At 32.4% G+C, this 231,571-nt stretch overlaps 15 protein-coding genes and 1 non-coding gene across 17 annotated transcripts; 10 read left to right on the top strand and 6 right to left on the bottom strand.

Annotated features, from left to right (window-relative positions):
• The first annotated feature begins 26,696 nt into the window (after positions 1-26,696).
• On the top strand, positions 26,697-28,205 carry LOC129951254 (putative odorant receptor 92a). Its single transcript, XM_056063338.1, has 4 exons — positions 26,697-27,504; positions 27,557-27,758; positions 27,823-27,978; positions 28,035-28,205. Exons 1-4 carry the CDS (start codon positions 26,765-26,767, stop codon positions 28,080-28,082), a joined length of 1,146 nt encoding a protein of 381 aa, XP_055919313.1. The 5' UTR covers positions 26,697-26,764; the 3' UTR covers positions 28,083-28,205.
• A 751-nt stretch (positions 28,206-28,956) lies between these two features.
• LOC129950279 (fatty acyl-CoA reductase wat-like) lies at positions 28,957-35,101 on the bottom strand. Its single transcript, XM_056062163.1, has 6 exons — positions 34,796-35,101; positions 30,745-30,832; positions 30,427-30,675; positions 29,804-30,350; positions 29,556-29,736; positions 28,957-29,447 (listed from the first exon to the last, which is right to left on the bottom strand). Exons 1-6 carry the CDS (start codon positions 34,957-34,959, stop codon positions 29,030-29,032), a joined length of 1,647 nt encoding a protein of 548 aa, XP_055918138.1. The 5' UTR covers positions 34,960-35,101; the 3' UTR covers positions 28,957-29,029.
• A 6,762-nt stretch (positions 35,102-41,863) lies between these two features.
• Positions 41,864-43,159, bottom strand: LOC129951992 (uncharacterized). Its single transcript, XM_056064398.1, has one exon. It carries the CDS (start codon positions 43,124-43,126, stop codon positions 41,933-41,935), a length of 1,194 nt encoding a protein of 397 aa, XP_055920373.1. The 5' UTR covers positions 43,127-43,159; the 3' UTR covers positions 41,864-41,932.
• A 966-nt stretch (positions 43,160-44,125) lies between these two features.
• LOC129951413 (putative odorant receptor 92a) lies at positions 44,126-45,212 on the bottom strand (the record flags this gene model as incomplete). The annotated part of the gene is made up of 5 exons (XM_056063542.1): positions 44,126-44,287; positions 44,347-44,502; positions 44,565-44,766; positions 44,873-45,059; positions 45,122-45,212. Coding segments are annotated over 5 exons (684 nt in total), but the record flags the coding sequence as incomplete, so codon positions are not given.
• An 8,236-nt stretch (positions 45,213-53,448) lies between these two features.
• LOC129950404 (piggyBac transposable element-derived protein 4-like) lies at positions 53,449-54,342 on the top strand. Its single transcript, XM_056062346.1, has one exon. It carries the CDS (start codon positions 53,449-53,451, stop codon positions 54,340-54,342), a length of 894 nt encoding a protein of 297 aa, XP_055918321.1.
• Positions 54,343-56,051: 1,709 nt separating this feature from the next.
• On the top strand, positions 56,052-56,903 carry LOC129951792 (dynein axonemal light chain 1). The gene is made up of 3 exons (XM_056064111.1): positions 56,052-56,294; positions 56,363-56,474; positions 56,534-56,903. Exons 1-3 carry the CDS (start codon positions 56,062-56,064, stop codon positions 56,837-56,839), a joined length of 651 nt encoding a protein of 216 aa, XP_055920086.1. The 5' UTR covers positions 56,052-56,061; the 3' UTR covers positions 56,840-56,903.
• Positions 56,904-59,712: 2,809 nt separating this feature from the next.
• LOC129949454 (odorant receptor 56a) lies at positions 59,713-72,066 on the top strand. Its single transcript, XM_056060922.1, has 10 exons — positions 59,713-59,883; positions 61,602-61,719; positions 61,779-61,996; positions 62,070-62,273; positions 64,986-65,198; positions 65,510-65,640; positions 71,320-71,422; positions 71,479-71,580; positions 71,654-71,806; positions 71,855-72,066. Exons 2-10 carry the CDS (start codon positions 61,647-61,649, stop codon positions 71,906-71,908), a joined length of 1,251 nt encoding a protein of 416 aa, XP_055916897.1. The 5' UTR covers positions 59,713-59,883; positions 61,602-61,646; the 3' UTR covers positions 71,909-72,066.
• On the bottom strand, positions 71,926-74,378 carry LOC129949453 (nucleolar GTP-binding protein 1). The gene is made up of 3 exons (XM_056060921.1): positions 74,219-74,378; positions 73,766-74,040; positions 71,926-73,696 (listed from the first exon to the last, which is right to left on the bottom strand). Exons 1-3 carry the CDS (start codon positions 74,264-74,266, stop codon positions 72,067-72,069), a joined length of 1,953 nt encoding a protein of 650 aa, XP_055916896.1. The 5' UTR covers positions 74,267-74,378; the 3' UTR covers positions 71,926-72,066.
• A 6,998-nt stretch (positions 74,379-81,376) lies between these two features.
• LOC129951179 (uncharacterized) lies at positions 81,377-83,427 on the top strand. The gene is made up of 4 exons (XM_056063208.1): positions 81,377-81,654; positions 81,718-81,882; positions 81,944-82,259; positions 82,334-83,427. The coding sequence occupies exons 1-4, from the start codon at positions 81,381-81,383 to the stop codon at positions 82,509-82,511; spliced, it is 933 nt and encodes a 310-aa protein (XP_055919183.1). The 5' UTR covers positions 81,377-81,380; the 3' UTR covers positions 82,512-83,427.
• Positions 83,428-86,512: 3,085 nt separating this feature from the next.
• Positions 86,513-164,274, bottom strand: LOC129949065 (cuticlin-4). Of its 2 annotated transcripts, none has more exons than XM_056060289.1 (9): positions 163,569-164,274; positions 125,195-125,243; positions 121,096-121,144; positions 116,918-117,095; positions 116,770-116,836; positions 88,695-89,209; positions 88,447-88,606; positions 88,218-88,376; positions 86,513-88,139 (listed from the first exon to the last, which is right to left on the bottom strand). In XM_056060289.1, the coding sequence occupies exons 2-9, from the start codon at positions 125,234-125,236 to the stop codon at positions 87,942-87,944; spliced, it is 1,368 nt and encodes a 455-aa protein (XP_055916264.1). In that variant the 5' UTR covers positions 125,237-125,243; positions 163,569-164,274; the 3' UTR covers positions 86,513-87,941. The 2 variants fall into 2 exon arrangements, with proteins under 2 accessions (XP_055916264.1, XP_055916263.1); XM_056060288.1 differs by lacking the exon at positions 163,569-164,274 and adding an exon at positions 136,018-136,134 and having other exon boundaries at positions 125,195-125,241.
• LOC129949067 (apolipoprotein D-like) lies at positions 110,293-111,765 on the top strand. The gene is made up of 6 exons (XM_056060290.1): positions 110,293-110,446; positions 110,526-110,643; positions 110,710-110,840; positions 111,139-111,227; positions 111,331-111,426; positions 111,500-111,765. The coding sequence occupies exons 1-6, from the start codon at positions 110,430-110,432 to the stop codon at positions 111,625-111,627; spliced, it is 579 nt and encodes a 192-aa protein (XP_055916265.1). The 5' UTR covers positions 110,293-110,429; the 3' UTR covers positions 111,628-111,765.
• An 8,713-nt stretch (positions 164,275-172,987) lies between the features above and the next one.
• Positions 172,988-178,991, top strand: LOC129952596 (uncharacterized). Its single transcript, XM_056065267.1, has 8 exons — positions 172,988-173,174; positions 173,232-173,361; positions 173,425-173,541; positions 173,930-174,068; positions 174,149-174,432; positions 174,495-174,755; positions 174,832-174,914; positions 178,863-178,991. Exons 1-8 carry the CDS (start codon positions 173,079-173,081, stop codon positions 178,953-178,955), a joined length of 1,203 nt encoding a protein of 400 aa, XP_055921242.1. The 5' UTR covers positions 172,988-173,078; the 3' UTR covers positions 178,956-178,991.
• A 582-nt stretch (positions 178,992-179,573) lies between these two features.
• Positions 179,574-181,033, top strand: LOC129952597 (leucine-rich repeat and coiled-coil domain-containing protein 1). The gene is made up of 2 exons (XM_056065268.1): positions 179,574-180,285; positions 180,344-181,033. The coding sequence occupies exons 1-2, from the start codon at positions 179,720-179,722 to the stop codon at positions 180,936-180,938; spliced, it is 1,161 nt and encodes a 386-aa protein (XP_055921243.1). The 5' UTR covers positions 179,574-179,719; the 3' UTR covers positions 180,939-181,033.
• A 329-nt stretch (positions 181,034-181,362) lies between these two features.
• LOC129952598 (neuropeptide SIFamide) lies at positions 181,363-181,907 on the top strand. Its single transcript, XM_056065270.1, has 2 exons — positions 181,363-181,596; positions 181,680-181,907. The coding sequence occupies exons 1-2, from the start codon at positions 181,464-181,466 to the stop codon at positions 181,763-181,765; spliced, it is 219 nt and encodes a 72-aa protein (XP_055921245.1). The 5' UTR covers positions 181,363-181,463; the 3' UTR covers positions 181,766-181,907.
• A 1,902-nt stretch (positions 181,908-183,809) lies between these two features.
• LOC129950403 (piggyBac transposable element-derived protein 3-like) lies at positions 183,810-184,754 on the top strand. The gene has a single exon (XM_056062345.1). The coding sequence runs from the start codon at positions 183,810-183,812 to the stop codon at positions 184,752-184,754; it is 945 nt and encodes a 314-aa protein (XP_055918320.1).
• A 2,742-nt stretch (positions 184,755-187,496) lies between these two features.
• Trnal-aag (transfer RNA leucine (anticodon AAG)) lies at positions 187,497-187,578 on the bottom strand. The gene has a single exon. It is a non-coding gene; the product is annotated as a tRNA-Leu (tRNA).
• Between the last annotated feature and the right edge of the window lie 43,993 nt (positions 187,579-231,571).

The following is a 231,571-nucleotide window of genomic DNA, read 5'->3' as shown; positions in this document are numbered from 1 at the left end:
TAAATACTATAAAAACCATGATAAAAAGAAATGAAAGCGTATGCACATTTAAAATGAATGCGAATAAAAATAACAAACTAAAAATTCATCAAATCGTCTGCTCAAGTCAGCTCAGCCAAGCCGGCCACCGCGCCGTCTTTCCACCTCAAGTTGTTGCAAATGAGTGAATGCAGTGGCAGCAGCAGTGGCATGGCAGCCCCCAGGTTTCCATCTCCATCACCATCACCATCGCCATCAACGATTGGAGGCGAGACAAGAGGCCAATCGTTGTCGCTGTCGTTGTCGGTCGTTGTGGTTGTAGACGTCTCCGTGTTTTCTGGCGAGACATTTGATTAATTTGAGGCGAATGTATTTTTGGGTAATCTTTGGAGATGATGACGATGAAGTGGAAGCAGTTGCAGACGCACAGAGATGAACAGAGGGGATGATGCAGGATGAGTTGGGTCCTATCTCTCATTTCCAGCCAAAGCGATGGTATCAAGTGCATGCAATCTAAGTTAGGTAGGTAGGTATATGATGATGCAGATTGCACTGCCTTAATGCAGCTCCTGGTGTGCCTGTCCAAAATAAGAAGAAAACAAAAATAATGTTTCACATTTGGGTTACGAATTCAAGATTTGAGAATTACACCACGTCAAACATTTCCCTAACCACATCCACATTCAGATTCAGATGACGATGAGTAGTGCGACTGTGAGTGCCTCGAGGAGGCAGACAGTAGACAGACAGACAAATCTGTGTTTTGTTGGCTGCTCCTTCCTGCCTCCTGCATCCTGCTACACAGCTTAAGATACCCAGCTACTGGCATTGGACACATGGTTATGCCCCCGAAAATAAAACTAATGACGGGTTGTTTTGACTGAGATTGGACACAAACAAAAATGGCAAGACAGCTCAACTGCTGCGCGTTACGATGTGCTGTCCATGCGCCCATCATGGCCCATGGCGCAGGTGTGCAATCAGGCATCACGAGGGGATTCCATATAATTGTATAAGTCTATCATGCAGACAGAGTCCGTTCGTTCGTTCATTCGTGTTGGGATTGGGATTTGGATTGGGAAAGGGAAGCGAGACGATCGTGCGTCGTCGTCGTCGAAAACAACCAGAAGTGAGAAGGAGCAAAACAAAACAACGAGGTGCAGTTCAAACAGAAGCCAATTTGAATTTAATGCTCGGGACGTGGTCCTGCGCCTTGAGTATACTACCTACCAATTTACTTGGCTGGCGTGTTAAGGCTAGTTTCCCAGACAGGCAGAAATTGAAACAACACTGAAACAGGATTCCTCCAGCTCCGGCAGCAGAAGAAGCTATTAAAATTGTCATGTCAAGTTGGTTGTTAATTTATTGCTGGAAGGAAAAAGAACAAAATACAAACACAGAACATAAACTAAAAAATTGAAGCTTCTGTTTAAAATTTATTATTCACGCAACAGAAGCTAACTTGATGCAACGTTTATGAGGTGTTTCCAAAAATGTTCTCCAAGTTGACAGTTTGGCGATTAGCTATAGAAACTTCTTCTTCAGCTTCTTCATCATCTTCTTCTGGAGATGGTTTTTTTACAATGTTGCTTGATGGCCCTTGGGGCTGCTTTTGTAATAAATATGCATATCTAACCATCATTATCAATTTGCAAGTTTGCATTCTCTCGATAGATTGATAAATTGTGATGGTTGTTATTCAAACCTATATTTTTATATACCACCATCTGTAGGAAAAAATAAACTGCAACCTAGATGAACGAGTTTCTGAGATTTGTTGGGTATTTTTTGAGCTCAAAGATGACTGCCCTTACCTTAACTAACTAATCTAGGTTAATAATTATTAACTTTCAAAACATTTTAACAAAGCTGAATTTTGTTGAGAGGAAGTGAAGTGAAGCACAGGAGGAAGTGATATTCATTTTTTTTTTAAATGCCTAAACCGAGCAAAAAGTTGGTGATACTTAAAAGATCTAAAACAGGGCTACACTTTTTAATATATTCATAAAAAAATTGTAAAAGCGAAAAAGTTTGAAAAGCATAATCCATACAAAAACTATTTATTTCATCAAGTTTTCCATGACCAATTCTCACATTTGGCGCTTTATGTTCTATAAAACGTCACGAATTTTGTTTTCAAGATCTTGAGTCTATTGTGAAAAATTGGCATAAACCTTATTTTTAACGTTTCCCAAAGATAAAAGTCTAAAAAATCCCAGCAAACCATTCATTTTTACAGTTGTTTCAATGCCAAAAAGTGGAGGATGGAGAGGCAATGATTCTTGGATTTTCCGAGCCTCAAATGTTATAATTCTGCTTTTGAGTTTAAGGAGGGGCCTGAAAGACGAGGAGTGGTTGAAGCGAATGCCAAGCATCGCCCTATTTCGTTAAGATAGGTCCTTACTAGGTTTGCACTGTAAAACAGTAAGACATATTTAATCGACCATTTTTGGGTGAAAAAGTTGTAGGCAAAGATGGTTCCAAAGACTTTTTCTTAGGAGCAAAAGCAGCATTAGAGGATATTTTTTCAATAGGAAAAAACGATGGTCAAAGGAAATCCGAGTCGATTGTGGACATTCAGGCAGCCGTGACGAGAGTACTCGGAGACACTCCAGTCGAAACGTTTCAGAAATCTTCTGAATCGATTTACAGCTGCCCGGGGGGACTATTTCGAAGGGAATCGCAGAGTTCTAGAATAAGTTATAAATATACGATTTTATGGTATTAGTCTTAAAACTTAATTGTCGGCTTGAGTTCTTGCTTCGAGGGAACTTAAAAACCATTAACCCATTTCCGGCGGCTTATAGTTTCAGGTAAGCTAGAAGCTTGAAATTTCATATGCTCTCTATTTATATCTGAACTTAGTGAAATCTAAAAAAGTTTAAAACCTTATAATTTTCCGGAAAATTCGTGTTGCGTTTTCGCAACATTAGCCGAAAGGGGAAGCAGAACTAATACAAAATTTCGAGTTTTTTTGTTGTAAAATTTAGGTATAAGCTTTATTTTGAATATTGTTTTTTGAAAGGTGTATAGTACACGTATAAAATATTACTAGTGGTTGTGTGCTTTAAACTTCATGATGATACATATTATTATGAAGAATGGGCCCTTGTGTGGTATGGATCAAAACATTTCGGATGAATTGGGATCTTACACTTCTTGCAACAAAAAATTATTTGACTGGAACAATTTTGACATCGAAGAAGCTTTTCCATTTTTATTCTTGTATGTTTTGTGTCATCAAATCGAACCATTTCGTTGGGATTTCCTTCCCTTTGATGTGTTAGCGGAATATTTGAAGATCGCAGTAAGGAGTCTACAACATATGTATGTCCTAAATTCAAGTTGTGAGATTGGTGTTTCCTTTGCAAACTTTTTGCAAATGCCATGAATTTTCCATGCATTTACCAATGCTGCATCCAATGCATTTGATAAAAGTTGCTACTACCACTTCTTTCCTCGATTCCGTATCCGGTAATTGCTGATAGCCACTCCTCCCATCGTGGAATTATATTCATGGATTCCATTGGGCATGGGAATGTTGACGTGTTTCCTTTTCTTTCGATCAAACATCTTTCCATCAAATGATTTGAAAAAACTGTTACAATGGAGTTATCGTTCCAACGAACAGCGTCAATTTAATTTTCCTTGTCGAATGAAAAATCCATAGTTCCTCTATTTTGTTTGGGTTCTGTCAGCTTTGCCTTACCAGTTCTATTTTTACGAACAGTGCCTGTAGATTAGTTTAAAAGAAATAAATTTTTTAGTATAAATAAATGGTAAGTTAAAATTAACTGCTGCGAAGTAACCCAATTCTGAGAGACGACAAATTAGTTTGTGCGACCTAAAAAAAATGTCAAAAGTAACTGCGTGTTGATCTGGAACATCAATATTAGAAAGAAGTCTCAGAACAACATTTTCCTGAGCCAAATCCAGGGGAATTATCAGCACTTGCACCACCATACGGAATGAATTGGTATAAATATCCATCGCGAAAACACAGGTCCAAATATTTCTATCCAAAATAAATTGCCTTTCCTCTTATAAACATTTTTGCAGAATGATGTCCATAGTAGGGTATCATTTGTTCGTCAATTGAAAGGTGATGGGAGAATACTCCGAACTGCATAGAATTCTTATTGAGCATGTTGTTTAGAGTTGAGACTTTCTTCATGGTCATCATTCTTTGGAGGCAAAGTAATCACGTTTGTTTCAATAGCTTTATCTACTTTCTGGTTTAATTCATCATCTTCGTCTGAACTAGGTTACGTTAGGTTAGGTTATAGTGGCTGTCCAAGATGGAAACGGACACTCTTAGGCCAGTTTAATACCTATTATTAAGCTTTTATGCGATCTGCTCAGAGAGAGAGCAAGCACCTTGAACGTTTTAAATCCAGTGTTGGCCAGATGTTTTTTGTGGCTTGACACGTGGTGATGTTGGTCTACCTGGTGCCTGCCCTCCTCAGAGCAGTTTACAAGTAGCGATTGGTATGCCAGTACTTGCCAAACGTGGTAGGATGGGCTGTACTGTACCGTTCCTGGCGAGTTCATCTGCCTTACAGTTACCTGGAATGTCTCTATGACCCGGCACCCAGCAAAGGTGAATATTAAACTGTTGTGCCATCTCCATTAGAAATGATCGACAGTTATGGACTGCTATAGAGTTTGTAGAGACAGAGTCCAGAGATTTGATAGCGGCCTGGCTGTCGGAGAGAATACGGATATCAGATGTTGATATCACGTTTTCTTTGAGCCAAGACAAGACTTTCTTAATCGCCAAAAGTTCCGACTGGAACACGCTACAATGATTGGGAAGGCGGAATGAGAGACTTAATTTCAGTCGTTCAGAGTACACACCACCACCAACCCCTTCTTTGGTTTTTGAGCCATCTGTGTAAAAGTGGATTGACTCATCCTCCAAGAATGTCCTATCCTCCCAAAAAGATCTGGTAGGTATAGAAATCTGGAAATTCCTGTCGAATTGTAGTTGGGGGATGGTGTAGTCTGTGTGCTTTGGAATTGATTCTAAGTACCTTAGAATTACGGAGTGGCCAATGTTGTTGTTAGTCCACTGCGACGAAGCATTGAGACGAATAGCAGAGCTTGCAGCTATTTGTTTACTAAATATGTCAAGAGGTGTAAGGTAGAGCAAGGTCTGAACTAGGATTCATTAACAAATCTTTTAGTTCTTAAGCGGACAAAAACCTCTGGCGATACATATTTTTTTAAACTTTAAACATAGATATTTTTATAAAAATACTTGTTTGCACAACTGACGATTTTTACGTAATAAGTGAAATTTAGAACGAGTCACAGGTACTTATATACCCGAAGTATTTATTTTCAACATTATGGAGTTTTTAATATGCAGCCCGTTTTTTATACTTGGTTATAATGTAAATACAAAAAGTGTGCTAAATCTAAGGAAATGGGAAAAGAATTTTCCAATATATATCTGGAATTGTTGAATGATTTTTTTTTGATAAAAATGCACACTATATGTATCTTGAAAAAAGGATTTTGAAGATATTAAAAACTATAGAGATAATTTTTTGTTTTTAAATCCAAAAACGGGTCGATTAGATAATTTAATAAACGCTAAAAAAAATGTACCAATTAAGTTCCTGGAGACCAAACGTGAGACGTTGCCTTTTTTGCAACATTAGCCGGAAATGGGTTAATACCTAAATCTCAATGCAAAGACAGTGTGATGTTGTTTTTGAAATGTCTAATTTAAAGTATTGACAAATTTGGAATTTGGTCAACACTATAGGCTATAATACCAGCATTCTCAGTTTTTGTGTGAGTGTCGAAAATGGTTCCAATTATTTCTTTATATTACTAAAATCTCCCAATAGTTTACATTTATCCATTATTTTCAAGTTCCAGCTGGGAAGGTATTTCACGGCGACTTATTGCTTTAGAACTACTAACTTGTTTTCAAAATATATCCTCAAAGCAGTATACAAAAATATGATTGCTTTATTACCCATCTTGGTACTATTTTTGCTTCCATTTATTTCATTTTTATTTTCCATAAAAAATTTGATCTAAATTTAGCATCAGCTGTTTTCAGTCTTTTAATTTCTTTACTCCTTAACCAAAACTATTTTCCTGAAGGCCGAAACAAATCAACGCATGCCTTTACCATGGCTGCGATGGGTAATGGGTATGGGCATGATGCTCATGATGGCATACAAGCTCATTGAAATTTTGTCCCATAAGATTTTCTTCCATTCAGAGCAGCAACGTCTTGTCTTAATTGCTTAAGTTCTATAATAGGCTAGAGCTAGAGCAAGTCTTTCAGTCTTTTATTCAGTTCAATTTAAGAAGACGTGTGCCACACTGTCTGCTCCAACAACAGCTGCTATATGTACTTTTGCTTAAGTTATGTCAAACATGGAGAAAACATCTTCGTAGACCAAAGCACATGGTGATGGATGGTGCATTAGCGAATTCCAATATCGGGCTGAAGTATATATTCTAAAAATAGTTTTACTGATTTAGGTAGGTATGTCATCAGGGAATTCTTGGATAAAGACTTTTTTCCTTATTTATCCAATGAAATTAAGTACCTAGCAATGCATAAATTATTTCGCACGAATTATGGTCAAATTGATATAAAATGTTCAAGTTTAATTCATTAATATTGTTCAGCAAAGAGTTGTATAGGCATTTAAAGAGCTGGAAATAGAGTTATCATGTACTTAGGTTGGTTAAATTTGTATTATACGAAGCTGTCATCTATTAAGTATGTAAAAGGTGTTGAGGGAATTTTTAGGGCTTTTTCAGTTTTTTTTAATAAATTGAAAATACTTCATTCAGACTTTCAAGTTTGGTCTTCGATGTTTATTTTTAGAACAATGTGGTAAATAAAGTTTGTATTCCTTTTAAACGAATTTATTGTGTTTGCGGCTGGAACTTGTACATTTATAAATAAATCGAGACTAGAAAATGGTAGAAGGCTTTTGTTCCAAGAGCGTAAGGTGAGTGTTATAGTAGTTAGTTTAACACTAAAGAGATAACCATATTTCATAGGTCATAAGTAATACACATGATTTATACGTCAATTCAACTTAGGTTATCTTTCTAGGGTTAGTAAAATTGTCAAGTTTTAGAAAAAATTCTGAGTATGAATTTTGAGATTTTAAGCTTTTAAAATCTTATTTCGTTGAGATTTATTGAATTGATTTTGCATCTTTTACGACACACTATTGTTTTAAGTTTGTGTCAGCCGTAGGTGATTCGCAAAAATTCCAGCTGACATGACAATAAGATGTATCGATTTCCATTTTAATTATAGATTTTCTAAAGATAATATGAACAAACTAATAAACTTTGAAACGACGATAAGAAAGGAGGGCATATTCCAATTACTTTTTAAGTTATCTAGCTTTAGGGGTCAGTTATAGCTATCATTGAAATCGATGCGGAAAATTTTTTTAATCGATATTTGACGGTGTTTCCCTTGATTAGAAAGGAAAATTATATACTGATCGATCGGAAATCACACAAAGATTTTTTTTGAGGAAAAAAAGTGTTATTGAAAATGTATGCTTCTCTAAAAATGTATTTTTCTATTTTCCGCACGGAAATTCATTTTCCTGAATAGCTGATACTTTTATGTTCAAAAGTGAAACGAATCACATATTTCACACAATATCAATGACGGATTTCTGTCAGTAAAAATTTTCCAATGGCTTTCAATCAGAAAACATTTTTCAATGACAGAAATGTTTAATGATAGCTATAAACGACCTGTCAAAAAAATTCCAATGTTTGTGTTCAATCATGAAAACCAATAATAGCTATAACTGGCGCCTTACAAGGAGAATTAAATCGGAATTGAATCAGGATTTAGGGCCGTATGATGATGATGGGATCTAACTTGGATTACACGATCCGATCCCACAAAACGAGGTGAATCGAATCGAAAATTCTTTTGTAAACCTGAGTCGAGGAAGCGTGTTATTAGTGTATGAGCTTTTGCTTGTCTGCGTGTGTCATGTTATATGATCTTTCTCGTTTGTTTTTAGATGAGTCTATTTCTGGGCCATTTTGAGTTGTATGCATTATTTTATTTGAGTTTTAAGACTATACAATTTATTATTTTATATCTATAAAGATAGAAGTAACTTACAACATAGTACGCATACAAATAAAACCCAAAAATGTCATTTCGATTCCATTTCAATTTGATGCCTCGAACCACTGGCGACGCGACGTATACCTGGATCGAAATCTCAATTCAATTTCGATTCGATTCCTCAATCTCCTCTTTTAACCAGGGTAAGTGACATAGTTAATAGATGACAGCTATACTATTTTGGGGACGCAATGAAGTACATTTATTTATATGAGCCCATCCGATAGAATTTAAAACGTTTATCTAATCAACATCCTTTCAGTCACAAAAAGTTTTTAATCATGGTTCTATAGCGTTTCCCAATTGACAAAGGCAGGCTTTATATTTGATGATATATGACCAATGGAAGTAACGAGCGGCAGCGGCGCGGCGGCGCTGCGGTGCTTTCAAAATGGCCTTTGGATTATGATAACTCCAAATACCACAATTTTGCTTATTAACGTTCCAATTGTACCAAAAATGAGCTATATCGCTAACCAAACATATTATTTAGAAAATCGAGATCGGTGGCCATCTTGTTTTGGGCCAATTCACCTTACGTGCGACGCACTTGATGGTTTTTCGGTTTTAATTCTTACACCGGTTGGATTTTGTTAAACCGCTCCAGTTAGATTTTGTGAACCCACAAACCAGGGTTCTTCAGAATAAAATGGATGAGCATAACTCTTAATTCAGCGCACGATGGGGATGGAATCATTCGGGTCTTCTTCGATACTCTGCTTCACAGCAGCAATGTCCTTCAGGAGTAAAGCTTAGTTTACAGGATTGTAAAGTAGTTAGATTTTTCGAAAAAAAATTAAAGGGAGGGGGTAAATACTCAATTGCAATTGTCTATTACCCAATTTTGTGTATTTTCAAATAATTGGACTTTTTATTTTGTAGAAAGTTTTTGAGCAGAAAACTATTACAAAAGCTTACATCAGGATTTCAAAAATTTGGAAATGGAAACAAGAGAAGTCCCCTTCTGGCAAAATAAAAAAAAACTCATACAAACAAACTTTAAAATTTATCCTGGAGACCATATTCGATATTACACCTCAGAATTTCAGAATGTAGCTCATAGGAATGCTTTTACTTTTCAATATAATATATTAATAAATTTAAGAAAACAAATTTATTTGTCGCGAAAAAAATTAAAGTTGATACGAACTGTCAAACTTTATTCGCGTTCCACATTATCCACACGCGCAACGAATAAAATAATCGCGCAGACTTAACCTAAAAAATCATTCTTGATTTGGTTTCGGTGGTGAATGGTGTTCGGCTGTGGCTTCATTCGCGACGAATTAAAAACTCTCATGTGAAAGAAACGTCAAAATCGACGAATATTCGTTCATTTGTTGGTAGTTGGTCGTGCTCATGTGAACAGTGCTTTAATCCTACCTTATTTAAATTTAAATATATCGATGAACAATTTAAGTTATATAAAATTAATGTGATGTGTAAATTCTAAGTTGGAACAGAAATAAACACCTAAATCTTGAGAGTGGAGACGCAACAGAGGTTTTGCTGTAATATACAATAATCAAATACACTAATGATTCGTTTTTTAGTAAAAGTTATCGTCTGGCATTTTAAGGGGTTTAAGGCAAGTCTATTTTTCCCACACCAAAATGTGAAATGTGTCGGCTTGTAAAAGGATAGGATCTTAGGTGGTGTCATCAGCAAAAAGAGAACTTTACTTGAGCGTCGACATGACGATAAATCGTTAATAGACAGGATGAACAGAAAAGGGCCAAGATAGCTTCCCTGAGGAACACCAGATTGAGCAACAAAAGGTTCTGAAAGAGTATTTCTAAATTTTACCTCATAGGATCTGTTTTCAAGGTTCAATCTAAGAAAAATGGTGGAAAACCAAGAGCTTTAAGTTTAAATAAAATAATTCCATCAAAAGCTTTAGAAAAGTTAGTTTATACAAATCAGTCAACTTCATAACCTTGTTCTAAGCGTTTGAACATATATTTGAGAATGTGAGGAGATTAGTAACGGTTGATCTTTTTTCCACAAAACCATGTTGCTGTTCGCAAATGATATTTTTACTAAAAAATGCTAAACTCTTACAAACAACTTGTTCAATCAATTTAGGAATGCAAGAAAGCTTTGCAATGGGCCAGTAGTTTGTTTTATTCGACTTGTTACTTTCCTTGAAAATAAGTGTTAGAAATGACTTCTTCCATATACTGAGAAATTTACCTGTTTTTAGAGAAAGTTTGAAAAAGAACGTAGGGGGTTCAACTAAAGCATTACTTCACTTTCTTAGAAATATAGGGGAAATACCATCGGGACCCGCTGAGACGTCATCATTCAACGCAGATAAAAGATCAAGGACCATAGTCTGTACTCTGTAGCACAGTTATGTGACTACAGTTAGTTTGCGAAAAGGGGTAAAGATTATGAAAATATACTTCATCAACTTCTTGAGGGCTATATTAACAATTGACTAACGAAAAGTTGTTGCAAAAGCATTACAGATATCAACCGTTTTATCTAACGAAAGGTTCTTGTAATTGAAGTTAACTGGAAAGCCATCTGATTTTTTCTTTAAGTTTACAAGATTCCAAATTGTTTTGGATTCTCTTTCAAAGAGGTGCTCATATCAGTAACATAACTAGCGTATACAAATTTTGAGAGAGACTTAAAGTCATTAAAGAATTCAAAATAAACAGAGAAGTCGATTGGAGACAGGGTTTTGAGATAAGTTTTCCATTCCTTATTTCTTTTGTTACGAAGTAAACGCAATTCTATCGTGTACCAAGGGTGTTTAAAGTTAATATTTCTTGATTTCTTAAAAGGTAGATTTTTTTATAAACAATTATTAAGGATCTTATAAAAAAATTAAACTGCTCCCTCAATATTAGAAAATGCTATAGTATCAGTAATTCCAGAAATGGTTAAATCTTCAGAGAACAACTGGAAATTAGCTCGTCTGAAGTTAAAATTATATAAGCAATCAAAGGAATTACTGTGTTCAGTAAGATGAGACTTTAGTCAAGAAAAATGTCCAAGGGGGGATGATATTCATCAATATTAGTAATTCCTGATCTAGATTCTAGAACAAGAATACTACTAGCGTCAGAAGATAATGCTAAATCGAGAATTCGATTTTTTGAGTTTTTAATACAGCTTGTTTGCTGTAAGTCAGTAAAAAGGATTTTATCGAGAAAAGAAAAAAGTTCCAATTGGAAGAATAGATGGAGGGTTCAAGGCAAGATTCGTCTTCCGATTTAATCCAGTTAATGTGTGGTAAATTAAAATCACCTAAAAGTAAAATATTGGTGAGAGTGCAGTCACAAATTACCTGTTTCATTTTATAGTTTTCACTTTTTTATATCTTAAATATATTTTTAAATGTGTTGTCCGACGTGTTGTTTTCAATTCTAACTTAAATGTTCTTATTCTCTGTCACCTGTCAAGAAAATTGTCTTCCAGTTAGTCACATCTAAGGTCCTCCAACCGTGTAAAGAGACAATTTTCAGTTGATAGAAAATTGACAATTGAAGACTTTTTATAGTTCGGCCAATATTGAAGATCTAGCTTAAGGCTTTTTATTATCAAATGGAAAACCAAGCTAATCATAAGACAATTGACAGCTATCAAAAAGGCTTACTCCGAAAAAAAAAATGCTAAATTAAAAGCCAAAGGTGCAAAATTTTAATTATAATAATTATAATTCCCTTTTGTAAAAAAAGGCATTTGAACATATCTTAACAGTGATAGTTCGTGAAATTAAACAAATCAAACAAACTTAAAGAGACCTTTCTTTAAACCTAGACTAAAAGTAAAAGTCAGAAGATATTTGATCGGGACCTAAAACATTGCACTTCTTTTCAAAAATATTTTTAAATCTTCGTCTCCCGAAAACATATTCTTTATTTAATCAACACTCCCAAGAAAAATTTGCAAGAAAATTTGACAGATGCCATAAGGCTTTATCGAGTTGCTAAAAGTTAAAGTAGACTTTCCGTGATTTTAACTTTAGCCAAATTTTAAGGGAAGTACAAAATTGTTTAAATCGTTTAAAATTAGCTAAATCACTTTTTAAGCTTGGTAAATTTCTATAAGTGGCTTTAACATAGTGGTTCAAAATTTGACAAACCCCAATTCGTGTTCACTACTTACTATCTTCTTGATCATCTTGAAAAATGTTACATCACTCCAACAATCAAGACTCCCGTAGTCCATATTCAAAAATGCAGCCTTCCCCTACGTCTTCGAAACGAACAAACATTTTACTTTTATTTATTTTACCCGCGCTTTCTTAATCTTGTTTTCAGTGTCTTCCAAAATATACAGAGTTGATTAGTATGGGCAGCGATTTTGACAGATGCTAGACATATACCTAACTTCAAACCTAACCCATGTATCTGCATTAAGAATGTGTAGAATGTAGATGCAGCATTAACTGGGGCAAATCCCATAGCCCTCGCATCCCGCTCGATCTTCTATCGAAAATTTCGCGTATCTTTACAAGAACGGTACCTATCTATAGATATATATAGCTTGAAAAAGATACAAAGAGGATAATTTTATGGAACGATAAAAGGTGTTTTTTTCTTGTTTTATTTATTTGAATGCATGTGATTACATTCTTTGTTTATCTTTTCGCTCTGCGGAGATGTTTCGATTTCGACGCACGTTAAGTAGGGTGCTGTGTTTCTACAAAATTCAAATTTTGGTCCAGACACCGAAAGTGTTTGTTTTTGTGTCTCTCTGATAAAATGATTAGAAGTGATGTCCTTGAAGTCTCGCCTATGGATTTCCGCATATAAAATAGGGAGTCTGGTTGTCCACTTCAGTGCATCATTATTTTGGCTGTTGGTTGTTTTTTTGTTTTGAATGTTATTCCAGTCACTCAATTCAGAATTTTTGAATCTGCACTGCTTGTTTCGAATGCGATACTGTGGACCGTGGCTATGAGTGTGCTGTCTCCGTTTTCGGCGCAGAGAGAAAATTATTAAGTATCGCGGGAACTATGCAAATCACTATAGAGGTTTAGTATAAATATGCACATACCTACATTAGGTATAAGAAGGCTTGCCTTTATGGTTTGATCTGGTTTGAGAATTTTTTGAATTGGTTTTGATTAGAAAAAAAAAAAACAGAGAAAGAAGATTTAGGTATAATAAATAAATTACCAGGAAATGTCTAAAATTAAACATGATGAATAACTAGATTTTGAAATTTATATAACAACTCGACAACTTGACAATGATGACGATGAAGAAGAGATGATTTATTTAGGTATGTCTTTTGTTTTGAACAACAACTCAATTTGGTTTAATGGCATAGGTTAGTTACATACCTACCTACCTACAGACTTTTCTCTATTTCAATTGAGATAATTTGTTTGTTTTGGTTTTTTGATAAAACTTAACACAAATGACTAATGCGTAGTAAGTAGGTATACTTTTTTGTGTTTGTTTATTTATTTGTCAAGGACATAGACTCAGACATTAAATTAACTTTAATTTTAAGCAATTTAACTCGTCTATGGTTAAACAAAAAAATATTGTTTACTTTGAATTTTGGTCCCCCAAAATATAAAAAAATAAAAATATAGTTGACTGGACATAGTAAGGAATTCTTCAACAAGAGATTGTACTTTGAATAATTATTGGCTGCGTTCAACCTCAGACAGATAAGGTATCCGGATCCCTTTTTGTTAGTGCTTTACGTGTAAGATAACAGCTGATCAAAAACAGCTGAGATGTCAAAAAAGGAATCCAAAGGTATCCAAGAATTTCTGAGGTATGTATGTAGGTAATTTACAGAACAACTTATTCAACACATGGTTGAATTTCAAGAAACTTGAAAATTTATTTTTTTGTATTTGTTCTTAAACAAAAAGGTACAAAATGTTAGTTGAAGTTGTATTTGAGGATGTTTTGTACATAATAGACGATGAAAAAGCTATTTTCCTCCGAATTTTAGAAGGTAATTATGATCTATTTTTTTAAACTTCAAAATTGACTTATATGTTCTCGTTTTGTAGATGACCAATCCGACGAATCAGTTGAATTAACCATAACAGCCTCTTTTCTAGTAAGTTTAAAAAATGTGTATGCATTGTTCGATAGCTAAGCGATCCATTTTCGTTTCTTTCAACTGATATACCTGATTGCCCGAAGCCTCTGGGTGCATTACTAGATTGCGTCGGCTGATGTTGATGATGGTATTCCAAGAATGTCATCGATTAGTTCGATTTAGGGGCCACTTACAGCTTTAATTGGTTTTAGTCATTGAACATTTGTTTTCGAGATTTAAAAGCAGAGTCAAATGTTTAATGATTAGTGTCGAAACTTGTTTCTGCTAAAAAAAATTATTTAACCCAGAACTCTTCATTAAGCTAATTTTTTTCCAATGATAAAATCGTTTTCAATGAACAGTTTATATAGTTAAATTCAAATTTCGGAACATTCTTACTTACTTACTTAAGGTGCCGCTACAGTCCTGTGTGAACTAGGGCCTCACCCAACAAACTTCTCCATCTAGCTCGGTCCCAAGCTAGATGTCTCCAGTTTCGCGCTCCAAGTTGGGTGAGGTCACCTTCCACTTGTGCGCGCCACCTGATCCGCGGTCTTCCTCTACTGCGCTGTCCTGTGGGTGTTGATTCCATGCGCTCTACGTGACCCAGCCATCTTAGTCGTTGGCTTTTTACCTTTCTAGCTAGGTCTACGTCGCTGAACAGCCCATACAGCTCGTCGTTCCATCTTCTTCTTCACTCCACTTCGATGCATACGAGACCGTAGATCACACGAAGAACTTTTCTCTCGAACTGACCCAAGGTGCTTTCATCCGCTTTTGTCATAGTCCATGCTTCTGCACCGTATAGCAGGACAGGGATGATGAGGGTTGACACTTTGGTCCCTCGAGAGAGGACTTTACCACTCAATTGCTTTCTTAGCCCAAAGAAACAGCGGTTAGCAAAAGTTATTTTGCGTTTGATCTCAGCGCTGGTGTTGTTTTCTGCGTTTACAACGGAGCCTAGGTAGACGAAGACTTGACTAACTCAAAGCTACGTCTGTCGATGGTGACGTTTTGACCAAGACGTCGATGTTATATGTCCTTTCTTGACGACAGCCTGTACTTTGTTTTGCCCTCATTAACTGTTAAACTCATTTTTGCCGCCTCTGCCTCAATACTCACAAAAGCCTCATTGACATAACGCTGAGTTCTTCCGATTATGTAAATGTCATCAGCATAATGGTAGTAATTGGATAGACTTTTGAAAAAAAATGACTCTAGTGTTGACGTGTGAGCTCTACACTATTCTTTAAAGTACGATGTTGTCTAAAACCTTTTTTGACATCGAAAGGTTCTGTTAAGTTGTTTCCAACCTTTATGGAGCAGCGTGAATTCTCCATGGTCATCGTGCACAAACAGACGAGTTTGGCAGGGATGCCAAAACTAGACAAGGTTCTATATAGCTTGTCTCTGTAGATGCTGTCACAGGCGGCCTTAAAATCGATGAAAAAATGGTGGGTGTCGATCTGGTGTTGTTGGTTTTTTTTTCAGGATCTGCCGTAATGTGAATATTTGATCGACTGTGGACTTTCCTGGTCTAAGACCAGAACTCTTCATTTAGCTTATTTTCAATTTTCCAATGATTCAATCGTTTTCAATGAATAAGTTATTGTTGAATACAAATTTCGGAACATTCTTTAATGGAAAATTTCATGAAAAGGATGGGACTATAGCCTGGAGAATATTTAGTTAATATCTTTTCTCGTTGTAAGTGACAAACATTTCTCCTTACAACTAAATAAACTATTTTAAATAGATAGTAATTGAATTTTTTAAATTTCAAAACTAAAGGTCTGGTTGTGTTAAATGTAAAATAATTCATCAATAAAATGTAAACAAAACACACCAAGTCGCCAGTGAAAAGTGACAATCTTGATCGATGTTATATGCATGAGTACATAATGTATGTATTTATGTTGGTTCCTTAAGTCTAGCCAAATGTAATAAATAAACTTAAGTATTAAAACAAAATCCGAAAATCCAATATCAACACCCCATTCGAAATGTTAATGAGGTAAAGTCTCGTCGAGACTTCTAAGATTCCAGTGCCCTCCATATATAAATAATGAAATCATGTTTGTCACCTTCTATTCGACAAAATACTCTACGATCTTAAGTTGTTTTTCTTTTTTTATTGATTCAATCAAAAACACATAACTCGTAGTTTCTCTACCAAAAAAAAAACAAAAAGGGAAAAATTTCTCACAACAAAAACATTTCTCGAAAACCCATTAGAGGTAAAAATTAGAATATTTATGTTAAATTTGACTGAAATCGCATTCCAGATCGAGACACCAGACACCAGACGTCTAGGCTAGACGATGATGATAAAATCCAAGACGGTAGATATACACAATGTTTTTCACAATTCTACACACAAAATATATCAACCAATGTATAGCTACCTAAGAGTAATGAAATCTGAAACACAGACTTGGAATACTTTGTCTGAAGTTTAAAATGGAAATTAATCTGAAGCTTGTCTAGAATTAAAGACATTTTTATTTTTTCGCCATCATACGAGCTCTGAGCCCCGTTTTTTGCCTTGTTTTTGTTTTTGGTGTCTTGAAGTGAGGCCTTGATTGACAAGCAATCTGTGATTAATAGATTTAAAAGTTCAATGGCCATTAAATAGTAGGTATAGAGTTCTACTCAAAGGAGTGTTCAATATGGTCAACATGATGGGCATTGAGAAGATACATATTTATTCTTAACATTAGTATTTTGAAGAATAACAAGATTGTAAATTCATACATAAATGATTGGATTACTCTACTACGTTGTTTCTTTTTTGAAGAAAGACTAGTTTATTTTGACTATTATGACCTTGACAGAAATTGAAATGATTTTCGAGTGTTGACAAACAATAAAAAAGACAAAATTTTAAACTGAAAAATCCATAATTTAAACTCTTTTTAAAAAATAGTCTCATCACGCCTTCTGATCTAATGAGTAAGTTTCATGCCTTTCATTGTTTTATCGATATTTTTATAAGAAATTTTAAGTCAAATTAGCCAGTAGCATTCCACCCCTTAAAAAATTCAGATTTAATTCAGGAATGCTCATCAGTTTACCTTTGAGTTTAATTTCAGGCGTACCGTAAAGTAGAGAGATTCTTTCTTAAACAACAAAAAACACTTACAATTCAAAAAAATTCATGAAATCTTTATTTGAATCGATAATACGGTCCATATAATTTAATGTTTAAAGATTATTTCATGCAAATGTTGACCTTGACTGCGCCTCAAATGGTCCATCCGCTTAGTCCACTTTTGGCAAACTCTGCCAAACATTTTAGCCGGTATCTCACGAATAAAGGCTTCAATGTTGTCTTCCAATGCGTCAATTGAGCTTTTCTGTATATACATGAGCATTAACATAGCCCCACAAAAATAGTCTAAAGGCATTAAATAACACGATATAGGTGGCCAATTGACCGGTACCGAACGAGAAATAAAATTTTCTCCGAACTCGCCTCTCAATAATTCCATTGTTCCGCGTGCTGTGTGGCATGTGTCACTGTCTTGTTGAAACAACATATCAGTCAATTCAAGCTCTTGCATTTTTGGCAAACAAAAGTTGGATATCATTTCACGGTAGCGCTCACCATTCACAGTTACATTACGATTCGCATTATCTTTGAAGAAGTACGGTCCAATGATGCCACCAGCCTATAAACCGCAATAAACTGTGACGGTTTCTGGATGCATAGATAGTTCTTACATTGCTTCTTGCTGATATTCACTCCAAAATCGACAGTTCTGCTTACTTACCTACCCATTGAGCCAAAAATGAGCTTTGTCGCTAAAACAAGTTTTCGGTAAAAAAGTGGATCTTCGGCCAACTTTCCAAGAGCCCATTCACCAAAAATTTTACGTTGCAGTAGGTCTATCGGCTTTAATTCTTGCACCAGCTGTATTTTGAAATACATCACACTAAATCCTTCAAAATTGTCCACGTTGTTGAGCAACAGAGGCCCAATTGCTGCGAACGGCGACGAATCGATAATTGATGGTCATAATTAACACTGGTCGATACAGCTGCAATGTTTTCTTCAGTTCGCACTCTACTCGTGGTGGTGTTTTAATGTCCAATAATGTAAATTTGGTGCGAAATTTAGTCACAATAGCCCGAATAACCGCTTCAATGAGTCGTTTAAACTGAACATAAAATGGAAGAAGTGCGCGATGAACTTTCTTAACAGAGCACGCATTTTGATAATAAAATTCAATAATCTGCAAGCGTTCTTCGTTTGTAATACGAATTGTGGTTAAATTATAGACCAACCTGAAGATGTTTGACAGTAAAACAAAACACGAAACGTTCATCTGCTGTTTGAACCAGTGTTGCCAAATAGATAATAGCTACAAAATCACCCTTTACAGTTCTTCCAAATCGTTTCAATATCTTACTTGATATCAGGAAGTTACCATTACATATTTGGGAACTTAAAGGATTGTCTCACCAAGTCCAAAACTCGGTTTTCGCTAAATTATCAGTTTTGGCCGAAAACCTAGATCGAAAACTCAAGTTTTGAAATACATTTTTGGTAAACCACAAGTTTTATATAAAACCTCTCGAAAATTAGCAGCAATTCACAGTTCAACTCAACAAACAAACCTTTCGAAACACTCAAACAAAACAGCTGGCGACTGTTGTCAAAAAAAATATTTCATTTTGAAATTAATTTGGTCGTGATAAGGAATATTATTTGTAAAATTTCCTTTCAAAATAAGAATAATTTATTTTTGTTTTTTATTAACAGAATATGGAAGAGAGAAAAAAATAGGAAACTTTGGGGGAGCTGCGTGGCAACAGAAACAATTGCGGGAAAACTTGCCAACGTCGAGAATAAAATCCCCGGTGACTATTTGCGGCACTGGCGATGGCGGTTCTTTTATGATCCTCCAGAGTTTCAAACGCTCTTTGTTAAGCTAGGAACCGGAATTCACTATGGCTACTGACGTGTCGACCCCAAGAATGAGGAAGAATTGCTCATAGTTTGTAATAACGTTTCCAAGGAATGCGTCTTCGAACTCGTCTCCACAAAAAGGTTCGACGATTTCGCTTACTACCTGGAGAAAGACTTTCTGGTAACTCCGTTTGATCACAAGGATTTGGGAGACAATAAAAAGGCGATAAGTTCATTTGTGGAGTAAAAAGAAAATTTCATAACGTTCCGCAATATGGGAATTGTTGTTCCAGTAAATAAAACCACAACAGTGGGCTATCGCCCCTTGATGCACAGCGATGCCAACATCAAGAAGATCCTCAGAGCATTGGACATGGACAAACCAATGCAACTTACGAGTTCTCATAGGAAGAAGCCAAAGGGATAGTCATGGATAAAGTGCAGCCCATCATAAAAGATTCAGTGATCGCTTTGGTTGAGTATGATTTTGATATGAATCTGGAACTAGGAATTGACGTTTTCTCATTGTATATATATTTTCTATAGTACTCTCATGAAGAGGAACGATCGAAGCGACATCTGAGAGGCGTGGAGATGATTGAATTTGATCCCTTTTTTTATACCCCTCAATAGTTGAGAATGAAGGAAAATTCAACAATAATTAAAGAATAGAAAATAGAGAAGAACATATGCAAATGCAGTAGGAGATCGAGGGAGACAATAGCAACAACTTTTTGACATTATATGTGTGTATGCATATTATACTTAAAGAGGAAAGTTTTTACGGTTATGCTTTGGAAAGAAATAGAAAAAATATTTATAAGAGAAACAATAACAACGCAAAAAAGTACTGCAAGAGTATTTTTTGAGGTAGGTAGTGAATATAATATATTTTTTAATATATTTGTTTTTCAATTCAATAGGGTGTTCCTGATAATTGTCTTTATTTTTGATATGACTCTTAAATCAAAAAAAATTATATTTTATCTTTTTTATACCAAACATGTAGTTTCATGTAATTCCTTTAGTTTGTCAGTTTCATATGTATATGTATATATTTATAAAGGGTGAATTTTTAAAAAATATATGAAAGTTAAAAACAAACACATACATACAATTCGGAAAAATGCATCAAATCTTTATTTGAATGGATAGTACGGTCCATATAATTTAATTTTTGAAGATTATTTCATGCAGATGTTGAACTTGACCGCACCTCAAGGGGTCCATTCGCTTAGTCCAATTTTCTATATTTCAATTCAATAAATTGCAAGCGTTGTTCGTTTGTTAGACGAATTATATTGCAATTATAGACCAAACTGAATACGTTTGATAGTGAAACAAAACACGAAACGTGCGTCAGCTGTTTAAACCAGTCTTGCCAAAAAGATAACAGGTACAAAATCTCCCTTCACTTTAAAAGGGACTCTTTTGTTTTCAAAAGGACTTTTTTTCTTGATTAGCTTTTCGGTAATAATTTTGATTTCGTCAATACTTGCAGTTAAACCTCAAACTATCTACGAATTCTTTAGTAAGATCCCAACTAGAGTCAAATGGGCTATTTGTTCTGATAAGATATCCATTTTTGAGAAGTTTTTGTTGCTAAATTCCTAGACATGTTAATTAAAATGCCCGCCGAAAAAAAACTCTTGAAACAAGGTGCAAACTCGGCATACAATGCACTTACAAGTATGTTTGTATCTTTTACAAGAAAAGACCTTAAAAGATTCAAACCGAAAAAAGTAAAATGTTCTGGGCTATATGAATCGAAGAGTTCCATAGAAGCAATTAATGATATCTCCACACAAGAAACACTTCCATTCTGTCAATTCAGTACACCCTATTTAGCCGTTAAAAAACAAAAATCATCCAAGTTTTGAATAAATTTTAATTTTTGATTGTGTTTATACTTGATGCGTACAAATAACAAATAATACGCAAGAATAACAACAACAAAATAACTGAATATATTTAAAATCTTCAATGCATCATATGCCAAATATGGCAACATTTCATTTTTAACAAAAATTGAAAATTTAAAATGAAATGAGAATTAATAATTTCAAAATACCTACAACGTTATTGTATACATAGCTACAAACATATGTATTTGTATATGCCAAATATGGCAACATTTAATTTTTCACAAAAATTGAAAATTGAAAATTTAAAATCTAACGACAATTTTTAAATTCAAAATACCTACAACGTTAAAGTATACATAGCTACAAGCATATGAATACATATGCACATCTCCTCTACATTCACGCGTGAAAGCAAAACAAAAATGTAAACAAATATTATTCCTTTTTGGTTTGAAATTTGTACTTTGGCTATCTCCCTCGAACATATTAATGCTTATGGAACCTAAACAAATTTACTTTTCTCATTCTTTCTTTAGTAATTTTCTCCTCATTTTTGATTTCCTACCAAGCATTTTGATACACGCAGCGCCATAAACGGCGTGGAGATGAAATAAAAATTTTCGTTCCATAGGAGTACTATAAGAAATATATATACAATGGTTTTCTGCTCCGGCCATAAGGACCTATACACCCCACCTATAAGTTGCTCTATGGCGATTCTGAAGGCAGATTTGGTCAACAGAAGCAATAGTCATAAGCTCAGTATTTTAGATTGAATTTGTTGTGAAAGAAGAAGAAAATGTTTTAAATAAAATTAATTTTTATTGTAACAGTTTTGTTTGTTGTTGATTCTATGATATATTTTCTACACAATTAGCTTCTCCTTACTGAATTGTTTGGGCCGGTAGAAGGGAACTAAGAGGGTAGCTGCAGCCAAGCGAGCTTGAACTTCTTATTGGCCTATGTCGTGAGCCCATTCCACCCGTCCCCAGAACTTCAGTTGAAACACTTCTTCGAGACGAGGTAGTGTTACGTTAAAATCAAATTGAATTTGTTGGAATTCATTTTATTTTCACAAATAATTTGAGAAAAACAAAACTTCTAACTATGTATGTCAAATGAAAACGTGTAAATGTTCGGTGTGAATGATTTTCGAAAACATTTCGCCGAAAATCGGGTTTTAGGTTTGGTGTGAAAAGGCTATTGCTCTATTAGGGTAAAAACAGACAATTAATTACAATTTTTCTGAAAGTAAATGAAGCCTGAAATTTTCTCGAATAAAAATTAATTTCTTGTATCAGATAGTTACTTTTTAAGTGGGCTGTTGGGAGCCAGTTGCAGCTCACTGAAGAAAATGATTCTGACTGAAATGAAGCATTTTAAGTTAGGTGCCAGTTATGGCTATCAATGGTTTTCATCATTAATTGATATGTTTTTGAATTTGTTCAATATAAATGTAGTTTATTTAACTGGGTCATCTTTTGGTTCATTTTTAATTTTTCAATGATGAAATCGTTCTGAATTAAGAGCTGAATTTTTAGTTCACAACAAAAGTCAGTTTTACTTTCAATAATCAGTTCTTACCTCAAATGCTTGATTCCAATTTAAAATGAAAATGTCTCTAGACAATTTTTCAATGATCGTAATAACCAACCTCTCAATTATTGAAAGTAATCATTGGAATTTTTTTCACAGGTTGCTTATAGTTTTCATTGAAAATTTCAAATTTCATCAGTGAATCTAAAACTGACAGTTGAGAAAGAAAAGAAAATAAAACACTATCAGTGGAACGATTATATTTTGAAATGTGAAATTAACAATCAGCTGTTCATTGAAAACGATTTCATCATTGAAACATCAAAAATTAACTCAAATAAAGGTAAAAGGTTAAATAAAGTAATAATTTAAGAAACTACAAATACCTAAACAAGTATTTTTTCGTTTTCTGAAACTGTTGATTCTATTTTTAAAAAAATTTAGGATTTTTTTTATTGATTAGTGTTTTAATTTTTTACAATTCTAATGAAGGTTTTCTATCAGAAGAAAATATCTGCCATTTTTTTTCAGTGATAGCCATAGCTGACCTGACAAAAAAAATTCCAATGACATGATTTCAATGATGAGAATGAATGATGAAACGATGAATAGGACTCAGATTCAATTTGAAATTAATATTTATAACGAACATTTTTTTTTATTTCAATTTGATTTCATTTCAAACACATGAACTTTTGGCTCGACTTAACGAAGATAGATAAAAATTGTTGCATACTTTTTTAAGAACTATTATTGATAAAATAAAACGCCTGCAGATGTACTGTGATTTTTAATACTTTGAATGATGGCAGGCATAATATTTAAAAAAAAAAAGGAAAATAAGATAAGAAACTTTCTTGCTTTTCTAATAAATTCCGTACTCGAAACTTTAAATTAATACGAAAAATTGTAGGTGAACACTGTAGTTTTTTTTAATCCTACATAAAAAAGATCATAGAGCTTGATTTGGAGAAAAACAGTCAACAAACTATTGGGGTGTAAGAAATGAGATACGTGTACTGGCAAAATGGTTTGGAAAATTGTGTGAGTTATGTTGGCAAAAGTAGTCGCTTTAAAAAAATAAACCATTACACCATCTAAAGCGAAATATTTTTAAGTCTTTTTGTTAACTAACTCAAGAGAAGTTTATTATTTCACAAAATTATATTTAATCAATTTCATACAATACAAACACTAATGTCGTTTTGACATCGTCGGTCCAAAATTAATTTTTATCTTTTTGGAAATGCTTAAGGACTTTTAGTAGTGTTATCAAGGTTAAAAAAATAATTGTTTGCAAAGATAATGCACTCAATCAAATTCATAATTCTAGTCGTTAAGGAAAACAAACATTTTTATTTTTATTTTCAATTTGTATTTAACTGTTTTAAGCTGCACAAATTTTTTAGTTTGAGTAAAAAAGTCGATGTAGGATGTAGGATTTTTTTCAAGTTCCAGAATTTTGTGTGATATTTACGTGTAATTAGAATATGTTTATGCACATTTTGTGTCACATGAATAGGTACAATATCTAAATTTACCTGTAAGACCCTTCAACGTAAAAAAAATAACAACTGGTTTTATTGAATGGATTAAAATAATTTTTATTAGGAGTGTTCTACGTCCTAGTTTCTGAATTACTTCAATTAACCGGTGGTGAGTGGATTCATAGAATGCTGTCAAATAACTGACCAGTTTTATGGCTTCGGTTGTTTGGTATTACCGCCCACCTTTGTAGACTTTTCTTGAAAGCCGGCTCTCCACACGTTTTCAATGATGTTCAGGTCAAGAGAATATGGGGGCCATGGAATGTAATAGGTTTTGGTCCTGAATCCAGGCTTATGTTATCCGTGCGTTATATATTGGTACATTATCTTTTTGGAAAATCCATCGTTGTCTACCAAATAATAAAAAAAACTGCGTAAGAGTTCGTTCCACATTCGATTTGTAAGTGATTGCGGTCACTTCATTACTTTGAAAATCCAGCTAAACTATCCCGTACCCGTAATAGGTGATTGCTCCCCAAACCATTACACCGCCTTCTTTGTTGTGTCGTTTTTCAAGATTTCAAATTAAATATTTTTCATCGGAAAAGACGATTGTTTGGCAATTTTTTTTTTTGAAAAATCACGGGTTTTTTATTTATAAAATGGCATTTAAATTTTTGAGGAAAAACTTATTTTTCAGGTAAAATTTTGAATCTTCAATTAGTTTTTTTTTAAATTATTTTAACTGTATTAAATGTAACTCGCTCTTATCTCACTAGATCAAATCCTAAGCATTAGTCCGAAAGAGCGCATCCAAATTAATGCATTTGGTACATATTTAGGTATTTTTATAACTATAACTATTGTAAATAGCAACGATGGCCAAGTATCGCCACTGCATCAAAAAGTATTATCTTGGTACCTTTGTATTTATGATTTTAAAATATTATTCTTTAAAAATAAGGTTGTTTCACGCATATTTTACATACCTAGTTAAAGAAACGGACCAGAAAGAGTATATGTATGTATTTTCTATTCACTGATTCACTTTTTCAGCGTATACACATTATACTCATATAGGCATTACGTACTACTAAATCTACAACTACTTCTTAAGTGGCACTTCATAACTAAAATCCAAAACGCCCAAGAGCCTGACTGTAAACAAAACATGAATAGCAATTTCTTGTACTCGTTCGTATGCTTGTTTTTTAACTTTTACGAAAAAAATAAGCTGAATGTAATAACTCCATGTTTGCGCTGAAAACTTGTAGGAAAGAAGGAATGCGATTGGATTGTAGTAGGTTCCTTCTACCGACCAATAACATTCCTTCATTGTCATCATAAACATGTCTTTACCTATCTATTTACCGCTTTACAATTTGAACATACATGTTCTTCCTCTTTCTTATCTTCAGATAATTTATTTTCCATCCTGGTTCTTCTAATATGAAATTAAAATAAAGCTATCCAAAGAAAAACGCTTTGAACGAAATAGTTTCGTTTTCGTTAAGTATGCTTACAAGTATTATTCATTTCTGGGATGAGTTGTCCTATGATAGGTTGTGTCTTGGGGTAAAACTAGCTTACCGACAAAAAATGGTGTGCAATCAATAAGTTCATTCAAATACACAAAACATTTCCCTTAACATAGTATTTTCCGAGTATTTCATATTTTTATTATAATAAAAAATTAAGTTTTTTCAACAAATTATAAATTAATATTCAATAAAATACAATTCGCATAGTCTACGGAAAATTCTCTTTGTTTTGACACCTTATTTGTTAAAATTAGTTCCGTATGAGAGCCGAAAAAGGGAGACATGCTAACGAAATAATAATCGTCCAGACTAAATTTCTATTCAATCACTAATCAACTGCATAACAAAAATATTTTTAAGAAAACATGGAAAGTGTAACAGGAAGTGTACATATATTGTTTGTAATTTTTAAAATGTAGTGCGGTACCCCTCATTTTGAGGATATGTCGTATTTTATTTTTGAGAAGATGCGAATTATTTTTACTATTTACTTTAACAGGCAAATTTATAAGCTTCAGCATATCAAATATTTGTTTTTCATAGACGCCAAGAGGTAATTGGACGTAAGAGACCCGACAAAACATTAAAAAACTATACGAGTATTATATCCGAAAAGCCAAAAACCTTTTATGTGTAAGACTTCTGACGCGATTAACACATGAAAACTACTGAAAATAATTTCCAGTTAAATTGAATATTTAATATTAGGTATTTCTCTGACCTTTACAAAAATTGATAACACATTTAATATATTTTATATTTTTTGTATTATTTTCAATGAAAATAGTATTTTTTGCAGGGTAAGCCTTTTATTATGTCTGAATATGTATACATTGTTAATTTTTTAGCAAAACAGGTTTATTTTACGTTTATAAAAATATCACATTGATTTTTTCTAAAGAGCGGCATCTATACCTCAATTAACTTTTTTAATATTAATTTTAACAATGGTATATGATTATAGTCTCGATTAAAGCTCGTATACACCATTAAAAAAACATTACCAATTAGAATGGGATGGTCTAGAAATATGTTATGTCTATAGCAAGGACAAGCACTGCTACTAGTATATTTATAGTGAAGACCGTTGCAACATTGGAATTTAATATTAAAGATGATTTAATTTAATACCTAGTTTATGACTAAACGGAGCCTAAATGATTAAAGAACAATTTTTGCATAAGTGTTTTTTATATATAAACAATGTTTTCCACTCAGTATTCTATCAAAATTGATTTCCTCAACATCTTAGAACACAATCCAAACCAACAAAAATGAAAAATAAAAATGTCGAAAAGTATTTCCACGGGACAATTTACTATTTCCGAACAATCGGATTTGATTACGAGAACAAAAATAAACTGATGCATTATTATTTGATGGCGGGAATCATCAATTCAGCTATCATTATTTTCGGTCAAATATCCTTCAATATTTTTCAAGAAGTTAATTTACAACAAAGGACAACAAACTTAAGCTACCTTAACTATTATTTGGTATCAAGTGCTAAGCTTATAGCACTGTTTTTCTATCGAGATACAGTGAACGATGTTTTAAATGAATTTCGCCAAATTTATCCAAGTGAAGATTTGGAAAAAGCTTATAAATTGGACAAATATCTGCGGCAATCGTTGATGATTGAAAAAATTCTTGCAATATTTTTTGAAGTCGTAACAATATTTTATACTTGGTTTCCGCTGGTTTTGTCGGTGTTGGATTTTATCGATAGTGGAAAGTTCAGTTTTAGATTGCCTTATATGTGCTGGTACGGATTCAATTTTGCAAAATATAACTATTGGTTTTATGGATTTAAATATTTATTACAAGCTCATGCAACATGGGTATCGGCGATAACAATTTTAGCATTGGATTTGTGTTTGTTTAGCTCATTGTTGCAGCTTTGTATGCATTTCGATATAATTAATAAGAATATTCTATCGATTGAGGCTGCTAAAGATGAAGAAGCAACTGCTTTACTTAAAGAACAAGTGGCCTATCATCAGAAATTGCTGAGGTAGATTTTTGCAATGTTTAATAAATTTCTTAATGATTTCTTTCATTTACAGTCTTGCTGAGAAGTTAAATGCTGTTTTTACGCCATCTGTACTTTTTAGTCTTCTGTCATCATCTTTGATCATTTGCTTTACGGGATTTCAACTTCTTGGAGACATAACTTTGTTCATAGTCGTCAAAGCAATTTTTCTATTGGCATATGAATTGAAACAAGTTGCCATTACTTGCTTTTTAGGCGACAAACTAATTGAAATTGTATGTTTTTGTTTTTTTTTTTGTTAAATAATTAAATATTAATATTTAAATTTAACAATCTTAGAGCTTGAAAATAAGTGATGCAATTTACGAACACAACTGGTACAAGGGAACCCCAAAATATAGACGACTTGTTTTGATGGTCTTGATGCGATCACAACATAGTGTTGCTCTTCACATTGCTGGCATTTCGGATATATCACTTCAAACATTTAGACAGGTTACTAAAGTTAACAAATAAATGTATAACAATTTAATGATTATTTTGGTTTAAAGGTTATGAGCATCTCGTACCAAATCTTTACTTTACTCAGGACTGGATAAGATTAAAGTATTGATTATAGAAAATTACACAGTTTCATCATATCATTGTGTACTTATTTGTTTTTAAAATATTAAATAAAAACGATCATTAATAATAAAGCTTAAGTGGTAGAAAAACTTTGATGGGCAATTTTAATAAATGACTTGCACTATTTAAACACCAAAAGCATTCTTTATAATTGTATTATAACTATAATAAAAAGTGTTTTTGAAATCAACATAATTTAATTTTTATTTCGAAGGTATTGAGATAAAAACTGGAAAAAAAGTTCAACCGTTAACCATCTGTTAACCCTTCAAAACCAACGAATATGTTGGTTCCAAATTCCAAGGAGAGTTTTAACTTTTGAACGAAGAATAGTCTGTTAATACGGTTTGCAATATCTCGTTCCATGGCTTTACAATTTTCCTAGGACATGGTTTTTCAACCAAAGGTTTCATCCAACGTATGAGTTGGTTCCGAGCTTCAAGCAGAGTTCTGACCTTTAAACGGAGAATTATCTGTTAATTAAATTGGCAGAATCTCGTTCCAATGTCTTAAATTTGATTGGGAGATGGTAAGCTGATTTGATTTTGCATCTATAGCAGGTTTTTGCACCACAGGTTTCAATTTGAAAAGCCAAGTAATGGCAAGCTGTGGCTTCTAGAGCTGTAATTTTGTTGTAAGCTTACAAATACAAGGGAAATTACTGTATATTAGTCGCGGTTCGCACATCTTAAACACATACGGGTCGTGGTGGAACACCTTTTACAACAAAAATATTTCAACTGGACGTTTTAAACAACATCGTCTGACAATACCAAAAGTTTTCACGAATGTTTGACTGAGAGATCATAAAAATAGAGTTTTGAACAGATTCTTCATTTTATTCATACAAAAAAAAATTATTAAATCTTAACACTAATAAACTAAGTGCCTACAATGGCAACTCGTATTTTTTCAAATCTCATTTCGTCACCAATTGTGGATTTTTCAAAAATTCATAATTTTCAATTAGACTATTTTTAATGTATGAAAAAACTCCTATTTTATCAGCTAATAGTGTAACTATTAAAATATGAAAACCATAATACGCACATAGAATAAACAAATGCATAATTTCTAGTCTCTTGTATTTCTTCTTCGCCTTTTCTGCATCATCAAGCGATTCAAGTCCAATGTAAATTTTCAAGCCATTTAGATAATCATACAAAAATGCCGACCAACTGTATCGTCTGACGTCACTTGGAAAGAAATCTCTATCTTCAGGTGTCATTCTTTGTATAATACGTTTCATATTGGTTGTGTCAAAACGCCAATCAACTTTCATAAAGAACGATAGGGCAACCATAAAACGCTGGACTTTTCGATAGATCGGCATAACTCTTTAAAAAATAAAAGTAAAAACAAAATTAACACATCTTCTAAAAATAAAAATATGCTACAGAAATATCAAAACTGTCATCATGAAGACAGTTTAGTTCTCTACTAACCTCAGAGGCTTTTTAGCAATTTTAAGTGCAAGATCTGTGATGAGACCTGGTATAACATGGTACCAGATTGTCAGGTAAGTAAACATAAACTTATTGGTAACAATGTTGTGTGTGTGCTTCCAAAGAACCTTCTTAGCCGGGTATTGCTTGAATAGGTTACCCATACTCTCAGCTATAGTTCCTGTAATTTATGTAAACAAATATTTTTAATTTAAAGTTCAGTCAGATAAATACAAGCTTTCACTTACCCCAAGAAACAGGCCGATCAGTCGATGTACAAACATGATAAATTTCAGGATCCTTCTCCACTTGGTTGTTCAGTTTCTTTTTCTCTTCATGTTCCTCATGAGTTGTCCATAAAGCAGCTAATGTTGAATTGATAACAAAATCAGCACACACAACATCTCCGATATTATTATCTTGAATTGGAAGCAATCTCAAGACTCCAAGTCCACAAGCTACTAGAATTCCATTCAATCCGTAAATGTTATTACACCACGCGGGAACTGGGTCCTCGTGTGTTGAAATCACAATGGACGGTCTCATGATACAAATTGGAATCTTAGTGCCATAACGCCTAACCAATTCTTCAGTAAGTGATTTTGTATAGGTGTAAGTATTGGGCCAGGGTTTGATAATGCGTTCCGTTAAAACTTCTAATTCCTCACTGGAATTATTGCTGAATTCTTCACCAAGTCTTATCATAATTTCTGGATCTATTGGGGAATCATAGAACTTTTCTTCAACATAAGTCCTTACACAATGGCTGAATGCAGTTGAGATGAATGTGAATACCTATTTTCAGAAGACCAATAAGACAATATCAAATTTAGAAAATTAGTGTTTTGGTATTTTTTTTGTCAGAAATTACTTGAATTTTCTTCATTTTTGATGTAAGTTCCAGAATTTCACGAGTTCCACGTAAATTAACCAAAAGAAGTGTTTTTAATTTCTCATCAAATCGTACATCGGCAGCAGCATGGATCACAATCTGTACATTTTCAATAAGTTCTTTTTCATCAGATTCTGATATTCCCATATTCAATTTGCCCATGTCTCCTTCTATTATTGAAACTCGGTCAAGATAATTTTTATCATGAAGGAATAATTTAATAAAATGCTGTATAATATAAGTACAAATTATTAATATACAATTTCTGATTGAATTAATAATAGATTATAAACGCACCATTCCAGTGAATGTGTTTTTAAGACGTTCTTCAGCGCTCTTGCCTTTTCTTGCTCGTCCTAAAAGGTAGATGTGTTTGACGTCGCATCTATATTTTTAAGAAAATGCATGTTTTACTTTTTATTATTTTTTAAGGAATTAAGTTTTTTTATGAAAAATCTTCAACTAAACCTAAAATACATTTCAGATAAATAGTTTTTATATAAAAAGAGTTTTTTTAGACCTATTTTTTCCAATCTTGCAATACTTTTTTGAGATGTGGTCTTTTTGACAGCTGTCACTTCATTGATGCTCTGTTTGATTTGTAATTTCAAAATACATATAGAGTTACTCTTACACAACGTTTTAAAACAAGGAAATTTACTACCAAAATACAATTCAATTCGTCGGTGGGTTTGTGACATGCCGTACAGGATGAACAGTACCCTTCAGTGCGATTAAACTCCGCTGAATTATTTATGTAGGGTTATGTAAAGTCGCTTGTTTACGCAAATAAGCCTGAGATGATTGACGCCTTGGAAGAGAATATTAAGTGCGTTGTTACTGAAATACAGTCTCAAAATGGCCATATACGGCAAAAAATGGTAGAAAATTGAGACTCTGGGGTGGAATTTATTTGAACCAGCCACGCGACGTGGCTACTTGGCCAGATACATATTTAACACATAATGGTAAACTGATATCAAATGGTAGACATGTGCATTCAAGAGGACACAAGCGTCTCAAAACCCACCCAGACTTAGGCAAGAAGTTTTGAGCTATAGGTGTATCAATTAGCGCCTCATGACCATACGCATCAAGGCTAAATTCGGCAACATTAGAATGATATGCGCGCACGCCCCCACAGAAGAGAAAAACGACAACCTCAAAGATATGTTCTTCGAGCTATTAGACAAAACATATGAGTAGTGCCCTGGCTACGATATTAAAATTGTCCTGGGCGATTTTAATGCCAACCTAAGAAGGGAAGACATCTTTGGTGGAATAATCGGGAAAAACAAGGAAAAAGCCTGCACAACAACACTTCCCACAATGGATTCAGGCTCATAGATTTTGCTACGGGGCGAAACGTTATGGCGCCAGTACCCGTTTTCCACACCTTAACATCCACAAAGGAACTTGGAGTTCTCCAGATCAATCTACCGTCAACCAGATTGACCATATTGCGATCGACGCCAGGCACGCTTCCAGCATCATGGATGTCCGAACTTTCCGAGGAGCTAACATTGATTCGGTTCACTACCTCATTGTAGCCAAGGTAGCACTTCGGGTTTCTAGGCCCAAGGCAAAACAGGGAGTTTTAACCTCTCTCGAAGTTTTCTGCCGCCAACACAATGTATCGATGATGTTCTGGGTTTCAAGCAGCCACCAACAAGGAACCCCTGGTTTGATGAGGAATGTCGGCAGGCAAATTCAGTCAAACAACAGGCACGCAAAGCGGCGCTGCATAAAAGAACTAGAGACGAAAGTGGAAACATCATAGTGGAACCGCAGTTAATGCTGAGGATATGGAAGGACCACTTCTGCAGACTATATAACGGCGACGACGGACCGAATTCCGCTGACAGACAGGTTGATCCATTCAACATAGACGGACGGAAGGCAAAAAACCCGTCCTCCCGACTTAGACGAAGTAAAGATTGCCATACCTATGCTTAAGTCTAATAAAGCCGCTGGAGCGGATGGCTTGAATGCCGAGCTCTTTAAAGCAGCCGGAGATAAGTTTGTTGGGAGCATGCACCAACTAATCTGTAAGATATGGTCGGAAGAAACCATGCCCGATAATTGGAACCTCATTATTGTTTGCCCGATCCTGAAAAAGGAGACCCTCTAAACTGCACCAACTATAGAAGAATCAGTCCAACTATAGAAGAATCAGTCCACTTAACATCGCCTATAAAATCTTCTCTGCCGTAATATGTGAACGTCAAAAGCCCATCGTCAATAACCTGATAGGTCCTTGTCAGTGTGGTCTTAGAACAGGAAAGTCCACAGTCGATCAAATATTCACATTACGGTAGATCCTGGAAAAAACATAAGAACACCAAATCGACACCCACGATCTTGTCATCAATTTCAAGGCCGCATGTGACAGCATCTACAGGGACGAGCTGTATAGAGCCATGTCTAGTTTTGGCATCCCTGCCAAACTCGTCCGTTTGTGCAGGATGACCATGGATAATTCACAGTGCTCCATAAAGGTTGGAAACAACTTAATAGAACCTTTCGATGTCAAAAAAGGTTTTAGACAAGGTGATGCGTTGTCATGTGATTTTTTTAACATCGTAGTTGAAAGAATAGTGCAGAGCTCACACGTCAACACTAGAGGCACTATTTTTCAAAAGTCTATCTAATTACTAGCATTATGCTGATGACATTGACATAATCGGAAGACCTCAGCGTAATGTCACTGGGGCTTTTGTGAGTATTGAGGCAGAAGCGGCAAAATGGATTTAACGGTTAACGAGGGCAAAACAAAGTGCATGCTGTCGTCAAGAAAGGACATACAACACCGACGTCTCGGTCAAAACGTCACCATCGACAGACGTAACTTTGAGGTAGTCAAGGACTTCGTCTACCTAGGCTCCGCTGTAAACACAAAAAACAACACAAGCGCTGAGATTAAACGAAAAATATATCTCTTGCTAACCGCTGGTTCTTTGGGCTAAGAAAGCAATTGAGTGGAAAAGTCCTCTCTGAAGAACCATAGTGTCGCTATATAAGACCCTTATCATTCCCGTCATGCTATACGGTGCAGAAGCATGGACTATGACAAAAGCGGATGAAAGCACCTTGGGTCGGTCGTTTCAAGAGAAAACTTCTTCGTGTGATCTACGGTCCTGTATGCATCGAAGCGGAGTGGACGAAAAGATGGAACGACGAGCTGTATGGGCTGTACAGTGAAGTAGACTTAGCCTGAAAGGTCACGTAGAGTGCATGGAAACTAATGCTCCGGGCCGGAATGACTTCGAGTCCACCACAACAGGACAGCGCAGTTGAGGAAGAATGCGGATCAAGTGGCGCGCACAAGTGGAAAGTGATCTCACCCAACTTGGAGCGCGAAACTTGAGACATCTAGCTAGGGAGAAGTTTGTTGGGTGAGGCCGTAGTTCACACAGGACTGTAGCACCACCTTAAGTAAGTAAGTAAAATATGATAATATGCCGATTCCTTACCGTTCTCAGGAATTAGGACTGTCTTACGGCACATGGCGTATTTTGCTTTTGATTCTTCACCTACATTGACAACGTTGTAGATACGTCGAATAAGTGCTTGAGCAACAAGCGGTGGACGGCGATTTTGCAAAAAAAATGTGTTCAGCGACAAAGCGCATTTCTCACTCGGTGGTTATGTTAATAAACAAATTGTCGTATTTGGGGTTCTGAAAATCCTGAAGTAATGCAAGAGAGTGATATTACATCCACAAAAAGTCACTGTTTGGTTAGTTCTTTGGTCTGGAGGAGTGATTGGACCTTATTTCTTCGAAAAAGACAACAGAGCGTTATAGTGATATGATAACCGACTTTTGTATTTATTTTATTGAAGAATATGCGGTTTCAAAAAGAGAGTGACACATGCAACATGCCACACAACTCGTGAAAATATGTATCTAAATTGTTCGTTGTGGCTAGGCGATATCAACAAACAATTGACACCGCTGGACTTTTTTTATAGGGCTGCGGATCAAACATAAACCTTTAAATCTTCAGTACTTAAAAATAAATGATGTAGTATTCCACACAAAATATCAACGTTCAAAATTTGTAGTACAAAAGAAATATCATTAAAACAATTATTTTGTAAGTGTTTTATTTACGTTTACTTTTGAAACCGCAAAAAATCTTAAAACTCAAGAATGTTGAATGTTTTTTTTTAAGTCAATACTAAAATTTTGAATTCAATCACAAAGAAAATAACTTTTTTTATCTTCTCCATTTTAAAATAGTTTCACAATTTGTAACCCGCCTTTAAGAGCTGAGACATTTCGTAAGTCATAATCTCTCTCAAAACTTATTTTAACAGAATATTATTTATATAATTTGTGTCTTACCTCAACAATTTCTCAACATAAAGTTGTCCCAAAAATCCTGTTCCACCAGTCAAAAATACTGATTTGTCTTTGAAAAATAATTTCATCGGAGTCATCTTATTTGCATCTTCTTCTATCGTATCCATTGCAATATCTGCATTATATTCTGGAGCTGAAAACTCCATTTTCCAAACGATTTACTTATTTGTTTTTCTTTTGTATAAGATGAAAAACAACTATATTATTACACCCGATTCAACACCGTGCACCGAGTATAATAATTTGTTAAGATTTTTAAAGACTTATAGGAAGGTCTCTACAATTTGGTTTACGAAAAACAACTGAAGCCTTGTTTAAAATCCCACCTATAAGAAATATATTTAATTTTAGGGTTAAAATGTTAATTAAATGCGCTAGTTTAGAAACATTTTAATTGCAATTTCATTCATTAAATTCATTCTATACACATGAATAAATAAGTATCTAATTATAGTGAGGAAAATTTGAATTTATTTTATTTATTTAAAGTTAAAGAAAATTAACATTGTAATACGAATACACCAAAGAAGGGTTTATTGACATTTTGTTTGCCTTCGATCAAGGTTGTTTACAATTGATACTTAATAGTGAATAATTTATAAAACAAACATACATTATGCAAAGGTTTGTTTACTTTATTCTAGGTTTTTAAGTTTTTGCGTAGAAAACAATTTTATGAATATGCAGAGAATCGACTGGATATTCAAAAACAAAAATAAATCAGAGTTTAAACTTTCATTTTTGTTGGAATTGCATTTAAGTGAGAAATTTGTTTGTTGTAGGTATTTCGAAATGAGTAATAAGTTTAAGTTTAAAGGTTTATTAACATTTTATTTATTACTCTTTGAATTATTTTATTTTAAATTTGTTCAATATGTCAAATTGAATATTTTGAAATTTGTGGACTTTCTAATGTGTCCAAAATCTAAGTTAATCGTTTGTAGAGTTCTATGAGTGTTTTTAACGATAGTATTTGAAGATAAGTGAACGACTTGGTCAACAAGAAATATTTGATATTTGATGTTTATCTATAATATGACCCTATAACTCCAGAACTCACAGACCGATTTCCACTGTTTTGTAGACAAAATTCAGGAACAAATTCAACAGAAAAAGCGGTAAAATTCGTTTAGCTTCCCAAAGAAAGCTATTGTTTCGATTTGTGGATTTAATTTTTTTTTAATTTTTTGACGTTTCAAAACCAAAGCTTCCTTTTGGGAACCTTTTTTAGTCAGCTATATCTCTAGAAACGTCAGAGAAATCGACTTAAAACAAAGATAATAAGAAATGAAATACAAAAACCAACTTTTAAAAAAATTTAGTGAGTGTTTTGAGAAAATTTGATATAATTCCGAAAAAAACAGTTATTTTTATTTTAAATCAAAAAACTGAAACAAAATATTTGTCACGTAGAATATTTTGATAACCAAAAATAATCTACAATATAAAACGCCTAGAGTACGACGTGCTAACATCGGCCGCAGTACAAGACATATAAGCCAGCAACAAGAGTATTCACGGAACTTAAGCTAAGAAAAACAAAATATATTAAGAGAAAATATCCGATTGAGACAACGCGTGAGCAGACGAAGATCATTGGCATCATACAATCGCTTGGCATTCGAATATGATCCCACTGCAAACTACAGTGATAATGAAAATTTAGATATTGGACCAATGACGACTGTATGCCAATACTGCAATGCGTTAAAGTTGAAAAGAGAAATGGTTGGATTGTGCTGGGCACTGAAACCATTGTTCGATGGAAGTGATCCCTATTCTAACCATTTTCTTCAACACATCCTAGAATAAAATAACAGCTTTTGCATGAAGTCCTTTGGAGCTAATATTTGAGAAGGCGGGTTGATGCCGACTTGCAAGGTAAGTGTGTTACATACACACACAACCAATCACTCACAATAATCAATTACCTACACACAGGGAACACAACAGTTAAAGAGACGAAGTATTGAACAGTTGGAAGCATTTTTTCACGCTAATAATGCTGTGGTTAATATTTTTAAAACAGCATTGGAACGAATTCCATCGGATACGCACAAATTTGTCATAAGAGCGGATCGTACCCCAACAGGTTAACATGTGCGAAGATTCAATGCACCCACCGTTGATGATGTAGCTGCAATTATTGTTGACGATCCAATTAATTCACGAGACATTGTCGTTCAGCAAATAGGCAATATCATGCAACATATAAACGAGACACATCATTTGTACGATGCGTTACAATATCCAATCATTGTTTACTTCCATGAGGCCAATACTGCACAACAAGCTAAGAGACCACCATCGACAACATTCGTTCGAAATAATTTTACGTTGCGGAATGAATGGACAATAATATTAGTGGTCTATTTTTCCTGGAAGCACCTGTGTAGCAACAGTGAAAACATTTTTCACACTTCACACTGAAGGGTCTTTGACGAAGTAGCAACATCTTTAGCGGCTTTATGATATTGTTGACAGGCGATTTCAGGCAGACGTTGCCAGTAATTCCCCGTGGAACGCCTGCAGATAAATTGAATGCTTGACTGAAGGCATCAATTTTGTAGAATAACGTAAAAACTTTATCGCTTTAACCACTAATATGAGAGTTCAACTTCTAAATGATCAAAGTGCTGCACAATTTTCGAAACAATTGTTAGCTGTTGGAAATGGAAATGTTGCCGATTTGTAGACTCTCAATTAGCTGTTATTGAAAATGTTTTCCCAAACATTAGTGAGAATTATCAAAATTATGCTTGGTTAAGTCAACGAGCAATTCTCGCCACAAAGAATAATGATGTTACTTACTTACTTACTTAAGGTGGCGCTACAGTCCTGTGTGAACTAGGGCCTCACCCAGCAAACTTCTCTATCTAGTTAGGTTCCTAGCTAGATGTCTCCAGTTTTGCGCTGCAAGTTGGGTGAGGTCACCTTCCACTTGTGGGCGCCACCTGATCCGCGGTCTTCCTCTACTGCGCTGCCCTGTTGGTGTGGATTCGAAGACTTTCCGGGCCGAAACATTGGTTTCCATGCGCTTTACGTGACCCAGCCATCTTAGTCGTTGGACTTTTACCCTTCTGGCTAAGTCTACGTCGCTGTACAGCCCGTACAGCTCGTCGTTCCATCTTCTCTTCCAATCTCCTTCGATGCATACGGGATCGTAGATCACACGAAGAACTTTTCATCCGCTTTTGTCATAGTCCATGCTTCTGCACCGCATAGCAGGACGGTAATGATAAGGGTCTTATATAGCAATACTTTGGTCCTTCGAGAGAGGACTTTACTACTCAATTGCTTTCTTAGTCGAAAGAAACAGCGGTTAGCAAGAGTTATTCTGCGTTTGATCTCAGCGCTGGTGCTGGTGTTATTTTCTGCGTTTATAGCGGAGCCTAGGTAGACGAAGTCCTTGACTACCTCAAAGTTACGTCTGTCGATGGTGACGTTTTGACCGAGACGTCGGTGTTGTATGTCCTTTCTTGACGACAGCATGTACTTTGTTTTGCCCTTTTTTACCGTGAAACCCATTTTTGCCGCCTCTGCTCCAATACTCACAAAAGCCCCATTGACATCAAGCTGAGTTCTTCTGATTATGTCAATGTCATCAGCATATGCTAGTAATTGGACAGACTTTTTAAAGATAGTGCCTCTAGTGTTGACGTGTGACCTCTGCACTATTCTTTCAAGTACGATGTTAAAAAAATCGCATGACATCGAAAGGTTCTGTTAAGTTGTTTCCAACCTTTATGGAGCAGCCTGAATTCTCCATGGTCATCCTGCACAAACGGACGAGTTTGGCAGGGATGCCAAAACTAGACATGGCTCTATACAGCTCGTCCCTGTAGATGCTGTCATATGCGGCCTTGAAATCGATGAAGAGATGGTGGGTGTCGATTCGGTGTTCTTGAGTTTTTTCCAGGATCTGCCGTAATGTGAATATTTGATCAACTGTGCACATTCCTGGTCTAAAACCACACTGATAAGGACCAATCAGGTTGTTGACGATGGGCTTTAGACGTTCACATATTACAGCAGAGAAGATTTTATAGGCGATGTTAAGTAGACTGATTCCTCTACAGTTGGTGCAGTTTAGAGGGTATCCTTTTTCAGGATCAGAATAATGATTTACACGCACAGAATTTCACTATTCAATCCAAAATCGCTGGCTATTTGGTAACATACAAATGCGTTGATTCCATAACAAGTCCGGATGATGTAGTAAATTATCCAACGAAGGTTTTAAACGCTCTTGAGTTACCAAGATTTGCGGACAAGTATAACGCTTCGATTTAGTTTTAACTTTGGATTCACTAAACTAAATTACACTTCATTTTTGTAATCGAAAAGAATTCATTACTGTTGTGAAATTAAATAAAATGTTTCCTTTTCAAATATAGAAGAAAAAAAAATAATTTGTCTTCATCTTTTAATCCCCAAACGAAATGTTACAAAAAACGAAGTCATCTGATGCCGAAACGGAGTTCGAGGGTTTGGTAGTTTACTTATATTAAAAACAACTGTAAAGGATTCATTATATTAAATTTGTTAAATATAAACAAGAATACGAAATTTTTATTTACAAAGCTAAAAAATTAAAGAAGATACAAAAAAATAATGAATTGAATAAAATTGTCGCAAAATGAAATAAAAATGAGTATATTAAAAGTTTGAGAAATAGTAAAAACAAACATCTCGGAACTTTCTGTTCTCGTTTCTAGACATCATATGACTAGAGAGATTATTCCAAAATCTAACAGCATGAACAAAAAATTGCCTGCCCGATGGTCTATTGTTTAAAATAAATCCTAAGTTTTTGACTTGTGTAACTTGTGTAATACTACGGAAGGGAAGTTTTCTTTTGTTTTTGAGTTTTTAATGCGATATTGGAAGAGCTTTAGTTTTTTCAGGATTAAGTTTAAGCCCGTTGCGGGTTGACCAACCATATATAGACTGCTATTGTATCCTTATTCATGCTCTTAGGAAAGCTAATATACATACATACATGTATGCAGATCTTTAATGAACAACAAAAACAGTTAAGGACCAGGGATTGATCCTAGAGGAACACCATTATGAACATTAAGGTAAGAAGACTATTAAGGTTTTAAGTTGAGTTAGAGAAGTTAAAATAAGTAGTCAGTTTACCACGGAGAAGATTATAATTCACACAATCAAAAGCCTTTGAAAAGTCAAGTAAGGTTATCACAGCAGTGCATCTTTTGTCTTAAGCCTGTCTTATGTCATCGAATATATTAAGTAAAGCTGAAACCTAACTGTGATCAGACCGGAATCCTCATTGAATACACTTAGAATTGCAATGATTTTAAAATCAAAACAGAAATAATTTCCGTCCAATTGGTCAAGCAAATTGAATACTTTGACAAAAAACCAGAACAGTTTAAATTTTGTTTTTGATTGCATACTTTTCAAAGTACTTTCAATGACAATTTTACATTATTTCAATATATATTTTAACCACTTTAGTAATAATGGTCATTGAAAATGTATGGTATTAAACAAGTTTTGCCTGATTCCATAACCCATTTTAAGTTATGGCTAACTCTAAGTGGCTTAGCGATCAAGGTACATCTTAAGATCCATGTGCTATCACAACGGACCAACTATTGGTGTGTTGATTTTTAGTCAACAGCCACCTTAACCTAACCTAGAGGCTCGTTATAGCTATCAGTAGAGCCTTTGTTTTACATTGACGAGAAAAACGATAAATTCTAAGATTAACAAAAAGATGCATTGAAGCTGAATTGATTGCTTACATACATTTTTTTAAATTTTAATGATATAATTTAATGTTTACTGAACTGTTATTATAAAAACATTTCCTGCGTTTTAAGATTTATTAATTAACCCGTAAAAAAAGTTTGTTTTCGAAAATGTAACTATTCTTTGGTTACCCAAAAAAATCTTAATTTTAAAAACTTGAATTTGAAAATCTTTAAAGTGTTTTCTTTTTAAATTAACTTTTTATGTATAAAATTTTTCAATTTGAGTTCACAAATATTTGTAATATGCACTTGTTTAGAGGGTCCATGTCTTAAATCTGATTTTCGTAAAAAAATGATGAACCGTTTTTGAGATATCGAATATCTGACCCGGCAGATGTTTGGCTATTTATAAGGCTTACGTTTTTATTAATAGACACACACTGTTATGATACAGTTTGTGAATCAATTTAAAGCTATCTCATAAACAATAATTTTTCTTTTGTTTTGATTATAACTAAAATGAAAGTTTAATACAAAACATAACATAATTAAACTTGTTTAGTTGATTTTTTACCAGAAACAAAAATGTCAAATGTTCAATTATAAAACAAATGATAGCCTCAAAAGGAGCCTTAGCAAAAAGTATATTAAATTCTATGGCGCAATATTTTAAACTATTTAGTAAATTTTTAAATCCATTTTTAGCAATTTACTAGGTTAAGCAGGTGAATAATCTCTCAACAATTTGCTGAAGTGAAAATCAACGAATCGCTAATTTTTTTTTAACTTTTAGCAATTTGCTAAATCCATATGACATCTGTATCCAGTCAACAGTTGATTATTAATTAATAGGTCCTTTTAAGCGTAGTCATTTTTAGGACATGTTTTGATGCTAGTAAATTTTTAAACCCTTAACAATAGGTGCCTTACAATTTTGCGCCAATGTATTTTTGTATTGTTAGTCATCAACGAAATTTATATCGGATTTTTTTTTTTTAAATCGAGTGTATACTAGTTCTAACATTCCAAAAATTTAAATTTAAAATATCACATATGCTTCAACTATAAGTACCCTTGAAAATCAAACACATCTTTAGTTTTTCACTATTGCCTTTAACCTTTAAACGTAGATATCCAAATGACTTTCTTTTTTATTTTTCGTTTCCATAATAATAAAACATTTACCTTAATTCAAAAAAATAGTTCTGGAAAAAGTGTTTCTGTTAATAGTTTAACAGCTTTTGCTACCTCTTCGAAAACACATTTTAACCTCAAAGTTGTTGTAGTCTCCTTAACATTGTAATGTAAGCACAGAAACCAGATTGAATCGCTAAAAAATTTAATAATAATTTTTATTAATAATGGAATTATAAACATAAACTCTTTCAAAATCCAATCACGTATGTATACGACCATTTTTAAAATTCGGAATAACACATAATTCATCTTTGGAATGATCAAAAGTGTAAGTTACGTCGATATTATTTTGATTCAAAACTCCAGCTGTTATAAGTCGTTTTAGAACAACCGCTGCTCGTCTATTGAATTTATTTCCATAAATTTTAAGGAATTTAAGTTCACATGGTTTCTTCATCTCACACAACAAATCGCATATTATTTCAGTTCCAATTTTATTGTGAGTTATGTCCAATGAATCAAGGTTGGTATACCAAATTAGTCTTGAAATAATTAAACCACCTCTTGATCCCAAATTGTTCGCACTTAAATTAAGTTCTCGCACCGACTTATTTATTGCAAGTGCTTTAAATAGTAAATCAGTTCCATGTGAAGTTAAATTATTTGCTTGTAAATCCAAATGAATTAATTTTGAATTAGTCGATGCTAAATATTCTGAAAGTGCTACAAAGTCGTAACCGTTTATATTAGACTGGCGTAAACTTAGACGAGTTAGTTTATTTTGCCAGATTAATTGAGCAATCAAGGATAGATATTTAGTGCTGTCAAAATAACTCACTGGAGACATTGGACAAGGTCGACTTATGTCGATACTTTGAACACTTCTTGACTTGTGTATGCCATCGGCTAGGATTGGAAAAGTATTTTCATTTATAGAGCAATTCTCAAGAATCAGAGACTGAAGAATATTAGATTTAATCAAAATGCATCGCAGAATCCACAGATGCTCCGAAGTCATAGCATTATAACTTAAGTCCAAATTTGTAATTTTGCTCGAAGGGATATTTTTCAGAAATTCTATGAGCATATTCAGAGATACTGAAACATTTCTTAAATTAATAGTTTCAGCTTGTTCCAAGCTTCTGACAAGCTGTTTATTTAGATTGACATTCTCATCGTATTCGGGTATTTCTATGTTGCAAATTTGAATAGTTTTTGGTCTTCGCTTTTCAATAAAATCGATAAGAACTATCCAATCGGAATTATTAAACTTTCGATGCATTCGCTTTTCGAAAAATTTTTTGTCAATTTGAAAATTTGTAAACGGTCGTTTGTCGTATTCGTGTTGCCAGCAGTCCAGAATTAAAATACTGAGTGGTTTGTGGGGATGTCTTCGATGGACGTCACATTCACATTTTGCATATGAAAGTTTCCCAGATTGATCACATAACATTTTTGCTGTTAACTTAATTTGACAATATTTACAAATAACTTTGAATTATAATTATGATACACTAGATATAATTAAAAAAGGGAAAGAAAGTACAAAACGAAATTAACAAATACCAGCAAATTACACTTTTAGGTTGGTTTTTTGACAGCTATCACTTGATTATGCTCAGTTTGGTTTTCCATTTCATATTTAATTTTGCGCCACGTAACGAAACATTCAAATTATCTAAGGAAATTTTTGGTGAGCTTATTATCTCTCGACGTCGACTTGAGGTTTTTAATTTAGTGAGCGATTTAACTTTGCACGCTAAATACAAAACTTTACTGAATCCTGCCCGTCCTTATCATGGATCAGGGTCAACGATGTGCAAAATCCGTCCGGCAACCTCCTTATTGATTTGTCCTCAAACCTATCATTAACGTTTGAAAGTTCCCCCGATAGCCCCCTTCCCAGTAAAAGGTATTGAATTATAATAAAGGATTTAATAATTTAGTCATGAGAGATAGTTTTTGGCATGTATTTTCATCCTGAAATGCTATATTTTGAGGCTACAATTGCAACACCATTCCACGAATCTTTCAATAACCAATTAAAATACATGTTGCTAAATGTCTCCAATATTCCTTAAGATCTAAGCATTGGCATTTTTTTTTTAATTTTTAATTTGGATCCAAAGAAAAATTTCTTATGGTATTAAATCAAAAGATCTTGGTGGTTTATTGCAAAAGTCTCTTCCAGAAATTACACCGTCAGCAAACTTACCTCGCTGACCTGCGAATTGTGAACTGTTATTCCAATATTTCTACCATTTTCATCGCGAATTTAAACAACTTCAAATTATTAGTTTTGTACTTCTCAAATATCATTGAAAAGTGGCATCTATACAAAAAGGGACTATTCAAAATGAAAACTCTTTTTGAAAAAAAAAACCTTTACCTAATTCAGCTAAACAGATTTGCGTTCCAATAGTGAAACTCAGTTACCAAATTTAACTTCTTATTAAAGTTTTTCTTGTACTAAATTTATTTCTTGTTTTAAATTTAAGAACAACACAAATATTAATATGACAAAATCCTGCTTTCTTTCCAATAAATAAAGTGCGATTGTCCTATCTTATCCAGTCCTGAGAACAGTGAAGATTTGGTACGAGATGCTCATAACCTTTAAACAAAAATAATCATTAAATAGTTATACAATATTTCAATGTTAATTTTAGTTACCTGTCTAAATGTTTGAAGTGATATATCTGAAATACCAGCAATATGGAGAGCAACACTATGTTGTGATCGCATCAAGACCATCAAAACAAGTCGTCTATATTTTGGAGTTCCCTTGTACCAGTTGTGTTCGTAAATTGCATCACTTATTTTTAAGCTCTAAGATTGTTAAATTTAAATATCAATATTTAATTATTTAACAAATAAAAACAAAAACATACAATTTCAATTAGTTTGTCGCCTAAAAAGCAAGTAATGGCAACTTGTTTCAATTCATATGCCAATAGAAAAATTGCTTTGACGACTATGAACAAAGTTATTTCTCCAAGAAGTTGAAATCCCGTAAAGCAAATGATCAAAGATGATGACAGAAGACTAAAAAGTACCGATGGCGTAAAAACACTATTTAACTTCTCAGCCAGGCTGTAAATAAAATAATATATTATTAAAAATTACAATTGTTGTTTCAAGTTGCTACTATAAGAAAATTATACAAAAAATTGCGTAAAACGTGAAAATACAAATCTACCTCAGCATTTCCTGGTGATACACAACTTGTTTCTTTAGTAGAATTATTGCTTCTTCACCTTTAGTAGCTTCAATCAAAAGAATATTCTTATTGATTATATCAAAATGCACACAAAGCTGTAACAACGAGCTAAACAGACACAAATCCAAGCTTAAAATTGTAACCGCCGACACCCAAGTCGCATGAGCTTGCATTAAATATTTAACTCCATAAAACCAATAATTATACTTTGCAAAATTAAATCCGTACCAACACATATAAGGCAATCTAAAACTGAACTTTCCACTATCGATAAAATCCAACACAGACAAAACGAGCGGAAACCAAGTATAAAATATCGTTACAGATTTAAAGAATATTGCAAGAATTTTTTCAATCCTCAACGAAAGTCGCATGTATTTGTCAAGATTATGAGCTCTTTCCATTTCTTCACTTGGATAAATTTGACGAAATTCATTTAACACATCGTTCACAGTCTCTCGATAGAAAAACAATGCTATGAGTTTACAACTTCCAACCAAATAATAGGTAAGAAAACATAGATTTATAGTCCTTTGTTGTAAATTGACTTCTTGAAAAATGTTGAAAGATATTTGCCCAAAGATAATAATAGCCATATTGAAGGTTCCCATCATCAAATAATAATGCATCAGTTTATTTTTGTTCTCGTAATCAAATCCGATTGTTCGGAAATAGTAAATTGTCCCATAGAAATACTTTTCGACGTTTTTGTTTTTCATTTCAATTGATTTGTTTTTGTTCTTTGATGCAGAGGAAACCACTTTTTAATAAAACACTGATTCGAAAATTGACATTGTTAATACAAAAAAACTCACGATTAAAAATAATTGTGTCCTTAAATCATTTTAAATCATCGTCCTTCCTTTCAACATAGCATACTTCTATTCATCCTTATCTAATTGATAATGTATTTTTAATGGTTTATACGAGCTTTTATCGAGACTATAATCATATACCCATGTTAATTACAATTCTGAGCTGATATATTAATAGCTTATTGCAAAATTTCTATGAAAACAATATTTTTAATATAGTCATGTTCATATTTTTAGGGTCATTATTATACTTATTAATTTTAATAGTTTGATTGATTTTCTTAAAATGATAAGTATTATTTTTTGTAGTTAAGCAACTTTAGAGTAAGCGCTAGGTTTTGACCTTAAGCTATTTTAGTCTCTTAGTAATGATATTCAAAAATTTCGTTATTCGTAAAAATAGGACTACCGTTTTACTTCTAAAAGAAATCTAGGTAACTAGGCGGAATAGATACAAATGCCTTCAAAACGTAGTAAAAAAAATAAATTTCTCAAAATCTGTACACTAATTAAGCTTGTATTTCAATGTTTAAGAAAATGCTATTCTTTGGATATCGAACAGTTACGAGTTTTAAGGCGAAAAATAGAAATGCTGTTTTTACTACAGATAATTTTGAGTTAAAAAATCTCAAATTTCACATGAACAACTTTGAAAATTGTGTCTCTTAAAATACAAGCTCAACATCACTTATCATTTGATATCAAACTAAGTTAATCACTCTTGGCCAAGGCTGTACAAAGTAGAATGGGAATTTCCTTTCCAAAAACAACACGTGGTGAATTTAGAGCAAGAAATTTGTAGCATTATTGGTGCACATAAAAATATATATATTTTGCTTTAAAAGCATATTGGTCAAACCAGTTTCGTCAAAAAATCCAGTTGCCATAATTTTCAATTCGATACGACACGATTAGTGGAGTTCGATAAGTGAATATATTTTTCAAAATAACCCGATTAAAAACAGAAATATTCTAAAAAGTGGTTACAAATTTGATGATTTCAGTAATAATATGTCTCAATTATTATAAATAAAAAACAAATTGTAATACTACAATACTCAGGTGGAAAATTCTAACTATCAAAAGCTATTTTCTCCATTAATGTATAATAATGCTTTCAAAAACCATAATTTTGTAGTAACAAACTTGACCGTTTCGGAATTTTTTAACGTTTCAGGTTTGGTAAAATAGGTTAAGAAAATTTCAAAAAATACTGAACTACATTTTACAAATGGTTCCATTTATACAATTTTTGTTTGAAGTTCTTAAGTAAACCTCATTCAAATCCCAAATATCTTGGAAATTACAATTGTAGAAATCTGTCTACAGCCATAATTAAAATAGATTTTATCCTAGTAAAGTTTTGTTTTGTTTGTTTTATGTGTATAATTATTGTTATGCACTTGAATAAACGATAAGTAGGTATGCATCTAGCTACCTTCGGTAATTGAGTTGTTTAGCAAGTTTAATTGATACTTTCTAGCAGATGGGGCAGTTTTGTTTTTAATAGACTTCTTTGTAGCTATGTTATTTTGTGAGAAAGTTTTCGAATGTGCCAGGTGCAAAAGAGGGGTAAGGAAATGGTGTAAAGGTTTGAAAACAAAATATGTATACGTCGTATTTTTTTTTAATAGAATAAGGTTCATATTTATCTGGTTTTTAAAGAAGGAAAGTAAAAATGTGTGCTTTTGAAAATGTGTTTCAATACAAAATCTTCATAAATTATCGTTTTCTACCTACAAACCCAAAATATAAGACCTACATTAATATTTTTACAAAAGTTGACTTAATTTCACCATGCAGAGTTTTAAAGACAAAAGTTTTTAAGTGACCTCAGTGAGTAAAGTCTTTTTAGACTGCATTCGAATAACTTGTTGACTTTTAAAATTAAGCACATTTTAAATTGACAATTGAATGCCCTTAAAGGCTTTAAAATGGCAAATAGAGTGCATTCAAAATGAATTAGTCAATTGACTTCTCCAACTGACTTTAAGTTGTGACTTTAAAAAAAATGTCTTTTTATTTTTAAGTTGAAAGCCAAAGTTATTTTAAAAGTCATGACTTAACCAATCTAGACTAAAACTCATCTTCACATAAAGATGAGTTCTTGAACACCGCTTAAAAATGTTTTTTAATTTTCTCTAAAGGAATCTGACAATATTTTTAACATAATGTGTATTTTAACCTAACATTTACATATTTCAAAATTTAAAGATGCAACTTTAGTTATAACACTGTTGTCCAGCAAGATATAGTCTAATTTTTTAATTTGGCCAACTCCTTACATTAAACAATATCCGCAGTATGAATACTACCGATAAAAGTAAAAGAAGAATCCTACTATAGATGGGTTTTTGACATTTATGCGAGTTTCGAATGGATCTTATGTGATTTCGTTCTCAAATTCTAATACGATTGATATTGCATTTTTATTTCTATGGCTGTGGTAATGTTGTTGTGCATTTGAAATCATGTGTTTTCCATTGGGGACAAAAATCAATCTGTTACTGTTGATATTATTTAGTTTTGTTAATGAAAATGGACTAACTGGGCTTATTTTGCAAGAGGAAACAAGAGAAAAGATAATTAAGTTTTGCTATGTTTCCACCAAAGGTTTATCTCAGTTTAGATTAAATAAAACTTTTTGGTGTTTCAACCGCAGAAGTACATTTCAAAATGATTAAGTTTGACAGCACTTTCTTAAATGCAAATGGTGTTTCGATATTTTCGATGTGTGAAGTGCAAGTGAGATAGTTTGATTCGTGTTAAACAATGAAGAACTGAATAGGTCAGTAACATTATAAGAATATACTCCATGTGCAATTTTTTTTAAATTAATTAAAACAAAACTATATTTTTATACACTAACATGTAAATAAACAGACCATAATGCAATATCTGTAAAACTAACCCCGCCGCATAGGTTTTTCTTCACAAATTTTGACGCTACTCCGATCCCCGATGGGAATCGAGTCGAATCAAGCTCATTTCAACTCGATTCAGGTATATAAGGAATTGAGACGAGCTTCAAGGTCGGTTCAACCCCACATGTTAATTTAGTAGTCTACGAACAAACCCCCTCTTTGAAGCAATTGTTAAATAAACTTTTTTTTTATAGAATCTTAATTTCCAGATGTTTTTTTGCCATTTCTTCTTTTTGAAAATTGTTTATTTTATTATTTTTAGTTAGTTTTTTTTGCTAAGTTAATTTTAACTTTTGACTTTCAAAAACTTTCTTCTATTTGTGTGTTTTTTTGTATTATTATGCTGACAGATCTTCTTCCAGTTGTACCAATTTTAAATACAAAAATCTGCCTACTGCCGATGCGTTTTCTTAGGAATGTTCTACTATACTATTTATAGTATGCCAAAAAACACTGGTAATGTTAGAAATTATGGTGAAAAGTTGTTTCTTTTTTTTTTAAATATTCTGTTCTTGTCGTTATTTCCATAAACGCGAAAAATATATACATAAATACAGAAACTCAGACAATGAGAAAGTTCGCCAGAAAATTAGATCTTTTTTCACAAGAAAATAAAACTGAATCTGTTATGAAGAAGTATTTTTTGGCTTTTTTTGGATGTATTTTTTGGACTTAATTTTCGGGGGTCTTTTATTATTGTAGTTATCTGTCTCCACACTTGTAGGTTGGAGCTGATGCTAGAGAACATAGTCTTAAATACTGTTTTGTGTGAACCTATTGAAAATATTTTGATCTTAAAGTAGTCAACAAAACTTACAAATTGTAGAGAGACAAATGTTTAGTTCTTGAAATTTCTAATAAAATATGTTTAAAGTCAGTCCTCTTGCATGAAAGTCATACGCACTAACAAACACACCACGAGTATTACTCTTGCATCCGTGGAAGTAATAGTTTTTGAGGGTTTTATTTTTTGTAAAAAAAGGGCCAATCTTGTGAATAGAAAACTTCATTCTTCAAAAAATTATACATATGAAGGCAATATTCTCTTCTTCGTAAAATATTCCCTCTAAAAAATTTGAGTTTAACTTTCTTAATTTACTACAATTCTAAATGACGTCTTATTTTATTTATGAATTTTGTTTAGACATAAAATATTTATTACGTTTACGCTTTAATTGTTAAATTATTTAATAAAGTACTAACGTAAATTCTTAAACTACCTTATTTTTACCGTATGCATACTTTATAGCTTGATTTGGCAAAAAGTAAGTTTGTCTTAAAGCTTTTGACTAAAAAGCTGCAAATTTTATTCAGGCTTATATTTCAATGAGGAACTCACCCTAACACTGATGTATTTGTTTAAGCGTGACTTACTTCCTCTATTCTTTTAATAAAATTATGCTCACCTCAAAATCTTTTGATGATAAATTATTTGTTCGGTCAACAACTTGCCAGCTTCCTCCGATTTTTCTGGTTGTATTTTCAAAATACTTCCCCGCAAAATTTCAAAATGCATACAAAGTTGTTGCAATGCTGCAAAATGGCAAAAATCCAATACCAAAATTAAAATTCCCGCCGAACTAATCGCCACAATTTGATGAACGTAAATTATCAAATAAATCAACCAACTAAAAAACCACGTTTCAAATTGAAACCAAACCAAAATCGCCAGTCTATAAGTAAATGTACCAATTTGAAAAAGATCCACAAATGATAATATCATTGGCAAACAGACATAGAACGTTGTTCCGTATTGGAAAAATTTTATCAAAACACTTTCAATTAATAAAGATTGCTTTAGGTATTTTGCTGTATCGTAAGACTGCTCAATTTCCTCGGATGGATATAATTCATTGAGTTCGATTAATAGTTCGTTAATTTGTTTGCGATAGTAGACCATTGTCATAGCTTTTGCAATCGACACAAAACAATAATTGGTGTAGGATATTTCTCGAGTTTTTTGTTGCATATCGTTACTTTGAAGAAATAGAAAATTTAAGAAATATCCGAGAGTCATTGCACAGAGATTGATTAGACAAGTGCCAAACTTGAATTTCATCCAATAACTTTTATTTTCTAAATCGAATCCAATCAAATGGAAAAAGAAAAGAGTTCTTTTGGTAAATCGAAGGCAGTTTTTTGATTTCATTTTAAGATTTTAGAAAGGCTTTCGTATTGAAACTGAAGGAATACAAGACGAATTTTTAGTTTAAATAAAGACATTTTTTATAAGCCACAAACGTGAAATTTGATAGTTATTGCTGGTAAACGGCAGTAATAAGGGGGTTTCTGAAGACCTGAGCTTATAATTTAAATAAAAGCCATTTAAAGGTAATACCATATGAGAGAATATATTGACCGAAATATGCAATTGGTTTATTACCCAAAATAATTGTTTAATAGGACAAGAAAAGTAAGAATATAAATATGTTATTAGTTGTTATGTGAACATCTTATTTGCTCTTTATTTTCCATAATAATCATCGCATGAGTCGGTGAAGTAGTATTAAGTAGATATTGGAATTTAACTCATATTTTAATATTTTCATTTCAGGAAAAAGCATCATAAAACATTGAACGTTGATTATCAGAAACAGATGGTGAATAATGAAATGAAAATGGCATTGATACAGTTTAAGAAAAGTACTTTAATTGGATTCTATTTTTCTTACAATATAAGACTAGTTAAGTTAGTGTTCGGCTCCTCAAATAAACTTCTATTTTGCTCTAAAACTCTTGCAGTTACACCTTAAAATTGTATTCCTCATAATTATATTTAAAGGTTGGAAAAATCTACCTTACGCTTTTTTTCTCTTTATTCAACGCTTTATGAAAAGTGTAACAGTGATCGGATTTAGTTCAAATATGAGCCGTTTTATTCAATAATCTGTTTCCATCTGGAGGGCAACTTCATAATGCCCTCATCGAGGAAGCTATCCCTTCTTATTTGCAGAGAACTCGGACAGCCACTATTCACAATGATTTTTTGAGTTCGACTTAACACCACCAAGGGCGTTTGCAATGGACAAGAACAAGTGGTAATTACTTGGCGCTATGTCCGGGCTATATGATAGATGCGATAAAACCTCCCATCAAATTCTGGTTTCTGGAAGCTTCTGGACGATCAACTGCTTCAAGCGGTCTATAAGTTGTTAGCAAAAGATGGTAGAATAAAGCGTCTGGCAATATAGTAGCAGCTCATAGTGGATTATTCCCTTACAATCTCACCAAACATACAGCAAAACCTTCCTGGCCCGCAATCCCGGCTTGGCCACTGGTTTTGGATGATTTACCGGCTTTCAACCACGACTGTTTTCGCTTGATATTGTCGTATGTGATCCATTTTTCGTCGCCAGTCACCATCCTCTCAAAAATGGGTCGAGTTCGATCCGTTGCGGCAGCATATCGCAGGGCCAGTAGGTTTTTTTGCGTCAAATCATGCGGCACTCAAATATCCAGCTTTTTTTGTTTCCAGCCTTCTGCATATGGTTCAAAAGGATTTGATGGCTAACTCTCATCTCTTGGGCGAGGTCATTTGCGTTTAACGAAGGAAAACTTTAAAATCGCGCGAATCTCGGCGTTAGTAAAATCCATGTTTTCAAGTCCAAACTAATTATACATATCGTCCTATTGTAGGTTATGTCAAGACCTTTCAAATGATGTATAGTATTGCCGGATATGAGCTAAGTAAAGCCTTGTATACAGTCGCGAAATTCAAAAGATAAAAAGACGGAAGAATGATATTTTCCATAATTATAGTATTGTTAAAATATTTAATAATATTATTCAAAATGAGCTTGCATGAATTTACAACTTAAAATTACTTCATAGTTCAAATTTGAAATTAAAATGGTAAGAAACTTCTAAGAAATGTAGAAGCCTTTTTTAAGGTTGTAATGTTTTTTTTAGTACCAAAAGATAAAATGCTATTGAAAAAACTCTTTAAAAAGATGCTAGGTTACGACCCCCTATGATAAGTTCCATTTCGTGTCCGTCTGTCGATATTTTTTAACACGTTCGCTGCCCCCACAGAAAAAAAATTTTCTACTCTGTTTGCCATAAGTGTGTTTTTGTTCAAAAGTGTTCGTTAAGTATATATTAACTGTGCTGTGTTTTTTGTTTTGTGTTTTGTCAAATTATTAACTGTTTTTTAAGTGTGACTACCGGCGGGTCACATGGCACCTGTCGTAATTGAAATATATGAGGTGACATGTGACCTGCCGGCTGTCACGGTTATTTTCTTAGTTGTGTGCTTTTATTGTGAACATCTCGCTTTATCGTTTTCAGGAATCAGTTGAAATAAACGTTTCCAGATGGCAGCTAATAATTTTTTTATAAGTAGTAATGTATTTTACGGAAATCGTAATCGTGGTGAAGATTCCGATGATGATGAATTGGACTTCGTAGCTTCTGATTCCGATGAGTAAATACCTACTGATGGAAATAGTAGTGATTCGGATCTCCCAGATTCTACTGAATCATCTGGAGAAGAAAACGAGGAAATTGAGCCTCCTGAACAAATACCTGGAACATCTAAAAGAACAAACACATGGACAACAGTTACTTGCCAGTCTCTAAAATCTTTTGTTTTTGAACAAAACACAGCAAGAGCAACTGATATTCCGCCAGTGACATCAGCAATGCGGCCGATTGATGTATATAATCTTATGGTTACGAAGACATTTTCCAGCTTATCGTTATCGAGACCGAAAATATAAACAAATTCTTGCAAAATAACACTATAACACGTAACTCTCGCTCAAAGCGGTGGGAAGATACGAACATACCGGAAATCAAACAATTTTTGGGACTTGTTATGTATATGGGAATTGTAAAATATCCCTCGATTGCTCACTATTGGAACACTGGCAACTTTTTCAAGAACTCTTTCGTGCCCAAAGTGATGTCACGCAACAGATTTCAGCTGATTCTAAAGTTCATCCACTTTGCAGACAACTCGGCTTTTAGAGGAAACCGATTAGGAAAGGTGAGTACACTCCTTGAGCTTCTGGAAAGGAACTTTGTAAACGCGCGAACTCCGAACGAAATCTTGGCTCTTGACGAATCTATGATTCCATGGCGTGGTAGACTCCAATTTCGCCAGTATAGCCCCGGAAAATCACACAAATATGGTGTGAAAGTTTACAAGCTTTGGGATCCATACGGTTACACCTACACCAGCTCAATATATGCAGGAAAAACAGAAAGCAACATCCAAAGAGGTAGACCAACCCCTACAACCTCATACTCGACCCAAATTGTTTTAGATCTGGCCGAAAAATATTTAGATCAAGGAAGAACTATTGCAACCGATAACTTTTACACATCAGTGTCTCTAGCCAAACATCTCCTTGATCGTCAAACTCATCTTTTTGGTACCCTTCGGAATAGTAGGACAGGAAATCCAAAAGAGGTTACTAATGCTAAGCTAAAAAAACATGAAGTAAAAGGCATGGAAGACTCGGGCATTGTAATTGCTAAGTGGAAAGATAAACGGGACGTTCTCATGCTATCCACTAAACATGGCTTGGAGGAAGTAGGGACAGGAAAAAGAAATAGAGATGGTCAGGAAATAAAAAAGTTACGTATGATCGTAGACTACAATCATGCTAAGCAAGGAATCGATATTTCAGACCAAATGGCGTGCTACTTTACGCCATTACGGAAAACAATTAGATGGTACCATAAAATAGCCTTTGAATTTTTCTAACAACGTCCATAGTAAACGCCTTGGTTATTTACAAAAAACACAACTAAAAGTGCACAATTTTGAAATTTAGAGAGGATGTTTGCAAGGCATTATGTGAACTCACTTCTGAACATCATGCACAAACATCTAATGTCAAACATCAAATGAAAGAAACTGAAAATAAGGACTCAAGAAACAGAAAAATTAGAAAAAGATGCAGAGATTGTTATGATGCGATGAGTAAAAATGAGGGTCGAGAAGCTGCAGTAAAAAAAGTAAAGAAGGTGACCACCTTTTGTGCCACATGTGAAGGAAACCCTTCTCTATGTTTGGAGTGTTTCAATAAGCATCAAAAGTAAAAAAATTATATTTATTTTTCGTATTATCTAATTTTTAATTTTTTTTATGTCAATAAAGTGAACAATACTTGCATAAACTTTCATACAAATGTTTTGTCAATAAAGTGAACTATTATTGAATGGATTAACCTGGTTTTTTTTTGTTATATAATTTAGACCTTTATCTAGATGCCAACATTGAATAGTAAGTGTTTCTTCAACAGGCCACTTCAGAAATAAATATTTAAAAATGTATAGCTTGTGACCACCGGCGAGTCACATGGCTTCTCAGGAGTTAAAAGTTGTGACCGCCGCGCCGCGCCGGCGGGTCACATGGCAGCGAATGTGAGCTTAACAAAATATTATAAGATAAAAATGTTTGAAGTTGTCGAGAAACCCACTTTTTATCAGAATTTACCAGATTTCCAAATTTAATTTTTTTTCCAAAGTTCTGTATGCATCTTTTTATGTTGTTATCGGTAAAACAAAATTTATTTGAAGTCGATATCTCTTCAGGTTCTTGAGGTTTGGGCAAAGAAAACAGGGCCCCGGAACGTACGAATACACGTCCACGCAGACATATTTCTAAAAAAACATTTGATTTATACTAGATTCTAGGTACCTTGAAACTTAGAATATGCGCTCAATTTGTCGGAATTCAAAGAGACTCTAATAATGTGTTAATAATTTTTTAGCGGTACGGGAAGCAATTTAATTTCTACCAGAAAATCCTTCCCAAAAATGGTTTGTTTATGAAAGTTGGTTAAAACGTTTTATTCACTTTCATAAAATTAAAAATTAAATCTATCATTCTTGGGCACCTAATGCAAGATGGCCGAACATGGAACAAATGCTGAATTACATGGTTTTTGTTTTTTATTTTCAAAGTAAAAATTTAAAGCAAAATAATGAAAATAATTTGTAAATTTATTATAATTGAATCTGTAGAAAGTGTTTATAATCAAAAAATTATGAAATCATTGTCAGAAATAAAAAACAGAGTACTTTTTAGGGTCTGTCACTTTTTGGCCATTTTGCGTTTTTTGATAGATGCTCGGTTTTGTTTGAAACGTTTGCAAATTGTGCAAATTTTATTACCAAAATAATGGTTTGGTTTGAACGAATAGAACAATTAATATATTACAGTAAACTTTTGGTGAGTGCATTATCTCTCGTCATGGGCCTGTGGCATTTAGGGAGTGCCCTCTAATATCGTGCGACTAAATACCGCTGGACTATTTTTTGCGGGTTTCTTATTAGCTAAATTTTTGTCCATAACTTTATTTTTTTCTTTTTGAAATCCACACGTCTTAGAAAACACCCTTTAGATAATTTTGTTTTATTGTGGCAACCAATTAACAAACTTTTCATTGCATTTAAAGGTTTCTATAGAAATGTATTGATGAATATTTGGTCAATAGATTGTGTCAAACAATTTTCGTTTTTCGAATATTCATCTTTTATAAAATATCAAACTAAAACGATGTCAAAAGCAACAACAATTAAGGAAGCCCTAAAGAGATTTGAGGAACGCTCCAGAGTTAGTTCATCTGAAGCAACAGAAATTGATTTACAATTCCAATGGCCTCCAATTGAACGAATGGATGGAGCACTTGGAAATCTGGTCAATTGCAAGTATGTGCCTTACTAACAAATATTATATCCTTTAAATCGTTTCGGCGATATTTTGTTTTGATTGGCAGATGGTTAAGTTTATCAACAAATATGATTGAAAAAATAAACGGCCTAAATGGTATGCGTAACTTACGTGTTCTTTCACTATCAAGAAATTACATTAAACAAATTTCTGGTCTGGTAAGAAAACAATTTTTGAAAACAGAATATCTTCTTATATTTTAATTCTTTATTTTAAGGAAGTTGTTGCAGATACATTGCAAGAGCTTTGGTTAAGTTATAATTTAATTGAAAAACTGAAAGGATTAACAGCTCTGAAAAATCTAAGACTACTTTTTATAAGTAATAATTTGTTAAAGGATTGGTGTGAAATTAATAAGCTACAAGAATTGTCGAGTTTGGAGGATTTACTATTGTTTGGAAATCCCATTTGTGAGGGATATGACGAAACTGCCTGGAGAGCTGAATGTATTAAACGTCTGCCGCTTATAAAAAAATTAGATGGAGAACCCGTTGTGGTAAATGAAGAGCCCGTAGTTGCATGAGGGATTTTTAATGGAAATAAATGCATATTTAATATTTTATGTTTAATTTGATAAAAAAAAACAATACCTTTGTTTTAATTTGATGCTTAGTGAGACATAACTACTAAAAGGTTTGTATGTTGAACACATAAGGACCAGGAACTGGTAAAAGAATTTCAGTTTTTATAATTAAATAAATAAATAAATTAGGTGGAGCAATAGTCCGTTGAGAACTAGGGCCTATCGACTTAGAACTCTCAACCATTCCGGTGTTCGAGTAATGTTGACAGGAATGGAGGTCCCAGTTTCTTAAGCCGAATCTGAACGGCTAATTTGAGAAAGCACTTTTCATAGCGACAAGAGTTACTCTTGGAGAATTTGTCAATTCCTCGCAAGAGGCAGTTTTATTTAAAGGGGATTTCCAAAGTTTCATTTGGAACTGCCCTCTTTATGAGGACCTGTCACTTAAGAACCTGTCATCTTTTGATATCTGAAAAATGAGAACTACGAAATTACAACGCATTTATTGTTATTAAAAAACTCTTCAAATATGGTGAAAACACAGTCACAGTTCCAAAAATGTCTTTGCTTTTGGGTCTTTCTTAAGCATTTTGATATCTTAAATCATATTCCTATTTGCAGACATGATAAATGATTGCAAGAACAGTTTCCTTATTGTGTTATTTCTAGTTGAGCTGTTCACAATTGACCACCGGAATCTTGTCAAATGTCACCTCATCGCACCTTTACCCCTTTTTTAGGCCAAGTGTGTTATATCGCTTATGCCAATGCTCCAAAATGGATGGAAGACTTAAAAGATACCGCAAATGAAGGAATTGGTCATGGAAAATTTCATGAATGTTAAAATTAATCTTTTATTAGAAAATCCAATATGATAAATTCGCAATTTTCAAAGCTTATTCATGATAGCTACCCGCTTCATTATACAAGTTATCAGTGTTTTTTTAAGTTTCTAAATTCTAGCAGTAACTCTCAAACAAAAATAGTTAAGAGTGTTTTAAGTTCATAACATTGATTCCTTGTGTTAAATTTCTGCAAGGCGTCAAGCTTAAAGGTGATTTTCTGACTGTTTAAAACACACAACACCTGCTGTCCATAGACTAAAACTCAAATTTACATAATATAAAAAAACAACATGTGATTCATATCTGTTAAACGGTACAAGAATAATCATTTTCCCATCTAAATGTGTTAATGATTTATAACTAAATATCAGCAATATACAACAAAATACAGTCTTATAATGTAACCAAACTTTTTGTACACTCACTGTAAAAAGTTTCTCAACGTATTGGGCATATTTCACACAATGTATAAATAATAAATAAAAGTTTTAAGAAAAATATAAAAAATAGGAAACCAATTCTAAATCATCCCCTTTAGCAAAGACTGCTGGACCGAGGCGTTACTCACAAGCTTTATTTTAGAACAAGTTTGGGAAACATTAAAACGGTTATAGAGAGTCAACTTAGAAAGCTAGGCATATGCTGACGCGGATTGTTTTTTAGAACTATTAAAAGGGAACAATTCTGTCACACATTATTTTAGCAAAACCTTAACAGTTTCCTCGAATTTGAAATATTCTCCATATATTCATATAAAACTTCTTATTAGATACTTATCGAGTTTTTTTCATACAGACTTGACATCTTTGAATATAATTTGTGAACGCACCCTTTTTCTCTGATCATGGAACTGTCATTTTCAATTTATGGTCATGGTAAAGTAAAGGAACGAGCAACGTCTGCAAAATTTCTACCGAAATTCGGAGTCGGCGATCGCAAGTTTAAGAGCGTTAACTCCAATTTTCTGTCGTTATTCTCGCCCTACCACAATGGCTCAATGGTTTCGCCACATATCAAAATGTGTGTCATGCTTGCCGTGCGATTTGCTTGCCGGCGTGTCGTTAGTGGGCCATATTTTTTGTCGAAGATAATGATCGTCACGTTACTGTGATTGGGTTTATAGCGCAATGATTACCGATTATTTTTGGTTCTTATTAGAAGATATGGACTTGAATGACATGTGGTGTCAACAGAATTTACTACACAGCACACCTTAAAGTCGATTTATTGAGAGTAAGTTTGACGAGTGTGTTTTCTCAAGAAATGGTCCAGTTGATTGGCTGCCTCGTTTATACGGTTTAATACTTCTAGAATATTTTCTTTGGGACTTCGTTAAGGCATGCTAACAGGACAACGCCATTTGAAGATCTCATAGCCTGCATTGAACATCGAAAATAATGTGGCAATGACCATTTGAACGAAGTCGAGTTCCATTCATAAATGTTTTGATTGTACTTCAAGCCGATTAGAAAGTTTTTGTAATGTCTCGAATTGCGTTTTATTTTAGTCAAGTCCTTATTAAAAAAAGCACTTTATTATAGCATCTACGTTTTTCTAGGCATATTTCACATCAATTTAATTTCAAGCTCAAATTTGACCGATTGAAAAGAGTATCACGAGTGCTCTGCTCGTATTAGTCTAATATTAGTATAGATTTTCACCCGAAAAGTGTTCTAGAAAAAAATTGTATTTATTATTATTTTATTTTTGCAAACATGACACAATTGGGATTCTTACTTTTGACAGAAAGTGTAAATAAGTTTTTGCAAATATTATCCTTCCTATTCTGTATTGCATATTTAAATCAATAACAATTAAAGTAATTTTATATCGGTTTTAATAAGATTCGAAATGTCACGATAATAATTATTTGTCACTTAAGAACCAAGAGAACACAATTATAAAATAGATTAAATATTTAAAAATATAATTTCTGCAATGAAAACACGGTACCGTATTACCTACATTATAAAAGCTGAAACAACCATTTCTAATTCCATAGAATATCTTACAATGGTGCATATAAAATATAACTATCCACTTAATAAAAAAGTTTTCTTTAATAAAATTTTCAAAGCACAAGTTAACACTTTACGTTATATTGGTTATATAGTTGAAGAAAATGATAAATTTTATTCTTTTCATTATGTTCGATGTGCAATTTTTACTTTTTCACTTGGGATTTGCTCATGTTTGGGTGTAAGTTCTTTCAAAACTGCATAATTACATAATTTTTGCATATATACCAATATATTTTGAACCAGAATGATAGTTAAACTAGGTTCGAAGGATATCATTACAGAAGTGAGCTCCAGGTACTCATTTTAATCGGTCATAATATAGTGTTTTCTTCCAATAACGACTTAACTTTACTTTTTGAAAATAAAGCACAATTTGAGATATTAAAAAAACTTTCTTATCGGCTTGAAGTACAATCAAAACATTTGTTCAAATGGCCATTGCCAATGTTTGCTCTGAGCTTTTCCAATGCCGTTGGCTTGTTAGCATGACTTAACGTAGTCCCAAAGAAAATATTCTAGAAGAATTAAATCGAACAACCGAGGCCTACAACCGACTGAATTATTTCTTGAAACAACCAGCTCATCAAACTTACATTTCAACAAATCGACTGTAAGGTGTGCTGTGTGGTACCATTCTGTTGAAATTACATGTCATTCAAGTCCATATCTCCTAATTTGGACCAAAAATAATTGGTAATCATAGTGCGATAAATCCATTCACAGTAACGTGACGATCGTTATCTTCGACGAAAAATTATGACCCAATAAAGACGCCGGCAAGAAGACGTTGGTCGCTCTTGAACCATTTACCATGGCCATAAATTGACAATGACAGTTCGATGATCAGAGAATAATGGTGCGTCCACAAATTATATTCAAAGATGTCAAGTCCCTTTGAAAAACTCAATAAGTATATAATAAGAAGTTTTATATTAATATTTAAAAAACGCTCAATTTGTTTTAACGTGGTTTCAAACAAAAAAGTCTTAAGCCGTTAAATAAAAAGATGGATAGATTTGTGATCACCTTTTATAAAAAAAAACTCGATGACGAAACATTTTTCCAACTTTTCGAACCGACAACTAAGACGTCCAAATTTATGTTAACCATTTCAATACTTGTATCGTTTCATTTTCAATAATGGCTGCGTTCAATCTCGTGTTGGATAGATTTAGATACATTGTTGAACGAGTTTGGTAGCTGTATTGAGATAGCTGTCAAAAAATAAAAACAAGTTTCAGCTGTTCACAAAAAGCAGAGAAATATTTAAGCTTTGAAGTCAAAATTGTTGTAAGATAAAACATTTAATGGAACAGGATGAGGTTTTTCAACTTCAGAACGCTGGATACTAGAGGAAAGACCTAGCAAATTGGTCATCTACAAAACGGGAACAAAATAAGTAAATTTTGAAGTTTAAAAAAATAGATCATAATTGCCTTCTAAAATACGGAGGCAAATAGCTTCCGCATCGTTTATTATGTACAGAACATCCTGAAATACAACTTCAACTAACATTTTGTATATTTTTGTTTACCAACAAATACAAAAAGCTGAAATTAATTTTCAAGTTTCTTGAAATTCAACTATGTGTTAAATCAGCAGTTCTGTCAGATACCTACATACCCCAGAAATTCTTGGATACCTTTGGATTCCTTTTTTGACATCTCAGCTGATCAGCTTTTTTTACACGTAAAACACTAACAAAAAGGTATCCGGATACCCTACCTGTCTGAGATTGAACGCAGCCAATTGTGAATATTTAAACTTGAGAAATGTCAAAAGATGACACCTTCGAAAATGACAGCTGTAACATTAGCAGTCTATTCAAAATTAATTTTGTTAATGGTTAGCCCCATTTATGCAAAGTATATTAAATTTTTGTGTTTTTTTTTACAGTTTGCAAAATTGGTCCTTGATCCTCAATTTTCAGGAGGCAGTGCTATGAGCGCAGCAACAACATTTCTTTATCTATCAACATTCATAGCCTATCGTGCAGCATTTTTCCAAAGAGAAAGTATGGTTATTTATTTATCTACTGAGTGTAATCGCAACCTTATTTTGATTTCTTAAAAGGACTCGCACAAATGTTGATTTTCTTACAAAAGGATGTTGATAAATTTCTCACCAAATCAGACGAAGAAGAAGAAAAACTTTTCGACGAAATGCATAGTTATATAAAAGTGATAACAGTTTCAATTTGGGCACCTACAACAACAGCTGCTCTTATAGCATATATTGATGGTTTTTATAGAATTGCTATTGGTTCGTATTGGGATACAACGTCAGAAAAGGTAAGTTAAACTTATAAATTGTACATAATTATTAAAAGAAAAATGCTCTCAAAATGTGTTTGTTTTTTAACAGGAATCATATACACCGCCATTACTAAGTAGATTATATCCCTTCAAAGAAATTGCTGAAAATATATATTTTGGAATTATATTGCCAATGTATGCCCTTTTTATTGGATGTATTGCAATACCGCTGTGGCATACATTCATAACGAGTCTTATGAGTTATGTTAACTTAAAGTGGAAGATAATGCATAAGCGAATAATTGGAATGGATGTAAGTACCAACAACAATTACGAGTATGAAGCCCGTAACAATAACCCATTTTTTCTAGGTTTAAGTTGGTAATGTGAGCATTTGACACCTGTCAAAATTAGCTTTTATTGGAAGTGTCATAATAATAGTTGAATGTTTGACATTTACCATAATGAATCGCTTAACATTCGAGCAACATGTTAAAATTATATAGTGTTGATTCAAAATTTGGACATTTTTCGAGCGTTAAATTTGTGAAGAAAAATTTGGAAGCGCTAGTGTATAGCCTTGTGCACATCCTAATGCTGCTGCTAGTACAAGTGGCGTTAGGTCTTTTCGCCCAATACTATAACGCCAAAGTCCTAAAATGTCATACAATCCAAATTTGGTCACAAAGCCTAAAAAGTTACAAAAGATATCGCTGACAAATCTAAAGCGGATGTCTTAACGCCCAAATTAAAGTTAAATAAAATAACGCTCAAGTTGTTAGTTGTCATTCTGCCCAAAGGAATTTTAAATTTTAAATTTGGGTTTAATGACATGGCTTTGTGATATTTATGTTGGGTATTACGTAGATTATGATTTCTATCGTTTTTAATGACCTATCACCCAACAGCATATAACCTTAATCGAAAAATGATATACATAAAGCTCAACGAGAGAAACGTCGTAAACATAACTAAGAAAACGTTATAAAGCCCAAATAAAATGTCAAATCGTCCAAATCAAATTTTAATGTCGTAACGCTCAAATTTGGAAATGTTATAACGCCTTTAATTTTGTAATAGGCAAATAAACGGTCTTTCAATAAGGGCGGGTAAATGTTGGAAAGGAATTAAACAAGTTGTGTGCGATGTTTTAACAAAATTATTTTTTTTATTTAAAAGGTGCATGTATGCCATTAAGTATGCCATCATTCAAATGCCCGCCTCGGCTTCTTACGGTGGCATGGATCCGAGTGGTCCAATTTTGCGTGACTCTTCCGCATAGATCTGGCTGAATTTGAGCAATGGCCTATGTTATGTTCACCTTTAGGACAGCGGTCGACTGTGGTTTGTTTGCACGGTCCTGCGACTTTAAGAAAGACCACAGGAAAAAATAAAGGGGGTCGAATAGCATGACCTTGGTGGCCAATTAATATCCCTCCTGCAAGAGATAACCTTACCCTAAACTCGTTCGTTTATTTTTCCGTTTGGGAGATAAGAACTCAAAATGTCGTATTACCTAAAGTAAACAAAAATTTTGTCAAAATATCCAAATGTTATTTTAGAGATATGTCAATTAGTAATTTGGACGTCACGATATTTTAAAATTGACTCGGGGCTTTGTGGCATTTTCTTCTAAAAATGTTTTGGGAAATAAAGCCCTTTTTGGGCGATATTACATTTTTAATATTTTGGGGTTATTATTTTTGAGCAATGAAAAAAACCTGTGATATTGCCAAACTCGTACATTTTTCATTTGGGTGATATGGTTTTGGGCGAAAACACTTAACGCCATTACAAACGTTTCTGATGTTGCCAATTTATCGGTGTTCCAGCATTGTATCAATTGAACATTACTTTAAAAGAATCGCATGTTTAAAGGTTAAAATTTGAATGATATATTGGCTTTCATAATTAAGGGCAACATGTTACGTCTTGAGACCGAAAAATTAATGACCCTATACCTACCTATTTTAGTTAATGGTTTCAACATGTTCACACTACAGGTTCAATTAATTGACACCTCATTATTCTCCAAAAATTAAATATGTACCTACAATTGATGAACGTTAATGAATGGGCTGTTATTTTAAATTGTTTTACAACCCTTACATGTCGTTACATTAATTCTTGTGACAATTAACTTAGTGTAGCACATTACAAAAAGTAGATAATTATTGTATAATTCCCAAAATTGTTTCCTTTATTAATAAAATTCGTGATAAATTGAATAATGATATGGGTAGCAATTAATATCAGAATTTTTGAGAGATCTAGCTCTTCCGTAAATCCCATTTCAGAAACATTCAGAAACACCATGGGGTACACTTATAACTATCCTCTAGATCCAAAAATTTTTGATAACCAACTTTTCAATGTCCAAGCTAAAGCGTTGCGTATTAGTGGCTATTTAATTGATAAAACTCAAAAACATAAGTTTTGGCAATTTTGTGTAAGTGTGTTTTTTACGTTTTCGATTGGTCTTTGCTGTGCGTTAGAAGTGAGTAATTCAGAATTTTCAAAAAGTGGTAATTTCTAATGCGTGTGATTTTGAATTATTTATACAGTTTGGTAAATTGATTTTAAGTTATGGTCAAGAAGGAGGCAGTGCAATGAGTCCTGCAACTGCATTCCTTTATCTCACTACATCAATTGCAATCCACAATGCATTTTTTCGGAGGAAAAGTAAGTGTCCCTATCAGAAATGGCTATAAAAATGGTCACAAAATTAGTTTTCTTCAAGGTATTGCTCGTATGTTAGCCTACTTGCAAAAAAATCTGGATCTCCTTCGAACGAAAACCGATGAAGTTGAAGAGGAATACTTTAAGGAAGCTCACAGATATATGCAATTAATAACATTTTGTGTTTGGACACCGTCTTTAATTGCCGGCCTTATGGCATATATTGAAGCTTTTTATATGATGGCATTTCTTCCGGATCTTATATTTAATATAGAAAATGTTAGATAAATTATTTGAATTTCCTTTAACAGTAAAAGTCAAAAATTAAATTCACTTTTATTTGCAGATTCAAAATTCAATTGATACACAACCTTTGCTGACAAGACTCTTTCCATTTCGAGAGGTCCATGATGACTTATTTGTTGGATACATTCTACCATTGTATGCTTTGTTTTTGGGCATAATGATGATACCATTATGGCATACATTCATCACTGGCATGATGTCTTATGTGAATTTGAAATGGAGGATTATGCATAAACGATTGTCTACGATGGATGTTAGAAAACAATAATTTTTAAAATATAAAATATTTTTTCTTTAAATTGATTTAAGCTCTTTGTACAAAACTTGTGGAGAAATTTTGTTAATATCTTTTCAGGCTTTAAAAATTAAGTCAAAAACTTTCAATCCTTTAAAATCAAAAAAAAAGCAAACCCCTTTTATGAATGGGACAAATTTCGATCTTATACAAAATAGAAACTACACAAAAAAAATATTGAAATAAGACATTTTTTTGTCAACCTCAAGTACCGAAGTAGTCTTTAGAAACCACATTTCTAACAATATGATTTTTACTTTTAATTCCAGGTCTCAAAAGTAATTCTGGAACCAAATGAAGTCTTATATTATTCGACACTCGATGGAGCCGAAAATAAAAACAATTTTCTACGTGAACGAATGTGTAAATTTAGTGTTGTTGAACAAATTCGTATACATTGGTGAGTATAATTAATTTTTGCATTTAAGTGCACATACACAGGGTCAATCATTTTTTAGTTTTGAAAGCAAGGCTGGCGATACTTTTTTGTTGAACATCTATGTATTTTACTACAAAGTTTTGGACTTTTTTATTATAAAGCACACGTTCTTAAGACGATTGGCTTTTGAAGAAAAAATAAAACGCATATAATTTAATGTTATGGCCAAGAATTTAGCTTCATTATAAAGATAAGGGTTTGACATTATGTTTTAAAAAATATTTTCGGCCAAGAGTGGCCTCCACAGCTGGCTCAAATAAATTTCGGCCAGATATTATTTTTCAAATCATGTCTGCGTACACAAGAGAATTCGCATAACCCAACAAAAATAGTGCAGCAGTTATAACTGCACGATCTTTGAGGCCATGCCACATACTCAAGACGGGACATAATAGGATTATAGGCTCACCAAGTCTTTCCTTTTGACGTGCTGATTGTTTCGTTGGCTGTATGGCATTAAGCACCGTCTTAATGCAACCGAAGTATGTCTATTCATTCTGAAATGACAAATTAAGGTGCGCATAGATCAAAAGCAAGTTGTCAAAAAGACTAACTCCAAAAAAAATATATATTGAAAACCACAAGTCTAAAAAACACAATTTTTGAAATACCTATAACATCAACATAGGCGTCTGGGGTAGATTAGCAGGTTGCGATTCTTTAGTTAATGATCAACCACCTTTTGGTATCTTGGCCCTAAGTTGAGTAAAGTTGGTGTCTAACTTAGTTCTGGGATTGCACTTGGACTTTTCTGTGGCTCCAAGGAAAACAAATTAACGGTGTAAAATTGCATTGTCATGGTGGCCAATTATCATCAACATAATGTGAAACGAAGCGACTAGTCTACTAATCTCACTCAATAAGGTCTTAATAAGTGTTGTGTCTTGTTGACTGGTCATTACCTATCATCTAAGTTAAGATATTTAATCGCTTCCAAAAAAATGGTGTTTAATCGTTGTAAACGCTGCACCCGCCACTCCATCGGGAATTCGAAGATTCGTATTTTTGTTTGTTCTGTTTATTCCAAGAAATTGGAAATTTTTCAATAGTAACTTAACTCATATCATACATTAATATTTTGGTAAGACCGATGATTTGGTTCCTATCCTGGATCATAGCTATGCTACTATTTTCAAAGTAATTTTATTCTAGTTTTAACTTTTTCTTATCATTTTTGAATTCCAAAGTTTTCTTATTTCTGTCTTCAAACAATCTTTACTCAAGACTTGAAAACTTTAAAAATCACAGTAATTACTGTTGAAATATTCGAATTCTTTAATTTCATATCATTTTAAAATAATTGATGTTCAAAGAGTTATTTTTGGTTTGACTTGGACTTGTCCCTCTTTTGATAGAAGGTCTTCTATTGCTAAAAGTTTGTATTTATTTTGTCGAGCATATAAATTTGATAAAAGTAATTTTTCTTGTATGACTCTTGTTCTGTTATCTATTATGAAATTCTATTTAGGTACATTTTGTAAGCCCTTATTATTATTAAGTAAATTCTGCCACTTCGCGATTTTAATTTTGATACGATGCGACTACGGTTTTTTAAGGTATAACAATGAAAAACATAATAGTCATTATCAGTAAATTTTGTACTGGTTCCCGGTCGGTCTCTAATAACATCGAATACATATTTTCCACTGTGCTGGAGATACCTCTACAACATGATTTAATAAGCTTCTTCTGGGTCCCTACTATGTAACTCGATTCTACTTTTGATTCTATTCGAAACTCATTTCCTATTCTACTTTCAAATCGTATTTCGTATATAATTATAATCGGATGCCAGTTAAACCAATTTGTTTTAAAACAATTTTGTACTTTCGAACGAGTATCGAGTTGTTTGGCAGTTCTTAAAACAAAACAAAAATAAAACATACAATTTTTGGACTAGAATAATTATTACAAAAATGAACACCGTTAGAATTTGGTTTATTTTGCAAAGACATGAAGAACGGTACGAGCAAATTGAACGCAGAAGAATAACAGATAATTCCAAAATAATGGAGCTGAGTGAGAAAAGTTTGTACATATAAAGGGCGATTTTTTAGCTATTATCTTTTTGCAACACTTTTTTAAACAGCAAGTTTCGCGTTTTGTTTCACTATCAAACATCTTCAGTTTGGTCTATAATTTAACCATGAATCGTCTTACAAACTAACAACGCTTGAAAATTGTTGAATTTTATTATCAAAATGTGTGCTCTGTTAAGAAAGTTTATCGCGCGTTTCTTTCATTTTATGGTAAGTTTAATCGACCATTCAAGCGACTATCTGGGCTACTGCAACTAAATTTCGCATCAAATTTATATTCTTGGACATTAAACCACCAACACGCTTATGTAGAGTGCGCAGTGAAAATATCGCATCAGTGTTAATGATGACCATCAATTTTCAATTCGTCGCTATTCGCAGCAATTGGGCCTCTGTTCAACAACGTGGACAGTTTTGCGCAAGGATGTGATGTCTTTAAAAATACAGTTGGTGCAAGAATTGAAGCCGAACGACCTACTGTAACGTAAAAATTTTGGTGAATGGGCTCTTGGAAAGTTGGCTGAAGATCCACTTTTTTAATTAAAAATTGTGTTTGTGGAGAGGCTTATTTGAGGCGCATTCGTGGTCAACAATTGCATGAAATTATCTTTAAAAATTATTTTTATTGGACCGTAATAAAGATTTTATGCATTTTTCTAAATTTCATGTGTGTTTTTTTTGAATTTATTTTTTTTTTAAATCACCCTTAATACGGTAGAGTATTTGAAAGCATTCTTAATGAAAAATATAGGTATACTTTTGTTTTAGTTTTATTTAGAGCTATCGTCTTTCTAAAGTCCGATGTATGTTCCTATTTTAAACCATATCATCCGACATGACTACTCGCAAAAAACAAAATGCTGTTCCGATTATCATTAAGTTATCTGCTGCATTGAATTTGTTGGCAACAGGAGGTTACCAAAACCAAATTGGTGGTAAAAAGAACGGTGGAATTGCACGTCAAACCTTTTCAATTATACTTGCCGAAGTTTCAAAAGAGTCGTGTGCCCGCTGATGATACATTTAAAAATAAATGAGGAAGAGAAACGAATGTCCAAATGCTATTTTTAGCAAAAATCATGAATTCCCGGTGTCATTGTAAAAATTGTAATTCAACATTTTACTTCCACTTTAAGAAAAAAAAAACTTCGCTCGCAAAAACATTTGATGTAGTGATTATTTTCGATTTTGCCTTGTTTTGAATTCTACATTTGAGTCTTTAATGTTTAAGATATCCCTAATCTACCAGCAACAATTGTTCCTGGCTAAACAATTGGTTTTAAACTTCATCACTAAGCGAAGTAGTCCAGTTTTAGTAGTTTTGCCTTGATTTAAATTTACTATAAAATGGAACTTTTACTCCAATTTTGGATTAAAGTTTGTCGATGCATTCTTTCCGTGATAAATAACTTTAATAATAGTAAAAATAACTTAATTCTGTTTTTTGATTAAAGCAAATCTCTCAAATTGCTGAAAGTTAAATACTCAACAAATACAAACTTTTCAGTGACAATATCAAATATAACCTTAAATACTTCCTTTTTTTACTATTTTAAAGAGAAGTCTGTTTATTCACTTCAGAAGAAAAAAGTTCGACAGAAGGGACGTTGCTTTATCTAAAAGAGGATTTTCATCTTTATAAATATTCACTACGACAATAGTGTTTCCTCTCTTTCGTCCTTTTACAGATATTTCAGCAATAATACACGTCATTAAATAAATAAATAAGGTGGATGTGCAGTTCGTACAGAACTAGGACTTAGTGACTTACAACTCTCAACCTTGGAAAGATTGATTGAAATTTACATCAGACATAACTTAAAACCGTGTCTCATTGCCACAGCTCAACATGCTTACTCTAAGGGAAAATCAGTAGAATAAGCACTTCTCTCGCTGGTACGTATTATTGAATATTCCCTCGAATACAAAGAATATAACCTGGTAGCGTTCCTAGATATTAAAGAAGCTTTCAACAACGTCAGTTACCAGGCGATCACAACAGAAATGGATAAGCTGAAATTAGAGAAATCACTCATAGATCTTATAAGTCTCATGCTCAAAAGCAGGACAATAATTTCTAACATGAGAAGTTTCACTACCACCAGATCGGTGAATCGAGGCACTCCCCAAGGTGGAGTCCTTTCGCCTCTTTTATGGAACATGGTAGTAAACGACCTACTTACAGCTTAGGAGGCAGAGGGTTTTAAGGTGATTGCCTATGCTGACGACGTTGCGTATCTGGGAAGCACCCCCAAGTTCTCTCGGAACTCCTACAAAATGCCTTAAATAGGCTAACAAAATGGGCTAAGCAACGTGGCTTGGACGTCAATCCACATAAACAGAATTAATATTGGGAACAATGGAATCTCAGCCTATCCCCATTAATGTAGTGTATTCCAGGCAGAAGTAATGGCGATTAAAGAAGCACTATCCTGGCTCAAAGAAAATGTTAAATCTTGCAAGGATATGCGAATCTTTTCAGACAGCCAAGACGCTCTTAAATCTCTCGCGTCTGTCTCCACAATCTCTCAAACTGTCCACGATTGTCGATCATCTCTGAATGAGATGACGGAACAGTTTAATATTCACCTCATTTGGGTGGCGGGCCACAGAGACATTCCGGGAAATTGCAAAACCGATGAGCTCGCCAAAAACGGAACACTTCTGCCTAATGTTAGACAAAAACATAACATAGGAACACCACTTGCTACATGCAAATATCTTCTCAAACAATATGCTCTAGAATCAACAAATGCTAGATGGTCACAGAGTACCACCTGCCTAGCAACCAAGCATAGACTTAAAACGGTCAAAAGACTTGATATCCCTGAGCAGACAAAGTATAAGCTCTACAATTGGAGTAATAACAGGAAACAGCCTAATAGGAAGACTTGCTTTTAGGCTAGGGGTCTACACAAATGACTTTTGAAGAAGCTGCATGGACGAGGGGGAAGGGGAAACAGTCCAACACCTTCTATGTACATGTCCAGCACTCTCCATTAGTGGGAATAACTTTCTCGGTAATCCCTTCTTCGATAATACCAGTGAACTGGCAACGATTGGCACAAAACGTCTCTCTAACTTTATTGAAAGCACGAAATGGTTTGTTTAAGTTCATTACTCTCCCATGAGTAACCTCATAAGTGGTATCACAATGGACCCTTGAGGTCAACGTGCGTCAATGACATCTGGACGAATGTAGGGGACCTATAGTCTTAATCCGAATCCAAACGACTAATTTGAGAAAGCATTTTTCATGACAAGAATTTATCTTGCAGGGTATGTCAATTCCTCACAAAAGGCAGTACCCGTGAATAAATAACTTAAGGCACTGATTGAAAACAAGACCTCTATCCTGACAGTCTTTCTCACCAACCATCATGCCAGTGGTACTTAAAGGAATTTCATCCAGTTAACTTTCGAACGTACTGTCAATGAATGTAGTACAGAGATTATTGTTCTCGACCGCACATCAAGAATGTATAAGGCCTTACCCAGCACTGTTTCTCTCCCATTTAACTTCCAAAATATTAGGATTATTCATAACGTTAATTTTGTGTTCCAAATATAAAAAAAAACTAATTTTACCAACCATTTCCAGGTTCGCCTGTGAGCTTCAAGAGTTAATTGGTGTTCCAGTATTCGCCGACTTCATAATATTTTCGATTTTGATTTGTTTTCTATTCTACGAGTTAGTAACGGGGGTAAGTTTTGGAATATTAATTTCTTCTTCTTGAACTCATTTAATGTGTGTTTTTAGAATCCTACAAAAATGGATTTCGTATTCATGTGTCTGTATTTATTCGTGATGTCTTCGATATTGTGGCTTTATCATTGGCATGCAACCCTAATGAAGGAAAATGTAAGTCTTCTCCAGTTTTTTTTAAAGTCCAAACTAATCAAAAAAGTGTTGTGTATTTAAAAAAAAAAAACAGAGTTTAGAAATGGGTTTTGCAATTTACTCTTGCGACTGGTACAACTATCCTATAAAAATTCAAAAGATAATTCAACTGGCTATGACAATCACAGCTCGTCCCTTGGAAATCAAAGCCGTTCTGGTGCCGCTGAGTCTGACAACCTTCATAGATGTAAGTCTTCAAAAATATTGAATTTATAAGTAAGTTCTTTTCTTATAGATCATACGAGCCGCCTACAGTTACTTCAGTCTCTTAAGGAAGACATCGGATTAAAGAAACAACAAATCAAATATTTTGTAGATCACTTTATTATCATAATCTTTAGTTCATGTTTATAAAAATAATAATATTAAAACTGTGAAACGGTACACCCCCACTTGCACAGAATTTAGAAATAAAAAGAAAAAATACAAAGGAAATCTTCACCTAAATTAACGTCTATCTGTTTTGCCTGATCCTCGCTTGCCAGCGAACAAATGCTTGGGCATCTTGGTTCCAATGAAACGATCCGCTTCTCCCTTGAGACCGTTTCTCGTCACCTTCTTGGCAATATCGCGCTTGGCCATGATGTGCAGTTTCTTCTTCATAGCCACATTCTTGACACCTTGGTGATCTCGAGGAAGAGCTCGTTTGAGAGCTTGACCAGTCGATCGGACCACAGCTGAGGATTCTTTGTCGAGCAGTATTCTCTTGCCGATGGATGGTTTACCGACTTCGACAAGGCCTCGTCGGATGTCGACCACACTCTTTGTGAAGTTGGCGTTTTCTGTGCCCGACATATCGACTCCAAGATTCTCCATGGTTTCGCGGAGCTTGGTGACACTACGATCACGGACCTTGGGTTGTTTGTTACGTGGAATAATTGGCTTGTTCTTTCTGCTCTGCAAGCGTCTCTCGTCGCGGAGGAGGAATCGTCTGTCGCGGATCTGTTTGGCCATTTCGCGGATTTCTTTGAGAGTGTCGTCCATGGACATGTCTGGTGGATTGTAGAGTCCGGATTCTTCGCGGATGCCTTCGGCGCGTTCGAGTTCTTCCAGTTTGTCGAAAATATCGGGATCGATGTAGTCGGCGATGTTGTGGCCCTCCCAGAATTCTGGGATAACGTCGTAACGTTCCTCTTCGGGTATCGTTGTGTAGTTCTTCTTGAGGTCCAGTGTGTAGTCGTCTCCCATTTCCATTTCGATTTCTTTCTCGAGCTTGCGCTTGGTCTTCTCGGCATTGTTTTGGAGACGCTTAAGAGCTGCCTCAGGTATGCATGGTGGACGTGTCTTTTCATCGCGGGCCGCTGGCGTTGCCAAATGCAGACGGTTGAGGATGTTATCAACCTTCTTGGTGCGCATTTTCTGGTCAACACGGAACGACAACAATCGCTCGCAAGCCTCAATCTTAACCTCCATGACTCCTTCTTCGTTGACGGTCGACATGAACATCACTGGAATGTTCTTGTCTTCCTGCAGTTTTGTGATAATCTGTCTGCGGTCTTCGTTCAGCTCGTCAAGTGTCAGAATATCGATCTTATTGACGGCAACGATCAGAGGTTTGTTTGTGAAGAGGGGCTTGATTCCTTCGAAGAGCTTGACTTGTTCCTCCAAGGAGTGTCCACATTGCTCTGAGATGTCCATAAAGTACAGAACACATGCTCTCAAATGAGCCAGCGCTGTGATAGCCTGCATTTCAATGACGTTACGTTCCTCCAGAGGATGATCCAGAATTCCGGGAGTGTCAATCACCTGCCAACGCAGGTATTTGTAGTCTGTGTGTCCGACATACAAACTCTTGGTTGTGAATGCGTATGGCTGGACTTCTACGTCGGCCCGGGTGATCTTATTAATGAAGCTCGATTTGCCGACATTGGGAAAACCACAAATGATGATGGTGCGGTTGTAGGGATCGATTGTTGGCAAACGGGACAGATGCTGACGGACTTGCTCCAAGTATGTTAAATTTGAGGCTTGACGCTTCATGATTGTGGCCATGCGACCGAGAGCTGCTTTCTTCAGCTGTTTGCAACGATACAGGGAGTCACCGTACTTCAAAAGACGAACGTAGTCCTTGGCAACACTGAATTAAGGAGGAAAAATACATTAGTCTCGGATGGAAGTGGAAAGATCAAGGATGCAAGGTACTTACTTGTCAATCAAATGCCTGGCGGTGTTCAACTGACCCAGGGCCAATTTGTAATGGTCCTTGTCGTAGAGAACGTTCATTAAATCAGCATAGAATGGATGGACGTCGTCGAGTTTGGGGAAGTCCTGAATGATTTGCGACAGACGATCGTGGAAGTTTTGCTGCGTGTATTTAACTTTACGCGTGTAGAAAGCACGGATACGAGATATTTTGTATCCTTTATGCACAACGGTGGGGGTTTTACGTTGTGTTTTCGATAGCATAATATCGATAAAGTCCTAAAAACAAGAACAAGAGAAAACATAAATAAATAATAATTTAACATAATTTTGAATTTTATTAAATTACGACGCAAATGAAATGAAAGCATGGAGTTAGGTTAGGTTTTTTCTTTTGAGGTGTTTGTTATGAAAAATTGTTTTGATGTGATTTTTGTTTATTAAATTTAATATTTACCTTTGCTGGCGGAACCACCATAATTTTTTTGAAATTATACAAACTCATTTTGTATTATTTTTGTGTTATTTTCCGGAAAAATTTAAGGAAAATAAATTGAATCAAAGGCACAAAACACCACGAGGTGACGGCCGATTCGAAAAAGAGGGTGACGTTTGTTGAAATGATGAAATGTCAAGTTGGTTATTGACGGCGAGTAATCGAGCTGCGAGGTGTTTATGGATTGAAGAAAAGAGCGGCGCCATCTTTGGATAGATAGGAGACGGAATAATTTTAGTACTCGAAGCGTTCATTGGTAGTAGAAAATATTTTCAAATCAATTTTTTAAAAGTGAAGTTTTTAAGATACGTTTTTCGTGTTTATTGTTTATTGAAAACTGTACCAAAAATATCTCTATACACTTAAATAATTTGTTAGAAATCAAGATTATTCTAAATGTCTGCTTTACCACTTAAATTTCTTTCCAGGTAAATCCTCCCGTTAGCGAAAACCGCTTTTCATATATACTATATTCAAAAATGTTAGTTTTTCAGTTTTGTAAGGGTTTTGACAATTATGAGAGTTGAAAACAAAGTGTAAAACCGCTCATCGTGCCCTCCGTTGTTGTTGATCAGCCCCTTAGTCATTTATTCTCACGTACGTATTTATAGTTTGAAACGTTGCTGAACCAAACAATTGAACTGAACACTAAGCAGTTTTAAAAAAATGTATTTGATGTGAACATATTACCACTTAGTCTGAGAGTACCATAAAATTGTCCTTTCTAATTTTTACAAACATCAAAACTGTCTTTTTGAAGTTTATCGCTGCAGTGTGTATTTGTAGGCTTCTCTATTAAACGTCATAATCCATGATATCGAAAACTAAAGCAGAAAACAGGTCATTTTTGTTTCCAAGTTCGATTGTATATAAGTTTTTAATAAATGTGTTCGAGGTTCTTTGTAAAAAAAAGACGTTTTAGGTTTTCTTTTTTAGCTCTAAACAGAACGTAAATAGTTGAACTCGGATTGCTTTTTTCATACAGCGAAGTTCCTGAATATTTTATTTTTCAACGAGCTCGGAAACACTAATGCAAAATTTGTACTTACCAAGTACTTGGAAGACGAGTCAATCCATTTTTATACAGATGGTTCAAAAATGGTGGAGGTGTGTACTCTGAACGACTGAAATTAAGTCTCTCATTCCGCCTTTCCAATCATTGTAACGTGTTCCAGGTGGATTTTTTGTCGATAAAAGAAGTCTTGTCCTGGCTTAAAGAAAACGTGATATCAACATCTGATATCCGTAGTCTGGCAGCTATAAAATCTCTAGACTCTGTCTCTACAAATTTTATGACAGTCCATATATCCACAATTTGATATTCACCTTTGCTGGGTGCCGGGCCATAGAGACATTCCAGGAAACTGTAAGGCAGATGAACTCGCCAGGAACGGTACAGTGCAGCCCATCCTACCACGATTGGCAAACACTGGCATACCAATCGCTAATTGTAAACTGTTGCCAATGCAAGACGCTATGAAGAAGGTAAACACCAGGTGGAGCAACATCACCACGTGTCAGGACACACATAACATTTGGTTAACACTAGAATTAAAGCGATCAAGGTGCTTGCTATCTTTAAGTAGATCGCATATAAGCTCGATAATAGGTGTTAAACGCCACGCTGCTGCTAGGTGTATTCTCAAATGACTTTTGCAGAAGCTGTATGGACGAGGAAGAGGATCTTCACATGCCCTGCTTTAGATGAAGAATGCAAGAATTACCTAGGAGATTTCTTCTTTAACGATCTAAACGAAATCATATCAGCCTCTCACGTTTCGTAAGGGACTCAAACTTGTTCCTTAGGAGGAAGCCTCAAGATTCATGTGGTATTACAAGTGGGCTAAGTGTGTCCGATTTCATAATGGACAGCCACTTTAACCTAATCTAAATTAAGTACTCTGCGTAAAAAGCTCACACAAATTGTGGGGAAAAATATTGCAAACAAATAAAATGTTAGATGAAGCTGGTTGCTCTAACAAAAGCAGTAACAAATTTTGATAAAAAATTAGTTAATGAATCGTGCTACAACATCAATGATCTTTAAAATTACTAAAAATTGACTCGAGAGAAAACTCGCATCTGAGTTGTGGCACGCTATTACATATTAGCGTAAATAATTCGTGTTTAAAGATAGTTTAGATGCACGTTTAGCGGCACTCCTCCAATCGTTCAATAGCTCCGATAGTGGGAGAGTCAGCCAAAGGAGTCACCATCCAATTTTCTTCTGTTGGGATTCCAAAAACGATGGGCAGATTCAGATAACGTAAGAGGCTTCATTTGTAGCTAACTTCATTATTTGAACTTAAATTTTGACCAAGGCAACTAGCTAGTTTTTCTAGTGTCATGAATTTCAAATTCAGAACTTTACTTCACAAACCTCTACCTTAAATTCATTGTACAACAACTGCCAAATTCATTATTGTCTACAAAACACTCCTTATGCAAGCTAAAAGTCCATCACGATTTGTATTTTGTATTGTAAAGAAATATTACATAATTATGTATTTCTTTTCCAAATTTAAAAAGAAGCTTTTTACAGAAATCATTAAATGAAGTTGTGCAGAAAATAAATAAATCATAGAGTAATGATTTTTATCTTTCAGTTGAATGAAAAAAAAAAATGAAAAATTGTCATTTTGACATAAGTTAACTTGACTTAATAGTAAGGGAGATTTTCCTTGATAAACTTTCCAATAAAATTGCCTTAATTAGAAGCTAATTTTTTGACAGTTGGCCAATCGGATGCTAGAAACTTGCGTTACTTTCAAGTCCCTTATGTCGTCTGGATCTGCCGAATGACTGCAGTAGCTTCTACTATAAACGACAATCCAAGCATTTCCACAAGAAATTTGTTTCCACGTTTAGCCAAAAGTTGCAACTTATAATGCAAGATAATTTCAACTTCTTTACCTGTCGTTCATGGTCGGCTCAAACTTAAAAAAAAACGGTGATTGGTATTTCGAAAGGCTAGATAATTCCTTTTAATTTGGTCAACACTGCATTCGGTCATGGATAAATTTGTAATAAGGGGCCGCTTTTGCGTGAACGAGTGTGGATGCCATTTTAACAATATCATTTTTAGGAACGATTGAATATTTTTAATAAAAATTAATAGTCTTTAGAATTACTTAGTATATGAATTGAAACAAAAATAAATGCTATCTAACAAAATTTATTGGTTAAATTTTTGTACAATTTTAAATTGTTGACATCTGTCAAGTTAGCACATCACTTTTCAAATTAAAATCTGAGCATGTGGCTAATTCTCCATTTTGTATTTATAATTTGCTATAGAAAATACAAGGTTACAATTAATTGTACCGTAACATTTTCGTAAGTTAGCACCTAAATCAAAACAAACTTAATAATCGCATCTTTTTCTTTCGATAACAATAGTTTATGGGATAAGTACATATCTATGTATGTATATACATAGTCCTATCAGTTCAATAAAATGTAGCGTTTACAACCTGGGACATGGTTATGAGGTTCGCGGATGATCGTTTTCAATTCGACCGTTCAAATTCGACTCGCTTCGTATTTTCTTATGAACGAACTCGTGGCGGACCGAAAATAGTTCTTCCTATATTTCAGTGATTTGACACTTTTGGTTTGACAGCTTTCTAAAAATTTTGTTTTGTTTTGATTGAATTTGTAAAATTTGCGGTGATGTATTCAATTGAACTACCCGTGTTTTTTATACTATCCATAGTATAGTAGGATTTTACACGAATAACAAAAACAATATCCATATAAACCGATAAAAGTTAAAGTAGAATCTTACTATGGATGGGTTTTTGACGTTTAGATTTCGTTCTCAAATGTTGGTACGATTAATATTGCATTTGTATCTCGATGGCTGTGTTCGTTGAGTAGTTGTGCATTTAGAATCATGTGTGTTTTCCGCTGGGAAAAAAAAATAATCTATTACTGTTGATATTATTTAGTTTTGATTTGAAAATGGAATAACTGAGCTTATTTTGCAAGAGAAAACAATAGAAGAGATAATTAAGTTTTGCTATGTTTCCACTAAAGGTTTATCTCAGTTAAAATTAAATAAATCTTTTTTGTTTTTCCACCGCACAAGAAGATTTAAAAATGTTTGACAGCACTTTCGAAAATGAATATGGTGTTTCTTATGAAGTGCAAGTAAGTTAGTTTGATTTAAGAATACCTACTCCATGTCCATTTTTTGTACACAAACATGCAAATAACAAGACCATAATGAACTATCTGTAAATACAACTCCTCCATACAGGTTTTTCTTCACAAATTTTGACTCGACGAGATTCGAGTTGAATCAAGCTCATTTCAACTCGATTCAGGTATATATAAAATTGAGGTTATCTTCAAGCTCGCTTCAACACCACATGTTAATGTAGTAGATTGTAGATTGTCCAGGAGACTACTGAGAAGCAAATCTTCCTCGGGATCTCCCTTCAAACACTCTTTCGCTTGTGAATGCGCCAAAAAAAGCTGTCAGATTTCAACTCGCCAGCAAACATTATGACATTTTAAATTCGTTAATTGGTCGAATTCAAAACGGAGAAGACGAAAGCAAAAGCAATAATTGAAAAATGGCAAACGCGCTACCAAAACGATATACTGCGAACCTGATAATCAGGCACTGTATTCTGATTTCTATTTTTGTTTAGCAAAATTGTTTATGTATTATTCAGTTTTGAATTTAAACATCAAAAAGTTTGTTTTTAATTTTTAACAGTTGGGTTTAAATTGGTCACAACTTTTTTTAAAGCAAGAATTGCCTCAAGACAGATTTAAAAACAAAGAACTATTTTTGTTTTATTTCACGGACATTGAGGTTCAACCATTTTTCAAGGTTCATGTATCTGGTATCAATTTAAAACCGTCGCAGTCCAAAAGTCGAAAACTCAAGGTCAAAGTTGTTTCATTTTTTTTTTGAAAATGTTATCTATAACAACGGAACATTTTAATCCCAAATTAGTTATTTCTCCAAATTGTTTTCTTTCAATTTCGGCAGTTTTATGTTAAAACCACTATTCAATGTGTGAGCTTATCACTTTTTTTTATCACTTTTGAATAACTTCTATGTCTCCTATTTTCCCCTTATAAGAGACACATTTTTATTTCGGTTATTTCATTACCTATTTGGGCATATAGACCTTTTTTTGCTAAATGTCAAAATTACGCAGAGAAATTTCGTTTTTATATAATTTTTGAGCCAAGTTTAATTTATTAAACGTTGTGATTTATTTAATGTTTGGCGTGACTTGAAGAAGGTAGGATATGCTACCGAATATAAAGAAACGATGAACGCTTTTATTGAAATCTACAACTTGGAACAATATAATGATATAGAAAAAAAGATCAACAGCCTGTGCAAGTCAAGAAATGACTGTTATTTCTTAACTAAGAATGAAGATTGGCTTAATTCCAATGAAGATTTCAGGCCCAACGATAATGATCCATGTTCCAATAGAACTCAACAAGGTAGCCCAAAAAATGCTTTCTTGAAAGTTCATCCCGGACAAAAAGGTGACGCATTGCAAGTATTGCTTCAATTGATCCAGATATAGCTTCTACTTTTCAAAATTGTAAGGCAACACACAAAAAAAGCACTTAACGTGCTTTAGCAATATTGGTTGAAGCTAAGCTTTCCAAAAAGCAGTACCAAATCATTCGAAGTGTCGTCAATAAAAGGGCGGATGAAGATGCATTCCTATCGTATGGAAAGTTGCTTAAGGCAAAGAAAGAATGTTATCCGGATCCAAAAGGAAATTAAAACATGCGATTCATCAGCTGAAATATTTCTTGGAGGTACGGAAAATTGTATAGCAGAATCCCCGACCAGGATATACAAGATATTGCAGACCAGTGCGTTTCCAGCTGAAAAAAGAAACAGCAGAGTTGTGCAGAGATAAGCAGTTGTACATTTAAATTCAAATCAGAAAATTGTCAAGCACTTTTGTTGCATCTCTCGATACCATGGTGTTTGTGCAACATGAATTAAAGCTTACAATGGTGGATGAAAAGGTTTGCAACGCTTTGACAGATAACCTATCCCAACAGGTATTCTATATTTGTGGAGCTAAACCGTCTACAATGAACGACATTCAAAGTTCCTTGCAAAAAACAATTAACACAGAAAGCTTGGAATTTGGCATATCTCCATTACATGCGTGGATACGTTTTTTTGAATTTTTTATTCATCTTGCGTATCGCACTGAATTCAAAATATGGCGAACGGGCCCACATGAAAAGCCACTCTTTGAAAGGCAGAAAACTCAAAATGAATTCAGGGAGGAAACCGGCCTTATTATTGATAAACCAAAACAGGGTGGAGGTAACTCTAATGATGGAAACACTGCTCGAAAGTTTTTTGCAAACTTTCATCAGAGATTACCGGAATCAAAAAGTCAATTTAGAAGAAATGTGTCGTGATTTTGAAAACTTTGGCTTCTTGCTTTGCTATCAACATCGATTCATTTAAAAAGTACTCCATGGAAACTACCAAAGAAATTGTTAATGAATATCCTGGGTATCCAATGCTTGCTTTGTATGTAGACAAAATATACACACTTACATATATTTAAAAAAAAGAAATGTACATACATATGTAGGTACATTTTTAATGTTTACATACAATACGAGTGAATTAAATGATTCGTTACATAAAATGAAACGATTTTTCTATTTATTTTATATATTTCAATCCTCCTATAGGTACTTTTTCATGGGAGACAAATCGTCCAATATGCTTTATTACCCAAAGGCCAGTTAACTAAAGAAGCTGCTGAACCAAAAAACAAAAAGGTTAAAAATACCCCAAAAATATCAAGAATTGCGACCAACACCGTCGTTGACTCCCAATGTTTCTATTGCAATTGCCAACACTGACTGCTTCGGCTTAACGGTCTTACATCAATGCATTATAGAAGTTGGAATAGTAATAGATTAAATTATCAATGCTAGCATAAATAAGTCTTCAAAAAAGTTATTACAACAACTTGTCATTTAATTTCTTTGACACAACATGCAACCAAAATGTCTTTTAAAATGTTTGCGAAGTTTATGTGCGTGTCTATTTTTTCGTATAAAAACTGAGCTACACATGCATTATTTTGTATGTTATAAAGTTATGTTTAAATTTGAAGATATGCAGTTTTATAAATCTCTTGTATGTTGTTTGCTTTACATAGTTCTATGTGAAACTTATTGTATCCAAGAGCCTCCTAGAACATTTCATTTGATAAAACGATGTCAGCGGTCTGAACAAAATATGATTGATTTTGAAAATGTTGATTCATTGGAGGAGTGTTTTAAGATAGCAAAACGAGTTAAGGCCCTAGCTCTCAATTATTCACCACTTCGGGGTATGAAATCGAATTTATTTGAACAAAATGAGAAAAACAGTAAGTAAAGATATACTCCTATATTCTATCAAAATAATCTTCTTTTTCTTATCTTACAATAAGACTCCAACTTTAGTTTTCGTAGACGTGATGAGAGGCGACACTTTTTCGATCAACCAGAAGAATTCTTCAACTGTCATGCATTACAATGTCCTGAGAGTTCAGCTTTTACAACAATGACAAATGACAGTCGTTTTGATTATTACAGTTTATATGGAAACCCGCCAGGTAAGACCCTATCACTTTTATTTCTATAAGAAAGTGAATTGTTTTTAATGTTCCTCCCAAGGTCCGAACAATTTCATTTGTGTGCCAGAAGTCGGAATATTTAGTTTAAATTTTTCGAAAGAAAACTACGAAACAGCTTATACATTTTGTAAAAATACCACCAATGGAACTTTAGCTCACGTTGCTTCGGAAAAACGAACTATTGCTCTATCAAAAATCTTGCAAGATTCTAATTTCAAAAATGGATCATCGAAATTGGCTTATGTTGGCTTGAACTTCACTTATAAGCATCCAAATGGAATGTTCAAAACAAATGAAAACGAAGAATTGAGTTGTTTTTTATATCGAGCTTGGGCGCCAGGACACCCTAAGATTAAGTAAATTCTTAAACTTTGAGTAATTTCCTTCTTAAGTTGAAAGTTAAGTGTAAAAATATGTTTTCCTATTTTAGTGGAAGTTTTGCAAATTCAAGCTGTGTAGCTGTAACGAAGGAAATTACGTGGATGACAGTTGATTGTGATCAGAAGCTTCCGTACATTTGTGAAATTTACACTGCGCCTCTAAATGATTCTATGTTTTACAATGCTTGTGATGTATTTTTAAGTAATGAGGAGACAATCGTGGTTTAGCATTTTATCCGGATCACCAGTTTTGAAGGCACAACTGAGTTTCTAGAAGGTACATATGCACATTATATCCCTGTTTTATTTTCAACGTGATCCAGATCAGATCAGATCATCTATTTATTTGCGCAACCACAAGAAAGCGATAACCTGCTTTAAGCTTGTGTATATTTCAATACCCGTGTTTTGTTGGGAAATCTATCCATAGTAAAGTAGGATTTTACACGAATAACAAAAACAATATCCATAGTGAGAATAACACCGATAAAAGTTAGAGTAGAATCTCACTATGGATAGGTTTTTGACATTTATACGAGCCTCGAATCTATCTTATGTGATTTCGTTCTCAAATGTTGGTACGATTGATATTGCATTTGTATCTCGATGGCTGCGTTCGTTGGTAATTGTGCATTTGGAATCATGTGTGTTTTCCATTGCGGAAAAAACGAATCTATTACTGTTGATATTATTTAGTTTTGTAAGTGAAAATGGACTAACTGGGCTTATTTTGCAAGAAAAAACAATAGAAAAGATATTTATGTTTTGCTATGTTTCCAAAAAAGGTTTATATCAGTTTATAATAGATAAATCTCAACTCGATTTAGGTATATAAAGATTTGAGGCGAGCTTCAAGCTCGCTTCAACACCACATGTTAATGTAGTAGTCTACGAACAAACCCCCTTTTTGAATTTTTCTATTATTATTTTGACAGATCTTCTTTCAGTTGTACCAATTTTTAAATACAAAAATCTGGCCACTGCGGATCGTTTTGTTGAGAATTTCTCACTTTACTATATATGAAATGCGAACAAAACGCACGTAATGATCCAAAAATTAGTTTTACTACTTCACACCAGGTGATAATTTGTCTTTGACAGTTTGGTATCATTTTCAACTCATTCAATAAAAATAGAGTTTCCACATCATCTCTTTCATTTATTTAATGACATTATTATATATTTATTTATTTTGTATGAAATGCAATGAAATGGAAATATTTTACAAAACAAAACATAAGTTCGTGAAATAAAAATAAATAATTAGAGACAAATTTATTTTAGACAACGCCATAGGAATCAATTTTCCAAAAAAAAAAACGAAAACGAACGTTGAACAAAATATCGAAGCAGCTCCGATCTAAACGTCAACAAATATTTTGATCCAAACTTTTTTATTTTCTTGGTCTGATCAGGATTGGATTTTAATAATAAATCTCGACTTATGTATATGACTTTAAAACCATACCTACGAACCTTAAACCAAAATTGAACAACTGTCAAAAGGATGTAGCTGTCACTTTGTTAAAATTCTAAATATTTGTATTATTTTATGTGATTAAGATTAAATACATATGTATGTCAAAATGAAAATAATAAAATAGGATTCATTTAGGTGGTTTTTGAATGCAAACTAAAATTTACTTTCCTGATTTGTGTTGGCAAGCCTGATTTAACAATTCGACAGCTAAGGTTGGTAAAAATGGAGCATTGACTGAGAGAATAAATATTGTTCTTCATTTCTAAACTCGTTTCTGATATCCAATGAAATAAATCAACAATGTACAGGTGCTTTTCTGGTTGATTTGGAAAAGGCCTTTGACACCGTAAGGTTAGAGACTCTTTCTCAATTAAAAATGTTCTTCAACAGGGAGCGGTGAATTCGCCGATTCTCTCTAGCATTTACACCAGCGATCTGATAGGTAGTCTTACAAAGGCAATTGCGTACGCCGACGATTTAATTGCGTACAGAACGGCCCGAAAGGTTGAGGTTATTAGAATTCTCTTGCAGCGTGATTTCGATAAAAGATTCAGCGATATTGTGACGACTGGAAACTGAAAATAAATGTCTATAAGTGGGGGACAATTCTGTTCCGGACTCCGTTGGTTAATGCCACGAGGGATATGTGTAAGATTTGGCGCAAGATCGTCATCGTTGATCTTCACGGGCAGCGATTAGCGAGCAAAAGTGTAGTGAAGTACCTCGATATCTGGTTAGATGAGTATTCATATTTCGACAGACATATAAATGCTGCTCTGGCTAGGGCCAAAAGGCTCCCTTCGCTCTGACGAAACGGCTATTTTTTAGCAGTCGGCTTGATTCCAGAGTGAAGGTAATTTGCTACATGGCCCTCATACGGCCGATGATCGTTTATGGTTGTTCTGTGTGGTTTAACGTTACTTTTTCCCAGATGGAGAAGTTTCGAGTGTTCAAACGGCAGTGTTTACGACGCTGTACCGGCTTATATCGAACAGCCGAATCACTATTCCAACGAGGTCCTATACAACGGGGCTCGAATCAACAGAATTGGCAATTTCGTGATAAAACTCAGTCGAGGTCACATTTTTCGGGGCGTTCTATTCGAACGACAAGTATTTTGAGAGTGCACGCTTAAGGGGCTTCCTTCCACCAGAAGCATTCCTCTTTTAAGATAGATGCGGTCTGATAAGGATAGATTGGCAGTTCCGCTATAATCTACAAATGTCAGCCGAAGAACCGTGGATAGGCGACTCCTGTACAATCGGGACGTCATGGCACAAGGCGGAGCAGAACTCCTTCGTTTCAGTAGGGTTGAGTCCGAACGGGACAGAACTGATAGGGTGAAGCAGGAGAACCAGTTTTGGTGGCTTCAATCGGCACTTGATAGTGGGTAGTCGGGATGGGGTTTTAAGCCTTGGTGGGCTTTTATACTTGTTTTATAGTATTGTTCTTCATTTAATAATTAAAATTGTCTGTGTGCTCTTTTGTAGTCGTATAGGAAAAACTTTCCATTTTGAGAAATTTCGGGATAACACATACCCTGATATGGGACGAATCTTCTTTCTCACTCGTACACTTGCATAAGTACTAAAAGATCTTGTCATTTACAAATCCGCTAGAACGGATAGTATACCCACTATTGTTCTGAAGAGGCGTTCTTCAACGCTGGCAAACCCATCTTTTCCATCTGTCCTATTCCACTGGTCTCTTTCCGAGTGGATGGAAAATAGCATTTGTCAAGCCTGTCCCTTAAAAACGTGAATCCTTCTCCCCCATTTAAAATTTCACTTACGTCTCTATTTTTTCATGTCATGGAAAGTCTGATTAATTTTTAGCTTAAGAAATATCTTGAAGAACAAGAACTTCTTAGTGACCGGCAGTATGGTTTTCGTACCAATCCACTGGTGATCTCATGGTTTATCTCACCGAACAGTGGAACCATTGCACATTTGCGGGTTAACACCATTGTTTTATGGGGAATCAAAAACCATGTAGAATTTAATGCTTCAAAAACACAATGCTGCTTTATGTTGCAAAAGCGTAACCCTCCCCCAAAACCAATGAGTGATACTTACATCGAGGATATTAAACGGCTTTCTGTCTTAGGCATGTGCATTACAAACAACTTGTTGTGGAGTGACCATATATTTACAAAAATTCTGTTAAGTGTTTAGGTTTTCTCACATGGTGCAAGAAGTTTTTAGCCTCTCCTGATCTGGCTATAATTTGTAAAACCTATAGTTGTCCGAAGCTTGAGTACATAAACATAATAAGTAACCGCTGCCTAACCAAAACTTTTTTATCTCTCGAGGATCGTCGTAAGGTTGTATGTCTGTCATTATTTTATCGCTACTTTCATAAGTAATGCTTTGATGAAATAGTCAGTTGCATTCCTTCTCTCAAAGAATTCAACCACCTTACTTGTTCTTCTAGGAATGCTAAGTTTATCCTTGAGTCCAATTTCGGACGTACTGTAAAGTACAGAAATTCTTTCTTTAGCCGCACTACACGAATGTGGAATACTTTACCAGAACTTTGCTTATTACCCTACTGACAACTTCGAGCAACAACAGCTACAAGTTGTTCAGAATTTCTAACAACAGTGTTCCACTATGAAAGAAAAGTGAGCAAATACTATAACTTGCGTAGTAGGTAGCAGCACTAATTTTTTTAAACTCGTTCCCACATGACATGGTTTGAGAAACAAAGAAAAAATACAGCCTTGAAATCGAAAAAAAAAAACAATTAATTTGATAATTTTTCTGTTTTATTTAATTATTTTATTTAAGCACCCCATCATAAGATAATAACCTCACATATTACAATCATCAGCTTATTATAACACAAAAATAATAATTCAATCACATGATCCCATTACATTTTTATATTAGATTTAGGGTTCAATTGCGAGTTATAAAATTATCAAAACATGTCAAAATTGCAAAGCTCCAGAAATCCATTTTAATTATTTTCGTTTGTTTTCATTAAAATTTATTAATTAAATTAATATCATTATGTAAATATTTTAGAAAATAAATGTGAATTTTTGAAAAATGATTTTGTGAAGCAGTGCAAAATTTGACAGAATGTACATTATGTATAGAGTTTTATATATAAGTTGACTTTTCTTTATTTATGTGATTTTTTCTTATTATTCTAGTATTTTCATTTTTTAATTTATGTAGATTCATAATAGTTATTATTTTGTATTGTAGAAATATTTTCTCTTAAAAAATAGTTAAACCAATTGTTTTGTTTTTTGAATTTAACTACTTTTACATAATAATAATGACTTATGCGGACGGATGTGTTCAAAGGGTCTTGAAATAATTTTACATATTTTATATTTTAAATATTTTTATTTATCTAAAAAGAAATAATTAAATAGTTAATAATATTATGACAAGATTGAAAATAGTATCCTAAGTAAAATAAAATACAATATAAATATTGTAAAGAATATTAGAATAATGGATTAACTTTGGCAAAAAGTATCCTAAATGTAATACAAAAACAAAAAAGTATAAGGAAGAAATTTAAATTTTAATTTAAATTAAACAAAAAATAAAAAAAAGATGTCAAAGGGGTAAGAGGAGAATAGAGGCAGAACAACCCATCACCGTGAGTGGATGTAATTTTTATTTACCATTTTAATACTATGGGACGTTATGAGGAATAATAAAATTAATTATATTATTAAATTCCAGAGATGTGCAAGATTAAATTTACTTTTTCTATAACATCTCTGCGATATTAGTAGGCAATGGTATAATGTTTATTGCCTAGTAATATCTATATTTAATGCTTAAAACTAAATGTTTATAGGGTACTAAAGTGTATTATTTATCGTCATCTTTCGTGGGTTGTTTTTTTTACAATAAAGATTCCTGTTGGTATACTTAAGTTAGACTTTCAAGTGTATATCCAGGACATTGTGGTTTTGTTGTTCTTATTCATGACGTGTGTTCGTTGTTTTTTAATTGAGATAAATTTTGGAATATCCTTTTTCAGCTTAGAGCAGAGGTTTTAGGATATATTGTTTTTAGCATATGCACCAAATTGTTTGTAAAATTTTGAAAATCTAGATAAAATTATAGGACTTCTTCCTACAATCTAAAGTAGTAATTCGTTTCAAGTAAATTAAAAATCCTTAATTATTACAACATTATGGTGACTATCTAACTGCTATGGCTGAAAGCTGTATTCGTGTATGGTCCACTGTAAATAGAGCTGCCTGAGTTGGAGACAGTCTTTGTTCTTCGGCGGGCCATGATGCAAAGGACAGCAGCCACCACGGCCAACATTAGGACAAGACCAGCGATTGCTATGGCAATGGCAAAAGTACGTTGTGACACACAAAGAGCGTCATCAAGGGTCTAAAAGATACAAAATGTATGGTTAAAAAGATATAAGGTTCAAATTTATTGGTTTCTTCAACTTCTATAGATATTTACCTTCTCCTTGAAAACAGAATCGTCATCGCTTTCTGACACATCGACATTTTCATTAACATAAAGTCCTGAATACACTTCGATTGTAGCCGGCAGACCTTCGTCGTCTTTTCCGTTAGCCTGTCGTTTGGGTCGCTTGGCGTTCTCTCCGCACGCAGGTGCCTAAATCAAGAGACATTTTTTTTCCATCAAACATTCCATTACGAAGAGAATTCCTCAAATATTTATTTACCTTTCGACAGTCTGGATCTTCGACTGCGCACAGCCTCACATTGCACTGATAGTACACGGATGCTGTGTAAGGGAATTTGTGTGCTGGGAATGTAACGTTGGCCGCCAACCTGTCACCCGAATACTTAAACTGACCCATTATCTCGTTGTCCATTGGACATCTAAATAAACACAAGAAAATAAAAATCACATGTCACGACGGACGTTCAAACTGTAAACATATTTGTTTTGAATGAATAAATAACATACCCATCTTCGCCGACAAGACGCTGTTCACCCCAACCGAGACCGTCACGTACCAGACAGTCGGTCACATGAAGTCCATAGACATCCTGTTTGTCAATGTTGATAACAATCGTCAAGGGGTCACCAATTTTCACATTCTCAGCTATGTGCTTCTCTTCGTTGTAGATCTTCATGTGACAACCGGGCATTGGTAGTTCATTGATGGTATTTTCTTCATCATCTATATTATCCTCGGAGTCACTGAATTTATCCAATGAACGTCCATAATCACGACGATCACCACCACCAGCAGCAGCAGCGGTTCTTCGGTAGGCTTCTGGTTCTTCTTCGTCACTGCGCAATGGTTGTGGATTTTCGGCATATTTTGATATGGAAGCCGATGTACGCCATTTGTTGTTGGTAGCAGCATCGCGACTCTTGTAACGACAACGTACATGATATCCACGTCCCAAATCTGTGACCAGTTTCAAATGCGGTTGGAGGACAATTGTGTTGAAGAATTCAATTCCACCATCGTCCTGAAAATGTACAAAAAGAAAAAAGTGGTAAGTTAGATTGTGATGTCTTTATTTTAAATTGATGCATTTATTATCAAAAAAGTAATGGATACATGAGATTGTCTTTATATTTTAAAAATGTTGTCATTTGGCGAGAAAACTATAGTGTTTGGATCGTTATTGTTGCGTTTTTGTAGTATTTCAATGTATAAGTTTAAGGTAATAGAGGACTATTTATAAACCATTAAGAGGTTTCATTTTAAACAACCCACCATGTAGGCAGCTGTTATTTTCGAAGCTGTCATCCTTAAACCTTTGACAAGTAAAAACTATGTTATTGCTAAAAATGGTAACAATTTTGGAGTCACAGAATATCTCAATCAATGTTGGGACTTGATAATTGCTACTGTAGCCTGTAGTGCTAACGACATCCCACCCTTTTCTATTCTTCGTCGATCGTCAGAATTAAGCATTTTTCAAACAACATTACTCAATGCTTTGCAAAAAAACTAGGTTTAAAGGTTTTGCAAGCTTAGAAACTCAATCACCAGCGATGTGGTATCTTCAACCATCAGTTCCTTGCAATACCGGAACAGTCGTTTTCTTAGTATTGTTTTTTTAATTTTTGATGATATACTTTTTGCTTTGAATGTAAGTAAAGTTTGATTGAGTCATCTTAAAAAATGATTGTTATTTCTAAATATCCAATTGAAACATCGTATTGGAAAAACCTACATTTTTGTTCACAACTATTCTACATTTCTCGGCCGATTTCAAACTATGAACTTGATTTGGCTTATTACGAAAAATTAAGCAATTGTTATTGTTAAAGCTAAAATATTGGAAGTGCTTCTCTTCTATAGAAGTTTCTTACCAAAGTCAATGATAAAAATGACTTTACTAGGCTCCAGAAAGCCTTTTAAGCCATTAATCAATACAACAGTAAAAACGCGATCACGTTCTGTAGAATTCTAAAAGACCTTGAAATTAAACACACATCACATCTTTTATCACACCTTAAAAACTAATAAACAAAATTTAGTAAAAGAATTTATTTCAAGGTCAGCTGTCTGCTTATTTATATCAAAATTTCTAAATTAAGTAAAAATGAAACGACTTTAAAAATTAAATCCAGTACAATTGTTCTTTGAACTTAATTACAAACCTTTTTTTTGTCTTTTTTTTGATGACTTTATAGGTCACACGATTTACAATTAAAAAAAAAACGTTTTATTGTCTGTAAGCAAACCATCTCCAAATAAGTTTGCATTCAATGTCTCAAGACAAAAATTTAGTGTGTTAGTAATTAAATTAAGTCAGTTCAAGTTTAATGATCCAATAAAATCAAGGCTATCGACTTTAAGCGACAATCGCTGAGCTAACTTAAAGTTTTAACATTCAAAAAAATAAAATAAAAACACTAATGAGTCATTGTTTGTGGGAGTTATAAATACCAAATAAAGTTAAGGTGACTTTTTCTTTAAAGCCAAAGTGTGTTTCATTTTTGATTTATTTATGAGGACGAACTTGCTTGAATTTCATGCCAAGTTTAAAAAATAAAAATAACGGTATGTGATTCTTTGCGCCTGTGACATGTAGAAAATTGTTAAGATGTTTTCTTGAATAAACATTTCTAAGATAAACATTTTATTTCTAAGAATCCATCTAATCTGTCATCACAATCTAGATAAAAAGAAAAATATGAATTCCCTTTCAAGCAAAGGAAAATACAAAAATAGAAGTTGGAACTTTGTAATGGCATAGTTATTATCTGCATTATTCCCCAGTTAGCAAGAAGGTACTAACATAACATAAAATGTGAGCAAGCACAACCTATAAGCAAAAAAGAATGAGTCCAACTCCTGATGATGGTTGGTTGTTGGTTATTATGATGGTAAGTGGTAGCGAGGAAAGATCGTGCAACTGTTGATTGTTATGTTCTGGAATCATACATTCATACATATAAGCAGTATTTTTTCGCGATTAAATCACAATGTCAGTTACAATTAATCAAGTAGTCTTTTTTTCTGTTGCTGTCTGTGGATGAAAATAACGTTCTTTTTGATTGTAAGTTATTCTCTTGTATAAACAACACAACGTACCTCAGTGCAGTAAGAAAAGAATTTATGGATGTTCTTCTTTGAATAGGCTCAAATAAAAAAGTTATTGTCTTTTTTTTTAGTGTCTGAAGCAGAAAGACCGCAAAGCAACCGTACTTCTTCACCTTAAACTACGCATTGAATGCCAACTTCAAGACGAAGATAATCTTCGATACGTGATTGAATTCTTAAACAAAAATACGTTTAAATAAAAAATGCTAATATTGTGTTGGTGATAACCATGTTCTTATGAAGACGGATTCATTATGGAATGAAACCTCTTTCTAGACAAATAGAATTAACAAAACGAAACAAAAAAAACGGAAACTATTTGCAATGGGGGAAGTAACAAAGTAATATTATGTTAACAAAAACGGATGCAATTAACTCGCTGATGGATGGTTGTTTCAAGATTCAAAACTCTTTTTAGCTAACCAATTTCCAACCATTTTTATTCATATAAGACTGTTGGGGGGTTTTCAATCCCATGAATCACGAAATTCGTTTAGTTTATTCTTTTTAAATTTGGTCTAAACAAAAGAGCTGTTCTTCGAACCTTGTTTTAGTTTTCGCATGAAACAAAATTTCTAATATTCTATTAAATGACTAATTTCACACATTTTCGTGTATTTTAAAGGCATATGCTTATTTTTAACTTATGTTGGACAGAATAAGACGTCAAAGTTGTGAGGTGTCACTCTTTAACAAAATGGACAACGAGAGCTAAAAAACACAACTACTACGTGAGTTCCTGTTGCCTAGCAAATTCTCTAAGAAATAAAAGATTAATTAATTTGCAAACTAAAACAATTTGCAATTTTTGATGTGTCTTGAATTATTATTCATACCTAACTACCTTGTCATCAAGAAGAGTCTTCTAACACCCTCAATTGCAAGGCACAAATGACGTAGACAAAGTATCCACTGCCTACATTTATAATAATACGTCCGGTTAATGTTGGTTATGTAATTAATTTATTAGAATTACTTTGATGACATTTTCAATAGAATTATATAGACTCGTATTAGTTAGGTAAGAATTATAAATGAATTATTATTCAGAAGATGTCTTAAGTTGGTTGTTGTTTTTTTTTTTGCAGTTTTTTAATGGAATATTTATGATTACGTCAAAATATGTTTTCACTGACATATTGATATGAATTAAGTATGCAAGAAGTTGATTTTGATATTAAAAAGTAGGGTAAGTTAAACATCGAGGTGTTTTCTATGTAATGCAATAAAAGCCAGTTTCTGTTGAAAAATGCGATTTTGTATAGTAATATTTCTAAACTACAATTTACTCAGCCTTTATAATTCTTTACTTCACTACAATTTATTTATTATTTTTTTTTGAAGGAAGAACGTACAATACTTTCACGGAGCTTTATGGAATTTTGTATCTTATTTTTCAGATTAATAAAGCTATTTTTTCTATATACAGGGTTATGCAATCTGCGATTTCAAAAGTAAACGTAAATAAAATACATATATAGTATAACGTGTGAAACACCACCTCATTTAATTAACCATCATGCAAATTGTTGACAGCATCGATTCTTCTCTGTCTCTAATATTGTTTTTGTTGGTGATAAGCGCTGTACTGCGTTCAGCATCCTATTTAAAGCACTTGGATTACGCGGACGATGTTTGCTTACTCTATAATAGGATCATGGATCTCCATCAAATGACATCAAATGTGGAGGAAGAAGCAGAAGTTGTGGGGCTGAAAATTTATTCCGACAAAACAAAAATGATCAGCTTCGGAACTCGACCATCCTCTCAAATAAATATTTTATCGAAATCGGTAGGAAAAGTGGGGAGCTTTCAATACCTTGGAAGTATCTATCAGCATAAGAACAAAGCTACGACTGTTTCGCACAAATGTCGAATCTGTGCTTCTTTATGGGTGCTGCACTTGAAAGGTTACTTCAGCCATAACAAGAAAGCTGCAAACATTCGTGAATAGATGTCTTCGTAACATCATAAGGATTTTCAAGCCAAACCGCATATCAAATGAGGTCCTTCATAGAAGGAAAGGTCAGGAACCTATACAATCTATAATACTAAGACGTAAGTGGCAATGGATTGGACATACGCTTCGAAAAGGCAACGACTGCACTGCAGGCGAAGCAATGCAGTGAAATCCGCTCACACAAAAAGGAAGACAAGCTGGACGACCGAAAAGCACATGGTGCAGGACAATCCAGGCGGATTCAGCGTCACTAGGCAAGAGTTGAAGGGAGCTAAAACACATCTCCGGAAACCGTACACGATGGTGCGTAGGCGTAGTAGAGGCCCTATGCCCCTTAATGATTTTCCAACGGACTTAACAGGTCTGAGGACTTTTTCTTTTGGGGTAATTTTCGACCACTTTTTCACACATATTGGGCGGTATCTCAGCCCAAACTTGACGAATGTTGGTTTTTAAGTGCACAAGAGTCAAAAGTTCATCTGCATAAACATGACCTTTCGCGTAGCCCTACAAAGAAAATTCAGCGGTGTTGGTTACCAGTTCATAACGCTACGACGAGAAATTACGCGGCCAGGAAATGTTTCTTGCAATAAAGCCATTTTGATTCGAGCTGGGTGGCATGTGGCACCGTCTATTTGAAACCGCATATTATCCAAGTCGTACTTTTCAATAGCAGGCATATTGACCATAATGTTTCGAATTGACGGCAATGAAAGTCGTTCCATCGTTGTTTTCGAAGAAGTAAGGTATAATCACTCCTCCAGACCAAAGAGCCCACCAAACAGTGAATTTTTTTGATTACTTGAGGATTTTTAGAACACCAATACGACGACAGTTTGTTTATTAACATAACCACCGAGTGAGAAATGAGCTTCGCCACTGAAGAAAATTTTGTTCGAAAAATCGATTTTCACCGCCTTTTGTTCAAGAAAACATTCGACATATCTACGACATTGTGAATGGTCAGATGGCTTCAGTTGTTGTGTGAGCTGGACTTTATATGGATATAGGTGTAGATCCAAATGCAAAACACGCCATAATGTGCCGTAAGACAGTTCTTATTCCTAATTCGGCACATTTGGGTCATCGTTAAGATCGAAATTTCACTTACAGCAATGATATTATCAGTGGTACGTAAAAAACCATCCATAATGCACAGGCCTTACAATATCTGTAACCCATCCAGTTTCTTGACAATTTTGGCAATTTTTATTCCGTAGTTGAACGATTATGTGAAATAACCTCCTCTTGAAGCTGTGTGGCTGTGGCACAATCAACATTTTGTCGTCAGCTTTAACAATTTGTATGCGTTTTCATAAATGTCAGACTTTCAACTGAAAAAACATTGGTTTAACGACTTAGTTTGACGGATGTCGAACTCCAGCCCGATACTTTTAAAATCACAAAAAAACTATTATGAGGATGAGGACCTTATTACAAACAATTCAATTCAAAACATCCCAAGTAAATAAATTCGGTTCATAATGGGTTTGTTTTCAAACCAAACCTAACATTTTAAAAATTTACTAGTGTGACCAAACACTAGGAAATGCTTCGTTGAATTTAGTAGAATTTTATATTTTATAATAAAACCCTTAATAGTTCTTTTTTCTCATTTCCTACATATTCCGGTAAATTCAATAGACTATTATGGAATATTTTTAATGTTAGGTACCTTATGTTAAAAAATCACCGTAAAACTTAGTGATTAATTTTCCCATTGAGTTTTATTTTCTTACATACATTTAATGAGCAAACAAAGCAATCTTAACATTCACCTCTTAAAAGAAGAAGATTCACCTGTGAATAATTGTCATTATTTATTATTATATACATTTCTATACTTCACATAACTGACCATCATACATTGTTTAATGTTTAATCGTTGTATATCTTCAGCCAACCACGAAGAAAATAATAAAAACTTTGTTTACCATTATTTGCTTAGCTGAGAATCTGAGAAGAAGATAAACATACATCCAGGTATATTGTAGATAAGTGGTTTCCTGACTTAAAATAGCAAAATAAGTTCGTATAAATCTTTTCAAAAGGTTTTATTACTATGCACATTTATTATAATTTGCATTTTTGTACATATGTGTACATTTAATAAGTGTATGTGATAAAAAAGCAAACAAAGTTAAGTTTCTTTGCGTTGATGAATGATGATGAAGATACAAAAATAATAAACAATTGATAAGTAGGAAGATGAAACTGAAGACATTTCATGTACCTGAAGCAAATAGAGTTTATTGGCATCAAATAAAAACAACAATGACAATGAGTGACATTGGAGTTAACTATACTCGTACATGTCTTCATTTGTAAAATATCAAGCCCCCTCATTATTATCGTTCACGCATCATCGACCATGAAATTTCCTATATAGATTCATATATGAAAATTGTCAAGGTTATCGACTTTCCGACAGTGTAGCGTGTCCACCTTTAACACGTTCGGTCTTCACGTTGCTCGTCGTCGTCGTAGTTAACGTAGGTGGAACAAAACTATAATAAGAGTAAGATTGTGTACCTGCCTATAATATACGCGTTAACAGTCATTGAGTATTGTTGTCTTACCTTTTCGGTTTAATTTCCATGAATAAAGGCTACGAATGCCTATAACTATTTGCACCTGGTAAGAAGCATGAATATATGAGTCAATATATATTTTTTTATTATCACGGATTCAATTGAATAAGGGCTATTTGTTATGGTTTAATAAGTTTCAATTGAATTCTCTATGAATATTAGATTCGAGTATAAAACGTTGCAATAAGTATTATTATATATTTTAAAATGTCTTTCTTCTTTGAAAAAAAGTTAACATTGACGTACAGGAAAACAAAATGGGCCTCACGTTGGGCGCCATCGCTACCGAACCAAGAAAGTTATATATGGTTCAACAACGTAAGAAAAATTAGTACATATAGTATTAAGAAGATTTTAAGATACATCACTTTGGCTATTCATTTGCAACACCTGGTCCGACAGTTTTGAATTTTTGCACTTTAACGTGCGCCCCAATTTTGAACTTCAACTGTACTTATTTTGTTCATTTAGTTGAAAAGGTGCACAGTTGATTTCGATTATTCATTCAATAATTCATAATTTTATCATTTTCGGTTTTGTGTGACTTAAAACATTGAAATTTGCATTTAACCACATTAGGTTTTAGGCCAAGTTCAATTTCAAATATATTAAATTCAATTGTACTCGTGTACTTGGAATTATATTTATTATAATTTCAATAAACATGAAGCTTAAACATGCAACAATGATTATTGTAGTTAAATTACTGTGACCTCTATGGTCATCACATCACCTTTATAATTTAACTTCTTTATTTTCCTTTTGTATTTTAAGAATACTTCTGAAAATGCTTGATGAAGATGATGTTCATGTTGTTTTTAAGTAGAAAAACTTAACAAGCTGTCAAGTGAAACAAAGAAGGTTCTCTTAATGGTTTTTGCTTGGCCACCATCAAGGTACACTGACCGCTGGCTGTATAATGTGATGTTTGATCTAAGATTATACCTTGATTGTCCAACTTGTAGACACGAATTCTAACAGATTATCCATTGTTAAATTAGCGGCACCTTAGTTCATTAATTATAGTATTTAAATGTTTTCAAATTTATGAAACATTCTCATCTTTCACACCTAATAGCTAAACATTGAAGTTCAAATACCTTAGTTAACCTTCTTGATTTATCAATAGTATACATTTATACACTCAGCCGATAGCCATGAGTGCCCACAACTTTAGCAATAGAAGATAAACCCTATATCATCATTAGCTAACCATCACATCACAGAAATGTGTTCATCGTTCATGTAAAGATGTAAAGATCAACCAAACACCATCCACACACCACCATAGCAAAAAAGATTAATTACCTCGCCTAGCTCCAAATCATAAAGAATCCCACACAAAATAAAGATAGATTCAACCTGTCGAAGAATCACCTGAGAATCGTCAATATTTATGAACACCTTTCAGAATACCTAACTTCCCGCCTCCATCCTGTGCAAGCAAAAACTTAACTTTAAATAATGGAAATACCATTTCGATGCGGTTGGATGAAATATAGATACAGTATCTTTAGTCATTGTTGCATTGCTTTTTGTTTTAAACCATTTTTTGTATTGGAAATTCTATTCGAATGTTTTGGTGTCGATTTTCGCAATTGGCAGTCAGCAGAGGAAAGATAAATCGAGCAAAACTATCTATCCGAATCAGATCGTCAATGCAACACCTCTGTTAAATGTATCTCTCTGCCTCTTGTATCGCATCGCACATCGCATCATTTCAAAAAAATTACTTAATACAATGTGCAGTCGCAGTCCTTTGCTTGATGCGTAATTCAATCTAATGGTGTTTATTTCTAAATCATAACTCGGGAGAAGACTCTTGAAACAGGGCTGTCGTATGAAGAAAAGGCAGTTTTTACGAGCATTACAATTATTGAAAGAGGTTTAAATGATTGATACTCTTTTATTTGTGTAAAAAAAAAAAAATAAACAAAGGTTTATAATATATTAGTTTAGAAATCAAGCCTCAAATTTTATTTGTTAAAAGTCAGTTATAGAGTTAAACGTCGATTGAGGCAAACTTACAGATTATATAAAATGCATGGAATAAAATATAACAACAATCAAGAATAAAGCACCAATTTTCTCTTAAAGTAACATGTATACTCCTTCGACAGCCCTGATTTTTGTAAACAATCTTTTTGAGTATCTCTCTGGTGAAGCATGCATAATGCATAAATCATATCGAGTTTTCATCTGAAAATGCCATATTGGGGTAGGTAAAAAGCTATAGCTAAGTTTTTGGGTGTGCAATCTTTTTGAAGTTGAAGCGACGACGACTGATGCTATACGACCCACAAAAAGTACAGAACAATCAACATTACAAGTGGCGTAACGCATGTGATGTGATATGTGAGTGACGCCGTTTCAGTCAGGTGGCAAAGTAAAATATGTTATGAAAATTATATGACATAGAATCGAATATAAAACAAATAATTTAAAGAAACACATATTATTCCAAAGTATTATAATAAGGCTTATTTTATTTATGCCGAATTTTCAAATTCATACCTTTAGAGTTTCATAGTTTCCAATAAGAGAATGAAAGCCTTTTTGTTATTGATGTAAAGAAAGGATTTTCAAAATATTCAAAACTTTTTTTTAATGTTTAAAAAAATTTTGACTGGTCTGAAGAATTGCGCAAAAACATTATGCTGTTCACTTTAATTTATTTGTATTTTTTATAAACGGTCCGGCAAAAAGATCTCCCATATTAGAAAAGGCATTGACAAATAAATAAACAATTTAACAGACAAATTTAATTGAACTTTTTAAATTAAATACTATTACCATTACATTAAATAAAATAATTACTTAGTTTTAAACATTACCATTTTATCTATAAACAGATTTAAATATAAACGTCAAATATGAGAGGTTTTTTTTGCCGGACCTTGTATTTTACAAGATTGTTATGATTTTTAAAGCAACTGTACGAGCCAAGCTTTTTTTACTCGCTCTGCTTAGATTTTAATCGCGAATGTTGATCTGATTATCAAACCTATACTGATAATTATTCAAATAGATAATTCTATTATTTTTTACTTACTTACTTCAATCTAAAAGTTTTTTTTTGAAAGTGGAGTAAAGAAAAACGCAAAACCAATTTAAACTTTATAGTACGGTGGTCTGTGCTTAAATGCCAGATCCTTCTTCTATTTTCTTCTTTTCTTTCTTGTTTTTAATTTTAGTACATTTTTGTTACAATAAAAGATGGCCGATGATTTTTAGTGGCGGCAAATTTGAAAAGTTAAGAATTTTAGTACGAGTTTAGGATCTTGACATTTTAAGCTATAATCGCAATGATTTTTTATTTACATTTTAGAATTTTATTTTAAATTTAGGTTTTAAGTTTTAATTCAAGTTAAGACTTTAAGTTTTACATTTAAATTAAAGTTTAAGCATTCAAAATATCAAATTGAAAATAAATTTAGTTTTAAGTTAAAAGTTAATTTAAATATAGATTTTAAGTGAATTCAAAATGTGAGTTTAATAGAATTCAATAATAGGTTGATGAACTGCTTGTGCCTCAACAATAATTTTATAAGATTTTGAACTCGAACATTTTAATAACAGAAATGGAAGTACTTAATTCTTAATAATTTTATGAATGCTTTTAAAATAGGGTCGAGTTGATTTTGACAGCACGCGTTGCGACGTTTTTATGGGGTACATGGTCATCCTTTAAAGTCAACTATCTAAGGCTTGGTGTGAAAAAGTGAATCAAAATCTGAGGCGGCCAATAACGCGTCGCTCACAAGAACTTAGCCTGTCGTAGACCAGAACATGGCAAAGTTTTCATCACGACTGGACTTGACAAAATCCAACTGACCAGGAGATAAAACCAAACAACCATACGCAACATGCATCGTGTGTTCACTAATTGGAATTTTAGTTGAAAAATCATCTTTAGCGATGAGGCCCATTTTTGGATGAATGGGTACGTGAATAAGCATAATTGTCGGACGACACCAATGCACACGAAATTTTTGAGGTGGCAATGCATCCAAATAAAGTTGCTGTCGTTCCGTACTTCTTCGAAAATGATGCTTTCCTGGCCATCACCCTCAACGGTGATAGCTATAGTTCGATGATCAATATCTTTTGTGGCCTGACATATAGCTTCAACAGGATGGCGCTACGTAGCACACAGCTCAAGACACAATCGTGACATTTAGACTCTTTCTTGTGGACCTTTCTTAAGTCACAGGTCTATGCAAATAAGTGGCAAATCACCGCGGCCCTCAAATACAACACAATCGATACCATGGGCAAAATTCAGCCTGAATTATGCCCCAAAGTCATTGAAAACTGAACCTTTAGAATGCTTACCACTTTACTATGAAAAATGACATTTTCGATAACTGCTAAGATGTTCAAAAAAATAAAAACCTACAGAAAATTTTGCAACAAATAAGTACAAATATTTTTTCTACTATTTTTTCTAATTGTCTTCGAAACAAATCAGAAGGTTGACTTCTTTACTTTATTATTTTAAACAAAATATTATTTTTAAAATTTAGTACAATTTAAGTGAAATAAAATTGATATATTTTCACAAAAATATATTACCAGAAGTGTCTTGGAAATTCCATAAACTTTAGTTTATTATTAATTGCATAGTTTTTGAAGTTAAGTAGGGATTGCATCGCAGGTTCTTTTTAATTTAACTTATTCAAATCTCAGTAGCCTTGGATATTTAACACTTCTTAAATTTAAAAAAAAAACAACGCTTTGATGTTAGTTGATAAAACGAAGGAAATACTTTTATATGATTAAGAAAAGCAAATGGTGCTTTCATTATAATAATTTTTTCAGTGTGGCCCAAATTCACCATTCGATATTTGCAAAATTGGTAGATAATAAGTTAACTCCACTCCAAAGTTGAAAAACCTTGAACTTATTATAAGTAATGAATTGTAAAATCAGTCCTCCTTTCCCAACCTCAATTCGTAATGGTCAGTTATTCTCCTCGGGAGTGCGTGCTTCTTTGATAATTTAACTTGACTTACACTCCACGTTTCTGGTATGAGACTTAACGTATTTTCAAATTTCTGAGCCCGTTTACAAAAATAGAGTTTAAAGATGGTTTCTATCAAAGTAGTTTATTTTGGTACGCCCTTAAACCTATTTCACAGAATGCCGTCCAATCTTCCAACACAAATTTTGAGGCCCTGAAGACAAATTTTCTTGGGCAACAATAATTTTTTGTTTGATTGAATTAATTGTAAAATGGAAAATCCATCGGAACCAGGGTGTATTTAAAATGAATATAAGGCATTAGTACCTCAGCTCAAGCATAGCTATTTCTGCAGAAGTCTTCGCTGTTGTTTCTTCGAAAAATAAACAATTTATTACTCGGGATATTTGTAAATTGCTTTTCGATGACGCCATATTTACAACAAGTTTCAGAAGTGCTTCTAGGTATCTTCAAAAAAGGAAGATACAAAATTTTGATATAAGAATTCCAAATAAATGTACAAATAGGACCTCAACTATGTGAGAAGTCCAACGCTTAAGGTATTAATAAGCAAACACGTCTTGTTTGCGTTTGCATTTGCAGCTTGGGGCATATTATGAGATCATCATCATCATAAAATGAGTGGCCTCAGCAAAATGAGTAAATACTTGGGGTAGCTATAAAGCTGATGCCAAAAGATGCAACTTCATTAAGCATGCTAACAATTTATTTACTTATTTTGTTTTCTCTACTGATTTGATAATAATGATTTATGCTTTGGCGGTGTGTGACTGTGCATCTTTCATATTTTATGAAATTGCAAATTATTTCTTAGTTAGAGCTCTGTGTGTCTATAAAGTCTGTGACTAAAGATGATGATAATCATATTAATTGGTAATGAAATAAACATTAAGATTGTGTACCTAGTTGTTGATTTACGAACGAAGCTCAAGTACATACATATGAAGAATCAAGTTTGTACATTTAAAAATGTTGTTCTTTTTTACAGATCGAAGGTCAGTGTCAGTTTTAGAAGTTTTCATAAGGTTTACTTAAAGCATTATTGTGATATTAATTAAAAAATGATTTTTGTTTTTTTAAAGATGTTCGAATATTTTAAGTAACATTCAATATAGAAATGATAGTTAGATATAAAATTACGTAATCAAATAAATTCTATTTATAATATCATCGATTAGATCATATTTTATACACTAATGAAGCTTAATGATGAGATGTTAGAAGTGATAAATGACAGATGTCATATTGATTGACACTAAAAAAAAACAATAGGTAAAGTTTATGGAAATAATACGACTACGTGGCTTTGGAGTACATATGAAGATAAGGTCATTTTTTCTAGAAGTTTTGTTTTACCATTAATTGGAAGTTTTTGATTTATGATAGTTCATTTAAAACATAAATGTTTTTAAAACCAATTTAAAAAAAAATATGTATTTAGTAATATATTTCGGAAGCAAAAACTTTTCTTTAAAACACACGTTTAACGAAGCCAACAATACTTCCCTCGAAGCATTCAACAATTTATGATGAGTCTTAATGGCCTCAATGTTTGCAGCGTATGTCTCATTGAAAAAGAGACATACATACATTGAAACTTTACCAAAAATGTGAACGACATCGATTTGTATTTCTGGATAAATGATTTCGAAATATAAAGGATGTTCAAAATGTATGCATAATTAAGATTTTTCGCCATTTAACAGTACAGTGTAAAAATATAACAATATGACAGATTACACTTAAGAGTAATTCAAAAAATGTCATTATTGAGTACTTTTTTAAAGTAGATATTGATGATGAAGCTCATTTTCATCTTTATTATTTCGTAATCGTAAAATTTCTTGAATTTGGGATTTTGAAAACCCATATAATTACTGAAAACCGAATGAATCCAAAAAGTGTGACTGTTCGTAGTAGATTTTATACTGGAGGCATTGTTGGATCATTTCATAAGGTTCCTTATTCCATAGACTAAGAGAATCTATTGAACTACAGCATATGTCAGTTCTTAGTCGTAGAATGGTGAGCTTTAAATTGGCTGGCCAATTTTTACGATTTAACCTCATTGGATTTTTTTGAGTAAAAACTGTATTCAAAGAAAACGACGGCAACTAATGTTTGAAAGAATAAATTGTAAAGTGTATACAATTAAACATGGATGAGAACCTCACCTTAAATGCCACGCTACGATGGGCTCTAGTTAGGCAGTTATAAGAACGCAATAGGTTCTTATTTCTATATTTTCTTAAAACAAATTTAAAAAGTTGATAATCTATATATATAAAAATCAATGCCACTTTTCGTTGTAATGTTATAACTCAACAATGGCTTTACCGATTTGGCTTATTTTGGTCTTGAATTATTCGTGGAAGTGCAGAAACGGTTTGTGCGTAGAGAAAATTAAAAAAACAAATTTTGAAAAGGTGTAAAATTAACATCTTTATATACTCCCATATACAAACAATTTGTACTAATACTTAAAGAAATCCCGATTTGTTGATTAACTTGGAAATGTACAACGAAGCTGTAAAAGCAGGAGTTCAATTCTAATGTTTTACGTTTATTTGTACAATCGAATAGAAACAAATTGAATATTCAACAAAAACGTGTGTATGATACAATCATGCAATTCGTTTCCAATAATACAGGTGGATTATATTTCTTGGATGTAACTGGTGGTGCAAGAAAAACTTTCGTTGTATCATTGATTTTAGCAACTATTCGATCGGAACAGAAAACTGAATTGGCACTTGCATCTTCGGGAATTGCTGCTACATTATTAGTAGGTCGCCGGACCGCACACTCTTTATTAAAATTGCCATTAAATGTACAGGTGATAGAAACTTCAACATGCAATATTTCGAGAAATTCTTTCAATTATCTCATGGGATGAGTGCACACTGGCGAATAAAAACCAATAGAAGCATTTAATCGAACAATGCAAGATTTATGCGGTAATCAACAGCTGTTTTGGTGGTGCTCTGAAATTGCTATCAGGGGACTTTCGTCAAACATTTTCTGTCATTCCTCGATAAAATCCTACTGATGAAATAAACGCCTGTTGTTAGAAATCGGTGATGGCAAAATATCAACCGATAGTACCAACGGATTGATCACTTTACCGAACAATTTTTATATACAATTGCGCAATCTATAGATTGGTTGAGAGAACGCACCATTTTAGCACCGAACGGTGCTAATTTTTAAATTTATTCGAACCGGCTGCTGTACCACCGCATTGCTCGAATCTAAAAATCGGTTCTTTATTAATCCGCCAAAAATGGTCCAATGGCACCAGATTGGTAGTGAAAAAGTTATTTCCAAATTTGATTGAAGCTACAACTGGTAAATCAAAAGGAGAAGTGTGTTTGATACCGAGCATCCCTCTGATTCCAACTAATATGCCATTTGAATTCAAAAGATTACAATATCCTGTGCTTTTATCGTTTGCGACGTTCATAAATCAGGCCCAGGGCAAACACTTCACGTTTGTGGTGTTAATTTGGAGGAATCATGTTTTTCACATGGCCAAATTTATGTTGTCTGTTCCAGAGTCGGTACACCCAAGTGTTTATTTATTCATGCTCGAAATGCAAAAACTTAACATATTGTTTATCCAACTGTTTTAGAATAACCTATATAGATCCACCATAGAAAGAGTACCCAAAATGCAAAAATGTAAAATGCAACTTTAGAAATTTAAGAAAATTGCTGGATATTGGCCAATCGGGATTTTGGGTTTTCGGGATTGTGAGTTTTCGGGATTTTGATTTTCCGGATTATGTCCGTCTCCCCTTTTAAATAGCTAGCAATTTAAAATATTTCTTTATTTGAATAAATTAACTTAATAATAATTTGTATTTATTACTATGCGTTATACGTAGCAAAGCACGTATCGAGCCGCTAGTAATATAATATAATACAAAATATTAGGTATTTGTCTATAAAAAAATTCTCTGCCATTTTAGTAGATAAAGTTTTATATTTGAATTTTAACGCATAAAATACAATAAAGCCCTAAAAAAAATGAAAGAAAAGTAGAACTTTTTAAAGTCAAATAATCAAAAATAAAAGGTGGTACGAATTGAGCAATCATAAGATGAGTTTTTTATGAAAAAATTCTTAGAATTTTGGTTTTTAAAAATAAAAGATTGGTACTTATGCGGTTATAAAAGACAGACAAGTTTACGCGAAAGGTTCATAGAAAAGTTGAATAAAGTTTTACAGACTTTACTTCAAGGCAAAGTGGTAACTCAGCAATCTCTAAGCTGAGAACAATCTAATTAATCTGTATTTTCTATCCTAATTACATTTTACTTGAGTTATACTAATCGGCTTTCTTCCTGGTATTAAAATTGCACTTTTAAAATGGATTTGATGGCTGAAATTGAAATCCGTCTTCAAAATGAATGTATCACATGAGGTTTTGGGACATTGCCTTTTATATTTCAAAAAACTCGTATATAAATCTTTTTGAGGCTACCTTCATTTATTTATCTTCTTTTAAAATCCATAAGGGTTTTGCATCAAATATTTTTCTTCAACCAATTGAAATATTTATATTTTTTATATAATGATCGAACATTTTAAAAAGTTGTTAGATTTAAGCTGTCTTACGAACATTTTAAGGAAACGCTAAACCATTCATGCTAAAATGCTTTTCATCACTAAAAAGCAAAACAGTTTGAAATTTAGTTTTGTTTTTATCTACAAAAAATTCTATTATATCAAGTTTTTGAAATATATTAAAAAATAAAGTTGAAAACGGGTATTTTTAAGACTTGAGCAAATCGATAAAATTAAAGTTTATTTTCGAAATCAACAAAACCATCAAATTAAAAGTTTTCTTAAAACTTTATATAAAGTCAAAAAGAGACTCATAACTAATTAAAATTTCCAGAAGCTAAGAAAGATACTTAAATGATTTAAACTCTATCTAGAAGACAAACCTTATGGCTTTGAAAAACTATCTACGGTTAAGAGATGTTTTGAATTTTGACTTAGTAGGTTGTATTTAGCATATTTGAAGGGGCATATAATATGATTGATAAAATTAAAGACATCTTAATTATTTAAAAAAGTATTTTTTTATTGTGAGATAGAAAAAAAACCTAATTTTGTCAACCAGTGTTATGGGACACTTATAATTTTTGTTTTCATTTTTATAAGTCATTGTAGTCCCAAGCAGATGCAACGCAGAAATTAATGGTTTGATTACAAATGTATGATGCTCCGAAAACAATCTTTCGCTTTCCTTAAGCTATTTAATAGATTTAATTTAGACCATTTGAAGTCTGTATTTAGCGATTTAGTAAGTGTTCAAAGAATTTTTGGTATAATGTACGTTGGGTGGAAACAATCGTATGTCTTTTAATGTATTTCAAGCTGAATGTTTGGTATCCCATTTCCGATCTTTGTTGACGTGTCAAGATGACTTGCACTCGTTTCATTACGTTTGCCCAAACACAGTCGACAATTTGCTTGATTCTGTAATAGTCCTCTTTTTAACATGAAAAACAATAAGTCCCCATGAATTGATGGCATTCCCGTTGAATTTCTAAAAAACTCATCTTTAGAATACAAGCAATATCTTCTTTCTTTTTACAACAACTTGTACGAATCTGCTTGCATTCCCACGAGCTTTAATAAAGCTGTTATATTTTCAATATTTAATAAAGGTGGTACTAGCTTACCTGAGAATTACAGAGGTATTTCAATATTAAATTCCATTTGAAAAGTATTTGCTACAAAAGACTTATCAACTGGGTAAAATCAAACGATCGCTTAAGTATGTTTCAAGCTGGTTTTCGTGAGGGCTTTTCTGAGGGCTTTTCAAGGGTTGGCCATGCTTTTGCTTTATCGAGTATTGCTAACAAATTTATTTAAAAGAAAAAGAAGATGTATGCTTTCTTTATCGACTCACCCCAATCTTGCTTGCTCTCTACATTGATAATATTTCAGATAATTTACCCGGTGGAGTTTGTTTTTCAAATATTCGTATGAAAGTAATTCTTTACGCGGATGACTTGGTTATGCTAGCGATCTTCTCTCCAGCTACAAATAAATAGGGTCCAAACGTAACTCAGAGAAAACAAAGATAATGGTATTTGAGGCACGCAGTTGTAGAAGGTTGAGAGAAGAAAGATGGTTTCTTAACAACCAACCTATTGAAATAGTACAGGAATTCAAACATCTAGGAGTGTTGATGTCTGCTAACGGTAGCTTCAATAAACATGTTCAGCGTAAGAGTAAAGAAGCTAAAGTAGCTTTCAAAATAATGTGGCCAACTTTCTTCTCAAACAAAAATATAGACTTAGGATCTAAATACCGAGTTTTCCAAGCAACCATTAACACTTGCTTGTCTTATGGTATTCAAGTTTTTGGTCAGACCTATTTTGAAGAATTTGAGTTGATACAACGCCTTCAATTTATAATATGAATTTATAATATGAATTTATAAAATCGTAAACTAAAACGCGAAAATCAATAGTTATCAAATGATCCTTTACTTTTTTCTGTTTGAGCGAATGCGAAACAACAAAGTATATTTTTTATAACATGAAATCTAATGAAAACCTACCAACTATTTATTTTATTATTTTATTAAAGCAAATGTTGTTTTCTGGCAGACGGCAATCTTGGCATGTTCATATATAATTTTGATTTTCGAATTATAAAAAAAAATGTTTTTTTAATGAAATAAAGGAATAATAATATAAGTCATACATCTTAAACTACATTGAAGGAGTACTACAATCTCCAAAGATGCAAGAGCCTCTTGAAATTCAGCTCTTCTACTTGTATGAAAATTGGTGATTGTCTAAAAAATAAGTCTAATAATATATTTTTAACTTCCCATAGGAAGTTATTGTAATGGGTCCGATTTGTCAAATTGAAAATTTTGACATTTCTCGACGTTTCAAGGTCCCTAGAGTCGAAATAAAAGATTTTTAGAAAGATGTCTGTGCGTGCGTGTGTACGTACGTTTGTACGTCCGTACGTCCGTACGTTCGCGACGTTTTTTTCGTCGTCCATAGCTCAAGAACCAGAAGAGATATCGACTTCAAATAAATTTTGTTATACAGATAATAAGGCAGAAAGATGCAGAAAGCGCTCTCAAGAAAATTGCGTGGGTGGTTTTTTTACCATAGCAGTTTGAAAAAAAGGTGAAAATTTTGGTTAACCCTAAATATCTTACGAACCAAAAACGCTAGAGACTTGAATTCAATTGTATATAATATATTGTAGCGTGACACAAAACAGGTATATTTTTTGAAAAAAATCAATATAACGGTTTTTTTTATAAATCAATAAAAGTGAAAAAAAAAATTTGTCACCTCCAAAATTTTACGACTAAAATATGATTTCATCTTTAAAACAATTTTGTGCAACAAAAAATAATGTTTTTGATATCTGATAAAATTTTGAGAAAAATCTAATTGACAGTTTTTTTTACAAAAAATAAAAACCTAAAAAAAAAATGTATAAAAGTTGGTAAAAATTGATTTTCGACTCAAATATCTTTTCAAAACTTTGAGATATTGGCTGTAATTTACTTTTATCTTTCAAAACATCTTGTTGTCAACATTCATTTAAAGTTTGAAAAAAATCGATTTGACAGTTTTTGTACAAAAAATTAAAAACCGAAAAAAAAATTAACAAAAGTTCGTAAAAAATGATTTTCGACTCAAATATCTTTTAAAAACTTTGAGATAACAGCTTCTTACTACTTTTTTCTTATAAGAAATATTGTTTTCAACATTAGGACAAATTTTGAGAAAAATCGAATTGACAGTTTTTTTTACAAAAAATAAAAACTTAAAAAAAGTATAAAAGTTGGTAAAAATTGATTTTCGACTCAAATATCTCTTCAAAAATATTAAATATTGGCTTCAAACTAATTTTATCTTATAAAAAATATTGTTTTCAACGTTTGGTAAAATTTTTAAAAAATTCGAATTGACTGTTTTTTACAAAAAAAATAAAACTCTAAAAAAAAACAATACCTACTAAAACTTGGTAAAAATTTACTTTCGGCTCAAATAGTTTTTCAAAAATTAAAAATATTGGCTTCAAACTTATTTTATTTTAGAGAAAATATTGTTTTCAATATTCAGTAATTTTTATATAAAAATCCAACAGTCCGTTTTTTCATAAAAAATAAAATCTACAAAAAGTAGTGGGCAAATTTGGTAAAAATACATATAGAGAAACTTTTAAGCAAAACAAATCGACAGACGGGATGGGAAGTTATCAGTGTGGGTCGCATCCCACCCTCTTTTTTCATTTTCTTTTTGTAACATATTTCTTTGAATGTTACATATTTTGTTGATTGTCGGACATTCACAAGGTTTGAGGTCTTGATGACAAAAATATCTTTGTTCATCTATATCGATGGCTTCGTATTAACAAAAATAGATATAGCTTCTATCTTTTTTTTCAATCATGACTTTGAACATTGAACTATCAATTTCATCAGAATTTGTCCATATCTTAAAACCGGGTACATACAAACTTGTTGTCAATAATAATTATCAAATTAAATTATTTTAATTTTAATTTTAATTAACGATAGCTATTGACTTCTTATCTCTTATTTGGGTGACTTCTATAAATATATATTTTGTTTAAAAGAAACAATTATTCATAATAAAACATATGTAAGTATGATGTTTGTTTAACTCCTTCAAAAAATACAAATAATTCCAAGTGAAACAATACAAAAAACTTCATTGTCGAGGTCGATCAATTAATTTATTATTATGTATGTCCATCAAGAAATTACTCATGGCGGAAAATATTATTAACCAATAACAATAAATTATTGATTAAAATAAACAAATAAACAAAAGATTGATATCCGAACTTTTTCCGTTCTGATTAAAAATTATTCATATTTATAACTGTCTATCTTAGTTTAAAATTCTAAAGGGTGCTTTTTTTGAAAGTTCTTTAAAATTAAATTATTATCTTTGTAAATTTGTCATATAAAATGACATACCTTTCAAATAGTGTGAAATAAGAGTGAAATTTTTCTTAAAAGAAAATTATTTTTTAAAATCATACTTTTGTTAATTGAAGGCTCGTTGAAAAAGCTTTTAATGATTTTTATTTTTTTAATTTTTTTTTTACGAAAAAACAAAGAAAGAAAAAAATGTATGGTACTGAAATCGAAAACTAAGCTTAGTAGAATCTATCAAATGTAAAATGTTCCTTCTGTTAAAAATACAGAAACAGTATTGCCAATTTTATTGGATTACTACCTTTTTATTGGAGCTTTTAAACTGATAAGAAAGCTCTCTGGAATGCAAACTAACAACGAAATATAATTTTATCATTATAATCTTATATCTTGTTATGTTTTTGTTTTGAAATAATAACAGAGTCTTGAAGTGGATACCTGTGTGAAAAAAGTTCCAAAGCTCATTTAGTTAAACATGCTTAATAGAATCTAATTTCAAAAACACTTAATAAGATAACATTTTTTTAACAATTTTTGACTGAATCTATAAGATAACACAAAGTTTTGCTATAAATATGAGGAAATACAAATCAAATTTAATAGTTTATTATAGATATCAGTTATAAGAAAATGATTGCTTCAAAGAGGTTTGTAGATTCGTGTATGATTTTTAAATTATAATTTACAATAAAGTAAAACCATTTTTTGTTTTTAATATTTCAAAAGTATTTTAGCATTAATTGCAATCGGTCTTTTTGGTCTTGTCATATCTTGTGATGCACAAATAAAAGTGGAAGGAGCCTGTCCCAATGTTACAGTCATTCCAAATTTCAATGCAACAGCTGTAAGTTTTATTTTTTCAATTTTCAACTTATATTGAAATCATTATTTTATTTCATTATTAACATAGTATATGGGATTATGGTATGAATCAGCAAAATATCCAGTAATATTTGAAACAGGCGGTATTTGTGTGACAGCTAATTATACACTTTTGCAAGATGGATCAGTTGAAGTAATCAATTCTCAGAAGAATAAGTAGTAAGTACATAAAATCATATCCGTCTCCTTTAATTCAATTATTGTATACAGAAGTTTAATGAAAAATGAATGTGTAAAGTTAATTAAAATATTAAAAATGTCTGCCTATTTTTTAAATATCAAGTTAGAGTGAAGAAAATTATGAATCATAAAAATGACAATGAAACCAAAATTCTTATAATAGTTTTTAAAATTAATATGCAAATGTAAAAAATTAATTTTGAATAAATTTCTTAATTGTTTTCAGTAAATGAGAAATTATTTTCTTAACTAATTATAATTTGTGTCTCCTTTTCAGTATTCATTTACCAATATCTATTAAAGGAAATGCAGTTGTTGTTGACAATGCCAAATTATTGGTCAATTTTCCTTCCATTCCCGGACCCGGTAAGAGTCAAAAAATGAAGTTGTAGTTATTAAGTTCTTATTTTAAATCTATTAGTAAATCCTTATACGAATAATGTAATGATTTTGTTTGTGTTCATTTTAGCAAAAACTGGAAGCAATTACTGGGTCCTTGATACAGACTATGTGAACTATAGTGTTGTATTTTCATGCAGTCAATCTTCATCAACATCTCATACAGGTTTGTGCATCTTTTAAGGTTCTATATTCAGTTTTCATAAATTGATTTTTTGCTTTTTTTTCTCACAATGAAGAAGTCTTATGGATCCTGACACGTGCTAAAAATCCATCTGTTCAAACAATTATTGATGCTGTTAAAGTTATAAGCAAAAACAAGTTGTCAGTCGATAATTTGAAAGTAACAAAACAAGAAAATTGTTAGTATTTGTTTTTGTATTTTCTAGTGCAAACAAAATTGAAAATACTTAAGTAAAGTCTAAATGATGCTAAAATACTGTAAAGATTTTGTATAAATAAGCATTAAATACAATTTTAAAAAGTGTTTTTCTTTAAGCAACAATTTTGGTGTGTTCTTTAGAAAAAAATAACATAGAATACAGCGTAACAGCTCTAAGAGAACCAGGGCTTAGATTCCTGTGTGCGAGTAATATTGTCTGGGATGGGGGAGACCTACAGTTTTTATGCAAAATTTAACAGTGTTATTTCAGAAAGCACTTTTCCTGACAATAATAACTCGTAAACTATTTATCATTTTTTTGTAAGAAGTAGTATTCCTAACAAAATTTTAGGTGGCACAGACAGAAATTTAACCCAGACCTCTGATATAACAGCTCTACACTCACTAATCATAATGCCACTGGTCTTTATAGTTGATGTTGATTATTAAGGAATACTGAAATCACTGCTACAGTTTCTTTTAAGGTTTATACAAATTGATAAAATTGTACTTTTGAGTCATAATTGATAAAGTTATAAGAAAAAATATAAACATATTTGATTAAAACTTCATAAGTTTGAAATTACCTATGTAAAAGTTTTTTCCTGTCTCAAATTTAAAATGAAATACTTATGTCTTTTCTACTAAGAATTCACAATTTTGGCTGATTTTGTCAGTTAAAAAATGATTGCCTTTAAGTGGTGTGAACTTACAATTGTGTGTTAAAGTTGAAATCGAACGCCAGACGGTTGAAATTGTAAGATGGCATTTTTAAGACATAGCAACATTTCTGACAACTTGTTAACTGTCAGACAAAATTTTCTGCGTTAACGTAAAATCGAATCAAAAACAAAATTTGCTAACAGTGTGAAAAGCCAATTTTGCATTAGAAGGTAGTTAGCAAATATTATCTGAATAGCAGCTATTGTCAGAAATGACAGTACTGTAAAGTTTGAGAGCCACTTGTAGTCAGCTTAATAGGCACTGAATAAACAAAAAAAAATATAGTTTGATGTCCAATTTTCTGAGTAATTGATAAAATTCGAAACATCTTATTGTATGTCTTCTTGGGGTAACTGGGCGTTTATACTTTTGTGGGGTTTACCAGCTTTCAAATGCCGACTAACTCTCAAACAGTAACAAAAAATTACCCAAGCCGATGTAAATATTTGATAAACTTAAGTTCAATGATCTTTTAATCCGCTTTTTCCACCCCCTTACTTTTATTTAAGACTTCTTCCGAGTAAGATTTGACAAATAGAAATATAAATAAGGTCTATTACTCATAAAAAAGCAACTTATTTTACATTGATGGATTAATGTTATTTTTATGTAGTTTTGTGTAGGAAGCCTACATCGATTTTTTTGATAAACTAATGTGATGTCTCCTATTTTGTATGATGGATGATGATTAAGATAATATACGTCATATATGTATATATAACCATCAAGTCTCAAATCTAAAAAAAAACTATAAAACTGACCTCCCTTATTCAACATTAAATTTAAAAAAAGGTGTATTGTACGAAAATCAGAATGTTCGTATTGCTAACTTAAACACAAAAAAGAGTTAAAGTGACAGAGGTAAAAAGATTGAAAATAATTAAGTATAAAAGTTCTTGATTTTGTTAGAGCTTTAAAAGTAAGTAATTTATTATTTTTTAGTTTACACCTTATAAATCAATGACATTTTTTGTTTGTATTGTACAAAGCAAATAAAGTATGTATTTATATGTTGATTCATTTATGTGAATTATTGTCTTTGAACTCGAGAAAGTTCAATGATCTTTTGATTTTTGTTTGTCCACCTACAAACAGGTAAATTGACATTTGAAAAAAATAAGAAAAAACACAACTCCATGCTAAATTAATGAATCAATCATTGTGGCATAAAACTGTGTGATTTATCCATAAAATAAGCAAGGTTTTATAATGTACATAGTATAATAAATCCCACACAGTTCATTAGAAATTCAATCAATTTTGATTCTTGATGTAAATGACATACAAATAAATCATTCGCCAAATTGGAATTACTTTTAAATCGTTAAATGTTTAGAATCTGTTATTCAGACACCTTTCTGTTTTAAATATATGGACGGTACATAAGCTTAAGCAGATACAAAAATAGCCTCCTTTGCTTAGAAAATGACTCTATAAAAAAGCTGAACTTTGGTTAAGGACATACATATGTACATCCCAATCAGTTATTAAGAATTACCATACATTTAAAGTTAAACCAAGATTTAAAGGTGGTAAGAGAGATTTAAGGGTCGCACAGAAAAAGATCCAAGTGAAAAACGTTGCCAAAGTAGAAAGTGAACAACTTTTAAAAATTAGCCTTATTGCACAATACAAAGGTGAACTTAGGCCTATTTTCAGCAGTTGGTAATATTCCACTTTGGCAAATTGAAATAAAGCCAAATTATTTTGAGAGATAAGACCAACGTATTTTAATTGTAGTCTTATCTACAGTTAGCCACGAGTAGAGACCCGACTAATCTTTTCTAGTTTAGTCTCGGTCTCGTAAAAACCGAAACATTTTAGTTTCGTGTTGATGTTAGCTTCGTATTTATGAGTCTTGCCTCGGTTTACATTTGTATTGTCAGTTGTTTTATCGGTAGTATCGTTTCTTATCACTTAAGTCTATTTTTATGATTCTTACTTGCGTATTTCAAGCTTTGCATTCGTGCAAAATTTCGATATAGAGATTTTAATTACGATGGTAGAGAAGACACCATTGGGTCGATTGAGTTCAAACTCGGAAGTTAAGGTTTTGAGCAGATTCGCGTTAGGCGTTTTTTTTCAGGTCAAATCTAATAGCGGCCCCCATACAATTTTTTGGTCAAAAAACGAAAATTCGAATTTTCTCGAAAACAAACCGATAGATTTTTTTTTAATTTTCCCTAAAATTTTATTTTTTAACTTGGCTTCTTTAAGTAAGAAAACCATATTTTTGTATTGCTCCGGAAAGGTACCGCTCATAGAACCGGTTTTTCGTTTTTTTTTGTTTTAATTTTCTCATCAACTTATGAACCGATTTAAATATTTTTTTTTTAGAACAAGCTCTTATATTACCTTAACAATATTTGATTATCAAAAGTATTGAATTTTTTTCAAAATTCTATATCTTAAAAACGGTTCAACATTTTGTTTACGAAATTCAAATGTAGTGCAACCAACCTTCTACCTACCAATAACATTACTTCATTATCATCACAAACATGTCTTTATCTATCTATCCGCATAAAGCTGAGCACGCCAACGAACTATTCTTTATTCGTTTTAGACACGTACTTAACTACACAACCAATACGACCGCTTTACAATTTAAACATTCATGTTCTGCCTCTTTCTTATCTTCAGATAATTTATTTTCCATCCTGGTTCTTCTTATATGAAATTAAAATAAAGCTACCCAAAGGAAAAAAGATTTGAACGAACTATTTGAATACACAAACAATTGTTTTCTTTAAGTATGCTTACAAGTATTTTTAATTTCCGGGATGAGTTGTCCTAGCATGAGTTGTGTCTTGGGATAAAACTACCTTACCGACAAAAAATGGTGTGTATTCGATAAGTTCATTCAAATACACAAACCATTTCAGTTAACATAACATTTTCCAAGTATTTCATATTTTTATTATAACAAAAAGTTAAGTTTTTTTTCAACAAATTATAAATTCGTATTCAATAAAATACAATTCGCATAGTCTACTCAAATTTCTCTTTACCTTTACCTTAGTTCTGTATGGGAGCCGAAAAAGGGAGACAAACAAAAAAAAAAATTGAAAAATCGAGGTTTATTTAACAAATTAAACGGTATTTATATCTTTGAATACAAACTTATTTTACAGGTATATTTTCAAATCTTATATAGGTACATTTTTAAACAGACTCTTTGCATACAGAAGCAAGTTCGTGCGACCCAGCCGTGCATTTTATTATAATTTGATTCGGCTGTCGCAATGATTCTTCATCTTCTTCAACCTTTCAACCCCTCTCTCCCTTTTCTAGTACTTACACTGTGTCTGTACTTAATAAGGGTAGTAACACCCCCTTTTTTTATCTTTTGGGTCTATGATACTTTCTTGTAGTTTTATTTGTTTAAGAGCTTCAGAAAAGACGGAAGATGTCTCTCAGTATAATCAAAATACAGACATTTTTATTTCAAGCAGATGTTGTTTTGTACCTATATTTTTTCTGGAGGCTATTTGTGTTTGAAAGTTCATATTCGGAGGTCTATACTCCGATTAAGTTAATTTTAAAAAAATGCTAAAGAGATTTAAAAGTGCAACAATTAAATTTATTAAAACTTTAAGTTCATTGAGTCATTATTATCGAAAATTGTAGTAAATATTCGTAATTGTACAAGGGGCGTATAAGCAATTTCTTACTTTATTTTTCTTCAAGAATCATTATTTCTTACTTTATACATCACATATCTCATATATTATAAGAGCTTGTTAAAGAATTTTAATCACGTTGTCATTTTTTTCATTTCGATTTGTTTATATTTTTCCTAAACTGTCTGAAACCATTTCCAATATTCCACGCTTTCAATTCGCAATTATGTCTTTTTTTTTAAGATTAGATTTGTTGTGTAATTTTGAAATTTATAACAATCGTGTTAATTGACTTTCACTAATATTTGACCCGGATACATCATTCATCCGAACCTGCTCCAAGACAAAAAAAATTGCAAATCTTTTACTTATTCCATTTTAAGACAATTTTAAGATCTTAAATAAAGCGAAGCATTATATAAAAGTTGAAACTTCATCGTTTGGCTTTAGAGTGACCGATTACATCACTTTTTTCGATGAACTTGAAAATTCGTCTTGATAAGTGGGTGCTTAACATTATGGGTAAAACCTACACAAGTCAGTCTATAGTAAATGCTTATAATCACGTCATTCTATACAAAGTGAGAAAAAGATAAACAAAGACCACAATCAAGTAATCATCACTTGAATCTTTTTTCAATGAAGATGGTTTCAATTTATATATTGTTGTTATTATTTTTTGATTTTTATTTATTCGAGTGAACAGATAACACTTATTAAAATATTTTCAATGAAGAATTTATATTGATTGAATTTTATAAACAATGCAAAACGAACTTACCGTTTCTTGTGGCATCGTGTTACAGCTCCTCAGTGGCAACTTATACCTTAGGGGTCCCTGATGATCTCTACAATATTATTATTATTTTGTTGTATTGTTTTAATTTTATCTGAAATGTTTTATTTTTATTTTTTTAAGTTTAATTTACCGATATTCCGATAGGCAAGTGGAATTTTTCGAAAGGCCTTTAGGATAAACCATTCCACTAAAAAGACCATTTTCATGGCTTGGTGGTGCATCTTTGATTGTGATTAACATCGATCCTGACATACATTGAATTCGAACGGTTGGTTCAACACCACTGGTTCTGTGTAGTGAAGGTGCATCTAGAAGAACAATAGTAAAGAATTACATACATTTTGAAAGACAAGTGTTTCCAATAATTTGCATTGAATTTAAATGTAAAAGATTTCTTAAATGTTAAGTGTTTTCAAAAAATTGTTGTACCAGTTTTAAGGAGGGAAAACTATTGAAACAAAAAATGAAACCAGGTTTAAGGTTTTTTGTTAACAAAGGTTAGTTTCTGCGTAATTGCTCTTACAGTGAATTTTTCGAAAGCCCTAATTCAAATAAAGTTCTATTTCCCACAAAAGATCTTTCAAGTTAAATTCTCGAATTCGGATCAGTTTTCCAGTCTGAAATTTACTGCATTGTTGTTTAACGAATTGATTTGTTCTCGTGATAAACTGCTAATGAAGTTTAATGTCACTGTTTATAACGAATGTGTTCCTTAAAAGCATTTTTGCATGCGAAGCCTCAAGCACAAGCATTATTCTAAACTTTTTAATATATGCACACACCTGCGGCTGATGCATTAGGGGCAAATGCAGACCTTGCGCCATGAACTTCAAAGAACAAACAAAAACAATGAACCGTTATGAAAACTAAATCCAGGCCAGTGGCAATGGCTTCTCACACACATTACCATTGAGTGCATGGTTTTTCCATCAAACAATGTGAATGCGCATTAAATTTTACCTTTTATCAAATACTAAGTAAAAAGACTCTCAAGATTAAGCTTAAGCCAGCCAGTGCGACTTGTGAAAAAAAAGTAAACTATATTTTTTCCATAGAATCCAGTTAAATTCCCAACCATTAATAGACTATTCTTCCCAACACTTCAGCTCCCACCAGTCTTCCTACCGATAATTTAAGAAAATTGGACCCTAGAGAGCCACTCTGTGTCAGCGTCCATCGTCGTCTTTTGTTCGTCGCGTAGTAAGTCGCCACATTACCAAATATGGCCAAAATAAAGAACTTGTTTTCAGCAATCCAAAAACCAAAACGATAAATCAATTCTGCTGTAGTATGGTACCGATGGGATAACAAGCGCTGAGATGCAGATCTTCAAGCTTCAAGAATATAGCCCACCATATCAACCCGTATTTACCACACACAAGCCACCAATTGCATTGCATTGGCAATGACATTGAGTTGCCAAGCTCCACACAGAGACCACAAAGAATTCGCCTTTCATGAAGATCTGTGTGTTCTTCTAACTTCATCTTCTTCTTCGCATGGGTTTCCATGATGCTAGTTCCTTGAACCCATAATAAATTCTACAGTCTGTATCTATATACATAAACTCGGCAACAACAGCAACTTTAAGGGGGATTGAATCTGATGAAGCGAAGGCTTGTTGTGGTTCTGGCTGTGTACCTTTAGTTAACTTTGGTCCGTGTTCACCGAAAGAAGAGCCTTTTCGTTCTGTGAGGTTCTTGTTGTATTTTTATGGCTTGCTGTGCCATTATGTTGGCGTGTTTCTTTGCACATTTGCACACCAGAAAAAGGTTCGTTTCGACCTTAGCCATTTTGTTCCTATCAAGAAGGAGCTAGCCCAATGTGATACATGAAGCAATATTAAAATCCAGTGCGGGTTCCTTGGAGTAGAAAGAACGAAAGGCGCTACAAATTACTTTGCCTTGAGAAAACTCATTGGAAAACTCAACCCGGGCGCCATTTTTTTTTCAAAAGCCGACCCTGACAACGATGTACCTTGCTTCCAGCAATATGTACGTACACAACCATGTCATCTTGGGTATAAAAGCAGTAACAAAAAGAATTGCATCTTTAACAATTTCTTCCTCAACTCTTGGATGATTTAAAGGCAACATTGCTGCAGGCACGAGACTTCTGATGGTGGACAAGGTGCATTGAACCTATTAGTTTTAATTTGTTTTTGTTTTTCAACTCCCGTCCCAAGTAAGTAGGGGCAGTAGGGCTTTAAAATTTATAATTCCTGCATATTTATTGACTATACTCTTACATTACATTATGTATAAAGCTTTGAATTATGCTTAAGCCTAGAGGTAAAGGTTTTATCGCATGCGGAATTCATCTAAAGTTCATAAAGTCTATCTGCTGGATAGGAAGGTGTTAGTTTCTTATTGAGATAGCGTGTGTGGGTTTGGTTTTGGCTTAAAAGGGAGCAAGGTGTGCAGGAGATTTATTCCTACTTGAACATAAAACCTAGACATGCCATTTTGTTTATAATGAGGAAATTCGCGGTTGTTGGTGTTTTTTAGATGATGAATTTATGCGTAGGACTGTCACAGAGGTCTGTAGACATTAAATCCAAAGTTTAAGATGCGACTAAAGAAGAAAAACGTATCGTTTAACAGTTTTGATTACTTAACTCTTTCTCTTAGTTAATTTTGAGTGACGTCAAGTAATTTTTTCCATCTAGGCAAAGCGATAGACACAGAAAACATTATTATTGTGAAAATAAAAAGTTGCTAGATCTCACCTTTTTTGTTAGACTGAAAAAGCAATTTAGTAACAAAGCTCTATTGAGAACTACCAAAAACATGATTCAGGTAAAGAAGTCTTTAGAAGCATTTAAGTCTGAGACAGTTTTGTTCGTATATTAAAAATCGATGTGTTTTTTCAGGTACGGGAGCTGATTTTGTAGGGTTCAATTTTTTGACAATATTGAAAAATTCATCTTGAAGATCAAATTGACAGAGTCACGTAAGAAAGTTATAAGGGTGGGTAAAAAGCTCGCGGAATGGAGTAGTTGGAGCAGCCCTGGGAGAAATTTGTGTACCTCATATTTATGTGAACATTTATTAGGGAAATTTATGTCGAGCTTGATTCAAACCATAGCTGATTAGTGTTTGAGCATTTTCTGAGTCAGTAAGTCAATCCGAGAGAAACAAATTAATAATGGACAAATTCGAGTTTCGGGCAGTGACAAAGTTCTTGATTAAGCAAGGTAAATCGCTTAAGATCATTTTGGAAAAGTTTTGAGCTATTTACAGGACTCTTGACCTGGGAAAACAATGATTCACAAGTGGCATAGTCATTTTAAACAAGGTAGAGAGTCCGTAGAAAAAGATCCCCGCTTGGGCCGACCGATTAAGGCAACTTCTTTAGACATTGTCGTAAAAGTCGAGAGACTTGTTCTGGAAGATTTTTGACTGAAGAAGAAACAACTTGAAGAAATGGTTATACAACGTATAACCGTTAGAGACCAATACCATGAACAAAGTATTTTTTTGCATCTTGGTAAAAGAATTTACACTTTGAAACTTTTTTAGTGACATAAACTAAATGATCATCCCAAACGAAGTTGGTTTGCGATGCACATAATGCAAACGGATAGCTAATGAGTGTCTTCAAAATAAGTCCAAATCATGGACATTCCAAAAAATACTTGGTTCAATGTTAAGGTAGAATACACAGTATTTTCGTACTATGAGAAAAAGATCAGGAGACAAAAGTGAACCCTGAGGCATACCAGACTGTCACTTTTAAAGGTGTGAATTTTTGTGTGTGCTTGATCTAGAAACAGTGTAAGTATAAAAACTGTCTGGGAATTTATGTATTTTGTGACTGAAAGTGAAAAACTCTCTTATGATAAGCTTATGTACATCCTATTAGCGGAAATCAAATCACGATTTATCTGAAGCTCGCTGAACTATTACAGCATAATCTAAAGTTATGAAGGCACTAGGCGTTAAGGTTTTATTTTTTTCATTTTTTTTCTTTAACACGAAAAGACTTAAAGAGTGAGATAGTTTTACCTACATACGAGTATGGGCTCATATTCGTGACCGAATATATTTTGTTAAAATTTGTTTGTTTTTATTTTTCGTGTGAATTCACTTTCTTTAGTGGTATTTTATTTTTACTCAATTTGTGATGATCGAAGATCGAATTATTGGTGGTTGTAATATTTTGTTGTTTTCAAAAGTGTTATGATCAATAAATTTAATATTAAACAAGAAAACCCATAATTTAAAATTTAAGATATTGTTTTCGTTTTCGACTCTAATAATAATTTTGATAAAGATATAATAACAAAATAGTGTTAAATTTACTTACTTGTCGCTGTTGGGATTTGTGCTCCATTTGTACTTAGTGTTGCAATTGCCTGAAATTAAACAAAAAAGAAAACAATATTTTATTATTTGTTCAACTTTTAAAAAAAGAAGTTAATTGAGGCAAAGAGAAAGTGCTAATCAATAAAATAATGTTATAATGATCATATATTCATCGTATATCATCAAATTTTAAACTCAAGACAGTAAGCTATTTAATAACAATTTAAGGCTACATATCTAAAAAGCATGATCTTAAGACGCCACGCCTCGGTTCGCACCGGAGGCTATACATACATTTTAATGGATGATTTTTGCGATTTAATCATTTTGATTTCTATGGTAAAGTTTTTTAGAAAAGGGTTACTTTTTATAAGCTAGCGTATTGCTTGTAATCTGTTGAATATATTCATCTTATCTAATGACATATTAAAAGAACAAAATTATGCTTAAACAAACATATATCGGACTAGTACATTAATACTTTTTAAACTTTCCATTAGTTTTGCCCGCTGCCAAATTTAAGAAATTTAAAATTAAGTTTGATACCATTGTGGAATTTTCGGAATCTGTTGAAGCAATTGTACATTTATCAAAATAATGTAAATCAAATCTGAAACATTACGCCAAATTCATATTAAAACTATTTTAAGGAATATATTATATAAAGATGGCGCTATATTTGTTGGTACTTACTTCTTGTAAGAAAAAACAAACAAAACAAACAAATGTATGTTTTATTTATTTCCGTATATTTAAACAACCAAGTCGAGGAAGCATACAAAACCGAAACTTTATTTTTATTCAGCCTTACAATTAAGTTTAAAAAAGTTTATGGCGACGACGCACAGAGACCTCAAAGATCAATTTTATGCCAAACAACTGAGCTGACGGCTAAGCCAATGCTTAAAAAAATTCATAAAAGCTGTTGTAAAATTTATAATGATTACTTGCAATAAATGAATATTTGAATTGAATTGAATTGAATTGAAAATTATTGCTAAACAACTTTCATCTTTTTTATTGAAGACTTGCCAAGATATTTTTGAGGTTTTGTTTTGAAAGGTAGTCATATTACAGTTAATGTGGAGTCGCCACAAAACTTTGTATAGGTCTAAACAAAAATTGAAGGCATGAATTAACAAAAAATTAAATAAAAATTGAGTCGCAGCGCATTAAAAAAAAACATACAAGTAACTAAATTATTTAACATTAGCTGAAAAAAATTGAAAATAAATTGTATCAGAATATCAGAGTTCATTTTGAGTTTTAAAATGACGGCATAGAGTTTTGTAAGTTAGGCTCTACTCTACGAGCAATGACGTATCAAATGTACCAACGTCTTAAACTGAAAACTCAAAAATATATTTCGGTACTTAAATGAACGTCAAATCTATCTATCCGCAGCAGGACTCCACTTTAACTTTTAGCAGCAGTGATGTTATATTTTTTGTTCATATACAAATTGATTTTCCAAAAAAATACACTCCTAGTAAAAAAAACAATACTCCTGAGTAATGGACTTACTAACGGTTAATAGTACGGATACTGTTAAAGAAGAAGCGTAGATATTGCTAAGGTTATGGAAAAATGTAAGTATCAATATCACAAATGATTCATATCATTTTTAATTTCATCTAAAAATAGTTTACTTTACTTTGGGTTTCTGGGAAAGTCGAAATAAACAAACCAATTAGTCACAAAAAGACGGGCCAGTGCAGGAAGAACTAAATGTTGGATAAACTCTTTCGTTAGCCTGCATCACACTTCAAAAACTTTTTATTATAATCGGCATTATGAATCATTTTGTGAAGGCGCTTGATAAAAGTGACGCAAATTTTCAGGATTAAGTTTAGAAAAATTGAAAGCTGGTATTTTTGGCGAAAAATTAGTTTTTGAAAATAACCAAAAGGACTTACGCAAAGATTTCTATCTCTTATTTCGAGAAATGCTTCGAGCGAGTTCCTCTTTCGAAGCTACCAAGACATAATAATTTCACCTAATTGTTAACCTTTGGTATTGGCTTAGTTTTTGTATGTATTGATTTTTTGGGTGATGTAAAAACCAGATGCATATAGGATAAACCACAGCCAACACGATACTCAAAAGGAGGCCATCCCAGCTTATGTTCCTGGAATTAACCAGGGGGCTTCAACCGAGGTACCACATCCACAGTGGTATGTTGATTTAATCTTTGATGTAGTGACATCTACGGAAGATAACCCTAGAAGTGGTCGCTGAGCTTTATCTACAATGTAAATCAATCCTAAATATGATTTTAAATTCAACTTCAGATGACTTATAGTCATTTCATTTGTATATTTACTGATATAGTGATATTACTGGATTTGTATAATTTTTATCAGTAAGCCAGCCTCTGCCCAGAGGAAGGATGACAGTCCTGTGTTAACCAACTTTAGCTAGATTTAATCTTAGGAAAAAAGTAAACCATAGCTTCTTGCGTTCACTCACAAATTGAACAGAGCAAGTCTAATTATTGCCTTTTTCAATAACTGCGAATTGATTAGTATCATTCATTATCTTACTTCATTGATTTCTCTAAATTGTGCCCAGGGGTCAACACGTGGTGTTGCAAGTAAGCGCTTTTTCCTTCCAGATTGTAGACAAGCATTAAGTTTGACGCCCCGATGTATGAACAGTATGTCGGCAATTTTTCACCATCTCTAATCTCTAACCCGTAAGGGTTTCGTCAATGTGAAGTAGAAATTTTAGTTCACGGTCACATAAAAGGCCGAGTTCCCTTATGTTTCCTATAGTATGTATGGGACAATAATGAAGATAGTAATGACGGGGAGCTGTTTTAATGCATTAAGCTCATTGTCTGGAACTTGTTAAGCTAAAACCAATTTTTGGTACACCAGGTTGAGAATGTTTAGACGATTGGAGGATTGAAACATCTTCATGAATAGCAATAATGTTGAAACATTTCGTTTCATCGGCCTTAAGAGATATTTGACAATGTTTAATGACCATGTCAATGTCATTAATTGTAAGGATAAAGAGGAGTAGACCTAAATGACTACCTTGGGGAACACCTGAAGTGGCTGGAATAGGATTGGAGTGAGCGGAACGGAGATAATATTCACTATTTTCAAATAAGCAAGTTTAGCAACTGGTCGATAGTTTATCATAGTTCTAATATTGTCAAATTAGCCAATTAGTCAAGTTAGTCAAAGCTTGCAATTCATTTGTTTTGGTTATGAGTAACTTCTTAATCAAAAAGAAGTTTGACAACCACGGAGAGCGTGATGAGCTGATGCTATTGAAATTGAAAGAGTTAGGGTGCAACATGAACATACAAATCCCCTTCCTGCACTAGCATTAAGACCGATTTTTTTAAACCTTAATGATTTTAGTAAAGAGCAGGGTAAAATATTCCATCAGAATCTTTGGATAATGGAAGAGCACCGAGATCTACCTAAAGTCGTTCATTTATGAAATTAATTACATTGTATTTAATAAAACTTTAAAAATCCCCATAAAATTGAACACTACTCCTGAAAAAGCCTTATGTGTTTTTAAATGTTTGTTCGATTATTTCAGTTTTAAGTTTAAAATATTTAAATTCACTTCGATGACCGATCTTAACCTTGAATGCCATGAAGAAAAGTATTGACGAAACATAATAAAATACCCCAATTCCCCAATTGGAATCAATTGATGCACTGTTAAGCCCCTTTTATAAATTAACCGATTTAGTGACATTGAAATGTTCAACCTCATGACCTAAACGAATTGACAGCCTCCGCCGTTTGGATTACAAAAGCATCTTAAGTAGTTTTGTATTTAGAGAAAATACAAATTTATTTTACTTTTGTCTAATTTCACAATATTATTTTATTCTTATGTACATATACATTTTTGAAATATATTTTATTCAATATAACTTGTCACTCAGCAAGAAAACTTGTTCTTACAAATGATCTCTCATTTAACCATTAAATAATCCTACAAGTTGCAACTTTTATAGTAATAATAATAATAATCAACATCCCACTTATACATTTTTGTATCTAAGCAAAAATAAAGTTTCATAAGTCAACTACCTTACAACTAAACCAAAATAATAAATTTATACTTACAAAAACCTGCAGTGCTGTGTATATGATGCGAGGTGACGTCATTTTATCTGCAAACAAAAATAAAAAAATACAAAATTATCAAAAGCAAGAAAAATGTTGATGCGGCATCCCATAAAAAGTCACAAATTCAATAAAAAAATGTCAGACAAGATAAAACGGTATTAATGATTGATTCAGCCTAAGACTAGACGAGTATAAGACAGAAGATACTTTTGCAGACATTTAGAACGAGTACAGAAGATTAACCTACTCACGCCTAAATCACCATCAGTTGAAAACTTGAATTTCACAAGAGGCCGAAATAGAAGTTGTTCTGATGTTAAATAGGATGACAACTTTTTTTTATTATTTCTAAAGAATGTTAAGAAATCAAAGATAAAAGAGGTTGATGGTGTGTGATCATTATTTATATACAAGGATCAAATGAATCAAAAGCACGACATCAAGTCTCTTTCAAAAAGAAGTCAAATGAAGACTCGAGATGAGTTTGATACTCTAAAAGTGTGTTGGAGGACTTGTTTTATAACATCGACACATCATTAACATCATCGCCTTGATTTCTACAGAAACTTACTTAATGTGATATCTGCTTGAATTTATAGATATGGCCTTTATTTTGACTTAAGATTGACATTAAAAAGATTTTTGCGAAAGATTCATACAAAAATAAATGCAAAACTTATGCGTTTATGCAAATTTATTTAATTTACGTACTTTTGCGTTCTTTCCATGTAAGGGACTTCATCAAGGCATCACAAAATTGAAATACAAAAACATCTAAAAAAAGCAGAGGCGTTATAGACTACCTTATAACTACAATTTACAATTTAAAGATTTCCCAAGAAAAACATGAAATGTAAATTTTTCAAACGTTTGAATACTTCAACAACTATAAGAGTGCAAAAAAGTGGTTCTTTCCAATGAGTCTTTAGCAATATATAAACATATGTATGGTTAACAAATCTACAGAAAGAAAAGTGTATGTATAAAGTTAAAGTTGGAATACGCTAAAATGAATATTTTACGTGGGGCCTTAGAGCACATAGTTGGCGATGTCTTGTCATTTAATTTAATGATCTTTTTAGCACATGTAATTAAGATGTCTCACTTTTGTAGGATTTTTCCATTTTGAATCGTCTATGAAACAGAGAAACTTAGAGATGGAAATGTCAACTTTTATAGTTCATAGCTTAAGATTGAATGCAATTTTATAAAGATTTTGCAATTCCTGTGCACATAATTATTTATGTAACTTATGTAAATATATTTATTGACGTAGTTGAAATTTGGAGGGATGAATACAACGAAATTATTATTATTTTTAATATATGTTTCCATACAGGCGTAAGCAATATTTTGAAGTTTTTTAGTTGTTTGAAATTAAAAAAATGACTTCCAAGGGGGAAACTATATTTGTTTTATCTTTTAGTGTTTCACCTTGTTAAACTCTTTTAAACTCCGAACTATACACTTTAAAAGAAGCTTGAATACTACCTATATTGATATATTTCTATTGGTGGTAGTGAGCGAAAGTATTTCGAAAATATTAATCAATAATTGAAGTTTGAGATGTTTCCAAAATATTTAAGACGTTAAATCATTTTTGTAGCTTTTTTTATAGTTAACTTTCGATAGCAAGTTATTGTAATCGTTTGGAACTGTCCAATTGAAAACCTTGATATTTCTCTTTATTTCAAGGTCCCTAGGTAATCTAAGGTTAAAGAGATTTCTGTGTGAATACGTATGTACGTGTGAAAAACCTTTTTTCATCCTTAATTTCTTAAGAACAAGCAAAGATATCGACATAAAACAATTTTAAATTTTCGATTGCATATCTTTGACGTTAGGCAAAAAGGAATTAAGTCAAAAACTGGTCATAAAGACTCAAATGAAATTAGGCCTTAATATAAGACCAAATATGCAATTCTAATTAATTGTCTGCAGACTGAATGAAAATTATATGCAGCAGTTTTGCTAGACTTAAGTAGTTAAAGAAAAATTCGTTAAATAAAAACAATTTTTTAACTTAAGATTTTTCACCTTACGCCAAAGAAGTATCAAAAAGCTTTCAAGAAAATAAAATTAGTTTTTTTCGGTTGCCATTTTTAAAGTTAACACACATAAAATATTTGTTTTTATTTTTATTACAAAGTTTGAGCATTGACATTATTGTGTGAAAAACTACAACATCTAAATAACCACGATGCGAATTGTTGCCAGCCGCGATTCTTTTGGGGTAATTTTTGACCAATTTTTCAAACATGTTGGGCAGTGTCTTTGCCATAACTTGATGAATATTGGTTTAAAGTGCTCAAGAGTTAAAGGTTTTTCAGCGTAAACTTCATCTTTAGTTTAAGTTTAGTAGTTTAACCAAAAAAACCTTTTAGCTGTGTCAAATAGCATGATTTTGGTGGCCAGTTGATATCGCCAGAAAGAGAAATTACGCGGCCAAAAAATGTCTCATGCAATAAAGCCATATTCCTCAAGTTGTGTTGCCTTGAGCACCGTCTTGTTAAAGCCACATATCATTTGACCATGATAATCTTAATTTACGGTCGTTCATATGTCGTTTTCGAAGAAGTAAGGTCCAATCATACGTGCGGACAAAATAGCCCACAAACAGGGAATTTTTGGTGGATGTAATGTCCTCTCTAAAGGAAAGCAACGACCATCGCGTGAGAAATGTCCTCAACGCTGAAGAAAATTTTGTTCGAAAAATCGCGGTCCACCGCCCGTTGTTCAAAACCCTATTCGACATATCTAGGACAAACGTTGTGAATGTAGGTGCAGACAGTCCTTGCTGCTGAAAGACGAATAATCGACAAATTCCGGTCTTCGGCAACACTTTCACTTGCAGCAACGATATTTTCAGTGGTACGAGCAAAACAATGATGCACATCCCTTACATTATCTGTAACCAATTCAATAAAGCATAATATGTGGCTGTGAAAGAATCACCATTTTGGTAGTAGGTTTTAACAATTTGTATCCATTTTCGTAAATGTTGGACTTTTAACCTAAACAAAAAAATTGGTTTAAAAACCTAGTTGGACAGATGTCGAATTCCAGCCGCTTTACTTTTGAAGCCGCAAAATGGATAATTATTTGCTTATAACTTATTTTATATCGCTAGGAAATTGTTATGAACATTTGATTAAAAATTCAGAAAAATTCAATTTTCACTTGCGACATAAACAAAGCAACTTTATGGCAAGTATTGAATTCGTAGCAAATTTCGAACTCGAGCTTTCAATCAAAAATCGAATCGAAAAAAGTGGGTCCCTCGATTAATCTGTCTGTCTGAAAATTGAAAATAATATTTGAAACAGATTTGTATTAAGTTTTTTTCTTAAGACTAAAAAAGCCAGAAGTCCAAAACAAATTTTTTGGTAAAAAATCGAGAATTCAAATTTTCTCAAACACGACCCAATGAATTTTTAATAAATTGTCTCTATACAAATATTTTTGCATTACTCCACAATGTTACCCTCCATAGAACCGTTATTTTGTTTTAAAGTTATTTTAAGATCTAATTAACTGATTTCAATAATCTTTCTGCACACGCTCTTATACTGTCAATATGATAAAAAATGTCAACATTTTCTTGAAAATTTTGTGTGAAATATTAAATTTTTTTTTTTCAAAATTTGCTATTTCAAAAATGGTTCATTACTTTTTTACGAAAAACAAATGTAAAACGTATATTTACAAGCTCTAAATAACTGCATACTAAAAATACAAAATTTGAAATATAAAAAATAATTTAAAAAAAAACCGCTTTATTAATTTTCAAAAAAAAAAATTAACAAAAATTTAGTTTTTTTTTGATAATAAACTTATTATAGGCTTTTAAATTTTTGAAATGTAAATTCTTAACTTTAAAATGCAAGTACAATTTGTAAACAGAGTCCTTGGATACAGGATAAAGTTTGTGCGACGCAGCACACATTATTTTTATAAGAAATAGATACTTTAAAAAATGGTCAAAATTGGTGTTCGACTAAGATATTTTTACGTATGTAAAATATGGTTTTTAACTTTTAGTTTATTTATTCAAGAAACACATCTGACAATTTTGTTGCGAGTAACAAAAACCAACAAAAAGGACTAAAAACTGATAAAAATGCTTTTTACTCAATTAAGCTGATTAAAAGTTTGACAGCTTAGAAAAAAAAATGTCCAGTTTTTATTTCATGGATTTTAGCTCGACACAATTCACTTTTCACTCTCATCCGGCTAGGAAAAAAACTTTGCTTTTCTTTTCATCCTTTTTGAATTATGCGATAAAGAATTCTTGGGAAATCGAATCATAACAATTCTGTTCTAAGATGACTGCCAGAAAAACCGAGAAATTTGTATGAGAAAACGTTTTTATATTTTTGAAAGTACGAAAATCCCCGACATTTTCAAATAAAAAAAAAATCAGTTCAATTATAGAAATACTACTACTAAGTTGATTAACGTCTCGAATTTTTTATTGTAATCTTTATGAAGTTCTTTAAACAACATTTTGGCCTAAAAAAATAACATTTGCACATTTTTGACGACACCAATAGGAAATCATAAATATTATACTTATCACATTATACATATTAATAGAGCTTCAATTTTTCACATACCATATCACTAGGTATTGGAAGAAATATTAAGTTAACTCATCAAGTTGTTTAGTGTTTGTTTAAAGCTTGAATCAGCTTAAATCTTGCAGCTTAAATGCTCTATTTTCTTACTCCAATATTTTTCAGTAAGTTGGAAATTAAGGTAACATATACTAAATTTGTTTATCTAATTGTATCTGGGTTAAAACTTTAAATTTGTTCCTATCCTTCTATGATTAATTCATTTTACGTCTACAAAATTTCTCTAGTTAAAGAAATACATGAACTTCATCGAACTACGAAACAAAAACAACTCATCGATATGCCTTAACTCATTTCACAATTTAGTCCAACTGGCCTTTTGTCCTACAATACATCAATGCATATGCAACTATTATAGTGGGTGACTTCTTGTACCACTAACACCAGTCACGTCTTATTTAAATTTTGTCTTCCATCTACATAGCTGGAGTCGCAATGATAACTCTCTGCTCCTGATCTACAAAATGAGACCACGACACTAAACGAGGCACAGCAAAAAGTATACAAAAACCAAAACTAATGCCCAATATAAACCTTACTGTTCCACTCGTCACCACTATGGCACAACCAAACGTCGGCGGCTAGCGTCGCTCGGCGGGTGAAACCTAAATTGGACACAAATCTGCATAAACATAAAGTGGACCTTCAATGCTTCCATAGCGTACCTACCTTCTATATAAGCGCCCACTCTCTTGCACATTGTTCTATAACAAAGCAATAAACCAACATTATCCGATGGCTTCTATGTACATTTTACAGTACCAAGCTACATACATATAGCAAGCTGGCCTGGAACGTTTCTCTCTGTTAAAATTGAGCCCAAGATCGTTTCGATAACCAAATGGTTTAGTCTTCTCTTTCAAACATTTGGGGTCAGCCATGAATATGCCATTGATGGTAAACTCTATGTGCCACACGAATTCATATAAATTCGCCTTATTGCAACTCTGACGAAGTAATATTGTGATTCTTTGGCTTTGGCTTCATGAACAAAAAACTGAGAAAAACAAATGTGGAACATAGGATATGGCTGACTTCCGTATTCCTGGGATCTGTAGTTAGCTCTTTATTTTGTCCGTGCTGAGCTGATGCTGGTTACAAACTTACAGACCAACATGTCAAGATGTCACAGATTCACATTTTTATACAAGTCCATGCGCTAGAATACTGAATGCGGCTCGACATTTCTATCTGTGCTGCCATCGAAAATGACACTATTTGCATGCTGCATGGATGCCATAGATGCAGGCATGGATGGCGGTCAAAATCGTGCCACACTATATATTCCTATGCCGTGAAGGTTCTACTTTTAACTTCTAAGAATTCTTTTCGGTTTTATTCATGACCACGCATATCTACCTGTTTGTCTCTTCTTCTGCATCGCGGTGGAAAAAAGGAATTCAAGAAGGATTCTTCTGACTTTGACACAAGAATAAGTGTCGTTGGGGTATTAATATTTTTGCAGCACTCGTGATGCTGATTGTTAATTTTCGGAACTTTATGATGACCTGCATTTAAAATCAGTTTCAATCTCAAGAAATATGTTGGTACAACATGTTTAACATCCTGAGCTGGAGTACATCACGATGCAACGGTAATAAAAAAGAAGACTTAAGGCATTCACTGCACATAGTCTTATAATTGTGACCCGGAATTAATGGGAAACCTAATGAACATAACGGCGGTTTATTTCAGTACACACACAAAAGTTAGAAATGAACGCAATCAAACTTTGAGATTGTTATTTTGGGCTGTATTCACACCTTGTACATGTTTTATATTTATTTGGTGTATTTTTCCCCGAAGTAATTTGTGTATTGATGTAAATAAGAATTTTTCCTCAGAACCTATTAATTTGTAAAATTGTATATACCAGGGTTAACAGTTGAATCTCGGATTTTAATTGAAAGGCGAAAAAGAAATGGTCTGCTGAACGTTTGTTAAGTGACCTCATTCTTTTTTACAGATTAATGGTCAACACTTTTCTTGCGGAACCATAAAAGAAGTGTTGGGAGAAGAAATTGAGTGTATAAGAACTTTTGGGTAAAGGTAATGAGGCTTGAATATATGAATCTTGTCTTTGAATTGTGTTCAATCAAATTTGTTTGAAATTAAAAAGGCATAAATTTAAGCTTGAAGCGGATGTTTGAATTGTTCATGTCTGCCTTACTGTTTTATTTGTTAGAAATGAGAACTTTCAAACTGTAAATCAATACTTTGAATTGTTAAATGTCAAATATATATAGACCATCTAAATCATACATTTAAAAGCTGTCATATGAGTTTTAAGATGCAAAAAAGTTCTTTAAATTCGTCATTGTCAGTTAAAGCAACGTTTTCAGGGACTTAGCTATTTTTGAATGAACAATAATAATTTTTATATTAAAAAAATAGTGTTCGTGAGACCCTATTACAAATTAAATGGTCCTTTGAGGCAACGGGAAATAGGATCATTCCGACCATAATTTCTACGATGAAACTGATCATAAATTAAAAATCGACATTGTGTTTCCTTCAAATAATAATGATAGTAGCGAAGGACAGTTAATGTGATATGTTATGATGTCTCTAATAAACATCACGATCTTGAAGGGACTTTATTCCAAACAGCAAACACCGAAAACCATAGTCCGGTCTTGGAATCCTCCATTTTAACTTGAAGAAGGCATATCTAGTGAAATTCTTTTGAAATTTCTCGATTATGTTATAATAAGGATTCCAGACTATGTTGCAATAATCAAAAATCGACCTTACTAAAGAATTGTATAGTGATTTTATGGTATTGGGACCTGAGAATTCTCTAGTGTTTCTTTTGATAAATCCAAGCGTTTTATTGGATTTGTTTACCACATAGTCATAATGAGGTAAAAATGACAAGTTGGTATGTAAGATAACTCCTAGGTCTTTCTTTTTTCTTACTCTTTCTAGGTTAATTTGATTGATACTAAAGGGAGATTTTGTAGCTATTATCTTTTTGGCAACCATGGTTTAAACAGCTGACGCACGATTCGTATTTTGTTTCACTGTCAAACATCTTAAGTTTGGTCTATAATTTAACCATGAATCGTCCTACAAATTATTATCAAAATGCGTGATCTGTTAAGAAAGTTCATCGTGCGCTTCTTCCAGCGAGCGACGAAGCTTATTTTTGAGTCAATGGCTACTTAAATAAGCAGAATTGTCGATCTTAGAGTGAATATCAGCCAGAAGCATTGCAAGATCTACCAATGCATCCAGAAAAAGTCACAGTTTGGTGCAGCTTATGGGATGGTGGCATCATTGGACCGTTTGTTGGAACAAAGGTGATGCGATTCGTAACGTAATTGTGAATGATGAGCGCTACCGTGAGATGATATCCAACTTTTTATTTTGCCCAAAATGCAAGAGCTTGACTTGCATGACATATGCTTTTTAACAAGACGGCGCCATTCCACACAGCACTCGCAACAATGGACTTATTGAGAGGTGGGTTCGGTGAATATTTGATTTCCTATAGCTTTTTTTATAAATAAACAAAGTTTGGGTGTAATTCCTGAAGCACGACAAGAATTGACACTTTAAAATATTAATTAGAAGGTAAACAGTCATCCAATCTTGCTAGATCTTTCAAAAGAAGAAAAGAATTAGGTTCACAGCTTATTTTACAACAAAGTTTGAGGTCGTCCCCAAAAAGAATGCAACTCGAATCATTGAAAATATAAGCAATGTCATTTACAAACAACCAAAAAAAAGGTAATGGGCCTAAATGGCTTCCTTGTGGAACCTCTGATGAAACAGTGATGTTATATGAGAACGAGCTATTAATTTTAACTTTTTGGATTCACTCTTCTTTATTGAAGTGGCTAAAATCTGTTAAATATGATTTTATTGAAGTGGCTAAAATACTTTATGAGTTATTCTATCGAATGATATCAGTTTAGCACATCTTGTCAATATTTGATATTATGTCATGAGTAATCAAAGCTAAGTTTGTCTCAGTTGACCTACCTGACATAAAACCCATTTTGAAAAACTGATATGTGACTACGTAATAAATCTGAAAGTTTGTTACAAACTAGTTTCTTGAAAAATTTCGATAATGCTGAATTTTTACATATTGGTCTTTAATTAGTGATTTGTTGCCTCGATTCCAATTTAAAAATCGGAGACAAAAATTAAATTTTCTTTTTCTTTTAGGTAAATAGATATGCTTTCCATAACTTTATAGATTCCGTTTTTAAGGTATTAAATTATTTTTAAAGCATTGACATAATCTTTCACGGGGCCGAAGAAATATCTAAAGATCTCGGCGTTAAATTGTTGATATAACAAGGACGAGAATCGAAAATTCCGCTTTTTTTTTCGACAAATAACCAAATTATTTTAAAGCATTAAAAGGATCCAATAAGTGAAGATGCCACTTCTATAATCGACTATCTTTAGAAGAATGCCTTATTCCAAGCATCGAGAAGGAATCGAAAAATCTGGGTTTTCGTCTACTCCAGTGTTTTTCAACCTTTTACAAGAAACGGACCCTTTAGCACGAAGAAATATTTCATTGTTTTTTTTTCCGTACCGTCACACTTCGATAGCTCGATCTTTGATAACTCGATTTTTTTTAAATTAAAATAATGTGGCAACAGTCTTAAGAGCTTTTCTTTTACACATTTTAACTTTGACATCTCGAACTTTTTTTCTGGTATATCTTGAAGTCTTCAAGGGCGGGATGAAAATAGCATCACTGCTAAAGACAAAATCGACGACTTATTATGAAAATAGTGTTAGAAAAGTTGAAAGAAGAAATGTGTCATTGTGCCAAGGTGGATCTTTAATCCGTTTTTAAATGCAGCTATAAATGAGGCAAAATTGTCAATCAAGCTCAAGGAAAGTCTGCTGGATCTATCTGCCAATTAAATGATGCAATTGGAATTTAAGTCTTTCAATTTAGATATTTGGTTAAAAAGGAAATTAGAATATCCTGTATTAACATTAGAGGTTTTGAAGTATTTGATTCCATTTCCTGTCCGAGTTGATATTTGCATCAATGGCCAAAATAAAAAGTAAGCAAAGACATCGCTTAAATTTGCAAAAACGGATCTTCGTTGGGAGAAATTGATTTCTGAAAAACAAACGCAACCCTGGCATTAAGAACAACTTTTTGTTAATTTGATACAAGTGTTTAAGATGGATTATATCTCACAGGTTATTTTTATTATTTGTTTATTTGACACAAATGAATATTTCCTTTAATTATCATTTTTACAAATTAACCTTTTTTAACTTTATTGGTTTGTTTAACTGTTGTATTTTCTCAACCTTTTGGGATTCCTCTTAAGATCACGTTGAAAAACACTGGTTTACTCTATGGGATTGTTCTTCACATCACTAATTTGTACTAAGAGCTCATATTTTCCACCAGTGAAGCAAGTATAATTCCAATTTCAGTCATAGTTTTTGATCGTCAAATGTTAAATGATATTTAAAATGAAACTCCTTATTGGAAAAGCCTTTATTACTAAACATTTCAAGTATATCGACAGAAAATATCTTACAAATTTGTAGAGTCATTATTGGCAAGTAATAAATATTGTTTCATAGTCTTTATTTCATAACAATACCATTCCAGATGTTCAAAGTATACATTTAACAAGATTTGCATGAATATAACACAATACCTTATACACGATTTTAAAGACAATACTTGATGTCTTTTGTGTGACGAAACTATAATCGATTTGTATAAATATTTCTTCACTTCACTCCTTCTAAAGAATTATAAACCTAATCAAATCACTATCAACCTATCGTATTCCAACACCATTATTTAATAATATTACTATAATTTTCGTTTGAAAACACAAATTAATGTGTAGCAATACACATTGATTAACCATTTAAATTATGTTAACTTTCACTTGTATGACCGTAAAATCTTAACTGATGGCCAAATTAAGTTCATACATTTAAAAATTAAGTAACATTTCACACCATAACTCATCTATACCATCCCACCAAAGACCAAATTATTATTAACTTTTTTTGTTTAACTAAAACATATTAAAAACAAAAAGGTTTTTTTAATTTTTGCAAAAACGGAAGTTTTTGTTTTTAATTCAACGTTATTGCATCATTTGAATATTTTATGCAAATTAAATAAAAAACTTAATAAAATAGCAACTATACAAAAGATGACCTCATACATACAATTTTTACTAGGCCAATAGTACACTCTCTGCCTTTGCTGATGTTTAACTTAACTCTATTTAACAACAAAACTCTACTGCTGCTGTAGCTACTGCTGTATTAACTGCATAAACATTTTAAATAAACAAAACAAGAAATATAAAATTGCAAACTAAATACAAACCTATACCTATAGACTGTAGAGAGATGGAAGATACAAACGAGTGGCATTTCCCATCAATCATTCAATCTAATTGAACGATACCCCCTAAATATACAACAATATACTCGAATGTATCTATGAAGTTTTAATAGAAAAGATAGTTGTTTGCAAATAAAAAAAAAAAAACAGAAATACAGATAACTACAGTCCAGCTTGCAGTAAACAACAACCAGTGGCAGATGCGCCCACTAACCTCAAGTCTAACAGTCTTTCTACAATACCGCCGGCCGCCACAGGCAGATAGAGCCACTTCTGAACAATATTGTTTTATTATAAAAGGCGATTAATCAGACACATCTAACTTGTCCGATGAGTGAAGTCCATCCGTTGAATTCCATTGCGCTATAGATACCTACAAAAACGTAAGCTAAGTATACCTACCTAGATAATAATGCAGGTCGGCAAGGCCGTTTGGAACTTGCAATTAGTGCCAAACGCATGCTCCGTTTAATTGTTTTCTATAAAAAGCTTTTTATTTCGATGACATACTCATAGCAGGCAAATTAACACTCAAATAGAAATAAAATAAAATGTCAGAAGGTCAAACATATTCTACATAAAAATTGTACGAGGTTAACAAATAAAGTTAAATTTTATTTGAAGAGCCTCTATGCACATTCCCAAGTATTTTTAGGGCAAATTGCAAATTTAAAATTAATTATTAGAAAAAAAAATCTAATACATTTTTACACTTAAGAAATTCTAACAACATTATCACAGATTGATTATAACTTAACTATCGAAGAAAATCGAGCTTTTGTTTCGCTATTTTTGAGTTTATAGCCAACTAATTTGTTCCTAAGCTTCAATATAAATACTTTACAAAACCAATAAAAACTTAAATTAAAATTCAGAATTAAGATTAATTTTATTAACTAATGGCGCTATGCCGAAACACCCTATAAACTCAAAGTCTGTGTCAATTCAGTATTGCGGAGCTTTAAACAAAAATCTTCATTGTTTTGGTCAAAATTTAAGGTTTATGTTATTCAACATTTTTATTTTTAAATAATAATTTTCTGTCTAAATTAATTTATTATTTCGATGCCTTATCATCATTTATCACATTTAAGCAATTAAAATTAGATTGTTTGTGGATTTTAAACGTTTAAGGCTGAGTATGCCTATTTCCACAAGTCTCGGCTGATGGGAATTATCTTCTATTCATCAAATAACTATGGTATCTTTTTTTTTAATAAATGGCATTGTTTGTCTTTCTATGCCATTTGTCATACTAGAAACGTAACCAACTGCGTGATGAGCATTTTTCTGGAGCGGTGCACGAGGTCAATAGTGTGTTATTTTATAACACTGTTGTTTGTCTGCTGATGATAATGATGGTGAAGCATGGTTAGGTATACAAAATCAAGCTGTGCTATTTTTCGATGTTGTTAACTCTTTTTTTTTTCTCTTTTTATAACGAATGAGTTTTAATTCCACGACAGTAAATCGATATAGACGACATTGTGACGATGAAAGGCCGTTGCGTTATAGACTATAGAATATAGACAGACAGTATGTAATTAATAAAGGTGACATGAATTCAACCAATGTATGTATCATATACGGGACTTTGTCCTATTATTTCTTTTTATTCTGGATTTCTCTTTGGTTTTTGTCTTTTTATTTTATTTATTTCCAAATTAATCGTATATGTGGGAATTTAAAATGTTTAATTAAATTCAATTCATTGCCATCATTTTGAATTATTAGATCTAAAAATATGCATTCACACAAAAATCTTAGTAAAATAAATTAAATTAAATTAAAACTTTTCCTCCTAGTTAATATTAATGAATTTATTAAGTTTTCTTCTAGTGATTTTTCCTTCTTGATATAGGTTGACAGCTGACCTTAATCTTTACATGGCCTATTTTAAGTATGTTTGAGAGTTTTTGACATGGTCTTACATATGTATCTATTTATGTTTTATGTTTCACTTTCTTGTTATACATGGAAAATGGTAAATGTGCACTCATTTTAAGATTCTTTTAATAAGATTAATTAGTTCTGCGCTGAATTTGATCTGATTACTTGTAACACAAGAAATTCGTTAAAGTTTTTTTAGAAGAAATAGGTTTGCTTATTGAATTTTGATTAAAAAATATTCTTCTCAATTATTCAAATTTTGATATAAAAAATTAACAAGCGCAATATGAGAAAACTCTAGGTTAAAGTTTAAAACAAGTTCGGTACTCAGCTCTTTTGTTTTTAACAAAAAATTATTATTTAGAAACCTATTTGCTGCTTGTGAAATAATTAAAATACGATTTAAATTTAAAGTGTTTATGTAAATTGTATTTAATTGTATGTAATTGTTCAAGAGGCAACTAAGGCAGCCACATGAAAACAAGAAAATACAAAACAATCAGAATTTTTGATATGAATTTATATGTTTTTCTTGGAAAAAAAATTAAGAAAGGGCATATGCTGAGAAAATTTGTTAAAGGTATTCATAGTTTGTATATTTATGGTTTCAATACGTGTAAGAACCCTTGGAGTAGTGGTTAGAGCGTATAACTGCCATGACAGAGATCTTTGGTTTAATCCCTGCCTAGGCCACCTAAAGTTTTTTCACGGGTATTCTAAAAGTAATTGTTTTTATGTGCTTTCTCAAATTAGTCGTTCGTATTCGGCATAAAACTGAAAGTAAGCTGCTATATGCCTGGCGTATCGACGCCACAATGACAAATCTCTCAAGAAAAGATTGCGAGAAATAAAACCTGGACCAGATGCCTTCAAGGAAACCAACCGCTTTATAGTAAGAAATAAACCACTGCCGGAAGTCTTGATGGACAACATCAGTAGTTGACAAAGTGGAAGCCTTTAACAACCACTTCGAAAGCAACTTTAACTTCAACCCTCCGTCTGACCAACTTTTTATTGACGAAGTAAAATATTCCATATAACAAACTCTGTCTGAGAAGTGTATTCTCAAACTAATTTGGCAAATAACCCAGTTGACAACCCTTACTTGAGCACTATAGAAGAAACATGTGAAATAATAAACTACTTCAAACTAAGGAAGTCAACAGGGATGGATGGGGTTTCTAACTTTATTCTGAAGAGTATCCCGAAAGCAGTGTTTGTATTCCTGACAATCATCTCCAACAACTGCTTCAACAACGACTACTTTCCCCAAAAATGGGAAACTGCTAAGATCGAGGCAATTCCCAATAAAGGAGTTTGGAAATACATTTCTTACTACAGACCCGTTTTTCTCCTGGGCAACATCAGCAACTGAAATTCTTCTGTGAAAACAGTATAATTCCTGACATAAAGTTTGGTTTTCGGGAAAAACACTGTACGCTGCGTCCTTTGATGAAGTTTCATCACGATGTCACAACAGCTCTAGCCATCGTGTCACCGTTGGATGCCTTCTGGACGTTGAGAAAGCATTTGAAAGCGTGTGGATTGAAGGCCTTATCCATAAACTTCACATGCTTGGCTTTCCAATCGCACTAATAAAAATAATTGTTTCTTTTATTTCTTCAAGAAAATTCTATGTACAATTGGGGAAAAACTCATCGTCAATGAAGAACATCAGTTCTGGAGTTGCCTAAGGATCGAAGCTCGGACCGGTTCTTTACAGCATTCTGATATCTGACCAACCTAACACCGTCAACCGCGAGAACCTTCTATACGCCGATGATTCCTTGACCTACTGCTCCGTGAACAAAGTAAAAGCACGCATCCACCGTCTCTTTGATTTTTACCATAAATGGGGTACCTATTAAAATCATCTGTTTCAGAAGGTTGTCAACTGTCGTCCGTAGAGGATCTCAAAAACCGACAATATGCAGAAATTTGCAGTTGGAACTCCCAGATGGATTGTCACTTTCAGCCAAGATGACCGTCCAGTACCTGGAAATTCATTTTCACGAGCTATTGAAATTTAACCCGTATGCCTAGAAAGTTCTTAGGAAAGCCAGATGGGCCGTTCATCGTGTCCATCCATTGATGAAGAAGAACCATGGACTAAGTCAACAGACCAAGATCCTGTTGTACAAACAACTGCTGAGACCAGTTATTGAATTCGGCTTTCCCGTTTGGAACACCATCTCCAAAACGGCTATGAAGCAGCTAAAAGCCTTCGAAAGAAAGATCCTGAGAATCAGCAAAAATGCTTCAAAATCGAGCGAATCTATTCTGAAGCGAGAATAAATACATTGGACAACTACCTACTACTCTGGGCTAAAAAGCTAGTACTTTACTTATCTACCCACCCAAATCGACTAATAAGAAGGGTGACAACCCAAAAGCGACTGCGAGAGCCCAGGTACCTCAGCGTCATGGACATTATGGATGAAAACATAATTCAATTCAACAACGAAGATGCCGTTGCATTCTACGCTAACCCGGTGTCACCGACGACGTGGCTAAACATGCCAACAACCCTCTAAATAATCAACAAATCCAACAAATGACAACTGGAAAGGAACGGCTCGAGGATAACCAAGTCAACCGACTACTAATATATTTTTTAAAGGTCTCAATTTATTTATTGAAATTTCGAAGAGACCAAAATGACCTAAAATCATTTCCTGTCAACTATTAAAATTTAATTTTTCATAAAAAAAGAACACTAGATCTAAATTTGATTGGACTTGTCAATCATAAATTGCTTTTCATTCAGTTGGTCAAAAAGAAATTACTGCTAATTGCTTTTCAATTAGGAAGGTAGTTATGTACTCCAAAAGAAAGAAGAAAAGTGATTGTTCTTAATCAAACAATGTTTGAATAAGCTAAAATTAATCTCCTTGCGTGAATGGAACCTCGAAGTTCCAAAATATACGAAACATGAAACCACCAAATTGACTTGGCCTCATTTTCTGAATGAGAAATAACTACTTTCTAGAGTTCTTATAGCCTTGAGATAAGTTTCCACCTAAAAAACAAAAAACACACACACAATTAGTTAAACTTAATCACATGCGTTTTGTATTCTCTCATGGTTATTATGTATTGATCAGTTTGATGGTGAGAATGATAAATGATCCTTTCTAAATGAGGTTCTAACCAAAATAACTGTAATTTTTAACTAAAAGAACCAAAAAAAAACAAGAAAGAATAAAATTAGGACACCATATTTTTCAAATGACGTATTTAAAAAAAATCTCTATTATTTGACCTCCCGGTCGGTCTTCTACTCAAAAGTATCTACAAAACATAGATTACATAAGTAATTCACACTCAATTTTTTAAAAGCTGACAAAATTGCAAAGTTTATGCGATTTTTATTTGCTTTGGCACATAAATGTATAATACAATATTTTTGACCACAAACATAAAATCGATTACAAAAACAAAAAAGTTTAGTTGTTGTATAAAGAGAAAGTCAGTCAGTCACACGCAATACAAAACAAAAATATGCTAAAATCTTTTTATGTTTTCGCAAGGCGTTTCAAATTTGAAATTCAAATCGGTATACGAGGTACGCGATATTATATTATGAACAAGTAAAATGAATTGGCGCACAAGATTTATGAGAATGATAAATCGATGATGATGGGAAGCTTGAGACAGACCCGTATATAAAGGCCATAAAGCCTGGTTATCCACCCAGGTATATACGTATTGCAAGTCCATCATGTACAGTAGGCTAACTTATTTTGACGAGTTGGAAAAAAGTCAAATTTATTTAGAAATTGTCTTTTAAAGTTGTTCAAAAATAAAAGTATACAAAAACTTATACTCATTGGAATACGGACTTAAAAGATGTTTAAAATAAACTTAGATGAATTTTTGACTTTTATTTAAGGATTGTTTGAGAAGTTAATTTTGACTATTTCCATATTTCTCTAACACTTGAGTGATTTCATTCCAACTTTTAGGTTATTAATGTCCTATTGTGGCTCACATCCATTTTATGTATAGTGTCTTAATCCCCATCAATGTTCACCTATTGAAAGTGAATCGAACATGCCCTCAAGGTGAGTCCATTCTTTGATTCATACTCGTATGCCAGTATTGCCACTGCACTCTACTTCATGTATGTTACTCTAAACATTTAGGTTTTTTCAGGGGGGGGGGGAGGAGGGGCAACATTAGGATCCAGTTTAAAATTGGATAAATTCTTGTTTTCATCCATTCACTTATGTTAGCTAGTCAGTATTTAGTTAGGTATATACTTCATTGGAACCGTTTGTTTTCTAGTTTAATACTCCATACTCAATTAACTTAGGTTATTGTACCATACACCAAGTTTTCCAATTCTATTTTACTTGTATAAGACTTACAATTATTATTATTCGACCATTGATGTAATTGATGGAAAGGCTCTACTTTACTCAACAAGTTTTCAATTTAATTTCTTCCGTCTTCTCACGCGGGATGTTGTTGGCTTATTTAAGTTTTTTTCTCTTAAGTCAAACCAAGCGGAGGTAATTTTGATTGTAGATGGCGTAATGATGTCAAAGCAATCATCGGTGAAGAAAATACAACAGAAGCTGATCATTAAATATAATTAAATCAGGAACGAAGAAATCAACATTGCATAGAAATCATAAATCGTTTGGTTGATTTGATGGGGTGTTCGTTTGTACAACGAGATACGCGAGACTATCTTACGATAATTTTGTACGAGATATAACTTGAATTTTAAGCATCAGGATGCAAATTAAATTTTGTAAAATTCAAAAGAGTCGAGAGTCGTGATGCCGATGTGTTAATATTCATGAGACCGGCTTGACTAGTTAATTTGTATCATAGTACTTTGCATGTTAACTTTCAATTGAAGGAACTCAAACTAATCTATAAAATTAAAAAAAATACATTTAATCAAACTTGACATTGCAACTATTAAGAAGCAGAGGTTAAAAAGTAGCATTTGTAACATTAAGGACAACTTTTCCTTCCTACTACTACTTGTGAAACAAGCTTAATGCCTGTTTTGCAGTTTTCAAATTGTTTACTCAAAAAATCCTAGTTTATAAATGACATCCCTGGAAATTAACTTTTCATTAAAACCTACACAGTTTAATTTTATATTTCACATCGCAGGTAAAGGAAAAAACTACAATTTCCAAAGCATTATTCAAGGTTGCAAATGTTTGCCTTGGCTTAGTTTAATTAGAAAATAATCACATCTCCACTTCATTTGGTCTTGATTAAAAGAAAAAGTTGTACCTTGAATTGTATGTTAATTCATTTCAATTAAGTCAGTCATTTTCATAAAGATAAACTTTATTTTATTTCAAAGGAAAATCTTTAAATTGTTATTTTTTCTAATTTCAGCTGATTCTTCAAACAGAAATATTTTTTCAAACGAAGAAAAAAAGAGGCTGGGATGTGACCCACACTGATAACTTCTCTTCTCGTCTGTCGATTTAAAATAAATAAATAAATTGGGTGGCGCAACAGTCCATGAAGAACCAGGGCCTAGTGACTTACAACTCTCAACCATTCCTGTGTGCGAGTAATGTTGTCAGGAATGGAGGGACCTACAGTTTATATGCCGATTCCGAACGGCTAATTTGAGAAAGCACTTTTTCATGACAAGAGTTACTCTTGGAGAATTTGTCGATTCCTCGCAAGAGGCAGTACCCGTGAAAAGACTTAAGATGGCATAGACAGGGATCGATTTGTCTTGCTTAAAAGTTTGTAGGTTTTCGTGTTGGGTTAAAAAAAGTTGTCAGTTGAATTATTCTTAAAAATTTTAAAATTACCAACAAAATTTTTCATATTTTTAGGATTTTTTTTTGTTTAGGTTTTTATTAAAAAAAAAACTGTCAATATCAATTCCGAATGTTGAAAATAATATTTCTTATAAGTAAAAATTAGTTGGAAGCCTTAATCTGAAATTTTTAAAAAGACATTTGAGTCTAAAATCAATTTTTACCAACTTTTGTTAATTTTTGATTAGTTTTTTATTTTTTGTAAAAAAAAGTCAATTCGATTTTCCTCAAAATTTTACTGAATTTTGAAACTAATATTTTTTAAAAGATAAAAGTAGTTTGAAGTCAATATCTCAAAGTTTTGAAAAGATATTTGAGCCAAAAATCAATTTTTACCAACTTTTGTTGATTTATGTTTTGGTTTTTATTTTTTGTAAAAAAACTTATGATTCAATTTTTCTCAAAATGTTATCAAATGTTTAAAACAATATTTTTTATAAGTTAAAATTAGTTGGAAGTCATAATCTAAAATATTTTAAAAGATATTTGTGGCGAAAATCAATTTTAGAAAAACCGTCAGTTCAATTTTTCTCAAAATGTTTCCGAATGTTTAAAGCATTAATTCTTATAAAATAAAATAAGTTTGAAGCCTTAATCTCAAGGTTTTGAAAAGATTATTGAGTCGAAATTCAGTTTTTACAAACTTTGAGAAATGTTTTTTTTAGGTTTTTATTTTTTATAAAAAAAAACTGTCGATTAGATTTTTTTTTAAATTTTATCAGATGTTAAAAACATTATTCTTCGTTGCACAAAATTGTTTTGGAGATGAAATCATATTTCAGTCGTAGAATTTTCGAGGCGACAAATTTTTTTTCAGTTTTTTTTAATTTATAAAAAAAAACCTTTAATTGTTTTTTTTTTTCAAAAACATACGATATAAAATATAAACTTTAATTCAAGTTCCTATCTCATTGGTTCCTAAGATATTAAGAGTTAAATAAAGTTTTCACTTTTTTTTAAATTGCTGTGCTAAAAAAAAAACACATACACTATTTTCTTGAGAGCCCTTCTTGCAGCCTTCTGCCTTATTATCTGTAGTTTAAAAGTTTATTTGAAGTCGATATCTCTTCTGGTTCTTGAGCTATGGACGACGAAAAAAAGTCACGAGCGTAGGGACAGGACATACGGACGTAAACACGCACGCACAGATATCTTTCTAAACATCTTTTATTTCGACTCAAGGGACCTTGAAACGTCAAATTTCAATTTTACAAATCGGACCCATTACAATAACTTCCTATTGAAAGTTAAAAATTCTTTTCAATCAATACATTGTGCAAAAAACGTATTTAACAAATTTTCCAAAAAAAGGTTTCATTTTGAGTAGTTTTTGATTTGTTCAGGTTTTATTTTTAAATGTTATAACTGTGTTATAACTTAAAGTGAAACAATCTTTGATTTAACAATGCTTAAGAATTGTTAGAATTCAGTACAAAACAGTCACAGTATGCAAAACTCAAATCCGTTGATCACCAATAACCGTCCTAATTTTTAAGCGTTCTTCTTAATCCTGACTTTCGTTACCGCAAAATCATCTTCAAAGATGAGGCCGATTTTCTATGTTGGAGGATTTCTTTAAGAAGCTAAATTGCAGCGTTTTTGGTTCTCAAAATAGAAAAAAGAGTTGTAAGTCCAATTCATTCTCAATGTGTCACATATGGCACGATTTTTGGATTGGCAATGGCGATGACTGTACATTATTTAATCGAAAAGATGAATTAAAAGCAACTGTTGAGATCAAAAGTATAAGCTTCTAAATTGGGATTAATAATTTGTGTGGCTGAAATTGGAAAGCGACACAAAAATGCGATTTTGCAGAAAATACTTCCAAGATCTTTGGGGCGCGTTAAAAAAATATTATGTCTATGCCTCAAAATGGATTCAAAACCTTCAAGATCGAATTTGTGAGTTTATCTACGAAATATATCCACAAATGTTACATTTGACGCGACCATTCAACTTAAATCGTTTTTCATGGACAATAATTATTTTCTTTTCATAAAAAAAACTCTTTTTTTTCAAATGAAACATCTTATTAAAAAACCTTGCATATTCACATACAAAATATTATAACATATGCAAATTAGAGTTTTTCTAAAATTTTGTTTTCCCAGGCACAAACATCAAAACAAAACTTACAAATTTGTCTTCCGGCATTTGTTAATCAAGCATGATTCAGAACATTGTATAAACACTTTTTATTAGAACATAACATAAGTATGTATGTATATTCTTAATTATTTATTATTATTATTTTTCTATGTATTTTTAGGAATATAGATATAGAACGATAAATCTTGGGCTATACGAATTGATTGAAAGGTTTTAGATGAATCTTTATTATGCAAATCGAATCAATTTCCGGGTCTTATTCTATGAAATTAATTAGTTTCTCTGTTTCTGTTTTTTTTTTTTTAATTTCGAGTACCATAGTTATAACACTTTAGGTTCATTAACCTCATTTGTTGTACGTTGTTTTATGTTTTCGTTTGTGTTAAAAGAACATTAGATTATATCAAGAGTCCTTCATCAAAAGTTCATCATCATCCAAAACACAGGCGCTTAATTGCCTGTTTCTATAAACTAAACACGTGTCAGAGTTGAACATGAACAAAGTCTTCATCACACGCTAACCGCTTGCTTTTACTTCAGTTCAAAGAACTCTTATTCTGATTAATCGATTGTTTTGAAAAGGTTGAGAGCTGACCGGCTCAATGCGGTTGGCTGACCCTTTCTCACATCTCATCACAAAGCCTATCCACTTTAGAATCATCTGTCAAAATATTTCTATTCTATCAATCGTGTACAACTACCATTACTCTTTTTATATCGTGATGGAGTGATTTTTCTTTAAAGTTTGATATCCCCAATTTAAAAGATGTTAAGATGAAAAGATGGTATATTGCCTTAAACGGCAATTAAGATATCCATTTCTTGTATTTTTCTCATGGGCCTGGGCCAGACCATGATCTGTAAGTGAATGTGAATATAACTTTGGTGGGTCTCATCTGTGAAGTTTTTATCTCAAATTTTATGACTATAAGAGTGACCGCCTTTGACATTTAATATATTTTATTATTGTCATTGTGTTATGTGATGATGTGAATTTGTTCATTCAGTCATACAACACCACGACCGACCGAGTGACTTCCAAAAATGGAGTGTGATGATGATGATGGTGTATTATATATGAGTAAGTTTTATGGCAAGCTTATTTAACCAGCTGACCTTGAGACGAAAAGAAACGAAACGATATTCACATCGAGGTAGATCAGGATTTTCAGGTTTTGTTTAAAATAAATAAGTATTATATGTGAGACAAAACTCATTTTATATAAGTTTGTATATACATAGGTATTTAGTTTTGACTCAAAATTTGTTTTTACTTGTTAAAATTTGAAGAAAAAAGGAATAGCAACAGTTTTTTTATTAAATTTAATTTCCGATTAATAAATTTAGTAAGCAATTATTGCTTAAATGTTATTTTTTGATAATTTTGTTTATGAATACTAAAACTTTTTTGTTTTAGAGATAACTCTCATTCTTAACACTGCCAACTGCGTCATAATAATCCAATTTAAATAAACTTGATGGGGTACAACTCAATCCTTTAACTTCCCATCTCTTAAAAATGTACGAGTAGATCTAATAATTGAGGATGTTTCCTGTCAATATACATATTGAGATATTTTTTTTAAAACAAACTTTTGCTACGGGCTATCTATTTTTCGGTTCCAAAAGTATAGGGCTGAAATTCGAAATCTGTCAATCTAAGTTGTTACCAATTTTTTTTAGTTGAAAGTTTTAAATTTACGAAAATGGATAGCTTAACTATCGCACAACGCATACAAACTTTTAAAACTCCTATAAAAATGGTGATTCTGCCACAGCAACATATCGTGCTTTAAGAGGAGCTTATAGTTTAAATAATCGTCCAACTACGCAAGCAATTGGAAAAATTGTAAAGAAATTTGTTACTGAAAATATCACTGATGTAAGTGAATGTGTTGCAGAAGACCCTTGTCGTTCTCAGGAATTAGGGCTGTCATACGGCACATTATAGCGTATTTTGCATTTGTATCAACACCTTTATCCATATAAAGTCCAGCTCACACAATAACTGAAGGTAGCTCACCATTCACAACGTCTTAGATACGTTGAATTGGTGCTTAAACAACAGGTGGTGGACGTCAATTTTTCGAACAAAATTTTCTTCTGCGACGAAGCCCATCTTAACACCTTAAAAGAACTCTTACAAAATGCCTTAGGCAGACTAATTTTTTGGGCTGATCGGTGTGGTCTCGGATTTACCCACACAAAACCGATTTAGTCTTATTTTCGAGGAGATACAAAATTTCATTAAAATTCTCAGACGAGGATCTTGTTTTAGATACAATACTATATTGGAAACGCAATGCAATAAAGAGTCAAAAAAGCTACTGTAGCTGGCATACCAATCGCTATTTCTAAACTATTGCTATGCAGGATGCTATGAGGAAGGCAAACACCAGGTGGCTAACACTAGATTTAAAGCGATCTAAGTAGATCGCATATAAGCTTTCTAGCTTTCTATTTGACTATCAACTTGCAAAGATCAAATTTGTTTATTTTGATTGTCATTTATCAAAATTACCTTTGCTGATTCGATCACAAAATGATTTCAATAACTTCCAATACAAACTCAAAAAATAGTTATTCTATTATTTTAATTAAAAGAGCTGACGTCGAAACTCTAAAACTTCTCGAATAAATGAAAATTAATAAAGGATAACAATTATTTTACAAATTTAATTCATAAACGACTGTAAATCAGATTTACTATCCATAAATGATTTACATATATACATATTTCAATTTAATTATTTTGATTTGATCTTCATCACATCACGAGAATTTATTTCAGAAAATGATTTTTCCGATTTATGTTTCGTATCTTTCTGTCTTATCGGATAAAAAAGTTATGTCAGTGGTAACGCCTACTCATTTTATTCTCTTAATAGATTAAAATTTAGATTGAAACAAAATAAATTAATTGAATTTAGAACATGAAGTTCATTTGAAATACATGTATAAGTGTTTTAAAAAATGAACTTTCTGACTCATTTTACGCCTACTCTACCAAATCCATCAACTTTAACACTTCTATCTTAATTCCTTCCTCATTCGAAATTATTTAGCATGTAACTCATTTTGTAAACAACTTTTTTCTCAAAGCCTACATCACATTATAATGTATTCACTCCATAAATAATTTATATTAATACCATTTAACATATCTTCTTAATCTATAGACCTTCCCGAAGAAACACATCACTTATAAATCATTCTTAAGAAAAGTCCTCGCTTATCATTGTACACATATTTTATTTATCCGGCTACAGACTTAGACTGAATATCATTTCAATATAGAATGTAATCTTAAACACCATTACACCCTGCCACTCCCTTATCACCATCACAATCATAAAAAAGGTTTGAAAAAGTTGTTTTCATTCTATTCACCGAGATTGAAAATGGTCAATGCAGAAAAAATCAACATAAATTGGTTTAATTAACCAGCAAAGGCTTTCAGTTGTGATGTCAAGACATTTGTGTGTGTGTCTGTGTCTGTCCACACCCCCTTATATACCTTTAATGTTAAAATTTAGTTGCGAAAAATCAACTCTTCAGATAGATCGAACCAGTTTCACTGTCAATCCCGTGGGATTGTAAAGCCAACTAGTTTGCAGTCATATAGCTTGGAAACAGGAAAATCTTAAGAAATGTGATCTTAAATCCACGCTTTTCGTGAGAATTATGTCGAGATGTGTATTTAGTTCAATTTAACATGTTCTCATCCCAGAGTTCCAGACAAGATCTTATATAGAATGTACTATTGGAGATCTATTTTAATAAGACGACATGCAACAAATCGAACATCGATCATATTTTTTATATAGGTATCTATTCAAAGAGCCCAACATGTATGATTAGCATCAGATTATGGGCAAAGACACGCCAAAAGACCGGTTTCCTATATCGTGACCAAAACGTGTGCACTTAAAGTCCTTGTAAGATTTATCTCAATTTATCTTAAAGTATATAAGACTCGAATGAATACGAATACGACTACGAATATATATTTTAATACCTATGTTCCTACTTTGAGATTTTTATGGGTGATACTTCATTTTATATGTGGACTTACTTATATTTAAACGAATTTTGGTCAAGTCCGGCTTCATGTGGCCATTTTACGTCATTTGATTTGGGAGCTTTTTTATGTGGTTTGATTGAGTTGGAATTTGAGTGGTTTCTTGTGGTTTTTAGTTTTGATGATGGATTTTCTGGGTGTTTTCTCATACTCACCATACAAAAAAAGACTTAAAATGGTTTTTCCTATAAAAGTGAATCACCCAGAGACTTATGTATTAAGAGTTGATTCTGTTGAGCTATAAGCATTGAGCAATGAAACCTTCCTATGGGAAAATTGCTAAACTACGATGTTTATAAATTGAATTAATCAATGAAATTGTGTGTGAAAAATATACACCGACTTGAATTTTGGAAGTGGTTTTAAACGAAGAAAAGGTTTATGTAATTCAGCAATTTTTATTGTTACCGTTGATAACTTAGATTCATTTAATTTCCATAGTTTTTTTTCGAATAATATTTTCCTTAAATTGAAGGTTAAAACTTAACTTTTTCTTATTTTTCAAATCTTAAAAATTTCAACATCTGATTTTTGATCGAATAAGTAGAAGTTATTAGCTACAACTCGACACGCTAACAAAATTAGTATATTTCATCAACACAATGGAAACCTATTAGAGACAGGTTTCAACAACACTAAACAGTTACCTTTTACTATAACGTATGCAATTTGCAATCCGTGTAGGATTGAGTCACTTTTGATCAAAATAACAACAAAAAATCAACATTCATTCTTGGTTTGCAGACAAAATAACCGTTCGATATTTTTAATATACCATTCTTATACCGACTTCCAATTCTAGCGTGGGTAAGGTGGAGTCTATGTTCACATAAAAGATTGTTAACTAAACATTTTAAAGAACAACAACAAAGAAACTCGGTAATTGGACACTCACATCTTGACGGTGGCGGCGGTGGTTGGTGAAGGTGGTGGATGATGGTGATAGCGTGTCGAGAATACGGAACAACAAACGTTCTCACAATGGTTCTTGCTAATTAATTGTCAAAACATTATAACAATCTGATGCTTTTATCGTGTACCTATCTTAATACAACTTTCGCAAGACCATCATAGGCAAAAGGCTTGCAGAAAAACCAGGTCTTTCTAAGTAACTTTTAAATAGAAAACCATCTCTAGTTTAACAATTTATATATTATAGATAGACTTCCTATACGAGCTGTTTTGCGAACCAGAAGTCGAGCTATAAGAGCTTTATAAATATTGTTACATAGGAACGAATGAATTTGATATCATGATTATAGTCCAGCGTTGGTGGTGGAAAAAATATTATAATGGTTAACTGAAAGAGTAATTGTTATGAAGACAATGAATAAAGCATCTGGGGACAGAGTATCTATAGACAACTCTCGTGTTTTTATGTGGAGCAGTTTAGCAAACAATATGATGCTATATGGCGAGTCTTTGTACAACAATTAAGACAAACGCTTGAAGACATTTAACACTATAACTGTGATATAGATTTTCAGTTTTCAAAAAAGCAGAGGTTTTCTTTTGGAAATACATAGTATATAGGAAAAGTTGAAAGTTGTATTCAATTATTGTGCTGGCTGCTCGGGACGTTATTGTGGGCTTTAAAAAAGATTTTAGGAAAGTTGTCAAGTTACTTTTTATTTAAATTTTTTAAATTCATAAATGGAAAAGTAAATAGAGGAGGAAGTTTTTAATAAACAAGAAAGAGTCCATTCAAATACCTTACACCAAAGTGAATTAAAATACAAGTTAAAATAGCCGAATAGCTGTATAGATCAGTCACAATTTGCAATGGACTGCAATAAAGGATGATTTGGTCTGCCTCCTCTTCAACCTGGCGTTGACTCTGGTTGTCATCAAGAGGGACCATCGTTACAAGGTCCAGCAAGATACTGGCTGACGCACATGACATCGAGAGCACCGAACTGTATACGTTTCCTTTATTCAGATCGAAGAAGGCGGCAGAAAATCAGGGGCTGCACATTAGCGACTGCGGAATGAACAATTAGTGAAAGAACAAACGTGGCTGAGTATGAATTTCAAGTTGTGCAAACCTTCAAATAACTTGAATCCATAGCAGCAGTCGATAACAACAAAGAAGAAGAAATACGCGGGCAGTTGCTTTTTGGATACAGAAATCTTATGGCTAAATCACAAACACGCTTCAGCTTCGGCTTCGTCTGCGTTACGGTGGGCCTGCTTCGAGTTTGCTTTGAATGACATTTTTATTATTTCATCCCTCCAAAGAGCAAATATTTTGTTTGTTGAAATTTTTTTACAGCTGATGAGCAGTCAGACAAAGCAAATGTTCAGATAATTGAACTAGAGCTTCCGTTTGGAGTCACATTACGTTACATTACATTCTTTTCCTTACGATTATCAAACGAAACGTGAGGTCGAAGCTCCATTGTGATAGCATGCATTGAAATCCTATGGCTGAACTCGTAAACGTCAGGCGAAGCCGAAGCTGAAGCGTGTTTGTGTTTCAGCCATTAAGATAGCTTCTAAGCTTCTTCTGTACGATGGTTCTGCCAGTATTATTCATATATGGAATCAAGGCTTGGGTGCTTAGTAAAAGGCACTCCAAACTCTTGAAAATTATAAAATAATTGAAAAGAAGCCCTTACATCCACAAAAAGTCACTGTTTGTGTGCTCTTTGGTCTTTAACGGAGATGTGATTGGACCTTGCTTCTTCGAAAACAACGACGGAACTAACCTGTCATCGTCAATTCGGAGCGTTATTGTTATCTGATAACCGACTTTTTTTCGACTACGACTTGGAGAATATGTGGTTTCAACAAGATGGTGCCACATGTCACAAACTGGAGCCAATATGACTTTATTGTAAGAGACATTTCCTGGCGGTGTAATTTCGCGTCGTGGTGATATCAACTGGCCACCAAGATTATGCGTTTTGACACCACTGGACTTTTGTATGTATGGCTACGAGTAAGACCATTTTTTGAAAATAAACCTTTAACTCTTGAGCACTTAAAAACCAACATTCGTTAAGTTATAGCTGAGATACCAGCCAATACGTGTCAAAAAGTGGTCGAAAGAAATATTTAATGTGTTTCATTTACGTTTACTTTTGAAACCGCAAACTGGATAACCCGTTATTATTCTAATATTTTTTCAAGCATACGTTTTCAAACTTACCGATGACAGTTAAAGAATTAAACAAAGTTCAAAGACAAGTAGAATGTTAGCCTTATGTACCTAAGCCCTGTCACTTTCATATCTTCGACAAAATATGATATTTTACCACAGGTATTTTACTCTCACACTTCAATACAATCTTCAAGCCACATTCCAACACGCAACAAGCGTTACATCTACAGATATATGCACATTTTTGTTTTATTATTGAAGTAACTCCATGATTACGTCAGATTAATGTGTCAACTTTATAAAACCAAAAAATTTCAAAGTCACTTGATTAATTTGTTCCGATGTATGATTTCTGGTACACTTCGCTCTGACAAATTCAAAATCTATATCTTTATGAATAAAAAAGAAAACTTTGATAATATAAAACAAATAAAACCGCAATCTTATTCAACAGATGCATAATATTGATGTAGGTACGCCATCGCCAGCGCGGCATCCGTCGTCGCCACATGCATCATTGAAGCGCCTTAAAAAAGACCACCAACACCACTACCTTCAAATCAAGCCGCCATTATGTTGCTTCGTATTTTATTTTTGTTATTTTTTCAAACCAAAGCCACAACACCATGCCCATAATATTAACTCCCTATGATGATGTAGCACTGTATAGCAGCCGCCATTAATGTTTACAAACTTCAAGACTCTGGTTTTTCCACTAAAGAGATCTTCGTGACTTTGGGATGTGATAAAAAAAATCAAAAAACAACAACACGCAAAAAGGCTTATAATTCCACATCTTCCTTCACTCTTCTCCTGCATTTTGTTGATTACCTTTACAATGTCTGTCGCATTTCAGTCTGGGATTTTATTTGAGTTGTTTGGGTTGTTATGAGATTCCTAATGCTTTAACATTTGAACACGGATATCCGATTTACTTAAACTCTTCTCGTCGTTAAGAGGTGAAAAGAGGTGCATCAGACGGCTGCCTCGATACGGTATAGAGGAATTGAGGATTTAAAGCCGCAATTTTTGCGTTTGGCATCATCGCGGCAACTATGTACTTGTACCCATCCATATGAAAAGTGAAAGAGGAAGAGCAACCTTATAGTCAGGTTAAGACTTATAAGGTGTGACACACTGAACACGGTGTGAGGTGTGTGTGGCTGTGGATGTGTCTGTGAAATCACGTAATTCAATGGCAATGACAACTTCAAGACCGACAAAAAAAAATAAACACAAAAGATGAGGATTCCTCTGGCTCATGCTGGTTTCTCTTCAATAACAAAATTCAATAAACCACCGGAAACTTTAATAATTGAAATCTTTATAAAGCCTTAACATTCCTTTAGATACAGTTGTTTATAGAAATAGCTGATCTTATTTGTTTGGTTGTTGTGGTTTGTTTGATATGGCTAAGCATTTGTTGCTGATTATGATCATAAAAGGTGCAGCAAACAGCAGCAGCACCTAAGACCTAAGCACATGTGAGCTGAATAAGAACGCATCATATGCATAGAAGACTCTCTTAAATTGGATTAGCTTTATTTGGTATTTGAATAGCTTCCTTGTTGGTTATATATTTATTTTTTCTATTTTATAAATTCTAAGTAGATTCAAGTTGTCTTATAAATTCAAATATGATCGTAAGATAGGTGTGCGTAATTGGAAAACGTAGTCGCACTTTAATCAACCAAGAAAACTAAATGGAGCTAGATATGTGTATAAAATGGTTTCTAATATTTGTGATCTTGTTGGTTATAAAAACTAATTTGATGTTCAGTAGTTACCTATGCGTTGTATATGTGCAGTTAACGGGATTTAGTAATTGGAAAAGATAATTAGGAAACGTGGTTAGTTAGTTATGCATTTTGACTTGTTTTTGATGAGGAGTTAAGATCATGTTATAAACCCAATTAAATTATATAGACCTTATGAGTGAAACTCCTAGATATCAGTGACTAGTGAAAGATCAAACATGTTTTATAAAATTTCTTGCTACTACTCCTTGGAAAACAAATAAATGCCTCTACATCACTTAAGAGACAATATCGAATTTGATAGAAGTATATGAAATTTAATGAATGTTTAATAACTATTCCTCGATTACCGCTTTGATAGCAATGTTTTCTTTGCCAACTGATTTCGATTTGAGTTCGAATATATTTGAAAATTACCCAAATTATTTATAAAAATATGTTTTAATTCCAAAAACTCAATGTGGCTTATAAATGCGTGAGTACTTTTGCTCATGATAATTAAGAAACCATTGACAAAATAGCATCATATTAAAAAAAAAACATTTTGTGCAGCTTATGGCCAGTCGATTTATAAGGCCAAAATCTATCCCTTTTTTGTCAAATTTTAATCATTTTTGAAATGTTTACGAAAATTGGAGTAAATGATAACTTCTTGCATGTAGCACACGACTAATTTTTATATCAAAACATCATTGCAAGAAAACTCAGTCTGATGAAAACGGATCATTTAAGTAAAGAATAATTTTCTAGAACAGAAACACATTTGATTGAATCCAATCGAAATATCTTTTTTGTTCCGAAAAACTTGAAACAGAAATGCATGAAATTCACAGGGCTTGTGTAAATCTCAAGGTTTTAAGATTTTTAAAAAGTGTTCAAGTAAAACAAATTAAAATCCAAACGGAACTGTAATTTGGCAAAGTAATAGCTTTGGTCAAAGGAAGGGAGACAAAACAAATTAATATATTATATTAGATTTGGTTTTTATTTTGATAACTTTGATTACAATTTTTTTTATAAAGTTTACAAACAAAACTAAAAAGCATGGCTTAGCTGCCACCTGCCTAATTGAAAAATCATAAAAAAGATAACACAGATCAATAATATATTGAAAAACTTTGATTTATAATTCTTCGTCTATAGAGAAGAGCTAGCCTGCAGAATTCATATAATTTTTTAACTTCCATATTGTTAAGCAAGAGAATAACTTGGTTTTGCGTCAGTATTTCGCTACCAGAAGTATTTTTTCTTATTTCTTTAAGAACTGTACATCTTCCAACAAAGTGTAAAACATCTTCCTTTTCCTTTAAATTGCACAAGGAGCATATAATTGGTAAGTCATCTCTACGAGGTATGAAATTCAGCTGCATAACTTCACCTCTCTATTTAAAAATAATTGAAATTTCGACAATGTTATTATCGTCCCTTAAATAGTTCCTCTCTTCCAATTTGTGATTTAGTTGACAGGAGGGCTGTCTGTATATAGATCCTGTGGCGTCATTCAAGTATTTCTGTCGTTGTTTTATATATACTGCAGAAATGAACTGGTATAAAGAAGCTTTTAAATCATCCTGATTATTCCACAAGTTACGTCAAGTTCCATTCCAGATTATCTTGCCAAATTTATCCAATCAGCCACCAACTAGTTTTGGTTCGTATTACTTGAAGCGCTGCTATCTTCCGAAGCCTATATCATTGCTCATCTTCATAACTGTCAAGATGTAATCGACTTGCATTTTTAGGGTTATGGGTAATAATCCTGATTCCATTCTTCCAGTCAGGCAGTCTAAAAATTCGCTTAATAAAGTATCGGAGAAGTTTCTCAACTGTTTCGTATTGTTGCGTTCCCCAAGTTTGTGTGGCATAAAACATGACAGACTCAGACCACTTCAAATATTTTAAACTTGCTGCTATGTGCTATACTTTTGTTAGAAAAACATTTTTTGCAATAATTACACCTTTAGACTTAACTATTTTCTCTCTTAGATGGATTTCCATGCTTAAATTTTAAATTTTAAGTGAACTCCAATGTATTTGAATTCTGTGTAAACTTCAATTACCTCTCTATCATAGAACCATTTTTCTTTCGCTGAATTGCGGCCTCCTCCTCGTTTAAAAATCAAAACTTTGGACTTATTAAGATTCACCATCAAACTCCAAAGCTGCATTATCATTTCTGTTTCCATGACATTGTTATATATAGTTGTCATTCGGTTGATTAGCTCTGCTGTGCCATACTTATAAAACTCTGCCATTCTGCCATTCGGTCCGCATACTTTCCCATCTTTAAGTTCCATTACAGTTAAAATCACTTCTTGGTGTTTTATTACAGCATCAAGAGTTTCATTTTTAAATCCCGTAGTATCGTTTTGAAAAGCAAGTTTCTCTTCTGTTGGATTCAACAAACCCTGAAAGTGATCTTCCAGCTGATCAGAACCTATACTAAAATGGATTGAAAACTTTTTTCCCTTCAGCTGCTTTGCCAGCTTTCAATACTCCTTTTCGCTTTTACAAGACGCTAATCTCTTACATCCAGCTTCGAAAAATGCTGCCTTCTTCAGCTTACATATTTCCTTTAAAGATCTATTCAAAATATTGATTTTTGAAGTAGCCATCATTAGAATATCTGCATGCTCTTAGCCAGCTAAACGATAATTTCTGTGCCTTTCTACAGTCAACATCAAACCATGGCTCTATGAAAATCCCCCCGGGATTGGCTGTTGGCAGTTAGATTTGGATACGACTCCTTGATTATTTTATCAAGCTTGGCTAGATCACAATTTCTTTGACTCAGCAGAAGGATATCGAGCCTTACTTGATATTTCATCTCGTTTGTCGGTTTCCATTATAGTTTCGGTAGGGAATTTATAACCTTGGCCTTTTGAGCTTATTTGAAAATCAGTCCGAACGTTATGATCATTGGAAAGTAGTCTTAATAGAGACAGTCTCTATTTTCATGTCAATCAAATACTCATTCCATTCATTGCCAAGACTATAGTCTATTACAGAGCTTCCCTGACCACTGACAAAAGTTAATTGAACTTCCGTAATAACTAGTATTGATATCCCTCTGTTTGGACCGTTCTTACTTTTGAAGCTGTCATCTTTTAAAATTGACTATATAAAAATTGAGCAACATTACACAATGAGATTAAAATTGTGAACTTGCCATACAAGCAAATAAACAATCTGTATTTGACTATCTTTGGTATTTAAAAACTTTGGACTTATTTTTTTTTTGGAACCATTTGAAGGAAGGATCTTTATTAATGCTACATTTTCGATTCAGGACCCTTAAGATGGAAGTAATCAAAATCATAAATAAACACAAAAAGTGTGCGAAGTGGTCATAAAAAGGACGTAGTGCTGCAACTGTAGCTGTGTCAACCATTTGGCTGTTTGTTTTTGTATTGTTCTTAAAAATGGTCGTTTTCTTAAAAACCAATATTGGAAAACCCTTTATGTATATATACATGTTAGATGTAAAGATTTATAAATTTAGTGATAATATGACTACTAAAAATAAAACCCATTTACACAAGGTTCTCTTAAAGTAAATATATTTATGAACTAAACAAAAGAGTTGACATTAAAACTTTATTTTAAAAACTAAACCAGAACACATTGCTCCATCAAAACTTTGTTACTTCAATACATTTTGTTAATGTTCATGCATTGTATATAGGTTAAATATAAAAATGAGGTCATATTTAATTTATAGTGAATTCATAATATCATTTCAAACCAGACAAGACTTATTTTTGACTCACGTTTTACTTTGGTCTCGAATGTGTGTGTTTATTTTAAATTGAATAATGAAACAACAAAAAACATGACAAATGACACTTTCTTGGCCTTGAGTATTGTTTGCATTAAATTCAACTTTTGACTGTAAGCTATTCAATCAAAGTTTACTTCATATTTACGAAAATCAAGCTCATTTTTATGCCAATTTATAATTATTATCACCTATTCAATTGTTTGATGTTGTTCGGTTCTTTAAGTTTCAATTCAATGATATGTGTTTTGAATTTTTAATGAATTGGACTCTTTGTTAGTGTCACTTTGTATACGTAAAATGCAATTAGTTTTGGCAGCTCTAAATTCGCTCTCAAAAAGACTTACTTATGACAAACTTGACATACCTTGCGGTCATAGCCTCGAATTAAAACAAATTTCTGTTTTCCTCTTTGAGTGGTTTTTTAAAATAAAAACCAAAAGTTTGAGTCATTTCCAAAAATTCTTAACAAAAGTTGTTAAACTAGTAAAACTTATTTTTGCAAACAAAAAATAAATAAATCTTCAGAATATATGTATTGTGTACAAGTCAGATGATCTGTCCTCATTTATATTCACCAGAAGTAACATCTTATATAGTTTTTTAGATTAAATCTCATTTTGAATTCCATCAAGCTGTTTGTTTTGTTTTTTTGCACCTCCTTTAGTTCAAAAACATTTTTTTTTATTTACTTTCCAAGACATTAGCATGCAAAGTTTTTACGTTTTTTTATTTGGGTTAAACGGATTTGAAGTCAGACGTAAATCTTTATGGAAGATATTATACGAGTATATCTCTGCTTTAACACTACCTAGTTTTGCAAAGACCTGAATGCTAAGTGTGAATTATCTAAGGCTTGGCAGTTGTCTCGTCGGCATCGGCATCAGCATTTAAGGTATACTCACAATATTATGTACCTACATCACTTCAGTATGCATAAGTGTTATTAACTTTTAAATTTTGCTTTGAACTCACGCTTGCATTTGGCACTTGAGTGTCAACTTGCAGCGCCGCAGTTAAGTAATTGAGTAATTGTCTGGAAGAGAAAGGAAGTCGATTATGTCAAAAAAATAAATTTAATTTAAAACACGCTTGACTTAAGTATAATGTGCTTTTGTTTTTTCCAAAGCTATGTTAAGATATTCTAGAGGTATAATATAGTTTCTGATGTGTGTGCCAGAAACCTAGAAATTTATTAGCGATGTATCCAATTTGCATATTGGATGGTTTATTTTTTTTTAAGTTTATTTTTAACCGTGATCACGCATCAAACATTCAAGTAATTAAAATTCAAAACTCACAATTTAATGTTGATTGGTGATTTTTTCTTTTATTTGTTTTCATTTTAGCGTATAAACTTAATTAGACCTGTTAAGTGTTTGTGCCAATTATAGCGAGTAAATGAATAAAACATTCTTGGGAATAGAAGAAGAAAATTCTTTGAATTAAAATGTGGTTTTCATTTAAAAATTTGTAGGGTACCAATGTGAGTTAATTCTGGGTCGCATATCCGACTATTTTTTAAAACATTGTAACGAACACAATTTCTTCAAAATGCAATAAGTAAGAAGCATATATATGTCGGTAGTACCCGTGGCGTGATGGATAGTGCTTTAGACTGTCATGCCAGAGGTCTTGGGTTCGATCCCGAGGAATTGACTAAGATTAATTCTTGTCATGAAGAATGCTTTCGCAGAAAAAAACTGTTTCTGACAACATTACACACAGGAATAGTTAAGAGTTGTAAGTCACAAGGCCCTAGTTCTCAGCGGACTGCTGCGCCACCTAATTTATTTATATTTAATGATATATGTCGATATATTTTAGTAGTTAAAACCCCTCCTTGCAATTAGTGCAGCTTTTTGAAATTTTATAATCCTTCTACACCTTTAACACCCAATTTATCAATCGTCTTTAAATTATCCTTCCAATTAACACAAAACAATATTTAAACACGCGTAACCTGGTTAACAATATGAAAATACAAAAACACAAACGAAAACTATACAAAATAAATTCCATAAAAGGTTTCATTCGAAGTAAATTAACCCACATTGTGTGTCTACTTTTTACCTGAATCCGATATAAAATAATATAAATAATATATTACCTAATAGAGGATCACATCACCACAATGAGTGTGAGCGATATTGTTGATTTAATTCGATATACCAACATGCTTCAACATTGCATGGAATTAATTCATTTTTCCATCGCATGCAACAGTGAAACAATAAAACACTTGACAGGTCGTAAGAACATGCTTAAAATTTGATTGATGTTAATAAAAAAAATCACTCATATTTTATTTCAGAATTAGTAACTGAACCACTTGAGTTAGTGTGGTTTCTTTTAATATTTTAAAAGGTTTTCCAATAAAAGGTTTCATATTAAATATTTCGCTATTCTGGCATCTGCCAATTTTAAATCTATAATCTTTTGACATTTGACACATTAAAACTACAACTATACTAAAAACAAAATGATATTATGTTCCAACAACATTGATATTGTTTTAAATCACTTCAAAAATTTTAGCATTTTTGGCAAAACCAAATCACGTTTGGTTCTTTGTGAAGTGGTTCAACGAGACTAATAATAGTGAAATTGAAGGAAAAATTAATCTGCACAACAAAATGTTTACAAATCCTTCCTTCATTGGATTTAAAGTTACCTTTATGACCTTTGAATACAAGTAATATTGGATGGATCTAGGTCTGAGAAAACCTCGCAATTATCGTTAATTGGTCAATGAGGGTAAGACCAGTTATATACTTTTATCAAGAAAGGAAAATGAACTACAACGTATTGGACAAAACGTCACCATTGACAGCTATAAATTTGAGGTGGTTAAGGACTGTCTTTTTAAATACTTGACAGCCTTGTCAAGAAAAAAAAATTAATTGAATCAGTAATTAAAGGTGCAAGTGACTCCGCATCGTTATCGATTTGGTCCTTGGTTGAAAAATTGTTATCGTTTCTGACCAAGCGCATTGTCATATCCACCGTGGTGACAAATAAAATTGCTGCATTTAGGTTTCCAAAAGTTCACAGTTCACAACAACTCACAGAAGTTGTTCTACGCCCTTAATCTTGCTATTATCTATATGACTTATGATTTTCCAAAGTTTGAATACAATTTTCATTCTTCCCTTCAATCAATTTAACCTTAATAATCGTACCCTTAGGAATGCAAATCAGTATGCACTCTATTCCAACTTCAGTTGTACTGTTAAGTAAAGAGTTTATATCTTTAGCCGTACTACACGAATGTGAAATGTTTTACCACGCTTAGTCTTTCGCAGTCATTGCACAATTCAAGAATTCAATAACAACTCAAGACATTCCAATCATCATTGAGCTACAAGGTGTCCAAATGTAAAATTGGGCTATAAATGGCACAAATTTAATAAATCGATACCAATAATCAAAGTCAAATATTGGGTTTGAAATAGCATAGTCTATAAATAGCCCAAATTTAATTTTGAGCTTTAAATAACCCAATCTAATATAAAACTGTAAATACACAAAATCTAACATTTTGCATTAAATAGCCCAAGTTTAATATTGGGCTATTATCAAGGCTACTTCCTCAGTTCAGATATTTGGCAACAAATTATTTAAATTGTGGGCTATGGAACCAATTCATGATTGTCAACCCTGAACCTTACACCTAATTTTTTATAAAGACTGAAGTGTTAAGTCTTTTAAAATGTAGTAAACATACGCTAGTCCAAAAATTCTCCGTATACAGCAGCCTAAATTTTTTTTTTTTTTTCAAACAAAGTACTAGGAATAAATGTAAAACCCAAAGTGGTAAAATTGAAAAATATTTGGTTTCTTTTTTCTCCTTTTTACCAAATTTAAAAAAAGTGTGATTGTGATTTTCAAAATTCTTGTTTTTAATACATTGTTATGGTAAATACTTATCTCAGAATAAAAAAAAAGAAAGCTGCTGTACGAAAACTTTTTGGACTATGTGTATATATACTCGAATCAAGTTGGTCGTATGCTCAAAGATTGAATCTTCAAAAAATCTCTTAATTCTTAGAATTAATGATTAAAATTATCAACAAAATGTTGTGATGTAACATCTTTAACTTTTTCCTAAAAAACAAAATGTCCTTGAAAACAAAGTCTGTTTCAAGCTCCAAAATCTAATCAAGACCTTAACGACGGAATTCCTAAATGTTATAATTTACTAACGACATTTTATTATTGACATTATTTCATAGTAAAATCTTAACTTAACATTGTTTTTAGGGTGGTTTTGGTAGCATTTTAGCTGTTGTACCAAAAACAACATCGTTTATTCATACAATTTTTTTTAGGAATTTTTCTATTGTTTTAATTTAATTCATTTAAATTAACTCGTGCCAATCAGAAGTTGTATTCAAACATCCTAATTTTAAACTTTCTTATTCGAAAGGTACATTTTTCAAAACTCCAATACCTGACCATTGGATGCGAATATAATAATGCACTTCAAGTAAATACTATACCACTTTTCAGGGTGATCCATCTGCTGACAAACAAAAATAATAAAAATTGTGAATTGAAAAGATACAATGCGGGCTCTTTTCACGGTATTCAAGCGCACATTATGCGAGGTGACGAGATCTTTCAAACTCTTATAAAGGTCCATACAAATGGACATTATAAAAGACCCTACAAAGCACCTGTTGAAACCTCCTATATATCAAACTCACATCAATATGTTTTGTTGTTGAAAAAATAAATTAGATAACTATTATGATTAATTGATTCGAAATGGTTATTTAATAAAAACAAAACAAACTAAATAAAACCTTAAACAATAAAAACAAAACGCAGTAAGTTACCTTTTTTTCCAATAGAGTCGCAGTGTGTTTTTATTTCTTGTTTAGGTATTTTAGTTTTCTTGTGAACAATTTTTTAATCCTCAAGGCAACCAGAAAGTTGTTTTAACTTCAAAAAATCCAGATGGTTATGTAAAATAAATGTTGTTGTTTTTTGAAAATCCATTAAATGATCGATTCGTGATTATGGCAGTTTGAGCGTGAATTTTGTTTTTATTTTTGCACACACTTCGTTTTCTTCTTCTTCGCAGCGTATTTCACTCGTTTTCCACTTTTTTGAATGATTTTTTAAAACTTTTTTTTTTGGATTTTATAGTGAAGCAACAACAATATATTTTTGTTGTAAACAGAAAATTGCGAAACACCTTTTGAGTGCAATTTTGTATTACGAGCGATTGAAGAAAAATTTTCTTAAAATTGATCCTCTTAACACTTTCAAAGCCAAGACTTAAACCGTTTGCTTCTATTTTATTTGGAATTTATCAAGAAAACAACCACATTTCTCGATAGAAAATTTTTGGTGAAAAATAAATTAAAAATTAAAAAAAATCTATCCTATTCACGATCGGTGCGATCAATCGATATAAACGATATCGAGATACACCACTCACACACAGACAAACACCTGTTACTGCAGCTACGATCGATGGTGTCGCGATGGTGTCCGTTGTTGACTTCGCTCGAACAATCTTAAGACTGGAGTTGAATATTTCCAACTGAAGTTGGTTTAGCTGTCGTCGTCGTAGTCGTCGTTGTATACGGCTGAGTGATTTTGAGCTATAAAAGTCAGATACAAAAGTATCTATATACGATTCAAGCCAATCTTCTAACACAGATACATTAGCTCTTTTAACTCTTTCAATACTACCATCTTAGACTTAACCAGTGCATATCTCTCTCAATTTAAAGTATCTATCTCCGTCTCAGCCAAGTTTAAGTCCAAAAAACCGAGTTTAACTCAGCTAAGCTAGTGTTGCGTCGTGTCGTTTGGACAGACGAATTTTACTGTGGAGATACTTTTTGTGTATCGTCTTACCTGAGTTTGTTAATGTAGATACTTTTCTTATGATCGTTCCGTTCAAGTCGTGTTGTGTCTGTTTGATCGGTGTTGACCACTTTGGTAGTATTGGGTGTTTGAAGACCCCTTTTACTTTGCTGAGATCATAATAGCTGCGGTGGTGGTTTTGTTGGTAGCGATCAGGCTTACCAGATTGAGCTATTTATCGGAAATTGCTGACTTTAAGAAAAATTTTGTTTGTTCATTTATTTTTATGAACAAAAACTGAATGTTTTATTTTTCGTTAAGTTACAAGATATTTTTAATAAATTGGGCTTAAATTTTATCTACTTTTTTGGGTCCGATTTTGAGCTACAAATATTCTTAAAATAGACTATCGAAATATGGCAACCCTTTTAACGCAGGGTAATAGCATAGTATGGTTGTTAGCCTACCAGTTTTTTGTTGTTTTTGTATTCGCTTGTTTTATTGGAATTCGTGGGATACTGGAATACCTTGAGACGCCCGGATAAGAATACTTGAATTGAGCCGCACTGTTGCTGCTGTTTTAGCTGTAAGCACTTTGAGGAGCGGGTTACCTACCCCGACCCAACCGTCTCTCTGTGTGTATGGGAGGAAGGCAAATTTTGTTGTTGTTGTTTTTGTATATTTATTCGTATTGTTTTATTTTATTGTTTCTTTTTAGTTGAAGTTATTGTTGATGTATAGCCGAGTCAAGTCGTCGTCGTTGGAGGAAACTGTTGAAGGTATGTGCGTGTGGCATGACGAAGAAGACGACACACCACACATTATAGTCTATGTGTGGATCTGATGATGGCACAGGAAGGGGTCACTGAGTGATGACCATCTATTGTTTTTTTTTTGTTGTTGTTGTAGGTATACCTACAAACGATGATGGCACAAACCCTATTTTTAGAATGATGGGATATGATGTGAATTTTAATAGGCGAGAAGATTATAATTCTTGCGAATAAAGGTGGATGTGTCGTGTATAAGATTATTAAGACAGATAAAGTTTGTATGTTACTTTTTTTACAAATTTAGTTTTTTGTTTAATTTGGTACGATTTTATAGTTTTGAGTGTGTTGTTGGTATAGTAAAATAAAATTATAGCACACATCAATTAAAATAGTAAATTAGGTAGATACTTAAAACTGTTTTGTTCATAAGAAAGCGGAAATTATTCATTTCAGTTCATAATATGGACTTTTTTTAATTTGACGTTTTTTCTTGACTTAAAAATTCTATGTATTTTTCTCTTATCTGCACATCATTATTTGTATATTTGTTTTTAGTTCAAAATTAAAATTATAAGAAACTTCGAACTTGTCACATTTAAAAAAATCAGTACGTTGCTATAAGTTAGTTGATGCCTAAGAGTGTGACAATCTACTCCTTGAAAATTCAAAAATTCTATAAATATTTTCGAAATATGCTCCTATTAATTTGATATTTGGATCTTAAGATATTAAAATTCAAAATTATTTTGACTGTGCTATAACAAGGTAACGCAGCGCGTAAGAAGGACTCAAAAACATTGATATTCGACATTTTTTCTGAGTTTGCCTCACACCGACCGACGGGAAAAACAACACAGCTGTGTTTAACAAATGGCTTCTTTTAAATGTGGATATTTTAATGGTTTCACATTCTTTATATTGCAACATTAATGTTTAAATTGAACTCATAATACAGAGTTGTCCACTTTGCGGTTCCAAAAGCAAACGTATTGTTTTCATGATATTTCTTTTTATTATAAAGTTTGAACGTTGACATCATGTGTGAAACACTTCAAAATTTAAATCACAATCACGCGATTCTTTTGAGGTAATTTTCGACCCCTTTTTGACACATATTGGACGGTATCTCAGCCATAACTTGACGAATGTTGGTTTTTAAGTAGACAAGAGGTAAGAGTTTATCTGCTTAGACACATTCTAGCAAAAACAGTATTTTACAATAGTAGGTAAAAAAAAGTTGGTTATCATATGATTACAAAGCTCCGAATTGAAAGTGACAGTCGTTTCATCGTCGTTTTTGAAGAAGTAAGTTCCAATCACACCTCCAGACCAAAAAGCACCAAACAGTGACTTTTGTGGATGTAATGTCCTCTCTTCAATATCTTTAAGATTATCAAAACCCCAAAAATGACAATTTTGTTTATTAACATATCTCCGAGTCAGAAATGTACTTCATCGCTGAAGAAAAATGTTTGTTCTAGCACCCATATTCAACGTATCTACGATTTTGGGAATGTCAGCTGGCTTCAATTGTTGTATAAGCTGGACTTTATATGGATCTAGATGTAGATCCAAATGCAAATGTTATTTGAACCGAAAACATTTTTCGTATCAGTTTAAAATTGTTTTGTAGGTTTTCGAGTTTTGTAAAAAAGTTGTCATTTGGATTTTTCTAAAAATTTAACTAAAAGCTAACAAGAATATTTTGCATATGATGAAATAATTTCAATTTCAATGTATTTTTCTATTGCCAAGATTTTTAGACGAAAACAATTCTAAGAAAAGTAACCTATGTTAACAAATATATTATGCACAGAAATAAATAATTTAGAAGTCTATACCCTAATTTATTAAGGAGATATTTGAGTCGAAAATTAGTTTTTACCAATATTGTCTAGATTTGCATTTTTTTTTTAAATAACTGGCAATTGGATTTGTCTTAAAAATTTTACTAGATGTAAAAATTTGCATTACTTGCAACATTTAGAAACTACATATATGGCAAGTATTTCGATTAATAAAAAATTACATTACGATGGTTGATAAGTCAATTCATCTGTCTGTCTGTACACGGCCCTACAACCCAAAAAATTCGATCGGTTGAGTTCAAATTTGTAAATTAAGTTTTAGCAAATTCGTGTTAGGAGTTTCTTTTTTAAAAGCAAATAAGAAAACAATAATATAACAACGTTTTTGTATTGAATCTAATACTCAATACTTGAATCTGTAGATTTGTATTAAATTTTCTATAAGTTTATTTTTCTAAATTTGACTTTTTTCTATAAGAAAAATTATTTTATTGCTCTAGAAGGGTAATCCCTATATAGAACCCTTATTTTGTTATCAACTGATTTTAAGTTTTTGTCTACACAAGCTTTTTTAATAATATATCATGACAAAAAATTGCATTGCTATTTGATTTAATTTGGAAATTTGTATGTATAAACAATTAATTTAAAAAAAAACTATCGATTTTCGAAAAAAAAATATTTTTTTATTGCTATTAATAATATTAAATGTTATTGGTTTAAGAAATATTTGGGGCTAATCTATGGTAAAACAAACACTCACTTAATATTTTATGGAATTCACCTCTGTACTATTTGGATGTTATTATCTGTAAAACGAAATGTATTTGAAGTTGATATTTCTATTAGGTTTTGAGATATGCGGCCTGCAAAAAACGATATCACGAACGTTCAAACTTACGCACATACAGACCAAATAGACGTCGGGAAATTTCAAAATTTTCAGTTTTGCAAATCTAACCAGTAACAATAAATTACAAAATGGTTTTTCTAAGTTTAAAAAAAGTATTTTGTATAAAATGAGAAGTTTGTGGTTAATATCTTACGTTCTTCTAAAGATATTTGGGTCAAAAAGATATGTTTGTCAATTTTTATTATTGATTCTAGGGACTTTGAAACATCGATAAATGTCAAATTTTGTGGAAAAAAACTTTAAAAAAAACATTATTTGTACAATTTTCGATAGAAAATTTTAATTTCAGTCTGTAATTAAATTATTTTATCCATAAATTGTTTCTTTTTTATTGTTTTTTACACCGTACTTTCTCCTTATGTACAGTTCTCCTTATGTATACAACATATTACAATTTTTAAACGGACAACTCTAGACTTTGTGTTTAAGCACAGTTTTCTGAACAGACCCATGAATAAATAAAATAAAATTTTCATCTCTACAGTCAGCAGCAAAATTAATTTGAATCTAATGTATTTTATTCAACTTCTTTTTGTAATTTGTTCTTTATAAAGATAATTTGATTAATCTCATACATTTACTCCTCCTACAACGCTTACGCAAGTCTTCCAAAAATAATTTAAAATAAAATAAGACACAAACCAAAAATAAAGTGTGAGTATATTTAATGCTAACAACCGTCTACTAAAAGTCTAACGGCCTTGGATTTGAAATTATTCAACGCCCACAAATGAAGTCAGTTGCTGTTGTATAGTTCAATCGGTTTCAAGTTCCAAGAAATGACTAATAATAATTACAATTCTTCGTCTATGTTGATTTTTGTTTGTTTGCAGAATTCAACTTATAAGTTAATTCCAAGCTATCTTAATTCTACTTTTATATATCTATACGATAAAACAGCATTTATTTGATTAAGAATTATTAGAAGTTTTTTTTATAAATAGTGAATGAAGTTAGTTTCATTCAAACGCAAGATCGAAATATCTAATGAAAAATCCGCATGACTAAGATTGTTTTAACACCTACAATAAACTGTATACCAGAACCAATGCTTCCACTTAGTTAGTAATAGTATAGTTTGCTATTTGCTATGTTATTAACTAATGTTTACGCTAAGGTTGATTTTATTTTTGCCTTTCCATACATTCATTCGTTTACCCAAATACTATCACATTCTTAAGCAAAATATCTTTAGATTTGCACTATCCGTGAAAATCATGAAAATAAGACAACAAAGTTTACACTCAAATATTCAGGTATTATAATTAAATTATATACACAAGTCTCAAGATTGCAAAAAACGCTGAAGTGTTAAAAAAAACACAATCTGTTCAGCTGATTTTTAAAGTTGTATTTGTTTAAAAACAAAAACATATACATTGACAAGGAAGCTCGAGAGAAGTGAGTTAACAATTCGAATTATTGGAAGTTGTTTTAGCCAAGACTCAAATGGAAATATTACAATGGCGTAGGTCGATACTCTTGAGTGAAATTGTTGAAACGACTTGAGAACATTGTCTTTAAGAAAGAGCTTGTAAAACTTTAAAATAAAATTTCACCGGGTGATTCACAAAGCTGAACGTTCATGAATTAGACAAAATTCTGTTGTAATTGCGTATTGTATGAGTAATCTGTACAAAAATTCATATTATTTAAGAATTCAGAGAACTTATTTTAAGCTGAATGAAAAGAGACCCGAAGGAATTGGTTCGTTCGTAGATTATGGTTTAACTGTGTGTAGATCGTCGCATGCAGCAGATGGCGCTACATTTTTTGACACTAACTTTTTACAAAATTAAAAACAAATATTACAGCTTATATTTATTTGCGTATTTTTGTTCCGTCAAAGTTGAGGATTCTCAGTATCAGCTAGTGATTTTGTTTTCATACACTCGAAAAACTGTCGATATCCAATTTTAGAGTTTAATAACTCCCAAAAAATGGAAGTTAAAAAGCAAACTTTGAAAATAACTGGAATTTTGTTAAAACATACCTGAAGTGAAGTTTTAATTTTCTTATTTTAATTGGTTGAAGATAAAAAACTGTACTTAATTTTTGAAGTATAATCGTTGTAAGCGAAAAACATATCGAAAACACTATTTTTTTAAAACGAACGCAGCTTGTGTCTCTCATTAACAATAACGAATCAAATATTTGAACGAACGTTTTAGAAACCCAATGTACTGCAATACTTAGAGAAGTCAAATTTTGCAGTCACATAAGTTTTCCTTGGACAAGTTTTAGATTTTTTAACTGAACATAAAAGTCGGAAAATGAATCCATCTCAAAACGTTCGTTGTTGAAACAAACAAGCAAGTTTCACAATCAAAATCTTAAGAACTTTTTTTTGACACAATATTTTTTTTTATAAATATTTAATCTTAATAAAAACACTTTATATTAACAAAAAGTGATATTTTTAAACCCTTAGATAAATAGACAAATTTTTGATTTTAAACTCGAGAGCTAAGAAACAAATTATTGAATAAAACCAAATTTAAACTTGAGTTCTAACTCTAGAGTTGTCATCGACTCTAAAGTGGAGCATCTCGCTCTCAAACACTTAGTCGAATAGTCAGCTTACAAAAGCAAAACTACGAGTATATTTATATTAAGCCTTTCAGTTAGTTACTAAAATTATTGCAACGATGCGCAGAGAAATACAAAACCACAATGAGAAATAAGATTTTAATTTCCTTATTTTTACATATTTCTTTTAAGACTTGCCAAAATACTTTTAAGGTTTTATTTCTGAAAAGTAGTCGTACTATAGTTTATACAGAGCCGTCAAAAAAACAACTAAGAAACCTTATGTTTTTGTCAAAAACGCTTAAGCATAAGAGAGATAACATAGCTTCCTTGGACAACAACATGATTTTTAGCTTATCTTATAAGAATGCTTTCGACAACGTTTTTTAAGTCTGACACGTTTTGGTTTCGTAATATTTTGTTTAAATATAAAACATGAGATCTCAAAAGCTTAGCAAGCATTGAGATATACAAGAGTAATCAATTGTATATGGATATACGAGTATATATCTGACGACCAAATTTTCTTATTATGACAGACTCTGAGGTAAAAATGGGCCTTATAACTGAAGATGGTTTTTCCTGCATATTTAACTTCAATTGACTTTGATGCTTTTGGCGATTAAGTTCTTGTATCAACCATATTTTAAAAGCCTAAAAGCCATAAGGCCTATTTTTGTATGTATTTTCGTTTATGTTAGTCACAGTTCTAAAGAAATCAAACTACCTGAGTTTTCTTTAACACCACGGGCTGCAGAAGCGATATTCTCAGCTGTTCTTTGAGCGACACGGTCTTGATTATTCAGATCATTTACTTCCTTACAGTTCAAATTTGTCGAACAGTTTCATTATTTCAGGTGTTGGTTTCATGACGACCCAAAAGTGATTTAGTTTTTCGAACTGTAACAAATTTTGTTGCTTGAATACTTGTCAAATATCAAAATATGACAGCTTCAAACATGACAGGTTGGCGTTAGATCTTTTCACCCAAAACCATACCTTATATCAGTTTAAAAATGTCATATGGCCCAACAAATTTTTATTAAAATGTTGTTATTGAACGATATGGGCAATCCTACCGAATCTTCGTACCTTAAAATTTGTGCGTTTTATGAAATTCCAAGTAAAAAGAAGCGTTGAGTCTTACTGTCCAGTAAAATAACGCCAAGATATTAAAAATTATCACCAAAAAATGGCTATATGGCTTACAAACTTTTTCAGAAGAAAATTCTACAAAGCCCAAAATTAATGTCAATTTTAAATTTATTAGTATCATATCGTTCATACTACTAATTGACATATCACCCGAAAGATGTTATGTGTTTCAACTTTTGGGCATTCTGACAAAATTTTTGTTTATTTTTGGCATTACGATATTTTGAGTTTTAAATTATATAAATGTCGAATCGGCCAAACATAATTTACAAACAATAAATAACAAACATTAAAAAATAAATTTACAAGGTGAAATAAATTGTTTGCTTGCTCATTTTTCTAGCACCCAGCATTATGGGTTTGGGAGTTTGCTGCACCCACCAAATCCCATGCTTGGATTTTTTATAAAATTTGGGGTAGATGCGAGGTTGTGTGCATGCAAATTTTCTTAAAATCCAGATTGTTTAAATGCAAAGAAACTTTGCATACAGCCAACTTTGCATCTACAGGGGCTTATTAAATTAAATTAACGATTCAGTAACAAAAAACCCAAATTTAACTAACAACAAGAAATCTTTTGGGATTTATGACATTTATAAATTTGGGTATTTCGACATTGAAATTTGGTTTGGGTGATATGACATTTTATTTGGACTTTTTGACTTTTTTTATTTTATTTATTATTATTATTTTTTGTATGACGTTTCTCTTTTTGGGCCTTATGTCCTTTTATGAATTGAGATATATGTCGTTGGGTGATAAGACATAAGAAAAATAAAATGAATGTCACAAATCCCAACCCCTATGTCATTAGACCCAATTGCAAAATTCTCTTGGGGCAAAATAACAACTAACAATTTGGCGTTATTTTATTTAAAGGGTATAATGGGCATTTCGACATTCGCTTTCGGTTTTTTCCCTTTTTTAACTTTTTGGATTGGTGAATTGCTTCTATTTAGTTTTTTTTTTTCTTTAACTTAAACGCAGTCTAAAGTGACCGCAGTACAAAAACATAACCGAAAATTTATCTTAGAACAAAAATATAAAATTTTACTAAAAATATGTTTCACTTAATCAAGTTTCGCTGCTATTCAAAACCCCAAATAGATAACACAAATGGTCACCCTATTTACAAATAGATGAACACGGATGTCGATATCATTCCGCCTTATCTTAGTTCCCACCATCATTACTATCACAATAATATATTATGAATTGGTGTTTGAACACAACTTTCAAGAACTTTTGATAAGATAACTTCATACAATTGTAAATTTTTGTAAGCGATGTCAAAAACTTTTGTATCGTATACCAAATTGCAGTTTATCTGATAACTTGATTAAGAATAATTATGCTGAAAATAATATTTATATATTTTTTACTGATTGCAATAGATGCTTCAGTTCAAGGTGCTGCTGACTTATTTTGCTCAGAAGATTTCTGTTCGGTGAGAATACGCATTAAAAATAAGTGAGTTCTTCATTTAATACGACTTTTTAAAAAGTTTTATATCGAGAAAAATGAATGCATGCATACGAGTGACGCTTGCAGAATTCAAAATAGGACTTATAGCGGAGAGCTGTTTCCGGGGGAAGTACCGTGTGGCTGTTGCAATGTTTGTCTTCAAAATCTTCGTATGAGTTTTTTTTTAAATCTAATTTTTGGTTAAAAATATACTAATAAAATTCTAATTGTAGGTGAAGGTGATCCTTGTACAATTGGTTCTCCAGACGTTACACCTCCAATGCTTGTTTGTGGACCAGGTTTATATTGCAAACAAGATGGCGTCTCAACTGAGTTCACTTGTCAAAAAAGTAAGAAACTTAAAATTTGCTTTTAGAAATGTGTTGAATTGTAGAAGGAAATAACTTGCAAAAGGCAAGATGGCTGAAATCTCTCCAGATATCCCCAAAAGTTTTACTTCGTAAGACTTTTAATAGCACATTTCTGACACTTTTCGTAAGAAATAAAGCAAAAGAAATCTTACTTTTTTAAACCCTTATTCCATCTTCTGCAAAATTAAATTCGAAAACATAAGTTTTTACAATTGTTTCGCCATTTCTTGACCATTTCAAAATTCTTATAATTTTTTCAAACCCTTATTCCATTTTCTTCAAAATTAATTTCGAAATCATAAGTTTTTACAATTGTTTCGCACTTTCTGGACCATTTCAAAATTCTTGTAATTTGTTTTCCTTTTAGTGACACACACAGAATGTTTTCGTGAACAAATTGCATACGATGAGAAGAAAGCTGCTGGGCTTTTGGGATCTTTTATGCAGCGTCCTATATGTGATGGTGATGGTAATTATCTATCAGCAAAATGCGTTCTAGGACAGTCGTAAGTACATACATGTATCATATCATCTATTGAATTTCGAATGTCGTAATATCGGAAACCGTATACCATTTTTCTTGAAGGTGTTTTTGTGTGAATAAAAATGGCAAGAGAATCTTTGGGGAGGCTCCTTATAACACGATTACCGAAGCAACAATGAAATGTGAATGTTCCAGATTGTTCGACCAGTTCATGAGTACCATGAAGTTTAAGTATCCTTTTATGACAGCTAGATGTCAGGAAGATGGCAGTTTTGATCCATTGCAGTGCATGAATGGAAAGTGTGTTTGCATTGAACCTGATTCTGGTTCGCCATCGAGTTCTGTCACTGTGGTCACTGGATCGGATTACAAACGGATGCCATGTTGTAAGTTCTTTGTTTTTTTCGATTAAAGCGCCATTTAAATGTTTTTTTTAATAATTTTAAAGTTGATCGTAAAATGCATTTGGAATATAAATATAATCACAATTGTGAAGAAATAAGGAATGAATTGATGGAAGAAATTGAAGCAGCACAAGGTAAACAATTCACGGTATTTGGATATGAATTCCCAAATTGTCAGCCAGACGGTTGGTTTGAGGCCGTTCAAAAAGATGGAGCAAAACTTTTTTGCGTGGATAAATACAATCAAAGAATTGAAGAATTCGAAGCTCAATCAGGAAGTCAAGAGGCAATTGAAATGAATTGCAGTAAGTTATTCAAATTCGTTTTTGTTTATAATATTTTAAGAAATTCATTGATATTGTTTGTAATACTTTTGTCTAGAATGTGCTAGAACGCGTCATTTGATGCGTAAGCAACATTCTAAGTATTTGCCGGAATGTACACCTAATGGGAACTTTAAAAAGGTACGTACACATAAATATTAACAAAAGTATATAATTCTATAGGTAAGAAGATAACATACATGATGTAAGTTAATTTTATTAAATACTAGTTATATAAACAGACGTTGTTCTGTTTGATTTGTAATATTTAGGAAGAATTTAATTATTGTTTATTTCACTGTTAAAAAAAAAACAACTTCCGTTTATGTGTCCATTATTTCGGGGCACATTATTGCATCGGACATATCTCAAAAATGAGAACAGAGCCCTGTTTTAACAAACACTTTTCACTTTTAACTTTGGAACTTTCCACTTTTACTTTGCAAATTCCGTTTCACCAAACTCGAATTTGCAAAGTGCAAAGTCTTTTATGGAAAGTGAAAAGTTTTGTTATTTTTAAAAGTATTTCTTTCTTCTGTTTCACCAAACAATAAACTTTGCAAATTACTATATTTAGAATTTTGAAAAGCTTTTCAGTAATATGAAATGAGAGATTTGCAGGTGCAAATTTTTAAAAGTTGTCGAAAACTTAAAAAATAAATATGCAATGTTTTAAAAATAAAGAAGTAAATAATAGTTGATAAGAATTCAAAAATATCTGATATTGTAGAGGGGTTTTCATTGACATTATAGCCATTTTTCAATGGAATTTGACAGTTTAGAGCAAAAAAAACGTTATTTTTGAAAAGCTGTTGTAAATAAAACGAAGAAGTTAAAAATAGTGACCAAAGAGTAGTGAAACTAAGAAATAACTTTAATATCACAAATGACTTTTCGGCAAAAGAGAGTTTTCGACTAACCAAAAGTACAATTGAATACGTATTCAAGTCCGTTGTTACACCTTTTGTGAACACTACATTGGGCTGGCAACTATCACGGTGTTGCATATATAAACAAAATAAGCAATGCAACCGTCTGCAGAGTAGTACGAGTATTGAATATTGTCATTAAAGAATTTTTCTCTAACTCTATTTGCTGTGTACAAAATTGTTCAGGCATAGCCTCGAAATTTTTTCTTAGGGGGGATTTCCGTATGTAGCTAAATGTGTTGACGGTATCATGATTGATATTGATTCATCAAATTTTTTCAATGCATATTTGATCTAAATAAAGCAATCTAAGATTTAACTTGCATCTTTTCAAAATGAGTACTTATTGCAAATTGGTGAAACACTTTTACTCTTTACTTTTCAAATAAGGTCTCAAAAATTGAAAAGTAAAAAATTTTTTAGAACTCGAGATTTTAAGCAAACTTGGAAAGCCATAAGCGCCAAAATGAATTATATCGTTAACAAAAAATCAAAGCCTGCTGATCCTTCAACCCACTTGTACCCTAAGTCAGTATTGGATATTATTAATTATGCTTAAACTAAGAAATGACAATAGCCTTTCTTCGTGAGTTACAAGCAAATTTTAATAATTAAGTTTTCTTTTATATTGAAAACTAGCGGCTCGGTACGTGCTTCGCTACGTATAAGGCATAGTAATAAACAAAAATATTATTAAGTTCATTTATTCAAACAAAAAAATATTTTAAACTGCTAGCTATTTAAAAGACCCAAATGATATATTGTTTATATTATATTTATCAGCAAAGAGTAAAAACTAAAAAATAAAAAAGAATTGAATACTCTTACTATCTAAAACAGTTATATAAACAATATTTTTCCATTTTGAGCATGAATAAATAAGCAGTTGGGTGTACCGACTCTGGAACAGGCAACATAAAGTTGGCCATGTGAAAAACATGATTCCTCCAAATTGACACCACAAACGTGAAGTGTTTGCCCTTAGGCCTTATTTATGAACATCGCAAATAATAAACGCACAGGATATTGTAATCTTTTGAACTCAAATGGCATATCAGTTGGAATCAGAGGAATACACGGTATCAAAAAATCTTCTCCTTTTGATTTGCCAGGTAAGATTGTAGCTTCAATCAAATTTGGAAATAACTTTTTCACTACCAATCTGGTGCCATTACACAGTTTTGGGCGGATTAATAAAGAACCAATTTTTAGGTTCAAGCAATGCGGTGGTATACCAGTCGGTTCGAATGAATTTAAAAATTCAATTGGAAAATTCATTGCCTCATCTTGACTCGTCGTGATGACACCTGGCAGTTTCGATTGAATTTGAAAATTAATAGCATTGATATGAATGTTTTTCGGTGCTAAAATGGTGCGTTCTCTCAACCAATCTATAGATTGCGCAATTGTATACAAAAATGATTCGGTAAAGTGATCAATCCGTTGGTACTGTCGGTTGGTATTTTGCCATCACCAATTTCTAACAACAGTTTTTTATTTCATCAGTAGGAATTTATCGAGGAATGACAGGAAATGCAGCAGCAATTCCTGAAGATGCAAGTGCTAATTCAGTTTTCTATTCCGATCAAATCAATCAATTCTATTCCGCTTAAATCAATGGCTTCGTTCTACATTTCCAAGTAATCAACAAATCGGTATTTGTACAAATTGTTTGTATATGGGAGTATAGAAAGATGTTGATTTTACACCTTTTCAAGATATTGTTTTTTAATTTTCTCTACGTACAAACCTTCTCTGCACTTTCACGAATAGTTCAAGACTAAAATTAGCCAAATCGGTAAAGGCATTGTTGAGTTATAAAATTACAACGAAAAGTGGCATTGATTTTTATATATATAGATGTCGCTAACGATAAAATGGCGTAAGAGGCTCGATGTCATTACCATGGTAGAAAATAAGTGGGTTGGGTAACCCCATTCTGTCCGTCTGTGTGTTTGTCCACATCCCTACATGCCAAACCGTTTTCTACATTGAGATTAAACTTAGAAATTTAGGTTTTTAAGCTGATTTTCTTAGTAAATTTGTTGGTCAAAAACGAAAATTCGATTTTTCTTAAAAATGAACCGATAGATTTGTATGAAATTGTATTGTATTGCCTAAGAGTACCGTTATTTTGTTTTTAGTTTTCTCAAGAAATAATCAACCGATTTCAAATGATTAAAAGTGTCCTATGAGAAGTTATTATAATGGGTCCGGTCCGATTTATCGATTTGAAAATTTGGACATTTTTCGCCGTTTCAAGGTCCCTAGAGTCGAAATAAAAGATTTTTAGAAAGATGTCTGTGCGTGCGTGTGTACGTAACGTTAGCGACGTTTTTTCGTCGTCCATGGCTCAAGAACCAGAAGAGATATCTACTTCAAATAAGTTTTGTTATACAGATAATAATGCAAAAAGATACAAAAAGGGCTCTCAAGAAAATTGTGTTTGTGGTTGTTTTTTACCATAGCAGATAAAAAAAAAAAAAAACACTACTCAAAGTTGTAAAAATTGATTTTGGACTCAAATATCTTTTGAAAAATTTGAGATCATGGCTTCTAACTAATTCTCACTTATAAGAAATATTGGTTTCAACATTCGCAAAAATTTTGAGAAAAATCTAATTGACATTTTTTTTTACAAAAAATAAAAACCTAAAAAACAATACTAAAACCTGGTAAAAATTTACTTTCGACTCAGTTCTTGATATTAAATTAATTTCATTTATCCAATTTGTAAAACTTTAAAAAATATCTACTAAAATTGGTAAAAAATTTGTTTTCCACTAAAAACTTTTTAACGAAACTAGATTTTCAAACTAAACTATTACTTTATATGAAAAATATTGTTGGTAATTTTAAAATTTTTAAGAATAATTCAACTGACAACTTTTTTAACCTAACCCGAAAATCTTCAAAGTTTTAAGCAAGACAAATCGACAGACCGAATGGGAAGTTATCAGTGTGGGTCGCATCCCAGGCTCTTTTTTTCAAAATTAGATGCCTCAAAAATATGTCATAATTTTTCGTACGAAATTTTATAGAGGTGCGTCTTTTTACTGAAAACTCAATTTTTATTATGTTAGTGATGTTAAATTGAATTTAAATAGTTTAAAAGACTTAATTATAAAATGTCTTACTTTACAATGCTATTTCATTGCAGGTACAATGCAGAGGCGAAATATGTTATTGTGTGGATGAAAATGGAATACAATTGACAAAGGAAACACAAAATATTTTGGATATAGTATGTTGAAAAAAAACCTTCCTAAATTTTATATGTATCTATGGAATAATTTACGATATTAAAATGTCAATATAAGCATAACACATTCATTTAAAAGAGCTAGTTTTTGTTGTGTCAAAAATAATCTATTATTAAGATTTGGGCTAAACACTGTTTTGGAAAATTAAAAATAATGCATTCTTCAAATTCTTACGTCAAACTTTTGAACCCTCTGCAGAAGACATCAGTTATTGTATATTGTTCAGATTTAACCAAAACCTGAAATTTTAAACCCGACAAAGGGTTTTTTATACTTTTCAGACCTCTACAAACATATATTTGCTAGTTTTCATATCAAATTCATTATACAAAGTTTGAACATGTTCAAAGATTTCCAAAACCATCATCAGGTTATAAATAACATTTTTGGCGCAGCTATCCTGCAGAGAAGTGTTTTACGACCATCACTTCACAGTTACTATATGAACGACACTTTCTTAGTCTACGAAATTTAATCGATTTGCTATAGAAATACCTTTTTGTATAGTTATAGTCTCCCTGCCACCCACAATAAGTTTTACCACCTGACAACCATGTTATGATAAATAACTCCGTACAAGTTTAATTTCCGTTAGCCTAGTAACATATTCAAACATTGTCAATCACTCCTGTAACTTCACGACGAAAACAACATAATACAAAATTGTGTTTATGTTCATTTTTAAATTCCTGTAAAATTCAATTTTTTTTTAATTTGTTGAAAACTAAAATTTTAAAATACTCATTTTATTCAAATGACCGAATTGCTTTCGCGTGAACAAGAATTTCTTAAAATCAACGAAAACTTGGACAAGATGACCAAGTTGGCTACGGAAAAACCACAGCCGACGAAAATTATCGATTCAAAATATGCAACTTACACTAAAAAGTGTCCAATTATCGCGGTTAGGCAACATTCAAAAACCAACGAGATGAACTTAAATGGGATAAAAGAAAAGAACTCTAACACTAAGGAAAATGTTTCCCAAAATGGTGTTCGAAAGAAAATTGCACCGAAGGAACGTCAACTTCAGGGAATCGTCGAGGAGAAGAAGAACAATTTTGAAGAAAATGTTGTTGCTAGTGTGAGAAGTTCTGTGCGAACGCTTCCTCTAACTCGAAGCACCACTTCGAAATATCCGTCAAATGTAGTCTTGCGCTACAAGAACAATTCGTTTATTCAAAGTCCTTCTTTGGAAATTCTGGTGAGAGATGAAAACGAGTCAATTCGCAGTTTGGCCTCATCGCGCACTTCTGAATTCAGTGGAGCGGTTTTAACAGCTCGTCCCAAAATTGACCTAAGCTCCGAAGGTCTTTTGAAGTGAGTTTCTCAATTATTGGAAAGAATTTCTCTAATATCGATATATTCTCTTTTGCAGATATTTAAAGTCTAGAATTGTCATTTTACAATCGGAACATGAGAAGATTACTCAGGAATTGTCCGTTCAGAAGGAATTGGCTGAGAAAAGTGCCGAAAGGCAAAAGAAGGTCGAAACTCAACGGGATCTCGCTTACTCTAGAAATAATGCATTATCAGAGCAATTGGCAAAATTAGAAGGACAACTAGAGGAAGCGCTAAGACGTTTTAAAGATACCGATTCCGAGCACAATACTACCCGTAAAGAACTGGAAACTACTAAACGGGAACTAAAGGTGCTGACCCAAACACATGCCAACGTAGAAAAACGCTTATACCGAACCAGTGAAGAACTCGATAACACACGAAATATTCTGAATCAAATGAAAAGTTCAGACAAGGAAGTCAGAGAATCGATTCGAAATGAGACTGAAGCTAAAGACAAACAAATCAAGAGCTTGAAGAAGCAACGTGCGGACTTATTGAACGCGTATAAGAAGCAACTATTTCTAATCGATAACTTAAAGCGTCAGAACTTGTGTATGGAGCAGTCGAAGATGGTTGCTTTTGGTGAGAAAGAGTTTAATAAAGTTCTCGATTGGCAAACGAAAACTTAAGCTGGTGCTGATGTTTTAAAATTATTCATTTGTATGTGTGTTCTTTTGTTATGGTCTGAAATAAGTATAATAAAATTAAAAATTCTTACTCAGTCACAGAAGATGTTTTAATTCCTTGAATTTCAAGTATTCAGAAAAAATCTGGTATTTTTACGGCCATGTATGAAAGTTAAAATTCTATTCTTTGGCAAAAGGCTAAGAAAATTCAATAACTTCCCACCCTTTCAATAATTCTATCTTTTTCATTTTCAACCCTTCAATTCATACAAGTGTCTATATGTAGGGTTTGCAATTATTATTGGATATCAATTTATTTCTGTTCGTCAAGAAAATTAGCAATTAATTGAAAAGCAATCTTAGAAATCCCACTTCTGGGACAACAATGTTTCTTTCTCTTACAAAATTTTAGTATAAAAAGCTTGGAAAACTCCAAGAAAAGCATCAGTTCCTTCATCGTCTTCAATCAACTTGCATCAGCAGTTCTTTGCTCTTTATTCAAAAACAACTTCAAACATAAACAATAAAATGGCCGCTATCAAAGTTATCTCATTCTTCCTTGTTGCTTTCTTGGTTGCAGCTATCTTAGTTGAATCAACTGAAGCTGCCTACAGGAAGCCTCCATTTAATGGAAGCATCTTCGGAAAACGTAACAGCGTTGGTAAGTTTTAAACTAAACACAAACAAATAATATTTGTTTAACAAACAGTCATGTTCTAAACAAATACTTTTCTTTCTATTCAGAATACGATAATGGAAAAGCCCTTACAGCAATGTGTGAAATTGCCCTCGAAGCTTGCCAAACCTGGTTTCCCCAAGAAAACAAGTAAAGCAGCTAAATAGATACTACATTATAATATAAGGTCCATTAATATTGTATGCAATTTAATAATAATTAAAAATATTAAACATTAAGGCTTTGAAATTGTTAAGTGTTCTATAAAATTCATGAAAATAAAACTTGCATAAACCATAAAATTAAAATGTTGTCGATTTTTTTAACACACTTCAAAGGTTGTAATAGGCAATATTTACCTCCAAGTTTACAAAACAAACATCATCTACTTCTGAGAAAGCTTCAAAAAAACTTTTGAATTTAAGGTAATTTTCTAGTTTTCATTAGCTTTCGATCCTTTTTTTAGAACTTTTTGGAAGCCTTTCTTTTACTAACTTCTGTCATCTGTCCAAATTGCAACTGTTTCTTAAAATTTTCCCCCAATTTCAAATCAAATCAAATATTTTGTTATAAATATAAACACATTTTAAAGTCTTACCATGTTTACAGTTTTACTTATACATTTTAAAATAATGTTTCTTTTTCAAATTTGTACTCACATAAATCGTAGAAATTTGACTACAGGCCCCTAAAATGTATTAACTTTAAAATGAATCGGTAAAATATAAAGAGAACATTCTTTTAATATTATTTTTTAGATTCCAAGAAACTTAATATTCTTAATAATACCTTCCATAAGCATTAATTTGATATACAAGCAACAATATATATTGCAATTTGGAAATGTTTGTGCTGAATTCAAAAACTTAAACATTTCTTTTCAAATTTGTTGCAATAATCAATAAAAACTGAATCAATTAATTAATGACACAGGTTGGCAAGGGTTTTGTTCTTGGCAATAAAGTTGCACTTTTTCAAATCCGACTTTTAAATTTATGTATCACATCAGGTTTTTGAGATATTACTTTTTAAAACTGAAAAAAAAACACATGTAAAAACACATGTACTCGTATATATGTGAAGTAGTTTTTTTCCAATAAAATCCGTGATGGTTTTTAAAATCTATAATCCCTTTCTTCAGTTAAAATGTTTAGATATAATTTCATATGATATTGGAAAAATCTTCATAATTGCTTGGATAACACCTGTCTTACAAAATATTGAAGGAACGCTAAAACATTTATGCTAAAACAGTTTTCAACAGAAAAAGGCAAAACGGTTCAAAAGTTACTTTTCTGTTGTCTACACAATTCTTTTATATAGTTTATGAATTACAAACATTAAAAACTATAGGAACAACTATTATTTTAAAAACTTGAGTAAAATAGTTAAAGTTAAATTTTGAATTCGAAATCAGCACTAAAAAGTAAGTCTAAAACGTATTTTTTAAAACTATGAATGTAGCAAATTCAAGGTTTTCTAAGAACTACAAATGATTCAAATGATACTTGTCAAATAAAGACTTATAATAATAATTTCTAAAAACTCAGTGAGATCTAAAATGACTTCAATTTTATTTAGATAAGAAAGATTTATAGTCTGTAAAATACAATTTATTGGTAAGCGATGTTTTGAGTTTAAGTGCTTTAAAAGGTGCATATTTAAACAACGTGATGTGATAGAAGAATTCAAAGGCGAAATTCGAACTAAGGAAATCTTAATCATTTTAAATAAGGATAAATTTGTTTGTAGGACAGAAATAAACTCAATTTTGTTAACCAGTGTAATTTAGAGACAAGAACTATTTATAAGGGCTGTATTCGATGCATATCTTAATTCTTTAAATTGTTATAATCTAAATGATTATCTAACTTTAACCCTCGGTCTGACCCCTGGGTCTGGCCAGGCATTTTTCGTTTTCAAATGTAAATTTAATGCATTTCTAGTTTAGCTAGCAACTTGTGCTTTCAGGTAGCTTCCTAAAATTTTATTGGCTATCGATTTATAAGAATATTGGATTTGAAAAGTCCTTACAAAGGATCTTATAAGGACTTTAAAAAAGTACACCTTCGGACCGACACATGGGCCTAGCCAGACCCCTATTGATTTTGTACAAAAATCAATGGAATATGTATTTTAAAAGTTTACAGACTGCATTTTGTTTTTACCAAGCACATACAAAATGTGCTTGTATTTACATGAATACATCATGTCTATATTTTGTGTGTGATTTGACCAGCACTGAGCTTGATGCATTTATTGGGATTCTTTTAGCTGGTGGTGTTTCGCACAATAATATGCAAGATTCATCAGTGTTGTGGCGTTCTGATGCCTTACCTATATTCCGAGCAGCTATGTCTTATAAGCGTTTCCTTGCCTTATCACGATATATACGTTTTGATGATGGTCGCACGCGTGAGTTCCGTCAAAGATCAGATAAAGCTGCCCCTATTCGCGATATATGGAATTTCTTGAACGAGAACCTCGCAAAAAACTATGAACCACATGAGACGATAACTGTAGACGAACAACTCTTTCCTTATCGGGGTAAGACTAAATTTACTCAGTTTATACCGTCAAAACCAGCAAAATATGGAATTAAAATTTGGTGGGCATATGATTCAAAAACAAAATATCCTTTGGAAGGAAAACTTTACACTGGCAGAGGCGAAGGAGAGGAGCGTGAATCAAATCAAGGGCAGAATGTTTTGCTACAACTTGCAAATCGGTACAGTAATACCGGTCGAACTCTAGTAGCTGACAATTTTTTTACCACTTTGGAAGGCACGAAGCGACTTGCTGGTATTGGGCTTGCATTTGTTGGCACAGTTCGATCAAATAAAAGATTTTTACCAGAAGAAATGAAGAAGAATTCTTCGCGTCCTTTACTTTCTTCTCTTTTTGGGTTTCATGAAAACTTGGTATCAGTGTGTAGCTATGTGCCAAAAAAGAACAAGGCTGTAAATTTACTTTCAACAGTTCATTACTCAAAAGATTGTAGAGGCGAAGCGATGAAACCGGAAGCGATTCTTTTGTATAATTCAAACAAGGCAGGCGTCGATTGCATGGATCAAATGGTTACCCATTTCACTTCAAAACGACCAACCAGACGATGGACATATGCTTTTTTTGCTACATGTTAGATGTCATGGCATTAGCTGCTTATTGCATCTGCAAAGAACTGGATGGACTAAACAAAAAGGACGCTAGGCGCACTTTTCTGTCTACATTTACCAAATCATTGGTTCTTGGAAACGTGGAGAATCGAATGAACAATGTTCATATTATATCGCAGTTTAGTCCTCGTTCGGCAATTGAAGCATTTTTTGGTAAGCCAATTAAACCTCCAGCTATTAACGTTATGGATGCCCATACCAGCGGGGCTGATACTCTAAAAATGCATTTTCATCAGTAATCAATCTTATATTCCTCAAAAATGTAATATTTTTCGAAATAAAATACAAAAAAAAATAAAACATAAAACTTTTTTTTCTCAAACCTATTTGTCTTACTAATCATTTTATCTTTACGGTAAGTTCAAAATTATATGCAGAATATATTAACATAAGTAACTATTAAAAAAGAGTAAACGTTTGGGAGAAAAATAAGTTTGAATGCATCACATATTTTCATATAAATGCATGTAAATCTATAGGGGTCCAGCCAGGCACATGTGTCGGTCCGAAGGTTTTGAAATAGGTGTCAGACGGAGGGGAAAATATTTTCTTCATCTCTATTTCGTCCTGGTTCCTTTATCTAAAATACATTCTAAATATCCCCATGAAAACAGTTCAACACATATAAAAAACAAGAAAAGAATCCCTTGATGAAACGTTTTAAAAAAAAAAACAAATTTAATTAATAGATAGAGTTTTCGCTTTTGGAAAACTTGATTAATTCTTTGACACTTCTTTACAGACGACTATTTATTAGACAAATATTTAAGACACACACCAGATTCATTTTTTGTAGTGACATCTAACGAGAAATCAAAATTGTACGTAATACTCCCTCTTTTGATGAATTATGAAAGTACAACAACCCACGTTTTCTTTTCAAATACATAAACCTTCAATAATAACACAATTATTTTTGTTAGCATACGCCATTTATTGAAGAATAGCCTGGAAATTCCTTACATTTTGTAATTATTTTAAGATTTCACTTTTCATAAGTAAAACTTTAGCAAAAACGCAAAAAAACGAGAACGTAACTTTTATATGGTAACAATCTCTAAGATAACACCTTAACGCAAATATTTTGACTACTGACGCGATGTAATCTCCTGAACACAATATATTGACACAATTTGTAAGCTATTTTATTAGCTTTCTTTTAAGTTCATCTAAACTTCAATGTCTAAGAGTTGGAAGGTAATTTTCGAAATCAAACCATTTGGAGTGGCATAGATTTCAAGATATTCGCGACTTTGTAGCGATATTCTATGGTTTGGTTAGGTTAAAGCTTCATTTACATCTGTACGGAAAATCTTTTATTTATTGTATATCACAATTGGTTGCTTCAAAAAACATGTTAAAAACAACAAAAACACCATTTAATTCATTTTCAAGATGCAAAACATTTCAATAAGTTTTTCTCCCTTTTTAAATTTTCAGAAAAGTTGTACTTTTTCTCAGAAAAGCAGCCAATGCTAGACGAACGTTTTTGTTATCACCTTTATTAAGACTAAATGCAACCTTAATTTCAACTGGTTTCCTCTGTTAAAAGATTCTGCATTCCAAATTTCCTCAACATTATCCTACATCAATTAATAAGGTCGATTACTACCTATTTACTTTAATTATACAAATTGAATTCAATATTTTTATAGGATTTCTTAAGAGATGAATGGATCATCATTATCTTAACCATTAAATTATATTAATTTTAACCTTTCTATGAATATTTATTTCTTTTCATGTATCTATCTACACATAACTGAGCATAGTAATAATTTGTCTAATAAACGAACATAGAAAACACCGTCGCATTTTCTAAAATGTAAATTTAAAGATTTTTCTACAAACTACCAACTTTAAATGACTGTTTGACAATCCAGGACGAATTCACAAGGAAAATGCACTTAACGAAACATTTGAACAATTTAAATTAACTGATACAATGATGGAAACCGGAAATAGCAAATAACATGCTGCGTTGACACATTACAGTCAAATTATTGCTTCATGTATTTGAACAATATCTTTTGCACAAACCAATTTCACTTGTTTATAGTGACATCTAACATGGATTCAACTTTTTCGCCACAATCTCCCTCTTTTGATTAATTCTGATTATTACAAGTACAACAACCAACATTTTTTTCGAACCAAATACCAGAACCATCTTTGTATGTATCTTTGTTTATAAAAAGATTTTTTTGTATGGCAATGACATATCTTTTCTCTAAAATTTGAGCAACAAAAATTGATCCAAAAAATTGTTAAGAAAATATAAATACTAATACAAAATGTTATTCCAAGCGCATACATTTTTTAAATAAATTTTTTTAACTAGATTTATCAAAATTTTAAGCTCACTTTTGCTATTTTACCTGTGTCTAGGCTACTATTGGCTTATTTCATTTTGCGTGGGTAGAGTCTTTTAAAAAGTTCAGATTCGTAAGCAAATACAATTCGAATGATGTTTTGAATATATCAGTTTTGATTAAAACACAATATTTACCATATCAAGACAAAAAATATTTTTAGAAATTCAGAATCTATTGTTCTGGTTTAACTTTAATTATTTTTGGAAACTCTACAGTTTAAAATTATTTTTTACAACAGAGACGATTCCATTTCAATATAATGGTTTATTCAATACGCCAATGCATCAAAAGTCCACAATTTTAAGCTATTGAAGGAAAATACAAAAAAAGCTCATGGCAGCGGTGGGATTCGAACCCACGCCTCCGAGGAGACTGGTGCCTTAAACCAGCGCCTTAGACCGCTCGGCCACGCTACCTCTTGAAATAACGGTTTCATAATTTTTATTTTATTTTTAGATTAAAATGATATTAAATACAAAATTAGTAATAAAACACTTGGTTATAGAAAAATAATTACACACAAAATTCAATTCCAAGTGGGTAATTGTAATCTCTACACTTTTTAAGTTACTTAAGAATTGATTGAACAATTTCAATTACCAATTACATATAATTTAAAAGCGACAATTACTTGTAATTTAATTGTTTAAATGTAATGATCGAAAAACAGCATCACTTCACAAAAATTCAATTAAATGTTCTTTTCCCGATGTTTTTTTAAATAATTTAATGAAATGCTTGGTTCTTTTAGAAATATTTTTAATCAAATACCAATTTGAAAATGCTTTTGCTCAAAAACTTGAACAAACCCCTTACAATTTTAGATTACAAGCATATTAATGTAGTTACAATTTCAAGTAATTAAAATGTACCTATTTGCTTTCAACTACAACTCTTGTAATTGCATAGTAAAAACGGTCAATTACGAAAGTGATTCATTATTCTCAAACTCTGATACATGTATTTAGTAGAAAAATACTTTTCGTTCCTTAAATTTAAATACTTTGTTCCATTCACAAAACACAAGTTAATATTTACCCACATAAAAGGCTCAAGAGAAAAAGAAAAATCGGCACTTCGAAATGATTTAAAAATAATTATCTTCATAAAATATTAAGCCCATAATCTTAATTTTCTTCAAAATTAGTTTTGCGACAAAACTAGAGGTTTAATGAGGTTTCCACTTGTACGTTTTTGAAACATTTGATAAAGATTTTCATAAAATAAAAATAGTATTCGAAACATAAGAATTGTAATGACATTTAAATAAAATTTCTGAAATATTTAAACTTTACCATTTCAAACCAATTACATCTCTCTCATAAAATGTTCTTAAAAGAAATAGTTAACATGAATTTGTATTTTATATTGCCAAAGACTTGGTTAAAAAGTTGAAAAACGAGATGTGGTTGTATTTCATAGTAGTGCAAAGTGTTTTATTATATGTTTGTCGTATTTTAAATATTGAAATATGCAAGTTCATTTGAATAAAGTGTTCTTCCATTATTTAGAAAGACACATTTTAATAAGATCTTAAAAATGCTGATCAATAAAGTCTTTGATTTACAAGGATTCTTAATATTAATATTGACGTTTTCAAAATCTCTGAAATCCAAATCCATCAGTTTTAGGAAAATGTCTGCGTATGCGAATTTTTAAATATCCTACCAAAAACGTTGTTCTTATCAATTCGTAAAATTGTGATTTTTTATCTAATAGCACTAAAAATTGGTAATATATGATTTTGGACTTTAATAACTCAAAAACTATAGTAAATTGATAAAAAATAATTGAAAAAATTCAAACCGACAGTTTTTTTTACAAAAAATAAAATAAAAAAAACTAAAAAATATTCATAACATTTTGTTTTTGACTAAAATCTCTTGTTTGAATTTGGCGAAATTTTACAGTTCGAATAATTTTAACAGCAAGACGTTAATTTTTGATTAAATGTCCTTAAGTGACAACTTGGCTTATCCCAAAAATTGCATTGCGTGGACTTCAGAATCGATTTTGAATTACTTCTTATAGAAAGCTATTGTAGTCTGTACAATTTCAGGAAATAAAAATTTTAACATTTCTCGACTTTTCAAGGTACCTAGAATATAAATTAAATGTTTTTAGAGATATTTCTGTGTGCGCGTGTATACGAACGTTTCGAATACCTATTTTTGTCGGCCATATATCAAGAACCGACAGATATATTCACTACAAAAATAATTTGTTTTAAAAATAATAACACCAAAACATGCAGAATGAACTTTCTAAAATATTGAGCTACAAAAAATATTGTTAAAAACGAATATATCGAAAATAAATAAAGGTATAACCTTTAAAATATTTCATTCCAAACACACAATTTTTCTCAATATAAGGTTATTGTTAAGAAAGATCTTGTTGGCCTTTTCAAAAAAGCCACTAAAATTGAGCAAAATATATATATAGATATTGAAATCAAGCTGATTTTATCTTAGGAAAAATATAGTTTTTAACTTTAATTTAATTTTTTAGGAAAAATCATTTGAAAACTTTGTTGTCACAAAAAAAAAAAACAAAAACGATCAAACCAACTAAAAATTGATAAAGAAATGGTTTTTAACTGAAGTATCTCGAGGACAAAGAAAGATATCGACTTAAAAGTTTGTATTTTACAAAGCTCAGCTTTTTTGTTGATTTAAATTCTAACTAAGGTAAGTTATCCCCATTTTTATCAAAATTTGTCTAGGTGAGCATGTTAGCTTTTTCCAGTAAGCTTGGTTCCAGATATTGTAGATATCGTTTCGCTCGTACCACTGAAAATAGGGTGGCGTACGAATGGTCGACAAAAAAATGTCGACTGGCCAACTGAAAACTTTACAGACTCTTAAAATGTCGACTGAAGTTTGATCGACAAAAAAAAAGTTGGCCATTTAAATGTCGACTATAAAAAATGTCGACTGAAAAGTTGTCGGTTAAAATGTCGACTGTTGTAAAGAAAAAAAACAAGAAACTCTCTCTTTAATGTGGAAACTCAATTTTATTTTTAATTCAATGATATACTATACACAACATTAACAGTTAACCGAGAGTGACTTGTTGATCGACAGTGACAAAGTGAATGATGTTCACATGCATGCGGCGCCGCATGTCGACCTTTTACTAGTCGATATTTTCAAAATCGACATTATAAGAGTCGGCATTTTGTTCGGTCGGTATTTTTATCAATCGACTTTTCGACAATCGACATTATAATGGTCGACTTTTTTAAATCGACATTTTAAAAATCGGAAAATCGTACCCAACCCCTGAAATTATCGCTGCTGTAAGTGAAGGTCTTGCCGAAGACCCGAATGTGTCGATTCCTCGTCGTTTTCAGATATTAGGACTGTCTTACGGCACATTACAGCGTATTTTGCATTTGGATCTACACTTTCATCCATATTAAGTTCATCTCACACAACAATTGAAGCCAGTTGACCATTTACCATTTTATATTCGTAGTTACTTCGAATGGGTACTTGAACAACAGGCGGTGGACGGCGGTTTTTCGAAAAAAATTTTCTTCAGTGACGAAGCACATTTCTCACTAGGTGGGTATGTTAATAAACAAAGTTGTCGAATTTGGAGTTCTGAGAATCCTCAAGTAATTGAAGAGAGGTCATTACATCCACAAAAAGTTTGGTGCGCTCTTTTGTATGGAAGTGTGATTGGATATTACCTCTTCGAAAACGACGATGGATCGACTGTCACCATCAATTTGCATCGTAATGGTCATATGACTTTTTTTTTCTGCTTTCGATTTCAACAAGACGGTGCCACATGCCACACAACTCAAGCAAATATGGCTTTATTGCAAAAGAGATTTCTTGGCCGAGTAATTTCTCGTCGTGGCGATATCAACTGGCCACCAAGATCATGCGATTTGACATCGCTAGACTTTTTTTGAAGCTTGGCGAAAGATCATGTTTATGCAGAAAAACTTTCGTCAATTTATGGCTGGGATACCGCCCAATATGTGTCAAAAAGTGTGCGAAAATTACCTCAAAGAAATCGATTTTTGAAACAACTCGCGTGGTGGTCATTTAAATGATAAACTGTTTCAAAACGTAATGTCAACGTTTAAAGTTTATAAAAGAAAAGAAATATCATGAAGAAAAATATTTTATATGTGCTTTATTTACGTTTGCTTTTGAAACCGCAAAATGGATAAAGCTGTATAAGGTTCATGTATTTAATTTTGTTGATGTTAACCTTTCGAACTATATTTGAATACTCATCAAATTAAAAACTAACGGAAATGTCATAAAAAAGACAATAACTATTATCTTTGTCCAAACACATTAAATACCAAAAAAACTATCTCCATCCGAAAAAAGACAAGTTGAAGGATAATGCCTTCGGCAAACTAGTTTTTCTCGTTTATCTTTCATTTTTAAAGGATCAAAATATGAACGAACACACAAATTACTCTTTCCACACACAGAAATGTATATTAGAACTCACAAAATATTGTAGGTACGTTTCTAACATATTTCTATTATGTAGATACCTTTCTTTATTCTTTAAAAGGTGTCATGTTATTTGAAAATGAGAGACAGCTTTAAACAAAGAAATTCACAGTCAAGTCAAATTGTATAGAAACTATCATATTACCAACCCCCATTAATTCCCTTCCCCCTAAACCACACATACCTATAACAACCTCTACAATAATTTTATTCATCCGATGTTCTACTTTATACCTTTGAACAAAATAAGAACACCATCCCATAGGAAGGAACTGCATGCATACGTTGAAGTGAAATCCAGTGTTTTCAACAACCTATACCGACTGACAATACTTTCTAGGTTTATAGTATAGTTATTTATATATTTTGTGTACAACATTTCATTATTTATACGAATATATATAAAACAACTATAAAGCTTTCAGAAGAAGAAAAAGAAGGCACCTGCTGCTGCTGCTGGTTTAAAGTGAAAACCAATTACCAGCAAAATATCTCTGGTACACATTTCATCAAAGAACCTAATTCAAAATGTAGAATGCCATATTCTTTCTATAACATTCTTTTTTTTCTTCTTCATGTTGTTCTAGTTGTTGTTGTGTTCTTAAATGAAATTACATATTTACAGTTATGTGTGTCGTAAATATAGGTATAACGGTACTTTGTAGCTACACTTTATCCTAAAGGTACCTCTACCCAGCTAAAGCTAGTTTATTTCGAATGAAACCGATACGATATTACTTGGCAAGCTATGATGCAAACATAAGAAAAACCTATTTCGAAAATCAAGTGGTACACTCGCTCTTAAACCACAACAAACACGTGACTTTATTGTGGTAAAACGACTAAAGATAAAGTAGGCACTTTTTTCTTCTCAATCTCTAAAGGCTTACCTATGTCATACCAGAGAGGAAGAAATGAAAAAAAAAACATCCACCCACTTGTAGGAAGTTCATTTTCTCCATTTTCGAAGTATAGACTTCGAATGAAGTACTAAATTCGAATATTCCCCCATTTTCATTTCTATACTTGACAAAGTTCCACTCGATTCGAATTTCTATCAAGGATTCACTTCGAAATGTTGTTTTCGAAAATTTTCCTATATTAACTGTGAATTCCCCATTCGGTATTTTTCATTGGAAGTTTTTCCCCTGCCATTTTCGATATTCCAAAAATGAACGACACAAGTGTACAAGCGCACATCGAGTACCAGCAATAAAGCAACAGCAGTATGTCAGCATCCTTTTAACGGCACCAAAACCAAAAAGGACACGACATTTACATTACGTACGCATCAGGCTGTTCCTTTTATGGTTTTGAATACGTTTACGTATTTTATTTTCTTTGAATTTTTATTTTTCTACCCTTGCCTTGGTGGGTTTCATTAGTCACCGGCAATGACAGGGCCACCCGGAACCAACGCTGATTACGTTAATAATTTTTGCAACGTATAGCTTAACGCTGTTTTCCCTGTTTACGGTGTTTTTTTTTTGTAGGTTTTTTGTCTTTTATGTTTGTTGCTGTTGATTTCTCAGAAACCATGAATTTTCAATATCCGAAGGACTTCTACCTCTCCGTCTGTGATCGATACTCATTTGCATACATCTTCATACTGCCGAAGGCTACTCTACTTTCCTATAAGCTATAAGCCTTTGTACTTTTCGTTTTTGCCATATTTGTCATACTCTTAATCCTTCGGCTAAAGATGTGTTGACAAAAAAAGGGACCATATAGAAAAGAGGATTCATTAAAAGCCATTGAAAAACATTAGGAGGAGGTTAAATTTTAATTTCGAGTCGAATCACGAAAAACCAAATCCAAAGGGGCAACCAAACGGAATTCTAATTCAAATTCTGGAAAAAGTTCAAATAGAAAAACAAAATGGAAACAATAAAAATGATTTCAAACACATTTTTGAACAATTGTTTGTTTGATTTTGATTTCCACATCGTTAAAGGGTCCAAAGTTAACAAGCAAACACCGATGACATCGAAATCGACAGAGAACTCCAAAAAAAACCAAAAAGGAGCCTAATGTATGTTCGTTTCGTATGTTCGTTCGTTCGTTTCTTCGTCAAGGAATGTCCTTTTTATTTGTATTTTCTTTTATGAACAAAAGAACATAACACACATAGGTACACACACAAATATAAAAAATCATTGGTGCGGCAAAGAAACGAAAAATTATACCTTGTGGGATAGGTAGAGTTTTGTGTTGGGCGCCACTTTTAAACGATGGAATGCGTTTTTATGTTATATTTCCTTGGGCTTCAGTTTCAATGTTTAAGCTTTTTGTATTTTATTTTTTATCTGTCATTGTTGTTGCTGGGTTTTTCTTTTTGACGAACAAGAGTTTTTCTCGATATCCTTCTGATATCCGGTGTTTAAAGGTACGAGTGAGCGAGAGTATATTCGAAATGTAAACACAGCATGCGGCGATGGGATAGAAAAAAAAAGCTTGTTTCATATTCCCAGAAGGTATTGTGTCGGAATTTTTATAGGTATTTATGTGTAGTTGAGGACAAGAAAGAGGATGTTAGAATTGAATATGTTTTTTTTTTTTTTTTTCTATCTGTATATATATAAACCGGGGATACATCCTTTTAAAGTTGTGAATTCTTTGGTTGTTTTCTTTTTTTTGCCCATTGAAGTGGAAGATTCTCATCAAATAATAAATTGTTGATGTTAACCTTTATCTGACTGGTAACCGTTGATCACAGCAACTTTCGCCCTTAAGTTCTCAAATTGGCATCTGGACTTTTCTTCTGGAGAGCAGCAATCCAAAGAGGGACGGGATAAAATGTATCAAAAAAGAGGGTAGGTAGGTGGTTGGTTTTCGTTTTGGTTTTGGTTTTGGTTGAGTTTACTTTAAAACTGGTTTGACAGTCCATGAAATTATATTCAAGCTGTACGGATCCATAGTTAAAGTTATTGCGAATAGGAACTTTTACAGTTTCGTCGTCAACGTTGTCGTAGTCGTCGTCGTGAGCCTTAGTCTTCGAGTTTGAAGTCCTTGAATGAAACGAAGAGGAAACAAAATTCCTTTTGAATGATTTCATGCAAAGTAAAAAGAAAGTTGTTGTGTTGCTGTTGGATTCCTTAATGAGGAAAATTGACGATTAAACGAATTTTAAATAAATTCTGTAAAAGGATTAAGAAAATGGCAGACGATGACTACGACGACGACGACGGTAACGGGTGGTAGCAAATGTAAAAGCCTTTTAAAACCTATACCTTTTTAATAGTTGCCGAACGGTTGTCGTTTCATTTTGGATGATGTTGTTGTATGTACAATATTTCCAAGGCTATGCTCTGTAGTTTTTTGCTTAAGCTCTTTTCAATGGACATTAAATTATATATAGGAACGTACCTCTCCTTTCAATATATGTATATATACATAAAACAAAGTTTTATACCTTTCAGGTTTAATCATGAGTTATGGCAATTAAGGTGGAATATTAATTGGCTTTGGCAAAGATTCGGTTGGAAAATTACATTATGCAATGCAATTTATGTCAACTTGGGTTGGTTTTTATTTAAATGGTAGCTTTAAACTTTGTATATATTTTTTATGTATATAATTTGCAAAAGGCTATTGGAACTTTTGAAGGAAAATTGGTATGCAGCTTCTGGGTTTTCTACCACACCCCTTTGAATTGATAAATCATAAAGTTTTCGACACTTTTTCTATTTAAATGTTAACTTCAATGAACAGTTACTTATTAATTAGTCTCAAAGGATACAAAGAGTTCGGTATGGTACGTATCTGTTAAAAAGGGTTGTCCATGGAGCTTTCTGTCTTAGCAGGTAATTTGGACCATATTTTAAATTGGTTGTCATTTGTTAAGTCTGTCTTGCCTCTCAATCATCATAGAGAGTTAAAGGGTTCAACAACATTTTATTTTATCATCTTCATTTATTATGGATTCGTCGTAAAAGTATTAGCCCATTGAACTTTCTTAAATACAAATTCAGAGATTGTGCTGTGTACCTCATTTAAAGAGATTTTTAATGGGTATAGTCTTTAGGTATTCATATATCAACCTATGCGTAGCTTATTGACCTTTTAGCTATGTGTTTAATCATTATGACTTATCAACAATTTTAAAGGGTCGAGTTCTAAATATTTTAACATTAAACTTTTATTTGGAAATTCCCTAGATGTAATAAAATCTAGATGTAGTAAAATCAGCCAACCTTAAAAATGCGAAAAACTTTTCAGACGTATTCACATAATGTACATAACTTCAAAGCCTTACAATTAAAATCCTTAAAAAGCAATTAAAAGATTATGTGATTGTTGATTATGTTGAGTTTTTTTTAAAAAAAGGACAACCCAAACAGTTAATATATTGTTTAACTTTTTATATTGTTTGTTGAAATACTTATACTCATTTTCCTAAAAAAAAGAAAAACAAATCGACTTTTTGATCAAAACTTAACAAAAACGATGACATACATGAAGAAGTTGAAAAGAGCCTTACAGTTCTCTCTAGAGGGAACATAAAAAGATAACTTTTTCAATCAAGGGACACATATTCATACGTCTACGTTAGCTAACATACATATATAGTCCCTGGAGCCATATTATATAAATAAAGAAACATGCATGTAAGGAACTTTAAGTAGATATCATTTATTATGTGATCAACAGATTGAGTGTTTGAGTGAAAACAATGAATTATGAAGAAAAGGTGATTTTTATACTTTTCTTTTATAATTCATTTTTCTCCATTAATATTATTTAATTTGGCATTGTAGAAATTATTATGAAATAGAAATTATACACCAATAACAAAAACCAAAATAAAAATGTTACGCATACGCCACAGTTATTAATTATTAGAATTGTATTCATATTACTCATATCGTATCAATTATTGTAATCAGATATTTATTTAAAAACCTTATTGCATATGTATGCATATTTTTGAATATTATGTTAGTTAAGTTACAAATAGAATAAGAAAAGGAAGGTAGGATGAGTCCCGCTCTGATAAATGTCTATTGGTGCCATTTGTTAATTTGTCAATGATATTTTGTTTGTAATAAGCCTGATAATTAATTATTTGAAAGAACTTCCAAAAGTTTAGGCTTTTATCTGTGGAAATATAATTTTCAAGTACTTTTGGTAGATCTTTAAGAAAGCTGTTAACTTAATGTTTCCAAACAAAAATATTAAATGTATGAACAATATTCTTCGTAGGAAGCAATAATTTTAAAGTAAATGGGGTGTATTCACAGGGAATTACTAAAGCCGTGATTTCTTGATCTATAGTTAAAGGCTTGTTGGTTAAATAAACACAGCTCTTATTCATAGTCAATGTTCTAGCTGTAGTAGTGTTAGTAAAATCCCAGGTTAAGGTTGTATTCTACTAAAATTATATGTACTTCAAATGACAGTTCAAAGCAAAAAAATACTGCTATATTTTCAAACTTGTTATTTTGTGTTGTCATTCCTCAAATTGGATGAATAAAATAATAATAATATAAAATGAATGGGACTGTATCTTTATCCAAACGATTTCATTAATAGAAATCCTTGTTGCTTAATTCAAATAGATTGAACGGTTTTTTGTATATTTTTCTTTTTCTTGGTGGCATATTTTGCAGATCACCAACTAACTCAAACTCTTCGAAGATATTCATGTATTCTTCATTTGCGATATCATTCGACATTTTTCTGGACAGCAAGTTTACGTAAAATTTATGTGATATGATTTACTTTTTCAGCTTTTCAATTCACAAACAAAAATCAAATATGACATTTGTCTGTGATAATATCTACTTAAACACAGCAATTCGTTTGTTTATAGTTAAATCACAGGTTTAGCCCTAAACTTAGGTTTAAACTTATTTATAAATAGCCTAAACTCTGGATTAGCTTAATAACAACTTAGCAAGAGATTAGCAAACATCTATGAATATTCCCCAATATCTTTATTTCTTCCTAGAAATTGTCATTTAAGTGACTTCAAAGAATGCAATCATTTTTGTTTAAGATATTTGGAGTCATCAAAATTTTAATCATTTCTTAAAATTACTATAGGTATTTTGGAAAGTCCGTTCTGAACAATTCAATGTTAAAATTTACTTGTTCTTGCAATATGGTTGACAAAATAAGGTTACCAACTTATGTGTAACACATTTAAATATATTGTCAGATATATTGCCGTTGTAACCATGAAAAATGAGTTTTTCTGGAAAAAATAAAAATTAATAGACAATAATTGAGAACCAATAGCATTGAACGGAATTTTATATGGGTTTGACATTTTTTTTAATTTACAACGTATTTTTCATAAGATCAGGAAAGTTGTTAATAATAAAAGTGTATCATTACCTAAAATGTGAACTTTTCTCGATCTACAACGACGATATATCTACCAAAACCTTGGATTTATATTTAAAGGACCTTGATGATGTCAAGAAATATCAGAATTTTAAAACAAAATCAGACAATTCATTGCGAACATAAGTTAGCAAAAAAATGAAGGACATAAATTAAATGAAAAAGTATTCAATTAAGAAACGTACGTATACGCCGAAGTAAACTTCTGTTTTTTTTTTTACTGTCAAATAATTTTACCTTGAACAGTGTTTTGAGAAATAATAATATTCAAAATTTGAAATACATATATGTACATTGTTTATATAAGACATTCGTTTTATTAACTTTCCATATTAAGTTATTGTAATGGGTCAGATTTCTGGAATTGAAAAATTTGTCATTTCTCGACGTTTGAAGGTCACAAGAGTCGAAATAAAAGATTTTTAGAAAGATATCTGTGCTTGTGTACGTACGTCCATAGCTCAAAAACCAGAAAAGATATTAACGTCAAATAAATTTTGTTATACAGATAATAATACAGAAAGATACAGCAAGGGCTCTCAAGAAAATTGAGTGCGTGGTTTTTTTACCTTAGCTGTTTTAAATAAAATGCACGACTGGGTCGCACGAACTTGCTCCTGTATGCAAAGAGTCTGTTTAAAAAAGTATTTATATGAGATTTAAAAATATACCTGTAAAATAAGTTTGGCTTTAAAGATATAAATGCCATTTGAATTGTCAAAAAAACCGCACGATCTTTGTATATATGAAAACATAGTACTCTCATGAGCAGAAACTTTTAGGGCGACCAGATGCCGAGTCGTTGGCGTGGCGTTAGTATCGAAAGTGGAGAAATTCAGCGGGAGCGAGAGAAAATATTATTCCCATTCCCATAAGCAGCCAGCAGAATAAGGGAGATAATTAATTTTCGACCCAAAAAGTCTACACAATTTCCTTCATTCTATTTGAATCTATGCTTGTATATATTTTCACATAAAGAGCTTCCATATGAAGGTTGATGAATTTGTTTTTGTTTTATTTATATCAATGCACTTTATTTAACAAACAAAATGGCTTAATATTGTATATAATAAGGGGATGAAACAAACTTTTGAATGCTTAAGTCAGCTGTTTAGGATCTTTCACCGATATTTGTTTTTATTTACATTCATAAGTCTGCTTTTACTTGTGTGCGATCTTTGTATATGAAAAATGGTTTCTATTATGTATAAAGCTACGATGCGTTCGATATAGATTCAACTTGTTCCTTAAAAGCTTTTTTCCTTTAGATAGCTTTATTGTAATTTCATATTAGAAGAACCAGGATGGAAAATAAATAGGATAAGAAGGAGGCAGACCATGAATGTTTAAATTGCAAGGCGATCGCCTATTGGTTGTGTAGTTAGGTAGCAGGTAGATGTCTAAAACGACCATAGAATAGTTCACTTGGCGTGCTTAGCTTTATGCAGATAGATAGATAAGTTCATGTTTATGATGAAGGAATGAAGGAATGTTATTGGTGGCTAAAAGGTACATACTACATTCCTTCTTAAGTTTTCAGCGCAAACATGGAGTTATTACGTTCAGTCTATTTTTTTCACTAAAGTTTTAAAAAACAAGCATACGAACAAGTACAAGAAATTGCTGTTCATGTGTTGTTAACAGTCAGGCTCTTGTGCGTTTTGGATTTTAGTTAAGAAGTGACACGTAAGCAGTAGTTGTAGAAGTTGTACGTAATACCTTTATAAATACATTGGTACAATGTGTATGCGTTGAAAAAGTGATTCTAATAGAAAATACATATACTCTCTCTGGCCAGTTTCTTTAACTTGTAGGTAGGTACTAAGTAGGTATTTATTTATTTATATAGGCGAAGGCCAGTAAATCATGTGTGAAATAACCTTATTCGTAAAGAATAATATTTTAAAATCACATATACAAAGTTACCAAGATAATACTTCTTGATAGACTCTTTAAAATAGATTGTTGATTAAATATATCATATAAATGTGTACCAAATGCATTAATTTGGATGAAAGATAGGAATGTAATTACAATTTTGTCAAAATAATGCGCTCTTTCGGGCTCATGCACAGTTAAAGTAATTTAAAAATAATATTTTAAGATTCAAAATTTTACCTGAAAAATAAGTTTTTCTTCAAAAATTTAAATGCCATTTTATAAATAAAAAAACCGTTGATTTTTTAAATTTTTATTTTGAAAATCGTTAGAGCGGTTTTTTTTTAAATTAATTTTTTATATATAAAATTTTCCAATTTTGTTCTAAAAATATTTTTGGTATGCAGTTGTTTAGCGATTGTAAATATACGTCTTAAGTTTGAATTTCGTAAAAAATTGTTGACCCGTTTTTGAGATATAGAGTTTTGAAAAAAAAAATTCAATATTTTTTAAAAAATCCAAACAATTAAAAATTGCATTTTTGTTAATCAAATATTGTTAAGGCAATATAGGAGCTTATTCAGAAAAAAAATTATTAAAATCAGTTCATAAGTTGCTGAGAAAATTAAAAAACAAAATAACGGTTCTATGAGCGGTACCTTTCCTGAGCAATACAAAAATATGGTTTTCTTATAAAAAGAAGCCAAGTTAAAAAATAAAATTTTAGAGAAAATTTAAAAAAAATCTATCGGTTTGTTTTTGAGAAAATTTGAAATTTCGGTTTTTGACCAAAAAAATTGTATGGGGGCCACTGTTAGTTTTGATCTTAAAAAAAAAATGAAAAAAACGCCTAACGCGAATCTGCCCAAAACCTTAACTTCCACGTTTGGACTCCATCGACCCAACGGTTTAGGCTGTAGGAGCGTGGACAGACAGACAAAACCGACCGGACGGAATCGCGGGACCCACTTTTTTCGACTTCTCTACCATCGTAATATCATGTTTGATTAAAATCCCGAGTTCGAAATTTTGCACGAATGCAAAACTTGCCATATAGTTCCTATATGTCGCAAGTAAAAAGGTGAACATTTTGGTAAACCCTAAATATCTCACGAACCAATGGTGATAGAGACTTGAATTAAATTTAATATTATATATTGTAACATGATACCACACCAGTATATTTTTGGAAAAAAAAATCCAATTATCGGTTTGTTTTATAAACCTGAAAAAATTACATTTTTTTTAAATATAAACCTAAAAAATACATTACTCGATGTTGGTAAAAATTAAATTTCGACTCAAATAACTCTTCAAAACTTTGAAATATTGGCTTTAAGCTACTTTATAATTTTACAAGAACAGGACAGAACAGAGAGAACACCAGAAAGAAAGAACACATGACAACAGCACGCGGTAGGTTTCGAGACGGTCCCCCATCTTTTAAAAAATATTATTGCCAACATTCAGTAAAATTTTGAGAAAAATCGAATCTACAGTTGTTTTAGAAAAAACTAAAACTTAAAAGAAAAGTTTTTTAAAAATTGGTTTCGACTCAAATATCTTTTCAAAACTTTTTTCAATATATTGGAATAAAACCATTTTTTTCTCCTCTAAAAAATATAGTTGTCAACATTCAATTACAATTTTGAAACAGTTTTTTTTCACAAGAAATAGAAACCTAAAAAAAAAACAATATTAAAACTTGGTAAAAATGTATTTTCAAATCAAATCAAATAGCTTTTCAAAAATTAAAAATACTATCTTCAAACCTTTTTTATGTCACAGAAAATATTGTTTTTGATGTTCAGTAGTTTGTTTTATAAAAATATAACTGTCCGTTTTTTCATAAAAAATTAAAATTTACAAGAAATAGTACGAACATTATTTTTAAATATTGATATTCGGTTCTTGATATCTCTCAAATTAATTTCATTCATACAATAGTTAAAAATTTAGAAAATGCTACTAAAATTGGTAAAAATTTACTTTCGAAAATCTGTTCAACTGAACTAGATTTTCAAAATAAAATATTTTTTTATATGAAAAACATTGTTGTTAATTTAAATTTTTTTAAGAATAATTCAACGGACAACTTTTTTAACCCAACACAAAAACCTACAAACTTTTAAGCAAGACAGACAGACAGAATGGCAAATTTTCATTGTGGTTCGCATCCCAGCCTCTTTTTTCTATTTTTTCATCCTGTTTTACAAAAATCCTACTTTTTAGAATTCTTATTTTTAAAACATTGGCAGCTCGTATTTTAATGGCAAAAAACACAGCAAACACCAGACACGAAAATAGTATCGTTATATTATAATGACCAAAGTCCTTCTTACATAATGAAAAATGCTTATTTTGAGATGAACCAGCATTTTAAAAACTGGAATTCTGACAACAGTATTCTTATCTAACAGAATTTTCATGTAACCCATACATTTTTACAAAGTCCCATACAAAGTCCAACTGACCCAGGAGCTAAACCCAAACGACTATAGGCAGAGTTATGTGTTGGCTAATAATGTAGACTTTCAACAGTTGGAAGTTGATCCCAATTTTGGTCGAAATATCATCTTTGGCAATGAGGAACATTTTCAAATGAAAGAGTACATGAATAAGCAACATTTCTGGATTCAGGACGGTAGCAATTCACGTGAGATTTAAGAGGTGCCAATGCATCCAAGTTCAAATAAAGTTGCTGTTTGGTATGGATTTTCGCGATCGCTATAAGTCGATGATCACTAAATTCTTGTTGCCTGATTTGGATAATATGGACATCGAAAACATCGTTACAAGAGGATGTCACTACGTGACACACAAAACAAAAACAAAATTCTCTGAGGTTCTTTTTTCCCTTATAAATTTAAAATGCCTTTTTATTTCTTTCATGAAACGAGATAAATACAAACAACGATATATCGTGCTTTAAGAGAAGAATATGGTTCACATAACTACATTTTTATTTACACCTACATCCATCAGCGACGAAGATTATTTCTCACTCAGTGGGTATGTTGGTAACAAAATTGTTGCATTCGGGGTCCTGAGAATCTTCAAGTAATTGAAGAAGGGCCATTAAATTCACAAAAATTCAAAGGTCCTGAGGTGTGATTGGACCTTACTTATGTGGTTTCAACAAGACGGTACCACAAAACTCTAGCACCAGTCACATAATTTGTCGTCTTCGTGGCCATATCACTAGACATTTTGGGGCGACGCGAAAGACCGTGTTCATGCAGTTAAATATTTAATTCTTGAACTCTTAAAAACCAACATGCATCAAGTTATTGCTGAGATACCGTCCAACACGTGTCAAAAAGTGGTCAAAAATTCAATTTACATGGTGATCATTTAAATGATGAAGTAGTTCACACACAATTTCAACAATCAAACTTTATAATAAAAAAGAAATATCATGAAAACAAATATTTCATATGTGTTTTATTTACGTTTACTTATGAAACCGGAAAATCGATAACCCTCTATGAATGCAAGCAAGTTCATTTTAAAAATGTCTTTCTTTTTATCCTATTTCACTCTATAAATACATTTCTTATTATTTTGTATTGCTGATATTTTTGACAGTTGTCACCTGACTTCAGTTTAATTTGGCTTGCCATTCTATAATAGATAGCTTACCTATGAAAAACGTTTGCAAATCGAGCTTATTTATTGACAATTTACTGGATCGGTTCGCGCAACAGCCAACGAGGCAGTAAATTTTATTGAAGAAAACTTAGCTGGACTATTTTTTTTGTTTGGGTTATGTGAAGTTGCTGGTCTACGCAGTTAAGCACGAATCTATTAAAGCCTTCAAAGACAATATTCGACGCATTATTGCTTCCATACAATCAATTACTGCAAAAAGTCGTCGAAAATTAGGCCTCTTAATTAAAATTAATTCGAGCTAGAAGAAGCGGCTATTTGCCCGCAATCATTTTTAAAACATAATGTTGAGTTGATAGCTTTACAATGAAGCTGAATTCTCGGCCATAACATTAAATAATATGCATTTTATTTCTTCTTGAAGACATATTATATTAAGGAAATAAGAACATAGTAAGAATTGTTAAACATAAAATATTCATTTAACTGTTGATTTCTCTAAACTGATGGCATTTTTTTTCTCTAAAGATTTTAAAACATATTTTTGGTAACATCAATATTTTATTTGTTCATGTAAATCAATATCTTTCGTTAAATTTATAATTTTTTGGAACCATTTAATATAACTATACTTTTGGCATACGATTATATAAAAATCCTCCTCATTTCATTGGAAGGGGTATAAACACATAGTAGGTACACATAAATATTGAAAAATTCATAAAATTTTCAGCATATGTGTGTTCATTCTAATGTAAAATTAAAAGTGCATTTATCTATAGCTTAACAAAAAAAAGGATCTAATGCCACATGAGGCATGAAGCTATCACCGCACAAAATAACATTATTCAAAAAAGAAAATGCTATGAACTTGTCTATTTTTTCCTGAGATACTTCACAATAAAATTCCTATAATATACAAAAATCCCTTGTTGTGTAAAATACAAACAAAAATAAAAAAATATATTAAAAATTTAAGCCATGCCAGCATATTTCTACAATGTACATATGTGATTATACCAACTTTTTGTTTTCTATTGATATCGACTTGATGTTTACTCTCTCCCCATCTATACACATTTTTGTAGGTTACATTCAAAAATATGTTCAAATTTATTCAAAACCAAGGCCACACAGTTGACTTGCATTCACGTTATTATATTTTCAAAAAATACCAAAAAATCGAAAAAAAACATAACCTTAAATGTCAAACGTCTACATACCTACCAGGACATAACTATTTAATGACAACCTTATGTATGTATTTTATAAAATGAAAACCACTGAAGCAAAAATTGAGCCTTAGAAGTTTATGAAGCGTCTTTTTCAATTGAATAATCATTTTCTAACTAAGTTTTCCTCTCTCTTCTAGGAATATGCATATATTTCTATATAATGTCTTTTTTATAAGAATTTCCACCACAAATTTGTTGTTCTATACTATTTAGCTATATAATATAGCTAGAAAATAAAAACACCAGATTTATCTCATTATAAACTTGTTTGAAAGCGGATTATAGCTAAAATTGTGTTCCCAATTCAATGAACCTTCTATAAACAACCAACCGGAGGAGGACCAAAGACCGACTTATTTTGCAACAAGACAAAAAAAAAACATAAGAACAGAAGAACAAGCTTATAACCTATCTATCTATCTATCTATACCAAAAAAACAACCAGCACATACCTAAATAACTAATTTGAAAATTGTTCAGTGAAAGAAAATTCTGTTTTTCATCCATCAATGTTCTACTGTCTCCACTATCTTCAATTTAACGTTCACGGAGCAAAGTGATTTTGTTATTTAACACTTAATTAATCACATTATTGACCTATATATCAAGGACGCACACATTGCTTGTCTTTTTATCAAAGGTATACCTTATTTTGTATTATATCAAAGGTACACTGATAAAAAATAATAATAATAAATAAATCATAATCAGAAGTAGCAAGCAGGTACCTACCTACATATTTACTTAGATTAATAAATTGTTCTTATGATCAAAGAGTTATAAGAAAAATGTCTTCATTTTAAACTGTTTATTTGTTTTGACTTGATTAAAGGGTGTTTTTTCTACATGGGAAGTTGTTGTAATGGGTGTGATTTGTCAATTGGAAAATGTTCTCAATTCTTTAAATATTATGGTCCCTTAATTTGAAATCCATTGTTTTTAATGATCTGTGTTTGGGTTTTGTTCATTCTTTCATAGCTCGGGATAACATTTTTTCAAGAACCAGCCGAGATTTCTTCATATAAGCTTCGTTCTAGATATAACAACATCAAGATGTGTTCTATGTTAGGTTAGGTTAAAGTGTCTGTCATTGATGGAGTAGGACAAACTCACATGAATTTTAAGGCTTTCTTATAAGCTCAGTGAAACCAGTTTGAGTAACTTACGAAACATGGAAGACTCAGTATGTTATTATGACTGAGCTAGAGCAGGATATGTGCATTGTACACAGAAGGTGAGAAATTAATTCCTACTCTTCTTCATCCATACAACTTCTGCAAAAGAAATATGAAATCACACCTATCTATGTAGCGTGCTCTCCCATTAGACAGTGACCAGTTATGATACCAAGTATCGAGCTTATGTATATTCGATCTGCTTAAAGATAGCAAGCTACTTGAGCGCTTTAAGTGTAGTGTGGGGAAAGTTGTTTTTCGTGACCTTTCAAGTAGTGATGAAAGTCCACTTGGTGTTTGACTTTTTAACAATTGGTTTGCCAACTTTAGCGAAATGTGGTAGAATAGGTTGTATTGTACTATTTCTGGCGAGTCCATCTGCCTTACAATTTTCTGAAATGTCTCTATGGCCCTGCCGGCACCAAGAAAAGTTGATTGATGAACGGTTGTGCCATCTCTTTTATAGATATGATCAGCAGTTATAGACTGTAGGTACATAGTACTGTTTTATTTTAAGAGTCCACTATTTCTAAAGCTAAGCTTCTAAAGCTTGGTAGCTTTTGATGTTTGACAAGTAAAACCAAGTAGAAGCCATTTTTTAAAATAGAAAGATACACGATTCAGAATTGCCTTGAAATTGGCATAACCCATTATAAAATTGTGGACAATTCGTGGTCATATTAAGGAACATAAACATTGGTTGAGAAATAGAGATGTTAAGGGCAGTTAGTGATTTGAATTATCAGAACAGTGTGCGTCGCTCAAGAACAACTGACAATTTTTCTTTTGAAGCCCGTATTAATATTGTCGAAGAAGTCATATTTTTTGTACTTTAGTCGATTTTTCAAGTTAGGAATTCCATAAATGGTACACCGTATTTTTTTAATAAGTCTAAGGGCTTTTTAAGTTCAGTTAACACAAGAACTCAAGTCCTTGCATCTTCGATAATTGAGTCCTTAAAATACGTCACAGTAATCTGGGTTCTCATCGAAAAATTGGCTTAAGAGAAGAAGCTTCATTTAAAAAAAAAACCCAAAGTCTACTTTGGTTGGCTACAAAATCCCGCGGCACAAAATCCCGCTTAACGAAACTCCGTTGCTCCGCTTAGGGTATTTAAAATCGCCCAGCATGCACTATTATCAAAAGCTATTTTGAATAAAAGCACCTGTGTGTTGGCTCGCTTCGCGGAGTCTCAGGATTTAAATTCCACTTTTTCGGATTCTCACCCTCTCACGCAACTCCGTTGTTCCGCTCAAGGTCGCGAGGCAGACGCCTTTAATAACATTATATAATTTTCCACCTTCTAGTGGTATTTATTATAAGCTCAAAGATAATTATGTTTATTTTGTACAATTTGGAGAAACGAGCTATGACATTGATAAGAATTTGCGAGCAAAGAAGGGACTCTGTTTAGGTATTTAGTTAAGTTTTAAAGAATATTTCTTTTAAATATTATATCTATTATAGGTTTAATTAGTTTTAATGATGATCAATAGCGGACCATGCGTCCTTGTCGGTAGTTGTTGGGTAGGATTAGGGAACGGATCCGGGGAGGGATTCCGGGCTTCTCTGGTTGTTTCAGCCGCGGGCTGTCGGTTACGTAAAAGGTTCCGAAGCTTTTATTTGTCGATATTCCAAGTGGAGCATCCGTTATGAACAGCACATCTCGATATCGGTCGTCTGGTGTTGAGTTGTCTGTAATTAAATTAACAAGAGGGTTGGGACGGGTTGGTATTTTCCTTAGCATGTCCTTAGCGTCTTTATGAATACAAGCGAACGGAATTTGGTTTCCCATAGAGAGAAGTGCAAGTTCGGAGAAATTTACGTTCAAAAACTTGAATTTTCTTCATGTAGGTGTACACCATATAGGGAAACAGTAGGTTAGAATAGGACGAAAGAGTTGCTTGTAAGGCAAGAGCTTCGTCCTTCGGTTCGGTCCTTCCTCAGTTTGAAGACGTGTTGGTTGAATTTAAATCTCTCAAAGAAATAGATTAATAGATAGTATTGTCAGGGAGGGTCAAAGATAATAGATTACATTTTGTTGCTAAAACATTCTTTGAGGCACGATAATTCTGTTTTGGAGTGGTTGATCTTAATTCCCCATTGGAGGTAATACTCTCAGAGTCTAAAAATGCGCACTTTGATTTTACGGAGAGCTAATTAAGGACTCCTAGAGGTACTGTGCGTTATTGAGCCGTCAGCAAATAGGAGTGTCGTTGTTTGTGCGATATTGATTAGCTGATCGAAGGTGTAGGGATTGAACAAGGACCGATCCTTGAGTCGAATCAGTGTTGCTATTGAAATGTAAACTTCCGGTTTGAAAGGAAACTGTGTTCAATACTGACAAGGTGGGTAGGAAATTAAAAAGATTTCAGCTTGAAGACCTTCTTTCCAAACGGAATCGAATGCTTTGTTAATATCAAGCAAGCAGGCTTGTCCTTTGGCCTTTGTTAAGACTAAAAGTTGTGTCAGCGTGAAGCTTCAGCAATGCGTTGAACGTGAAATGTTTGGCTTTGAAGCCAACCTGGTTATGCTGAAATAGACCCAGTGACTGGCTTAGTGCGCGAAGTTTTCTGAGGATCAGCAGTTCAAGAAGTTTGCTGAGATTAGGAAGCAAGGATGTAGGGCGAAAGTCACTCACACTATTTTTGCTATTTTCCATTTGTCGGGGAAATAACTGTTGTTAATACAATTAAAGAATTATTTTGGGGAAAATAAAAGCAATACCAATGCCTTTAATTTAAGTTGTTTTTTACTGCTCAATTGTGAGAATCAACAAGTACGAAGGAGGTGTCTCTCATATCGTACTAGAAATCGAGCAAAAAAGGAGTACAAAAATCATCGGGATGGACGGTGGGACCTCGTTACTCTGACCATTTTCTGTGTGTGTCACATACAAAATCGGCAGGATTGCGTTACGATCCCGTCTACTTAACATATGGGGTTTGTGACCTTAATTTTTCAGAAATGAGGCTGGTGCAACATTAAAATAAAATGGAATGGTCCAAAATAGCTAGATTTTGATTTTGAGACTTCTGAAACAGCTGAAAATTTGGTGTCTGTAATTTTAAAAAGCGTTAACTATAATTTTCGGCCATAGTTCTTGCTCTAGGAGAAAGGCAATATCAAGTTTAGTGCAAAAATTTGAGTGTTATAGTGCCGTGTCAGTGAGACAATAGATTGGTCTAAGTGTCAAAAATATTACTTCCGTTCAAAGGTCCGTATCAAGCGATCCAAGTCGTTTAGACCACAAAAAGCTCATTACTCATTTATAGTCTCTGGAAAAAACTGAGATTCTGTAACTTGACGCCATAGGTTGAATTTCCAAACTGATTTGGATAGATTATCCAAAATTTAAAGTTAAACTGTCAATCTCATGACACACCAATATCAAAAACAAAGAAGAAATTTTAAAGTTTCAAAATGTGATTTCTGGAGTTTTACTTACTAAGTCGATAAGCAGCTTGAGTTTTCGTCGAAGTTGAAGAATTGCATTCACATTATGAAAAGGGGACAAAAGACGAACTTTATGCAAATCCTTGTCGGCAATGTATTTTTCAACAAGAGTTTCCTGTTGGCTCTTTAAAACCCTTGTGCATCTCTAAAAATACATATGTGTTCATGAATAAAGTTTCGAAATTATTTATTTATTATTTTGCTTACTTTGTTTGCCTTCCGCATGTTTTTATTCACACCTGTTTTTAACAAAGTTTTAACGGATAAATTGGTGACACGTGCATTATTCCTTTGGGCTCTGAACAAGATGCACCATTTTGGTTTGTGTGGAGCTATCGAAAATTGCGTTCAACGAATCAACTACTGAAAAAGTGCCAGCGTTGGCTATTTGAAAAATGTCGAATGCAATTCATAAAAGTCTTTATTTTACTTGAAGCCGATTATAAAAATTTAAAAGTTGACGAGTTTTTATTGGAAAACCCTAAATATGTATGGTTTGAATGTCAAATTCTTTCCGAGCATTGAATAATTCTGCCCTTATAAAACTATGTTATAACAGGCCTTCTTAAAGTCTTAAATTAAAAAGATGATTCTAAAGTATAATTCACACATTTTTCAATCGCCTTTAAAACAATCAATTATGTGTAGATTTTTCTTCTACCATATATTTTATTCAGTGGGATAAAAATATACAAGAAAGTGAGGGTGCTATTCCCAAACGTAAAACTTGTAAAACTGTTTTAAAGTTTGAATAAAGATCTCGTCTAATATATGAGGTATACCCTTCAACAATTTTTTTCAATCTTCCATTTAATCATTTATTTTAAAAATTTCTCGATAAAATACAAAAGTCCAACTTTTTTAATCAATTCTATGAATCCCATACCTTCCAGAATTTAGCTGACGATTTCTATAGTTCCTCTATGCTTTTGTGGTAGCAGCATAAGATATTCTTCTTGAAGTAGGAGATCCTCAATTTCTTCAGTCAGCTGAATCTTAAGCTTTCTCAATTATGACAGATGATCTTTAAAATCTCTTCCAAACCAAACTTGTCGAGTTTTAATCTTTACCTTAATTAAACTAAATCGACACAAACTTTTCCATAGAAAACCTTCGTCATTAAAACTTATACTTGCGATTGTGGTAGTTTTTAACTTTAAGGAACCTCTTATAGCTCACGGGAGTTATAAGTATGACTACGTTACTATTTCCTCTTAAAATTGATCATGTGCACGCAGCTTTACGAAACGTATCCATGCGTTTTTATCCTTTAAGAAATATGCAGGATTCGATACATCTTCGTCAATATGGTACAGCTTAAGTAAAGTAAAAAGAAAGTAATTTCAAAAAGGACTTCGTTAATTCACTTCTTTTTTCTCACAGTACATTTGGTATATACCACATCCTGCACAGCTGCATACTAGATAACCTACAACCTACATCACGATTTCAACATAGAGAATATTCTGGCACAAACTTCAAAAGGTTTCAACTGCAAGCGCAAATAACAGAAGCAGATTCTGAAAAGCTACTTGAAATGTTCATCCATGTACAAATAATGTGCTTACTTCATTCATCCTTTTTCCTGATGGGCCATACCATCCATACATACAGAAGTAAAACACAAACGCCTTTCACATATGATGGTCCGTCCTTATACATGTGAGGATTTGCGCGACCTACGATACTATATGGGACTTACATTGTTGTCGATATATTATGGCGACTTTAAACTTTTCTCTATATACTCCTGGCGTGACATAGCTAAAGCCGACATAGGTATAGTCAATCTTGTTTGCTGGACGCTTAAGTTTGCTTTCATGTTTAAAGTGCACCAAACTCATTGCACTTGTACATAAATTTGACAAAAATAGTGCGGTATCGAAAAGAGCACTATGCTAAATTTTATCATGCGGACTCGAAGCCATATGAATGTTAAATAAGATTAAAGCCGTTAGCATTTATTCAACAGCATGCGTTCATACGTAGAAGTATAGTAATGTCTACATGATATAACTCCAGTGAGTATGCAACATTCCATTTTAAAGTTTTTAATGGTGACAATAATTCGCTACAATTTACACTCTCTCTTTTTTCCATTTCCATTTTCCGCCATCAGATGAGATCCTTATTTGGTTGGTTATTTTTTTTTTGAGGTCAGAGGTCTTGTTTTAGAGTTCCAGAGTATATACTCTGTAAGTTCTGCAGTCGTTTTTATTTTTGCCATCATAGAAAAATAACCCAACTGAAATAAAACCACTAAAAAGCAGGCTACAAGCATAAAGTGACACTCATTTGTTAGTGAGAAGTGGAGTGGAACAAGCTTAATTTTGATTTCCTCTTTTAGACAGAACAGAATTGTAGAGTAAAATAGTCTTCACGTTGTTGTTGTTGTTGTTGTACTACGAATGATGGTGGAATGGCAAATTTCATCGGAAATGGGATTTTTTTTTTTAAATTTCGCAGAATAAAACTCATGCACCACGTGAAATAAATAGGATTTTAACTTTGAGTGAGCTTTTTATGGAATCAACGAATATTTTCATTCAAGTTGCTCGTTTTAAGTTTTGTTTTATGTGCTCCTAACGTCAAAATGGAAAATGTACTGAAGCTTGATGCATTGATGGTAGAGGTATATAAAATGTTCCATTCAAAATGGCTTTGTTTTTCTTCTATTTTGGAAAAATAAATAAATAAGCTGCTTGGGTAGGAAACTGGCAGCTGTTCGACGCCGCCGTACCGCCTCGACGAGTATATGTAGTATTTCGTAGGTCAATATACAGAAGTGCACACAAAATTTAAGACTTCATATTTTTGTATAACTAACCATCATAATATTGGTATGTTCATCAGTTGGTCTTATTGTATAGAAGGATTTTATTTGAAAATATGTGTACACAACTCTGAACCCTATTTCTCTACTATGAATTTGTGAATTTTAAATTACAGGCAACTCTGATGGTGAATAAACAACGAAAAACTTGTGCCTAAGGTTGGTAAATTTAAAAAATGTTTTTCCAGCGTAAATATGAGCGATTTTTTAATAAATCGCGAATTCGGTGGTAGGTATATGGTATTTGTTTTCGAATCAAGTTCAACCAACTTTATGAGAAACTTTGGCTTGTCGAAACAATTGAATGATTTTCACTCATACTAGTATTCATGTTTTAAAATGTGTTCGTCTGTTTTTATTTAGCAGTAAAATATGTATAGTTTTTCAGTTTTAAGAATGTTTTTAAAGTTCTTAGTGAAATATTTTATCAATAGAAATCGATTATAAGTTTCAAGATTAAAATATAACTATCCAAAACGATAATAAATAAAATAAGGTTGAAAAACACTAAAAACATTGACATTTATCGACATTTAAATTTAATTGGTTTTTCGTGCACCACTGGCATAATTTTGAAACATTGTCTTTTAAGAGATGCCAGTCATTATTGGATTGTATGCACCGAAAAAAAACTTTGAGTTATCGGTGAAAAGAATTTGACTATACAATACAAGAGAAGTCATTTATAAAAACTAAAAGAAGAAGGGGTCCCAGATGGCTACCTTGTGGCACACCAGATAAAATCTAAAACTGATATTGAGAGAAATTCGTCAATGGAAACAAATTGAACTTGTCCGACTTAAGATGAAATTTCAACTTCTATTTAAATATTGTCAATTACTCTATCAAATGCTTTTTGAAAAATTGGTATAGATTTCATCTATTCAATGTCCATCTTCAAGCTTATTTAGGACGAAATTGGTAAAAATAGAAAGATTGGTCGTTTTTTATCTTTCCGCAGGGAAACAATGTTGGAGTGGTGAAATGTATTCTTTAGCTAAAAATGTCAGCTTTTCATATATCAACTTCTTGAATATTTTTGGTATACATGAAAATTTACAGACTGTAGTTGGATATATGCTACTTAAACCCTGATTTATGAATGGGGTTTAAATTCTATAAGCAATTTGCCGTTCTCGAGAGAGCTCTTAGAAATTAAGAAAAGCCTTGACTTGGTTTATTGTCATCATTTAAACTCAAGAGACCACCTTCAATTTCTGAAATATTTATTTCTAAGAAACCAAAAAGAAGAAACAAAAGATACGCACTTTCTTAAACAAATAAATGTACATAGATTAAGTCGGCCTTTCAATGAAAATCAACGCTTATACAATATTAAAAATTACTGTTTTTAAACACTACAAAATGCATTTTTTTCTTTTCAAAATAAAAAGTATACCAAATAAACTTTTTTTTAAACAGGGCACAAAACAAAACTTCCTTCATCATGGCCCGAAAACGATCGTCGTTGACTGTAACGGCCTTTCCTTTCTTATTTTCTGATTTTCAATGTATGCGTGCGGGTTTTCTGTGCCCCAAATTCGACAATTTTGTTTGTTTAAATAAATGACAAGATCGAAATGAGCTTCATCTCAAAACATGATTTTTTTGGCAAAACAGGCATCTCCTCTAAGTCGTTAGATGAAGACCCTATATTTGAATAAATGTGTAATAGTTTAAAAAAATAAAATATTAATTTTAAGATCAATAAATGGATGCCATACATTTAGTATAGTTAAGGACTTTGTTTAGGGTCACAATAGTACCTTAGTTTGTTTATAGAGATTTGTTTTAATATTAATGGAACGACAAGCCTTACGGGCTGTACATCGACTTCGACTTAGCCAGGAAGAGAAATATTGCGACTTCACGTAGATTGCATGGACTTAATATTCCTGCCCAAAAAGTCTCCGACTCCGCCCCACAGCACTTGGCACTAGAGCGATGCCACGCAGCAAGTGGAAAGTAACCTCACCTCACTTGAGACATCCATTTTGGGACTGAGCTACATGTATAACTTTATATATAAGGGTGTTTTCTTCCTAACCTTTTTGCCGTTCTCATGATGACAATTTTTTGAAAAAGTCTGAAAAAAGAACGATTCCCTGAAATTCAGTCATTTTTAATAATACTTAGTGCTCGTCCACGGCATTTTAAGATTTTGCATTTTATAATATCATCATCTCTCCATAAGGGATTTTCTTAAAAAAGTGTCCAATCTAGCTTATCCTTAACTCTTCCAAAAGGGTTAATTTTTAGTGTGAATGCAAACTAGTCCATATTAAAGTTGTAGATAGTCTTACGAAGGTGTCAACAGAAACGTTTTGCTGCAGGCAAGTATGGGCCAGGTTTTTTGAGAAAAAGTGCATCAGAAGTAAATCTTTTCCGAAAATTTAAATATTGAGGGAAAAAACTTTAAAAGCATTGCATTGTGACGCCTACGACTCTCTGATCTTAAATATGGTTTCGACAGACATGTAGGTGGGAGCATTTATCTTGCAAAAATCCGTCGAAAACGGGTATTTCTTGGCGTTTTTAGACTTTTGGGAAACCACTAGAGATTGCTTGCAATGAAAAGCCCTTGACTTCTTGAGGTAGAATATGTACATTACAGACATTTTCCAGACACACGTGATTAAAATCGAGAAGTTTTCAAGCAAATGTTTTGGATAATAAACAAAGATAAAATATATCGTAATCGAAAGCTTTTTGATACCAGAGTATAATTACTCTGTACTTGATGTACATTAAAATTTTTAAAGATATTTAATTTTAAAACACGAAAATTTAAGTAGAAGAAGCTTTTACCAAACCAAACCGTAGAATATTGCGATAAGAGTCGCATATGCTTAGTAAGTAATCAATTGTATTCTAGCGATACTTTCTTGGAATGTATTCAAGCTAAAAAAAATGACAGACGTTTAACTTTAACCAAGTCAGTTTTAATAGATTTCGCATTTAACCTTCCGACCGTAACACATTTAAAACATACATACACCACAACAGGTGTGACATAACACCCCAGCCAAGAATAAATAAATTCAAACACAACAATTCATATACTTTATTAAAAACATAAGAAACTTAATTCATACAAAAATAAATATTTTTACAAAAAACGGTAGAAAAGGAAATGAAACAAAATCAAAATTACAGTTTTTTTTTCAGAATTGAACACTTTAAAATATGTCCATTGCAGTTAATCCTTAACTCTTCTAAAAGTTGCGAACGTGTTACTATACCAAATTTTAAGAAAAAAATGTAAGGAACATTTTATAGAAAATTCAATGTTCTAAAGAAAATCCTTTTGATGCTTTGCAAGTTGTAGTAGTAGTAGTTTTGCTATAAGTGGTTAGGATATTTTCTTTAGAACAATATTTTCTGTGAAATAAAATAAGTTTTAAGCCAATATTTTTAATTTTTGAAAAGCCATTTGAGTCGAAAGTAAATTTTTACCTAATTTTAGTATAGTTTTTTTTAGAGTTTTGTTTTTTTTTTTGTAAGAAAACTGTCAATTCGATTTGAAAAAATTAAAAAAAAAAAAATTTAAATTTACCGAATGTTCAAAACAATATTTTTTATAAGATAAAATTAGTTTGAAGCCAATATTCCAAATTTTTTAAAAGATATTTGAATCGAAAATCAATTTTTACCAACTTTTGTTACATATTTTTAGGTTTTTAATTTTTTTGTACAAAAACTGTCAATTCGATTTTTTTCAAAAGTTTAGCAGATGTCAGAAACATTATTATCCGTTGCACAAATTTGTTTTGTAAATAAAATCATATTTTAGTCGTACAATTTTGGAGGTGACAATTTTTTTTCAGTTCTTTTGATTTTAAAAAAAACCGTTAAATGGATTTTTAAAAAAAAAAAACATATTTATTTTGTATCACGCTACAATTTGTTATATACAATTTAATTCAAGTCTCTAGCGCTTTTGGTTCGTAAGATATTTAGGGTTTGCCAAAATGTTCACCTTTTTTCAAACTGGTATGGTAAAAAAAACCACCCACGCAATTTTCTTAAGAGCCCTTTCTGCATCTTTCTGCTTTATTATCTGTTTAGCAAAATTTATTTGAAATCGATATCTCTTCTGGTTCTTGAGCTATGGACGACGAAGAAAACGTCGCGAACGTACGTACATACGTACGCATAGACATCTCTATCTCTAAAAATCTTTTATTTCGACTCTAGGACCCTTAAAACATCGAGAAATGTCAAAATTTCAAATTCTATAAATCGGACCGAAAAATGTAAAAAAAAATGAAAAGTAAAAAAAATATCCAATGTTCTTGCTCCTTTTTATCTGCTAGTTTTTGCTCATAAAAGAAAACTTTTGTTTTACTTTATTTGTGCAAAATTTCGAGATTGTACGATTTTGATAAGTTCTTGGAAACGACTTTTCGCTCTTTTAAAAAACACAGAAAATTTAAAAGTCGTTTTGTACGTGAATAGTATATACAAATGGGTTTATCACATCGAACCATAAAAACTTCCCGAAAAATTGTGTTTGCAGTAGTCACTCCAACTCTTAAATCAAATTGAGTAAAAAAGTAACACGAAAAAGAGTATTTCGAAAATTCTACTAATGTTTAAGAAATCCTGTAAAATGAATAGTAATTTTTGTTTATTGTTCTATTTAATGGCACTACTTCAAGCTAAAGCAAAAGGACTTTTAGTTATGATTTAACTTTCATTTACTCTTATTTCACCAGAAATGGTAAATTTTAAATATTTTAATGAATTCCTTTTTTGCTTCGTAGGTTCCTACTTTTTTTTAAACTTCTTCTTTTTAGTTCATCCCCATTTCATATCTCAATTGCTCGATTAATGCGCATATTTTATCTTACCCACTTATTAACGCATTAATTAAAAAAAAGTTTATATATAATTTAAAGATATCCCAAATGAATTAATGATCCTTGAGTTTTGCCCCAATCAGTGTCCTTAACCTAACCTAGTTCTCCTCCTGATTTACATTAAATAATAATCTCTGAACGTGATTTTGCCATGTTGCATTGTATAATCTACAATATTGATATTTGTCAAGGTTGGATAACACCATTTACTTTTGTTCATCCATCAAGGCTTGTTTTCATTTCATCATCATCATAGCATACCATAGCTGATGCTTGTGGTTGTTTAATATTTGTATAAATTTAATTAAGTTGCTTAGTAGTTGGTTTTAGTTAAGAAGTTAAACATATACATAAAGCTATAGCTATTTGTTACTTCGAGCTTCGCCTTGACTTGAAGTTCTTTTTCTTCCCTCAGAACAGAAAAGTGCTTCAAAGTTAAATTTCATTTTAGCATCTCAACTGTATGTGTATGTATAATGTTAAATGATATTACAAAACTTTGAACACGTGGAAGTAATTTTTACGATTAACACACAAAGCAGGTATAAGTATTGGTATTGAAAAGAAAAAAATAATTAAGGTTTTAATTAAAAATTACAATATCAAAACCATGATGTTTAATGGACCATTCTTCTGCCGTACTTCAGACTTAGTATAGCGGCTCGTTTCAAATTGTTATTTGAGAGTTTTTATTTGTACGGTTTTTCAATAAAACTTTTTTTCATGTTAAATATTTTCATCACATAACTTGACTAATTAAGGTTTAATCGAATACGCGGTACGTTAACGCCTTAAAGTTTAAGTCAAAACATCCAAAGAAACTTTATATTTACTTTTTTATATATTTTGTTATATGTGAGTTGTAATAGAGGGTTTAATTGCATAACCTTGCATTTTTGGAAAATACTTTTTTATAAGTTTTCCTAATGAATTATTATCTCAAGAGCAATTTCATGCGATTCAGCTGTGCTTCTTTTTCATTTTTCATCACAAAAACACAGAAAGATTCAGTGGAGTTATAAGATATTGAATCTTCCACCCCAGCTACATAAATTAAAGAACCTTATGTTCAGGATGTTTCAATATCCTTTGAGTACAACTCATAATGAAATATCCGCTTAATAGACGAAAATTAAATTATCCACATCATTATTATGTATTATGTAACTTCTGTCAGTATCTATCTCTCTCTTAACTTAAATAAAACTCTGGTTTTCAGAAATATTGCAATATATTTCGTACGTATGCCAATTAATAAGCAATTTCTCTTCTACATTCTGTACTGCTCGGTTCTATTTTGTTCTGATATATGAATTTATGGAATTACAGTGACCATCTTATGTTTTGAAATACAAAATAAGAATGTAAACTATGATGTTTAGAATATTGAAAGAATATTCTAATTTTTTGGTAATAATTTCATAAAATCGACATTCGTCTACAATTATTTGAAGGGTTTTCCAATAATAAGTTTCAAATTGAAAATCCCGGTATTTGGGTAGCTGTCAATTTTGAAGCTGTCATTTGTTGACATATCTGTGAAAGATCCTAGTTCGTTAAAGCTACGGCATCATTTTTAGCCCCAAAAGGTCGACTTACCAGTAGCTGCACATCATCAGCATAAAGATGAATTAGACAATGTTTGGCAACTTGTGGTAACCCATTTATGTAAAGTGAGAAGAGGATTGGTCCAAGGATAGATCCCTGTAGCACTCCACTAAAAACATTGAGAAATGGGGACAAGTATCCATTGGCCACCACGCATTGTTACCTTCCGCTGAGATACGAAAGAACAAGCTTACAGGACTCTTAAGAAAACCCAAAGTTAATTCGCAGCTTTCTACAAAGAATTGAGTGGTAAACAGTATCAAAGGCCTTTGAATAATCTAACAGTGTTAGCAATGTAACATGATCGCTGTCGATTGCCATTCTTATGTCATCAGTTACAAAAAGTAAAGCGGATTTGCAGCTACGATTAGGTCAAAAACCAGAGTGACAGGTTGTTGATTGTAAGATATTTTTGGATGTGCCCCAGAATTGTTTTTTTAAACACCTTCGAAACAAACGGAAGAATGGCAATCGGCCGAAATTCTGTAGCATTGATTGTTTGCCTTTTTGGTATGGGAATAATCTTAGCCTTCTTCCATTCTAAAGCAAACTCGGAAGTTGTCAATATGATGTTAAATATGTAGGTTGTATAGTGTAGTATATATGGCAGCAGTAGTCTCAAGAACTTAGAGTCCATTTGGTCTACCCAGTAGTATTAGATTTAATTGATATTATCGACTCTACAATTTCCTCCTCTTGTATTTTTATAAATCTCAGAGAGCTGTTGATAGCAATTGGTTTCTCCTCAGTAAGAGAATGAACGGGGGAAACAACGTTGAAGGGCATGGACCTAAACTTTTTGTTTTGAGTGCATCACAATCGACGTCACCAATAGGCTTTTTAAATTTTTCGTCAATACCGATTTCACGCAGGTTTTTCCATAATTCTTTGCCAGAGGGTAAAAAAACCAACTTTATTTTCACAATAAAGTCTATTTGCCGTTTTGACCATTACGATAACTTAAGTCTGCAATACAATTTGTGGAAGTTCTCCATTTTGTAACGTCTTCATTAACTGTACCTGGCATCTAGTCGTAACATTAGACCAGAGATATCGCTATTCAGCCAAGGTGGAGCCGTATGCCTAACGAGAAGGGTTTTAATAGGAACATGACTTGATCATTTACATTTTACTTGGCACAGTGAGTTCTATTCTACGCAGACAAAATCACGTACTAAGTCAGATGTGTTTAAGTTTTTGAAATTTCGGTATTGAAAAAATTGTTGATCAACCTGAAAAACTAAATCTAAACATACAAAAAGTAAATCGTGCTTGGAAAGAACAGGTGCTAAAAGTTGGCTGTAAAGCATAACCTTACCAACATCACTAGCAAGATACAGATCTAGTAGCAAATTAGATTTTTTGGTGAAGTGGGTAGAAATGGTGCAGTTAACGGGACTCAGTTGAAATCACCACATTGTATTTTATAAGAAAAGCAAGAAGAAATTGTCTCTAACGTCGTAACTAATGGTATTATGCTAATATGGTTGTATGGTCTGTAAACTGATGATAAAAATGTAAGTTCGGTTCTCGATATCGCGTGAACAATAGAGAGTATTGACTTTAAATTTATTTCATTTATCCAATTTGTATTTGTTTTTATAAGAAATACAAAATTTTAAGAAATTCTACTAAAATTGGTAAAAATTGGTTTTCAAATAAAATTCTCGTTAACATAAAAAAGGTTTTGGAACCAAAATATTTTACTATATGAAAAATATTATTGGTAAATTAAAATTTTTTAAGAATAATTGAATTGACATCTTTTTTAACAAAACATGAAAACCTAAAATCTTTTAAGTAAGACAGATCGACATATGCGATGGGAAGTTATCAATGTGGTTACAGCATTGGAATAGAACTTAAGGAAATATTAAATTTAACGAACCTTAAGAAAACTAGAAAGAGCGAAGTACATTTAATGAGCATAAGCCTCTCACTTCGTCTACCTTCATCGATCTAAAGCTTCTCTCCAGAAATTGGACAAAAAGATTATATTTCGTGTCTCCATCTCTTGGATTATCTTCTATTCTTTCACTTCTTTTCATCCCTAGTGCAGACAAATCTGTTGTTATTTCGGTCCATCAATCATCTGACGTCCGAAATATGTGTCCATTAAAATCCCAATTAAGTTTTTCGGTTTGTAGAGAACGTCTTCAAATTTCGTCTGGGTTCTTAGTTTTTCGTTTATGCGTTAATCCGTTTAGATAATCTCACTTAAAAATCGATCTTTCCATGTTTCTTTGACAGGATTGACTTTCGTGGATTGTCATATTTTTAGATTGTTTGAATCGAGATATTTTGGTCCAGAAGATTCTTTCCAAAATTGTCAAAAAGCATTTATTATTCCTTGGTAATTATTTATCATATCCTTATAAGCGAATGATATTATTTTGTCCCACATATGTAGTTATAGTCTTCGACGTAATCTTAAGTGATACCATATTTTGTATTTCTGAGTGATTGCCATTAGACATTGTTTTGGTTTTCTGTGAATAAGTGTATAAGCCGGCTTTTGTACATTCCAGACAATTATCGTTTAGCATAGTTTGTAGTTAATTTATGTGTTTTTATTTTCCCATTTCAACTTTTGAAAAATTACTTCCAAGGTTGTGAAAAAAATGCGTGTGAAAGTGAGCCACCTTGACTTTTTCCACATGTCGTTATATTTCACCCCTTCGACTTTTATACGATTTTGCTATTTATTGGAAGATGGTCATTTGTTGAGAATCTGTCTCTGAACCCAGAAGTTGATAAAATTCAAGACTTGCTTTCATTTGATTAAACAGACATTTTCCAAAAACTTAATGAATGTTAATGGGCCTACAGTTGTTTATATCGTCTGTCTTGCTCGAAGAGGATAATTTCGCATTTCTTCCATTGTTCTGAGATCTTCGGTGACTAAAATCTGGTTGAAAACCTAGTTGGCCAATTAATTTTTTTTGTATTTTAAATACTATGCAGCAATTCAATCACATCCGTTACATTTCTCGCTTTTTAAACATCGAATCACATTCTCGACTTTACTTTCAAGAAATTTTGGAAAGTTTTGCTTTCTTTCAAATCAGTGTCTATGCCAGTACATTTACAAAATAAATGAATATCAGAGCTGTTTAGTTAAGTTCTGTACAAATTCATGTAAAATGTTGCTGCTAAACGGTTTTACATCGCCTCGAGATAAGTTCTTAATTTTTGTCCTAAGAATTAAAAGATGGACTTTTTTGGATGAGTTAATAATTTTCTCTTATAAGCAGTAAAGTTCCAGTCGTATGTTTTTGAGGTTTCATTGCTGATATTGTTAGAATGTTCTGGAGACTGCTTGATTGTTCTTTCCATGATGTTATATAGTTTTTGAACTGGTTCATTTCTAGATGCAATTTGGTATCATGGCTGCGTTGGTGAGAATTTTTGGGATGTTCTTCTTTGTTCTGTACAATTGTCTTTTCTTTGGACTAGTCATCAGTGTGGGTCGAACTGGTACCTATCAATATGTAAACATAAAGATCAATTTTCAAGAAACTGTTTTTGGAGGTTAAAATACCCACACAATTTTATCATCTTAACTATACCCTTTGAGGGGGTTTTATTTCACTTCTGGGAAATGGAAATTCCCGCGGAATTGTTCACCAAACAAACGAATCACACTTTTTATGAAAAAGAAGTACACTATTAAAGTGGAAATCAATGCTTATACTAGTTGAAAGACCATTTCAAGTATTTATTCCTAGAAAAAAATTTGACTTTGCTAGTGATTAGCTTTGTTTGACTTTGATGTTTCCTAGAAAAGTATATGGTCACCGTATTTGCAAACAATTTTCGTATAAAGTTTATTCCTCAATCCACAAATAAAGGTGGAAATCCCGATCGTATATCCATCATCATCATCATCCTTACACGTGAAGAAGACCCTACAACACTATATAGACGTGCAGCATTCTAGTACCAGCAATGTACATAAGGCACAGAAAAGTTACGTACATGCACACGAATTACGAACATCACAAAATACCACACATTTTGACCCTTTTCCAGAGGTTTCTGATGTTGAGGTCCTCGTGTTACCGATGCCATGGTAACTTCAACCAATATATAACAGTCAAAGCCGAGGCATTTCCTCCTTTTAAAAAGTCCAAAATTTTGCGTGAGCGAACTACGACAACGACAACAACAACGACGACTACGACGACCGAACGGACGGATGATGACGAGAAACATTCATAGACATACATAACTCTACCATATCCTTTCATTATTATTTTTAATTGCAACAAGAAAAAAACGTTAACAAAATTGCTTTTCCGTCAAAATGTTTGAAGTGAGTTCATAACCAAAAAAAAAAAAAGTTAAACGTGGACAACTTTTGTATGCGTTTAAAAATGAATCCTGGTGAGAAAAAAAGGGTGTACTACATGTAGGTTGTTACATATAAGGTACATGTTGTACATGGACTTTTATTGAAGTCAAAAAATTGACATCATTGTCAGTGTGTCGTTCGGTTCGATGATGACCTGTTTTTTAACAAAAACAAAAATTAATAGCAACTTTATGACAACAAATTGGATATGACATTTTGATTTTTTGTTTTTGGAGACAAGGAGTGTCCTTGAATTTTTCATCACATACGTTGTAAAATAAATTATTGTGTTGTGTTCTATTTTTTAACACATTTTGTTTTTCAATACTTGAACCTATATTTGGAAAAATGTAATTAATTTTAAATTGTGGTTCAGGCTAAAATGGAGAATGAACTATTAATTTGAAAAGCTGCAAGTGAATGGTATTCAATCAAAATTTGTCTAACCTTTCCAGAAAAGACAAACATTATAATTCCTTCGATGACACAAGTCGCCAAAACTGTGTTTTTGTTTTTTTCTTACAAACAAGCCAAGAGACTAAATTGACTTGAACCACATATGGTTTTAAAAATACGTCTCTTTAAAAATGTTAAAAACAAACAAAATACTAAATTAAGAACTTTTTAAGAATTAATTGATGATTTTGCAAAGTACAAATGTTTAAGTTCTTTATATAGTTAAAACCATATTTAACTATCTTAATCAAAAAAAAAATCAAATGGGGTGGCGCAACAGTCCGTTGTGAACCAGGGCCTAGTGACTTACAACTCTCAACCATTCCTGTGTGCGAGTAATGTTGTCAGGAATGGAGGGACCTACAATTTTATGCCGAATCCGAACGGCTAGTTTGAGAAAGCACTTTTTCATGACAAGAATTACTTTTGAAGGATTTGTCAATTCCTCGCAAGAGGCAGTACCCGCGAAAATTAATTTTTTTAAATTAAGGTGGCACCGGCAGGGATTGAACCCAAGACCCCTTGCATGACAGTCCAACGCACAAACCATCATGCCACGGGTACTATCTTAATAAGTTTTTAAAAATTTCTCATTACAGTTATGAGTCTTTATTTCAATCTATATGAAGTTATAAAGGAAACTTGAATTTAATGCTTTCATTATTTTGTAAAATACGATTCGCAGTTAATTTTTAGTTCTGAATTTTTATCCAAATTCAAAAACTTGATGTTATAGTCTTATTTAGACAACGGACTATTTATTACAAGAACCAAAATTTTTGATATTTATTGATTAAAAAAAAAAACAGCTGTACAATGTACATTAAGATTGACTTATAAATAGTACAGGATATAATACAATATTTATTAATGATAATGCAAGTATGTAAACACTATGTTTAAAGCAATTGTAGCAAACTATTAATAATTTATTCAATAACAATCAATTAAAAACAAAATTAAAAATTAAAGTCGCAAGAAGAAGAAATTACAATAATTACAAAAAAAATACTTTATTACAAAAAAGTTACCTCAGTTCAAATTTGAGAAATATTCAAAACAAAGTTGATTAAACCTTCTATGTTCGATGCCAGACCTCATGTGACTGAGAAGATTATTCCACAGTCTGACAGCATAAACGAAAAATTGCCTCCGGGATGTCAAACAGGTAAACCTGGGGGAGCGCAACAAGGTAAAACGATTTGAAAAGCAAAAATCAAGCTTATTAAACAAATAATTTGGAGTCTTGTTAAAAATTAGTTTGAAGAGAAGCAAACAACACCGATATTTAAAAAAAGATTCCAAGTTGCAATTTAAAAGTTGACGAGCCTGAAACGAAACGTGATCGTATCTTCGGAGGTTGAAAACAAACCGAGCAATGGCATTGAATGCTACCTTTAGCTTACGAAGCGAGTTGGAGTCAGGATCTGCAAATATCTCACACCCATACGTTACTATTGGTATGATAAGTGATTTAACCAGCTTTAATTTAACTTGAGGAGGCAGAATTGATCTAGTAACAGATAGTCCTCGGAGTGAAGCATAAATTTTGGAGATAACAGTATCGATATGGGTGTCCCACGTTAGCGTACTGTTGAAAGTTATACCTAGGTTATTTGCATTTGTGACATATTCGATTTGGCAGGCGTTCAAGTAAAGGGGTGGAAAATTTACAAGGTGGGGTTTATTTTTACATATTGGAATAGCTTTTGTTTTTTCTGGATTAAGTACAAGTTCATTGCGAGTTGACGAATCGAATATTGAGCATAAATCAATGTTAATTTTTTTTATCGCATCTTCAATCATGCCGATAGGAAAGCTAATATATAATTGTACATCATCAGCGTAGATTACTTTCAAATCCGTTTGCCCTTTTTTGTTTAAAGCCGTTGTAGCATAAAAGATTCAGTGTTGTAAAAAGCTACTTCATACATTCAGATAACTTCAAAGATTTATGTATATAAATGTTTTTTTTTTTTTATTTTTAATATGGTCCAAGTTCGGCTAAGGTTAAGTTTTTCGGTAATGGTTTAACTTTAAGGCTTAAGCTAATCCTCGATCTGATGCCAGGGTTGGCTCTTTAAGTGATTGTTTAGTCAAGAATTAACTTCAGTAGAAAAATATTCCATTTTAATTGTCGTCATCGCAAAGAAATTGTTAGTTTGTAAAAATGATATGTTGCAATTTTTATAAAAAGAAATTATTTTATTTATTTTAATTTTTAAAAAAATCCAAAAAAGGGTTAACATTTTTCAATAAATGAAGTTACCTGCTATTAAATTTCTGTTCATAACAAGACAAAAATTATTGAATGCAGATAAACCGAAAGTGTGGCCCAATATTCTACCACTTCTTGTAGCAATTGATGCCGTCCTCGATAACGTGCTAAAAATTGTCTTCCAAGGCATTATTTGAAGTAGACAATCGACTTCACATAACCACAAATAATAGTCCAGCGGTGTTAAGTTTCTCGAATTTTGAGGAAACGCCCGCCACAAGTTTACGACTCGAGAAAATGATATCACCAACATTTTCTTTAAGTAAAATGATTGTTTCGCTTACTTAAATAAGGTTTATGTCCATTCATTGTCTTTCAGGAATAACAAATATGTTTTTTTTTTTAATTTTATTGAAAAAGTTATTCATTTAATGTTCAAAAAAGTTATTGGTTTAAGCGCCTACCTTATGAATTTTGTACAAACCCTATTAAAGATTTATTTTAAAAAGTTGGTCAACAATGAGGCAGGTATTAAGTTTATATTGCAAACAAAAATTTGCATTAAGTTGATAAATACAAGTTTTATAGCATAAATACAAGAAGAAGGCTATAAAAAGTACCTGTTTTTTTGTGTCGCATGAATATAGGACAAGATTTACCTGTAAGACCCTTTAAAGTAAAGAAAACACTAAAAAATCTTGTAATTAAAATCCTTTTCTGAATTACTTTAAGTAACTCGAGAGAAATTTGGGCCCAGTACCATTTAATGGCTTCAATATTCTCTTTGGTTTTTTGATATTAGCGTCCTCCTTCGTAGACTTTTCTCAAAAGTCATCCACACACGTTTTCCATAAAATTTAAGGCAGGAATGGGGGCCATAATAGCTAATAGGTTCACAAATTTCTTCCTTTCTTAATTCATGCTCATAGCTTATATCCACTTCGCTCATGCGTTCAGCACTCAATGTTGATTTTTTCTTCATTTTTTTAGTGTCATATATAGTCTCCAGCTTTTGCCTTAACTTTACTAATGGAAAGCTTTGAATTTGAAGCAGTTCTTACTCTTGCTCGTCTTTCCTGCAATAATGTGGCTTTCTTGACTCTTTCTTTTTGGTTATTTCTGTACCACTCTGTGTCTTTGAGGTAATTGTATATAACATATGAACTTTTTCAAATTCTGCTGGCTATAAAAACAATAGTTTTGCCGAGATCCCAGTAATCTCGAATTAATTCTACCCTAACTTCTTGATTTTATCTGAATACTCGTACTAAGCTCCCATACAATTAGAGTATACTTTTCAGCATAAGGGGTTTGAAAAATGTCGTTAAATAAAACTAAAAAAGCTTGTCCCTACCCATCTGACACAAAGTGTATATATGTTTTGTATAATTTAGTCCAATCAGAGTGAGTAAATTACTGGCCTAGCTATTTTTTCGAATTTGAATTTATTGAATGAATTTAATCTATATTTATTTATTAATCAACATTTTAGCAACACATTTTTTTTAATTTTCAATCTCAAGCCATTGTAAAAGGTCTTTTATACTTTCATAAAAATAAATACTAAAATCTTGAATGAAAAAGTGGTGTGTAAGCGCTTGGGCTGCTTTTCGCAAATTGATTGATTGATTGAAGAAGCACAGCTTCGACATTTGTGCGAAACAGTAGTAGCTTTGTTCTTAAGCTGATAGATTTATACCTCTAAATTTTCGACAACATACAAAACGCTGCTTTTGCTTTGCCAATGCGGCAGATGACATCTTGTTCGGTTCCGCCTTCGAAGGAGACGATACTTCCAAGCTATTAAAAGCTCTCCACTTTTTCCACCGGTTGCGAGGAAATATTTATTTAAAATGATGAGCCAATTTTTGTTTTGCCGGAATTAATTTTCAGCTTCACAACTTCTGCATCGTCCGCGTAATCCAAGCGCCTTAGCTTTAACTAGGATGTCAAAATCCATTAGATCCCTTCACTACCTCAGAAAGCTGGGCGCAGTACATCGCTTATCACCAACAAAAACAATATTGGCAACAGAATACAGCCATGTCTGACTCCACTACGGATTTCAAAACCCTCTGATAACCTACCATCGTGCAGAACGTGACGCTTGCCTCTCCTCCGCAAAGTTTACCAGATGTACTCCCTGTTGACGCTATCAAAGGCCTTCTCGAAGTCGATGAACTACAGCAGGTGTAGTGGTGATCGATATTCAACGCACTGTTCAATTATGATCCGCAGGGTATTCAATAAAAGAGGATCCAGCGGGGAATCTTGCTTGTTCGGCATCGAGTGCAGCCTCAAGGTGTTCTCTGATGCGTTCCAGTATGACTTTTGCTATTATTTTGGCAACGGCATGTAGAACACAAAATTCACTAGAGTTTTCGCTCTTTGTTATATCTCTGTTTTTTGGAGCTTGACTATAATCCCTTCCTCCACTCATCGGGGGCCAGGCTTCTTTAATGAGCGGATGAAACAGTTTGCTTGATGACGTTGGCGCTGCTTGTAAAAGTTCTGCGGGAATTCCATCAAGTATTGTTATGCGCTTTAAATATTTTATTAATTTTTGTAAGCAAATGTTGACCTGTTTTCGAGATATAAAATTTTGAAAAAAAATTTTGTGTTTTTTTAAATAAAAAAAAGTGTAAATCTTTATCATCAAATAATATCTAATATATAAAAAATTTCTGTCATAGTGTTAGTTGCCATACTCCTACGAAACGGCTTAATTAAATTCAATGAAATTTTACATATACATATATTTGGTAGGCCTTAGAATAGGTTTTTATCCATTTTTTATATTCCTAAGTCCTATGGTTTAATTGCATCAACATCGTACACGGTGCAACGATTTTACGATAGTATTCAGTGACGCTATGTAGAATGAAGCATTGATTGCTATTCGCATTGTCATTGCCAACTTAACACTCGGAATGCAGAACAAAGAACATTTATGACCACATCATGCTCGCAGATTCGGCAGGACAAGATGGTTTCTTTTTTCGGATGCAAAAGTTGGAACTGGCAAAACATTCCTTATTTTGCTAATTCTTGCTAAAATACGATCAAATAATGGTTTCGCATTGGCTGTTGCATCTTCTGGGATTGCGGCAACTTAATTGGATGGAGGCAGAACAGCTCATTCAGTACTTAAACTGCCACTAAATATTCAAAATAACCAAGACGTGGTGTGCAATATAAAAAGCAGTCATCAATGGCCAAAGTTATGAATGCACTATGGCACACAAACATTCGCTTGAGGCGTTGAACAATTGAAAGATATAAAAAACAACGACATACTATTTGGCAGACTATTTGGCAGCACTCTTTTCAGGTGATTTCAGATAAATACTTAACGTCATTCCGCGTTCAACGTACGCTGATTAGATCAACGCGTGCTTAAAGTCATCGCCACTGTGGCGTAATGTTGAAAAAGTACTACTAAAAGTATGAGTGTTCAAGTGCTTCAAGATACCTCTGCTAAAACATTCTCAAAACAACTCTTTGAAAAAGGAGACGGAAAAGTTACTACAGATGAAACTGGATGAATAAAACTATCTGTAGATTTCTGCACGGTTATTGATTCACAAGATGCCCTTATTGACCAGATATTTTTCGAGGTACACAGAAAATATACAAATCGTGAGTTCCTGGCAGAAAGAGCAATTTTAGCAGCAAAAATGTAGATGTCAACGAAATACATCCTAAGATACAACATTTGTTACCAGGAGACTTGGTGTCATACAAATATTGATACAGTTTGTGAAGCTGTAAATTATGCAACTGAGTTTTTGAATTTAATGGATTTACCAGGCATGCCACCGCATAATATACAGCTGAAGGTTGGATCTCCGGTAATTTTGCTTCGTAATTTGAACTCACAACGGTTGTGCAACGGCACGTAATTAGTAATTAAAAACTTTATTAAAAAATAAATGTTATCGAAGCCATAATTCTAAATGGAAAAAATCGAGATGAAAATATATTATTACCGCGAATCCTTTTTATACCCACAGATGTGCCAATTCAATTCAAAAGCCTTCAATTTCCAATTAGATTGGCATTTGCAATGACTATCAAAGCCAAACGATGTCTGTCGGTGGCTTTAATTTGAGCCCTTCATATTTTTCACACGGACAATTAAACGTGGAGTGGTATCAATTGCTCAAACCATCCAGTTAGTTTGTATTAACGAAAAATGGGATCTTACAAAATATTGTTCACTCTGTTGCGTTAAGGGATTGATATTATATCATATGGCGATATTTATATAATTTTAAAGAATTAATTTTATTAATTAAAACAAATTGTTCGGTAATTTGTTATTTTAATATTTTGTCACCGTTTACAGTGTTTTATATTTCTTCCACTTATGTGCCACATCGTTACACACTTAAAATAAGTTATTTATTGCTAGCAAAATATGGTTTAGAAATTTTTTATATGACAAAACAATGTTTGTCGGGTCAGCTAGTTAGAACTATAAAAACATCGTGCAAAAAAAGAAAAAAATATTAAAGAAAAAAAAACATTTTTTTATATTGTTCTCGCACTAAAGGGGTTATGAATACCCTTATAATGATTAAACACAGTGCGAGCAATTAGGAGAGGAGGATAGGATTAGAAATGAGAAACCGGTAAACATTGGTTTTGAATGTCTGCAAATTGTAATGATTGGGAAATATTGAGTCAGGTAAAGCATTCCACATTCGCGTATAGCGGCTAAAGAAAGAATCTCTGCCCTTAACAGTATGTAGACAGAGTAGGCTCAAAGGTAAACTAATGGGAATTTCTAGCAGTACGGGTATTACGGTTGAATTGTTTAAGGGGATGAATGCAACTGTTTATTTCGCTAGAGCATTGTTTATAAAAATAACGATAAAACAATGACAGGCATGAGACATTGCGCCGGTGTTCGAGAGAAGCAAATGTCTCGTAAAGAGAACGATTACCTATTATTTTTAGAGCTCTTCTTTCAATTCTATCTACAAGACTCAGGTAATTTTTTGGGCTCCAGCCCAAATATGAGAGATATACTCGAGTTTAGGATGAATAAAAGCTTTGTGAATTATAGCCAGATCAGAAGAGGTAAAAAACTTCTTGCATAGTCATCAACCCAATGGTGTAGGAGCTATTTTAGACAGAAAGACGGAAAAGTGGGACCTACTTTTTTTGATTTCTATATATACAATCGTAGGATCACGTTTTGATTAAAATCTCGGTTTTGAAATTTAAACGAATGCAAAACTTTTCATAATACGTTTATAGTATAGCAATGCCGCAATTAACTATTGCTGCAAGCAAATCAAATTAAATTCAGTTTACAAACAATTGTTTAAAATGTTATTTAAAAGGTTGAAGTTCCATGAAAACTCTTAGCCCATCACTGTATCGGAAATACCTTAAATAAAAATAAAAGCTTTATGCCAAATTATCTGGCTTTTATGCTTTTATCAACATTTGTTTTCTATATTTATTTTTCTTTCTCTATAATTACTAATAAATGTACCATATACATAAGAGTGAACCAATCGAAATAATGATTTTGAATAATCTTTAAAAATTTCGGATTTCTGTTTTAATTTGTAGTTTACTCTTTGTTTGGTTAGTTATTCAATAATATTTTAAAAAATAGTTGAATCAATTGAATATTTTTAATTTTTCAACAGTGTCAACTTAATGAAATAGTTAGATATTACTCGTGTTTTGTTGGAAAATCTATCAATAATATAGTAGGATTTTACACGAATAACAAAAACAATATCCATAGTATGAATAACACCGACAAAAGTTAAGGTAGAATCTTGCTACGGATCTGTTTTTGACATTTATACGAATGGATCTTGTGTGATTTCTTTCTCAAATATTGGTACGATTGATATTGCATTTGTAT

This window comes from Eupeodes corollae, chromosome 3 (genome assembly GCF_945859685.1).
Source record: "Eupeodes corollae chromosome 3, idEupCoro1.1, whole genome shotgun sequence".
Lineage (NCBI taxonomy): Eukaryota > Metazoa > Arthropoda > Insecta > Diptera > Syrphidae > Eupeodes > Eupeodes corollae.
Note: the sequence above shows the minus strand (reverse complement) of the source record. Positions and strands in the feature narration are given on the sequence as shown.

Excerpts from the sequence above, each read along its gene's own strand:
- LOC129949065 (XM_056060289.1), bottom strand. The coding sequence starts at position 125,236 with ATGACGTCACCTCGCATCATATACACAGCACTGCAGGTTTTT. Across the intron at positions 117,096-121,095 it reads ACAAATCCCAACAGCGACAA|ATGCACCTTCACTACACAGA; the intron begins GTAAGTAAATTT and ends TTGTTCTTCTAG. Across the intron at positions 89,210-116,769 it reads ACACGATGCCACAAGAAACG|GACGATGGTGGAATTGAATT; the intron begins GTAAGTTCGTTT and ends GTACATTTTCAG.
- LOC129951254 (XM_056063338.1), top strand. The coding sequence starts at position 26,765 with ATGAAAAATAAAAATGTCGAAAAGTATTTCCACGGGACAATTTACTAT. Across the intron at positions 27,505-27,556 it reads TATCATCAGAAATTGCTGAG|TCTTGCTGAGAAGTTAAATG; the intron begins GTAGATTTTTGC and ends TTTCATTTACAG. Across the intron at positions 27,759-27,822 it reads GCGACAAACTAATTGAAATT|AGCTTGAAAATAAGTGATGC; the intron begins GTATGTTTTTGT and ends TAACAATCTTAG.
- LOC129951792 (XM_056064111.1), top strand. The coding sequence starts at position 56,062 with ATGAATATTTGGTCAATAGATTGTGTCAAACAATTTTCGTTTTTCGAA. Across the intron at positions 56,295-56,362 it reads GGAAATCTGGTCAATTGCAA|ATGGTTAAGTTTATCAACAA; the intron begins GTATGTGCCTTA and ends TTTGATTGGCAG. Across the intron at positions 56,475-56,533 it reads TTAAACAAATTTCTGGTCTG|GAAGTTGTTGCAGATACATT; the intron begins GTAAGAAAACAA and ends CTTTATTTTAAG.
- LOC129952596 (XM_056065267.1), top strand. The coding sequence starts at position 173,079 with ATGCTGAAAATAATATTTATATATTTTTTACTGATTGCAATAGATGCT. Across the intron at positions 174,756-174,831 it reads GGCAATTGAAATGAATTGCA|AATGTGCTAGAACGCGTCAT; the intron begins GTAAGTTATTCA and ends ACTTTTGTCTAG. Across the intron at positions 174,915-178,862 it reads CTAATGGGAACTTTAAAAAG|GTACAATGCAGAGGCGAAAT; the intron begins GTACGTACACAT and ends ATTTCATTGCAG.
- LOC129949067 (XM_056060290.1), top strand. Across the intron at positions 110,644-110,709 it reads CAAATTTCAATGCAACAGCT|TATATGGGATTATGGTATGA; the intron begins GTAAGTTTTATT and ends TTATTAACATAG. Across the intron at positions 111,228-111,330 it reads TCCTTCCATTCCCGGACCCG|CAAAAACTGGAAGCAATTAC; the intron begins GTAAGAGTCAAA and ends TGTTCATTTTAG.
- LOC129952597 (XM_056065268.1), top strand. The coding sequence starts at position 179,720 with ATGACCGAATTGCTTTCGCGTGAACAAGAATTTCTTAAAATCAACGAA. Across the intron at positions 180,286-180,343 it reads AGCTCCGAAGGTCTTTTGAA|ATATTTAAAGTCTAGAATTG; the intron begins GTGAGTTTCTCA and ends TCTCTTTTGCAG.
- LOC129951992 (XM_056064398.1), bottom strand. The coding sequence starts at position 43,126 with ATGTTATGTGATCAATCTGGGAAACTTTCATATGCAAAATGTGAATGT.
- LOC129949453 (XM_056060921.1), bottom strand. The coding sequence starts at position 74,266 with ATGAGTTTGTATAATTTCAAAAAAATTATGGTGGTTCCGCCAGCAAAG. Across the intron at positions 74,041-74,218 it reads TGGTGGTTCCGCCAGCAAAG|GACTTTATCGATATTATGCT; the intron begins GTAAATATTAAA and ends TCTTGTTTTTAG. Across the intron at positions 73,697-73,765 it reads GCCAGGCATTTGATTGACAA|TGTTGCCAAGGACTACGTTC; the intron begins GTAAGTACCTTG and ends TCCTTAATTCAG.
- LOC129950403 (XM_056062345.1), top strand. The coding sequence starts at position 183,810 with ATGAATACATCATGTCTATATTTTGTGTGTGATTTGACCAGCACTGAG.
- LOC129952598 (XM_056065270.1), top strand. The coding sequence starts at position 181,464 with ATGGCCGCTATCAAAGTTATCTCATTCTTCCTTGTTGCTTTCTTGGTT. Across the intron at positions 181,597-181,679 it reads CGGAAAACGTAACAGCGTTG|AATACGATAATGGAAAAGCC; the intron begins GTAAGTTTTAAA and ends CTTTCTATTCAG.
- LOC129950404 (XM_056062346.1), top strand. The coding sequence starts at position 53,449 with ATGTATATGGGAATTGTAAAATATCCCTCGATTGCTCACTATTGGAAC.
- LOC129950279 (XM_056062163.1), bottom strand. The coding sequence starts at position 34,959 with ATGGAGTTTTCAGCTCCAGAATATAATGCAGATATTGCAATGGATACG. Across the intron at positions 30,833-34,795 it reads TATGTTGAGAAATTGTTGAG|ATGCGACGTCAAACACATCT; the intron begins GTAAGACACAAA and ends TTAAAAATATAG. Across the intron at positions 29,448-29,555 it reads ATTGCTAAAAAGCCTCTGAG|AGTTATGCCGATCTATCGAA; the intron begins GTTAGTAGAGAA and ends TATTTTTTAAAG.
- LOC129951179 (XM_056063208.1), top strand. The coding sequence starts at position 81,381 with ATGTTTAAATTTGAAGATATGCAGTTTTATAAATCTCTTGTATGTTGT. Across the intron at positions 81,883-81,943 it reads TTTATATGGAAACCCGCCAG|GTCCGAACAATTTCATTTGT; the intron begins GTAAGACCCTAT and ends GTTCCTCCCAAG. Across the intron at positions 82,260-82,333 it reads CCAGGACACCCTAAGATTAA|TGGAAGTTTTGCAAATTCAA; the intron begins GTAAATTCTTAA and ends TTCCTATTTTAG.
- LOC129949454 (XM_056060922.1), top strand. The coding sequence starts at position 61,647 with ATGAGCGCAGCAACAACATTTCTTTATCTATCAACATTCATAGCCTAT. Across the intron at positions 61,997-62,069 it reads GGGATACAACGTCAGAAAAG|GAATCATATACACCGCCATT; the intron begins GTAAGTTAAACT and ends GTTTTTTAACAG. Across the intron at positions 62,274-64,985 it reads AGCGAATAATTGGAATGGAT|ATTCAAAATTCAATTGATAC; the intron begins GTAAGTACCAAC and ends TTTTATTTGCAG.